At 38.8% G+C, this 288,358-nt stretch overlaps 2 protein-coding genes across 2 annotated transcripts; one reads left to right on the top strand and one right to left on the bottom strand.

The window, feature by feature from the left end:
- The first annotated feature begins 41,437 nt into the window (after window positions 1-41,437).
- Window positions 41,438-90,710, top strand: zgc:195001 (uncharacterized protein LOC567531 homolog). The gene is made up of 4 exons (XM_039775857.1): window positions 41,438-41,597; window positions 84,470-84,505; window positions 87,019-87,048; window positions 89,694-90,710. The coding sequence occupies exons 1-4, from the start codon at window positions 41,576-41,578 to the stop codon at window positions 90,227-90,229; spliced, it is 624 nt and encodes a 207-aa protein (XP_039631791.1). The 5' UTR covers window positions 41,438-41,575; the 3' UTR covers window positions 90,230-90,710.
- A 24,888-nt stretch (window positions 90,711-115,598) lies between these two features.
- mybpc2a (myosin binding protein Ca) lies at window positions 115,599-246,817 on the bottom strand. The gene is made up of 30 exons (XM_039773892.1): window positions 246,725-246,817; window positions 224,568-224,627; window positions 215,897-215,914; window positions 212,453-212,533; window positions 212,168-212,316; window positions 211,914-212,031; window positions 209,871-209,919; window positions 195,751-195,807; window positions 192,160-192,329; window positions 189,332-189,464; window positions 183,948-184,072; window positions 182,463-182,568; window positions 181,717-181,883; window positions 176,919-177,084; window positions 163,031-163,137; window positions 161,899-161,928; window positions 156,071-156,213; window positions 155,816-155,975; window positions 154,066-154,170; window positions 153,793-153,981; window positions 146,605-146,739; window positions 143,584-143,751; window positions 143,246-143,334; window positions 139,657-139,852; window positions 135,599-135,738; window positions 134,786-134,945; window positions 134,473-134,609; window positions 131,303-131,489; window positions 130,476-130,520; window positions 115,599-115,741 (listed from the first exon to the last, which is right to left on the bottom strand). The coding sequence occupies exons 1-29, from the start codon at window positions 246,744-246,746 to the stop codon at window positions 130,510-130,512; spliced, it is 3,378 nt and encodes a 1,125-aa protein (XP_039629826.1). The 5' UTR covers window positions 246,747-246,817; the 3' UTR covers window positions 115,599-115,741; window positions 130,476-130,509.
- Between the last annotated feature and the right edge of the window lie 41,541 nt (window positions 246,818-288,358).

The raw sequence follows: 288,358 nt of genomic DNA, 5'->3' as shown, positions 1-288,358 counted from the left end.
CAGTCGTGCGTCGTAACCGAAAAGTTGGTTTTTAAGGACTGCTTACTTTATTGTGCTTCATCCTCAGTTGTAAAGGATTGTTTTAAGGATCCCATGGTATACCCCTCGCAAACCGTTTCACACGCTGCATATGGCGATTCACCTCCGCGAGAAACCTGCCTCTATGAACAGTCAACGTAGCTCGGAGGTGCATGACATGAACATGACATTAACCTGACCTGCACTGCCTACGGCCTCTACGACAGACAAATATAAATGACGCCATTTTTTCTGTGTCGTCGCGTCCAAGTTGGTGGGCGTGGCCCTGCGAGTTGTCGTCGTATCCAATGGTCTTGGAGTTGGTTGTCGTGGCTGTTTCCTGTGTGCACCATAGGTGTCTCACTTGTCGGCGGCTTAGTGAATCCACGCCCCTTCCGGCGTGCTTTCCATGGTTGTCTTGCCTTAGTGAATTATATATATAGATTTAGACCCTTTGTTCTGGCACTCTAGATTGTGGTCAAGTGTTTCTTGTTTGCTTTAACTAGTGTCTAGCACTTGATTGGAGAGCACCTGTGGCAAATTGAATTGACTGGACATACTGTACTTTAAAAAGACATATCCCTGTGTGTATATACCATGAGCATGGGAAAGGCACTATATACATAAAATGTATTATTACTATTATATAAGGTACCACAATTTACTCTGCATGTCTTACCATAAACCAAACTAGGAAGTCCAAGGGACTCTCTCTAGACCTTCACAATGAAATTGTGGATAGGCATAGATCAAGGCAATTGAAAAAAACAACAACATTAATTAAGCTTTAAGTGTTCCCAGGAGTGGAGTGGTCCTAATAATTATGAAATGAAATATGTTTGGAACCAACACGACTCTTTATGCAAACTGAGTAACCGGGCAAGAAGGAACTTGGTCAGAGAGGTGACCATAATCCCAATGGTCAGTCTACTGTATAAGTGCTTCAGATGTCCTCTGCTATGATGGGAGAACCAGTGGGAAGTCAACCATCTCAGCAGCACTCCATCAATCAGGCGTTTATGGTATAGTGGCTAGACAGAAGCCACTCTTGAGTAAAAAGAATATAAAAGATTAACTGAAAAAGATTCTCTGGTCCGATGAGATAAAAATTTACTTTTTGGGCAAAACTGCAAGCACTATATGCTTGGTGAAGACCAAGCACTGCTTAGCATATGCTTACAATTCTTATGGTGATGCTTGATGGTGGCAGCAACTTGCTATGGGGTGCATCTGAGACAGTGAGTATAATTAGAATTGAAGGAGGGATGAATGCAGCCATATATAGGCAGGTTCTTGAAAAAACCCTGCTACGGAGTGTACACAACCTCATACTGGGACGACAGTTCACCTTTCAGCATAACAATAACCTGAAGTATACAGCCAAGACAAGACTGAAATGGCTTTGAGGCATGTCTCTGACTGTCCTTGAGTGGCCCAGCCAGATAAACTGTCCAAATCCAGAAGTTCAAAGCTCGTAGAGACGTATACAAAAAGACTCAGAGTCGTAACTGCAGCCAAAGGGACTTCTACAAAAAACTGAATGAAGAGTATGAATACTTACTGTATGTGAATGAGTAATTTCAGTTTTAGATTTTTTATAAATTTGCAAACCTTTGTGAAAGCATGTTTTCATATTGGCCTTATGGATTATTGAGTGCAGGTTGATGGACAAAAATAGTAAATGTATACATTTAAAATTAAATCTACAACACAACAACATGTGCAAAACGTAAAGGCATCTGAATACTTTTTGAAGCCACCATCTTTGCAAGTATAATCACACTGAAACCTCTATTGGAGAAATCTGGGCAAAAGAAATAGCTACCCCATATAAAAATGAGAATAGCTATGAAAGAAGCAGAAAAAGAAGAATATGTGTATATGTTAGAGCTGCTAATTAACTGCCATTAATGCGTGAGATTAAAGCACTAAAAATTTTGGAGATTAAATTTTTTAATTCAATTCCTAAATGCGTTAATTAAATCAGGTAAGCCTGACCATGCTTCACACTTAATAAAACAGTACCAAATATGTCAACTGTATATTAAATTATATATATATATATATATATATATATATATATATATATATATATATATATATATATATATATATATATATATATACATACGAGGGACGTTCAAAATGATTCTGCACTTTTGTTTAACTCTACTTGTTAATAATTTCAAAAACAAATGACATCACTTTTCTACATGGTCACCTTCGTTTGTGATGCAATGTTCCCAGCATCATACCAACTTTTTAATGCTCAATTACTACTCCTCCTGTCTTCACTGCTTCCAACAAAAATATAAAAAAAATCTAAGAGACAAGCTGTGAGTTGAGGGAGGAGAGGCGGGACAACAGGAGTAGGGAGCTGGGTGGGGCCACCCTCACTCACGCACCAGCCTCCATTCAAGTTGCTATACTTCTTGTCACGTGTTGGGGTGTACCTTGCCTTCGCTTAGTTAGTAATACCTGTTTGTTCATTGACATTACATGCAATGATGTCTGCTAATGCAAATTTAACCATGAAAGAGGCTGTCAAGGTAGAAGCATGAGTGTGAGAAAGAATGTCAGTGGGTCTTGTCCCTCGTGGAAAATACGTTTGCCATGGAGATTTTGTGGTTGTCCATGGAGGAATATCTGGTCTGAAACGGCACAGTGCAGGTGCTACCTATGCCTGTGCAGCTAAAGAGGAGATGCCACCAAATGGAATTGCTTAATTCCTTATACTTCACTCAGATTTCCCCCAATTCAGACATGATAGGTTGGTGTTATTTAATTAATTGCATATAGCCTGCTAGTTTATATTAAACTAGGAAATAATGAGTGCAAATCAATCAGTCTAATATTTCCATTGGGCTAAAGGTTAAGATAGAAGGGCGACACGGTGGCGCAGTGGGTAGCACTGCTGCCTCGCAGTTAGGAGACCCGGGTTCGGTTCCTGGGTCCTCCCTGCATGGAGTTTGCATGTTCTCCCTGTGTCTGCGTGGATTTCCTCCGTGTACTCCGGTTTCCTCCCAAAGGCACGCAGGTTAGGTGCATTGGCGATTCTAAATTGTCCCTAGTGTGTGTGTGTGCACTGCGGTGGGCTGGCACCCTGCCTGTGGTTTGTTTCCTGCCTTGTGCCCTGTTTTGGCTGGGACTGGCTCAGCAGACCCTCGTGATCCTGCAGTTAGGCTATAGCGGGTTGGATAATGGATGGATGGTTAAGATAGACTAATTTCAAAATTGATACATTCTATAATCTGCAATTTAAAACATTTAAAAAAAACCCTATAACATAAATATTCTGAAAAATTTTCAGTCTATTCTTTACACATTTATACACATTTTCTGTCAAATGAATGACTTCTGCTCTCCAGGTAACAGGATGCGGACTTGACTTGTATGCCGTAACAGTGCTTCTTGTGCACAAAAGATAAACCATAATTTTATGTTACTGCTTGTTGATATTTAACTGTTTGTGTAATTGTTAGTACTTTTGGTATGTTGCCTTGCAACATAGCAGTCCAAACCATATCTACCGATTTTCCCAAATATTAAAAGCAACCCCTGTTTGATTGTTGTTGGGCATTGTTTCTGTTACACAAATCAGTTCAATAAACTAAATGAAATATTTTGTATGCATAAGCAAGAGATTATTTATTTTTTATTAGAAATGAATTACTGAGTTTTTTCTGCTTCATTGAAAAATATTAAAATGCTTGAAGAAATATGATAAATTGCAAATAATAATTAATTTTCTGTGTAGCTGCATTTTCCCAAAATTACCAAAGTTCAGTAGTTCTATCATGATTCCGCAGTCAAAATATCTTCGTTTTTGAAAGCTTTAGTAAAAATTCGAAGTAAAACAATTCACACAAAATAGAGAAAAAATGATATAGCAAAGAAAAGAAAATTTCTTGTTAAGAAAAGTTCAGTTTAAAGCTTAAAATTCATATTTCATTTCTTTAAGTTTGCTTATTCAGTAAAATCATTTCCAAAAGTTTCTGAACCGTTTCAAAGCATTTCTGAACCATATCAAAATGGTCTGAAAACTTTATGTCTATCCCATTTCTATGCTGAAAATGGGTCCTTTAAGTCCCTGTGTACAGGGATCTATTCTAAACAACAATTGACTCAATTACCTCACTATTAGTTATAGCAAGAAAGTTCTATCTCTTAATAACTTACAGGGGGTAAAAGGCTATATACCATTGTCTATGGCTATGACTAAGCAAACACTAATATGAATTTCACTTAACTTAAAGCATTAACTTTCTATGATTGGCTCTTACATTATGTAATTAGTTAATTTCAATTAAAAATTGTAATTGTTTGATTAATCACAACTTAAATTTTTGATCAAACAGCATCTGTAGTATGCAAATAAATAAAGTTATAAATAAAAAAAATATATATATATATATATATATATATATATTAGGGCAGTTTAAGTATCTCTGGGTCTTACTCACGAGTGAAGGAAAAAGGGCTGAGACACTGAAAGGCAGAACAGAGAGGCATCAGCAGTTATGTAGATGTTGTACCAGTCAGTTTTGGTGAAGCAAGAGCTGACCCAAAATGCGAAGTTCTCGATTTACAGATCAATCTGTGTCCCTGTCCTCACCTATGGTTACAAGTTTTGGGTAGTGACTGAAAAAGTAGATAACAGATTAAAAGCATCAGTAATTTGTTTCCTTCGCAGGGTATCTGGGCTCAGCCTTAGGGATAGAGTGAGAAGCAAAGACGTACAGAAGGAGCTCAAAGTAGAGCTGCTTCTCCAGTGCATTAAAAGTAGCCAGCTGAGGTGATTCAGGCTTTTGATCAGAATGTCTCCTGGACACTTTATTGTGAAGATGTTTCAGGTATGTCCAAATGGGGCATACCTAGTACATGCTGGAGAGATTATATCACTCAGCTGCGGTGGGAGTACCTTGACTCACAAGCATATGGAGGAAGCAACAAAGAGAAGAGACTTCTTGGCATCTTTACCTAGACTGCCAACCTGAGACCCAGAACCGTATAAGTGGCAGATAATGAATGGATGGATTGCTATAAGGATGATTGATTTAAGCATGCTTTTTTATTATATTTATATTTATTTTCTGCCCAGAATAATGTGCTTGGATATGATATCTTGCAATGGGTTTTTTCCTTCTTTTTTGGTATTTAACGGCCTCACCTCCAATTGGCTTCAGATCAGAACAATTCCAGATGGCAGTCTAGAATTCTCACCTTCGAATGGCAATGCTGCCAATCAGTGCCTTCCCAGTCCAGGAATGAAGAAAGCTCCCACACTTTAAAAGGCATTGATAAACAGTACATGTAAGACAGATACTTGAACAAATATTTTTATGTGACTTACGAGCTCAGTCACGGAATGAATTAAACTCATATTTCAAGGTATCCCTGCATAAGCATCTCTCATATGGACTTACGTTAAAAATTTTATTATAGCTTAGTAAATATTGTCCTCCACTGTTCACCGCCATCTATAGGGTAGTTCAGATCTAATTATGCAATTTTCATTACGCTATAATTTATTAAGTTAATCACATAGAAAATCCCCCTGAAAAATCCCGGACCATCGAGAAATGTGCGAACTGACAACATTCAGAATTGTGTTTGTGCCAAACTGGAATCATCCCCGCATAAATTAAAGTCATCCAGATGATCTGGATCTGCATAATTAGATCTGGACCACCCTGTATGAAATGATTGATTGCACTCTTCAAATTTGTTCATGGCACATTAACTATTTGAGCATGAGGTACGAGTTAATTCATATCTTAGTGAACCTGTTAAGGCATGAAATAAAAGAAAACTCCTATCTCAGTATACAGTCATTACAGACACAGCCAGTATGCTGACAATCTTTTCTGAAGCGTCACAGTTACAGTACTGCCATCTAGTAGATAGCCATAGATTTTTTAGGCAGCAAAACCTTGCAGAAAATAGTATAAATAATCTGTAGTTATGTCATCTCAAAGAAGGTACTGTATGAAGCTGCTGGTTTTTTGAAACAACTAGGTTTGATGTAATATGAATGTTTTGATGATAATGACAGTGATCAAGATAGTGACAATCAATTAGATGATGTCGAACCTGTAGGCTCTGGTACTGATGTAATGCTCCTAAGGCATTTCTTCATCACAAGCCATCTGACTAGTCATGACTATCAGGTATGGCGGACGGCTGGCAGCTCATCATGGCCAGGACTCTCCTGTGATGGAAGGATGGGGGAAGGCAGCTTTTTCTGGTCACTGCCTCCTTAAAAATGCTAGATGGCAGCTTCCCTGGGATCTGGTGGTGCCCTGGATTCCATCAGGACATTCAGTTGTGCAGCCCTGTTGGGTGTTGTGGGTGCCGCCAGGGTATGCTGCAAAAAAGGACAGAATGACTCATACCAGATTTATAGCCTGGAAGTACTCCCGAGTCACAAGGACAGGAGTCCCGAAGTACTTCTGGGCAGAAGAAAAATATAATTCTTCATCTGACCTGGAAGTGCTTCTTTCCTTCCGTCTCTGTGACTCGTAAGCACTTCCGGGTCGAGGATTCAATAATGGACTGATGGAGACCCAGCAAGCGAGCTAGAGTTGGGAGGAGTTTGACGGACCCTGCTGGGAGGTGTAGTGGAGAAAAGAAGAATTGTGTTTACTAGAGATATAATTGTGTTTATTGTGGCTGTGGTGTTTTGAAGGCACAATACAAGAAGTGAAAAAAAATAAAAATACTTCTTGGTGTTTTAAAAAACACGTCTGTGTCTATGTGCTGGGTTAAGCGCTGGAATAGCGCCATCTAGTGTTACACAGGATAGCACTACTTGGACATTCTGCTGGTCACTGAGCTTAAATAGTCACCAACTACCAAATGTGTTTTGTGCAACAAGCATGGACAGCGCAAAGAAATGTGTTATATTTGATAGACATGTGCTTCTAAGGCTACACTCTGTGTGCTGCCGTGCTTTTAGGACTCTCATTCAAATGGAGACTTTTAGCTGTGGTGTTAGTGAAAATAAAGTAATTAACTGCTTCTTTATATTTTTGACAATTACTGTTGATAATACACTGTTGCTTTCTAATATATTTCTTTATTGTTTTTACAAGTTTTGATAGATTTCATTATTTATCATATATCATATATTATATATTGTTATGTGGTACACAGTTGTACCTCAAAGTTAGTCCTGACATTACTTCATCTGTAAAAAATACTGTTGAAATACTTTCTTATAATAAAACGAAAATAAAACAGAGGTCATTATTTTTGTCCTATCACATCTGCAGTTGAAATCAGCACTCAGTTAGGCTCCTTGGTAGCAGTGATTCATAATGCTGTCAGAAACCTAGGTATTATCTTCGAGTCGTCACTAAGTTTAGAAAAACAAATCTCCATGATAGTAAAGTCCAGTTTTTACCAACTGAGGGTAATTTCTAAACTAAAATCCTTTCTTTCACAGAAGGACTTGGAAACAGTTATTCATGCCTTTATTACATCACGGCTAAATTATTGTAATTCTTTATATGTGGGACTGCCAAAATATGCTTTGGCACGCAGCTAGATTTTTAATTGGGTCTAGAACAAGGATTATATCTCCACCATGTCTGCCTCTCTCCATTGGCTACAGGTGAGGTGTTGCATTGATTTTAAAATCTTGTTGTTTGTTTTTTAAAGCCTTGCACGGTCTCAGTCCAAAATACATCTGTGACCTCCTTCACCCCTATGTGGCACCAAGAGCATTGCGGTCATCTGGACAAGTACTACTTGTAGTTCCAAGATCTTGGCTGAAGTCTAAGGGAGACAGAGCTTTCTCACTCCTAGGCTTTGGAATGACTGTTTTAAATGTGCTTTTATAAATAAATAATCTAATCTAATATATTCTTAGACCTATATTGCAATGTACTCGTAATAAATATTCCAGTAGTCAATGTGTTAAAAGAATTCTCCATAGTTGGTCTCAAACAAAAAAAACTCTGCTGTTGTGCATTGATTAAATGGTGTGTGACAGATTAGGGCTTTCTTGCACCCTTGTACCCTCAGACCACTTGTCAGACACCAGATAAAAAGTCCAATTATTATTTATTATAATGTGCACAAAGCACCCTGCTCTCCACAATACTCAAACAAATACACAATAATCAATAAACCAATCCTCCACTCCCAGACGCTTAGCCACCCTGCCTCCCAACTCAGCTCGTCCATCTGGGATTTCCCACAGTCCTTTATACTCCTTGACCCGGAAGTGTTTCTGAGCCCTCAGTCCATGTGATTATCCAACACTTCCGGGTCGGGAAATTTTCTCTTTTTCTTCAGCCCGGAAGTATATCATTTCTTCCGTTTCCGCGATTGTGAATTATTTCCGGGCCATAAGGAAAGTATAAGTCCCTGGGCCTCCCTGCAGCGTCCTCCAGTGGCCCCTATGGTATCCAGCAAGGCTGTGGTGAAAAACTCCAAGTTCCACAATGCCCTGCTGGAATTCGGGGCCCTTCCATGTTGCAGGGATGGCTCCATCTGGCAGTTTGGGGTTGTTGGCCGGGATACATGGCCGGCAATCCCTCACAGGTGATACTGAATTCTTTGCATTTGTTGGTGAGTATACAGTAAACAAAAATCATGGGTAAATATTTAAAGAAAATCGTTATACTTCAGTTTCACTTAATTTTGTTATTATAGTCTAGTCAATTTGCTTCAGAAACCTTAATTTAATTTATGTGTTTATGGTAAGATTATTATTGTGCTGTCATCAACACTGTAAGCTATCTGTTTGGCTGGTGGGTTAAATAGCGAGCTGCTTGTTTAAAAACCAAATTTTTACTACACTCCAGTGGTGATTGTTTTCACTCATGTGATACAGATTCATTTTTTTTTTAGTGAAATCTTAAATGCAACAAAAAGGAAGCCCACCAACACAGTAATGTGTTTCTTGAAATGTTGCATCTTAGGCATGTATTTGTGCAAGAGGGTCTTGCAGACAGACATTGCCTTATGTAGCTTATTGTTCCCTTTGACAATGTGAAATTGTTAAACCACTGTTTTACATCAAACTCTGTCGTATCCACAGACATCTATGTACTGTATATATCTGACAGTGATGATTCTAATCAAGGATCTTCGAGCACTTGCTATCATGAGCTGACAGATTTGCAGAAATCATGCACTGTAGCATGTTAGTAATAAGCATTTAACTGAGATTCATTGTTGTCTGTTGGGTAGTCTGACCAGTGTTCACCGCGATGCTTGGTTAACTCCTCAATACTATCACTGTGACTTGCAATGTGTGGTGTTGTATAAACCACCACAAAGGAGCAATGCAACCACAATGAACTCCTTTATCTGTTTAAGTTTATTAACATACTCCTCTCACAGTTAACACAATGAACACTGGGATGTGATGCTAATTTATAACAATGTACATATTCATGCACTGCTTAGTATACAAATACAAAAAAATAACATACATTCTCTCACAGTATACTAAAATGAACAGTGGGATATGCTCACACTGATGACATAACATAACACATTAAACAGATTAGGTAAATACAACATGAACATGACCTGAAAACATACAAAATAACGAATATTATCAGGATCTGGTGAAACTCCAAATAACTAAAATCAATACTTTATATACCTGTTACTTCACCCCTCCTGAAATTCACCAACATCCTGATAACCAACCATCTTTCCTACTAGGCTAATAACAACATGATCTGCTTTTATCCGGCACAAGTATGAATAACAATTTAGCCATCAGTTCCAACTTGAAAGTTACCCACCCATAGACAGGTTAAGACGTATATGAAGTTGATCAGGCTTTATAACCACTTAGAATTACAGGATGTATTAGAAATACTTGTATACCGTATATACAATATATGTGCAAGTTTATCATGTATACAAACCTTTTGGAAAAATAAATAAAAAAAAGAATCTTAACTTTTAAACAGAACAAAAAGAGTTATAGAATGACTATTAACTGAACTGGAATAACTCTTAAAGAAAAGGTTTCTGAATCATAGTTTCAATGACCCTGTTGACAGATTTGGCTAACCAGCCAGTTTTTGTTCTAAAAAAACTAGCAGAATTAGAAGCAAGGCTGTGAAAGGGTTGAGTAGCATGCGAGTGTGGCATATACCTGAGGGTAAATGTTAAACTGCATGAAAAGCAGGTTGTATAACTAGAGTGATTGCTTCTTTACTCGGGTTGTCAGAGGATTGAATAGGTCTCTGCATAGGTTTGTATTGACAATGTATTCTTCTTCTGGCCAGTTAAGGGAGCTGAGTTGAAGAGCAGGAAGTCTGACAGTCGTCACTGTCTGTGACAGCAGATGAGTGAGGAACTAGAATCCAAGACATGGCATCTGAATAACTGCTCCAGTACCTACATAACTGATCTGATCCTGCTTATCATCAATACATACATTAATTTCTTCATCATTTGCCAAAGAACTGCATGTCCAGTCTCCAAAAGACTTGTATGAAGATATAGATATGTATCAGTCTCTTTGGGATCCACCCCAGTTCATTCTTAATCTTATAAACAAGCTAGCGGAATTCCATCCACAACAGTAAACAATGTGCTCTCCCATTTGTCAGCTAGTTTTCTTTTCCTTTGATCATTCTTATTAGCCCCAAACACATGATAGCCAGGTCTGAGGTAGGTGACCTTAATCTTTTTGTTGTATTGCTGTGTCTGATGAAATTTCTTACATAATGAATACTGCTGAGCAATATGAATTGCATTTTGAAAATCAGAGAGTACAGTTTTTGCATATGTACTATAATCAACTACAACAGGGTCCTGTAAAACTTGTTTGAACATAACCTCCAATGTAGTCTTGGAACATGACCGGAAAAATGGAGCATATCCTGTAGTTTCATGTTCATGTGCATTGTAGACAAAAGTTAATGTCTGAATTTGCTAAATCTTCTTAGAGGGAGGGTGCGAAGCATGTTTCCAAATGTGTGATTGTACTGTTCTGTCTCTCCATTCCTCATAGAATGGTATGCAGTCATGAGGAACTTAGATACTTCCGACAGATGAAGCAGTTCAGTTATTAAGTTACTGTGAAAATGTGCACCCTGATCAGTGAGTATCCTTTCAGGAAACCCATAAACACAAAATACATTATCTCAAAGTTTTTTAGCAATTTGTTTTGAAGTACAGTATGGTTGGTGCAGGGAAATGCATGAGCCAGTTTTATGAAAAGGTCTGTAACCACAAGGAAATCCACATATCTCTGTTTTTGATCTTCTACCCACTAGAAATCAAGGCAAACCAACTCCATAGGAGCCATAGATTTGATACACTCCAAAAGTGTTCATGCAGCAGGCTCAGGGGACTTTGCAAAAACGCATCTATGACAGTATTTAACATGGGCTTTGATGTCATTTTCAGTATTAGGCCAGAAAAAAAAACACTACCTGGCAAGGTACACTGTTTGAGCTTGGGATCCTGCCAGATCATGGATGCCAGATGATGCTTTGTTCATCAATGAATGAAGAAGAACATACTGGACTTTCTTCTTATCTTGCACAAGATCTTTAATCACTCTGTACAAGGTATCATTTTTACTTTCTAACTTATCCCATTGTTTCAACAACCTACAATAAGGTCCTTTGAATTTGTACCTTGTCTTGAAGGTTGTCTCTTCCAATTACAGAAGGTAACACCTTGGAAATGACAGGGTAATTTTGTTGTGCAAGTTGAAGTTATTGCTCTGTAAATGCAGGAAAAAAACTCCTGGCCAATGGAAAGCTAATGGACATGCTCAGACTCATAGTTCTAAACTCTGCACCTGTTTCCCAAGTGTGTGAGGACTGGCACAAAGCCTGAATCTCTCTGCATTTGTAAAAAAGCTTAACTTGAGTGTCCAGCTGGGGATCTGAACTGGTGTTTCCAATTAGCTGTGGTTGTCATGTCTATCTCAACACAACCCTTATGCTACTTTCTCAGCTTCAAGTAGTAATTGACAAAGTGGTTCCTGTAAATGTCGGTGGCTGATTGACTTTGTAAAGGGGTCTCCACTTAATGTATCTGCCGTGACATTTTGTCTTCCAACGTGACCGACAGGGGTCATTGCAGCATCAAAACCATCCAACACAACGGTATGGACACAAGTTTCAGTGTGTAATCCTTTTGGGCTTAGTTAGTGGATACATAATTGGATTATTATCAGTCCGTACTGTAAAGCTGTGACCTTTCCACCAATGACTAAATTTCTCACTGATGCTCCACTTTAAAGCTATGAATTTCAGCCTATATGATGGATACCTTCTTTCTGCTGTACTTACGGTCTTACTAACAAAAGCAATTAGTCTAGCCTTCTCTTCACCAGGAACAACCTGGGAAAGGAAAGCACCTTGCCCATTAAGAGATCCACAGAAATAATGAATGATTCATTGAAGTCTGGATGTGCAAGCACAATTGACTTAAGAAGCTGTGTCTTTAGTGAGTCAAAAGTGGTATTATATTTTGGATTTCAATCTTTGTTTGGCCGCTATTGGTGCAAATAAAGGCTTGGCTATGGTAGAGCAGTTAGGAATAAAATGCTGGTAATAAAACACCATTCCTAAAAATGATTTAATTTTCCATACAGAGGGAGTGCAGCCAATATATTTCATTAGATCTTCTGTTGTTAGATTAGCAATAGTTTCAACCTTAGAAGGATCACCTGAAGCACCAGTGCCAAAAATAATATGACCAAGGAATTTCACAATCTTCCGCATAAAATGACACTTCTTTGGAGCCAATTTAAGATTATTCTACCATAACCTTTGGAATATAGTCTGAAGGCCGCATAGGGTGTCTTCTTCAGTTGGAGAAACAATTAAGAAATTGTCCAAATAGCATAGCAGCTTAGTGAAATTCAGATTCCCAAAAATACTGAGCATTGTCCTCATAAAAGAAGCAGGACTATTACACAGCCCTTAAGGCATTCCATTGTATTCATGTAAGCCTAGAGGTATTATGAAGTCAGTGTATTTTTTATCCTCTTCATGCATGCTGGGAATATTGTAAAATCGAGAAGTAAGGTCCATTGTGCTAAAAAAAGAATTGCCTCCTAAAGCAGCCAGGCAGTCTGCTTGATGTGGCAAGGGTTATACATTCAGCCATTGAAAGTCACTGCGAATTCTCAGATTACCATCCTTCTTCCGCACCATCACCAAAGGTGAGGCAAACTCAGTAACTGATTTGCTGATTTTGACTTCTTCCATTTCAATTAACACTTACCTTAACATTTGATAGTATGCAGGGTGCATCCTATGGTATGAAAGGTGAAATAGACGCTCGGCAGCTAGACAGATGCGGTGCACTAAACCTTTAGCTTCTCCACAGTCCAAGGGATGTTTTGAAAAGATCACTCTGTACTCTAATCAGAAATTATGTAAGCTTTTATTCTCTGGGATAACTGATTTGGCAGTTGTGACAGATAGGGGGCACTGTTGTCCCCTTGAACCCTCGGACCAGACTCCATACACCAGATAAAAGTCCAAATGTTGACTTTATTATTTATAATAATGTGCACAAGCACCTCTAACTCCACTATACTCAAATAAATCCCAATAATCAAATCAATACACAATAATAATAATAATTCCTCCACACCTCCCAGCAGCTCAGTTAAACTTCCTCCCAACTCGGCTCACTGCTGGGATCTCCCACAGTCCTTTTAAACTCCTTGACCCGGAAGTGTTTCTCTCTCTCTGTCCATGTGACTTTGTAACACTTCCGGGTCGGGTAAAAACTCCTTTTTTCTCAAACCAGAAATATGTCATTTCTTCTGTCCTCGTGACTGGGACATACTTCCGGGCTGTATGGAAAATATATATGTCTGGGCCTCCCTGCAGCATCCCCTCGCGGCCCTGACGTTATTCAAAGTCCATGATGCCCTGCTGGAATTCGGGGCATCTCCATGTTGCAGGGAGGGCTCCATCTGGCGGCTTGGGGGTATTGTCTGGGATAAGCTGCTGGCCATAGTTCACACAGTCTTCAACATTAATGTCACAGAGACCAAAATCAACAAGGGTAGGTGTATTACCAGGATGGAAGCTATGACACCTAAGGGACTGATCTAGATTATTGTCAGCTGGCTTCATACAAATGCCTTGAAAAACATCCAGATCATCAACAGCTAAACATGGTGATACATTAGCTATTATACTATTTTGATTCAAAGTGATTGACTTTTCTGAAAGATTAATAAGCTTAATTGGAAGCTACTGCACCTGCCACTCAATATTGGAGTAATGACTTGTTCCACAAAGATTTTGCGTGGTCTAGCATTGGCTTTACTATTGCAGTACTGTCTGGGGAAATTGTGGGCTTAGTAGGACATTTCTCCCACACCAAGTACTCATGCCTAGGAAGAAGGGTTACAGCTTGTTTTAACACTAGACTCCCAACCTTATTCAGCATCTCCTCATCTCTCCATCGATCAATACAGGTCATCATATTAAGGAACTGTTCCACATAATGGTGCAACAGGGCATCATTTCTTGAAGCAAGGACCCAGTACTCACAGTGGCTCTTCATGTGATGAAGCAAGTGTTTGATGACATTTGTGCCCAAAATGATGTCAGCATGCTGGCCTGGTACTAGTAGAGTAGAAACAACACAGGTAACACTATACAGACACATCTCTAAATCATAAATACCTTCAAGATGTGTCTGTTGACCCCCACAGCCAATCAAAACAACATTCTCAGCTGGCTATATTGTTTCTGTATTGATTCTGCACCCTGAAGCTGCAGGACAGCAGTCATACTGGTTGTAAAGGCTGTGGAACCTGAATCTAGCATCCCTCTAAGCTTTACACTACCACAAATAGTAACAGGAGTTTAAAACAGCTCAATTAAAGCTTGTACGTTTTATGTACATTGAACAATTATTGTGCACTCCTCTTATGCACCAGCAAGGCAGTCCCCATACAGTCTGTAATTTCCTTATTACATTCTTGCTAGAGGCTATTTAGCTGTTCACTCACACGGTCCCTCCCTAAGTTTGAGCTGTTCAGTTTAAATGCTGGCCATTCTCCTGAGAAGCCTGAGTAAACAGTTGATAGGGTCAGTTTTTCTTCCATTGCTCTGGTGTGAAACATCTTAAGCACAAATTAGATCTCTTGTAGTATGAAAAAGTGGAATGCTCAGAATCCCTTACAAGCCCTCTTGGAAAAAGAGTCAGACTGCCAAGACAGGTCGGGATTGAACTGATATCTGGGTTTGCTGTGTCAACCTGCAGTCAAGGAAGTTAACCATGCTCCTCATGCAGTCATTTCCAGACTGCCAAGCATAATGTGATGTGTGAATCTTTGTAGAGGGCAGTGTGAAGCAAGATTTGGATTCTTCTGATGGGCAGGTCAATATCTTCTGTGTGCAGACAGCAACTTAGTTATGTGGGAAGGCTGTGTTGATGTTGTGGTATAAACTTTGATGTCTTTTTGGTATTCATCATGTGTCTCCTGAATCTCATGTGCAGTTCATTTGTCAGATGATTTGAATTTAAAGATGTTTGAAAGAGATTGATCAGGACAATGCTTAATAAACATCATAGCAACTTTCTGAATAGGGTTGTCAATTTGATGCCCACACAGGCGTAAGCACTCATCTGCCATGTCTACTGCCTTATTTAGGTGTATCCAGCAATCCATTGTTTTTTGTGTGATGAGGCAATGTTTTCTAAAAGTCAGCAAGATGCTTATTGGTTTACCAACTACACTAAAATTCTGCTTCAGAATATGAAAGATTAGTGAGGAGTCCTTCTGCCTGGGTCACCCAAGGCAAAGTGGTCCTGGATGAAGGATGAGGGATGAGACAAAGAGTGGTTCCACCAAACCTCCTATGAAGAACAAAAACCTTGGACGATGTTTTCCCTTGCCCAGACGCATGTCACCGGGGATCCCCTCTGGAGTCAGGCCTGGAGGTGGGGCTCGATGGCGAGCGCCTGGTGGCCGGACCTCCACCCATGGGGCTCGGCCAGGCAGAGCCCGAAGAGATAATGTGGGTCCCCCTTCCCATGGGCTCACCACCTGTAGGAGGGGCCAAGGAGGTCGGGTGCAGTGTGAGTTGGGTGGTGGCCGAAAGCGGGGACATTGGCGGTCAGATCCTCGGCTACAGAAGCTGGCTCTTGGGATGTAGAATGTCACCTCTCTGAAGGGGAAGGAGCCTGAGGTAGTGCGCGAGGTCAAGAGGTTCCGGATAGATATAGTCAGGCTCACCTTGACTCACAGCTTGGAGTCTGGAACCCCGAATTGGAGCCTGTTCATTCGGGTTTACCCCAGTGGACGAGAGGGGAGCCTCCCTCCGCCTTCAGGTGGGGGGACGGGTCCTGACTGTTGTTTGTGCGTATGCGCCAAACAGCAGTTTGAAGTACCCACCCCTTTTGGAGTCCCTGGACTGGGTGCTAGAGGGCATACCTTCTGGGGACTCTTGTTCTGCTGGGAGACTTCAATGCTCACGTGAGCAATGACAGTGAGACCTGGAAAGGCGTGATTGGGAGGAATGGCCCCCCCGATCTGAACCCAAGTGGTGTTTTGTTATTGGACTTCTGTGCTCATCACGGATTGTCCATAACGAACACCATGTTCAAGCATAGGGGTGTTCATATGAGCACTTGGCACCAGGACACCCTAGGCCTTAGTTTGATGATTGACTTTATGGTAGTGTTGTCAGACTTGCGGCCACATGTCTTGGACACTCGGATGAAGAGAGGGATGGAGCTGTCAACTGATCACCACCTGGTGGTGAGTAGGCTTCAATGGTGGGGGAGGATGCCGGTCAGGCCTGGTAGGCCCAAATGTGTTGTGAGGGTCTGCTGGGAATGTCTGGCAGAGTCCCCTGTCAGAAGTAGCTTCAACTCTCACCTCCAGCAGAACTTCGACCATGTCCCGAGGGAAGTTGGGGACATCGAGTCCAAATGGGCCATGTTGCGTGTCTCTATTGTTGAGCTGACCGGAGCTGTGGCCGTAAGGTGGTCGGTGCCTGTTGTGGTGGCAATCACCAAACCCGTTGGTGAACACCGGCGGTGAGGGATGCCGTCAAGCTGAAGAAGGAGTCCTACAGGACCCTTTTGTCCTGTGGGACTCTGGAGGCTGCTAATAGGTATTGGCAGGCCAAGCGGAATGCGGCTTCGATGGTTGCTGAGGCAAAAACTTGAGCGTGGGAGGAGTTTGGGGAGGCCATGGAGAACGACTTTCGGATGGCTTTGAGGAGATTCTGGGTCACCGTCCGGCGTCTCAGAAGGGGGAAGCAGTGCAGTGACAACACTGTATATGGTGGGGATGGTGCACTGCTAAACCTTGACTTGGGACATTGTGGGCTGGTGGGGGGAGTACTTCGAAGACCTCCTCAATCCCACTAATATGCCTTCCAATGAGGAAGCAGAGCCTGGGGACTCAGAGGTGGGCTCCCCCATCTCTGGGGCTGAGGTCACTGAGGTGGCTAAAAAACTCTTTGGTGGCAAGGCCCCAAGGTGGTGGATGAGATACGCCCGGAGTTCCTCAAGGCTCTGGATGTTGTAGGACTGTTTTGGTTGACACATCTCTGCAACATCGCATGGACATTGGGGACAGTGCCTCTGGATTGGCAAACCGAGGTGGTGATCCCCCTCTTTAAGAAGGGGGACCGGAAGGTGTGTTTCAACAACATAGGGATCACACTTCTCAGCTTCCCTGGAAAAGTCTATTCGGGGGTTCTAGAGAGGAGGGTCTGTCGGATAGTTGAACCTCGGATTCAGGAGGAACAGTGTGGTTTCGTCCTGGTCACGGAACAGTGGACCAGCTCTACACCCTTAGCAGGGTCCTGGACAGTGCATGGGAGTTTGCCCAACCAGGGATTGGGTCACTGATTTTTGCAGATGATGTTGTCCTGTTTGCTTCATTAGGCCGTGATCTTCAGCTCTCTCTGAATCGGTTCGCAGCTGAGTGTGAAGCAGCTGGGATGGGAATCCGCACCTCCAAATCCGAGACCATGGTCCTCAGCCGGAAAAGGGTGGAGTGCCCTCTCAGGGTTTGGAGCGAGATCCTGACCCAAGTGGAGGAGTTCAAGTATCTCGGGGACTTGTTCACGAGTGAGGGAAGAATGGAGCGTGAGATCGACAAGCAGATCGGTGGGGCATCCGCAGTGATGTGGGCTCTGCATCAGTCTGTTGTTGTGAAAATGGAGCTAAGCCATAAGGAAAAGCTCTCAATTTACCAGTCGATCTTCATCCTACCCTCACCTATGGTCATGAGCTTTGGGTAGTGACTGAAGGGACGAGATCGCGAATACAAGCGGCCGAAATGAGTTTTCTCCGCAGGGTGTCTGGGCTTTCCCTTAAAGATAGGGTGAGAAGCTCGGTCATCCGGGAGGGGCTCAGAGTAGAGCCGCTGCTCCTCCGCATCAAGAGGAGTCAGATGAGGCGGCTCGGGCATCTAATCAGGATGCCTCCCTGGTGAGGTGTTCCGGGCACGTCCAACTAGGAGGAGGCCCCAGGGAAGACCCAGGACATGCTGGAGGGACTATGTCTCCCGGCTGACCTGGGAACGCCTCGGGATTCCCCCAGAAGAGTCTGGCCATCTCTGCTCAAGCTGCTGCCCCCGCGACCCGACCTTGGATAAGCGAAAGAGAATGGATGGGTGGATAGTGAGAAGTCTTGAGAGTGGTCTAAGGAAGGATTATTGTGCAATATGATTTTAACTATATCTCCTGCTCTGCCCATCAGTCTAGCAAGTATTTCCTGTGAATGCTCTTGCAAAGGGACATTTTGCTTTCTCAAAAAATTATGCATAAGTCTTCCCTCTCATGGACTCTGTATTTGTCAGAATCATCCATTCTGAACAAAGGAGGTTCTTTTGCATCTGACTGCATGTCAAATTTAACATTTGACAAAGTTGCATCAGAAGATTGACTCCGGCCAGCTATTTCTACACTGTTACTGCTAAAGCTGTTCATATTTGCTTGCAGCTGGACTGACTAGGTTGCTCAGCTAATTTTGTGACAATTGTACCTAATTCTGAACAGTGAGAGTCCAAAGGTGATGCAGGGAACTCATTGTAATGTGTGGAATTAACTGTTGGTGTATTAATTAGTCCAACACTCTCTGTGGTATTTCATCTAATGTCTTAAATTAAACCCCCCTCTCCAAACTAAACTGACTTTCGTAAGAATCTTCTTTAGAAAGGGTAAATTACATTTTGCTATTTCCCCTTTCCACCTTCAGCCATTATATAAATAGCAAAAAAACAGTAGCAATACAAACATTACACTAATTAAACTAATGTAGAAAGTTACATTGCTGGGAAACAGAATAATATATATAAATTAAATTGTAACATATATACTGTAAAAACGCTTGTTTGTTTCCTCTCACTCTGTGGCAGTATACCTTACTTCTAATGATCCTCAGTTGCAGTGTCCCACTGCAAATGAATTAGAGTCAATCTGCTGAAAAGGTTCGTGACACCAATGTAACTAGTGTTTACCACATGCATCATGCTGCTGCACTCTGGCTTTGAATCCAGTTAACCTCCAAAGAGTCTGTGTTGTGACTCGTTATGTGCCGCATTGTACAAACCACCACGAAGAAGTAATGCAACCACATGGAACTCCTTTATTTGTAATTATTAACAGGCTCCTCTCACAGTTAACAAAATGCAAACTGGAATGTGATGCTAATTTACAACATGCATATTCAAGCACTGCTTAGTATACAAATACAAAAAAGTAACCTACCTTCTCTCACTGTTAACACAATGAAGAGTCTCACACTGATGACGTAACATAACACAGTAAACAATAACCTGCACTGCTGTGGACTGTTGGGTAGAAATTCCAAAATCTAGTTCCAGAGAGATCCTACATTATCCCTAGTGTGTGCTTGGTGTGTGTGTGTGTTCCCTGCGGTGGGCTGGCGCCCTACCCAGGATTTGTTCCTGCATTGCGCCCTGTGTTGGCTGGAATTGGCTCCAGCAGACCTCCGTGACCCTGTGTTAGGATATAGCAGGCTGGAAACTGACTGACTGACTGACTGACTAGTTCCAGAGGGTGTTAAATTCTAAATTGAGGAGCTTGGTGGTCAGCCTTGTTGATGTTAAATGCTGAGCTGTAGTCTAAAAACAGGACTCTAGCGACTCTAGCATAACTGTTTTTATAATCCAGATGTTCTTGTATGGTATGGAGTGCAAAGAATATGGTATCCTAAGTGGATTGATTATATGTAAACTGGAGATTATCGTGATTATCTAGAATATTTTATTATGTGTCAGCATTAGTCAAAGCACTTCATCAGAATGGGAGTGATTGCCAAAAAATTTGCATACATTCAGAGAGACCATGCTCAGGTATAATTGTTGTAATAGTCCTTTTAAAGAAGAAGATGTCACTGAAGAAGTCAGCTAGTTGGTTGCTACAGGTTTTTAAAACATACCATGAAAGTCCATCATTTAAAAGTCCTCCTTATGTTATGTACAGAAACAAAAAATAAGTTAATGTTGTGGTGATGCAATCAATTGAGTGGTGGGAAACTTGTTACTGTGATCAAAATGGATGTAGAAGACATTAAGTTCATAGTGGGTAGCAAACGTAGATAAGACTGGATTCAACTTTACTTAAAGTGAATAGATTTTAATACATATGGTTCAAGAACCGTATAACATATGCTTTCACCTATTCTAAATGTCAGTTTTTTGAGATAAAATTTCATATGCCCATCAAAATTTGGGATCTTTCACAACCAGAACTTGCCACACATTTCCAAAATTTAGGATAATATTTCCATCCCAATCAATATTTGTGCAATTTTTTTCAAATTTCTCTTAATAGCTTAAAAGGACGGTACAATGAATTTCATTACATTACCATAACCAAAAGAATGCAGTTGCTTATACACTGTAATTTTAAACTTATTAGTAAGTTTATTAGTTATTGTAAAGGCCTTACCAAAAAAAAAGCTGGAAAAGAGAAAAGGAAATAATTTTACAATCAGATCTTAGTTGAGAGTTATACAAGTACTATTTTGTGTGAGCATTTTAAAAATTGCAATGTGAAGCAATGCAGCTGTTTTCATATAAATTGCCAGAAAAGAGCAGATTGATGTCATCACTGGTCCAGTATTAAGATGGTAGGAGAACTCAAAATCTCAAGAATCAATATCATTAGGTAGTTCAATGCATTTTTCTCCCCGTGTGATTTCCGAACAGAGAGAAGCTAACAGTTTAGTGAAAGGTATTACATAAGAGTGACCCACCTGTCACATCTTTGAAGTGGTTTATGAAAAGATGAGGGTCTATAGCAGCACCAATAATGAAAAAACACAAATAATTTTATAGTACAGTATTGGACATAGCCAGAATATGTGGTTAAGTGAGGCAGTGGCTTGACAGCATTTCTTACAATGATAATCTAATAAGTCTTTGCTGGTTGAAGTTAAAGTACAGTACATGTATAGTGTGGGATGTGCAATGAGAGGCATGAGAGTGTTTATGGGTTCATCATTAAAATATTAGTATGGTTTTGAAAAAAGTTTATTGATAAGAGTGAGAGGAAGGGTAAGGGTAATTACTACGCTACATTGTTATTAATTAAGTTTCTGATTAATCTAAAGTGCCTTGATTAAACATGGTTAAAGATTAAACAGATTCTATAGTGGTTGAGGAACCCCTTAAACAGTCCTGCTTGACCAAGAAGGCTTACAGCTATTTTTGCTAATTAGCAAAACAGATTATCATAGCAGCTCTATATTCTGAGAAGTGAGAAATATCAAGCAGAACCAAGCTGCGCCTGTCTGTCTTTCTCTATTACAACTGCTTGGCAATGTTTAACATACCTGGCAATGACATATAGATGTGCCAACAGCTATTGGAAGCTTTCCTAAAGTGTAGTCTATAGAAGCTCTTCAGAAATGCGCAATCAGTTTCAAATGGCCATGTAACATATGCCTACTTTGCCAGTACAGAATCAGTGCTCTAATTACACTTCAGAGAGTTGCTATTCTGCTCACCGGTTGGTCACGCTTGTCAGGATGCAGATGTGAGCAGCTGCACTTTCCAGCTTTAAAGCTGAATGACCCAGGTGCTTCAAAAAGTCACTTCACATTTTCCCCTGCCTTTGCTTCTCCTGACACATTGATTTATGAGGTTGTCTTCAAGTCTTCTGAATTCTGTGCTGAATCACTTGTTATACAGTGGCTCAGAGAGGACCATTTCTGTTTCATTGGCCCACAGGTTGATTCATGACTCAAGTATTTATTGGGTGGGTTTTGCTAGTGTTTGATCACAGTGAAAGTCATTCAATTAGGTCAATTGTCATCAGAAATATTTTGTCTTGCATTGGATGAACAGCTCATCTCTTTTTTCAGGATTGGCCAGAAAGGTGCTGATATCTGGCAAGGTGTCATATGGTGTCGGTTTGATGCTCATTTCAAAAATAAGGAGGTAAATATTACTGTCATCATGGGGGCACAGCCGCATCAGTACCAATGAAGGGTCATGGGTGAGATCTGACCATAGACCATCCATGGCAGTCCCCTGCACCTCTGTCTCAGCGAATTGGTTTGCTGCGTGGCTACCTTGACCTGTATTTCATACTTTGTCCAGTGGATACTGCCATCTACATAAGCTATAAAGTATGGAAGGAACAAAGGTTCAACAGTAGGGGCAACTCTGCAGTGACCCCATTTTTAATGTACAAAGGAAAAGAAAACAAAGCTAAATTGATGGTGTTATGACTTTCACATTATCTCTTTTCACAATACTGTATCTCGGGAGCTCTGTCTCCACCTGACTCAGGTTAAATAACGAACACCATATCTCTTGTATGGTAGGTTTTTATAGTTGTATTCCCAAATGGGTGGGTCCCTGCAGCAGTGCAAAAATAATATCCTGATTCATCCTAGCTTTGCCTCTCAGAACTACATGAGAAAGAGAAAAGCAGTCAGTGGTGGCAATGGTGCCCTCTCTTGTCCAGAGATGGAATCATTTCTTTTTAGGGGCCGTGTTGGTAATTCCTAAGTATGCATGTGTGACAAGAGCTTAGCATGGGCTATGGATACTGTAGGTAAGTGATTAGATAATGAAATGCATAAAAACATTATGAACACCACATCACTTTCTTAAAATCTCATTTAATGATTGTATGTGGCAGTACATAACTGGTAAGTTTAATTGGCACAACACGAAAGCACAGGTATAGCTTAACTAGATCCATCCATCCATCATCCAGCCCACTATATCCTAACTACAGGGTCACGGGGGTCTGCTGGAGCCAATCCCAGCCAACACAGGGCGCAAGGCAGGGAACAAACCCCGGGCAGGGCGCCAGCCCACCACAGCTTAACTAAATGCCAGTGGTAAATAAAATTTAAAAAAACAACTGTTTTATTGTACCTTGTATTTTTCTATTTTAACATAACTAGATTTTTGTCATATGCAATTTATAGTTACTAATTATTTTGAATCATGTTTGGTGTGTTAATATTGCTACATGTAAATAATATTATTTGCTGGAACTTGAATCCTATGACTACCACATGCTGCTATTGTGCTCTGCTGTGGTGTGTGTGAGAAATATCTGTTTAGTGTGATTACTTTGCAGTTGTAGATGTCTATATTAATAGCATGGCAATATTGCATTTTTTAAAATAAACAAAAATATATGAACAAATTAGGCACAATGGAGGAAAAGCCCCGCACAGTTGAGCAGTCCATCACAGGGCCAATTCAATCAGACAGTCACAGACTTTTTCTGAGACAGGGTCAATCTGGAATTGCCAAACCAAGACAGTATGTCTTTGGGGCTCTGGGAGGAAAATTCAGGAGGACAAATTAAGAAAATGCAAAATTCACATGCATAATCATTGGGTGCAGGATGTGAACACAGAATGCTATGAAGCAGCAGTTGTAACCACTGTTCTTCTGTGCTACTCAAGTTTAAATGATACACTGTGCATATCTATTATAAAAAAAATCTTGGAAGGAGACGAGACGTGCTTTTCATGGAGAGACACTTACATGTCCTGCGAGATGAGTCTTTGTGCGAAGAAATGTAACCATGCCCGGGGCCGGAAATAAAAGTCAAAGATTAGATGACAAAGTAGAATGTCGTAAAGAATTAAAAAATGTTGGTTCGGTACACATGCAGAGCAGGTTAGAGACAATGGAAGTACGAAAATTCAAAAATTTCAAAAAATGTATAGTAAAAATTGCATTAGCGCAAACAAACAGAAATTATTACTTGATGAAATAATGGAACAGCGAAAAGAGATCGAATATATGTTCAGATTTAAAATTTAAGTCGGAGACTTGTAGATCGTCTAATTCGTGTTGCCATTAGGGAACAAAAAAATAGCGTTTCTTCCCAGTGAAGAGGCGTATCCGCAAGAATTAAAAATTTCCAAAAATGTTGGCGCAGTACACATTGCAGAACAAGTTAGAGATAATGAAAGTACAAAAATTCGAAAGTCTCAAAAAAAGGAAAGTAAAGATCGCATTAGTGCAAACAAATGGAAATTATTACTTGGTGAAATAACAGAACAGCGAAAAGAGATTAAATATATTGTTTGGGTTTGAAAGGACCAATGATGTCAATGGCAATTGTATAAAAATCTGATAACTGATTTGTCCTGTTAGGGATTGTTTCTTTCTTTAATAAGATGTCAAATTTCTACCACACAATCCGCTTGAACGGGATTATCAGCAAGGGAACAAGAGTTGTGTAGAATTGTAGGGGTATTTGTGTTCGACCTGAAAAGCGGAGCACCTCTTCATGTACACCAGACCAATTAACATGTGCAGTAATCTGCTACATGTATTTTGCAGCCCTTAGATGCAGGGCTGTGGGCGGTAGATAAATCCTTCGACTCCTTAGTTTCTGGTACTTCTGACTCCGACTCCTCTGAATTTAATATGCTAATGTATTTTCCATGTTGATTGAAGGAAGGCAACATATACATCATTTAACCACAGAACTACTGGCTAGGAAGCTGACTCTCTACCATATTGGCCAGTTTTTTAAACAAAAGACAAGAACCCCTGAACACACATCAGGCCATAGCACACATCTCCACCTACAACATTACACTTGTTTACACTCAGATTAACTTGTTAAACACATTATATCTGAAATAAAATGAAAACACTTTTTGTAATGTACCATAATCCACATTACAATATGTGAATGTCAGGTTGTATAATGGGCGGCACGGTGGCGCAGTGGTAGCGCTGCTGCCTCGCAGTTAGGAGACCCGGGTTCGCTTCCCGGGTCCTCCCTGAGTGGAGTTTGCATGTTCTCCCCGTGTCTGCGTGGGTTTCCTGCGTGGGTTTCCTCCCACAATCCAAAGACATGCAGGTTAGGTGGATTGGCGATTCTAAATTGGCCTTGGTGTGTGGGTGTGTTTGTATGTGTCCTGCGGTGGGTTGGCACCCTGCCCTGGATTGTTTCCTGCCTTGTGCCCTGTGTTGGCTGGGATTGGCTCCAGCAGACCCCCGTGACCCTGTATTCGGATTCAGCGGGTTAGAAAATGGATGGATGGATGGAGGTTGTATAATAGCTCAGCTGAACTTCACACTAGTAGTAACACAACTATGCACTGGGCTTTATTCTTACATCAGAGAAGTACTTACTTATGACTATTGTTTGTGAAATGGGACATTTGAACTTGCTGTATTTTTTTTTTCATTATAATTTAAATTTATTAGGAGTCGGAATTGGAGTCGGTACATTTTTGGCAACTCAGACCCCAACTCCAGGTACCCAAAATTTTCTCTGACTCCTCGACTCCACAGCCCTGCTTAGATGGGCATCTAATATGTGGGAGTATGCAGGGTCACATACTGTATCTCGATGCTGTACACCCGCAGAACAAGGAACTTGCTCCTCACCTTGCCTTGTGCCTCCATCACCCAGTATACCAGATTGTTATTTAAGGTGAAATAGGCATGCCCGTCTACCTCGACGAATGCATTCCTTGCAGACTACAGCGTATTGTCATTCCACTGCTCCTGCTTAAACGAAGCTATCAGGGAGCAAAAGTGAAGTTGCAGGGAGGCAAGTGAATCAGGTGCAGCACACGCAGATGTGGAGGGGTCAGAGGCTGTTGACGTATGTTCCCTCATAACCTGTCACATCATATTGGTTCGCCACGCTCTTACCTTCACATTGCATAGTAAAGTGTCAACTTCAGGCAGTTGTTGTCTGTCCAGGGCCAGGCTCACTGGTCTTAGTCATGTCCAAACCTGATCACTTTTGGTTTAGGCCAGTCTCTTCTTTGTTGCAACCACCCACCTTATGCCATGGAACTATCAACTGCAGTCGGCGTACCTCTCCTTGTACATACTGTATAGCCAGCAGACTGTAGTGGGGTAGACCTTTGCAATGCTGTGGATACAGGTAAAACTGGCCCTAATTTTTTTAACTTAGTGCAAGTAAGTAAAATGATCATAACCAGCAATGTTTACCCTTAATACAAATTTTTTTTAATAAATGGTTACTGAAAGTAGACAACTTCAGATAAATTGTATCTAAAGAGATTATTTAACATTCTTGCTTTTCTTTTCGATTACAACTTGTTTTGTATTTTAATATGCTATATTGGAATCTACAACTTCCCACAAACAGATAATTTATGAACATGTGCTCAAATATTCTAGACCCAGTTATAGTTAAAAATTGTTATCTTAGCAATAGATTTTTTATTTTATCTCCCGAAAGTATACTGAAAACATATACATTTAATAAATTGTTAGTGCTTGTGGCAGTAGGGGGCACTAGCGCTCCCTTGAACCCTTAGGTACCACGCCAGACAAAAGGTAAAAGTCAAAGACTCTTTAATAAAGTATCTATCTATCTATCTATCTATCTATCTATCTATCTATCTATCTATCTATCTATCTATCTATCTATCTATCTATCTATCTATCTATCTATCTATCTATCTATCTATTCTTCTTTTGCACAGTGCACCAAGCACCCTCCACACTACTCATAAATTCAACCCACTCAACAATACTATTCTCTCCTCCTCACCCAGACACTTCGCCCTCCTACCTCCCAGCTCAGCTCACCGTCTGGGTTTTCCCAGAGTCCTTTTATACACCCTGACCCAGAGGTGTTCCTGCCCAATCAGTCCACAGTTCCTTATTCCTTCTGGGTCAGGGTAAACAGTCCTTTTCTTCAACCCGGGAGCACCTTGTTTCTTCCTGTCACGTGACCGTGACGTACTCCCGGGTTATAGTGCACAGATGAGTCCACGAGACCCCTACAGCGACTCCCAGCGGCCCCCAAGGTATCCAGCAGGGCTGTGTATAAACACTCCAAGGTCCATGATGCCCTGCTGGAAGTCGGGGCACGATCCTGCCGTCGGGAGAGCTCCTCCTGGTGGCCTGGGGGGGAGGACCGGAGTATGAAGCCGGCAGCAGTCCTCCACACTCTGTTTCATTTTCAACATTTGTTCTTGAAATGTCAAAAATCATGATGCTTAGAGTACATGTTTTATACATTGCAGCCTACATATGCTGACACTTGCAGCATCTAACTATTTTAACCTCTAACAGTGGCTTTAGAGCATTCACAATAAATTGGATTAATTGGAAAGCCTGTGTTGAACTTTTTCCAGGTTAAAAGATAAGGTGCGAGTGATCTTTCAAAAAAGGTGGAATTGGGCACACAATATATTTTATACACAATGTGTTTGGATATATGGTTGCTACACTATCCATCCGTTCATTCATTTTCAAGCTCATTTATCTGGAGCAGGGTCTCCAGGCTGCTGGAGCCTTTCCCAGCAACCATCAGGTGGAAGATAGGACCAATCCCATGGCAGGTAAAAAGCCCTTGCAAGGTGAACATAAACACACAAACACACAAGCCAATTTGAAATCACCAATCCATCTAACCTGCATGTCTTTGGAGCGTGGGAGGAAATCGACATTTTGTTATACATAGTATATTAGGAGAAATGTATATTTCATTATACAGTATTTCAAATATAATCTTAAAAACATATATTTAGACTACATCTGTTTTTCATTATACTAAAACATATGTACATACTGTATGTAGGGATATATGAAATTTATTTCATTTTTATAAGGGTTTACTGTTTACATTTAGCAAGGTTTATTGGGTGTTCCTTTGTATCATTCTTTGATAAAATCACTGTACTTGGTGTAGCTTAGACTGGAAAGTGCTTCATGAGCATTCTTTAGCTCTTCATTAAATTCAAAATTTTTAACAAGTTAGGCAATATATGCATGGCATTAACATTTAGGTACATTCAGCAGTTAAGTGAACTGGTATTAAAGTTGGAGCATTTTGCATATTTTACTTACTTCTTCCAAGAATCACTTATCACATTTTGTTTATTAGATACTTTTATAATAATAAGTCATATTCAAATATAAAAGTGATATCAGAATGCAATTACATGTGTTAGTAGACTACATTAAATACATGCTTTTTCCTAGTCCTTTGCAGTGGAATTAAAAATTGAGCACATATAGGCTTGTTGTGGCTCAATAGCTTTTACAGACCGCAGATTCCAATTCAAGTGATGTAAAAAGGACATTAATTGATGTGTGTTAATAGTGTAGGGCTTGTGACTAACTGCTGTTTAATTTTCATAAATTAAATGCAAAATAACAACAATGTAAAAAATGCAAAATAAAGTTCTTTTCTTAAATTTGAAAGTGCACTCAGTAGAGTAATACCCAATAATTTGCAAGTAAAAAAATAACTAATAACAAAATATGACCAATACTACCATCAAATCATTATTAATGTTACTTTATGAAAAGATAAAAGCAACTGAAATAAGTTCCCCATCTAACTATTAATATTAGTTAAAACACAGTCATTTCTTAAAATTATATAAAAATGCAATAACTTGGCAAGGAACTTAATTATTGTATAACAGGAATACAAAAGGTGATAATTGTCTTAAAGATTTTAATTTAATTATGAAGCAAAATTGGCCCTTCAAGTACAGTGAACCATAACACCCTGTCAATCTGTTGTACATTATACAATGCTGAGTAATCATCACAGTGCAAACTGTGATCCTGCCCAGTTCTTGATATGAGTATCAGTGGCCAGTTTTCTGCCTCACTCCGCACTGTCTTTGTGCAATGCGGCCGAAGAGAGCTTAAACAACTCGGTACATCCACATAAAAAAACAGCAAGGACAGTGTACATTAAACAATAAAGCTTTAAAAGACACTTACAAGGCGAGTGATTTCCACAGTTGGATCAAGACGAAGAGAAGCACGTAGACAGAGGTTCAAATTGCTCCGTTCCACAACTAACCAGACACAGGGGTTTATATACCCTAAGGATACGTATTGGACGTGACTGAAACAAAAGATAAAGGGGTGCCTACGTGAGACACATGGGGTGTGTTGTATTCAAATGTTTATAATGGGACCTACGTGCTTTACGTGAGTTTCATAGACTTTTATAGTACCACTGTGAGTGTGGGACGTGACTGACAGGTGTGTTAATAAATGACAAGATGAAGGGGGAGCACAATTCAACAAATAACAGTCTCAACTAACAAGATGTGGGGCAGAACAGCCAGTATGGTCCTTGTTGCATGCCCAGTGGCTCTGATCTTCTGCCCATGGCTCAACTGCAGCTCCCTTTGTAAAGCCAAGCTATGTTTATATCACTTAGTTCAAACATCATTTACTGGTGAGTTGATAATGTTGATTCTGTACAACAGTAATGTGCAGATAATACTATTTAAATCACTACAGTCTTTTATATGCTTACATAATTGCTTTTCTTTCCTCATCCATTTATTTTGAAAGAAGTAATCTGTTTGTTTTTCTACTTCTACGATTAACTTACCCAAAGCAGCAGCAGCAGACGAGTGCTGCTGTGTGAGCTGCTTGCACATGTGTGCAGACCCTATCTAGCATCTGACTCACTTGCATTAGCCATCTAAGCAACTGCCAAATGAATGAAAGAAATAAATATACACAATATACAAGTTCAGGCAGCCACTCTCAAAGTAAAATTGAAATCACAATCAAATTTGTAGTTGAAGTCACACAAAATGTTTCTTCTTTTCCGATAGATGAATTTGCAAATTCAACAATGCTTTTTAATGTTTGAAATTTTAAAACTTTGTACATCATGATATATTCAAAATGTCTCAATGAAAACTGACTTGCCTCTACAAATTTCCTTGAAGATTAAGCTTGCAAAATTTCCAAAAAAATGGTTCACAGAGGGACGATTTTTTTCATGCAGACAGATGGACATGGGTATCTGAATAGGCTTTTTGTGCATTTGATGAAACACACATAAAAATTAAAGTACATATATAGCTTTTTGAAGTTATTTATCTAATACCATATTGAGTTTTGTTCAGGTATTGTTTATTGCAGGGCTATTCAATTGTAAATTCAGTTGGGTCAGTTTTTCAAACCAAGAAATTTAGCTGGGCCAGACATTTTCAGCAGCTGGTAAGCAGCAGGTAATGACACATTTTAAATCAACACAAATGAATGCATTTAAAAACAAGTAATGTTTATTCAGGGTGGCGCAGTTGGTAGCACTGCTGCCTCGCAGTTAGGAGACCCGGGTTCACGTGGAGTTTGCATGTTCTCCCCGTGTCTGCGTGGAATTCCTCCAGGTGCTCCGGTTTCCTCCCACAGTCCAAAGACATGCTGGTTAGGTGAATTGGCACTCCTAGTGTGTGGATATGTGTGTGTGTGCACTACGGTGGGCTGGCGCCCTGCCCAGGGTTTGTTTCCTGCCTTGTGCCCTGTGTTGGCTGGGATTGGCTCCGGCAGACCCCCATGATCCTGTAGTTAGGATATAACGGGTTGGATAATGGATGGATGGATGGATGTTTATTCGTTGTTTCCCTTTTAAATCTGGTAACATCTGACACAGGCACATCAAAAAATGTATAAAAAAACAACGAAAAAGCTATAACTGAACAAGATCTGAGGTAGTAGCAATACTTTTTGTTCTAATTTTCAAATAAAAAAATTGACATTTTGTTCACATTTGACCCAGGCACATCTCAAAATGCATGCAAATCAAAAAACGTACACTGTATTAACAATAACATTTATTTCCCTTTTGAAATATAAGATCCTCCCCCAATCAGAACCGTCTTAACACATGGGCATGCTGGGCAGTTGCCTGGGGGCCCCACAGACATAGGGGCCCTATGTTAAACTATGTATGTTGTGACTTGCTGAGTGGTTGTGTAGGTAGGGGCCCCAGTGCACTGTTTTGCCTATAATGCTGTTAAGATGGCCTTGCCCCTAATTTAAAAGGGTGGTCATGACAGGCAAAGGATTTTTTTTCGTAGAATTTGAAGTATTTCATTCACATGGTTTTAATCACTCATATTACAGAGCTTAAATCTGAGTTCCAGAACAACGCCTTTCCCATATATTTTTTCCCCAAGAAAAACCAACCTGAGTAAATATTTAAGAGCAAGGCATGAAAGTGGATTAGTACATTTATTTTAAAATGCTTTTGTACAGAGTTCTTGTGGGTCAAGTAAAGAATCATTAATCATAATTTTTACTATTATTATTTTAACTAAATCATTTTCCATGGTTCTTTGTTGATGAGCTCCCGTTGAAGAATTTATTGTTAACAGAACATATCATGTGCACACCAAAATGACTGAAGTAACTAATGAAGTGGCATTTTTCAATACCATTTTAACAAAATTTACTGTTTGCCGTCAATTACAGAGCAGCCCAGTAAAGCAACAGTAATACACCTGCAACCTTAAAATGCAGACTTCATCACATCGCTGTGTATGATGAAACAGCGGGAAGGAGACTGTTCGTAAATGTTTACAGCTGGGCAGGCCAGCATTTTGCTTGAGGTATGCATTAAATCAAAAGAGAAATGGCATGCAAAGTTGCACGAACACAAGGAGACCAGTGACAATCACACCATAGTGTGCCTGCGTGAGATCAGAAGGGACAACTGAATTCCATGGGGAACACATATCTTCATAACAGGGGACATATATGATGGGCACAGGAATTTCAAATGTTTTGCATGTCTACCGTTTGTTTTGGTGACTGCTTGTTCACTATAACAGCACAAGCATGACCAGCCTCTTTTTGAAATTCATGACTGTCCCCTCTTCTGTGCCTTGTACTTTGAAATATTTCCCTGTGCATGTCTCCACCTCTGATGTCATTTTTGCTTTGACTCCCTCACACCCAGTGCAGAATATAAACCAGCTTTTTAGTGGCTCAGGGATATACAACGGTAGCCCATACCACCACATATGTTAACATCACATATGCTCAACAATAAAAAATGGCCTTTGGCATCTGTTACAATATAATAGTTTAACATTCAAATGATTTCATTCGCCACTGGCGAAATAAGTAGAAATGATATTCACCAAACCTATTTTTGGTCACATTTGCGATCATTTCAGTTGCACTCTGACCAAGGGCTGGGCCACTCTGAGTTTGCTTCTGGGCTGAATGTGGCCCATGGGCCACCATTTGAATAGGCCTGGTTTATTGGTTGATTTAAAAAAACAGAGACTCTACATCTGGAGTAAGTGGGTTAAAAATGGAAGACGGATGAGTGATTGCCAAAATAACACAAGAGTATATTTGCGTGTAATGCTCTTCAACTAATGAATGTTGTGGAGTAGATCTTTTTATATATTTTACTATTTCATTTTAAAAAAGATATAGCTAGAAAACTTAGTCTATGTTTCATTTTAGAACTGCAGCAGGAGGAAATTTTGGCATAGTGTCAATAAACCCCTCAAAAGCCTTTATATATGTTTCCTGAAATGCACAGTTCTTCTAGAGAATTCAATATTGCTATAGAAAAGTTAAAGAATAACCACCCATTGGTTAGAAGTGAACTTCAAATGGATTTTTAAAGCTAAACGAAAGAAGAGGTCATACTTTCAGTTGAGGTGAACGCTCACTAGCTGTTGGAAGAGACCACGTTCAATAGAAAAAGGAGGTGAGAATGAAGAGTTTTTTGGTACACAGACAAGGTGGTTAGTTATCCCACCTGGTTGACAGGTGTTCAAGCATGTTGTGGCTATACAAAAACTGAGGTGAGAAATGGAGTTCTTTTCTACACAGATGACCCACCTAGTTAACAAGGGTTTTTTTAGTTTTTAAGGTAGGCTTTGTGGGACAATTCAATGTAACGTGCTTATTGAAATTAAAAATATAAAAACCTCCATCCCATCACTTTTACCCTCCTTTAACTTTATGAGGACTAAGAATCAAGAGATTAAATGAAACAGACAACAGTTTGTTCGTACTATTTAGAGAAATTCAAAGGATTCTCACCCAGCAACAAACTTGACACAGATCAGATTTTCATCAGATTCCTGCTATGACAATGTAAGGCAATTTAGAGAACTTTTTATCAACCACCAACGTCTCTCCAACATGGAATATTTAAGTTTGAGACTGCCGTCCTGAAGAAACTGAAAACAAAATGTTGAGACAATGATAAAATAAGAATAACAAACTGACAAGACAAAGGAAAAGAAAGGAAGATGAAAGACACAGACTAGCATCAACAATGCTTCCTTAAACTATCTCAGGGTTGCAGTAGCCAATTCCCAACTTACATGACACCATCCCTTACCAATAGGCTCACCAATTGCCATTTCCTTGATACTACAGGTTTCAGACCTTAATTATTTCCTATAATAGGGGACACAGTCTCCCACACATGCACATGTCCAACATGCAAGCAGATCCTCAGCTTAAGCAGCTTTGCTGGTGTATATTCAAGTAACTTTCCTAAATTTACCCCGGATCCTTTACTATAATGTATTACACCATTGCTCCATACTTATTACTGCCTTGCTGGCAACTAACAAGTTGCTTTTTCTCTCACAGCACCAAGAATACACTGGAACAATGGCACCTTCTCTCTCTCTTGGACATACATGCAACCTGACCAGCACCGTCAGAGTCAGTATACGACCCATGTATGCCTCCTCACAGAGGTTACCTCTCTGCAGTCTGTCATATATTTTCTACTGGCACCTTCACTGTACGGTCTTTTAGAAATTAGTTTTCAGAAAAATGTACACAAGAAAAAATAAAAGCTACAAATAATTTCTCTCCCTACGGCTATGTCTAAACCCAGTGACATGGTCTGTGACAATGGATCCCTTCCTCTTTAAGATGACAGCGCACTATCATTAGTGTTGAGGTTTCTGTATTGAAAACAAAACTTTTTGGTGTATTTTATTAGTACATATCTTTTAAGTGAGGCAGGATCATGTGGTTCCTTTTTACTGCTACTTTTGGTTAATGTTTTAGGCTTTGGTATTCTGGGATATTTTTGGTTTTCTCGATTAGACCCTTGCTTGTTTTGGCAATGATTTCCTGTTTTATCTCATAGTCCATTCATATGAATTCTGTCCTTGTGGCTTGACATGTTTTCACCACTAGCAGTACAGAGTGGCAGTATCACAAAAAAGAGAAAGCAAAATGAATGCAAAAGGCTACATTCACACCCTGAATGCCAAAGTATACATTTGGAACCCTTGTAAGTGTGAAGGTAAATTTTGTGGCTTAACTAGATAAAAGAATGCACAATGAACAGCTGTCATGGCATAAGTCCCACCAGAGTTTACAGGGCAGCTCTAGTAGACAGACATTAGTATTTCACAGATTATTATGTAAGTCAGGCAGTTCAACAGCAATAAAGCACTTCTTAAAGTTATGTCAGAATGCAGTTATATTATGAGTTCAACAGCTTTGAAAGGCATTCTGTGACATTAGAAGTGTTACTGGCCTTTATCTTTGAAGTTCAGATCTATGTTAGGATATAGATGATGACGGTGACTTCCTCTAGCATGCTTTGTATAAGTAAGTTCATGTGAAGGCACAGGTGTGATTAGAGACACAAAGAAAATGGGTGATAAGTAAAAGTATTTTGACAGATTACATTGTGGTGTGGTGTGAAATTTTGTATATAAGTTGATAAATATTTTGTATTTCTTTATTTGTAACTTAGACAAAGTAATAGAATGTTAGTGTTATATCATTGATAAGAACAGCAAGGGTTTGATGTTTAACTAACCACATTTTTAGGACTGACTCAGGATAGTGAATTTTATGACAGGGTTGGGGGAAGTGCCTGAAACCAGTTTGGTAAGTGATTCTCTGCAGGACTCCCTCAATCAAACCCCACAGGAAAGCCAATCTACATAGCTGGCAAGCATCAGCTCAACATATGGTTTTGAGGCAGGTGTGAAAAAGTATTGTGTGTCCCCATTGGTCTGAAGTATGGCTGTTTGGTATTGATTTGAATCAGATGCCATTCCGTAGCACAACACCCTATTGGTGTTTGAATTTGGACAAAGAATGCATAAATTTGGTTACTTTACCCCTTCCTCTCTCTCTCTCTCTCTCACACGATCTTGATGTAGGAGCAGCTCACACACCATGGACTGAAAAGAGAGACCACACTGAGAAGCACAATTTGGCAGCCATATTGAGACAGGCATGCAGCCTGTTCTGAAGAAAGCTGACTAAAAATAATGACTTAACTAGAGACATTTAAAGTAACTACAAGTCTGTGTGCCTCCTGAAACTACGTATTAGAATTTATCAGGTTGTATGGTTGCCAGTACAGTGGAACCTCGGGTCACGACCGTAATTTGTTCCAAAACTCTGGTCTCAACCCGATTTGGTCGTGGCCCAAAGTAATTTCCCCCATAGGATTGTATGTAAACACAATTAATCCGTTCTGGACCATACAAACTTTATGTAAATATATATTTTTTAAAGATTTTTAAGCACTAAAATAGTTAATTATACCATAGAATGTACAGTGTAATAGTAAACTAAATGTAAAAACTTTGAATAACATTGAGAAAACCTTGAACAGAGAAAACTAACATTACAAGAGTTCAGGCTACAGCCTTATGAACCGCTCGCTGTAAACACTTTTTTTAATGAGTTTTAAACACAGGGAAAAGATGAACATTTGAAAAATCCATAATTTATACAAAAACTAACCATAAACAACCAAGAAAACTAATCTTACATGAGTCGAGTTCTGGCATGAAGGAAGTGAGGAAGAACTGGGTGGAGAAGAGATTACAGTTTTGAGGTAAAGTCCCTCTGTGCGATGCACGTCTGACCAAGAACAATGTACTGTACAGGGAGAGACTGAACAAGTGTGTAAATCACCAGCGCGTACGAACCGGAAGGGAAACTGGTTTGTTCGTCACCAGATTGTGTGGTCATGAACAGATGCAAAAGTTTGGCGAACTTTTTGATTGTAACCTGATTTGTACGCGGTGCGAGACGTTCGTGACCCAAGGTTCCACTGTATTCACTTGCACCTTGCTTATTGTTATTAATTTATTAATATTATCAATAATACATTATTTATTGTTGTAACTTAACACCTGCTTGTCTTTTTCTCTATGTAATTGCCTGTTATAGATGTAGGTGGGGAGAAGTTATAAACTACAATACCTTATAAACCGTGGTAAGTAAGTGAGATTTGAGGTGTTGTGACAAAGGCTACACATTAAAGAATACAAAGGGAGAAAGCAGAGTAATATATAAGTCTTCCATGACAAAATACACTGTTAGCAGTAGTGGTTCTTTCATGTGTGTAGAATACAATGAAATTCTTACTTGCATATCCAGGCAACATGCAGCATGTTGTGTGCACAAACACTACCTTATCTCATGTCATGTTTCTATGTGATTCTGATTTTTTTTCTTTGTGACTTTGAAGTCCTTGGCTTCTCCCATCTTCAAATTAAAACCTCACCTGGCCATATTTTATTATTAAACAATTTCCAAGATCAGAAATGTACTATGAAAGTATTAGAGCTATTCTTTCAGAGCTCGAGTACTTAAGGCTTGTGCTGACCAATTTTGTAGTGTCCTTTGCCATTTTGCAGTCTACCACCAAGGCACCAGAAAGTATTACTGCTGTGGAAAACATCTGGGGCCTCATACATAGCGCCATGTGTACAATTCACACTAAAACATGGCATACAGACAAAGGTGGAAATGTGCGTATGCACAAAAAAATCCAGATGCATATATCTGTGCGTACGCCAAAAGTATCACTCGTGCTACTGTCATTCCACCCCAACTCCTCCCAACTCCTCCCAGAATTGTATGTCTTTGAATATGCAAATCAATATAAATTGCCCCTTATATTTTGCATTCTGTGAAAAGGCAATGACAAAAGCATGGGGAAAACAAAGAATTACAGCGAATACCGTCGAGGCAAGGAAAAAACATACTGCTTGTTGTTTTAAGCAGTGATATAAACAAAACATAACATAAACAAAAAGAAGTTGATGGAGTGACAGAGTGGTGGATAAACTCGAAAATTCAAGTTCAGAAAGTCGCACAGTGCCCGAAATAAATAAGAAGTGGTCAGATATCAAAGTTGCTGTGAAAAGGCAAGTTGTAGCCCTCCGTCTGAGCACCATATGAAAGCATATTAGGGTACATAGAAAAGAAAAAAACTGGGACACTGTGTGAAAAAAAGGTTGAAATTTCCTCGTTAATCATGTAGTTTATTTTGTCATTAAAACAGAATGTCATAAACTAAAATCATTTAATTTAATAATTTTTTAAATGCCTTCGTAACTAAAGTAGCACATTGAATGCTTAGTATTCTATGTACTCTTATGTGTGTGAATCAGTACGTGCTTCTTAAACTATCTTTCTCTTATGCTGACAGGACACAGAACACATTACATTCATGATGTTACAGCTCTCTGAACAATTTAAATACTAAGATGTATACCTGATATCATTTTTATGATGATAGAAATTAAAGCATGTTTAAAATATTGAGGTACGTTGGTGCCACTTCCAGAGATTGTTTCTGTCTCCAGCAAGATGCTTGCTGCCCCGTGCATGCACGAACCTCAATAAAATAATTTATTGTATCAGTACTATCTCTTTCAAACGTATTTTACTAAGCCCCGATTCCTGTCCATCCTTTTCTTTCACCAAATAACCAATCACCAAACAATCAGCTCTTTAATAAATGTCAATCCATCTGTAAGCTTAAGGAACATTGAAATATCTTTGTAGTACATATTTAATTATTCCATCCATCTATCCATCCAGGGTCATGCCAGCCTCAGCAAGAATACAGCATGAGGCAGGAACAACCCTGAATGGGGCTCCAGCTCATCGCATATTTAATCAATAACAATATACATTATTTAAATGAAGTTTAAAATGTATCTGTATATTGTAATATATATACTTCAGTGCATTTCATCTTTAAAATGATATCAAGAGCTCCACAAAGAAAGCGCCTGGAAATCTAAATCGACTTAGAAGCCAGTCGTCGTCTGTAAATACGCTCTCTCAACTGAATTGAATTCCTTTATTGTTATTGTATGGTACAATGAGATTTAATATGCAAATCCTCCATAAACTTATTTTCCTATAAAATGGTGAAATAACAACAATAATAATAATAATAATAATTATTAATAATAATAATTTCCGGACAGGAAAGGCTCTGAAGTTCAAATAGACTGTGCACATGGCTGAGGCAGCATGTGCTAGAAGCTGTGTCCCAATATTTATCTCACTCTTGACACAATCTGTGGTAGAGCTTTCTGATCAGTTGCTGCAAAGCTGTGATTCCACATTCAAATACACTGGACGAAATACTCTGAGTGGTGGACAGACAGTGACAACGCTAAAGCAGCTATAGTATTTGGAATAGTTTGGCCAATCTGTGGACCATTATATGGTTACAGGTTGATTATAATCAGATGCCTTAAACTAATAAAAGATATGCGGTTAATTTCAGTGTATTTAATAAAGCCACATCGGAGATGTGAATCTAAAAAATAAGGGGAAACCACACAGGAACAGTAGCACTGCTTTGACACTAGGTGCCGCCAGTTTGAAAAACCAAGTGGAGAACTTGCATATGTAAGCGATCGACCTGGCGTGAAAATGTTTATGCCAAGTTTAGTTTTTATACATCGTGATATGATTGTGGAAATGATTGTACGCTACATTTTTATGCATACACACCATTTATACATGAGGCCTCTGGTATTTTTTCATTTCCAAAGAGGAAAAGACCTTAATGACTATAGACCAGTAGACCTTACTTATCATATTATGAAGACCACAGAGATGGACTATATGAGCCCTCTTGTGAAACGCCACTTGAGCCCAGTTTGCCTGCTGAATAAAGACTGCTGTGGAAGATGCAATTATCATCTGCTCCTCATGGCTTATAACCATCCTGTATAAAGTTGGCAACACTGTGCAGATTATGCTTTTTGATTTCTCCAGGGCCTTCAATATCATCCAGTCATCTCTTTTAAGGGGTAAACTCAAGCATGTGCAGGTGGATTAGCCTATAGTGTCCTGGATAATGGACTATTTGTAGGCCAGACTGCAGTGTTTCAGTCTCAAGGACAGTGTCTCTGTTGTGGATATGAGCAACATTGGAGAACCACAAGGAATAGCTCCTGTCACCAATCAATTCACCGTATACTATATACTGCAGACTTTAAATATACTATAACATTAAGTCATGTTGTTTGTGGAAATTCCCAGATGATTCTGCACTAATGTGGTGTACTGACAAGAGGAAAGAGTATAGGAATCAGATGGAGAACTTTTCTTTTTGGATTCATTAAAACAGAGTAAACAAAACAAGTAAATGCCTATTGACTTTCTCCACACCACACCTCAGCACTTGGTCACTATTCTGGGAGTGGATGTGGAGATGGTAAATTGGTACAGATACTTGGGGTTTCACATAAATGACTAGGTGGTTTGATCTAGTAACATGAAAGAGCTACAAAAGAAAGGCCAGAGCAGACTGACCTTTTTTTAGTTGGCTTCATTCCTTTAATGTGGGTAGTGACATCCATTACACATTCAACAAATCTATGACAGCCTGTGCCATTTTATATGCAGTGTTATTCTGGGTTAGTAACATCACTTCAAGAGAGGCCCACTGAAACATGATACTTGAGATGGCATTCTCAGTTATGAGAACCACCTTCATCCTGCTGGCAGTAGTGGCATTAGAGTGGATTAAAAAAAGTGGTGCCCATTATGAACAATGCTATGCATTGTCCTTCTGACACGTTGTAATTAAGTACTTCTAGCCAACAAATTATTCAGCTAAAGCAGTGGTTCTCAACCTGTGGGGCAGGCCCCCCTGGAGGGGGCACAAAGATGTGAAAAAAAGAAAACAAGAATCAAAAATATGAAAAAAACATCTGTTGAAACCAAAACAAATTAACTTAAACTACATTCTGATACTAGAACAATAAATATAGAGTTAGATAAATGTTGATAAAAGTTAAGTAGGTATAATAAAATATGCATATACATTTCAAAACATGTTGGGGGGGGGCACGATTAAAACTGTTATGAAAACTCGCAGATTCATAAAGTTTGAGAAACGCTGAGCTAAAGTGTTTGAAGATGTGCTAATACCTTGGCTCTTTTATATTTATGGCAATATTCCTCTATAATCCCTCACTGTGACTGCTCCTCTAGCTTGTGGTTGAATGGTGATTTTGTTTTTCTTTTTTGGTTTCATGGTTTTGTGACTTTTATTCTGCCATTAAAATAAATGCTAAAGAATGTTAATTATAGAAAGACGTTTAACATTAGTCTTTTTTAGTCCTTTGCCCCTACCATATATATCTTTTAGGGACTCTTATGGTTCATGTAATGGCCATGCATTTCTCCTTGTTTGTAGGTTTTGTGTGGAGCAAAACTGCTGTGTGTTTATAATAGTGGTGAATACTGTATGTGATTTTGCCTTAATAATGTTATAATTTGCTAACCCTCATGACAAAATAATAACTCTGCCTATACTGCCTGACATTGATGTAACTTCTTAATCTTTCAAGGGCATGTGAGACAATATGCAGATTGATATCTGCAGTTCTCATAGTGTTGAGTCTTCCCATCAGGGGTCTGATGTTTTTAGAATGGGGGAGGGAGGGAGAGAGAGAGAGAGAGAGAGAGACATAGATGGTGATGAAGAGCAACAGACTGACTTAACAGCTGTTCTTAGTTTCAAAATGTTTGACACTCACAAAACTATGAAGATAAAGTGCATTCCTGAAGAACGTTGTAGCAAAAACAACAGAAAGAGAGAGATACATATGAAAATCATTCACATATTCACATTTTCACCTAAATTACACATAAACACCTCTAGAAAAATGAATTTATCTGAAATAAAGAATTTCTTACAATTGCTTAAGTAGAAAGAAATGTAGAACCTTCAGTAGCCAGGCAGACACCTGTCAAACAAAAAACAATATCTGAAACATTAACTAAGAAAAAGCATAATCATTAAAATGTTGTATCAGGTACAGCGCTATATTCGGTTACCATGAAAGAAAAAAGTAGTAAAGCAGCAGACCCTGACCTAGAGAAGGACAGGAAGCCCATCAGACAGACAGACAGACAGGCAAACACAGTTACACTGAGTGGCTAGAGGCTCAGGTGACACGGCAAGCCTCACTCTGGTAACAGTGAAACTCATAGGGGACATGCTGACATGCACTTAAGTTAAGTGAAAGCCTGTCTATTCAACACTAGAGAAAAGGAGAGATGCCTGAGGAAAGGAAATTAGGTAAGTGTGTCATTCACTGCAAGCCAGTTGACAGCTCAGAATGAGTCCTTTGGGATTACTTTTTAACCATCTTACCTTAATACAGTAACTGTACTGTTATTACTGAAATTGTCAGCATTACATGATGACCTGGGTCCTCCAGTACTGAGAGTATGGGCACCCAGACCACGAAATCCAAGAATTTGCATTTGCCTTCTAAGTATGAAAGTCCTGAGTTATTCTGACTACTTTTAAGTTTTGCTGAGTTTTGTGCAAGAGTCTAGTTTTTGTGGTTCTACAGACTGATCTGAAATGAGACTCTGTCCAGAGTTAAGCGCATGTCTTGATTTGTGAAGTTGGTGTGCCCAGATTATGGCAAATGTTATGGCCTAGCTGTTATTTTATAAAATGTGTGAAAAACATTCCATAGCCACAGAGCAAAGTGTGTTTAACAAACAGTAAGGCATGCAAAGGAAGAGGATGAGTGCAATATAGTTTATAGGTTTTCAGTAAAGTCCAAGTTCCTTATTATTTCAGATAAGACTCTTTGTATATAAAAATGAATAACTGATTTAATACAATTAATGCAACTTTTGAGAAGGTTACTTTATTCTGTTATATTCAAAGTTTGAAAAGATAATAATAATAATAATAATAATAAATAGAATAATAATAAAAATGTAGTACTTAAAATCTACTTTGAGTTAGTCTTTAATTAAACTAAACAACGTTATTATTATGAGTTTAAACTAATTTGTACCCATAAAAATTAAGTAATTAGCAATAATCACATTTTCCAGTATTTTTACTTTCGACATTAGACTTTAATTTTTTTAACATTTGTTGAGAATAAAAATAAAAATCTTGTGTAAATGTTGTAAAATTATTGCCGTTCTTATAGCATTTTAACTTAAAGAGAGATCAGTGTTTCTCACAAATGGATAATATAGGAGCTTGCCACTGCTTCAGATTTTCTTACCTGCCTCTGCCACAAAATTATATAAACAATGAAAACCCGTTAATGCTTTTCAAAAATCATGCTGTGAAAATCGATATATCCAGTTAAACATATACTAAATATATAGCATATACTAAATATATACTTTCAGTAGGGGTTAAATATTTTTTTTTAATTTACATTGAACAGTTGCAGGAATTTAAATGACATATTAGCTTCATGTTCAGATGACAACACAATTGGAACTGTAGTGTGATATGCTGTTTCGTGCAGGCTGTTCAGAAACTGCAACTGTACAATTTTAAGTTGTAGATGTTATATTATACATGCAAACTCAGAGTTACAGCATACTGCATGCTTTTTGGTTTTTTTTAAGCAGAATCCTGCTACAACTTAATTTCATTATTTCCTCCTAACATTGCATGCCATGATGCCCATTAAACCATTGGAGTCATATTTATTGTAAACAATTTTTGCTTATAATAAGAGATAAGAGAAAAGACACTGTGAATTATTATTACAGTATTTTACTAAACTGGCAAGTTACCTTATTTTGTTTCATCTTTCCAATGTGCAGTGTGATTAACACACATGCTCGTGGGTGTCTGCACTATGCATGTACCATGTATTCAGGTCAAGTCAAGTTGGGGAGCATGCACTCATACAGTGCATTGCCGCACCCACTACATGACGAAACAACTCGGGATCTCAGTTTGCAACCCCCCCAGGCAGATATTAGGTACAGTCCCACCCTCCGTAAATGACCCTCTATCTGCCGCAGTCAGGTGTTACATGGGCTACCCCTTGGCCTGGTCCAGCCACTCGGGTCCCCAACAATGAGAATCTTATGAGCTGGATCACCCTCTGGGAAACGCGCCACATGGTGGCCATAGTGCCGTAACTGACGCTCCCTCACAATACCGTTAATGTGCCTCATTCGGGAGTCCATGAGCAACTGCTCATTCGACACAAAGTCAAACCAACGGTACCCAAGGATTTTCCGGAAAGACACAGTACCAAAGGAGTCCAGTCTTCGTCTCATGTCACTGGATAGCGTCTATGTCTCGCAACCATATAGCAAGTCAGGAAGCACCAACGACCTCATGACCCCCCATGCTCTCCCAATCTGTCTACTGACTTCATAGGAAGAGTCACCAGAGACATGAATGTCACTGCCAAGGTAAGTAAACCTCTCAACATGGTCAACACTCTCTCCGCAAACAGAAACACTACTGATGGCTGTGCCCAAGAGGTCATTAAAGGTCTCGATCTTAGTTTTTATCCAGGACACTCGCAAGCCCAGACACTCAGACTCCTCACTCAGTCTCTTGAGCACCCCGATCAGAGCCTTCATTGACCCAGCGAAGATCACAGCATCGTCAGCAAAGTCTAGATTTGTGAATCTTTCTTCACCAACAGATGCCCCACAGCCGCTGGACCCCACGACCTTGCCCAACGCCCAGTCCATACAAGCATTGAACGGAGTAGGAGCAAGAACACTCCCCTGACGAACTCCAGAATCAACTGGAAAAAAAGCAGAGGTCCTGCCTCCACTCTGCACAGCACTCGCAGTACCAATGTACAGGCCGGCCATGATATCCAGCAACCTCGAGAGGATCCCGCAAACCCTCAAGATGTTCCACAGGGCAGCTCGTTCAACTGAGTTGAATGCTTTGCGAAAATCGACAATGGCTGCAAAGAAACTCTGCTGATATCCATATTTGCACTCCATGAGAACCCTCGGTGCCAGGATGCGGTCGATATTAGACTTCTTAGGCATAAAACCAGACTGCTCCGGTCACTGGTAGGTGAGCAAGTAATCACTGATCCTATTGAGGACAACCCTAGCATGGACCTTACCTGGTACCTAGAGCAGTGTTATCCCCCTGTAGTGGTTGCAATCCAGGTGATCACCCTTCCCTTTCCAGATAGGGACGACAAGTCAAGTCCCATTTTCCAGTCATTTGGGATGAAGTCAGAAGTTAATCTCGGATACCACAGATCCCTGCAGCCTTTCCCCCGCTCAGCTGGTTCACCACCTGTGCAATCTCAGAGAGATTGGGTGGTTCACAGCTAATCGGAGGATCAGCCTCAAGAACCATGGACCCAGAGATATCCAACGTCCTAGCAGGAGGACTGGTCAACTGTTTTTTGTTACCATGTATTGGTTTCTTTAAAACAAAAGTTTTAAAATTAAAATTTGTGCTTGTAAATATGCTTGGCTGCAAAGAATAAATAACGTTTGAATATGCAGCTGCATTTAGGTCTGTTACTAAGTTTTTCTTTGTCAATTTTAAATTGGTACATGCCAGATAAAATGAAGGTAATCATGCAATAAGCAATTCCAGATTTGATTTCTAAGTTGAGTTACTCACAGTGGTAAAAATTCTATTTGATAATTTAAAGTTAGAAAAGTGAAACAGAAAAGTGTTAGTGTGCTATAATATACATCAGAATGGCTGTTGGTGCACCGCAAAATAAGAATAAGTTCAGGTTCTCAATATTATGTTTATCAATTGGTAAAGGTTCTATTCAATCAAATTCTTTTTTGATTTTTATTCATTGAGGGAAACTTTTTTATTGAAATTGCTTTTTGTGTACCTATTGATATTTGTTAGTATATTTTTAAAATGTTATTTATTATCAATTTATTAAATAATAATTGACAACAGTTAGTTTTCTGTGTTGTTTAATTAACCAGTTAGCACTATGCAATATAGTAATAATCATCATAACCATTAGGCAGTTTAAATATACCTATGAATTAACACACAGGAAGATAAAAGAAATTCATCCACCGTTTAGGATATTGAAAAGTATATACGTATAATATGAAGATGTCACAAAAACTAACATTGTGTACTAGTATGTAGAGAAACGTCCATGATGAAAATGTTAGGTACCTGTAGCATTTCAAGCGGTTCTTTTTGTAAAATGAGCTTTTAAAATGTAAGTGAAAAAACAAGAAGACAATTATGAGTTCTGAATTTCTCGTGCAATCTTTCTCACCATTACAGAGTTGCATCGTTACTGTTTTTAAAAATTTAAGTCCATTTTGAATTTAAATAAAAAAATAAAGACAGTTTTTTTGGTTTTGAAGTCTACACATGGTACTTCTTTGTCATGAATTTATGTTGAGTTATCATATTGCCTGAAATCAATTTTTGAAGCAGGTTACATGTTGCTCAATATGAAAACTGGCCAAAGGTACAATGACAGTTATTGGGTCACAAATAAAAGCCTCATATCTTACTTACAAGTATTAAGCTGTTCAGGCACATTACACAAAAATAATGCCAACTGATTTTTTGACTTAGCTTAATATATATTTTTTTAATTTATAAAGCATAAGACAGTCGAGAATAATAATGAATGAAAAATGTTTATTTTCAATTTGGCATGTTTTGACCTGTGACTGCAAAATAAAATGATAGTAAGCTGGAGAACAGCAGGAGAATAGAGAAGGGAGGACTGAGGAAGATGTATTTAAAAATTTCACTCATGGGGTCTCATAAACAGGTGCTTGAAGTGAAACATAATACTTGCAGGAACTCTCTGTTTTAGTTGGCTACCAATGCAGAATTTCAGTTAATTGTTATATAAAGGTTATCTCATTCAGCCAGACATCTAGAAATCTTATGTCTAGGAATCAATAGCTGCAGTGTTTTTTGTGCTCTGTCATGGAGCAGCGCAGAAGAAATTGCTTTGACTTTTGTGCTGCACATTAGACCACTGGCTCTAACTATGAGAGAAACATGAGGCCTTTTTTCATTTCTGAACCCTGTCAGGTTACTACAGCCATTCAAATATTAACCCTACATTATGAGTTACTACTGTGCAGAAATAACTTTTTGCATCTAGCTTTTCTTTATTCTCTGGTCATAATATATCATGTTCCTCGCTTGCTCTTTGGTAGCATATTAGAGCTATATTCTAATGAAATCTGGAATGATCAGCTGAAGCAAGTTCTTTCTGTGAAAGTGTTTAGTTATTCCTTGTACCTGCCATATTATTAAAGATATAAAGTTTCCTCTTTGCCATTGTGAAGTTTAAAAATCTACCTCTAGAAAGTAAGACAGTAAGGTCCACAGAAAACCGAACTATTGCTAGTAATAAATGTAAACAATAAAACAAATACTATTACAAAAAGGGTTAACAATGATGTTTGAAATGGCAAAGTAATGTGGTAAGGAATCATTTATTTTTTTATCTTCTTTGTTCAACTGAATTACCATCTAAGGCAATACTACAGTTTCTCATATCCTCTGAATTCAAACAGGAAAATAAGCTGCACATTCCATTCTGGATTCTGTTATCAGTTAGTGCAAAAAATGCATATGCAAAAACTAGACCCGAAAAGAAACTTTTAATGGCAGTTATTTCACTTTCGCTTAGCAAAAAAAAAACAAATCTGCCAATGGGGTATTTGACAAGGTTTCTTAACGTAAAGTAAATAAGTCTTACAATAAGGAAAACAAGATTTAATGTCATGATATAAGTACTTTTCACTTGCTTAGATTTAATTTTTTGCAGTGTGGAACCTCAACTGAAATTATCAGAAGACAAATTTTATGCTTGCTTCATGCTCTGGGAATGTTCGGCTATATGTAGATAAAACATTAATTTCTGACAACTGTCATCACCCTTCCCACTACTTTCATGTATTTATTACTCCATTAAAACTGTCAGTGATACATAAAATTTTTTTAAGAGCAAAGAGAGTATGGGAATGTGCTTTTATGTACAGTAGGTGTCTCCCATGCACCTGTCTTTCTGGACGCTTACTGAAACTAAGTATAACTATAATCACATTTTTCCATCTTGCATCTTCCAAGTATAGGGCTTAATCTGAACAATTAATTTTACAATGGGAATGAGGCCTCAATGCCTTAATAAAGGTCTACAAGGCACTCATGTTCCCTCTGACTTCATAGGAGAGGAATCTAAATGATCTTAATAAAATATCCTTGATAATTCTTGGATTATGTACTTTTTAAACAATGCCCCCAGCTGTTCACAAGATGATTGTCTGGAAGTGGTGTTTTCAGCAATATTTTATCCATCATACATGTGTTTGGGATGTTGTGAGCGTATCTGGCATGTGGATTATGCAACAACACATAAATTGTGCCCTGTTGTCACAGCATCAGACTACCTGAGAATTATATTGTGCAATTAATTTTGTTGTCTTTGTTCTCCACGAAAACATTAACATTTTTTCTTGGCCATTACTACAAACAATAAGATGAAATATATCATTTTTGAATTAAACAGTCCTTGAAAGTGCTTTTAAAAAAGGCAATTAAAATGTATGCACTAATAACCAGAGCCTTGGAAAATTCCATTCCTATATAATATATGGTATGCAATTGTATCATTATTGTCTTAAATGTTTCTCAGGCTAAATTGTGGAAATTAAGCAACCGTAGAGAAATTGAGAACTCTAATCATAAATTCAAAGCTGGAAGTTTTCCTTTGGCACTCCAATGAAGATAAATTAAAATGGTTAAATTGTATAATACACATTTAAATTTCTACAATATACAGAATATGTGGATGTAATGATATCTTCATATTTATTGGACTGAACTTTGAAAGATATCCATTATATAAGGCTGTCCTATGTTAAAATCAATCTTTCTTTGTTAAACTAGCTGCATAGTAAAAGTTTCTAGGTATTGTGATATTTATTCAGATGGTACAATAGTGTCTAAATATTGTACAATATCTTTACGCATTTTGCCACATAATTAACTTGTTTGGAACCTTCAATAACTCTTAAGTGATATAACTTTTTAATTTATACAGCAACCTTTTATGCAAATAACAGATCCCAGTATACTTAAGAGCTACTAATAACATTGCAAAATATTTATACATAGCATATACAACTATCAGACACAACATTAAAACCACTGATAGATTAAGTGAGTAACATTGATTATCTTGTTACAATGGCGCTTGTCAAGAGGTGGGATATATTAGAGAGCAAGTGAAGAGTCAGTTCTGGAAGGTTATGTGTTGGTGGCAGAAAAAATGGGCAAGCATAAGAATGTAAGCGACTTTGACAAGGGTCAAATTGTGATGACTAGATACCTGGGTCAGAGTATCTTGAAAATGGCATGTCTTGTGGGCTGTTCCTGCTATGCAGTGTTAGTCCCTACAAAAAGTTTTCCAGAGAAGGACAAAAGATGCATACCTCATTGATAAACATAGAAAAACTACTATAGCACAAATTGCTGAAAAAGTTAATGCTAGCCAAAAAAGAAAGATGTTGGAATACACAGTGCATCGCATTGCAGAGACAGGTCATAGTGTCCTTGCTGACCCCTGTTCACCACTGTTATATCCGTTATAACTGGACAATGGAATAACGGAAGAAAGATGCCTGGTCTAATGAATCGTGTTTTCTTTTCAATCTTGTGGACAGCCTGGTGTATGAGGATTATTTAGCTGGTGAAAAGATGGCAGCAGGATGCACTATAGGAAGAAGGCAAGCTGGATGAGTGAGTGCGATGCTCTTGGCAATGTTCTGCTGGGACTCCTTGGGTCCTGGCATTTATATGGAAGTTACTTTGACATATACCTCCTACCTGAAGATTGCTGCAGACCAAGAACACCATTTCATGGCAACAGGATTCCCTGATGGTAGTGACCTCTTTCAGCAGGATAATGTGATCTGCCACACTGCAAACACTATACAGGAATGGTTTGAGGAACATGTCAAAAGAGCTCAAGGTGCTGAATTGGCCATTAAATTCCTCAAATCTAAATCCAAACAAGCATCTGTGGGATATTCTAGAAAAAAAAGCCTGATCCATGGAGGCCCACCTCACAACGTGCAAGACTCAAAGGATCTGCTGCTAATATCTTGGTGTCAAATACTGCATGACAACTTCAAAGGTCTTGTGTAGTTCATGCCTCGATGGGTTAGAGCTGTTTTGGCTGCACGAGTGGGACCTAAACAATATTAGGGCGTAGGCAGGTGGTTTTGATGTTATTGCTGATTGGTATATACAGTAAGGGCTGGTGCCACCATTAAGGCAAATTAAACATTCACCTAGGGTGTTGATCATAAGGAAGGAAAAACCCAGCTGCACGGGTTAGCTACCGAACAGTCAGTTGGCGAACTAATAAGCTTGACCTAGGGTGCAAAATAACCTAGCATCAGCACTGTATACAGTATATATAAAAAAAGTATAAATGTAGAAAAAAGAAAAATGGTAAATAAAGGAAAAGGGCAATGCTTAAACAAAAAGAAATTGTATCAGTAACTACATACAATAGACAAGAGGCTGGGCATAGGCTGGACTATCTATTGAAAGATCTGCATCTTTTTGGTGGCACCGTTTCTGAGCTCAGGTATAAGCTGAAATGTGCTTCATACAAAATGAATATGTTTGTGAGAGTTGTGTCTGTGATTTCAGTTAACTGATAAATGCCAAAAAGGTTGTCAGGCTGGTAGCAGAGTTGAAGTGTGAATGTATGTGAACTTGTATGTGTCTTGTTTTTCGTATGTATATACAATATGTGTGTTGCTCAGTTTGCATTAGCAGTTTAGACTTTGGAGTCCCTGCCAAGAAGAAATTATGTAGACAAAATATATAGATAGATAAGAATGGATGGAATGCTTGTGTGACAGAGTAAAGTACTGCATCCTTAATATACCTTTTTAAAACTAATTGTGGTCTCAGAAAATCTTCCTGCATTGCATTTTTGAATTGCTTCCTAGAGTGACTACATAGAACCCACCCCTTTTGACATCAAGGATTTGCTTAAGTACATTGAACAGATCACAAACCCACAGATGGCTCCTTGAGTTGGTTAATCTGGATGTTGAAGGAAACAGGTTTGTGAGTTAGAGTGAAGCTGAAACCAGAGAAATGAATGTCACTGGAGAACATGAATATTCAGCAATTCTGTACGATGACTCAAATAACCATGGTTCACTTGGAATAGAAACAAACAGCAAAAGATAGACAGATTGTGTGTTGGGTGAAGCGGGAGTTCAGAGAAAATGACTGGAGTACAAGAATTCTACTACTTTGAGTGCATATGCTTTACTAATGAGTGAAGGAAGCAGGTGGATATGAACTGAATTACACACTCCCTTAAACTATTACCTAATGGTTATAAGATCCCTGACAGATGAAGCCTGTGTATTCACCACCCTCTCCATCAGAGGAATCACAGGACACCTCAGTGTTCAACACCCAATCAATCATAAACATCAGAGGAGAGTCACTGTCATGCTGATTTAATCTGAGAGGATTACAAGTAGATAATGATACCAAAGAGAAAAGGACAAAGTGGTGAAGAATGAATTAGTTGTCTTCACTGACTATTCTTGCAGTAGCTGGCCCTTCTGAAGTCATACAGGTAGAAGCAAAAGCTGGTTTAGTTGTTCAAGTAATGTGAGCAATTACAGTTTATAAACTTAAAGACAGTTCACAACTCTTAGGCAGACTCCCATTCAAAGGCCTAATAACACTACTGGGTTAAAGTGTATATACTGTAAATAAAAAGAAACATTCTTTCTTCAGATTTTTTTATTTTGCATTTGTAAAATACTTAAGAAACCAAGCATGCTGTGGACCACCAGGGGGCACACTGCCACCCAAACCCGACACAGACAGATGTGGGACACAAGTTCAGGGCACACTTTTTTTTGCCTTTTTACCATGGGAAACACCTTCCTTTATCCCCCCTTGTACAGTTCCAACACAAGCACCAAACACTTTCTTTTCTTTCTCTTTATTTCTCTGTCCACCTTCATTCCTCCTAGCAAGCTTCGTCCTCTTCCACCTGACTCTGGCTCTTAGCGTAGTGGCTGCTGGCTCGGAAGTGCTCCAGGTGCTCTTTGACCTAAATCTCGCAGCACCTTCCAGCTGTGGCAGAAGTTCTGCAATTAAGGGCTCAGGAGCAGGTGCAGCACCCCCTGGTGGTGTACACAGAACCCAAAAGGGTTGCACCAAACTCTATCTCCCATGGAGCGCTGCAGGAGTCTGAGGCACCGCTGCTACCCAGGGCAGCTGCCACCTAGTGCTGTAGGAGAGGTAATGCTCTGGATACACTCCCTCCCCGGTCCTTCCAGCGTAGAGGCATCCTGGCCGGGAAAGGGCCCCGCGCGTACACCACAAAGCTTATTTTAGTCTTAAATGTATTTTGAAAGTCTAAGTGTTAGTTTGTGCCCGATTCTGTTTTTATTTGCAACTATATTATATTTCTCTCTTTCCTCTTATTAATTATGTGAATGGATTTAGAAACTTGGCACATTGTACAGGACTGGCTTGCTTCATTGTGCAGTATCACTTTCTGCAGTCTGTCTCTGTCCATTGCATGGATCTGCTTCTGATCCATATGTGGTCAGTACTTGCTGGTCTGTCTTTGCAGCCAGTCCCTTCCAAGTATGTCATATGGAAGCTGTGGCACTACTACTGCCCACAGATGTTGAATGTTTTCTTGGGTGGTGAGGTAGCTCTGGGCTTCTCTGTGTTTACAGGTAAAACAGGCCTGTTTCACATCATACTATCATGGCAAGACATAAAAGCAGGTGACAATAGTGGTGTTGTTGCCAAAATCATATAAGTCAAGGACAGGGCATCAATTGACTCAAGCTGTGCCTGCAAAAGGTTCCAAGATAGTGGTAGCACTTTCATACCTGTCTCTGTGAGCTCGTCCATAATCCATCAGATCATCATCCCTGGGGCATTTTGCTTTCACATGACCTGGTTCTCCGCAGCAGTAATAACAGATCAGAGCTGGGGTGTAATCCCTTCTCCAGGGTGGAAGCTCCGAGTCATTAATGTCAGGCTTTGGATTTGGCACTCAGGTTGCTCAGGCATGCATCTTCTCCTCTGGCTTCTTGGTCAGTAGGGTTGGCACAGTGTCTTTCCATAGTTTTGACCAGCTCCTTCATGGCTTCCCAGGATTGTCTCAAGACGATTCTGATGGTTCGGGAGGGCATGGAGTAGCAGCCACCGTTTCCACCACCCACTCAACTGTATTCTCCCAAGGGTGCAGCCAATGGGCCAGATTGCTCCAAAGATCAATTCCTGGGCTCTTGGAGGGTGCCCAAAGTCATACCACTAGCCCTGACAGCACTGTGTTGGAAAGATTGATGATAGATTGATGTGAGCCCATAGCAGTCCAGAAACTTCTTCGTCAATGTTGGGTAATCTGCAGCAATATTGGTGGGGCAAAAAACATAAACAATAATATTTTAGTTTCCTTGCTTTGAATGGTCTATCACATACCTTTTGCTTCAGTATAGAGATTTTTCATTGGTATGAAAAGATTCTACAGCTGAAGGCTTTAGAGATACTTTTATTTAAGCAAAACATGAAAAACTGTACATGTTTGAGTAGGCTGCTGTGCGATTTGTAAAAAAATGGAGGTTTTGAATACTCTGTGAAAGTTTTTTTCTCATATTTGGTTTATAAAAGCTATTCATACTATTGTATAAAGCAGCAATATCACTGTAAACTCTTTTCTTGAAATCCTGTATTACAGTGCTTAGCCAAAAACAGCTACAACAAAAATAATGCCAATTGCTATACTAATACCAATACTACTACTACTGCTATTACTACTACTACTAATAATAATAATAATTCTCCTTTTGGAGTAACATAGGTGACCTAAAATCAGCAAAATAAAGCTAAGCATCATTACAACATACATTGAATGCAATTGCTAAGACTGATTTAATTTCAAGTCAAAATGAAAAGTTTATTAAATTGACTTACATTAAAGGTGGGATTAAAATTTGGTACACCTCATCCTCTGTTGCTCACTATCATCTGTAATCTGATCGATTACACTTCTCATCCTTGCTCATGGCTCTCTAAAAAGTTCTCTAACATTTGTCATTTGACAAACTCTCTTTTATCATGCGTTAAGTGGATGGTGATACTGTGTTCTCTGCATAAGTGAATGTGTATATGATAAATTGGAATCCTGACTCAGTGTTTAAAGATGGTTATGATATTTTTTTCTGCAAATCTGATGATTATATTTAGCAAGTTATTTTATTTTGGAGACCTAAATTAAATATTTTAGCAGTCCATAGGCTGCCTTCAAGATGGGTGGGGTTGGATGCTTGATTTAACAGCAATAGTGACGTGTAGTGCTACATTCCACAAGTTTCAGAAAGAGTTACACACATTCTACAGACCCAAGAAGATTCAGGCTGAGATTTTGATTGAGAGAATAAATAAATGGGAATAGCATGAGAGTTGCCGTGTGTTGACTACTGCAGCAACACAGTGAGTTTAACACATCTGTTATGGACTATTCAAATCAATATTACCAGCATGAGTTTTCTTTAACATAACTCTAGGATTGAAGGGAATTACCCCCTAATTTAAGGATTGGAGCCACTGTACCAAAACCCCCTCAAATGTGTCACCAATATCAATCACACTTGGTTCCTCCACATTGTTTCTTTTGACTACTTGAGCATCCGCAAGACATGGCTTCAGAAGTAGATCCCAATATGTCTGTTTCAGGAAAGGATATTGTTACAACCATTTTGGGGGAATGTGGGTGTCAAATTTTAGTTTGTGCTTTGTCAGCTACCTCCCTTTACACAATTGTGTCAAGGCTATCTTTTCCATGAGTACAGGCACCAGAAAACAAATGTCTAGTAATCCATGGTGTACACAAACCAGTTTGCCATGCCAAGGACATAAAGTACTAACAGATGCTGCCGACTGATGACTGGAATCAAAAATGGTAAAACACATACCTAAACAAAGATGGCATTGTGACATACATGAAAATAATAATAAAAGTTATTTATTCAGGGACAAAAGTAATCAATCTAAATAAATCACAATCAGAATGTAAAGATACAGGGAGTACAGAAAAATATTGACCTCCAATAAAAATTTCTAATGTTAAGAAGAACATTTCCTAATGAATGAAGCCTAATTACACTCCTCAACCATGACAGCTTCAAGAGTGTGACCTGCTGATGTCATTGCAGTGGTTGAAAAGCTCAATACATGCAAGTGGTGGATGAGATGCTGATTAGAAATACTGAAAGCACTGGATATTGTGGTGATATCATGATGAATATATCTTTTCAGTATTGCTTAGAAGATGTGGAAAGTGCCTAGAGGTTGGCACACTAGGGTGATACTCCCAATTTAAAAAAGAAGGTTATGAAAGTATGTTCCAGATGTGGAAGTATTACACTCCTCATTCCCTGTACAGCCCTACCTTGGATTACTTGAACAGAGACTCAGAATGATCCTCAGATCAAGTAGGACCAATACAAATCTCACCTAAGCCATAAAAGAGAGAAATAACTCTTTGTTCTTGTATGAATATATGAGAGATTATGGAAGTTTGACAGTCTTATTAAAATGTGTTTTGCAGAGATCTAAATTTTGCCTTTCAGAAGAACAGGCTTATTATTATAACAATACACAACTCATGAGCTTTTTCTCCAGGGGTAGATTGTGTAGTCAGGGCATTATCTCTCCCAGGGTGCTAGAAGGCAGCCCCTCTGGGTTGCTGTGGCACCATGGATTCGCACAGGGCATGCTGGGAGTTGGAGTTCACTGCATCCCTGTTGGGTTCCGTAGATACTGCCAAGGGGAACTGCAGAAGCTGCAGAGCCCTACTTTGGGCTTTCACCACAACTGCTTTTTCCAGTGTCAAGTGATCTGGGTGTAAACAGGGTAATATCTCTTCATGCCCCATAGAAAATGTGGTACCAAACGAGTTGTGAGTTTGTGGACCATCCTATGGAGTATGTTGTTGGCCTTCTTTAGACCTGAAAGTTTCAGTAGCAGGCAACACTGTAGTAATGTCAGATTCCATTTTCTCATATGGTTCAGGTGGCATTTGCGAATGCATCTGGTTCTGCTGAGGCAGAATTGATCTACATGTTGGTTCCATTCCTCTGTAACCCTAAGATTCACAGTGAAATAAAGACATTTGCTTTGTGAAGTTATTACTCTCTGTGTCCATACAGTATATCTCCTCTCTTACTCTACAATCACACCCAGATGTAAAATTTAACTAATGATCCAAAAAAGCCATTGTTCAAAATTGTTTAAATGTAGTGTGTTGTGGTAGGTTAGCAGAAACATCCAGGCTTTGCTGAAAACTGGTTGAGCTCTTGCAGGGTTCCAGCTACTTTCTTAAGTACCATCAGCTGCAGGAAGACATGGAGCTGAGCAAATGTCTCTAAAATAGTTTACTTTCAGACATGTGACAAATTCTTGCACTAAATATAGTTTATTATGCAAAACAAGGATTTCAGATATCCCCTAATGGCTAAACAGGCTTCTCAATATTCTTGTCTGTGTTGTAGAGCCCATCATCTGTAGTTTAATAATATATATAGGCATGGGAATGTATCAGAAGCATTGACATAAAGGTGTCCCTGCCTCTTGGGGAACCACCCACAAAACACTACAGACATAAGTGAATATTACAACAATTAAAGAAAAGATACACAAATTCAACCATAATCATTTACAGACAATAAATATAAAGTAATGTAACAAAAAAACACAGTAAAACACAAAATAAATATAAGCCAGCAAATAAACCCTGCCAAAACAGAACAAACCTGACCTGCATTTTTACTATGAGTCTTGTCTCTTGCAATTTTTCCTGGTTGAATCTCTCACTCGTAATAATTCCTGAGATGTTACTCTGTCAATCATAACTTTTAGGTAGGCACAGATTCTGTCAGAACACCTAAACTGTCAGAGTACTTAAACCTGTTATATTTGACTTTGAAAGAGGAGACATAGCAGGACACATCTGGTGAGACTTCCGTGGCCTGCATCAGGTTTAAAAGGTTTACAATGGCAAGAATGCAAAGGTATCATTAGGCTGTCTTGGTATAAAAGCAAAATTGCATGAAGGGTGGGGGCAGTGCAGTCTGGCAAAAAGAGGTAGTGTTGTAAATTTGGTAAAATAATGAAAAACAAAATAAGGTATCACACTACTCAGGCCTCTCTGGAAAAGTCTATGACAAGACCAGAGACAGTAGATCTTTTTCCTTTTATGGATATTTGAGTCATTGTTGGACTTTACCAATTTATTTTACACCTGTTTTGTAGACAGGCAAAGGGCTTATGACTATGTATCTCATGGTATCTTATAGGAAGTGCTAGGGCAGCTGCCTTATGCAATCCCATTCCTCATATCTGTGCAACAACAGTTATGTCCACATACTTGTCATACTGAGAGAGATTGGATCTTTCAGATGGCTTCTGAGAACCAAGGAAGACTGCTCTTGGACTGATGAACTCAATTAATTTCTATTGCAATTGATATTTGCTGACTTGACTCTAATGGTCATTTTAAGCCCCTCTGTAACTGGTCACAACTCTTTTCCTTTTGCTTCAGCTCACCTGTCAACTTCAAATTAAATCTCCAAGTTACATGCTTGAAGATATTCAGTCTTGCGCTTTGTTCACACCTGTTCCATGCTGTAAACATTTGCCAAAGGCCATTATATGATCCCTGCCTTTGGTTTTGCTTTTCTGTTTCAGTTGCCTGACAAACTTATTTATTGCAATGCTTTAGACATTTGCATTTAAGCAAGTTTATGACTACAGTGCTTAGTAACTGCCTCCTGTGAGTTCTCTGAATTCTCTGAGTGTCTATATAGCACAGGGTTAATGAGGTTATGTGTAGTTTTATAATTTTGGCTGTTTTTGACCTTCAGCTCCAATGTCACTGTGTCCCTGTCTCAAAATTCTGTTTTACTTTCTGGATCCTGTTATGGATCTCACACAGCTGCATGCATTTATGACCATGTATTTGAATACTCCTTTATACTGTCTGTTTTCTAACATGAATATTCATCTTTGCTTTTGTTTTTTCTTATAAATTGAAAAAGAAATTCTGCATAGATAAATAGGAAATGCCAAGTTAAAGCAAGCATACAGACATTGCCAGGAGTTTTAGCTGTCAAAGCTGGTTTTTCAAAGAACTGAATTGTGGAATGAATATTTAAAAAACACTGCGGTGGTTTGGCACCCTGCCTGGGATTGGTTCCTGCCTTGTGCCCTGTGTTGGCTGGGATTCCAGCAGATCCCCGTGACCCTGTGTTTGGGTTCAGCGGGTTAGAAAATGGATGGATATTTAAAAAAACATTTGTTTGCTTGTTTCATTTTGGAATGGAATGGAATCAGTGCCATTTTGTACCACCTTAGATGTGAAAAAGTTCAAGTGCATCTTATCCCTAAAGTGAGTTTTGTTAGTTGTAAGTCACTGCATTTTAATCTGTGACTATTTTGGTTTTATTTATTATTAGATAGAGCCTCCAGAATTATTGTGAGTGAACTAAAAGACCAGAAAATAATACACGCATGACAAAACCGCTGTCAAGACCAGGCAAAGTCAAAACCAGAAGATTACAAAGTTAACCAAGGGAATAAAGTACAGGGGCAATGCAACAATCAAAATCAAATATTACAGAACTGAACTGAAACCTAGTGCTAGGCTTATTTATAATAAAGCTGTGACTAAAGATTTTAATTTGTTGTTTATCCAACTGTAGGATAATTTAGACTGCAGTCGTAAATATTGTCACTTACAAATACAATGATCTCAGTTACATGGTCTGTCTCCATGTCCCATAAATTAAAGAATGAGAATAAAAATAAAGACATAATAAACATGTACTATAAAGTAAGCTCTTAATTTACAAATATGTTTTAGGATGGCGTAATAGAGTGACAGCACTATATGGTGAAAATGGGTGAGAAGGCCACAAAATGCTATCCAGCCAGAACAAAGCTTTAGTTCTAACACTAAATTAGGCATTGCTCAAGCAGCCAGATCCCAAACCTCAAAAGGCAGGCTTCAATGCCTGCACAGGTCCAAAATGTGGCTCATGCTTTTGAAATTCAAAAACACATTTAAATGATACGAATACACAAAAATTCCCTTCAAGTAAGGGGATCACCATAAAACCCCTGGTGTGATATGGCAAAACACAACAAAGTGTAGCTAATCTGTAAGTGCAATGTTATTTAAACAAGCAAAAAGATTTCAAAATTGACAAAAGGTAAAGCATAGCAAAAGAATTTGTCTAAAAAAGAAATCTAAGGCAAATAATTCCATATCCACAATCCAGTAAATAGGAACTACAAATTATAAAAAAAACAATGCAATAAGCATAAAAAATAATTCAAAATAATACCCTGTAGGAAATGCACTCCATCAAAATCAATGAGCATCTGAGAGACATACTTCACAGCCTGAATTATCAAGGCTGTAGAGGTGGGTTATCCCTTAGCAGTTATGTAATAGTGGCACTACCTCTTGGGGCAAAAAAAAAAAAAAACATAAATATTACAAAATAACAATAATATTAACAGTCAAGTGCAATTAAATTAAGTGACAAGTCATAGGTTTACTTTACTTCTGCATGTGCTAAGGGGTAAATTTAATCTGCATGGATTATGATTACAGGAAGGCAGTGATCATTGCAGCAGCACTGGGTGTAGGGCAAGAAGCCATCTGCTGCTGGTAACATTGTACAAGTGTGTAGAGGGAGAGGTGAAGAAAACACGTACAACATATAACAATTGAGTGACAATAACTGAACAAAAGTTATAGTCACACATTCATTTTTAATCAGATTAAAGTTTAGTATGGAGGCAAAGTCAGGGACAAAATAACAATTATTAAGTACAAAATGCAAGAGCAAGAATTATGTTTGAAAAGGTAACGAAAAGACTTGGAAGCTAACTTATTTTAATTACAACTAACTGGGTAATTTATTGTAAGTCAATGTCAGAAGCTATGTGATGCCATCTTAAGCAGTGAGAAAGATATGACATAATGTCATGTGACTTCCATATCACTTTACTAGCAGCAAGTGTAGTAAACATAAATAATATAGATTATGGTCAATACCATGCAATGATCAACATTGAAAATATCGGCGGCAACTATACAAAACAAAGACCTAAACATATTGGATGCATCATCTTTAAATTCAAAGTACAGAGCAATCTGGGTGTTATAAAATAGAGAATGCATTTAAATGTTTTTCTTTGTTAACATGCCTGTTGAGCTTCTCATGTTCAATTAAATTTCTGAAAGGATTTCTCGTTTAATCGAGGTATATGAGCTTTTATGGAAGATCTGGAAAGGTTTTTTTACTTTTTTTAATCCTTAATAATAACTGGGGAAACCTAAAATGATTGGACCTATTTAAGAGAAGAGGTTTCCACACCAGAATAGACTTAATCTGGGCCTTATCCATTTTGTAACCCAGCATGTGAAATTTTATAGCCAATTAATATACAATAATTGAAAACCTTTGGAATTCAAATTTCTCTAATTTTGAAAGCAAGTTGTCCTTTTGTAATTAGGAAAGGGCATCACATACATGCATAATGTGTGTGTTCATATTGGGAGACAAATATTAGTATATAATGAATATACATAAGTACAAATTAAATTATAATTTAAAAAAAACTGTGAACACTGTAAAATGATTTAATAGTGACAAGATAATGGGTTTGTATTAATTATTTTTGAACACTTACCGTATTCAATTCTCAACAGTCTTACTGAAGGAAAACCGAGTTGTGACAGAGCATAAATCTTGCTTTTGGAGATTGCTCATATGTATTAAATTTAGCCTCACAGTCTGTCTCTCTTGTGCGCGTCTACCCTCAGACTGACATGCTTCTATACCTTTTTCACTTCTTCGCCAGTATGTGTTTTCTTTTTAACTTTGTCCAGGGACCCTTAACACTCTTATTGCTCTTCATCCTAAAACCTTTGTTTATTCACAGCTAGATTTGGCTATTCTAGGGCAGTCAATCTTACCTGCCTCCAAGACACGCACCATTATGTTTTTACAGTACCCAGAGCTGCAAAATGGCACTCATAATGATGTTTAGTAGTTTTCTGATATTAATGGTAAGGCTTCCCCACAAAGATAATAATAATAATAATAGATGAAGAAGAAGAAAGAAAACATAATCAGGTAGTATATTGTGCTAAGATGCATTTAATTGTTGCCACTTTTCAACAACATCAAGAATAATACTTTAATGAGAAGGAATGACCAAGACACACACACCAAATGAGAGTAAATATGGATAAAGGGCTGTTTATTTTGAAGAATAACCTTCCTGCTGTTACAGCGATGGGAAACTCCTCATAAAGTAGAAGTTACTGAAATGGCTATTCCGATGCTGTTTCTGAAGTTGAATTCAATCTCAGCACGGTGTGCCTGTCTCAATGATTCCTCCCTTATGTTCTGTGAGGCTCTATTTATCCAGTTTGCTTGTAACAATTGAGAACCCTAAATCCAAAGAGGACTGTTTCATTTACAGTATGTTAAGTAGAATGCCCAGAGGTTGCTGAGTGGTCTCATGGTCTGGAACCCCTGCAGAATTATTTTTTTTTCTCTCCAGCTGTCTGGAGGTTTTTTTTTGTTTTTTCTGTCCTCCCTAGCCATTGGACCTTACACTTATTCTATGTTAATTAGTGTTCTCTTATTTTAATTCTTACTTTGTCTTTTATTTCTCTTTTCTTCATCATGTAAGGCACTGTAAGCTACATTATTTGTATGAAAATGTGTTATATAAGTAAACTAGCAAAATACCCGTGCTAAGTACTGCCTTAAATTTTTATTAAGAAGAAAATTAAACCTTTTTAAACTGAGGGAAAATATGCCAATAATTATTTGTTAAGGATTTCTTTGTATACCACTTTGTGAGTTTGGCCCTCCGGTTGTAATATGACCAAGCTGTGCGCTGAGCTTACTCTTGAGCATGCAACTTACAGTTGGCCATGTGAACAGTAATCTTGTTTCAAATCTCACAGCTTGGATTGCTGCTGTCATAATCGGTTTGAGTTTCATGGTTTGTTTCAATTACGACAGTATTTGTAGGACTTGTGTTGAAGAGACATTCGGCATCTGTCAAGCGTTGTAAGCATACAACCGGTTTCATCGATAACTTCACATCCAGCTTTGGAGAGTTTAAACATTCATAAACATCAAAGTGTCCACTACTGAAATCGTCACATGTCAATCTAAGATGTTTAAGAGGCATTGGCGGTTGTCGAAAGGTGTAAAATTTTTGGCCATTTCGGTACACTTGAAAGCAACAACCGAACAATTCACCGGCAGCCATCAACTCACATGCAGATGCATAGGTGAAGGGCTTAAGCATTTCACTCCTCTAGTGCTCCTGTGTAGTATAATTATCTCCTGTACCGTCATCAGTCCACACCATGAACCTGTCCCAGTCATTCAATACATAAGACACAATGTTCCTCCGGATATCAAGAGTGAGCCTGATATGGCCGTGTAATATGTAACAAAAAGAATGGAAAAGGTAGGTGCCATCTCCGGGCATGGAAACCACTCGGTAAGTGACAGTTCTTTGATCGATGGTGATCACCTCGATAGACGTGTTAATGGGGGTACGATTCGAATGATAAAGGAAATGGGTACCTGAACAATGTAAAGTAAGTCTAAAATACCTACACAATAACTATAATCGTAATAAATGAACAATAAAACAGCGGAGAAGCCGTAGATTAAATAAAAAGGCTGTAGTTATCAGCAGGGAGATGTGAATCCCGTGGCGAAGCAAGGAAGGGAATGTAGAGACTGGAGCGACGGACGGCCTTATATAGGCAGGCAGCCAACAACGTCCCCCATCCCAACGCCGCCTCACACGGTGACCGAGCTGCAGGCTAAGGACGTATATATGTACGTAAGTAGGATTCAGTTAGCGTTGGGAACCCGCGTACCAAATTTCTTGGAGATGGGCCCATAAGTAACAAAGACCATTGAAAAGTTCAATATGGCGGCTGACAGTGGCGTTATACCACCGAAATAAATATGTACATTGGTTTCGGTTAGTGCAGGGAAGCCGCCTTCCAAATTTCGTGAAGATGGGGCCATGAATAAGAAAGTTCAACATGGCGGACGTTGTCGACCGTTATGACTGTTAAGCATAGAATTTCTAAATGAAACCAGCTTAACTTTAGTAAGTAAGCTGTAAGGAATGAGCCTGCCAAATTTCAGCCTTCTACCTACACGGAAAGTTGGAGAATTAGTGATGTTGGAAAGTTCAATATGGCGGCCGACAGTGGTGTCATACCACCGAAATAAGTACGTACATTGGTTTTGGTTAGTGCAGGGAAGCCACCTACCAAATTTCGTGAAGATAGGGTCAGCCTTCTACCTACACGGGAAGTTGGAAAATTAGTGACGTTGGAAAGTTCAATATGGCAGCCGACAGTGGCGTCATACCATCGAAATAAGTATGTACGTACATCGGTTTCGGTTAGCGCAGGGAAGCCGCCTACCAAATATCGTGAAGATGGGGCTATAAATAAGAAAGTTCAACATGGCGGACGTTGTCGACCGTTATGACCGTTGCGTGTAGAATTTCGAAATGATACCTGCTTAACTTTTGTAAGTAAGCTGTAAGGAATAAGCCTGCCAAATTTCAGCCTTCTACCTACACGGGAAGTTGGAGAATTAGTGATGAGTGAGTGAGTGAGTCAGTGAGGGCTTTGCCTTCTATTAGTATAGATGTTGTTGTTGTTAATCTCTGCCTGCCTTCTTGAACCTTCTTGCAAAGTATAAAATACAAATATTCATGGAATGCAGAGTTCAGCATAATTGTGTGACATTTCACTGTCAATCACCCATCCAGCCTTGCTTATCTTCAGGGTAATATGCTGACTACTACAACATTTATTTTTAATCAGATTAAAATTTAGTTTGCATCCATAACCACCTGTGTGCTGCTACTGTGATATCCATACTTAGGGCAATAATCTTTATCTATGCACCATTTTTCATGAATGCAGCTTGCTTTAACATTGCCTGAAATGGAATGGTGCAAATTTTTAAAAAGAGTTACCCAAGATACCCAAATCATCTTTACTGCAAAGTTACACTATCCCTGTGGCTAAAGAACATAAAGTGACCATCTGACAATGCTTGTGCAAATAAAGCAATCACATAAAATACAAGATTTGTTGCTAATATTATTCCCAGGGTCTGCATGCTAACCTTTGTCGAAACACTATCTTCTAGAAATTCCTAGTGAGCTAGTGTCATAACTCGGGAATCCCAAAAGCACAGGTACCAAAAACACTTTCAATAATTGCCCACTAGAAAGGGGAAAAACAATTTTAAAACCCTGACTAGACAGTAAAAAGGGCCTTGCAAAATCTCTTTTTAGAACAGGTTTATTTTAACAAAAGACTGTGCAAGCACAAAAACTCTGGAGAGCACAGTGGAATTGCCTGAAAGGCAAGGTAATTCAGCAAATAAAGTCCCAAAACAGAATCCAAAAAATCGCTGTCAAAACGCAGAGCATAGGGTCAAAAAATCCAGAGAAAACAAAAGGCAATAGTAAGGCACAGACAACACTCGACTCCAAGAAACACTCCACTTCCTAGCACATTTGTAATAAACTGGCATGAACTATGGAAGGCCCTCCCATAAATAGGGTGCAGTGAGTGGCAGATGGTGTTTCCCAATAGAGAACCACCCACAAAACAGAAGGTCCATAACCTAGGCCTCTACCTGTTGCAAATAAGCACAAAAATGTACATAATAAGCAAAAGAAACATTAATACAAATAAATAATACAAAATTAGACAGACAACCCAGAAACATAACTTGGAAAGCCAAATAGGGGAGAAATGGCAGCTGAAACATGACAGTTAGGACAACTCACAAGCTCCCCTAAATCCTGGTGAAAATAGGAGTAGTTTCCTAAATCAGGAAACTGATAAAATGTTTCCACTCCTACTTCAATGAATAGGACCAAAATTGCAACACGCTGAAGATTTTTAAGCCAGTAAAGACTGTTTTCCTAGTCTAAGATGGTTGATAAATACAAGTACAGATCTGGGATGCATTTCCTGAAAAGGATGAAAGCAATTGCTATACATGTATGTAATGTATGAGAACCTTTTTATTCATTTCTTAAGGCCCCTCTTAATTAACCACTTTGTGAGTGAGATTAAATTACTACTTTGTTAACCCTGGTTGATTGAAAACCCTGGTGGACAGTACTTTTATTATAGGGTCATGTTTTTTGTTCTTTGGTAGGATGAAATAAAGTAAAAAGTAATATGAAGCAAGCATAACATCATAATTTAATGAACAATTAAGACAAGTGTATAAAAAAGCTGAAATGTTTTGTATTGTTTCTAAGACACACTGAAAAGAAATGACAAATATCTGCTACTATAAAATAAAACCCCACCTTTCTAAAGAAGAGCTTATTCTTTTAGATGACAAAGCAGTATCAGTGTTTAATAAGATATACGGTAGCTTTTCCTACTGTGAGAAAAAAATGAAAAAAGGATGAGACAATAAAGAGAATCAGTAGCAACGCATCACAAATTAACTTGGACAGCCTAATAATTAGTAAATTGTTTGTGTAGATTCTTGATTTATAAAATCAGCTATGATTCTGCAATCCTTGTATGAAATGGAGTAAATACCCTTCTTCTTCTTCTGTGAACAGGGGTCCACACAAATCAATTGCAGTGCAGCACAGCTGAAGGTTAAAACCTGATGCCATGCAATGATTTATGAAGGCAGCTGAAGCATATTTTTTGTATTTTGTAGCTCTGCCTTTACCTACTGCATTTGCTGATGTTCTAAAGTGTATTGCTCTTTTCTGCCATCTGTGAGTTACACATGTTAATAGCTATGTACATAGGGGATACTTGATATCACAGTTGTCATCCACTGTGAAATTCGCTGTTTCTTGACTTTTCAGATATTATTATTATTATTATTATTATTATTATTATTATTCATAAAAATAATAATAATAATAATAAATAAATAATAATAATACTTTATTGATAATTAAATCAATATGAATTGCAGAGGTACAAAAAAATCTTGCAAATTTACCTTGGATCTGGTCTATCAGTCCCTTGAAATTATATTACATTTTATACATTTGTTACAATCACTTTTAATTTTTGGAAAATAGAACATATCCACAGGACCACATTTTAAATAACAAAATGTTCCCAATATCAGTTAACACTCATTTTTTTTTCTTTACTTCTCTATTATCTTGTTTATATATGATGCACATTTAACAGCCAGCCCAGTAGTATATATGTTTCCTAATGACAAAAATTCCTCTTACTTGACTTTGCAAGAGCATTAAAGTTCGGTTCATATGAAATGAGAGCAATTTATAGTCATGAATGGAGGGAGGGTGCATGTAAGAGGGGATCGAGAGTTCATTTTTATTGCATTCAGACCTCTCTTGAATTGATGTTATCATCCTAGCACATAACAGCATAGAAGATCACACTGGCCATCACAGAACTGTAGAAGATGTGAAGGATATCACTATCCATATTAAAGGAACACAGTGACCATTCTAATGCATTTTTAATTTTTTTGTATATTACTAGTGGGCTTCGCCCCCTGCTCGCTTCTCTTGCCAAATCCCCAGCCTGCGCTACGCACTAGCCACTTCACGTCTCTGCTGCTCGCGTATGTGGATTTCACTTTCACCAAACAACAAATCTTTTAAATCATGCGGACACACCACTTCATTGGGAAGAAACACTACTTTTCCCTGATGGCAACACAAATTAGACAATCTACAAGTCTATGACTTAAAGTTTAAATCCAAACAATATATTCAATTTCTTTTCGTTGTTTCGTTATTTCACCGAGTAATAATTACCATTTGTTTGCACTAATGTGATCTTTACTATCGTTTTTTTGAGACTTTCAAATTTTAGTACTTTCATTATCTCTAACCTACTCTGCAAGTTTTTGAACTCTTTATGATATTCTACTTTGTTATCTACTCTTTGTCTTTTATTTCCAGCCCCGGGTGTGGTTAAATCTCTTGGCACAAAGTCTTGTCTCACGGGACATGAAAGTTTCTCTCTGAAAAACTCATGTCTCATTCCAGGCTAAAAACTCTCGTCTCGTCCCAGGATTTTTTTATTATAATAGTGAGACTAGTGTAAATTTTTTATCTAATAAACTACACAATTTCTCACATGTAAAAAAAATTCTATGATTTATAGGAGTACTTTCATAGCCTCTGTACCATATGCATCAACATATTTAACACTGTGGAGTGATTTACAAACTTTACTAAATTAAACAATGCAAAATCAGATTTTAACTAACAATATTGATAAACAGCTCTTTGAACCTAGGTTCAGTTTTAAAACTAGTCACTGCATGAAGTGTATGCATTCTTCCTGGGACAATGTAGATTTTCTTCAGATACTCAACTTTTTTTCCAAATCTTAAAGATATACATGATAGGTTAACTGGTGACTCTAAACATGTCTGGAATAAGTGACTGCAGGAGTGACCGCTCTATATAATAGATTGGTATGACATCCATATCTGCTTCCTGCATTATGCCAGATGCTGGCTAAATAGATTCCATTAGAACATTAGAACACTCTAGACGAGATCAGGCCATTCAGCCCAACAAAGCTTGCCAGTCCTATCCCCTTATTTCTTCCAAAAAACATCAAGTCGAGTTTTGAAAGTCCCTAAAGTCTTACTGTCTACCACACTACTTGGTATCTTATTCCAAGTGTCTATTGTTCTTTGTGTAAAGAAAAACTTGTGCGAAATTTACCCTTAACAAGTTTCCAACTGTGTCCCTGTGTTCTTGATGAACTCATTTTAAAATAACAGTCTCGATCCACTGTACTAATTCCCTTCATAATTTTAAACACTTCAATCAGGTCACCTCTTAATTTTCTTTTGCTTAATCTGTATAGGCTCAGCTCTTTTAATCTTTCCTCATAATCCAAACCCTGTAGCCCTCGAATCAGCCTAGTCGCTCTTCTCTGGACCTTTTCTAGTGCTGCTATGTCCTTTTTGTAGCCTGAAGACTAAAACTGCACACACTACTCAAGATGAGGCCTCACCAGTGCATTATAAAGGTTGAGCATAACCTCCTTGGATTTGTACTCCACAGATCGTGCTATATAACCTAACATTCTGTTAGCCTTCTTAATGGTTTCTGAACACTGTTGGGAAGTCGATAGCTTAGAGTCCACTATGACTCCTAAAATCTTCTCATAAGGTGTACTCTCAATTTTCCGACTGCCCATTGTGTATTCAAACCTAACATTTTAACTACCTATGTGTAATACTTTACATTTACTGACATTAAATTTCATCTGCCACAAGTCTGCCCAAGCCTATATGCTATCCAAGTCCTTCTGTAATGATATAGCGGATTCCAAATTATCTGCTAATCCACCTATCTTGGTATCATCTGCAAACTTAACCAGCTTGTTACTCATATTCCTATCTAAATCATTCATATTTATTAAAAATATCAGTGACCCTAGCACTAACCCCTGTGGAACACCACTCTCAACACTGGCCAATTCTGAAGAGGTTCCTCGCACCATCACCCTCTGCTTCCTGTGTCTGAGCCAGTTCTGCACCCATCTAAAAACATCACCCCGAACTCCCACTTCTTTAAATTTGATGCCAAACCTCTCATGTGGCACCTTATTAAATGCTTTCTGAAAGTCAAGATAAATAATATCATAAGCTCCACTTTGATCGTATCCCTTTGTTGCCTCGTCATAGAATTCCAGCATGTTAGTAAAACACGACCTCCCTCTTCTGAACCCATGCTGACTGTTCAGAATAACTCCTGTCCTTGCCAGGTGTTGCTCAATCTTATCCTTAATAATTCCTTCCATTAATTTTCCTGTGATGCATGTTAAGCTTACTGGCCTATAGTTGCTTGGATCTGCCCTGTCACCCTTTTTATATAATGGCATGATATTGCCATATTCCAGGCCTTCAGAATCTCTCCAGTACACAGTGACATCCTGAAAATATGTGTCAAGGGTTTATATATGTACTCACTAGCCTACTTAAAAACTCAAGGATAAATATTATCTGGTCCTGGGGCCTCATGCATAACGCTGTGCGTAGAATTCACGCAATAACATGACGTAAGCACAAAAGCCGAAATGTGCTTACGCACAGAAAAATCCAGATGCAAGAATCTGTGCGTACTCCAGCTTCCGCGTTCTTCCGCTTCATAAATCCCAGTCAGCATGAAAATTAACGCTCGTGCATGCGCCTTCTGTCCTGCCCCAACTCCTCCCACAATTACGCCTCTTTGAATATGCAAATCAATATAAATCGCCCTTAAGCTCAGCCTTCTGTGAAAAGACAATGGGAAAAGCACGGAGGAAAATATAAGAATTTCAGCAAATGCCAAGTGGAGGCAAAGGAAAACATACTATTTGTTTCTTTAAACTGTGGTATAATCAACAAAAGGAACTTGATCGAGTGACATAGCGTGTTGGTGAAACTTGAAACAAAGTTGCACAGTGCTGGAAATAAAAAAGAAGTTGTCAGATATCAAAGTCGCCGTGAAAAGGCGAGTTGTAGCCCACTGTCTGAGTGTCATATGAAAGCTTATTAGGGTACTGAGGAAAAAAAAGGCACACAGTGGGGAAAAAGCACGAAATGTCAACTTCAATCTCGAAATTTTCACTTTAATCATGTTGTTTATTTTGTCATTAAAGTAGAACATCATAAACTTCATCTTAAAATTAACCAGTTTCTCAAATCACATCGTAATTAAAGTAGCACGTTAAATGCTTTGTTTTGTATGTGATCTTCTATGTGCTCTATGTGTGTGAACAACTACTTGCTTCTTAAACCGGCTCTCTTCCTCTGACTGGACACAGAATCCATTACATTCATGATATTACAGCTCTCTGAATAACTAAAATACTGAGATGTATACGTGATATTTTCATGATGATAGGAGTTAAAACACGTTATTAAACATGGGTTTCACGGTGCAGTGATTGTGCGTGACCTTCGATGAAATTATTTATTGCAGCAGTACTCATCGGCAGCTCTAGGCTTGTGGCGGCCCTGGGCAGAGAAAGAATCGGTGGCCCCTTTGCCCGCCAATGTCAATATGGCATCTTATACACGGTGGATGGCCACGTCCGTTGCGGACACTGCATAGCCGCCTCGTGCTCATGACACAAGCGTTTAACTTTTGTTGAAATTTGCCACTGCGTTTTTAGCTGTGTTGTTATTTTCTCTTTCTGTTTTATATTCAATATATATTGGCGTGGCCACCCCTGCAGTCCTTGCTTTTCTTTCTCCAAGTAACCGATCGCCACACAATCAGCCCTGTAATAGACGTTAAGCCATCTGTAAGCTTAGATCGCCGATTCTTCAAAATCTTAAGGAATATTGAAATATCTTCGTAGTACATGTTTAATTATTATATCCTTCACGCCAGTCCCAGTGAAGAATATAGATTATTTAAACGAAGTTAAAGTTTTATCTGTATAATATAATAAACATATTTTGCTGCACTTCATCTGAAAAATGATATCATTATCATATGTAAATACGCGCTTTATAAAGTGGCTCAGGTTATGTAATATTATAAATGTAGTGCAAGTTTACAGTGGGGTGATTGCACTTATAAGTACAAACAGTTCTACAAGGAGCAATTGATTGAGTGTATTTAAAGTTCTTGGGATGAAACTGTTTCTGAACCGCGAGGTCTATACAGGAAAGGCTTTGAAACGTTTTGCTGTGGCTGAGACAGCGTGTGCTTGATACTGTATACCGATAATTCTCTTTCCGACCAGCTGCTGCTGTGATTCCCTACTCAGATACAGTGATATAAATACTCTGAGTGGTGCAGTGAGAGTAATATGGAAAAATATATGGAAAAGTGCGTGGGTTTACACCAAGTGTAGGTTTTATACATCAGCTTTTGAACAGCACTTCTCAATCTACAATTTCCAAATCCCTCAGTACCTCTTTAGTAGTTGTGTTTACCACTAGCAGGTTATCCACTTGCTCACTTGTAAACACCTCAGAAAAACGTAAGTTTAGGGCATCCACTATTTCATTGTCTGTATCTTTTAATTCCCCTTTACTATTTCTGATGCACTTGACCTCCTCCTTTACTTTTCTTTTACTACTGAAATACTGAAAGAATCTCTTAGGGTCTTTTTCGCCCTTATCTGCTATATTCCTCTTCAACTGTCTTTTAGCCTCTCTGATGTCCTTCTTAATGGTTGCATTTCATGTTCTCATATGCTCTACGATTCACTTTGCAGTCATTAGTCTTATATGCCTAATAAAGAAGTTTTTTTTTTCCTTTGCAACTTCTTTTTTAAATCTTTATTAGTCCACCGTGGAGTTTTTTTTAAATGTGCTAATAGTTCCAAATTTAGGTATGTATCTGTTGTCACAGGTGGCTGGGTATGGTCGACAATCAGCCGCCTATTTAAGGAGCCGCCGCCCTGCAATCAAGGCTGGAGTCGGGTGAGGAGGAAGACGAGGTCGGTGCAGAGGAGGGGAGGAGAGGCCCAAGTGATTTGTGTGTGGAGAAAGGGCCTATTGAGAGCCTGGACTTTGGGGGACTGTGGGGTTTGGTGGCAATGCACATAAGACGTTGTATATAATAGAACTGTAAATAAGCGTGGGGTGATGGCTGAAACGGTGTCCACCTGTGTGTGTCCGGGCCGCTCTATTTCACACTGTCCTGCATTACATGTAAAACATTTTTAAACCTGTTTCTCTGCTCCTTGACAGTCTCCACACTTAAAAGCTTATCCCAGTGTATCCTACTTAGACTTTGTCACATCTGCTCAAAATTAGCCTCTACCAAAGTTCAACTTAACAATTTCAGTCTTTGCATCTGCACTCTTACAAAATACTGAGAATTGTATTATATTATGGTCACTTGACTCTAGTTGTTCAATCACCTCTACACTCTCAATTCTATCTTGATTATTACAAAGTGCTAAATCCAGACAGACTTCACCCCGTGCTGGTGCTTTAGCAAAGCATCTGCAAGGTTTTCCCAGTTAATATTTGGATAATTAAAGTCCCCCATGACTATAATATCTCCCTTTAAACTTGCCTTTTTGATATTGCTAAAAAGAAGTGTGTTGAAATTACTGTCTGAATTGGGTGGTCTATAACACACTCCTAAAATAAGACCCGTTTCCCTAATATTTTAATATTTTTCATCATCCAACTGAAGAGGACTTACATTTAAATTCTGTTTATCATAAACAGCAACCCCACCTCCTTTTCTGTTCAGTCTATCCTTCCTGAAAAATGTGTATCCCTCTATGTTACACTCATCCCCATCTTTGTTATTTAGCCAGGTTTCCGTTATTGCTATAATATCATAATTATGCTCTGCTACATACAACTCCAACTCACCTTATTTTTGATACCTCTAGCATTAAAGCAGGCTATTTTTAATGCGTTACTCCTTCTATCTAAATGTTTGATTAGAATTTACATTCCTACACATTTTTATTTCTACACCATTGTTTGTTCTTCCATGTATAGATCTAAACTTGGCCTGTCCTAAACTCCCTGCCCTCCCATTCCCTATTTTAAACAATCCTCGACTAGCCTACACATACGCCTCCACAGTATATTGGTGCCCCTCCTGTTCAGATGTAACTCGTCATGGCGGAACAGGTCTCATCTGTTCCAAAAGGAGTCCCAATGCCCCATAAACCTATACCCTTCTACCCTGCACCAAGATTTGAGCTACGCTTTAAGCCTTCTAATCTCCTCAGTTTTACCTGGACTGGCGCATGGCACAGGCAGAACTTCGGAGAAGACTACCTTGTCAGTTCTGCTCCTCAGCTTGGCACCTAACTCTTTGAATTTGGATCAGAGAACTGACAGACTACCCTTATGTATGTCATTTATTCCAACATGGACAATGAAACTGGATCCATCCCCACTCTGGCCAAGAGCCTATCCACCCTTCTGGGGAGGTCTCCCACCTGTGCACTCGGAAGTCAACACACCTCAACCTTCAATAAAAAAGTATTATTAAAAGTATAATGGTTGGATTGTCATGAATTTGTGCTGATTTAAGAATGCCTATAGATATGAAGTTATTTTAGTAAAAAATAAATGGTTAGATGATAAAAATGAGATTTTATCTAAGACATAACATAATTTCATTTACCACTTCTGCATGTGTACAGTAAAAAAGTAAAGTACATAACATAATTATCATAAGAAAATAGAGTTGTTCTGCACTTTCATATAGTAGCTTCATATAGTAGTTCCTCTGTGCTGTGAGACCAGTCCAACCTGCCATTGATGTGAACCCCCATGTATTTGTGGAAGTGCACCACCTCTTCATCCAGTACTTGAACAGTGTGCAGACATAGAGGCTGTTTGGTGCAGTGAAAGTCAATCAGCAGTTTCTTGGTTTTGATGATGTTTAGTTGCAGACAATTCTTTCTGCACCAAGAAACAAAGTTCTTCACCTGACTCCTGTATTCTGTCTCATTTCCATTGCAATACTATACGATTTTAATACAGTTCAAATTGCCAAACAATACCATATTCTAAACTTTAGAATGCTTCGCAGGGTCACAGGGTGTATCCCAGCAAGCAAAGGGCACAAGGCAGGAACAACCCCCTGGACAGGGTGTCAGTCCATCGCAGGTTGAACACACTCTACACACATGCGCACATCACATGCACTAGGGTCAATTTATCATTGCCAATCCACCTAACCTGGTTGTCTCTGGGTTGTGAAAAGAAACCAGAGCACCTGGATGAAACCCTTGCAGAGACCTGGAGGACATGCAAACTCCACACAAGGAGGACCCAGAATGTGAACCCTGATCTCCTTACTGCGAGGCAACAGTGCTACCACTAAGCGCCATGCTGCACACATCTGAAATTATTTAAGTCAGCTTAATAATTTATATAATACTCTACATTTCACCATGAAAATGATATGTATCATACAGTATAATGAAATAAAAATATCTAATTCTTATTATCTCACAATTGTCATGACATGAATTTAGTGAGCTCTGTCTCTCTCAATGGCTGGTACAGGATTCTAAGAAGCACTTTAATTAATATGAGGGTTGGGGAGCACCTAGATTACAAAAGGTTTAATGTGCTACTTTAGTTGTGATGGTGTCACACACGTGCGATTAGGAGGCAGCTAGAGGGCCTAAATAATAGTAGTACCACACCAGACCAGGGAGTGGTGAGCTGCACTAACTTTCTCTCTCCGTCCTCTGCAGACTATTGACAGGAAATCCCACTAGGTGCCGGTGCTATTGATGACGTCACTTCCACTACCGGCGGTATTGTTGATATCACTTCCAGTACCTCTGCCATGGGTGACGTCGCTTCTGAATCCAAAGACGTCACTTCTGGTTCCGGTGCTGTGGATGATGTCACTTCGTCTTGACAACATCACTTCCGGTTCGGCACAGATGACATCACTTCCTGTCACGGCCTTTAAAGCCGCCACGTTATCAAACTAAAATCAGTTCTGTTTTAGGATTTCAACCTGAATACAACTCACAAAAAACACCTATTTGCAGCCAGGGCATATTATACGGGTGGCTGTCACATATCTTTGATGTCTCTTGGCTATCTTTTTTACAGATGGATATGAGAAACACTTGTAAATGAACAATAAGTTTTAATATGTAATTTACAAAGTTCATAACATTACAGTGCTCTCAAGAAACCCACCCCTGGTTTATTTATAGACATTTAATAAGTTCACATACTTTTTTCTTTGTATTTTCTCTTCTTAGTGCATGTCTTATCAAGGTAGAAAAGGATATAAATTTCACTCTAGCATATTGTGCATACATACATATGGTCAGGCCACAGATGTCTAAGTTGCTTATCGACTTTTGTGAGAATATTAGATAAATTGTATTTTAATAACATTGGATTAATTTACCTCTTTAATGGCCAGTGATGGATTTAAGCCCCATCCAAGATTATTTGTTGCTTTTAATAACGGATGGATAGGTGTTCTTAAAAATGTAAAATACTAGTTGGCTATTGATATCTTTACATACATAAAATTAACTAAAAGGTATCAAACTCACAAAGTTTTCATTAATTCTGAGATACAGGTTTAAATCGTCTACAGTATTTACGTGCAAGGAGGTAAAAAGGCAGAAAAAAATGTTGGATTGTATGCCAGGAGCCTGAATGTTTTAAATAGTTGAAAGAACGCAAAAAAATACATGTTGGTTTGTTGACAAAAATAATCCTGATGGATGTAGCACAGGAAAAGACAGAAGTAGGAGGAGCGCAGAGAAAGAAAAATAAAGAAAGTCAACAAGAAACAGGTGGGTTACTGTGTATCAGGTTTAAACATACTGTACTTAGAGGGATACCCAAAGATTAACAAGTGCTCTTCCGTAACCTTTGCTCTCTCTTTTGTGGTCAGCCAAAAAACTTCAACTGGTCTAAACTCACTGCTAGCGACTTGCAGACTCATTAAAAAAAGGACGATAACACACACAACAAAATACTGTTAAATCAGAATGGGCCATCTACACTTGGCACATTATTTTTAGAGTGTAGCAAAAGCAAAAGCTGTCATATGAAAATTGAAGCATTAGCTTGGGGGGCTTCCTGAACCTTGCTCATAAATTATTGGAAACTATTTGAATTGTACCACTCATTGTATTAAATAAATGTATATTTATTTAACTGACTTTATTTAAACATCATTGGACAGCATTTTATACTATGTTATTAAAGTACATGAATAAAAAACAATTTATTTTTATATGAATTTAAGCTCATAATTCTGGTTAACATAAATTCCATAAGGTTGATACTCATCTTGTCACATTTTATTGTAGATTAGGGTGAAGAAAAAAAAGATTTTTGGTAGAATATAGCAAAAGTATGACATCTGGTCTGTTATAGATGGTGACATATCCTTTCTAATGTCTTGTTCCAGGGATAGCAGTAACCTAATTAAGGAAACATTGAAACAAAGTGAAATAATTTTAAAAATAGCATTGTACAATCATGCTGCCTAGTTCTTGTTATGATCCTTTCTAAATCAATGAAAGTAGTTTACTGTAGTTTCAATACTGAAGTAAAAAATTATTTGAACAATCTGACAACAAAGTGGGTGACACTGTGGCGCAGTGGGTAGCGCTGCTGCCTCGCAGTTAGGAGACCCAGGTTCACTTCCTGGGTCCTCTCTGCATGTTCTCCCCATGTTTGCGTGGGTTTCCTCCTACAGTCCAAAGGCATGCAGATTAGGTGCATTGGCGATTCTAAATTGTCCCTAGTGTGTGCGCCCTATGATGAGCTAGCGCCCTGCCTGGGGTTTGTCTCCTGCCTTGTTGTCCCCTAGGATTGACTCCAGCAGACCCCTGTGACCCTGTAGTTAGCATATAGTGGGTTGGATAATGGATGGATGGACAACACAGTACTGCCATTTTTAATTCTGCATGATGCATATGAATACATTTTTATCCATTTTCTGCATATAAGCAAACTTTTATTATGCAATATTTCTATTCAGAACAAAATAAGTCTTTGAAACTACAGAAAGTGAGAATTATTTCAGTGTCAAAAATAACACCTACATGTGCATTCAAGTAATTTGTGTTTTGTTTGTATTGTCTAAGACATTCTTTGAGAGTTAAATATCAGGTAGTTCATTTTATAATTGAGAGAATTAAGAGAAAGTATTCTTAGTTTGAATCCTGCACCTGATTATTGTCTGTGTGCCTTTCACATGGACACTCCAAAATTTCAAGGATATGTGTTATGTTAATTAGTGAGTCTAAACTGTTGAATGTGGATATACAGTACTTGAATGGGCCCTGCAATGGACTTCTGCCATATCCAGAGGGCCAACTCCTGTCTTCTGTTTGATGCTGCCAGGATAGACTCCAGTTTCTGTTAACTTGAAAAGAATTAGATGTAATTTTAGCAAAAGCCATAATAATAGTGTTATGTGCAAACCAGGATGTGTTCCCTGGTTTCTGTTTATGTTCCTTTCCTATCTATGTCTTCTTGGTTTATTTTAAGTGTTTTTCATATGTTTACTATAATCATTTATTTTATGTTAACAGTGTTCTGTTTTTGTATCATTATGTTTCTAAGTGTAATATTGTGTTCTTCTTTGTCCCTTGTGTTTTGTGGGGTCCACCCTGATGTCATTACTCCTGAGCCCTCCATCTGGCAGTTTAGGTCAGAGTAGAGGAAGCTCAGGAGTGGCACATTGAAGCTGGGTGGTAGATTAGTGAGTATTGTGTTTTCCACTCTTTTTCTTGATTATTTGTTTGGATTACATATTTGGACTTCTTTGCTGTGAACTTCCTTTGCAGGCAACTCCTTTATGCTGTTTTAAATATTTTTTTCATTTTTGTTGATGAATATTTTGATTTATAAAGATTATTTTGTGAATGTTATATTCAGGACCAAGGCACTTATAGATTTTGGAATATTTTAGGCATGTTGTGAAGCTGGAACTCGTTTTATGATGAAGTAGCCCATTAGAGTGTATGGCTCAGGTATTTGGATTGAAGCTGATTCAAGACAGGAGGAGAATGTTTGTGACTGTAAAACATAACAAATAGGATGCCAGATCAGTAAAACCTTCTACTTCGAAACAATTATTTTTACTACAGGTAGTCCCCAGCTTACGGACGTCCGACCTACGACTTATGAACGAAGCTGCGGCTGTGACACATGCGCTTCAGTAACTGCCGCTGCATCATCTTTGGCCTGGGTATGCTGCAAGCGGTGGCTAGGCGGGGACTGGAGGGGGGTGATTTTGGTGCTTTGTCCCTTGTGTGGCTCCCGGCGGCAAGCAAGTTCACTGCCCACCCACCACACATGGCTGCCTCTTCGTCCTAGGTGGGTGGCTGGTGATGCTACAAGCAGTGACCCGGTTGTGGCTGAACAGAGGCCACTGAGGGTGAAAGTGGTGGCGGGTGTAGCATTATAGTGTGAATCGGATGGCTGTCTATTGAATGGGGACGGTTCACTACCCGCCTTTTGCCGCACCGTGTTCGTTCTCGGTGGGCGGACGCTGCAGGCAGCATACTGTAGTGAAGGTGACTGTGAGGTGGGCTGGTGATGAACCGCTCGTCACTTTCCCCATTCATTCTCAATAACAAGCCTGCTTGTACTGTTATGTACATAGCAGGAAGTTGTCTCGTGTCAGTACATCAGACGTGCTGACGAGGGGTGCCCTCGTGTTGTACAGTGCTGTGGAGAAGAGCTCATCTGTACCTTTTGTCTTCACCCTTCAACAATGTCTCTGAAACTCAAATCTGATGCAAGTGCTGGTGATACAGTAAAGAAGAGGAAAACCATCACCATGGAAAATAAAGTAGAAATAATAAAAAAGGTCAGCGAGAGGGTAAACTCCATCATTCATTGGCAGAGTACTTGGTTGCAGTTGATCAGCAATAGCATTTATTAAAATAATGTACCTGGTCAACTTACATACAAATTCAACTTAAGAACAAACCTACAGTCCCTATCTTGTACATAACCTGGGGACTGTATCTGAAGATGTTTAAGAGATGTTAAATTTTACTAGATGATAGTGTTTACCTTATACTTGAAGCACAAGTAGATCTTTGGGGTGGGGGAGTGATACTTTAATTTGTAGGTATGCACATTATGGGAGTATATAGATTTTTACAATAAAATGGACATAACATTACAAGGCTAGGGGCAGCACTGTGGCGCAGTGGGTAGTGCTGCTGCCACACAGTTAAGAGACCTGGGTTTGCTTCCCGGGTCCTCCCTGCATGGAGTTTGCATGTTCTCCCTGTGTTTGCGTGGGTTTACTCTGGGTACTCCAGTTTTCTCCTACAGTCCAAAGACATGCAGGTTAGGTGCATTGGCAATTCTAAATTGTCCCTAGTGTGTGCTTGGTGTGTGGGTGTGTGTGCGCCCTGCAGTGGGCTAACTTTTAAACTAACCAAAGCTTCCCATTAGAAGAAAAAAGCAAAGGGAATAAAGAAATTGGATCTTACTGATTGGTACATCCAGAATCCCGAGTATGAACAGACTATCTTTATTACACAATTTAGAAATCCAAGTTTATGCGGCGTCAGATGATTTTGTTTGTTGTTGTGGTAGATGTGGTTTATGATTTACTCAGCATTAATATTCATTATAATTCAGTGCTTGGTAGAAGTTAAATTGATCACACAGCCAGGGTCCTTGAGGGTTGCCACTATTGCTGTTTAGATTTAGATTAAGATTTAGATTAAGACAAAATGAGCAGAAGAGATCATGCCCATGGCCAATTAAGATAATGGATTGCCTCACAGAAACATGGATCTAGGGACTCTTACTTAACCTGAATGAATTTTGCATACAGATAATTCACCAGCTTCAAAGGCGTGAAATTATTTTTTCTATTCTTATACACACATTTAAATGTTTAAATTACATCTTCAAAGGTGGTATGATTGTAGGGAGCTCTTTTTTCATGGCTCACAGTGCTAAATATTAACATGTCAATCAAGTTTCTTACAGCTTTTTTAGTTCAACATGCATTTGCAGTGCATTGAGTTCCTTTTCTTTATTTAGAGAAAGGTCAAAGTTGTAAATCATCTGCACTAGTTCAAACACTGCATCTGTCGTTGACACATAGTTAACACAGTTTATTAAAACCAGTTTAAAAAAGTTTAAAAAATGTTAATTTCTTACAAAATGTCAAGAGCTCCGATAAAAGCAATTACTTCCCAACAGAGTGATGTAACCAAGAAAAATGGTGTAAAGTATGTAGTACATTTTTTTTTTAAATCGACAAACCTCAGAAGTAAAAATACTAAAGGGAGCAACCATTAGTAATTTGGAAATGCATGCAAATGTGTTCAGCATTGTTATTTCTTCGTGGTAATTGTTAATGTTTGATTTGGGTTATTGGTTGTCTACTGTACAGGATTGTTTAATGTTTTTGAGACTTTGAGGTCATCCAGCCTTTTCTTCAGTGCATATATGTCTGGCAACAATAGAGTTAACAAGATCATTGCAAAAATAAAGATCAACACATTATGAATAAAGAAAATGTATTTATCTTTAAAAGAATTATAAAAATCAGCAGCTGAGAGGAATGTATTTGGAATAGCGGGAAACCTCCAAAATACAGGAAGAAAGCAATTGATTTAGCTTGTAATTTTTATTTATCTGATATTTGACACTGTCTACATGGCCTAAACCATAAATTATTCGATGAATAATTTTCAAATGAGTTATAGGAGCACCTTCTAGGGTTGATATATTTTAAGTATGGATAAGACAAGTAGAATTTTATTGGATTTATGTTATATATTCATTATTTATTTTAGCAATTGTAGCAGGGTATTGCATTGTGTTACTTTCCTTTTTTGCAATATATTTTTCAATTAATTCATAGATTACATTTTTATTTATCTACATATTGCTAACATCATATAAAGTTACGAGGACTAACTAGGAAAGGAGACGGTGGTTAATGGATTCAGGGTGTAATTTTATGTGGCTCACATTCATGGTTGAAGTGAATGGTAGGAGAGAAACAACATATACAAAAGAATTGACATCACCCCAAAAGGACTGTTACTATTCAACATAATGACATTTAGGCTTAAAAATGCCAGGATAACTTTTTAACAGCTGATGTAGAAAATTCCCAAACAGGTAGAAATGTTGTTTTGTGTACAGTATATAGATGATTCAATTATTTTTCATCTCTGACTTTCAGAAAATGTGAGGAACTGTATTTAGTGTAAAGAAGGATCACTTAAAGAAATGATAGTGAATGTCATAATTTTGCTTTTAACTAAAATATCTGCAGTACCTAATCTTCAGTATATTTTAGTGCTGTCTTATGTTCTTTATTTGCCTGGCAAACATCTTATGCAGTTAAACACATTAATGTATACAGTGTGGAGAACATAATCATAAACAACAACAACATTTATTTATATAGCACATTTTCATACAAAAAAATGTAGCTCAAAGTCATTTACAAAATGAAGAATAGAAAAATAGAAGACACAATAAAAAATAAAAATAAGTCAACATTAATTAACATAGAATAAGAGTAAGGTCCAATGGCCAGGGTGGACAGAAAAACAAAAAAACTCCAGAGGCTGGAGAAAAAAAAATCTGTAGGGATTCCAGACCAACAGACCGCCCAGTCCCCTCTGGGCAATCTAACTAACATAAATCAAAGTATAGTTGCCGTGTTTAGTTAGACTAAATAATAGTTTCACATATGTATATCAGAGAAAGTATGATCTGACATTCCTGATATGTCATTTTTAATTTTTGAAAAATTGTCTTCAGCATGCCACTGTAAGTTTGTAATGTTAAAGGAATATTCCAAACAAAAAAGGAAATTTCTCCTATTCCTTGCCCCTTCATGTTTACAGAATGGAGATCACAAAATTCTTGATACATTGGGCTTCAATGGAGAAAACGGCCATCAAAATCAGAATGTTCATAAAAAAATCTAAGTTTGTGTTTTTTAATCCAAATGCCATTGTTCTGAAATGGTATGAGGATCATAGCAAGAAAAGGATGTGAGGCCTCCAAAAGGCTTCACTAGCTAGGTCAGACCTCTTTTTTCTACTTGGAATAGGTCTTGCCACAATATGCTTAATCCGAGCTCCACTAGCCCACCTCAGTCCTCACAAGCCCAAAAGGGTTTCAAGCCTTAAAAAAAAACATAATTGTCCCAAAATATCAAAGTATCTCTTAAAAAAAGGAAACCATGCAAAACTTTGGATTAAAGAGAGTCCATCAAGAACATTTTTATGAATAAAATCTCACAAAAGACTCAAAAGAAACAAATAAGGAGATGCCAGAAAAGCAATCCTAAATACATAAGTCCCAAAGCATAATTTACATAAATAATCCCACAACAGAGCAGTAATTTAGAGAAGCCAGAAAATTGATAAGAAAAACCACAATTTTTGCTATCATTCCCAAGGATTTCAATGTGCTCCCAACCTGAGCTTCCTTCACTCTGACCAAAATAGCCAAAGAGAGGGCTGAGGTGTAATGATGTCAGTGTGGACAATTGGGATACTACCTGCAAAACACAACAGACATACGGCAACAACAATTTGTTTCTTGTATAGCCCAAAAATCACTCAAGGAATGCCTCAGTTTGCTTTAAATGGCCCATTTACTGCATTGACAGCACTCCCAGCCTTGACTCCTTAAGAAGGCAATAAAAAACTCCCATAAAAAAGCCCTCGTAGAGGGAAAAAAAAGGAAGAAATCTTGGGAAAGGCAATTCAGAGAGAGACCCTGACAGGTAGATTGGGCATGGGTGTCAAAAAATAGAGTAAAAACAATAGACAAAACAGCAAAAGTAATCCTGATCACAAGCTAGAGAGTCAATCTATCATTGCCACACTGAAAATAGAACACAATAATAAAAACTACAAGGCAAAGTGCAAGAATAGATTATATCACTCACTAAATACAAACTATCACATATGAGCATATAGATTTGTTTAAGTACTTCAAAAACAAAGCAGAAGCTAATTAACATAAATGAAAAACAACAATATCTGTCAATCAGTTAATTGAAGAACCAGATTGCAAAAAAGGAGTCAGACAAGCCGGAGACAGTCAGAGTCCTGGAGATGACTTTTCCATAGGCAGGCAAAAATTTCACAGTAGAGCAGAGGTACCAAGTTCCACATGAAGAGAAACAGAATAGGGGAAGGTTAATGACATTTTATAAATATTGTATTATTTATATTTTAGTACTAATGTCTAACAACAGAGATGCATGATGACAAGCTAATCAGCAGCACTACTCAGGGTATGCTAAACTGAATTAGTAACTTTTCAGCTTGGATTTAAAACCTGAGACTGAAGGGGTGCCTCTTATAGTAGCAGGCAGACCATTCCACAGCTTTGGTGCCCTGTAACTAAAAGCTTGACATCCCACTGTTATTTTATTAATCCTTGAAATCATAAGCAGGCTGGAATCTTGAGATTTTCATGTGCACTTAAGTTTGTAAGTAATGATAAGTTCAGATAATTTAGGAGGGCATTGGCCATTTAAGACTTTATGTGTTCAAAGGAAAATTTAAAAATATGCCCTAAACTTAACCAAGAGTGAGTGTAAAGACTCAAGGACTGGTTTTATGTGTTCGTATTTTGTTGTTCTTGTAATAATTCTTGCAGAAGTATTTTAATTAACTGAAAGCTGTATAAAGAATGACTTGAGCAGGTTATAAAAGCTGCATTGCAGCGCTCAATTTTAATAGAAATAAATGCATGACTTAATTTCTTGGTATCCTGCATACTTAGAAAAATGCCTTAACCTTTCAACATTTTTACGATGAAATGTTTTAGATAGTTTTGTAATGCGTGTTTTAAATGACATGCTAGTTCACTCCTTTAATTCACTAACTCCAGGGATACATCATTTGGTCTAAAAGAAAAGTATAACTGGGTGTAATTTTCATACAAGTACAAGTTAAAATTAACCGAATGCTTTGTAATGATATTTCCAAGTGGAAGCTTGTAAAGTGAAAACAGTAAAGCTCCCAGTATTGAGCCCTGTAGGACTCCATATCTCACTTTATAATGATGGAGTTCTGTCAGCACATTTCAGTACATACCTGAATTGATTTGATGAATAAGAACCAAACCAGGCTAGGAGATTACCCGTAAGCCCAGTGTCAGTTTCTAGCCTTTGTAGAGAAAAGTCATGTAGTAGTCTTTGTAGTAAAATAGAATGTTCAATGGTATTAAGCACTGCACCAAAATCAAGCTACATAGGCATACTTAGTTTCATACTAAGAAACATAAATGCTAATACTAAGATGCATAAATTAAACAAAAAAAAACACAAACAGAATTCAGGGAACACATCTAGACATAGTGGCGTTTTAATATTTAGCATAATCCTACTCAGCAGTGGATGATGTAATGTCTGTAAATGATGCATTCTTGATATTTTAATCTCCTTTTTTTAATTATTGTTGCTACCTTCAAGGGAGGAAATTTTACTGAAGTACATATACTTAAAACATCCCAAACTCATTTTGGCTAAAATATTGTTAAACAAACTACTTCCAGAAATTGCGTCTATGGGGAAGAGAGAATTGCATTCAATTTTATTTGAACTTTGGAGTTAGTGAGCTGCTTTTCTCCTAATGTACTGGTAATTAAGCTACAGTGTCAGTACTTACGGCTTTTTCTTTTTTAGTTGTGAAACTACCCTGGTTCATTGACCTTCTGCTTGTTGAAACATCTCAGATATGTACCAATGTGATAATGTGAGGCATAATTTCTAACCAATAATGTTTTCGCTCTCTTTCTTTGTCATGTAATTTCTAATTATATACCTCTTTCAGACCTGCAATGTTGATATGATGTGACATGTCAATTGTAGCGATTGGACAAGCTACTGCTGGACAGGGCTCCTAATCAAAGGATGGTAGTGGAGAGGGCAGGTCTTTAATTCAGAATTCAACTTCATTTGAGTGCACACTACTTTCATTTAGAAAAGGATTTTCAGAAGGGGTTTATTTAACAGTATTTTAGCCAAAGTGCATGAATTTGCTAAGTTGTGAACATACAACTGGATACACGACATTTGGACTATATAACAAGAAATTTAAATTTTTTTCATAATTGTTTTGGTATTGTTCACTGTTGTTCAGTGTGGGTTTCCATTGAAGCCTATTCTATCAGGAATGGTGTGTTCTCCATTCTCCATACAAAATGGCCATCACCACATGAAAAAGACAACTCACTTTTAAGTTCATTTAGTTCTAGAGAAAATAGGAGAGGAGAGCTGGAGGAAATTAAGTTCCATTAAGGATCACCCTAACCAGCAGACTTAAAAAATTTGCAGAGGCTCATATATACGCCATGTGCATGATCTCCACATATTCGTGATCCCTCCCACATTTTGAAAATCTGCAGGTTGTTCATTATGTATGTTTAATAAAAAGTCCATAATATATGATTTAAGCATGCTTATTAATTTCGTGGTTCATGAATATCAAATATTTACAATGTTATCTGAACCACACTAAGAGTAGGTATTTGGAAACTGACATGTAAGTGAGTGTTTTTCTTTCTTTTTTCTTATAGAAGAAAAAAATGAGGCGGCTGCAAAAAATTCGACTGGTGAGAAAAACTCTGTCCTACTGTCTATTTGTGCAATTAAATATTTAAAATAGTTTGATCTTTCTTTCTTTCTTTCTTTCTTTCTTTCTTTCTTTCTTTCTTTCTTTCTTTCTTTCTTATATTACTACTGTTAGAATTTTTAAAAAATAGTAATTAATACTTGTATTGTATTATTGCGCAGTGGGTAGCGCTGCTGCCTCGCAGTTAGAAGACCTGGGTTCACTTCCCAGGTACTCCCTGCATGGAGTTTGCATGTTCTCCTCGTGTCTTCAGGGGTTTCCTCTGGGTACTCCGTTTCCTCCTACAGTCCAAAGACATGCAGGTTAGGTGCATTGGCAATTCTGAATTGTCCTTAGTGTGTGATTAGCGTGTGGGTATGTGTGTGTGCGTGCGTGTGTGCCCTGCGGTGGGCTGGCACCCTGCCCGGGGTTTGTTTCCTGCTGAATTTATTTATCATGTCATTAAGATTAACATACGTATACCTCCTCCAAGAGTTTGTTTTTTACTCTTAAAGTTTTACTCTGGCTGTTGGCCTTGCTCTGTTTCTCATGGGTAGGGTCTAATTTGAACTTAGTTTTGTCAAGTTTGACTTGTTTGTATGGAACATTATTTGCTTTTAATTAATTCAATAAAATGTTAAAAAAAGAAGTTTACATAACTGTTTAATGCTAATTTCTCAATATGTTGAGCACATTGGGCCGCCATTTTTATCTGTGTTAAACTACAGTGTTTAAGAGGCACTGTAGTTTTAAAGACATGGGGAGAATTACAGTGAATGCAGAAAAACAAATTTTAATGTTCTTATTGTTATCCACCAGATCACTGATATACAGTACCAACCCACTTTATGAGTTTTGAAAATGTGTAAAATATTTGTCTCCTCACTTTCAGTTCACTACAAATAGAGCACTAATGTGTAGGAGTTAATTAAGCACATGAGCATAAAAATAGATACTGTGCCTTTAAAAAGCATTCAACCCCTGGAAGTTTTACATTTTACTATTACACAACATTGAAACAGTGGATTTATTTTCACGTTCTTTACTTTGATTAACAAAATAAAATGTGTAATATCAAAGTTAAAGGAGATCTCTGCAGAATGATCTAACTTATTTTCAAATAGTAAAACACAAAATAATTGGTTGAATAAGTATTGAATTAAGTACTTAGGAGATGCACCTTTAGCAGCCAATACAGCCTTCAGTCTGCACAAGTCTCTTCCAGTTTATGTGTAACACTTTTTGTCTTGTGACATGGTACTCATGCTGGAAAATACACAGATCATTACCAAATTGTGCCTGGATTGTTGGGAGAAGTTGTTCTTGGAGGACATTTTGATACAATTCTTGGATGAGAAGCAACCCCATACATGGAATGTCTCAGGATGCTTCACTGTTGGCATGACACAGGGCTCATAGTAGCGTTCACTTGTTCCTTCTCCAGGAAATCTATTTTCCAGTTGTCCTGAACTGTCGGAAGGAGGCTTCATCTGAAAAAATAACCTTGCACCAGTCTTCTCCTGTCCAATCCTTGCACTTGCTGCAGAATTTCAGACTGCCCTTGATGTTTTAATTGGAAAGAAGTGGCTAGTTTGCTGCCCTTCTTGACACAAGGCCGTTATCCAAAACTCTTCACCTCACTGTGCATGCAGATGCGCTCACACCCACCTGCTGTCAATACTGAGCAAGCTCTGCACTGGTGGCAACACAATTCTGTAGCTGACTTCTCAGGAGGAGATGGTCCTGGCGCTTGCTGAACATTTTTAGCTGGTCATCTTGTGCCAGGGCCAAAATACATGAAAATGTTTTTTTATGAAAAGTTAACTTTTTATGCTGATAAATTAATTAATCAATAAATTAATTAATCTAATCACTCTGCACAAAAATATAAAAACAATATGTACTGCCACCACAAAAACTGAAACCACAGATTTTGCAAAACATAACATTTGTGTTACTGCCAAATCTTTTAGCCACTACTGTATATGTACACAATGTGAGCACATTTGCTGCTTAAAAGAGGCTATTTCATTATATTCTGTACTGCTCTCAAGATTGTCCACCTTAATTTTAGGAAGTTATTTGTATATTCCCTTGCTCCAAATATATTTATTCTTGAAAAGCTGTATGTTAAAAAATTATAATATAAATATCTTGTTAGGTCAGGCCAAGCTGGCAATATAAAAAAGTAGGAGGAAATATATTAAATGTCTGGATTGTGATATGTAATCCCTTTCCATACTCTGGTAGATCTTGTTATCTTTCAGATTTTTTTACTCATTTAAAGCTCTTTTTTAATTTACAGAGACTTTGGATAAATTTGATTTTTTTTTACCTATTTAAGGAATTGATGGAGAGTATAATGGGTTGAGTATGTTTTTTCAGTTGTTCTCTTTACATTGTTTTAAAGAACTGGTGTCATGTTTTGTAGATTGTTTTTGTATTCTTTTTTAGTATTATTGAAATAAAATAATTTGGAAAAATAAAATTCATTTATTTAATTCTTTCTTTTAGACCCAAGATCAAGGCAAGAACTATTGCAGTGTAAGAACAATATTATGCACATACTATAGCTGTGTTAAATTTGTAATGCATGAAACTGTTTTGAGAACTTTTTTTTTTTTTTACTTTTTACAATTGTCTTGTTTTGCCAGTTTGTTGTGCATCCTCCTGATAAATGAGCAGCTGACTTGTTGTATCTTTTATATACCGCTCAAAAATTTGAAGGGAACACTTAATCATAACAGTCCAAGACCAAGTCAAGGATTGCACTCAGTCCAGATCGAAAGCATAAGCATGGTGAATCGACTTTACCTGCTTTGGTGCAAATGAAAGGGACAACAGGTGCACTGGAGAAGCAACAGCATGGTGGTAGCCATAGACAATTGATCAATCCTTATGTTTCCTGAATTATTCTTTCTAGTTTTGCATTTTGCTAGTGTCCTTGTCACTACTAATAACATTAGGCAACTGGAACCTGCAGCCAACACAGGTTGCACAGGCAGTCCAGCTCCTCCTGGATGGCACATCCATACTGTATGTGCCATTGCAAGAAGGTTTGCTGTGTCTCTCAGCACAGTCTCATGATCATTGAGGAGATCTCAGAAGATGAACCATTACACAAAGAGAGCTGGACAGGGCCATAGAAGGGTATCAACCCAGCAGCAGGACTGGTATCTGCCCTACAAAATGACCACCAGCTGGGTACTGATGGGCATGTTTCTGAAACAGACTCCTTGAGGGTGGCATTATGGCCCGACATTCTCTAGTGTGACCTGTGGTCACAACCCATCACTATGCAGCTTGAATGAAATTCACTACAGAATACCACAATTGGCAGCTCCACCATTTGTGCCCTGTTCTCTTTACAGTTGAGAGTAGTTTCACACTGAGCATATGTGTCTGATGTGAAAGAGTCTGGATACACCATGTTATGTAGCCAGCAAAATCATCCAGTAGGACCTGTTTGTATGTGGGTTGGTGATGGTCTGTGGATGTATATGTTGAAGGGTCACACAGACCTCCACATGCTGGGCAATGATACCCTGACTGCTGTTAGGTACCGGGATAAAATTCTCAGAGCCAATGTCAGACCTTACACTGGTGCATTGAGCCCTGTGTTCCTCCTGGTACAGGACAAAGTCTGGCCTCTTCTGGTCACAGTGTGTAGGCAGTTCCTGAATGATGAGGGCTTTGATACCATTGACTGGCCTGCATGCTCCCCACACCCGAATCTAACTGAGAACATCTGTAATGTTATTTATCAGTACATCTGACTCCCCCAAGTATTGTCACAGAGTGTCCAGGATCTCAGTGATGCCCTGATCCAGGTCAGGAAGGAGATTCCTCAGGACACCATGTGCCGTCTCATCAGGAGCATGCCCAGATGTTGTCAGGAGTGCATACAGGCACATGGGGACCATACACGCTACTGAGTCACATTATGTTGCTGTGATGAAATTCATGCAAGTTGTAATTTTTAAATTTTAACTTTGAGTGTAATGTTGAATCCAGCCCTTAATGGTTGATGATTTTGGTTTCCATTGACAGTTGTTTGTTATATCATTTTGTTCTCAATGAATTACACAGTATTACTCAGAATAGATTTTCCATTTAAATATTTCATTCATCGAGATCCAATATTATTTTTTTTTTAGTGTTTCCTTAATGTTTTCCATCGTACATGGAAATGAAATATTGCCCAGCTTGGGAATCTTCCATCATATTGTACCTCATGGTTTGTTTTCACTTGTTGTAGCTGTGTAAACTCTATTGGCTCTATTCATCTTAGTTAATTGGTTTAGCTACATTATTTTATTCTCCCACTTCTCCCTGTCAGTGGGTAGTCCTTAAATTAGCTGACCTTTCATTTTTCTTAAATGTACAGCTTGTACTAAGCTACCCTCTGCTGACTATAGAGATCAACTACAGTCTCCCTTAATTAGAAATGCATGATTTAAATTCAGATTTAAATTACAATCTAACACTCTGTTCTGTGGACCATCCCTATCACCCTTCAACATGTTCTGTGTTCTTTGCATGCTGTATATTTTTGCTTAGCAACAGTGATGTTTCTAACACGCAACAGTTTCTAACTAGTAAAAGAATTTCCCGGCACTATGCGAAAGTTTAGGCACTCAAAAGTCCAAAGTTGCCAGCTTCCGGTAAGTGGCCAATAGCTCCAAGGCAGTCTTACTGCTGGTTGCTTCTGTGCAGCCTTCTGAAGAAGCAAACTGGAAGACAACCCAAAACAATACAGAAATATCCAAATAAAAAATTAGTACTATCAATCTGCATTGTTGCACTTGTCCAACAGACCAGTGTAAGTTTATTCCAGATACAAGCGCCAGGATTTTGTTAGTTCCAGGGGTCCAGTAAATGCATATTATAAAGTGATGCCTAACTCTCATAACATAGACTTTCTTCCTTTTCCTTTGTTCAGCATTGAATCCATACTTTGTTAAAGAAAGGTGCTGCTAGTTTGAAATTTATGACTACAAATTAAAATTTCTTATAACTGGAATTTGTGAAAAAGTTAAGAATTACACCAGGAAAGACTGTACTTCCCAGTGATGTACTGGAATACTTGGGCTCAGAACATGAATGAATAGATATTGAATGAAAATAAATGAAAAATACTTCACAAGGAACATGATCTATTAGTAACATATCCAATTCTCTTTGACTAGATTATCTTGAGCTGACATTTAACCCCAACACTGCTCAGAAGAATCTTTGGTTGTCAGAAGGCAACAGGAAAATAATCCGAAGGGAAGAAACTTGCCCTTACCCCCAGCGTCCGGAGCGCTTTGAATACATCCCTCAAGTGCTGTGCAAGGAGAGTCTATATGGTGGCTGCTTTTACTGGGAAGTTGAGTTAAAAGGAGGAGCTGACATTGGAGTTACATATGAGAATATTGGTCGTAAAGGGAGTGATGGTTGTTGTGGGCTGGGTGAGTCGGAGATATCCTGGAGTTTTGGATGGGATGGTTCCAGCTACAGGGTCTGGCATAACAGCAAGTCAGAGGAAATCAATGCACCACCAAGTCCTCGCATTGGAATTTTCCTGGACTATAATAATGGCAGCTTACATTTCTATGGTGTTTCCCCTGGCAGTGAGAGTGAGATAGTCCTCCTGTACCAGTTCAAAGCTGGATTCACTGAACCACTCTACCCATGTTTCTGGGTGGGGGCTAACACCAGCATTATTCTGTGCAAACCATAGCAAAGTCTGGCAAAAGGATGCAGAAAGATGCCACTGCATCTGCCCTCCTTCCTCAGTTCATGACATGTTAAAACAGTCAAATTCATGCTATGTATCAAAATGACTATTGTGCAAAATATGTATCTTTACTTTCACATTTATTATTTTATATTATTCTTAATGGAACTAAAGGTGCCCTGTGACTCTAAGTAAATGAGGTGCCATTTAAAACAAATGATTTTGTTAGTACTTTTCACTGGGACTGTCATATCATAAGATCTGTATAGTGCAAATATGTCTCTCTTTATTTAATTTTCCCCTAAAAATAAGGGTTAAATTTTGCTTTTTAAATCTACATTACACGGTTCTTTATTAATAACTACATATTTTGTGCCTCATAGCTTGCTGTTGCTGTTTTCTTTTAAGGCCAAAGTGTCACACAGTGTTGCTCTAGATTCCTCATTTGCAAATTAAATAAAACATTTTGCACCTCTTCATGCAATATTGTGTTATGTTCTTTTGTTTTCCCTAACTTACTTGTTAACACTACAAGTTTTGTACCCACATAAAGTTGCCTTACCAGTTGTGACTTTCTAGAAAAGCTAAACTGAACGGATTTTTCCCTTTCAGAAATGATCTCCAGTACTTCTTTTCTTCATTTATCACAATTAGCAAGGTTAGGCAAATATTCTTACACTACAGGCGCAGAATATATGAGAAGGTTATTTCATTGCACTATTTCTGCTTCAAAATAAATTGCAACATATTTTAGCAATCTGGAGGTTTAATTGTTACATGGGCATGCTGTGTGCTAATGTAATGTAATGTACCTAGCAGAATACCTTAATTCATGTAATAGCTTACTTTATTTGGTTACTACCTTGCATCATGGACAACAGGAGTGGGCTCTGGATTTCTGTAATCCTGACAAGAAAAAGTGGTTAAAGAATAAGGATGAATGAAATCTGAATTCTTCCTTTAGTGCACATTTTAAATAAATTCTTAATAAACCAGTGATTATGGAGGGCAAAAAAGACTAGAGACCCAATAATGAAATTTCTTTGAAACCCACATTATTGTATATTTTCATGCATATTTTTATTTGACTATTGGAGGTGCATTGGGGATTGTTTCCACTAAATTAGCTGTATGCAGATGTTAATTTTGCTTAAGTGGAAACAGAGGCCGATTTTTTAAAATTTCTTATGCAAAAGTTTAAAATATAATTATTTGCATTCTATTTTAATTTGTATCAATTAATTAAAAATGCAACTAATTGATATTTATTACTTACCTCTTGTACAATGTTTTGAAAAGATAATGTTGGCAGCATTATATGGTGTTAAGAGGTTTCTTGTGTTTGTGATCATCAGCTTCTATAAAGATAATTTCTAGTTTTTAAGAAATTTTAGAGAAATTTTCTTATATTGTTAAAGCTCTTTTATAGAACTTTGTGCCCTAGCAACATGGCTGAGCTTCAATAGATCTTCACAATAAAAGAAGGGTGACTACAAAAACCTTTTAAAAAGTTGATCACAAAAAACAGAAAAATCTCAATGTTATGTTAAGACAACTAAACAGAAAAAGACCTGAATAAAGCAGAACAAACTGAAGATTGAGTACAATCAATAACCTACTGGATTTTTACAGAAAGAAGTGGGCGGAAAATGCACACCTAAGCATTACTACATCATCATTAGACAAATATTTGTAAAAGGCATTTAAATAACATGTTAAAAAGAGCAAATAGAATACACTGCTACTGTCTATTAGAATTGTTTAACATCTGAATGGCAAGCCTTTACACACCGTTTACACAAAAGTATTCATCAATGTTCAAGAAACTTGGCTATGTTTCTGTTTTCACTATTGGATCAGTGGCTTTGGATCTGTGTGTATGTATGTTGTTAGCTGTGAGTACAAAACAGGGATTTTTTTTCAGAGAAAGTGTGCTTTTTCTAAAATATACCTGGTGAACGTATCACATATAGAAAATTTATCAGTAATTTTACACACATTAACAAAACAAAAAAAAGGCATTAAAAATATGAAAGTCCATATGCCACTTTTCTACTTATTACAAAAAACTCAAAATTGAGTCAACTAAGTTAAGTGAAGATTGTAGAAAAGATTGAAGTAATTGATCAATGCCTTCAGTCTATTTTGTATTTTTCGATTTCTTACTTACAGAGAGCCTGTTTATTCTCTTGCACTCTCTTGTGTCATTCAGCTTTTTTTTTTTTTTTTGAGTGACTGCTAGATAGTGCATTGATTCTGTATATTAATATATTATATCCATTTTATTAATTTATAACACAAGTATTGACTATAGTGTATATCAAACCATCCAATTAAAGTCACCAAATTCAGTTTCGGGTTATAGGATAGATAGATAGATAGATAGGTAAAATTTAACTGTGCCAAGATAAAGTAGAACTATAAATAACAAGTACTTCAGTTACCTTGATATAAATTGTGGCAGATGATCAGGACCCTTGCCCGGCCAGTATGCCTCCACACTGGATGGACCAGGGGAGCCAACCCATCCAGAGCGTTATATCCCACAGGGGGTGCTGCAGCCACTGTTGAGCCCTACACAGCAGCACTTCTGCCACACCTGGAAGTGCTACTGGAAAGAGTTTATCAAACACCTGAAGCACTTCCTGGTGCATTATAAAACTAGCCAGCAACCACCACTCAAGGAACTAGAGTCAGGAGGAGGGAGATAATGCTTGCCAGGAGGTGTGGAGGAGAAGAAAAGGAATTAAAGGAAGAGAATTGTAGTGCTGTGTGCTTTTGAGACTGTGTTGAGGCTTGTGGGGAACAGGGAAGACATTTCCCACAAGGGAAAAGGAGAAATAAAAATCACATGTGCTTTGAACTTGTGTCCTATGCCTGTCTGTGTCGGGTATTGTGGCTGGTATGCCCACTGTTGGTTCCACAAAGTCTAAAGACTGGAGACCTGCCTCCTACAACAGGGAAAGTTAAGGTAAATAAAGTAGGAGCCTTGCCTACTTACTTTGTTTATTACCATAATTGTCGAAGGCAAAACTGATAATTAATCAAGTTAAAATTTCTTTTTAAAAACACACATTATTATTATGGCATCCCCCTGGGTGGGCATCTTATTGATTATTAATCATCGAAAATCCTGCAGTTCATATGTGCTCCCTTTGGATGTTCTGGTCTCCACACAAAATCCAAAAACATGTGGTTTTAACAGGTCAGTAACTATAAACTGGCCTGGCGTTAACGACCGTGGTTGTCTGCATGTGTCTACTATGTAAAGAGCTGGCAACTCTTTGTGGGTTTGTTTTTTATGATGATGCTGGATAGGTTCTGGCACTTCTGAATTCATAAGACATTATAATAGAGTTAAGAAAATAGATGAATAGATCTTTCCATCTCTTTCATAATTCAGGCTTTAGCCTGCACAGACAACTTTGAGTAAACCCAAAATAACAAACATTGGATATAATTAAATATTTCAAAGATATATTTGCCTGATAAAGCAGTTATTGATAAAAATAGATATTGCATAGGTGATATAATTGCATATTCATGGAGGTAACTTAGAACCAAAGCCAATGCCTCTTCACAAAAAAACTCAGATTACTTTAAAGCTTCCTATTTGCCTTTGCTAATAATTTCAGTCAGTTCCTAAAGCTAGCTAAATCTTTTGAAACACTTGCCCTCTAACTGCTTACTGATGTGTTTATTTATAATATTGACTTTAAAATAGTTTTACTAATTACATCCAATAACATCACTTGAAAAATGGTCCACTCAATCAACAAGCTAATTAAAAGTACAGGTTTAGTTATGGGAAGTGCTCTCAACCTGCTAGAAGTAGTATTAAAGGAGAGAATAAAGACAAACCTGATGATCATTATGAACAATACTGCACATCCTCTCTGTGACACAGTAACAAGTACTTTCAGCCAATGAATTATTAAGTAGAAGTGTGTGAAGAAATGATACCTACAGCAATACACTTTTATACTGCCTCACTGTGTCTGTAACTGCTCTTTTCATCTCTGGACATGTCCAACATTTTTCTTTCTTTTTAGTACTTATGGTGTGTGTCTGAGGAGTGGTCTTATTGTTTGCTAAAATACTTATTTTTTGACCTTCTGTAAAAGCTTTTTGAAGTGCTCTCTATCAGTGGCATAGCTAGAGTTTGTGCTGCTTGGGGCAGGGCGGTGCTTCAATTTACCACCCTCCAAGATATCTGAAAATGTTAACCTTTTAAAAAAGAAAATTAAAATGCTATATAGACAAAAATTAAGATAAATTTTGCATAGATTTATTCATATATAGAAAAACAGCAATAACTTTTCACATACAATTATTTATAAGCATCAACTAGACAAGAATATAGTATAGATGCGCTGATAAGCCGTGTTCTAATTATTAGTTTAATATAATTACCCTGCGAAAACCAGAATCAGTGTAGTGTACAAGTGATAGGTGGGCATGTTTTCTGCACAGAGTAAGAGTGCATTCGGATTGATAAAATAAAATTATAAATTGTAAATTAGCTGTTTATCTTTCTAGAAATTATTATCGGTGTACTGTTTATGTTTATTTTTGTTATTGCATTTGTCACACACGTGCACATGGGAATCAGCTGAAGTGCCTAAACACTAGTAATTCTACGCCAGGCCAGGGGGTGGCAGAGTGTACTGACTATTTCTCTCAGTCCCTTGCAGACCTTTTCCGGGAAATCCCGCCTGTTGCCGGCCCCAAGGATGACGTCACTTCTGGGCACAAGGACACCACTCCTAGTTCTGGCATAGATGACGTCATTTCTCTTCCAGCCCTTTAAAACTGCCATCTTGCCTCAGTACAGGCAGTTCTGTTCTGAACTCTAAACTAAGCACATCGTGTTATTTAAAACTACTTTTTGCAGCCGATTCAATTATACGGGTGGCTGCCCCAAATCTTTATGATGTATCCGACTCATTCTTATTACACCTCATAAATTTCAACTGTTATGTCTGATGCTGTCACAGAAGGACAGTCTTAAAATTATTTTTGAAGCATTTGTGGATAAAAATTAGAAAATTTTACTTTTTTCATTAATGAGTGATATTTTTCTGAACCCTGATGCTTACACACAAATTGTACCGGGCCTTTTGGCCAATAATGCTGCCCCCCAAAATGTACCGCCTGGGGCAGACAACCCCCTCCGCTCACCCCTAGCTACGCCACTGCTCTATGTATCTATCTATTGTAAGAGAAAAACAACACTATGATAAAGGTTTGGGGTGTAACCCCTGGTAACCCTGTATAACTGAATGACTGTAAACAAAAGAAAACACTCAACAAACGTGGAAATGTCTTCATAGATGCATGTTTATAACAGAACTGAATGAAGCTGGTGAATCTTCCTGGTTTTAAGTCCTTCTGGCAGGACTATACTGTATACAGTAGGTGAATGAACACCGGAAATGACGTCACTACCCATCAACGCTTTGGCTCAGCATGGAACCAAGACCTATGTCTGAAGTGTTGGTCTGTTTGATAAAAGGTAAAAAAAAAAAGTTAGGTGCTAAAAACACATTGCTTACTTTAGGGCCTGTTTTACATCACAGAATATGGTTTCTGTATTAGGAGAAGGCTTGAACCTGCCACTTGGTCATTGGATGGGGATAGTTCTGGATGGTATCAACTTTGGCACAATATGGTAGTAACCTACCAATTCCTACTAAGTAGCTTAAATATTTGAGTTAAGCAACCAAAATTAATATTTTTTTGGATTGATCCAAAGAATAGCTTCACTTAGCCCCAGGAGCACAGCTTTTGCCTGCTGAATGTGTTACTTCCAGGTGCTGGAATAGATCACTAAGTATTTCAAATACATGCCAACCTAAATAGGCATTACTTTAGGTATTGTGGGTCCAAAAGCACTTTATTCACCAGATGCTGGAAGGTTACTGGTTCCCCATGCAATCCAAATGGGTAGACACAATACTGCCAATGGTCAATAGTGATGCTAAGTGCGATCATCTTCTCTGAAGATTAAGTTAAAGGAATTCGCCAGTTCCTTTTCATCATTTCAAATTATTTACTTACGAGTCATGTCAAGATATTTACTTACAGCATTGAACTGGCAATAAACTGGGAAAATTGTCACAAAAGTGCCAGCTTCCATCTGTCGGGACTAGGTTGATAGGGCTAGACTAAAGACCAAAACTTTCCTTCATTATACTAACATCTAGCATTCTCCTTATCCCAAATTCCACTTTCTTCCAGAAGACAATATGGGCATTCACAGATGATAAATTTAGCCGCAGTAATGATGTCATTTGAAATCATAGAGGTTCTTAAAAGGTTATTCCTTCACCACTTCCGGTACAGACAAGATAGTTGCTATGAGGTCTTGTTGTTATATAAGTGTCAAATCTGTACCAAAATTAAGGGTTGTTTTATGAGTCAAGCAGAATCAAGGTGGTCCAGGGTAGGAATCAGGATCCCTGTCTTTCCATGGTTTCAACAAATTAACATGGTAAACTCTTAATGCTGGTTGTCAGTTCAGTTCTTTTACTCAGTAGTCAACAAGCCCCTTCCTCTCCTTAATTTCACCAGAGCTTTGCCAACAGGCCAGTAATTTAGAGTTGGAAGTGGGAATGAAGACCATGACTTGGTCTCTGAGGTGGAACTCACGGAGGGCCAAATCACAATCATAATAGCAATTGTACATGCTCTATGTTCTCCTTTAGAATAGGTCAAATTGTTTTGAATATATCGTGAAACTATGCAATATATTCCAGGGTAATGATGGAGAGGAGTGCTTCTTCCTCCCAGACGTCTTTATGTAAATCCAATACTTTCCATGGTTTTTGTTCATTGAGACCACTCGGGGGCGTTACTGCACCCCATACCCCAGACACAACTTCACAGACACAAGTCCCTGGTACAATTGGAAGGTCTGTTTTGATAAATACCTTACAAAAAGGGCTTTTTTAATAAACGCAATCACATGCAATTCTCCTTTTAACTCCTTCAGGCTTTGACCTTGTTCCACCTATCTCTAACTTGACTGGATGTGGCTGAGTGGCTTCTTTTATGTTAGACCTGGGAGTAGTTGCTGTGCTAGGACACAGCCCAATGGAAGTACTTCAAGGTCAATTGGAAGTCCATAAAAGTAGATGATGAATTCCTGCAGCACCCCTGGAAACATCCCTGGAACCCAACAAGGTTGGCCTATGGAGCTACAGTCTCCAGCTTGCCTTGTGGATGCCTGTACAGGTAGCTTTTCCCAGGGAGGCTGCCGCCTAATGTGTCAAGGGAGCATGTAATCCTCCCAAGTTCTCTCACCCGACCTTCCACCACACTGTCATCTTCTGTCTGTCTTCTGGCTGAGGCAGGATTGTCTTCACCCTGTTTCTTGTGCCACTGAAGGGATGACCTTCTGTCCAGGTAAGGAATCTTGCCCCATCCTGGCCAGGAAACCTGCCCATACACACCATCCACCAACAACAACATTTATTTATACACTGTGTGCACAATTATTAGGCAAGTGAGTATTTTGACCATATCATTTTTAATACGTATATTCCAACTCCAAGCTGTATTAACTTGAATGCTTATTGGATTTAAGCACGTCAGGTGATGTGTATTTGTGTAATGAGGGAGGGTGTGGCCTAAGGAGATCAACACCCTATATCAAGGTGTGCAGAATTATTAGGCAGCTAGTTTTCCTCAGGCAAAATGGGCCAAAAAAGAGATTTAACTGACTCTGAAATGTCAAAAATTGTAAAAAGTCTTTCAGAGGGATGCAGCACTTTTGGAACTGCTAAGATATTGGTGTGTGATCACAGAACCATCAAACATTTTGTTCCAAATAGTCAACAGGGTCGCAAGAAACGTGTTGAGAACAAAAGATGCAAATTAGCTGCCAAAGATTTGAGAAGAATCAAACGTGAAGCTACCAGGAACGCATTATCCTCCAGTACTTTCATATTCCAGAGCTGCAACCTACCTGGAGTGCCCAGAAGTACAAGGTGTTCAGTGCTCAAAGACATGGCCAAGGTAAGGAGGGCTGAAACCCAACCACCACTGAACAAGAAACATAAGTTGAAACGTCAAAACTGGGCCAAGAAATATCTGAAGACAGATTTTTTTCAAAGGTTTTATGGACCGATGAGATGAGAGTGACTCTTGATGGACCAGATGGATGGACCTGTGGATCAGTAATGGGCACAGAGCTCCACTCCAACGTGGAGGTGGGGTACTGGTATGAGCTGGTATTTTTAAAGATGAGCTAGGTGGACCTTTTTGCATTGAAGATGAACTCAAAATCAACTCCCAAACCTACTGCCAGTTTTTCAAGACACTTTCTTCAAACAGTGATACAGGAAAAAGACCATGATTTTTATGCAGGCCAATGCTCCATCACTTGCATCGAAGTTCTCCACTGCGTGGCCAGCCAGTAAAGGCCTTAAAGATGAAGGAATAATGACATGGCCCCCTTCCTCATCTGACCTAAACCCTATCGAGAACTTGTGGGCACTTCTTAAACGCTAGATTTACGGGGGAGAAAAACAATACACATCTCTGAAGAGTGTCTGGGAGGCTGTAGTCACTGCTCCACAAAAAGCTGATCGTCAACAGATCAAGAAACTGACAGACTCCATGAATGGAAAGGCTTATGACTGTTATTGGAAAGAAGGGTGGCTATATTGGTCATTCATTGATTGATTTATTTTTTGAAATGTCAGAGATGTTTATTTGTAAATTTTGAGGTGTTTGTTTATTATTCTCACTATAACAGATGAAAATAAACAAGTGAGATGGGAAAATTTTCATTTTTCCTTTAGTTGCATAATAAATCTGCACACTAATAGTTGCCTAATAATTGTGCGCACATATGTATTCCCCTGATGATGTTCACACTCACATTTCCGTTGTGAAACATTTAGGTTTCAGGTTTATTAACATTTTGGATTGACTGATAGCACTGTGTTTGTTCCATATTAAAATTAATCCTCAAAAATACAACTTGCCTAATAATTCTGCACACAGTGTATAGCACATTTTCATACAAATAATGTAGCTCAAAATGCTTTACATGATGAAGAAAGAGAAAAAAGACAAAATAAATAAGAATTAAAATTAGGGAACACTAATTTACATAGAATAAAAGTAAGGTCCGATGGTCAGGGAGGACAGAAAAAACAAAAAAAAAAACCTCCAGATGGCTGAGGAAAAAATAAAATCTGCAGAGGTTCCAGGCCACGAGACTGTCCATCCCCCTCTAGGCATTCTACCTAACATAAATGACCTCAATCAGTCCTCATTGTATTCAGGGTTCACATGGAAGAATATGATGATGACGGTCATAGGGACTTCTGGCCTTTAATCCATCAATGTAGGGACATCACAGTACTTGAGCTATGAGCTAATGAACCTATGAAAAAGCCATGTTAAAGTAATGTGTTTTCAGCAGTGTTTTAAAGTGCTCTACTGTATCAGCCTGGCGAATTCCTATTGGCAGGCTATTCCAGATTTTAGGTGCATAACAGCAGAAGGCCGCCTCACCACTTCTTTTAAGTTTAGGTTTTGGAATTCTAAGTAGACACTCATTTGAAGATCTATGGTTACGATTTGGAGTGTAAGGTGTAAGACATTCCGAAATATAAGATGAAGCAAGATTATTTAAGGCTTTGTAAACCATAAGCAGTTTTTTAAAGTCAATTCTAAATGACACAGTGACATCAAAACTGTAGAGATACAGTATGCTGATTTTCTTTTTCTAGTTAAGATTCTAGCAGCTGCATTCTGCACTAGTTGCAATCGATTGATGTCTTTTTTGGGTAGTCCTGAGAGGAGTGTATTACAGTAATCTAGCTGACCTAAACAAAAGCGTCAACTAATTTCTCAGCATCTTGCAATGTTATAAGAGGTCTAACTTTTGCTATATTTCTTAAGTGAAAAAATTCTGTCCTAGTAATCTGATTAATTTGCAATTTAAAATTCAGGTCAGAATCAATAATTACCCCTAAATTCTTTACCTCAGTCTTGACTTTTAATCCTAATGCATGAAGTTTATTTCTAATAACTGCATTATATCCATTGTTGCCAATTACTAAAATTTCTGTTTTCTCCTTATTTAGTTTGAGAAAATTACTACTCAGCCATTCAGAAACACAAGTAAGACATTGTGTCAGTGAATCAAGAGAGTCGGGGTCATCAAGTGCTATTGATAAATACAGTTGTGTGTCATCAGCATAGCTGTGGTAGCTCATGTTTTGCCCTGAGATAATCTGTAAATCAAAAATAGCAGAGGACCCAGGATAGAGCCTTGTGGAACACCATATAGAATATCATGTGTCTTTGAAGTATAATTACCACAGCTAGCAAAGACTTTTCTACCTACCAGGTAGGATTAAAACCAATTTAATGACAAAACCAGAGAGGCCCACCCATTGACTAAGGCGATAAATAATATTGTGATCAATGGTATCAAATGTGGCACTCAGATCTAAGAGGATGAGAACAAATAAATGGCCTCTGTCTGCATTTACCTGCAAGACGTTTATTAGTTTAACGAGTGCAGTTTCTGTACTGTGATTTGTTCTGAAACCCAACTGAAACTTATCAAGAATAGAAAGTTTATTGAGGTAATCATTTAGCTGCATAATGACAGCTTTCTCTAGTATTTTACTTAAGAAAGGCAGGTTAGAAATAGGTCTAAAATTTTCAAAACCAGAGGAGTCAAGATTATTTTTCTTGAGTAGGGGTTTAACTACAGCAGTCTTAAGACAGTCTGGGAAAACCCTCATATCAAATGACAAGTTTACTATGTCAAGAATACTATCAATTACCATTGGATCATTGGAATTCGGTCAAGGATGCAGGTGGAGGGTGTCAGTTGAGAAATTATTTTATATAAATCAGGTAAATCTATCCTGGTGAAAGAATTTAATTTGTTTATAATGGAGTACCGGGGTTTAAGAGGATCAGTATTTGGGAGATGTACTATATTTTTTCTAATATCATTCATTTTTTGATTAAAAAATACAGAAAAACCTTCACAAGTTTCATTGGAAGTTTTTTGCAGCCATTCCATTCAGTGACATGGGTTTAGCAGATGATCAATTGTAGAGAATGAGACTCTGGGATTACAAGCATTGTTATTTATACTTCTAGAGAAATAACACCGCCTCTCAAGACAGACTATGTTGTTGTATTCTGTTATTTTAACCTTCAATATCTCATAGTGGATAATCTGTTTAGTTTTCCTCCATTTACGCTCAGCTCTCCAGCATGTTCTCTTTAGATCAGATACTCTTTGGGTCTTCCATGGTATAATAGTGTTAGAAGATCATTTCAGGAGTGACTATGTCAGCAGCAGCTCTCACCTTAGTATTAAAAGTTTCCACCTTACTATTTACATTATTCTCACTATTGTAGTAAGCATTACTATGGACTGGTTACCATACAATAACCATACAATAACTCAAATTGTGCATATTCTATTCCAGCATTTTTTTGGTTCCCAAATGGGTGCATAGGACGTGGGCATGTGTTAATTCATAAACCTGCCACTGGTAAATTCATGGTACCAACAGCAATGACCTCACCTCACCTTGCCCTCATGCTGAGCAATACAATACAATAAATCATTATTAAGCACAAAGAGAGAACCTGATGTTAATGGATATGACATATCGATCAGAACAACCGCATTCTTAGCAAACTGTAAGGAATTGTCATTCCATTGTTCTCTTTTAAAAGAAATTGGAAATGTACGTCCAAGAGTGGGTCTGGGGCAACCTCAGTAGGAGGAGTGATGGCTCATGGTGGCTTGTTGTCTTTCTCCGTGGAGAAACATTACATCACCCAGCCATTTGACCACACTCTACGGCCAGCTCACTTTGCTGTATGGACTATCAAGGGATCACAAGACAGCCACCATGATCTTTCGAGTGACCTCTTGGTACATTATTATGCAAGAGGAGGACCTGTACTATCAAGTTTCCCTGTGAATACAGGTTGGACTGGTCGATCCAGATACCCATTGTCACAGAAGCACATGATGGTGTTCAACAATAGAAATGCTGCTGCCAGAGTCTATGAGCGCTGTGACCTTATGCCCATTTATAACCACCACCCTAGTGCAGCTCACCGAAGCAAGCACAAGTTGGGGTGATATGGCTCACTTCCCCACACTTGTAACAGTAGGGAAGAAAATATGTTTTTCCTTTAGTTTAATGGATGCTTGTGTCTCATGGCAGGTAGGCTTTGGAATGGTGACATATCCTGTCCAGGACTTACAGACCATTCCAAGTGCTTGACTTGCGAAGCCGTCTGGTGTCACTCGAAGTCTGCAATGAGGACATTGAAGGAATTGTATTCTTGTCACTGAACTGGCAGGGTAAATATATTGGGGAGGGCGTCCTAGGTATGACATTAAACTGCAGTTCTACAACTTGCAGGGAAATCATGGGATTGGATTGAATTCCAATCATGGGAATGGAACTCCAGCCACCACAAAAATGCTATACAAAGCTCTGAGATGACAGGCCGATCTGTTCTCTGTGGGAGTCTGCTGTAGCCACTCATAGGAAGGCTGCTCACATTATGAAGGTGATGGGGGAAAGCCCTCGGCAGCCTTGTCTCCAGAAGGGTCAAAACCATCAGAGAGCCAGTGGGGTCAGACCTGTTGGGGATTGGAACCAGGGTGGTGTTGAGGAATCACCCGCTTCATGGCAGCACTCGGGTCCAAATTTGAGGCGGCCTATCCGGGTAGGTGTGTGGAATGTCTTGTCTCTCTGGCATGATGATCATCTTCCTCTGCTGTCAGAGGAGATTTGTAAACTCCGCATCTCAGTGGCAGCACTCTCTGAGGTGCACAGACCTGGGACTGGCCAAATCTCTGTAGGTGGATGCAGATTTTATTTGTCTGGTTGCTGTGATGGCTGTCATACTCAGAGAGTAGCTGTTGCTATGGCAATTCGACTCTCTGGGTGCCTTATCTGTTGTCTCAGTGTATGCTCCAACTCAGTGAGTGATGCCTCAGTGAGGGAGACATTTTACTCGCAGCTTTGATCTTTGTTTGATGGGTGCCCACATGCTGACACTCTTCAGGGCATGGGTGACTTCATGGGTGACTAGGAAAATGAGACTGGACCTGGTCAGACTCCAAGATCAAGGTGCAACTGCTGATCCTATGATGTGGGAGACCTTCCATGACAAGACCCTGAAGGTTGCTGAGGGTTGTGTTGGTGTTACCAATGTTACTAGAAGGAGGTGTTTCATTTCACAGGGCACCCTGGATATCATTGATAGGAATAGCAGCACACGGCTTGATGGCAACTCTGGTCTGTACTGGGAATTGAGAAGGGATGGCTGCAAGGACACTGAGGGCAGATAAGGAGGTACTGTATTTGGTAGAATAATCTGTGACCAAGTGTCACTCCATTTATGGTCTAGTGACCCATGTCCTGCTTACAGAGGAATCGAAGCATTACACACATCTGTTCCTCTGAGAATCATAGTCAGGGTGGCTGACGGAATGGTCCTAACAGATGACACTGTAGTTGTGATCCGCTGGGCTGGCTATTTTGTGTAGGTGTTTAATGCTGATCCTCCTTCTAGGACGTTGGATATCTCTGAATCCATGGTTGTTGAGGCTGATCCTCCAATTAGCTGTGAACCACATAATCTCACTGAGATTGCACAGGTGGTGATCCAGATCAGGGTAGAGTAGGCTGCAGCTGGATAGGGTAGGCTGCAGGGATCTGTGGTATTCAGGATGAACTTATCCAGCCTGGTGGTAATACTGCCCTCCTGGCATTGCAAGTAATCTTTGCTTCCATTTGGGAAACAGGCATCATCCTAGATGACTGGAAAACAGGACATCTCATCCTTATCTGGAAAGGGAAGGGTGATTGCCTGGATTGTGGTAGCTACAAGGGGATAACAGTGCACTCGGTGCTGGTTAAGGTCCTTGCTAGGCCATCCTCAATAGGATCCATTATTGCTTGCTCATCTACCAGCGAGCGGAGCAGTCTGGTTTTACACCTAAGAAGTCTACGATTGACCACATCCTGGCACCGAGGGTTCTCATGCAGCGCAAACATGAATATTGGCAGAGTTTCTTTGCAGCCTTTGTCGAATTTTCAAAAGTGCTTGACTCAGTTGATTGAGCTACCCTGTAAGACATCCTGAGACTTTGAGAGATATCCTCAAAGTAGCTGGATATCATGGCTCGCCTGTACACTGATACTGTGAATGTTGTGCAGAGTGGTGACAGAACATCTGCGTTTATCCCAGTTGATTCTGGGGTTCGTCAAGGGTGTGTTCTTGCTCCTACTTTGTTCAGTGTTTGTATGCACTGGGTATTGGGCAGGGTCATGAGGTCCAGTGGCTGTGGGGTATCTGTTGGTGAAGAGAGATTCACTCATCTTGACTTTGATGATGATGGTGTGATCTTCACAGAGTCAATGGAGGCTCTGATTGGGGCTTTCTATAGACTCAGCGAGGAGTCTGAGTGTCTGGGCTTGTGAGTGTCCTAGATAAAAGCTAAGATCCAACCCCTTAATGATCTCTTAGACACAGCCATCACCAGTGTGTCTGTCTACAGAGAGAGTGTCAGACCTTGTTAAGAGGTATACTTACCTCGGCAGTGACATTGTTGCCTCTGGTGACTCTTTCTTTGAAGTCAGTAGACAGATTGGGAGAGCATTGAAGGTCATGAGTTCACTGGAAAGGGATGTGAGGCACTCCAGATATCTTTGCAAAAGGAAACAGGTCTAAGTCTTTAGAGTCCTAGTGCTTCCTGTTTTGCAATATGGTTGTGAGACATAGACGCTATCCAATGACCTGAGACGAAGACTGTGTCTCTTCAGAGAATCCTTGGATACTGTTGGTTTGACTTTGTGTCAAATAAGCGTTGGCTCATGGAGTCCCGAATCAGGCACATTACCTGCATTGTGTGGGAGCATCAGTTATGGCACTACTGCCATGTGGTATGATTCCCAGAGGGTGATCAGTCACAGGATCCTAATTGTTCAGGACCTGAGTGGTTGAACCAGGTCAATGGGACACCAAGGTCACACCTGGTTGCAGCTGATAGATAGTCATTTCTGGAGGGTGGAACTGGACTGCGTTTCTGCCTGGGATGTTGCCAGCCAGAATCCTGAGCTGTTTTGTCATGTGGTGAATATCAGTGCATGCTCCGAACCTGACCTGACCTGTTATCAAGGAAGTCACAGGCAACCGGATAAACCACCTTTTTTGAGTTATGGGCTTGAGGTTTAAGCCAACTTATGACTCTGCTTCAAAGTCCAAAAATATGTGAGTGTGCCGGCTACTTTGGGTCAAACTGCCACTCTCGACAAGCCCTCCTCTGTTTATCTAGACTGACACCATACCTCAGCAGCACCTCAGCTTCAAATTGGTTGTAACCTGTGCTCACCCACTAGTCAGGTTCGTGATAAGCTCACTAAGCCAGTCCCCTTAAGAACAGTGCCAGTATGTACACCCACTCTGTACTCTCCCAGTGGTGACAGGTAACAGTACACTCAAACAACAAAATGTAAGTCTCAAAATCGTCATCTGCATGTCATGGCAACAATACCTGGGACAGTCCCATCAGTCATTCCTGTTGGAGAGCAACAAACACATGGTTAAGTACCTCAGTGAGCTGACCCCATTATTCCCCAACCTGAACCTTTAGTGCCATGCGTCCAGAATTAAAGTCACTACATCCTGTTTCTTTGACATTCTAGCAAGAAATCCTGCCAACTATGCAAGTTTAAGTGAAAGACAAGACTGCAATAAGGATTTGGGCTGCCACCCTGGTAACCCGGTATGACTGAACGACTTCCAACAAAAGAAAACACAAAACAATTCCAGAAACATCTTCACAAACACAAGTTCATAAAAGAACTGACTCAAGATGGTGGATCTTTCAGTAGTAAGTTCCTTAAGTCCATCTGGCAGGAAGAAGTGGGTCCAGGTGGATAGACACCGAAAGTGACATCAGTGGTAGTATAATCATCAATCTTCTATCTATCTATCTATCTATCTATCTATCTATCTATCTATCTATCTATCTATCTATCTATCTATCTATCTATCTATCTATCTATCTATCACAATAACAGTCAAGAGACACTGAAAAAAAGTTTGGGGCAGCCACCCATATATTGTGCCCTGACTGCAAATTGGGTAATTATGTAAAAGATGTTCACAGGTTTAGATGAATATGATGGCTTTAAAGGCCAGAAAGGGAAGTGAATATATCAAGGGCAGAAGCAGAAGAATCCTCTTCCATAGGCTCGGACCCGTATGTGATGCCATAAAAAGGGCCAGAAGGCTCTTAATCCATAGGTTCTACACTGGAAATAACGTCATCCATAGCACCGGTACCGGAAATGACGTCATTAATAGCACCAGTACCGGAAGTGACATCCTCAATAGCGCCAGCACCTAGTGGGATTTCCCATGGACAGTCTGCAGAGGTAGGAAAGAGAAAGTTAGTGCTGCTCGCCACCCTCTGGTCCGGCATGGTACTACTATTATTTAGGCCCTCTAGCTGCATCCCAATCGCATGTGTGTGACACTATCTATCTATCTATCTATCTATGCTCTGACTTTTTGCAGTAGTTGAAAAGATTGCTGCCAATCATACCAATGTACATTATCTACTGTACACATTGTTTTAGTAAGCAGATTGTAACGGTCATCTGAAATATGTGTGAGTCACTGTGAGTTTGTACCTTTTCCCATTCCTGTTATTAGTGGAATGGCTTAATTTGTAAGGCTGGCCAATTGTACAGGGGGAGGGGAGCACCTGGCTTGTAGGGCCAACAGATTGTACAGGGAGGAGCCAACAGTATGTAAATGGGTGCCGGGAAAAATGAGAAGAGAAGCCAAGATAGAAGTGGACACCATCACAAGAAAAGGCAAGAGGGAAAGGATTGACACCGCATGGAAACATCAGGTGAACCTGGGTTCATTTCAAGACAAATTATTTTTACTTTCTGGTGAAAGGTATTTGGGAGAGGACCTGACGAGCCAGCACAAGGAACTGTTAATCTATACATTTCCCGGAATAGGAGATATGGTTGGCGCCTCATTCCCCACTGCAGACTGAGCTTGACATTCCGTACAGATAATATTTAAAGGACTACAAATAAATTTGTAAATCCCTATAAAAAATTATTTTTTTCTTGCTCAAATTTCTGTATTAGTAGCTAATGTGTTTAAGTGTTTTGTGCCGTGATTTGTGTTGGGTGGGAAGCGCTGCAGTGCAATATTATGTATATAGGGGTTTTTTGTTACAGTAAATGTGTGTATTGTCTTCCAACAATCATTTTTTACTTAACCTTGCTTTCACTGATGTGTCTCTATACTTGGGGTGGTGTAGTAGGAAAGTAATGTCGGTCACTCGTGCACCAGATTATTTATTTTCTTTTTCCTTTGCTGCCACTCTAGGAGGACAGCGCATATTATAATCATGCCGGTTCTAAGATTATGATTAAAAAGTGCAGTTAAGGTGTTATAGTTAAGCAGTAATTAGTACTGATGCCTAGCAACTCCAGTGTCCATGGATCAGATTTGTGCCTGGTCTTTTCCTGTTTAGGGAACTGCATTCACTGGTTTGAAAATGGATGAATAGTGTTGTCATACACCTGCGCATGGGATGCAACTCAAGGGCTTGAAAAGGGATAATTCCATGGCAGTCCAGTGGGTGGCAAAGTACACCGATCCTTCTTCTAATCCATCGGCAGACTAACCAAGAGAAAGTTCACCTGGACTCGAAGATGTCACTTCCGGTTCTTGCCCCAAGAACATCACTTCCGGTTTAATTTCTTGATGACATCATTTGTCTGTCCGACTTTAAAACCACCATATTTGCTTATTTGTGTTGCTCTGTTTTGGATTGAAGTCTGTCAAGACCATGTCAATTTTTAACCAAAACCTTTACATTCAGCAGCCTATTACAAGTATACAGGCAGCTGCCCCCAAACCTTTTCCTGTGTTATCTGAATCCTTTCACAGTGTGTAATCAGGGAAGGTTGAGAATGTTGTTTCTGATTTGAGATAATTTTATAAAAATCTAATTATCTATACTAATAAAAGGCAAAGCCCTGACTGACTGACTGACTGACTCTCTCATCACTAATTCTCCAACTTCCCGTGTCAGCAGAAGGCTGAAATTTGGCAGGCTCATTCCTTACAGCTTACTTACAAAAGTTAAGCAGGTTTCATTTAGAAATTCTACGTGTAACGGTCATAATGGTCGACAACGTCCACCATGTTAAACTTTCTTATTTATGGCCCAATCTTCATGAAATTTGGTAGGCGGCTTCTCTGCGTTAACTGAAACTGATGTACGTACTTATTTTGGTGGTATGACGCCACTGTCAGCTGCCATATTGAACTTTCCAACGGTCTTTTTTACTTATGGGCCCATCTTCAAGAAATTTGGTAAGCAGATTTCCAACGCTAACTGAATCCTACTTACGTACATATATACGTCCATAGCCTGCAGCTCGGTTGCCATGTAAGGCGGTGCTGCGTCCCCCATCTTAACGCCTCCCACGTTGTTGGCTGCCTGCTTATATAAGGCCGTCCATCACTACAGGCTCTTCATTCCCTTCCTTACTTCTCCACGGTATTCATGTCTCCCTGCTGATAACTGCAGCCTTTTTATCTAATCCACTGCTTCTCCGCTGTTTTATTGTTCGTTTATTACAATTATAGTTGTTATATATGTATTTTAGACTTAGTTTACATTGTTCAGGTACCCATTTCCTTTATCGTTTCAACCATAGCCCCATTAACATGTCTATTGAGGTGATCACCATCGATCAAAGAACTGTCACTTACCAAGAGGTTTCCATGCCGGAGATGGCGCCTGCCTTTTCCATTCTCTGTGTTACATATTGCACGGCCATATCAGGCTCACACTTGATATCCGGAGGAACATTGTGTCTTATGTATTGAATGACTGGGACAGGTTCAAGGTGTGGATTGATGATGGTACAGGAGATAATTATACTACACAGGAACACTATAAGAGTGAAATGCTTAAGCCCTTCACCTATGGTTCTGCATGTGAGTTGATGGCTGCCGCTGAATTATTTTTCCTGTTTCTAACCTTGTTTGTTTCATCACACCGTTTCAAGCATTGCAATTGCTGTCTGTTAGTCATCAGGGAAGTTAAAAAGGGAAAACTAGATCCTGAGGGCATAATGGTTGAGTAACACTGCTCTAAAAGGTGCATGAATTTTTCATTTAGTCAATTGATTAGTCTTATGTACTTTATCAATCACATGTTCATAGTTAGAGACAAAACATCTAAAGTGAAAATATAAAATTTTTTGTAATAGAACATCTCACTTAATATGTATTTAATATGTTGATCATGTTTCATAAATTTAGCCCTATGACATTTATTGAGAAAATTAATTTTTTTTGGAGATATGAAGTTTTGAATACTATGAACTGTGACATCTTCAGATCTCCATCCTTTGCAGGCACTTAGAAAAGTTGTAAAGAAGTGTATTAAATAATTTTTGAAGTTCAAATATAAAACCATTTTTGAGGACCTGAATGTTAAATATTCAGTTCGCTGATAAATAAATAAATTAGGAACTGTCAATTCAATTAATTTTGATTCATACCACTGACATATTTGTAAAGAAGCAGTCACTTTACTGCTGCCTAATAAACTATTTTTTTAGTTGCATTCACAAGAAAGACACCTACTGTCATGAGAACAAGTCAAATTAATAGCAGAAAAGGGTATGAGGCCTCCAAAAGACTTTATAAGCCAGGCCAGGCTTCCTTGACTCCTAACTCAACAGACAGGCTTTGTTCTACACAAAAATATTGGGGTAGAAGCTTCAAAAATAAACTTGAAATTTTCAAATATCAAAAAAGAAAGGAAACTATCCTATCAAAGAAAGAAAACCTTAAAAGACTTTGGTAGAAGAGACCAACCAAACAATCTTTAACAATAAATATTTATTAGCAAAACAAAAAAATGGCACAGTTCCAAAAAGAACCAAAAACAGTTGCCTAAAAAGGTAAAGCCACAACAAACAAGTCCCATTACACAATCCATTAAAATAAACCAGTAACAGAGTCAAAAAATAAAGAAAAAAAATCAAGAAAATCCAACAACTCCAATAAAATGTGCTCTGCCTGAGCTCTCCTTTATTTTTGACCTAAACAGCCTGAGGGGGAATTCAAGAGTGGTGACATCTGGGTGGCTCTGCCTCTTGGGGCTCCACTCAGAAACAACATGGAACATTGCCACATTTAAAGTGAGTACTATATTATAAGCATAACAGAAAATACATAAAAATATAACGCATAACAACGCAAAAACAATAAAATCATAAACACATGTAATACTATTAGATCTACTGTGGTTGCCTTATCTGTCTGTCTGCCTGCCTGTCTGTCCACATGAAACAACTCGACTCAGAGACTTTATTGAAATGTGACACACTTATTTTTCAACAAAGTGTGGTGCGACAGTTGAGATTTCTCAAATACAGAATGCCATGTCTGTGAAATTTCAAAACCTCCCATTGAAAAGCATTGGCAAATTTGAAAACTACAATATGTGGTATATGGTTCCAGGATCCTTGCAGATGTGCAAAAACTGCAGATGCTCAGGACTTACATAAAAGCATAAAGACAACTGCATTCACAAAGTGAACACAAGAGCTGATACAGCAGGACTTAGGGCTGCATGGGCTTGAGAATGCAATGCCTCAGCAGCTCTGGCCTGTGGATGTTGCTTCTTTTGCGTATTTACAGGCGGTGCTGAACTGGGTTATTTCAAATGTCTTTTTGAGAATATTCTGGATTTTTAAAAATACTTTTAAACCATGGTGGGTTAAAAAACACAGATGGCAAAGTCGTGGATAAGGTGGGCTGACTTTAATATTTTTCAAAACAGAGAATTTTTAGCTTTAATTACAAATTACTGTAAATTTACTGATTCAAATTTATCTTGAAAGAGGTCACCCCAGCTTGTATGTTTTGTATATTTTCCACTTTTTCATGGCAGCTGCTCCTTATTCCCAATACAATTTTTTTTTAACTCTGAAGGAGTTACGCAAATGCAAAAATTGAAATTTGAAATTTCTACTAACATCTCCTTAAATGTAAAAGTAAAAATTTGGAAGTGAGCTTCAGTAGGCTTTGCGCCCCGGGAACTATTCTATAACATTTCAGTTATTATGAATGTAGCTCAAAGTGCTTTTACAAGATGTCAGAGGGAAAGTCACAAGCAAAAAAAAAAGCAAATAAGATAAGGTAATAATAATAATTAATAAGAAACAAAGAAAAATAAACAAAAATGAATAAATCCATGTGATCTTATAAATGATAGATACACAATTAGAAGAAATTTATTTATATATAATATTGCATTGTAAGTCTGTAAAGATGAGTCCAGTGATAAGGGCAGATGACTGGAAGGACAGAAAAAATAAAAATAAAATAAAACTCCAGTTTAGCTAGTACAAAAAATCTAAATCAGAAGTTCCAACACCAAGAGACCACCCAGCCCCCACTGGGAATTCTACCTAAGATAAAAATAACTTATGAACACTTAAAAGTCACCAGTACCAGAAAACCCCCATATAAGATATGCTGTTTGACTTGTCATGATGCCTAGTTAAGCAGACTGTCAAGCTGCTTGGAGTTCCCCCTATTTTTAGCTCCATAGACCTGAAAAACACTCATGTTTAGGCCATTTTTTGACCATATTTTATGCAGAAAATGACACTGTAATGTCATTAAAAACCAAAATGCAAAAATGGTCAAAAGGACTTAAAGTTGAGCAGGCCACAACGTTAAGGAATCAAAATTGCTCCTGTTCTTAAAACTCAAAAGATGGGTATCAGTAATACAGGCAAGTGGAGTGTGCGTATTATGCTCTTTGGACGTTGCTGATCGCAAATATGATAATATTCTTAACATCTGATTCTTTACCAGTGGTCCACTCCTAGAAAATTAAAAATGACAAATTTCAAACATAAGCATGTGGAGTATAGTTTTAGATTATTTCAAGGTCAGTGATTATGAATATGATTTTATTTTTATTTTTGATCCTTTACAACAGGGTTAGCCCTCTATGTACCTCTTTCAGGGGACGAAAAATGATAAATTTCTACTGAATTGAAATTGAAAATATTTAGACCTTAAAATGTAAATTAAACCATACATTTTTCACACAAATTTTTCAAATATCTGACAAAACTGCTTTATTATGTACTTCTCTCTAATAAATAAATCATTACATTTCTTATGAACACCCCAAATTAGGATGGCTTATGCAAAATCAGACATTTTGAATTTGTTTGCATTTGCTTATCTGTCCCAAAGAAAATACTTTACATTTTGCCTGAATTATCTATTTTGTAAAACCGAGTTTATCATTTGGGTAACACTGCGTAACCTTGCTAGACAATTGATGATTTTTATGATTTTACATGTATAGCGTTTTCTGCTAATTATCCTTGCAACATTATCAGTAATCATGAAACTACGTAGTTGCAGGAAAGGAAAATCTTTAATGGTAGCAGACAAAACCGTTGATGTATCATATACTGTACTGTATATTAAATAAAATGGTTAGGCAGATTTCTTATACAGTAGCAGGGACTAATAACTCTCAAAACTGGATATTGGAGTAAGTTACCATTACACTGCTAACTTTTTTGACTTTGCTCAAATTGTGTGTTTGTAGACTTTAAGTATTCATTTTTAGATTAAATGATATAATTTTCTTGGATGTTATATTAACTAGAATAAAACTTTTATTGGCAAATGATTGCCAATCACTTATACACACACCAGAGTGTTACACAGCAGTGTTGTTGAATGAACAGGCTCTCCTCCAGATGTATTTTTTCTATTTTTGAACATTTTATGATGGGATAAAAGATCTGCCTTTGATAATATGGCAAACTGTTGTGCACTCTACATTAAATGAGAACCATTCTCTTCTCTTAGTGGAGACATGTGGTTATTTCACTTTGCCAGTAATAAACCAGTTGACATTATGAATAAAAATTGCTGTTATAATAATTGTTGGCTTCAGAATAAATTAAGTTGTACAGACAACTAAAACCATAAGCTTTAACTATATATATCATCTCATGTTCGATTTAAGAAATTCAGATTAATTCGATCCAAAAGTGAAATTTTTTTTTGTAATAAATTTAATTATTTAGTTAAGAAGATTTACATTCTTTAGGTCAATATGACTGTCTTAAGTTATTATAACTCTATTCACCTGTGTGGAAATAATTTTCCATGTATCCATCCATCCATCCATCCATTTTCTAACCCGCTAAATCCGAATACAGGGTCACAGGGGTCTGCTGGAACCAATCCCAGCCAACACAGGGCACAAGGCAGGAACCAATCCTGGGCAGGGTGCCAACCCACCGCAGGACACACACAAACACACCCACACACCAAGCACACACTAGGGCCAATTTAGAATCACCAATCCACCTAACCAGCATGTCTTTGGACTGTGGGAGGAAACCGGAGCGCCCGGAGGAAACCCACGCAGACACGGGGAGAACATGCAAACTCCACGCAGGGAGTCCATGTATCTAGTTAAACCAATAATGTATTTTCTGAGCATAGTAAAAGCAGAACACTGACCACTCATTTCTTTTGTATTTCAGCAATATTTCAAGGGTCTAATTACGGATAATTTATATATAAGAAACACTAGGAACCAAATGCTGATACTGTGCACAGAAAAACTTGTGTACAGTAGTTCACTTAAAATGCTATCATCATTTGTTTGCTTCTTCTCTAAATAAATAACTTTTTGAAATTCCTTTTCTGTAAGGATTAATTTTCCAACTTCTGTGTACAGATTTCAAATGTTTACTGAACCCAAGACTTATTTTAGGATCAGTAAAATAAGTATTACATTGGAACCTAGAAGTTAGACATTATCTGATGCACACCACAAAGAAACACATCAGTAATATTAGATATATGGTGTAATCGTTATGTTGACATTTCATTTTGAACACTTGACCTATCAGTTTGAGTTTGTGAGTAACAAGTGCATCATTCATGTCAGTGACCCGACATTTGCGCGATAGACATATGAGCGCCGACAAAATAGCGGCCATTAAAATGTGGCGTCAAAATTGCGCCGACAAAATTGCGAAAGTTTCATTAAATATGAATTACTAGTTTAAAGCATATATAATAATGTTTATTTTAGAAGTCAATATTATGAGACACGGCACACAGATACTCCTTAAGATCACGGCCTGCATATGTAGGAAGAATTGCAGCAAGACGTCTTGATGGTTGAGCATATTTAGACTTGCTGGCTGCCTGACTGCTGGTAATTCCGCTTTGTACACGACGTGTTATGCCAACCCTCGACTGAGTTATTTGTTCGCGGCATGCCATCAGCAGTTATAACAGTTATAACCTAGCACATAATGTGTACATAATGCGCACGTACATGTCCTACCTACTCTCTTGCCCTCTCTCGCGATTTTGTCATAGCGATTTTGTCGGCGTGCATTTGTCGAAAACCAGTTAGCGAGTTTGTCGGCGTTCATTTGTCCATCGCGGTTTTGTAGGTGCTCATATGTCTATCGTGCTTTTGACAAAAAAGAAAAAAAGGAATGACAACTATATAAAATATTAGAGGTGTAATATTGAATTACTGTGCTTTAGTGAAGAACATGGTCAGATAAAGGTTAGTCTGATTGGGCAGCAAAGTTATTTTCCCATTCTGAATGCATGAAGAATAATACGAGGGACATTCAAAAAGCTTATGCAATTTTTTTTAACTCCATTTGTTATGAATTTCAAAAACAAATTAAATCACTTTTTTACACAGTCACCTTCGTCTGTGATGCAATTTTCCCAATGTCATAACAACTTTTTAATGCCCAATTAGTACTCCTCCCGCCATCACCATTTCCAGCAAAAATATAAAAGTGAGGAAAAGTTTTTTGAACGTCCCCTGTATATCAGTGTCCTTACTTGGATAAAGTTTAACTCTTTTTAATTGTGTGATGACTCGTTCAGGCACATACTTCATATATATTCACACAGTCTCTTTTACTGAGAATATTGCTTGGAGCTACAAAAATATTGCGTGTTTTCAAAGAAATATGAAATATATACAACAACTACTCAAACAACCAGAATTTAGAAAGGGATTATTGGCGGTTAGAATAAAAGGAGGAAGAATATGATTGTGAGTACATTAGAATTACTTTGAAATCCAATTGATACTTCAAAAGAGAAGTATGGTTAGTTCTGCTTTATATCCTTCCTCATGTTATTAAATATCAATATTAAGTAAATAAAATAAGAGCACTGACTATTTTATATGACAAAGAATAAAGATGGTCAACTTTGCATTTTATTGCAGGAAATAATTTATTGAAGTAATGGTTTCAGATATTCTCCTATCTACCCCAAAGTTTGTTCAGTTGCTTTCCCACATCTTGGTGCTTAAGGAAGCATCTTCATTTTTGGAGACAATAACTGAAAAAAGAAAAAGAAATGCAACATAAAAAAGTTAACTTAGCATAAATTTATGAATTGAGTTTCACTTTCATCAGAGGTTTGAATGAATGTGATAATTAATTAACACATTGTAAAATATGTTTAAACACCATCTCCAAAATGACAAGTCTAAAAGCAAATAAAACATACAAACGAATTCAAGTCAAATTTAAGTAGAAGATTTGATTCTCTGGAATTAATAGATACATTGGTGTTGAGCTCCTTATACCTGCTTGTCATTTCTATATATCCTTCATTAATTGCCAATAAAATCTGATTTGGGTGGATTCATTTTTTATTTTTAACCATTTAAAGAGCGACTGAAGTCTAAGTCCTGCAACACTAACCAGGTCTTATATTAGAACAGAGGTATGTCTTCAACAATTATCATGCAAAATCAGGGTAACATTGCACTTAGTTTACTAAACTGAGAAAGACTAAATGCTTCAGGTCATTAGATGAAGATGTCACATAAAAACAATGCAAAACCAGAGCTGGTATCACTAAAATGTAAAATACTGACTCATAAAAAACACTCACAGGAACATTTAATTCATTGACGTACTAGAAAGTGCTACAGATCTCAAAACATTCTTATCCACTTTGGTCATTTGAAAGCTTTTTCTTGGAATCTCACATTAGTTATAACATTCTATAAACTCCAGATTCTTATTGTGTTACTGTCTTTTCTGTGATTTAATTGCACTACTACTGCCAATTGTTTGAAACCTTGTTTCCCTGCAAGCTGAACCATTCAAGCTGCCTTAAGGACATAAGCATGTTTCAGAATCTTCAGTGGGTTTCGACTCAAAGCGGAATCATTTTAAATCCTCTTAAAATAACTTGGACACCATTATTGGCAATACATGTGCTCATAAAAGAATTTTTTTTTGAATGCTCTGGTTTTTGAAAAGATTTTTTCCTGTTCCAATTTGTATTATGCATACCTATTTGACTACTTTTCTAATCTCTCAAATACCTAATCAACAAATGAAAAGAACATACTGTGGGTTTCATCTAACTCAGGGGACAACAACCTTTTTAAAGCAAAGTGCCATTTTATTCTTAATATTTAACCCAAGATTTACAAAGAGCCACAATGTGTAGAGAAGGGGTTTTGAGATACAATTTTTTATGCAATATGGATATATATGCTGTTATGCACGCGCGAATAGGAGACCGCGGACGGACCTTAATACGCTTCAGAAGACGTTCACCGGCAGGGAGTGGCGGGGTACTAACCTTTCTCCTTTGCTTTCTTCCAGGAAAAAAGACGCTCCGCCACCATAAACCTCATTCCCGCAGTACGCTACTTCCGCCCTTCCTCAGCCATCTTTCTTGACATCATCAGTCCCATCCTCCCTCACGGTTCCTTCCCAGCATTCCTCCACTTCCGGCTCCTCCCTTATAAAATGGCCGCCGACGCCCTGTATGGCGTCGCGCATATGAACTGTTTTGTTTATATACTTTTTGACCAGATTTTTGATTGTGGATTTGTCTGCAATATATGGGGCCGGAAACCCCAAACCTTTATGTTGTCTTTTGTTAAATCTTTTACAGTGGCGTAGTCGGCAGGATAGAAGTCCGGAAAAGATGACTGAAGGACAGGACCTCAACACAGTGCTGCAGGGGATGAATGCCCAGATCCTGTCCCTGCAGCAAGCGCAAGCCGCTACCACCCGGGAGTTGGAGGAAATGAAGGCCAGGTTGGCAGAAGCCCGGAGGGTAAGGCCCAACCCGCCTCGTCCAACGCCTCCGCCTCTGGTGCTTATGACAGAGGCAGACGACATAGAGTCTTACCTGGGCATATTCGAAAGGACAGCCACCCGGAACGAGTGGCAGTGGTCCGAGTGGGTGTCCATTCTGGTGCCCTACCTGAAGGGACCCACTCAGCGGGCTTACTACGATCTCCCCGAGGAGGAGGCTGCGAGTTACAAACTCCTAAAACAGGAGATCCTGGCACGCTACGGCATCACGCCAGGCCAGCAGGCAAGTGAATGGCGGAGCTGGCAGTTCAACCCTGAGAAGCCGGCCCAAGCACAGGCCTTCGACTTCTAGGGGAAGATGGGACATTGGCTACGGCCCGAGGGTCCCCAAGCCCGGAAGGTCGTGGAGCAGGTGGCCTGTGAGGGCCTGGTTAATGCCATGCCTAGCTCCCTCGCCCAGCAGGTCCGGTGCCACCCTTATAAGGACATGCCAGGACTCCTGGAAGTCCTGGAGCGTCAGCTAGCGGTCTACCAAGCCGGGGGGTCGGAAAGGCAAGCTCGTGGGAACCGACAGGGACGGGCGGCCACCCCGAGCCCTCTCGACACGCTGCAGAAGCGCCACAGAGGTCTAAAGAAAAGCCGCAACCCCTACCGCGCTGTTACAAGTGCGGTGAGACCGGCCACTTACTGCCGACCTGTCCCCTCAACACAACCTCGGAGCCGATGGACTGCACCTGGGACACCACAGAAAGGTACTGTACTCCATCGCACCCGCTGGCAAGTCCGAACACAGGAGTGGTGTTGTTGAATGGGCATTCGGTGGTGGCTCTGTTTGACTCCGGCAGCAACATTACCATTGTCGCTCGCCGTTATGTATTACCACGACAGTGGCTTAAGCAACATTTGCAAGTCACTTGCGTGCATGGGCAGACCAAGTCATATCGTTCCGCTCGCTGCTACATCACCTGGAAGGGGCAGTTATCCAACTTGACGGTCGCTGTGTTGCCCGAACCCCCCTATCCAGTGATTTTGGGACAAGACTGGTCACACAGAAAATGCGGTAAGACAAACACCGCTCCCGGGGCCTCACTTGGTCTGGTTATGAGGGGGCGAGGCACCCTTCCCGCGGTCTCCACGCCGTGCTCTGGGGCAGGCCCTAATAGTGCAGGCACATCGGGGGACGCCTCCCCGGCAACGGACCCTGACCCGGAGGTATTCGCCGGGGAAGGGACGAGCCAGGGAACGCTTCCGCTGATCAGCTCACAAGACCCCCTGAGCAGTTTGGACCATCAGTTTCACTCCACGCCTGCCTCATTTAAAAGGGAGCAGTGGAATGATGATTCCCTGTGGTTTGCCCATAATACAATTATTTTTCAGGCAGCTCACAAGCTGACGGATCCATGCCACGCGAGCCCTTCTTTGTTCTGGAGAATGATCTGTTGTATCGGGTGGCGACACACGAGGGCGAGGTGCGGAAGTTGTTGCTAGTCCCCCCGTGTACCTTCCGGCGGGAGGTATGTGAACTAGCTCACGCTCACCTCCTAGGCGCCCACCTCGAGGGCCGAAAAAACATTAGAAAGGATAAAACTCCGATTTTACTGGCCCGGGATCAACGAGGAGGTCCGGCGCTTCTGCCAATCCTGTCCGGAATGTCAGATTCGCCAGATTCCTAGGAGGGACCGCACTCCTCTCGTCCCAATACCCCTGATAGATATTCCCTTTGACAGAATAGGGGTGGACTTAGTAGGACCCCTGGAACCCTCAAACTGTCGCCATAAATATATATTGGTCATGGTAGATTACGCTACCCGATACCCAGAGGCGGTTCCCCTGCGCTCCGCTAACACAAAAAACATCGTACGGGAATTGGTCAACTTATTTTCTAGAGTGGGTATACCCAAAGAAGTCCTCATGGACCAGGGTACACCCTTCACCTCAGATACGTTCAAGGAGGTTGCCAGATTACTGCGAATAAAGCACCTGAAGACGTCTGTCTATCACCCTCAAACAGATGGGTTGGTAGAGCGTTTTAATCAGACGCTTAAACAGATGCTTCGCAAGGTAGTCAACGCCGATGGCAGGAACTGGGACCAGCTCCTACCGCTCGTGCTTTTTGCTTACCGGGAAGTGCCCCAGGCCTCTACGGGCTTCTCCCCTTTTGAGTTATTGTACGGGCGACAACCCCGAGGACTTTTGGACATACTAAAAGAGGGCTGGGAGGCTGAGGCCCTTCCCTCCTCCAATATATTGGAGTATGTGGCGCAATTGCGCAACAGGCTCGCTAAAATCAGGCCACTCCTAAAGGACCACGTGACTCGTACGCAGGCAGTGCAGGCCCGGAGTGTTATAACCGCAACTCTGTCCTCCGGGAGTTCCGCCAGGGGGATCAAGTGATGGTGCTCGTTCCTACCTCCCATTCCAAGTTGCTAGATCACTGGCAGGGGCCATACGAGGTTAAGGAATGAAAGGGGCTCGTCAACTATTTAGTTAAACAACCTAATCATCGGCTGAGCAAGAGGATCTACCATGTCAATTTGTTAAAACCTTGAAAGGACAGGGAGGAGTCTCCCGACACTCGTAGATCTCTCTCCCTGTTCACTAGCACGTCTGCCCTTAACCTCGGTGACAAGCTGACACCCCTACAGTGGCAGGAAATAACCCAGGCAATCCGGGCCGTCCCTGAAGTAGTGAGCGAGTCACTGGGCCGGACCTCGCTGATTGTGCACGATATAGTCACGGACCCCAGAGTAATCGTCCGGTAGAGGCCCTATAGACTTCCGGAGGCAAAACGTGCCGAAGTGGAACTGGAGGTGCAACGGATGTTGGATATGGACATTATTGAGGAAAGCCATAGTCCTTGGTCCATCTATCATCCTCATTTCCAAGCTGGACGGCTCCTGGAGGTTCTGTAATGACTTTAGACGTCTGAATCAGGTCTCCAAGTTCGACACCTACCCGAAGCCCCGCATTGATGACCTACTTGAGCGGCTGGGTGCGGCTCGATACTTGACTACTCTTGACATGACGAAAGGGTTTAGGCAAATTCCCTAACGGCATCTGCAAAAGAAAAAACGGCCTTTAGCACCTCTAGTGGACAATGGCAATACAAGGTCCTCCCATTTGGGCTGCACAGGGCCCCAGCGACATTTCAACGTCTAGTGGATAGAGTGCTGAAGCCCCACCAGTCCTATAGTGCCGCCTACCTGGATGATGTCGTCATCTATTCCGGCACCTGGGAGGAGCATCTATTGCAGGTCTCTGCTGTCCTCGCGACACTAGCTAAAGCCGGCCTCCGCATTAACCCCCGTAAGTGTTTTTTTGGCTTGAAGGAGGCCAAGTATTTAGGCTACCTTGTGGGATGAGGACAGGTGAGACCCCAATGTTGCAAAATCAAAGACATCGTGGAATGGCCCCGTCCGAATACCAAGAGACAGGTGCAGGCTTTCTTGGGGTTGGTGGGGTACTACCGCCGGTTCGTACCCCGCTTCTCCGAAAGGGCAGCACCCTTGACCGATTTAACAAAGAAGGGCGCTCCCCTGCACATGATATGGAACGACAAGGCGGAACACGCATTTAGTGACCTAAAAAAGGCCCTAACGTCGGCACCTGTATTAAGGACCCCTAATTTTGGGCTCCCTTTTATCCTCCGGACCGACTCTTCGGATACAGGCCTGGGCGCCGTGTTGAGCCAAAGTGTCGACGGTGTCGAACACCCCATGACGTACTTAAGCCGGAAACTGCTGGACCGAGAGACCAGGTATGCGGCAGTGGAGAGGGAAGCCTTGGCCATTAAGTGGGCGGTAACCCATCTCCGGTACTACCTGTTGGGTCGCGAATTCACTCTAGTGACTGATCACGCTGTGCTTTAGTGGATGTCCCTGCACAAAGAGTCGAATCCGTGGGTCACCATGTGGTTTCTGGACTTGCAACGCTATAAGTTCACGGTCACTTATCGTCGCGGCAACCTTCAGGCCAATGCCGATGCCCTCTCTTGCATCCACGACCTCTCGGTTAGGTCCGCCCGACCTGACGGTCTTGGGTTGGGGGGAGGATGGGGTCGTGTCACGCACGCGCGAATAGGAGACCGCGGATGGACCTTAATACGCTTCAGAAGACATTCGCCGGCAGGGAGTGGCGGGGTACTAACCATTCTCCTTTGCTTTCTTCCAGGAAAAAAGACGCTCTGCCACCATAAGCCTCATTCCCGCAGTACGCTACTTCCGCCCATCCTCCGCCATCTTTTATGACGTCATCAGTCCCATCCTCCCTCACGGTTCCTTCACAGCATTCCTCCACTTCTGGCTCCTACCTTATAAAATGTCTGCCGACGCCCTGTATGGCGTCGCGCATATGAACTGTTTTGTTGATATACTTTTTGACGGGATTTTTGATTGTGGATTTGTCTGCAATATACGGGGCCGGAAACCCCAAACCTTTATGTTGTCTCTTGTTAAATCTTTTACAATGCATTTAACACAAAAACAAAACTTCAAGTACTTATAGGAAATAAAGAAAAACAATTTAATGAGACTTCTGACACTGCATTTCAGCAGATTTATTTCATGTTTGGTGAGTTGTTGGAAGGTTTTAATTTGAAACATGATTCCAAGCTTACATCATTAAGCTGACTTCTTAGCTTGCATTTGATATCATTCATGTTAACATCTGCTTACAATAATAAGTGAACCCAAAAATCATCAAAATTCCAAACACTACTGTTTCGAGTTCACAATAATAGTCTAGATAGCCGTTCCTTGTTTTGAAAATCAGTTGGTACTCCTTTTGACAGTTGGAAAGTTCCGTCCATATGTAATTCATGACTAAAGTTTCCCTTTCTCTTTCCAGGTTTTCTAGTGCTACTTGTAAACATGTAAATTTTGAAAACCACAAATCTTTACTTTTCAAGTCTGTTAGTTGTAGTTCAAACTGAGCTCTGTCAACTGTTGAAAACAGTGAAAAATGTATCTAAATAACAAGAATGAAACAATTAACTTTTCAACTATGAAAACTTTGAAGCAGGCAGTAAATGAATCATGTATTTTTGTAATAGTTGCCAGAAAGAACTTGCTATCAATGACACTTCTGATAGTTTCTAGATGTTTTTAAAAGTTTTGAAATGAAACAGATTTCCACTTTTCAAGTCTTGTGCAAAAAAGCAGCTTTGTTTAAAGAGGGTAACAATATTTTTACCCATCATTACTGGATGCTCCATCTGTAGTGATAGATACCAATTTATTGATGTCAATTTCCCTAACAGTCAAGAATTCCAAAATTGCTGCAGAGATATCTTTACCCCTTAGTTTGTCCTTTAAGAGATAACAAAGCCAGTAATTTCTATGCTTTGCAGTCCAATGAGAAACAGCAAAACTTGTTGATTGTTGCATATTTTGCTTTAAGCCTGTCACTGCTTTTCTCTTTCTTCTCTGGAGTAATTATTATTACTGTATTATTATTATTTTGCAAATGAGGTGCATTTTGTTAAAAAGTGATGTTCGAGTTTTGATTTTTGTCATTGGATAACTTTTCACTGAAAATTTTACATGTTAGAAGACCCATGGAGTTTTGCGTCCAGTTTTAAATTACTTGGATGTGTAACAGCGCAAAGGTGTATAATATTACAGCATTGATCATTTTTGTAGTCTTCACCTTCACTCCCCTCCCCTTTTCTTGAGTAAAGTTTATTCAGCTCTGCAGTTTTCTGCCCTTCACTCTCCACTTTACTACTTTAACTGTGGTGAGCGAGCAGTGCAAAATGTACTTTTAAAAGCAATAAGTGCATTTGTTTATGTGGGGATTATAAAGTGAGTATTAATTAAGCCACAAATGTTGAAACATACCGCTTATCACATACTGAGGAAAAATGCGCTAATCTACATAAGCAATGTATTTTTTTTAAATTAGAGTTGGCCTTAGTTTACTAACAAATGCTGTTAGGGGATGACACTTAGGAAGATACATCCATTAACACAAGTAAAATCCTGTTGTAAGAGCTGAATTTGCACCATGGTTTGAATTGCACTTAGCAGTTTACCAGGTAATTGTTAAAAGAAGCCTAGCTTTATTATCTGCTGAGTTTGTGCTCGAGTTTGATTTTTTTATCTTTTGAGTTTAGGCATAAGGTTGAAGCTGCTATTTTATTATTCACTATGATAAAGGCATTTTTGGTGACTTTATAACTAAAAACATATAAATGTTTAAGAGAAGGTCATATTTAAGGCATAATCATTATTGTATTGTAATGCTTAGGCTAAGTTTACTATTGATAAACCCAGCTAGATTAAAAGTGATCTCACAGACTTTGGGAAATGGAATGAACGTGTAAAGCTTTTGCATGTAGCACACTTTTGGACACATTTCAAAGTCACATACGCTCAAGCTGACAGGTTTATCAATCAACCTAGGGGACCGGGTTAATTGTGGTTATTTAAGGTATCAACATGTGTCATGTCTCGTTAGTAACTGGATGTAACCAATCATGTTGAAAGTTTTCTGATTATGTAATGAATTCCTTGGAGTTGTGATCTAATCAATGAAGTGTATAAATATAGCACAGAGGACACTTTTTTCTTTTGTATGCTTTGTATGTTATATGCTGTGAGTGTTGCCTCTTGCAAGACTTAGATAATAAAGAATAATTATTGACGCTTTCTCCTACCTGTGTTTACTGCCTATTCAGGACACCTAGTGGGGGTGTACCCAGTAAATTTCTTCCACACTGCTTATAATAGGCTACTAAATGAAGTCAGTGTAGCATCTTCTATTTATCAGAGAATTTATGAAAATTTAATTAAAGATTTAGATGTTGTTGTCTACTTAGACAACCTGTTAATATGGGACATAATTGAAAAATCACATATGCACACATTAGAAAATGTCCTAGAACATTTACTTGACAGTGGTGTTAAAAGATTCAAATGTGAGTTTGGAAATATGCAGATACAGTACCTGGGATATGTGATTGATGAAAATAGAGTTCGTTTTTTTCAAAGATAAGGTAAAAAAAACATTCACAAAGCCCCAGCTCTTAAATGTGTAATGGAACTCAGAGCTTTTCTGGGTTATTATGGATGTTGTATACCAAGTCAGAGCACAATACTTGCGCCACTTTATAGTTTATAAAAAGACAAATGTACTTGGTATTGGAGTCGAGCTGAAAAGCATGTTTTTGAAAGATGCAAGAAACGTTTGACAAGTGACAAGGTATTAATTCCTTAATAATCCCAAGTTACCTGTTTCTTTGCTGTGTGATACAAGTGCATATGGTATCAAGGAAAGGAAGCTTTAAAACTAATGCATGGTCTAAAAAAATGTAGGTATTTATGGGGTAGGTTCTTTAGCCTAGTCACTAACCATAGACACTGACCTTATTTGGTGAGCATACATGTTATCCAACAATGGCTGCTACGCATATCCGGTGCTGGGCTATTATGTTATCAGCCCATGACTCGCCAATAGCTTATCACAAGTTACAGCAGCATGAAAGGGCAGATGGATTATCACAGGTCCCATTACTAAACAACTTATGTGGTAACTGATTTTTTTTGCACTTTCTCTAAATGAAAGGCCTACACTTCTACAGGTAATAATGCTCTGCCTCAGTTCATTTGTTATTGGCCGTTTTCTTGCTATTTTAACTAGAATTTTAAACTTTCTAGGGTGTATAATGTGCAATAATGCTGTCTGTTCCAACTATGCTTTAAGACTTTAAGACAGACTGAGGGTTTTTAAGTAGTCAACAGATGTTGGGACACTTGCGCAATTTTTTCCTTCAACCTGCAAAGCTTAATTTACTTTAAATGCTGCAGAACATCTATAGGTTTTAACCTATTAGTCATTTCCTAAAGAAGGCCAATTTATAATATTCTGAAATTTTCTTTTTTCAGTTTTTGCTAACCTAAGCTTTAAATTTAAACCTTTAAACTTTATAATTGTAAAATCTGGGTTTATTTGCAGCATAAATAATAATAGAAAGCAGCCTTTTAAATTTCATATTAATATCACTTTAGGAAGTGTCTATCAGCAACATCTACTTGCTTTACTAGGACAAAAGTCACACATTGTAAACAATGGTATATTGATTGACATCAGCCATTCACTAAGAAAGACAGCAAGTAAATCATTTAGTAACAGTAGGTGCATGTAAATAAAACATCTGTTACTTATCAAATATAGTAACTGTCAATGTACTTAATTATTAATTAACCACTGTATTTCATACCAGGTCCATCCATCCAACCATTATCCAACCCACTATATCCTAACTACAGGGTTACGGGGCTCAACTGCCAACACAGGGTGCAAGGCAGGAAACAAACCCTGGGCAGGGCGCTAGCCCACCACAGGGTGCGCACACACACACACACCCAAACCCACACACCAAGCAAACACTGGGGACAATTTACAATCACCAATGCACCTAACCTGCATGTCTTTGTACCCGGAGGAAACCCATGCAGACACAGGGAGAACATGCAAACTCCACGCGGGGAGGACCCGAGAAGCGAACCTGGGTCTCCTAACTGCGAGGCAGCAGCGCTACCTACTGTGTCACACCAGGTCACATGAGAATATTATGTTTGCTTGAATTCCCAGTTCAAAATTAGCTTTCTATTAATTCTAGTATGTGTTAAATTGGTTTTATGAGAGGATAATGGCTAACTGAAACATAGTGTTAGTCCCTTAATAAAATAACTTTAAAATTGCGATTGTAAAAAATATGGTGTTGAAAACACAAAGTCTTAAAAAATGTAAACATATATCATGTTAAATAGAATTGACATTTTTGTCTCTTTTTATTAGTCTTATTTCTCTTTTATAAGTGATCTTTGGGTGCACATATTTAATTGAAGTTTCATACTTAGTTTATTGTCATAAATAACATATGTCTAGAGTATATTGCTTTTTATTTTTTAAACAAGATTGGGAAGAGTAAGGTAATTTAGGGTCATCTGTCAGGCTTTCTTTATTTGCTTCTAGACATTAATAAAGTTAATTATTCTTTTGAAAATTGTGGAAGTCTCCTCCTCGAGCCTCCTCCTTATCATGATGGAGGGATTTGTGTGTCCCAATGATCCTAGGAGCTCTGTTGTTGGGGGCTTTATACCCCTGGTAGGGTCACCCAAGACAAACTGGCCCTAGGTGAGGGACGAGACAAACAGCAGTTCAGAAAACCTACTATGAAGAATAAAAACTTTGGATTGTGTTTTCCCTTGCCCGGACGTGGGTCACCAGGGCCTCCCTCTGGAGCCAGGCCTGGAGGTGGGGCTTGATAGCGAGCGATTCGTGGCCGGGCCTACATCCATGGGGCTCGGCCAGGCACAGCCCAAAAAGGCAACGTAGGCCCCCCTTCCCATGGGCTCACCACCTGTAGGAAGGGCCAAGGAGTTTGGGTGCAGTGTGAGTCAGGTGATGGCCAAAGGCAGGGATCTTGGCAGTCCAATCCTTTTGGTGGGTGCTAGAGGGTATGCTTTTTGGGGACTCCCTCGTTCTGCTGAGAGACTTCAATACTCACGTGGGCAATGATAGTGAGACCTGGAAGGGGCGTGATTGGGAGGAATGCCCCCCCCCAATCTAAACCCGATTTTGTTATTAGACTTCTGTGCTCATCACGGATTGTCCATAACGAACACCACGTTCAAGCTTTTGGGTATCCATTTGTGCACCTGGCTCCAGGACACCCCAGGCCTCAGTTCGATGATTGATTTCGTGGTAGTGCCGTCAGACTTATGGCCACATGTCTTGGAAACTCAGAGCTGTCAAGTGATCACCACCTGGTGGTGAGTTGGCTTCGATGGTGGGGGAGGATGCCGATCAGGCCTGGTAGGCCCAAACGTATTGTGAGGGTCTGCTGGAAATGTCTGGCAGAGTCCCCCTATCAGAAGTAGTTTCAACTCCCACCTCCGGCAGAACTTGGTCCACGTCCCAAGGGAGGTGGGGAACATTGAGTCAGAATGGGCTATGTTCCATGCCTCTATTGTTGAAGTGGCTGACTGGAGCTGTGACTGTAAGGTGGTCGGTGCCTGTCATGGCGGCAGTCCCCAAACACGTTGGTGGGCACCGGCGGTGAGGGATGCCATCAAGCTGAAGAAGGAGTCCTACAGGACCATTTTGTCCTATGGGACTCCGGAGGCAGCTAATAGGTACCAGCAGGCCAAGTGGAATGCTGCTTCAGTGGTTGCTGAGGCAAAAACTCGAGTGTGGGAGTTTGGGGAGGCCACGGAGAATGACGTCCAGATGGCTTCGAGAAGATTCTGGTCCACCATCCAGTGTCTCAGGAGGGGAAAAAGGTGCAGTGTCAACACTGTGTATGGTGGGGATCGTGTGCTGCTGACCTTGACTCGGGACGTTGTGGGTCGGTGGGGGGAGTACTTCAAAGACTTCCTCAATCCCACTAACCTGCACCCCACAATGAGGAAGCAGAGCCTGGGAAATCGGAGGTGGGCCCTCCCATTTCTGGGACCGAAGTCACCAAGGTGGTCAAAAAACTCCTTGGTGGCAGGGCCCCGGGGTGGATGAGATACGCCTGGAGTTCCTCAAGGCTCTGGATGTTGTAGAACTGTCTTAGTTGATGCGCCTCTGCAACATCGCATGGACAGCGGGGACAGTGCCTCTGGATTGGCAGTCCGGGGTGGTGGTACCCCTCTTTAAGAAGAGGGAACCGGAGGGTGTTTTCCAACTACAGAGGGATCACACTCTTCAGCTTCCCTGGAAAAGTTGATTTGGGGGTCCTGGAGAGAAGGGTCCGTCAAATAGTTGAACTTGGATTCAGGAGGAACAGTGTGGTTTTCATCCTAGTCGCAGAACAGTGGACCAGCTCTATACCCTTGGCATGGTCCTGAAGGGTGCATGGGAGTTTGTCCAACCAGTCTACATGTGTGTTGTGAACTTGGAAAAGGCATTCAACCGTGTCCCTCAGGGAATCCTGTGGGGGGTGCTCCGAGAGTATGGGGCACTGGACCCCCTGATAAGGGCTGTTCGGTCCCTGTACAACTGGTGTCAGAGCTTGGTCTGCATTGCAGTAAGTCAAACCCACTTCCGGTGAGAGTTGGATTTCGACATGGCTGCCCTTTGTCACCGATTCTGTTCATAACTTTTATGGACAGAATTTGTAGGTGCAGCCAGGGCATTGAGGGGGTCCGGTTTGGTGGGCTCAGGATTGGGTCACTGCTTTTTGCAGATGATGTTGCCCTGTTTGCTTCATCGGGCCATGATCTTCAGCTCTTTCTGGATCGGTTCCCAGCCGAGTGTGAAGCAGATGGGATGGGAATCAGCACCTCCAAATCCGAGACCATGGTCCTCAGCCAGAAAAGGGTGGAGTGCCCTCTCAGGGTTGGGAGCGAAATCCTGCCCCAAGTGGAGGAGTTCAAGTATCTCGGGGTCTTGTTCATGAGTGAGGGATGAATGGAGCGGGAGATTAACAGGCAGATTGGTGCGGTGTCCATAGTGATGTGGACTCTGCTTTGGTCTGTCGTGGCAAAAAAGGAGCTGAGCCGTAAGGCAAATCTCTCAATTTACCGGTTGATCTACGTTCCTACCCTTACCTATGGTCATGAGCTGTGGGTAGTGACCGAAAGAACAAGATCGCAAATACAAGCGGCTGAAATGAATTTCCTCCGCAGGGTGTCTGGGCTTTCCCTTAAAGATAGGATGAGAAGCTCGGTTATCCAGGAGGAGCTCAGAGTAGAGCCACTGCTCCTCCATATCAAGAGTAGTCAGATGAGGTGGCTCGGGCATCTGATCAGGATGCCTCCTGGACGCCTCCCTGGTGAGGTGTTCTGGACACGTCTAACTGGGAGGAGGCCCTGAAGACCCAGGACACTCTGGATGGACTATGTCTTTCGGCTGACCTGGGAATGCCTCGGGATTCCCTCGGAAGATCTAGTAGAAGTGGCCAGGGAAAAGGAAGTCTGGGCATCTCTGCTCAAGCTTATGCCCCCTCAACCCGCTCTCAGATAAGCAGAAGAGGATAGATGGATAGATAGAAAATTGTAGAAGTGTAGTATTTACAGTATATAGTGTATAAAGTGTGAAGGCATTTGCATCTTTCAAGAGTTCTGCTCAATAGTGGTCTAACAATTCATCCATAATTAATATCTCATCTCTTTGAAGTATTATAATACCAGCTTTGTCCTTAATCAGTTTTATTATTCTTACAATACAATTTCACATTTACAAGTAATAAAGTTTACCTTCACTTGACCTTGATGTTTAAGAATGTGTTATATAAATCCTTCAGTTTGTCCTTTTAGTATGTTGCAATCTTTAGCACTTCTTAAACATAGGATTATGTTTTATCCACATGTGCTCTACATAGATTTTTTTTGGAGTATATGCACCTTCACAAATGTCAGATGTCTTCTCTATAAAAAATTTTTTGTTGTTTTTTACTTATGAAATGACCTATTTCAGAACACTGATGACACGGTACTGGTGTAATATAGAATTAAAACAACTCTGCCTATAATTTATAGTATACATTATGTATATTTTTATATGCAATGAATGATGTTACTTTTTATATCCTTAACCATTTTTTGTTTATGCTGCGCTTTCATGAATAACAAAAACAGCAAAATTGATTTATATAGCACATTTTCATACAACAATGTAGCTTCACAAGATAAAGAGAAAGTTACAAGAAAAGAAAAACAATACTACATTTATAGTTATTGTATAGTATGCTGAGCCTTAATTGGATATTCACTAATAAGAATTGAATTATTTGCTGATTTCTCCTCTTCTCTTTCTTGCCCAATTAATTTTTATTATTCTTAGCAATTCTGCTAGAAGTGCTGAAATGTAAAAAAGCTAAAACAAAAAAAATGATTGTCTTACATCAACTTTTATACAAAGCTCAAAGTTTGTGAATGGGCTGTTTTTTTAAATTTCAGGCTCTAAAGCAGGCAGAAATAAGGGTCCTTAAAGTACATACAGACTTCAGTGCAGTAGATTATTTCTTGCTTAATTGTCTCAAAACTACCCCCAATGTGAGCTGTTAAGTTTCTTACCTCTAAGTCTTGTCTGGAGTGTAAACTGGACACATTACTGTGGTACTGCAGAAGAAAATGCAATATTGTTTAACAACAATTGTTACAAACATATATAATTGAAAATTCTATCTACTTTAGGTAATATAGCTATAGCAGCGTGTTAGGCATGACACCTGTAAGCACTTATGTGTTACATTCTCAAATTATTTCAGCGGTAGAGAAATGGTGAATTCAGTCTGCAGCAGAAGAGCATACGTTGGCATATCAAACCTAACCACAAGAGCAGCTCTGCCTCACATTTAAAGGACAGAAAACACAGTCCTGAGAGGAACATCTCTAGAACATAGGGTGAGTCTGCAAAGTCCACACACAGGTAGCACAAACAGAAATGGTTTTTCTGTCAGGTGATAGTACTCTGTTATGGCACCATGTCACTACAGAATACACTAGATAGTTTCATATATCTTGGAACAAGAATGCAAAACTGATTCTCATGATATCACACAACAAGCAATGTAAAAGTTTGCTGGCAGGTCAAGAAGACAAAGCCATATAAAGTGACTCCCAGAAAGCCTCAAACATATTCTAATGATATGACGACTTAGGAATTTAGGCTGTATTGTTGTCCTGCTGTTTTGAATAAAGATGAGGAAATGCTGATTTTGACTACAACAAGAATGAAGGAAATTGTTGGATTATTCCTGACATTGACAGTCCTTTTTCTGATGAGTCAATTAGCCATTAAGTAAAGATTTCATGGTATTAGTAAAACCATAGCAGGAGACTCACTATCTTAAACTGGTGTTTGTTACAACAACATAGAGTGTAAAGGTAGAAGTTAATACCTCGCACTTCTAGCTTGCATTCAACTTCATCTTCTCCCAGATCATTCACTGCCTTGCAAGTGTATCTGCCTCCATCGTAAGGACTTGGTTTACGTATGTTAAGAGTCAGTACACCCTGATTGTTTTGCATCAAGAACTTAGGATCTTCTCTGATTTCCATACTATTCTTCATCCAAATGATCTTGGGCTAAAGTTAAGAAGATACAAAAGTAAAAATAAATATGTATATGCCTGCTTTACAAATAGCACAACACACTCAACCTCTTAAATGGTCTAAGTATTGTGGGGGTTGACGCTGTAGCACAGTGTGTAAGGGGTTAATAGTGTATAACAGCACAGACGCAGGGCTTTGTTTTAAATAGTGTGGCTCTTTCCTGCAACTTTAGGTATATTCAGGAAAAATGTACAGCCATGGGGCACTATTGGGGGAATGGATTAATTAGTAATGACGTACAGGTGAGTGATTTGTACAGCCATACTTCAGGAGCAGTTCCATGGATCAGTAAGCACTAGACCTACACTCACTGGGTTATAACAAGGGTCTAAGTAGATTGAAAGGGGAGAAGAAGAAAAAGATGAGTAAGAGAAACCTAGGAAATAAGAGAGAGAAAGAGAGAATAGGATTGGGTGGTCAGGTTGGTCCAGAGGACTGGAGGTGAAGCAGTTGGCAAAGCCCTGGGACAAAGCAAGAGGAATGGTGCTCCAGGGGAGGATCATCCTTTGTTGAGCAGTTGAAGCAAGGGAAATTGGATGCTCCAGGTGTCCAGTGGCTACTCGATGGAGGCGGCAGAATGAAGGAGCTGGACCTGGGTTGTCCCAGTCATATGGTGGACTGCATCTGCCATTATCTCAGCCCTGCATGGCTAAGCAGGAGAGATAAGAGAAAGAGAAAGCACTGGGGCTGAGACAAAAGGGAAGAACCAGTCCTGACTATAAATTTATTCCTGGTTTTAACCATTTAATAGATTTAATTATTTATTGTTTTTATATTCATGGTACTGTTTTTATGGACTATTTATTAAATATTTGAAGTGCATTTCACCAAGGACACAGTATTTTCTTTTAATAAAATACACATTGCACCTTACTTATTATTTTTGTTCTCATTTCACCCTAGTTCATGGCTGTGTGTGTCTGAGGCATTATAGATGCTATCTCAGTAACACAAGGTGCAAGGCTGAAACTTTCCTTGACAGTTTGATACTCCATTGTAAAACCCATTGAAAGGCCTACTCCCAGACACACTCACATAGGGCTTGGAACTGTCAATTCATCTAGTTAGTACATTTCTTAGGAGAAAAATGGGATTAACTAGACAAAAATTCATGCAGACATGGAATAAGTACGCAAATTCTAAACAGACAATGATCAGGAATAGTATCTAAACCCAGCCCACTAGAAGAGCGACTGTACCTACTTGTGCCATTGTCTTGCCTTTGCCAGCTTTAAGGATATACAGTATATTACGAGCAGTCCTGACAAACACATTTGTGCCCTTAAAATCTGAAGCTTAAAGAAAGGAAAGTAGTTCTTTTGTTTTACATATTTGTATTAATATATGTGTTAATATTTTTTTCTTTGCATTTGTGTTTCCCCTTCTTGTAAGTGCCTGAGTAAATAAGTGCTTCACAAACACATTAAAGTCAAACAGTGGCATTTGCTGTGCTAGTCCTGATTTTGCTTGCTTATGTGCTCACAGAAATCTTTTAATTCTTCAACTTAATAAACAGTGTCAGGGACGGCCCGGGAACACCATCAGAGTGGAAGGACTGGAGGAGATAGCATGTATTCTCTCCCCGGGATCGCTATACGCAGCCCCCTTGGGTTGAAGCAGCGCCACAGATTCCCATGGGGCATCATGGGAGCTGGAATTCTTTGGCTGAGCCCTGTAGGATTCTGTGGGCACCACTTTGTTGGGCTTCAGCCTAACCAGAAAGTGCTCCTGGGCCCCGATTATGCGACACTCACGGGCTTCACATAAAAGAAGCCGACTGTCACATCACTGGGAGCCAGTCAGGAGGACGCCCAAGCTTGTGTGGGGAGTAGAGGAAGCAGACAGAGAGAGAAGAAGAAGAAGAAGAAAAAGATTAAGTATTGTTGTGTGCTGCATTGAAACTAAACTATGCTTGTGGTGTAGGAAACACTTGCCAGTAACAGTTTCCCACAAAATAAAATAAATACTCTTGTTTGTGGTGTGTTCAGCGTCTGTGTGTCGTGTGTTTAGTGAGCAATAGCCCCCTCCCGGCCGCACAGTTCAGTACAGTACAGTATAAACATACTTTTTATAGGAATACTCTTGAGATAGTTAGTACCTTCATGGGATCTCTTTATGTCAGTGGGATTTAAACATAAACATTGGTATACTGATTTTTCTAACAAAGCACATATGGGAGGGAAAAAGCGAAAACACAATTTAACAAGGAAATACAAATTGACAAAGAAACTAAAAAACAAAACCTTGCTGCACTGCTTGGCTTTCCTTAACAGGTTTTGCCCCTTTCAATTAAGTGGGCTGCTTTATCTAATTCCCAATTTCATGTATACCACAAAAAGAACTCTTAACTCTACTCTCATATCTTATTTGTCAATAACCTACTAGGACTGAAAATCATATTATATTTTTTTTTTCTTTTAGTTTTCTAGATTGGTAATCAATGTTTAAGTGGCACATGTTTGGGCAATCTGTTAAATAAATGAAACCTTAACTTCAATTTGATTTCACTTAAGAGTATGAGGATTACAATGGAATATGCGTGATAGTCCAAGTCACCATATTTTTAGAAATTTCTTTCACCTCCTCCTCCTGTGGAATTTCTAGATGCTCCCAGATTAGTCAAGAGATTTAATCCCTTCAGATTGTCTTGGGTTTACTCCTGTGCCAAGCCATACTAAAAAAGTAACTTTCAGGTGCCCTCATATCATCACAAATGTATGTCAGTTAGAAAAAAACGCATGACTGGAAGTTATGAGTCAGTACATTTCACAGCAACAAACAAATAAACAGAATTGCACAGTAGGAAAAACTGAAGTCATTTTAACCTCAGATGAAAATGTCATATTTATATAGAAATTAGACACACATGGGTACTGAGAATTCTCTTTAATCCTAGTCCAAAAGGTCTATAGAAAGCTTCTCAAATCTTCTATATCTTCATCCTAGCCTCTCATACCTTAGGGTATCCCTTCACAGAGCAACTCAGAGCTGCTGAGTATCCAGCGATGACAGACCGATCCACAAGAGGCTGGGTAAATTTGGGGGAGATTTTAATATCTTTTTCTTTGTATTCCTGGGGCTTATATTGCAGACCTGATAAATGAGAACCAAGAAACAAACTCAGTCATCCAGTAACTGTCTTATTAGGATCAGTATGCATACATTAGAGAGAAAACAACACATAGATATGGCATAATTTGAATTGTAATGATGGATAGAATGATGGAAGAAGAAAGACAAAAATATCGTATATATCAAAAACTACACACCTGTTTTTTGAATGACTGCTGTTTTTTTGGTGCAGGTAGCTTCTTCACTTAGTCCACAAACATTCTCACTGAAGACCCGGAAATAATACTCATTTCCCATAATAAGATCAGAAACAGTGCAATTTGTGCGTCTGTTGTGATCATAAACAGTGAACCACTCCTAAAATAGAAAGCAATATAAAGGTACGCTAGAAAAGATTTACATACATAGAAATGCATTAATAAAAAGACTTGACAAGTAGCAAAAATAATGTAACTATTCTATGAATGATCATATATAATTTATATGAAGGAGTTACCAACCCTAGATAAGCTGCCAATCCATCACAAGGCACAGTCACATTCAAGCCAATATTTAAGCAAACTGGGCCAGTGTAGGGTCTTTAAATAACCTCTCACATATAGGGGGAAAGTATTGCAGCATCACAACGGCAGTTCTCAGGCATCTACTCAAACTCAGGACTCTAGAACCATGAGAAAAAAATGGCTGCCGAAGTGAGACCATGCAGACTCTACACATACAAGGACCTTACTATTTGACTTTTTGAACCTGGGACTCTGTTAACTGTGAATGGACAGTGTTTTACATTGCAATGCTCTCTTGTAATTCTAGAAAACCAAAATACTCATATTGGGTACTGTGGTAAAATTTAAAGTGTTATCCTTTTTTATGCAAGTAAACAGCCTATGCGATTTTTAGTAAATTAATGTGTGCTGGTTAAAATGCAATAATTTTTAACTCATTATGATCCATTATTCACATTCTGAAATTAAGTTAGGAAAGCATCATAAGAAAAAGAAAAAAAGTTTTACCATGGTTTTTTTGTCTGCTTTTTGGATGGCGTAGCCAGTGATTTCAGAATTGCCATCATTTTTGGGGGGTTTCCACTCAATCGCTGCATTAAAGCCCCATACATCTGTGATCTTGACACCTATAGGTGGGCCTGGCTTCTCTAAAATAATGAAGACAAGCACACATTATTCAGAATGTATGATTATCATGTACTGTACACTGAGTATGGGGCATTTGTTGCTGTTAGTAGATACATAAACAGGACAGAAAAATTTCAGTCAGCATACATGTGAAGAGTGAGAGAGAGAGAGAGAGAGAGAAAGAAAAGCACAAACAGACACCCAAAGATCTACTGTATTCTGTAGACTAATGCAGGGAGACAGGGATTTCAGGGACTGTTCCAAGAGTACCAAAAGGGAATTAAGACAAGGTAGATTGGGAGGAAGTCTTCACTCCTGCCATTGCTAGATGAAAGTAGGTAAGCTTATGAAGAACCAAAACTTGTGGAGCTCTGCAAATCATAAAAGATCCAGAAGGTGATATGGGATTCTAGCCTTTAGGATAAACTAGGCTCATGGGTCCAGGTCCTGCAGTCTCTACTCTACCTCTACTCTCTCTTCTGTTTCCTTTTCCGGTAAACCTTTTGGTGGTGGCACACTCAAAGCACCGTGATGTTCCAACAATGATGGATGGATTAATAGCCAGAAGTCTGTATGACCATCAACAACATCAAGTGACTCCATGTGAACCCTAACTACAAAGACTATTTCATTTATGTTAGGTAGAGTTTTTTTTTTTTTTTCTGTTTTTTCTGTCCACCCTGGCCATTGGACCTTACTCTTTTTCTATGTTAACTAATGTCTTATTTTCATTTCTTTTCTTTGTTTTTATTTTTATTAATTGTATTACATTTTAATTTCTTATTTTGCCTTTTATTTTTCTTCTCTTCATTATGTAAAGCACTTTGAGCTGCTTTTTGTATGAAAATGTGCTATATAAATAAATGGTGTTGTAAATGTTGCAGGAGTTTCTAAGATTTCCTATGGAACAGCAGCTTTAGCATTTTATAGGTCAACCTCAACTCACATTCATAGAGGTGGAAACTAAGTAAATCACCCTACCTAAGATATTGTATATTGCAAATCCAAGAGAGCATTTTATGACTGCAGGATTTTGTTTTGTTTGTGTTTGATACTTTGTGCTGACTCTATAATCATTCCTTCATTCTGTGGTATTTGGTTTAAAATTATAATTTATTTTTATATTATCTTGTGGATATTTGGTGTTTGGCTCTAGAGTTGCTCCTCCTAACACAATAATTTCAGTATTTTTCAACTGGGAATTTGTTTAAAAAGCTTACTTAACCTCAGACAGAACACAAAAATGCACAAACTTACAATCACACATGCACAGGTAGCCAACGCTGCTTCTCTTTAGGATACAGCAGGAAAAAACAGACTAGCTAGAAGAAAAGCCTAGTAGCCATGGGGAGAAAAGTACAAATTTGACAAAGAAAGTAATAAGAGCATGGGATTCAAACCCAGTCTGCTGGAGCTACATGGTGCCTAAAATATGATGTACCTTTTTGCTGCAAAAAAATAATTAATTATAAAATTAATAATGATAAAATACAATAAAATAGTTTATTTACTCAAGAACAAACTCAACATGTGAGTAAATTTGTGGTGGGATTCTGAGCAAGAGTTGTGATGCTGAATGTGAAACTGCAGCAGTTCTCATGGCACTGCCTGCCTGTGTCCTCCATTTTAACAGTATTTCACTGCTGTAAGACTATGGTGGCTACTGGAAAACAGCATCTGTGAAGTAGAGCACACTTGGTAGCATGAGCTGGTAATTTACAGATATTGACTGTCTGATTTTCTCTGAATACTTTAATGTGTCATGGTAATTCATGGGTATGTTCCAGGGACTGCCTAAATATGTCCAGAAACTGGGGTTCTATGCACCCAGAAGATACAGACTATTTACAATTTCAAGATAACATTTCCATCGTTTACTGAATTTCAATTTTCAGTTTTAATGCGCCCATTATTAAATATTATGCACTCACCTATTATTGGTAATTTCATTCACCAATTTTTTTTTACAATTTGCATTTAGAGGGGTCATCACAACTTTTTTGGAATTTTACTTGTCTGACAGTCACTTGTGATGGCAAAATATATCCCCAGTACAAATTAATCAAATGCTGGACGAGATATATGCTCACGCACACACAAGCTGTTGGTACACTAGCTCACTTCTCATGCTGTTTTAGATAAGTTAACCATAAACCATAAAAGAAAAAATGAAAACATTAATATTAAAAAATAAAACAAATTTCAATTAGAAATAAAAGTAAGACAAAAAGGATTATGTAAGAAAATGTGTTCAGTAGTTACAGTATGTAACTGAAAAAAGTAAATTCACAGATGGATTATCTGCACATTATAATGATTGAGTATTTCTCTGGCACTATAGTTTGTTGGAGTAACTCTAGACTTGTGATTCATCATGGTCCAAAGTAGACAACAATTTTAGTTTGACGCTTAAACAGTTCATATCTCCTTGGATATGTCTTTCAAAAGTTATGTTTAACAAATTCGAACTACGGTCAGTCATTGACCCTGCACAACCAAAAACTAACAACAGGATATCAGTTGATGCCATTTTTACCATACTTTAAATTGGGATCTGCTGTCTATGAATACTACTGAGCCACTATAAGCCCAATTGGACTACATTTTTAACTGCATGATGCACGAGGTGTGGCAGAAAAGTAATGAGACTGATTTTTTATTTACCAGTTTTTATTTTTTTCAAACATCAATGTTATCCCCTTCCACGTAGTTCCCTTGGGCAGCTACACACCGATGGAGACGTTGTTCCCACTGTTGGTAGCAGCGCTGGAAGTCTTCAACCGGTATGGCCTTCAGCATGTCCGTTACACTCTTTTGGATGTTTTCTAAAGTCCTGAAATGACGTCCTTTGAGGGCATTTTTCAGTTTAGGAAAAAGGAAAAAGTCACACGGACTGAGGTCAGGTGAATAAGGGGGCTGGGGAACCACAGGAATGCCTTTTGAGGTCAAAAATTCTGTTATGGAGAGGGCAGTTTTTCGGCACCATTTTGGCACAGACCTTTCGCATGTGCAAATGTTCAGTCAAAATTTGATTAACGGTAAATCTGTTCAAATTTAATTGTTCACTCAACATTCTTAATGTTAAACGACGGTCTGATCTCACAAGAGTGTTCACACGTTCGATGTTTTCATTGGTTTTCGAAATTGAAGTCCTCCCTGAACGGTGTTCATCTTCAACGTGTTTTCTGCCTTCCAAAAATGATTTGTGCCAGCGAAAAACTTGAGCTTGGGATAAAGAATGTTCCCCATAGGCCTGTTTTAACTTTTCAAACGTCACACTTGCTGTTTAATGGCACAACGTTGCTCCAAATTCCGCTGCTCCATTTTGCGTGACGCACAACCAAAAACACGACTTCGCTAATAGCAGTCACAAAAATCACGTAGTTAACGGAAGGAGTTGAAACTCGCACTGAGCTATGGGAGGGTACTGATACACGTGCTCTATCAAGGACAGCAGCGCAGCGTTGCCAGATCGTTTGCAGTGTTGCCAGTCTCATTACTTTTCTGCCACACCTCGTAAGTGCTGTTACAATGCATGCATTTAATGTACTCTACTAATAGAGGTAATTATATTCTACTATCACTGTTATTGTTGAATATAACTCAAAACAAAAATATTTAACAAACAAAAATGTGATAACTGACTCTTTGTAGTAAGTAAAGCTAATTAAAATACTCTAACTTTCAAAACCAGTTAACTAAGTCCCTGAATATTTTCTAAGTTTACCTTTTGGCTATTTCATTCATTGCTCTAGTTAAGTTTTCATGATGTGCTGTAGTTGACTAAGGTCAAATACACAAGTGTTAACATCGGTTGTACAAGCAAGAGACTTTCCCATTTTTATCATATGAAACACAAAAGTAGATTGGAGTGGCATACAGAATTAGTAAGATATGTTGAGCATTAAACATTGAGCTATATCACTATAATATCTTACCAACAATGCGGATGTCAAGGAGTGCTTTATCCACCATGTTCTCAATTTGCACAGAAAGCTCATATTTTCCCGAATGATCTCTCTCTGCAGATCGAATAAACAGAATTGTGTCCACTTCAGTTGTCCTTATCCCCACCTTTTTGACATCCAGTGGCTGTCCATCCTTCAACCAGGTCACTTTAGGTCTTGGTTTTCCCTGTGCATTGAAACATAAGAACATGAGCATTTTATTTTGCTAAAAAGAAGTCATTCAGCTTAAACTAGTTTATTCATCCCTATTCATCTAACTTCATAAAATATAATCCAGTAGTAACTTTATGGTTTCTGAGGATGGTTTCTATTATTTAGCTCACTGTCTAGTAATTTATTTTATTCATGTATAGTTCTGTAAGTGAACAAATTCTCACATTAGTAGGAAACATGTACTGTTAACCATCAAGAATTTGTGCCAATGTGGTCTTCCTGAAAAACTTTTATTGAATCATAAGGTTTGTATTTTTTTAAGTCAATGTTATTTTTCAATTTTAATGGCATACTATTGCTTTTTCAATACACTTTTGTTGTTGAGTAAAGGTTAATTTTATAATATTATGAAACACCATGTCTCACTGTCAGTAGTGGGCTGCTAACCCAGACATAATAGAAAAGTCTGTGGTAGGAGGGGTCTGATGTGGAAGACCTAAAAACTCCAGAATAACTCCAGAATCCAAAAGTAATGGCATCTTTACTCGACAAAATAAAGTTCATTATTTCCTCATAGCTCAACCCAAGTAGTTATATAAAGTCTAGCAGCTCTAGCTGTCTAACAAAACATCCTTAGTCTTCCTAATTATTTTGGTGCACTTTCTGTCACAATAACAAATACACTGCAACGTCCATGTACTTCCCACAAGAGGCACTGTCAAGTTTCAGACTACTTTATTGTGTAATTATATCTAATAATATCTAATAGTATATCTAATAGTTTTACTTCATACTTATAAGACTTTAAATTTGTGTAAAATAGGCTTATGTTTAAGCCAGTTTTGTATCCATCTAAACAATGCACTTTAAAGTTACAATACTGCTGTTTGTTTACTAATATCTCTTACAAAAATATTTTGAAAATACAAAAAAAAGTTTGAAAATCTGTATTAGGTACCCATGCAGTCTCCTCTGCTTGAGACTAAACACATTTAATTTTTTATCAGAGTACAACATGTCTTTCATTTTGTTCAAAACAATTGGTAAAATCTAATCTGGTCCAGGGTTTTTTAGGTCTTCATTGTAACAAAGGCAAGAATTTCATCTGATTATTCCACAGTATTTTATAATCTATTAACTTGAAGCTTGTTTTTACTTTTGAATGGGACTTTCCTTTTGTTTCTTTGTTTACAAATACTTGAGTGGAATATTTGATTAGATAATTTGAAATTTCAATGCTATTTCAATGATTACTCCTTTTGTGCCCCTAAAATATCTTAAATTCTCTTTTATCGTCTTTTTACTCAAAAAATTGCTGACTTTTTATATTACCCTCATTTTTATTTTGGGTTTCTTTTTTGACCTTTTTCTCAGAATTATTTAGCTGTTTCTTAATTTTCTTGAACAGTGATCTTTTCAGTTTTACCTTTTTAATAATACCCTTATTTATCAATTTTGGGCAGCGTTTTAGTCAATTGACATCAATTAATTTCAATCCATTTGATCATGCCAATATTGAACTTATATATTTTGCACTTTTAGATAAATAAAATTCTTATGGTCGATGAAAATAAAAAAAAAGCATATGCAGCCCCCTAGAATGAGTGATACCACTCATGAAGTACTAATTTTAGCTCCCAATTACCTATATCACAGGTTTTCTCTTTGGCAGTTTGTTTCTTTAAAACTATTCTTCTCCGAATGAAGGCAGCTTGTTTCAAGGGAAATTGCAAGGGTCATGCTTTTGAGGTTGTAGCTGATCTATCATACCTGGGTGAATAAAATTCTCTGGAGAATTACGGTCCACTAGTGCCCAAAAAATCAAACAAGTTATTAATATTCACTGGTAATGTGAGGCAATACTTTTTCAATGACACAGAACCCTGTTCAGATTCTCACTGTGAGATGTCTGACTTGCTAAAATGTCCTGAACCACTGCTGAAAAAAAAGCAAAACCTTATTAGGAATGTTTTTGTTTTTCTGTACTTTGTTCTTTTATATTTCTAGAAAAAACAGGCTCTCTATCAGGTCTGACAAATATCATAATACTGATATTTTAATCTTCTGTATGTGATTTTGGAGAGCTAAGGTTGAATTCTTTAGCAAGAACCTAAATTTATATTATTAAACAATTTCTTGTTCATGATCATTTACCAAACTTCACAATAATAGCAACTCGCTGTTCTAGTTCAATATTCTCTTAATTCATCTTGAGACCCGAGTTAATCACTCCATTGTTATACTGCTTCTACAGCTATGAAGTACAAACAAAACATATGAGATCTGAGAGTTAACTGAAATGTCAAGGTCAAAAAAGGAAAAGAAATTGAAACTAAAATGCCAAACACCAATACGTTAACCAGAGATGAAGGTAAAATAATTAGCAAAGTGTGCACCTTAATCTTGACAAAATGATTAACAGCACACACATTTTTAAATCCAGAAACTTGGACATCAGCAATAGCATGCCATTATCTTTAATAAGCAGGGTATGACGACTCAAAATGTCTTGTAATCAGTATAACAGACACAGCAACTTGTAAACAACATGGCTGCTGCCATGGTGTCAGACACAAAACAGTGGCAAATCCCTAAAAATAGTGTGAAAAAGTCATACATATAATAATGTACATTGTTTCTTGATTATTTCAATATTTTAAATTGTAAAACAATGCATGGGAATTCATCAGCAAGGCCAAAAAACATAAAAATCATGACATTGGAGCACTCATTTACAGATGTTAAATGGTGTTTATGGTAATATGTTTGATTTATACAATTTCGACTCCTTGGTTCCTCTCTTTAATCTATATACCTTTTTATTATATAAGTAATATTTCCTGTAGCTATTAGAAGGATTTGGTTTCTGACATCTTCAAAAATGAAAACCTACCATACTGTAAATGTGAATCACAAGCATTTTCTGTATATTTAATTTATGCCTTAATGTTTTTGCTGCACGTGGCTCAGTGGTTAGCTCTACTGCCTCATGGATTACGTGTAATGTTTCTGTATCCGCATGGCTTTTGTTCTTGAACTTCACCTCCTCATTTGAATTTTATGTAATATTTTTCATTGCCAATATTTTTAATTGCCTTTTTGCATTTCTTATTTCTTTTCTAATCATTCATCATAATTTCTGTGGTTATCATTGGAGTGATTTATTTATATGATTTTACATCATCTTTTTTCGTCTGTTGTTTCTGTCTTAATTCTATAGTCATCCACTCTGGAAATATTTTTACATTTCATACTGCTTCAGGTATTTTAGGTAGAACGCTTTAAGAGATCACATTAAAATGAATGTTAAAAAACAGTAATTGTTGTCTGTTACCTAGGCTTTGAAGTTTAAACTAAATTATTAAAAAGGGAATAAGAAAATACTATGCAGCACTACATTTCTCACCTGGAATGGAATAACAAGATTAATTTTTTCTCCTACTTTCCTCACGTATGTTGTTCTGAGCTGACGTGGTAAACGGATTTTGGGGTATTCTGAAAAAAAGCAATAAATGAACATGAATGTATGGTAAGTAAATGCTCATTATCCACAATGATTACCAAAATGAATTTCACATTTATTAAGATCTGATTAAGGCAGTCTACTTTAAAAGGAAACATTTAGGTGACAGATGTATGGACATCTGGATTATGTGAGAATAAATGTCTGGTTGGCACATTCATTCATTTATTCATTTTTTAAATCAGCTTTCACTAATAAAATATGGAATAAGAAATACTTACGGACAATCTCTCGGATAGTAACAGGCTGTCCCAATAGAGCTGGCACACTCATTCCAGCAATATTGACAGCTCGAACACGGAAATTTATTTGTTCTCCTGTCGGCAACCCCTTCACTGTAAAGCCTGTTCTTTCCACCAATTCTTTATTTGCAGCTGTCCACTCAGTATCTGAAAGCAACAAAAAGCTATGCTTCTTAAACAAGTTTAAACTTCCCAAAGAAACACTTTAACATGGGAAATTTCTTTTTTGACATTTTACAAATCAGAGGTATGTCTTCATCTGGCTTCTTATTTTAATTACTTAACAAATTCAAATGTTTTTCCATCAATGATTATCATAACTTTAGTTTCAATAATGTAATGGGGAACTGTCACATCCCAACACCATATCTTACATTTTGAAGAAAATAGACCATCCTATCCTGAGATATCAGAGTCATTCTGGTTCTTCTTTTTAGTTTAAAACAAACAATAACTGTGCCATCTGTTTCTAAATTGTGAGAGATACAATATTACATTTCATGGTAGAACCTTGTGTTGATTTTGAAGCACCACAAGTAACAGTCCTGTCTTCTTTTCTCTTCACTCTGTACACCTGATTATAAATATAGCACCAGGGGCCTCATGCATAACTCAGTACGTAGAATTCATAATGTAGAATTCACACTAAAACATGGCGTAAGGACAAAAGCGGAAATGTGTGTACGCAAAAAAAAATCCAGATGCATAAGTCTGTGCGTGCGCCAACTTCCGCATTCTTCCGCTCCATAAATCCTGGTCATCGTGAAAAGTAACACACATGCAAGCGCCTGTTGCCACTCTCCAAACTCTTCCCAGAATTACGCCTCTTTGAATATGCAAATCAATATACAGTAAATAGCCCTTAAGCTCAGCGTTCTGTGAAAAGGCAATGGCAAAAGCACAGGGGGAAATAAAAGAATTTCAGCGAATACCAAGTGGAGGCAAGGAAAAACATACTATCTGTTGATTTAAAAAGTGGTATAAACAACAATAGGAAGTTGATCGAGTGACATAGAGTGTTGGAGAAACTCGAAAGCTCAAGTTGACAAAGTTACACAGTGCCTGAAATAAAAAAGAAGTTGTCAGATATCAAAGTCGCCGTTAAAAGGCGAGTCATAGCCCACTGTCTGAGTGTCACATGAAAGCTTATTAGGGTACAGAGAAAAAAAAAATAGACACACTGTTGTTTATACCACTGTTTAAACAACAAATAGTACTTTTCCCTTGCCTCCACTTAGTATTCGCTGAAATTCTTCTATATCCCCCCGTGCTTTTGCCATTGCCTTTTCACAGAATGCTGAGTTTAAGGGCTATTTATGTTGATTTGCATATTCAAAGAGGCATAATTCTGGGAGGAGTTGGGGTGGGGCAGCAGGCACATGCATTACTTTTCACACTGACTGGGATTAATGTAGCAGAAGAACATGGAAGTTGGCATTCTCACAGATTTATGCATCTGGATATTTTTGTGCAGAAGCACATTTCCGCTTTTGCCCGTACACCATGTTATAGTGTGAATTCTACACACGGCGTTATGCATGAGGCCCCTGGTTACTGACTTCTGCTGCATCAAACAACCTCTATGTCTGGTCCCTGTTTAGGAAGTGGATGTACAAGTGGTGCACTCCTACAAGTACTTGGTGGTCCACATCAATGACAGGTTGGATCAGTCATCATAACAAAGTGGGACTATATAAGAAAAGGCAGAGTTGGCTCTTCTTCCTTAGGAGACTGTATTCTTTTAATGTGGGAAGTGACATCATTTACATCCTCCCTTCTTATCTTTGTCCAATAGGCAAACTGCAGTGGCTCCAGGTTGTCTACCACAAGAGGAATCATATGGTTCAGGACCAGTCTCTCAAAGTAAAATGTGAGAGATATGTGTCACTAGTCTGTAGTCATTAGATGAAGAAGCATCTGCATTCTTTGAAACATAAACAATGCAGGATGATTTCCACAGCAGAAGTACTTTCTGGAGACTTATGGACAGGCTGAACAGGTGACAGAGGACACCATAAAGTTGGTTACCACAGGCCTTAAGAACTCAAGAACTGACTCCATCTGGTCCTGCAACATTTCCCGTGTGTGGCTTCCTCAGTTTTCTCCTTACTTGATCTTCAGTGAAGGACAGCCCATACAGATACTCAGAGATGCACAAATCATGGGCCAATCCAATTGATATGGCAGGAGTTGTTAATGAGTGGTGATGGTGTGGGGAGACTAGTCATTGGAAGAAGGTGGCACTAGCAGGGTATGCTGGGCCAGCAGCATCACTTCAACAAACTAATTAAAAGGGCAGGCTCAGTTATGGGATGCACTTTGGACCCCCTGAAGGTAGTATCAAAGGGGAGAATTAAAACAAAATCAAGTGTTATTATAAACAACGCAGCCCATTCTCTCTCTGACACACTAACATTGAGTACTTTCAGACACCCATTTCGTTGCTTCTTCCTTAAGTAAATTTATTAGGAAAGTTTCATTTTTAATTCTTATACGTTGAACAGAGTGCACACAAATTTTTCAAATTTCAGAAACTCCCCTTTTAAAAAGTATTGAGTTTGTGAATTTGCCTATCTTAAAACAAAGAAACATTCGTTGCAAGTACAATTACTGGGTGATTTTCAGTTTCCAATTAATCTTGAGAGAAGTTATTTCTACTTGTATGTTTTCCTCCTTAACATGTCTGATAGTTGTTCCTGACTACAAAACAAATTTCCAATACATGTTATTGAAATCCCTGCAGTATCAGTAGCTTGAACACCAGAGGCAGGCTTAAACATAGATTTTAACCCTCAGTGTATCAGAATCCAGCATACCTTTGTTTTCTATCTTTGTTTTTAGAAATAAATACTTCTATTTTGTAAAACCATAATTTGAATGTTTAAATAATCATACATGTTTTAGAATCCATTATAGTGTTCAAGAATTTGTATACTAAAACATTCTAAGAAAATGAAAACAGCACTGAATGTATAGTATTGGCATGCTAATCTTACTCACCTCCCTCTTTACAGTATTCAATAAGATAACCATCAATTCCTCCAGCTCCAATTCGATCAGGTGGACGCCACTTCAGGGTGGTGGAAGAGTCAGTGACATCTTCCACAGTCAAATGGGTAGGTTCACTTGTGGGTGCTAAAACAAAAAAATAAATAAATAAGCAAAGAAAGAAAGACGCCTTTCTAAAGGGATTACTGAATTTGAAGCACACATGTCTCTTAAAGAGGAAAATTATAGGAGTTTATATGATAAACAGACTAAACCCAGCCACAGGAGATGCACAAACCAGTGTGTTTCTTCGTGCTGGTCCCAAGCCCGGATAAATGGGGAGAGTTATGTTAAGGAGGGTATCCGATGTAATATTTTGCCAAATCAATATGCGGACGATAATACTAATTTCCATATTGGATCGGTTGTTTTGTTAACAACGACCGCCAAAAGTACTGTTAGCCAACACCTCCTTCCCACCTGTCCTCTGAACATCCCAGAGCTGACGGACTGCACTTGGGCCAAAGGAGAGAGGTACTCTGGCGTGTCTAATCCCTTGGTGGCCCCTAATATGTGAGTGGTCTTGCTAAATGGACACTCTGTGGTGGCACTGTTTGATTCCGGGAGTATCATTATCATTGCTCAACGTTATATTCTACCGCGACAATGGGTGACGCAAAGAACAGATGTAACTTGTGTACACGGAGAGACCAGGAGCCTCATGCATAACACTGTGTGTAGAATTCGCACTAAAACATGACGTAAGTACAAAAGCCGAAATGTGCTAACGCACAGAAAAATCCAGATGCATAAATCCGTTCGTTTGCCCACTTCCACGTTCTTCCGCTACATAAATCCCGGTCAGTGTGAAAAGTAACGCTCGTGCACGCTCCTGCTGCCTCACCCCAACTCCTCCCAGAATTACGCCTCTTTGAATATGCAAATCAATATAAATAGCCCTTAAGCTCAGCGCTCTGTGAAAAGACAATGGGAAAAGCACGGGGGAAAATAGAATTTCAGTGAATACCAAGTGGAGGCAAAGAAAAATGTACTATTTGTTGGTCTAAACAGCGGTATAAACAAAAAGAGGAAGTTGATCGAGTGACATAGCGTGTCAGAGAAACTCGAAAGCTCAAGTTCACAAAGTCGTACAGTGCCCGAAATAAAAAAGAAGTTGTCACATATTAAAGTCGCCATGAAAAGGCGAGTCACAGCCCACCGGCTGAGTGTCGTATGAAAGCATATTAGAGTACAGAGAAAAAAAAATAGGCACACGGTGGGAAAAATGCACGAAATGTCAACTGTAATCTTGAAATTTTCACTTTAATCACGTAGTTTATTTTGTCATTAAAGTAGAACATCATAAACTTCATCTTAAAATTGTTTCATTTATTAGTTTCTGAAATCCCATCATAACTAAAGTAGCAAGTTAAATGCTTTATTTTGTATTTGATCTTCTATGAGCTCTATGTGTGTGAATCACTATGTGTTTCTTAAGCCGGCTTTCTCTTCCTCCAACAGGACACAGAATCCATTACATTCATGATATTACAGCTCTCTGAATAATTAAAATACTGAGATGTATACGTGATATCATTTTCATGATGATAGGAGTTAAATCATGTTATTAAACATGGGAGCACGGTGGCGCAGTGATTGTTCATGTCTTAGATGCTTGCTGCGCAATGCGCGACCTTCAATGAAATGCTTTAGTACAGAAGTACTGTCTCTTTCAAATGTACTAACCTCCAATTCCTGTCCTTACTTTTCTTTCTCCAAATACCCAATCGCCACACAATCAGCTCTGTCTCAGACGTTAAGCCATCTGTAAGCTTAGAACGCCGATTTTTCAAAACTTTTAAGGAACATTGAAATATCTTCGTAGTACATGTTGAATTATTCTATCCTTCATGCCAGTCTCAGTGAAACATACAGTGCGAGGCAGGAATAATCCGTGAACGGAGTGCCAGATCCTGGCTAGCGTAGCGACACCGTGTCTGTTAATTATTACCAATATAGATTATTTAAATGAAGTTAAAGTTTTATCTGTATAATATAATAAACATATTTTGCTGCATTTCATCTTAAAAATGATAATGTCATCATATGTACTTTACTCATGTCACTCATACGCGCTTTACAAAGTGGCTCAGGTTGTGCAATATTATAACTGTATCGCAAATTTACAGTGAGGTAATTGTACTTATAAGTACAAACAGTTCTACAAGGAGCAGTTGATGGACTGATTGGGTGCGTTTAGAGCTCATGGGATGAAACTCTTTCTGAACCGCGAGGTCCATACAGGAAAGGTTTTGAAGCATTTGCTGTGTGAGCAGCAGTTCAAATAGGAAGCATGGCTGAGGCAGCGTGTGATTGATGCTGTATACCGATAATTCTCTTTCCGATCAGCTGCTCCGAGTGGTGCAGTAAGAGTAATATGGAAAAATATGATTCGCTGTGGCAACACCTAACGGGAGCAGCTGAAAGAAGGTGCAGTGAGAGTAACAACGCTAAAGCAGCTATTGTATTTAAAACAGTTTGACCATTCTGTTCACCGTTATATTGTTACAGGTTAATTACAATCAAATGCCTTAAACTAATAAACAATACGCGGTTAATTTCAGTGTATTTATAAAGCAGCGTCAGGGATGTGCATCTGAAAAAGAAAGATAAACCACACAGGAACAGTAGCATTGCTTTGATGCTGGATGCCGCCAGTCTGCAAAACCGAGCAGAGAACTTGCGTACGACAGGGTATGAGGTACTGTGGGAATGTGCGTAGCTTTACGCCAAGTTTAGGTTTTATACATCATGATTTGAACACGGAAACATTCATACGCATTATTTCTGTGCGTACACACTGTTTATACATGAGGCCCCAGGTCGGAAACTGTTGTTAGTACCACAGACCAACCGACAGGAGGTTTGTGAACCAGCGCACACCCACCTCTTAGGCACCCATCTCGGGGCCGAAAAAACACTGGATCGAGTAAAACTCCGGTTCTATTGGCCCAGAATCAATGAGGTGGTCCGACGTTTCTGTCAGTCTTGCCCAACTTGCCAGCTATGTAAGATACCCATTAGGGATCGTGTTCCTCATGTTCCGATTCCCCTTATAGACATTCGATTTGAGAGGATTGGTGTTGATCTAGTAGGACCCCTGGAACCTTCGATGTGAGGCCATAAGTATAAATTAGTTCTGGTCGATTACGCAATCCGGTACCCAGAAGCGGTTCCCCTGCAAACTGGCAATACAAAAAATATCGCACGAGAACTGGTAGGGCTTTTCTCCCGAGTGGGCATACCCAAAGAAGTTCTTACGGACCAGGGCATGCCCTTTACTTCGGATACGTGCAGGGAGGTTGCCGAGTTACTTCGCATTAAGCATCTTAAAATGTCCGTGTATCACCCTCAGATGGACGGGCTGGTAGAAAGGTTTAACCAAACCTTAAACAGATGCTCCGCAAGGTAGTCAGTGCAGATGGTAGGAACTGGGACCAGCTATTACCCTTAGTAGTTTTCGCCTATCGGGAGGTGCCACAAGCCTCTACGGGGTTTTCCCATTTTGAATTATTATATGGACGCCAGCCTTGGGACATTCTGGACGTCCTAAAAGAAGGTTGGGAAGGAGAGGCACTACCCTCCACTAACATATTAGAGTATATTGCGTAGTTACGCGATAGATTGGAGAAAATTAGACCTTTGTTAAAGGATCACATGTCGAAGGCTCAATTAGCACAGATGTGGAACTACAACAGAAACACCTCCCTGTGGGAGTTTCAACCAGGGGAGAGAGTAATGGTGCTTGTGCCTACTTCCCACTCCAAATTCTTGGCCCATTGGCTTGGCCCTTACGAGGTGAAGGAGAGAAAAGGGCATGTGGACTATTTGGTACACTAACCAAACCGTAGGCCAAGCGAGAGGGTATACCACGCCGACCTCCTGAAGCTGTGGAAAGATAGGGATGATTTTCCAGTTTCTGACCCTAACCTCACCCTTTTCTCCAAAACAACTGACCTTAACCTAGATCGCAATTTGACTTTTCCCCAGTGACAGGAGCTCGAACGAGCGATCCTGTCTATCCTGGAAGTGGTCAGTGAAGCACCAGGATGCACCTCGCTGATTCAGCACAACATAGTGACGGACCCGGGGGTGGTAGTCAGGGAACGCCCCTACCATCTCCCGGAGGTGAAACGTACTGAGGTGGAACTAGTGGTCCAGCGCATGCTGGACATGGACATTATTGAAGAAAGCCACAGTCCTTGGTCCAGTCCCATCGTCCTCATTTCTAAACCGGACGGGTTGAGGAGACTCTGCAACGACTTCCGACGGCAACCAAGTATCCAAATATGATGCCTACCCCATGCCCCACGTGGATGAGATCCTCGAACAGCTGGGGATGGCCCGTTGTTTGACAACTCTTGACATGACAAAGGGATACTGGCAAATTCTCCTAACGGCATCCACAAGAGAAAAAATGGCATTTAGCACCCATAGTGGACACATGCAATACAAGGTCCTCCCATTTGGGCTGCATTGGGTGCCAGTGACCAGCGTCTGGTAGATAGAGTGCCCCACCAGTCCTATTGTTCTGCCTACCTGGATGACGTTGTCATTTTTTCCAGCACCTGGGAGGAACATGTGTTGCAGGTTTGCACCGTCCTCCTGACGCTACCGAAGGCTAGGCTTCGGATCAACACTCGAAAATGTTATTTTGGGTTGAACGAGGCCAAGTATTTAGGCTACTTGGTGGGAGGAGGACTGGTGAAACTACAGAGTTCCAAAATAAAGGACATCCTCTAATGGCCCCGTCCGATAGTCAGAAAACAGGTGCAAACCTTCTTGGTATTGGCGAGTTACTACTGCCGGTTGGTACCTCATTTCTCAGAGAGACTGGCCCCTTTGATGGATTTGACAAAGAAACGGGCCCCTTTACATGTGGTGTGGAACAATGTTACGGAATGGGCATTCGGTGACCTAAAAACGGCCCTAACGCGACACCTGTATTGAGAACTCCTGACTTTTCTCTTCCTTTTCTCCTCCAGACCAATGCTTTGGACACAGGTCTAGGTGCCATACTGAGCCAAAGCATCGATGGTGTCGAACACCCTGTGCTGTACCTAAGCCGGAAACTGTTGGACAGGGAGACCAGGCATGCAGCAGTGGAATGGGAAGCCTTGGCTATCAAGTGGGTGGTAAATCATCTGTGGTACTACCTGCTGGGTCGGGAATTCACCCTGGTGACGGACCATGCCACCCTCCAGTGGATGGCCCTCCACTGGGACCCGAATCCGCGGGTCACCAAGTGGTTTTTGGACTTGCAGCCATATAAGTTCACTGTCGCTTATCGCTGAGGCAACCTTCAGGCCAATGCTGATGCTCTCTCTCGGGTTCACGACCTCTTGGTTCAGGCCGTCCAACCCAGTGGGTCTGGGCTGAAGAGGGGGTCATGTCACACACGAGAGTATGGAGAGCGGCTTAAGGACCCGACGGGCACTGCAACAAGTTGTGCCAGGGGACAATAGCGGGGTACTAACCTCTCTTATTCTGTCTCTCCAGAAAGAACGAAGCACTGCCGCCATGACCATACCCACCCCATTCTGGGTTTCTTTCTTACCTCTGGTCCCTTCCTGATTACGTCAATTACCCATCCATCACCACGACTTTCTCATTATTTACATCACTTCCTGTCCTTCCCTTTAAATTGCCCGCCAGCCATACAGTATACGGGGCCTAAAAACCCTAAACTTTTATGCTTTGTTTGTATTTCTTTACACCAGATTGTTTAATGGAACCTTGGAAAGTGAGAGGATGCCTGAAGAGTTTAGAAGAAGTGTACTGGTGCCGATATTTCAGAATAAGGGGGATGTGCAGGACTGCTGTAACTACAGGGGAATAAAATTGATGAGCCACAGCATTAAGTTATGGGAAGGAGTAGTGGAAACTAGGTTAAGAATTGAGGTGATGATTAGGGAGCAGCAGTATGGTTTCATGCCAAGAAAGAGCACCACAGATGCAATGTTTGCTCTGAGGATGTTGATAGAGAAGTTTAGAGAAGGCCAGAAGGAGTTACATTGCGTCTTTGTGGACCTGGAGAAAGCATATGACAGGGTGCCTCGAGAGGAGCTGTGGTATTGTATGAGGAAGTTGGGAGTGGCAGAGAAGTACATAAGAGTTGTACAGGATATGTACGAGGGAAGTGTGACAGTGGTGAGGTCTGCAGTAGGAGCGCCGGATGCATTCAATGTGGAGGTGGGATTATATCAAGGATCAGCTCTGAGACCTTTCTTATTTGCAATGGTGATGGGCAGGTTGACAGACGAGATTAGACAGGAGTCCCTGTGGACTATGATGTTTGCTGATGACATTATGATCTATAGCGATAGTAGGGAGCAGGTTGAGGAGACCCAGGAGAGGTGGAGATATGGAGAGAGGAGGGAAATGAAGGTCAGTAGGAACAAGACAGAATACATGTGTGTAAATGAGAGGGAGGTCAGTGAAATGGTGAGGATGCAGGGAGTAGATTTGGCGAAGGTGGATGAGTTTAAATACTTGGGATCAACAGTACAGAGTAATGGGGATTGTGAAAGAGAGGTGAAAAACAGAGGGCAGGGTGGAATGGATTGAGAAGAATGTCAGGAGTAATTTGTGACAGACGGATATCAGCAAGAGTGAAAGGGAAAGTCTATAGAATGGTAGTGAGACCAGCTATGTTATATGGGTTGGAGACAGTGGCATTGACCAGAAAGCAGGAGACAGAGCTGGAGGTAGCAGAGTTAAAGATGCAAGATTTGCACTGGGTGTGAAAAGGATGGATAGGATTAGAAATAAGTACATTAGAGGGTCGGCTCAAGTTGGACGGTTGGGAGACAAAGTCGGAGAGGTGAGATTGCGTTGGTTTGGACATGTGCAGAGGAGAGATGCTGAGTATATTGGGAGAAGGATGCTATTGATAGAGCTGTCAGGCAAGAGAAAAAGAGGGTCTAAGAGAAAGTTTATGGATGTGGTGAGAGAGGACATGCAGGTGATGGGTGTAACAGAACAAGATGCAGAGAACAGAAAGATATGGAAGAAGATGATCCACTGTGGCGAACCCTAACGGGAGCAACCGAAAGAAGAAGATATGATACACAGACTAAAGTATGTCAAGGTTTATGCTTAGATGTAGTGCAAAAAAAGCAGAAATTCTCTCAGACTCACCAATTGGCATAAATGGTTTGGAGACTTGACTGGGCTGCGAAACACCAATAGCATTGACAGCAAACACCCTCATTTCATACAGTACCCCTTCTATCATACGGGTAGCCTCAAAAGTGGTTTCCTTGTGCATTTCAAAATTTAATTTCATCCATCGCAAGCTTCCCTTCTTTCTGCGCTCCATCAGGTATCCTGGGTAATAAAGCATTCAAAGTATGAACCAAGGAAAAGCTACAATAGCTAAAGTCAAAAAAATGGAGTGGTGCAAATGCGTACCTGTGACTGGCTGACCACCATCATATTTTGGATGCTCCCAAATAACTGTGGCCCAGTCCTCTCCTACAGCTGTAATCTTTACAGACTCTGGTGGATCAGGAACATCTACAATTGAGGGAAAGAACAGAAGTCAAAGGAATGAGCGAGTGAAGAACTGACAGCATGTTAAGATACTCGTACCTTCTCTTTGAATCAGAATATGTTGAGCAGTAAAGTCTGGAGAATAAAGCAATATAATTAAAAACATGTTCCTCCAGAGGTGTGAGAAGGTGATTCTGGTTAAGGGTGCTGTGGTGTGCTTACTGTTAGATCAAAAGTGGACATGTCATTACATGCAGAAATTAGCTGAGCTGTTCCTTAGAATTTGCACTTCATGACAATGTTCTACAATGAAAGGCATAAAGCTTACTATTATCCCTCTTCATATTCAGATTTCTGAGGTTTTAACCTGTGAGTAAACAGCAAACCTATGTGCAATTACAGGGTAACTTAATGAAATGTCAAATGATTTAGAGATTATAGGGGGAGAGGTTGAAAACTATTTAATTGCCAGGATGACAATTTGAAATTTATCAAGTGAAATTCTATAGTAACTACTGCATATGCAACCTTTTAACATGTACTTTTCAGAATTGATTGCATATTGGAGAGGTTCCTAAAGAGTGTAAACTGGTAAACTAGGAAGTAATGTCTTATTATACAGCCAATGTTTTTGGACCAAGACCCTAATAACTACATGTTGGCCTTAATGTGTACTGCAGAAAGATTAGAAGTAGCAATTATATAAAGAAGGAACCAATGAAAGCAACAAATTACAAGGCATAGTGGTACACATGGTATCATGCATCTGGATTTTGAAATAACTTTGAATAATGTACCATGTGGGTGGACAGTGATCAGTCTAAAAGAAGTGGGAATTCAAGAATTAGCGCCTGGACAGGTGCAAAATTGGCTTGCACACAGAAAGCAACAAATCATAATGAATTAGGTTATGGGTCTACGGATTAATGTTGGGTCTGTCGATCTTTGTTATTTTATATAAATGACCTTAGGGAAAATGGAAAAAAACAACAGTTTGTAGAAAGGATTCAACTAAGTGAAATAATAGATACCTTTGATTAAGCAAAATTATTACAGATGGACCTCTACAGAATTCAAAGGTATGGAAGAATAATTTTAGGACAACATAAAGTCTCATTTAACACATCATGTAGTGTTTTGATCTTTGATCTTCTTCTTCAAAAAAGATAAGAGCATTACAGCAAATGCAGGAAAAGTCTACTAGACTAGTCTACAGCAGGGTATGAGCTATGAGGAAGAATGAAAGTACAAAATATTTTTTTATATATTTTGATAAATTTAAGAGATAAAATACAATACAGTGGACACCAGCTCTTACTTTAAAATAAGTAAGAAAAAGGTGTATATATGAAAGTTAATTAGGAGTATTTTCAAAAGATGATGAATTACAATATTAAATGTAATGGGTTTCATTTTTTGGGGGTTGAAATAGGTAATAGAGATATGAACAAAAACTAAATATGTTTTAGAGAAACAAATTACATAACTAAATTACAGGCACCAGCTGTAATAGCTTGCATTTAGTAACATATTTTGTGTTAGAGTCAAGCAAATTTGAATGATTTTGTAAGAAAGTGTAGCTGGCTAAGGTTTTCCAATGTAAACATTAAGTCACTTATCTGCAGAAAATGATAAATAAAATGTATATATTGAAAAAACTGTTACTTACCAACAATCTTGACAAACAATACAGCCTTATCTTCACCAGCAGGATTTGTTACCACAATGGAATATTTGGCCTCATCTTCTCGTTCTGCTCCCTCAATCACAAAACTGCTGAGGTCCTTGCGATTTTCAATCCTAACTCTGCCCTCTGTATCAGTGATAACCTACACAGTCAAGCATTGATGAGAGAAAGGTTAAATATTGAGGAAGACAAAGAAAATACCCTTTCAAACCAGAGAAAACTGTTGAAGAAAAATACCTTGTCCGCCTTACTCCATGTGACTGTAGGTGCTGGTTCACCTGTGATTTCCACATCAAGTCGCATTTTATTTCCAGCCACAACAATAATGGTATTCTGAGAAACCACATTTCCTGTTGTGTCCAAGCGAATCTTGGGTGGATCTAAAAAATTACACTTTAAACAATGATTATTCTTTATCCAGGTAATTTACAACATTTGACATACAATTGGTAATATTTATTTTGCCAATTGGAGCACAGGCAAGTGAAGTAACCTGCTCATGATCACACACTGTTAGTAGTGGGATTTGAACCCTCAGCCTCATGATTTGACTACAACTAAACCACAAAATTAATGTGTGCAAAAAAATTGAATGTTTCATGATATAAATGTATTTTTGCTTGTGTCTTTATATATTTCTTTAAAACTTAATTTAGTTAAATGACACTGTAAGATACTGTGACATATGAAAGGCACCTTGAAATTAAAATAGTCTTTTTCATCTATCAACATACAAGAGCTTTGTGATTGGTAATTTTAAGAGACTGGTTTTTAGTGGCTGCAGTTTAGAGCAATCATGCTATGAGCCACAGATTCCCAGGGCAAGTAAAGTGCAAGCTGAATGTTGTGACAGTGACTGTGCATGTCTGTTGTGAATATGAGAAAAGCTGTCTAGAGTTACTGGGCAAACCAGCTTCTTTAATTCAAAAAGCTCTGAATTTATGATTATTCTGCTTCTGAAGTGTCAGCACTTGATGGCTGAACAGTTACAACCACTCTCTCAACACATCCCCAAACAAACACAGTACTTGCTAGAGTCCACCCACTCAACAAGTGCCCTCCATAATATTCGAGACAAAGACACATTATCCTTGATTTACCCTTTTACTCCTCAGTTTAAAATAATAAATAAAAAAACTCAGATGTGATTAAAGTGTACATTGCAGACTTTAATTTAAGGGTATTTACCACCCTTGTAGAACAATGTTTCTACATGCCTCCCCATTTCAAGGAACCATAATATTTGTTGCATATCCCTAGCATGCAATGACACTGCCACCATGTAAACAATATGGCTGACATACGAAAACATCACAAAATGGTGACTCAAATGGTTGAAGAGTCTCAAAATGGAAGTAGGATGCCTTCACTGTCATAACCGAAGAAAATCAGTTACTCATACATAATCTAAATAATAGAAAAATGTAAATTAAACAACAAAAAATAATAAGATTCACAATAGAACCCCTTCCTAAAACTGAGAATTTTGAAACAAGCATGGTAGCTGATGTAGGACAGACGGGCAGTGCCCATTTTGCTATGCTGTGGCACACACCACACTTAATTTCAGCACAAATGTTATTTTTTTCTCTTTGAGGCCATTCTGGAATGTAGCCACCAAGCCTTATCTGAAAAAATGATCCATCACAAAGTGTCAGCAAGTGATGTCTCCTTGATGCATCATCAAAATATTATAGGCAACACTGATGGACAAAACCATTGGCTGGTCTTACGTGCACCAAAGAAACCTATAGCAAAAGTCTACTCCATCCTTTAAAAACAATTGCCAACACTAGATCTGTGCTCTTTCAACATGTTCTCTGACTTCAACCTGGCTGTAAATCTTGGTTTCTGATGGCCATTGCTCTTTTCTGATTGGGCTGCTAGGATGTGAATACAGGTTGCCTGGGGTACACACTGGAAGTTTCACCATCATGACAGCATCACTTGCAATGGTGCAATGGTGTTTGTGATTGTCCCACTTTTGAAAACAAGATTATGACAAAGACCTCTAGCTTTTTAAATCTGTTTGGTTTTCATTTTTGTGTGTCCTCAGATTTTGTTTTTGGTTTGCATATTGGCCTTAGATACTTCTCTCTAATTATGTTTCCCTGCTTTGTTGATCTTTGATGCATTCTCTCATTCTGTACCCTATATTCTCTCCTCATTTCCCTCTGTTTCTGCACTTCAAGCAGTACCTAAATTCAGACCCAAAATGCAGGATACTGAATGTGATTATATTCTCATTCTCTAGCACAAAAATTGCTAGAGAAACACATATAATTACTCACATGCTATAAATATTATTGAAGTAGCCACAGGATTTCAAGACGAAAAGAGTGTAAAGTCTTTTCAGTCTTCCTTTCCTTTAAACATAAGTTTGTAAGTGCAGTTAAATGCTACAAATGTATTCCTGAGAGGTGTTGCTTTTACTGAGGTGAATCTGGGCACTTTTGTAGTTGCTGCACAAAGTTATTGAAAAGGGGTCAAAATCAGCCCCCTTCCTCCTTAAATTTTGTGTTGGCAACTTTTAACGCATCAGCACTTGTTTACCCTGCTCTGTGACGTTACGTGGCCTTCTGTTTCATGACTGGGTTGCTGTTGCTTGTAAACACTTCCACTTTCCAATAATACCATTTACAGTTTACTTGGAATATCCATCAGGAATGAAAGTTCATTAACTGTCTTATTGCAAAGGTGGCATCCAATCAAAGTACCATTGCTTGCAGTCACATCTCTTCAGAATGACCCATTTTGTTTCACTGCAATGAGGACTGCATGGCCAGGTGCTTGTACACTGTGGCAATGGTTCTGATTGAAACACCTGAATGTAATAATTAAGAGGTGTCTCCCAATACTTTCTTCCATATTAGTGTATTTTTGGTGAAAGGGTATGAACGACAATGTGAAAGGTTCTTTTAAGGCTTATAATAGTTGTTGCAAAAATAAACTTGTTTAATATTATCGTTTGAGTTTATTGCAGCCTGTTTCATCTCCCACATGACTTTGGAAGATGGTTTCTATAGATTTCATTATTGATCTTCCTTGTTCAAATCATTGCTCAGTTATTTTAGTAATGGTGGACAGGTTTTCCAAATATGCCCACATTATTGCACTTAGAAAACTACCTACACCTAAGGAGCTACATGAGTTCCCTTGGTCCATAATTTCAGATAAGGGGATTACAATTTTTGTTCAGGAGTTGACAAGTTCCAGAGTTTAGTGCTGGACAGAGGGTTTTGCTTGCTTCATCATACATTCACTTGTGAGTTGCTTAAATTGGTGCCTGATTCAACTGTCCTTATATGATTATCAACTGTTTGAGTCCTGTGACATATAAATTGTCACTCCCTGTTCATTTCAAGGTCCATTCATTATTTAATTTCTCTCTATTTAGACTGTGCATTCTAGTCTGCTAATGAAGTCTAGACTTCCTCCTCATCCAGTGATGGTGGAGAGTGAAGCTGAATATGAAGTCAACAGAATCTTAGATTCAAGCTGACAAACCTCTCAATAACATTACTTGGCAGATTGAGTGGGCTATGGTCCTGATGAGAGATACTGGGTTCACGGTGATCTTTTTCATGCTGCCCAATTGGTAAGACAGTTCCACACTCACTATCCCATGAAGCCATATTGATGTTTCCAGAGTACACGACTTAGGAGGGGAGCTGGGGTTGTCACGGGTAAACATACATTTGTTAATTTATTTCACAGTTAATTTTTTTCTTATGGCTGGGTTATTTTTTCCTGCATCTAGTATTGTTGTTGTATTTTATTTTACCTTCATTTGTGGCTACATTAAGTATTCTAATAGTGAATTTGTTTGTTATTTATCATTTTTACTACAACACCATCTTGGTTTCTGATGGCCATTAAGGTTTTGTAAACTGGTTGCTAGGACACGAATATAGGTTGCTTAGGACAACCATTGAGGTCGCACCACCATAACATCAACATTCACTATGGTATTTAAACCCTCTCTTCAATAAGTGCAACTGAAACAAAGATCATGACATAGTTCTCTAGCTGTAAAAGTATCTTTGGTTTTTGTTATGTAAAATTAAAATGACTCAAGAAAAGTGAACCGTGAGTCTTGTGAGCATTTACTCTTTCTACAAACTTCAGATAATCCAAGTTTTTGTGGTTTGTATTAATCACAAAAGAAATGTCAGTCTCTTCCAGACATAGATGCCATCTCTGAAATGTTAATTTTAATTCTGTTTTCTCCTACATCATAGTTCTTTTGAACTTTAGACAATATGGTCATTGTCATAGAGAAACATTGCATACAGGGGATTCAAAAGGTAGGAGTCTCATAATTTAACTTAGGTCTCACAATTCTCTGTATAATTATATTTTCAGCACTATATAGTACATCTAGGTCTGAAAAATTCTGAGGAAAGTAATTTATATTATGTTTTGTTTAAATTTTTGAATATTATATACAGTCAGTCTTAACATTACTTTATATTGTATGATATCCAACATTGTAAAGCTGTATCTTTTTGTTATAAAAAATAAATTTGAATTTCTAAGCTCTTCCCATGTCCTTAAACTGCATTAAATAAGCTAACAAAGTAAATGGATAGATGTGTGCTGTTTCTCTTCAGCATTATTTTTCTTATTACTTCGACAGAGCTTATTAGAGGAGGTAGTCAGGACTTGTTGAGCTACTAAACAGTATTTATTTATTCAACCACCTGTTTCATAAGCCTACTTAATCCAAATCTATGGCCACAGAAAGGTAAAAACTACTAGACATAAAGTAGGAACCACACAGGTGGCAACAGTCCGTCACATGGCACACTGAAGTACACTCGTACTGGACCAATACAGGCTCTCTAATGAACATATTCTACATGACTTTGAGATTTAGTAGTGCACAAAGGGAAAAACTCCCATAGATACAGGGGGACTGCAAACTGAACTCACTAGTGACTGGGCAGAGATCCTTTGTGCACCCAATGAACATTATTTCTTATTATTCTTAGGGTGTAGTCAGCTTATTGATTTTACTTTGCTTGTGTTGCCATTACTTAAACTAAACTAGACCTGGCTTTGCTTTTTTAAGCACTTTGAGCTACTGTTTGTATGAAAATGTGCTATATAAATAAATGTTGTTGTTGTTTTTATGAAAGTGAATATGTGACATGTTACTGATACTACATAGTGCACACAGGGACATAGTAGAAAGAAGTGGAATCGTATTGTATGCTGTATTACAATATGAAACAATTATTCGAATTTGCTGTAGTATTTCATTTTAACATATTTTATCACTTCTGTTTTACTAAATTTTGTTAAGGTCACCAAAAAACCCCAGAAAATAAACATAAAGTGCATCATTGTAAGACAAAGTGCCCAACAATTCTGAAGATTATGATTTTACTTTGCAAGAATCATATTGGTACAGCACAAAAAAGCAGAACATAGAAATCCCACATAATGATTAATTAGCAACAACCATAAAAATCACAATCCATGCAATCCAAATACAAGGGATGTTCAAAACGTTTCTGCACTTTTTTTTAACTCTATTTATTACGAATTTCAAAAACAAATGACATCACTTTTCTACATAGTCACCTTTGTTTGCAATGCAATTTTCCCAGCATTGTACTGACTTTTTAATGTCCAATTACTACTCCTCCTGAACATAAATATAAAAGTGCGGAAACTTTTTGAACGTTACTCGTATATAAAAGTAATGCATACTGCATTATTCATCTGTTCTCTGAATAAGTCTAATTAGAATATGTTTGTTACTGATTATAATTAAAGACATTCACTTTTGGTTTTATTTCATTCAAAATAATTACAGTATACTTCCTTGAATTAAGCCCTTAATTAACAGAAATGACAATCTTAATTTTAATTACAATTATTTAAAGTTAAGATCAAAGGTTTATGCAAGTTGTTTCGGTCCCAAACAAAGTATGCTTTTACAAATGTTTTAGGATAAATTTTGGTCTGAATATAGGAGAAGCAAACCAAAATGATTCCGTCCTAATCATTCTTATACACTCTTCAAAGCACACCATACTTCATTAATATTTTCTTACCTTGACGAGGCACATAATCAATCTTGATCTCTATAAAAAAGAAAACAGGAATAAAAAAGCTAAAATAATTTTTATTTTTTGTTGCTAATGGCCCTATCAACATTTAAGGACAAGGATGTCCAGTTGGGGAGGCTAGGGATAGCATCATTGTTTTATGAAGATGATGTTGTCCTCTTTGCATCATCTGAATATGACCTTTGACATGCACTCGAATGACTTGCTTCAAAGTGTGAAGTGGCTGGAATGAGGATCAGCACATCCATAACTAAAGTCATAATTCTCTCTTGAAAGAGGGTGGACTGCTCTACAGGTGGTGGGGAAACAACTGGCCTTAGTGGAGGGCTTCAGGTATCTTGGGATCTTGTTCACGTGTGACAGGAAAAGGGAGCTAGAAACAGACAAGCACATTGTGGCAGGCAGCAACTGTTCTGGTCTGTGGTGGTAAAGTAGGAGCAAAGTCTAAACTCTTTATTTACTGGTCGATCTACATCCCTTTCCTCATCTGTCATCATGACCTGTGGGTAATGACTGAAATAATGAGGTTGTGATTACAATCAGCAGGGTGGCTGGACTATTACTCCATGATAGAATGAGAAGCTCAGTAATTCAGATGAGCCTCAGAATTAACTCACTGCTCCACCAGATAAAAGAGGAACCAGCTGAGGTGTTTTCGGCATTTTGTAAGAATGCTCCTCATGGACGGTTCCCCTACAGCTGATCTGGGCTTGCCACACGGTGGAGAACCTGCATCAGTCCTAGGGCATGCTGGAGGCATTATACTTCACGGCTGACTACACCTGGGAATTTCCCAAGAAATGCTGGAATCTAAGGCTGTGGACTGGGAAGTCTGGGCAGACCTACTTGGCCTGATGCCGCCACAACACTCACCAGTGAAAGTGGTTGAGAAGATGAGTTGAGTTGTTGAATGAATGATAACTTTTAAAAGAGCACACACTTTAAGAAAACTTCCAACTGGCACTGATTTTAGTCCTTGAAGTTTTAAAATAATGTAAATAAGCAGATACTGTACATACATAGATTATATACATTTTTTTTGTGTGTAGAGAATGTGTAATTTGTGGGTGTTAAAGGTTTTCTTCAGAGGAAATCAAAAGATAGTTTGCTTTTTTACCCAGAAAGTTCAGATGTGCAGATAGGCTCAGAGCATAGCCATCAGGAACAAAGGTGTAATCTCCCTCATCCTCAGGTTTCACATCATCAATTATCAACTTGTGAATCCTGTGAAAACAACATTTCCAAGAGAGAGATGAGTTTGTGCCAAAGGCAATGTGATCTCCCCATCTTATAACTTTTTCCTGTGACAAGGGGAAGCCAAAGAAGATTTTTGGTTAATGGATGGCCAGTGTCTTTGCAACCAAAGGGAATTGGTGACAAAAGTTAGATTTTGGTTGATTGTAAAGAATGCTGCTGATAGAATTTCAGAGTACTTTAGATCAAAAATATCCACCCATCACCCAACCTGCTATATCCTAACTACCGGGTCACGGGGGTCTGCTGGAGCCAATCCCAGCCAACACAGGGTGAAAGGCAGGAAACAAACCCCAGGCAAGGCACCAGCCCACTGCAGGCTGCACACACACACCCAGCACACACTAGGGACAATTTAGGATCGCCAATGCACCTAACCTGCACGTCTTTGGACTGTGGGAGGAAACCAGTGTACCTGGAGGAAACCCACGCAGCCACGGGTATTAACATGCAAACTCCACGAAGGGAAGACCCGGGAAGCGAACCCGAGTCTCCTAACTGCGAGGCAGCAGCGCTACCACTGCGCCACCAGGCCGCCCCTATCTACAATATATTACATCTATTGATTTCCTGTATTCATTACTTTAGTATAAAGATTTTTTCCAGCTGACAATTCAGTGCTGGGGATAAAAGAGGCTGCTAGATTAAATGGGACAAGACAACAACGAAGAAAGGATGTTGAAAATAGAGACTGAAAAGCTACTCTGAAAACCATTGTGGGTGCACTGGGGTTTCTGTAGGTTGGTGAGTGAAGACAATGACTCTGGAAGGAATTCTGCAGAAGCACTAGGCAAATAGAAATATTGAGGGGGATAATAAGAACTTGAACCCTATTACCAAAATCATATATTAGTAATGAGGTAGATAGTAAAAAGCTCTAGAAGCGAAATATTGTATAAAAAAAAAAAAAATCAACCAAAAAAAAAAACCAACATAACAGCTTTTTTCTGATAGGACAAGTGTGTTCCTTCAATCTAATCAGCTAAATCAGACTAAATAAACATGAATAGTAAAGAATGTCCACAGATATATTCATTCACCTCAAAATATCCAAATTAAAAAGTTTCACTTTCATTTTTTACATGAATGTTATGTTTTTTCATTGTGTTACTGAGTAATCTCATTTTAGAATCCTGACATAGAAAAAAAACAAGTTTTATTTCAACCACATGAATTTCACTGCAGTTGAGAACATTTGAAAGGACCAGGTACCAATTTGTACATAAACAGGCTTCAGACGCAAATAATGTATATTACTCATCACACTATGCTGGTTTTACCTGGTAAAAAACAATTAACTTCTGTTCCATTCAGAAAGTGCTTGTTAACATACTTTAGAGTAAAAATTACATATTCAGCTCAAAGGCATTATTGCGCTGAGCAAGAGGAATGATGAGCAAATAGATCTCTTCTTCACCTGTTAAGGCTGATATATACTTGTGCTTCGAACCTATGGTGTAGCCTGACGTGCACCTCTCTGAAAATGTAATGTAAAATGTAGAATTGATGTTTGAAAAATAAATGAGAGTCCCCAAGAGTAAAAGAGCTTCAAACAAAACTACTTTATGATAGGACTGGTACAGAGTAAAGCCATTCAAAATGTTGTCTTGTTTTAGATGTAAAGCGTTATATGCATGTAGTCAGTCACTCATTACACATTTAAGGTTGGACCATGACTTTTATCCCACTGAAAGTTTAAATTGATATGTGGACAAGAAACGTGTAGAAAGCAATTTAACACTTATTCTGGATATAGAAAGCATTTAGACAGTAGTCAACCATCCAAGAACTGTCCTAAAGCCCCCTTTGAATACAGCATAGGTTTACATCTTCATGACAGACCTTTAAAGGGTCTTTCAGCAACAAATTCTTTATTTGAAGAATCTGTTTTAACTATTGCAAATTATAAGAACATATGATTTGTTTTTTCATCAAGACACAGATGCAGATATTGTTGCAAAACTACAAGGGAGTGGTGCTTTCAGTAGCGTGGTCTCATCAATTCTATGTAATCTAGAGGATTTTTGTAACTGAGATGCACTCCCAGATTAAGCACAACATGCATTGTGTTTCCTGCAAGTGAGTCTTTAATGTCATCAATATAAAACAATTTGAAAGATTTTGAAAAATTATTTGAAAAATCATTTGCCAGTTTTAATACAGATGCTAAAAGAAATAAATACTTTAGTGAAAATGGTTGAGACTGTTGAAATAAATTTGGGCATTGGGTATGATAGTGGAACAAAAGAACTGCCACTTATATCTAAGACTCAACAAATGACGCTTTTACATATATTTCCTAGAGTCATAATGTGTGATAAGCAAAATTTACAGACACATTGTGAAACTCTTCACTCAGACCCATAGCTAAGAAATGTGTATGAAGTTAGGAGACATTCAACACTGAATAATGTGCGCAACAATGCATGATGCTCTTGAAGAGTAATTATTCTTCAGTGTTTATATGGGCCAGATGTGAACACATATCTGGTGCTTCTTCAATGACAGGCTAAGAGTCTTATTAGTCAAAAGTAAAATACATGCAACTTTTGATTTATGCTGCATTGTTTGCAGAAGACCTAGTGTATTTCTCAGGCCTGCAGTGTGTTCAATTGAATGAATTGTTTAGTTAAAAGCCAAATATTTCTATTGCTAACATTTATTGGAATGCTTCATAGTTGTATAATGCTGTATATATGTGCATATATGGGATTATTATGGTGAACTTGCCAATGTATTGATATTTTGATAAAAAGTGAGACTTGTTAAAAAAAATCCAAGATTTTTTTCAATTTATTTGCTTAATAAAAACATTAAACACTACACATGTTTCATATTCTATTTTTGCCCAGAGTGATGATGGAATAACATATGGCTAATAAAAATTGAGTACATATGGATGGTTTTGATTTTTTTACATTTTTAATTTGTCTTTTTAACATGATTCATGCTTTGTGTTATCACTATATTATTTACTCTTCATAGATACTCTCCAGACATATTCAACCTCCACCCTATGTAAGGATTAAAAAAAAGAAACAATATTCAGAGTTTTATCTAAAACTACTAATCAGATAAACTGAACAACACTGAAGTAGAGTTAAATCTCTTTACACTTGAATGAGAGTTAAATTAACACTGGTCAGTCAGAAGAAAATAAACACTGTAAAAGTGTTAAAGTTAATACTTACACAGTTGATTTAACAATGGTGATTTTTCTACATACATATATACAAATGACAGAACATCTGGTGATTTGTCTGTCATGATATTAAATTTGCAGATGACATACCACTAATAGGCCTAATTTCAACATTGAAGAACCCATTAGTTTGGTGCAGCCATAACAATTTGGACATTAACTTAAAAAAAATCTTAGGAGATGGTCCTAATTATCAGGAATCAACCACCTGCTCACATATCACTTTTTCTAAATGACTTTGCTTCTGGGACAACACAATTATTTAAGTTTCTGGGCACTGTAATGTCACGAAACATAAAGTGGAATGAAAACATCACACATATTCTCAAGCCAAACAGAATGTTCTTTTTGCTCCATTTAAGAAAATCCAATTTTCCTAAAACAATATTGGTCCAGCTTTACACATCCATAACTGACTCCATTCTGACCTCATCTGTAACTGTCCAATATGGTGTAGCACATCATAAAAGCCTGCGAAAACAGTTGTAACTTATGCCTCCACTTAAGTCCTATATGGGTCCATAGAAAGAAAGAAGTCATTGATGATTTAACTCATCCAGGGTACCATCTATTCCAAAGACTACCCTCTGGCAAATGACTTTGAATGGGGAAAGTGAAAAGAACACATTACCTAAAAAGATTTTTTGTTCAATGTGCAGTTATGGCAACTAACCGGGTTTGAGTTTTTCTCAGTATCTATGTATGTATATATCTATGTATGACTTTTTTTTATCTCCATAGTTTATTCTATCTTTCATATTTTGTGTTGTCCTTGTCAATGCTACCAAGTCAAATTCCTAGTACACATTAGTGTACCTTGCCAATAAAGTCAAATCTGATTCTGATTCTAACAGCCAGCCAAAATCTTGTTTTCTCATTTTTAATTGTTATTAACAACCTCACAAATAACTGTGTTAAATAAATAAATAAATGGCTTGCTTTTATACGCTTGTGACAATATTATAAAGTAGAACGGTTTGAGTCACAATACAATCTAAGCCCTCTGATCCACAGCTATGTATACAAGCATGAGCTGACCATGGCCTGAAGCTAAATTTCTAAAATACAAATCATACATGAAAAAGCTTATGAAATCAAGGTGGTCCAGAATTTAACAAACAGCCTTTGTCTGTTCTGCATCTCTTCTTTTACATTTATATATACAGTAAGCAGTCATTATTAAACTGGTTGCTTTTTATCCTAGGAACCCTGAACCTGTGACCAAATGGTAACAATGCAAATTGAAAATATAGTGGCTGAGCCCAGTCTGAGAGAATACATTCTGTTTCCTGTAATACTTGTTTGTTAAACGGGTCTATCAGATTTGACTGTTAAGAACTTGCTATTTTACTGCTCCATTTCACATTTTGATTTATTCATTTTTTGTTGCTGACATTAAGATTACTAAACCAGGCCAAAAAGACCATAAGTAAAGACAGGTGCAATACAAGATGTATACAAGATTGACAAAATGGATGGACTCACACTAAAAAGACACAGCCTTTTTAAACAGAACTGGCACTGCTCTTGCTTTTTGCAGATACTTTCTGTATTATCATTAACAATTAATTTTGAGTCTATGATTATCCACAGAATAAGAGATGGCCAGCATTCTTGCCCTGCCGGGACGCCTCCCAAATGAAAGGACAGAGAGAGGTTGCCTATGAAGGCCACTGCCCCCGAACCATTAGCTGGCAGCACCCCTGGGTTGCCACAGCTCCACGGATTCCCACAGGGCACCCTGTGAGTTGGAGTACACTAAAGTCCTGTTGGGTTCCGTTTGTACTGCTAGGGATTGCTGCAGAGATTTTTGAGCCCTTGTGTATAGGTCTCCTGCCTTACCTGGTCATGAGGATGCAACAGTACTTCCAAGATGCTGAATGTAAGGAGCAGCCTCACCTCATTTGGTAGTCACAGTCGGGAAGAAGAAGGATGAAGCTAGCTTATGATACATGGAGAAGGAGGCTGCAAGAGTTTGGGAAGAAGAGAATGTTTTATGTACTGCTTGTGATTGTGGGTATCAGTCCTTGGATACTGCTCAGAGGCTGGGTTCCTTCCCTGAATAAAGGACTTGATTGGTCATCTGTGCCTGTCTGTGTCAGGTTGGGACAGCAGGTGCATCCTGGGTCTTCGCAAGTGGCATTCAAAATGGGAACTCCTGGCCTTCAGTAGGCAGGAGACCCATTTAAAAAAAATTCTTGTGGGCAAACCCGAGACAACACTGCAGTTACATACACGGACCTGGGGCCTCATGTATAACGCCGTGCGTAGAATTCGCACTATAACATGGCGTAAGCACAAAAGCCGAAATGTGTTTACGCACAGAAAAATCCAGATGCAGGAATCTGTGCGTACTCCAACTTCCACGTTTTTCCGTTACATAAATCCCGATCAGCGTGAAAACTAACGCTCGTGCATACATTATGTAACGCCCAAATCCTCCCAGAATTACGCCTATTTGAATATGCAAATCAATATAAATCGCCCTTAAGCGCAGCCTTCTGTGAAAAGACAATGGGAAAAGCACGGGGAAAATATAAGAATTTCAGCGAATACCAAGTTGAGGCAAAGGAAAAACATACTATTTGTTCAAATAAACCGTGGTATAATCAACAAAATGAAGTTGATCGAGTGACATAGCGTGTTGGAGAAACTTGAAAGCTCACATTCACAAAATCGCACAGTGCCGGAAATAAAAAGAAGTCACATATCAAAGTTGCCGTGAAAAGAAGAGTTGTAGCCCACTGTCTGAGTGTCATATGAAAGTTTATTAGGGTACAGAGAAAAAAGGCACGGTGGGGAAAAAGCACGAAATGTCAACTTCAATCTCGACATTTCCACTTTAATCACGTAGTTTATTTTGTCATTTAGTAGAACATTATAAACTTCATCTTAAAATCGTTTAATTAACCAGTTTCTCAAATCACATCGTAATTAAAGTAGCATGTTAAATGCTTTGTTTTGTATTTGATCTTCTACTCGTATGTGATCTATGTGTGTGAATCACTACTTGCTTCTTAAACTGGCTCTCTTCCTCCAACTGGACACAGAGTCCATTACATTTGTGATATTACAGCTCTCTGAATAACTAAAATACTGAGATGTATACGTGATGTCATTTTCATGATGATAGGAGCTAAAGCACATTATTAAACATGTGTTTCATGAGCCTCGTGCTCATGACAAGCATTTATCTTTTGTCAAAATTTGTTGCTGCGTTTTTAGCTGTGTTGTTATTTTCTCTTTCTGTTTTATATTCAATATATTTTGGCGTGGCCGCCCCAAGAGTCCTTGATTTTCTTTCCCCAAGTAACCGATCACCACACAATCAGCTCTGTAATAGACGTTAAGCCATCTGTAAGCTTAGCGCCGATTCTTCAAAACGTTTAAAGAACATTGAAATATCTTCGTAGTACATGTTTAATTATTCTATCCTTCACGACACTCCCAGTGAAGAATATAGATTATTTAAATGAAGTTAAAGTTTTATGTGTATAATTTAACAAACATATTTTGCTGCATTTCACCTTAAAAATGATATCATCGTCATATGTAAATACGCGCTTTATAAAGTGGCCCAGGTTGTGAGATATTATAACTGTAGTGCAAGTTTACAGTGTGGTGATTGTACTTATAAGTACAAACCGTTCTACAAGGAGCAATTGATTGAGTGCATTTAAAGTTCTTGGGATTAAACTGTTTCTGAACCACGAGGTCTGTAGAGGAAAGGCTTTAAAACGTTTTGCAGTGGCTGAGACAGCGTGTCCTTAAAGCTGTATACCGATAATTCTCTTTCCGATCAGCTGCTGCTGTGATTCACACTCACATACAGTGATATAAATATTCCGAGTCGTGCAGTGAGAGTAATATGGAAAAAGATGATCCGCTGTGGCAACTCCTAACGGGAGGAGCTGAAAGAAGAAGAAGAAGAAGAAGAAGAAGAAGTGAGAGCAGTTATGGTATTTGGAATACTATGGCTGTTCCCTGGACCATTATATTGTTACGAGTTAATTACAATCAGATGCATTACACTAATAAACAATATGCGGTTAGTTTCTGTGTATTTATAAAGCCGCATCATGAAAATAATGAGTAATCACACAAGAACAGTACCATTGCTTTGACGCTGGGTGCCGCCAGTTTGCAAAACCGAGCGGAGAACTTGCGTACGACAAGGCATGAGGTACCGTGGAAAAGTGCGTGGCTTTACGCCAAGTGTAGGTTTTATACATCGCGATTTGAACGTGGAAAAGTTCTTACGCAACATTTCTGTGCGTACGCACCGTTTATACATGAGGCCCCTGATAACTGGACTCGCAGACACATTGCTCCAGTCTGAGATGGGGAAGAGAAGGTCTGGATATATGGCAAAGGTAGTGAGGGCCCCAATGTTGATGAAATAATGGCCAAGGATGAAACGGCCCCACAGCGGAAGGAGGTGCCGGATATGGGGCTGGGGACAGAGGTAAGTGCTGGATATGAGAATCATGCTACCTTTAATTACTTCTCCTGCACCTACCTCCTAAAGGAAAAAAATCCCGAGTACCCATTTGGTGACGAGGTATGGCCTCAGCAAGGGCGATGATAGTGTGTGCGTGACATCCTTCAATATGGGAGACCTAACCCATGGATCACCCAGGATGGTCCTGGGAAGTGCCTGAAGGACTTTAAAGATGACCGGGACAACAGGTGACCCTCCGAGTGCCTGGACCCTGACAGACCAGTTTCCACAAAAGGGGGAGGGAGTGGTAGCAGTCCATACCTACCTCCAAGAAAGTAACGAGTCAGGTGGGGTGTACTGTGTTGTCGCCAATGAATTAGTGCAGGCAGCACCAGCAGGCCATGTGAAGGGCTGCCCCACTGACTCTCTATCTCTTCTTTGTGCTTCTAAAGGACCCAGAAGAGCATGCACAAGAGAGTTGCAAAGCAGTTGGATAAAGAAAGGCAGTATCAGTATCACCCACCACCGGCTAAGCCAATTAATTGTGTCAGGGATGTGTAGGAACTGGAGAGGGTGATCAAGCTTGTGCAATCTTTATTATAGATTATAGAAGGTCTGAGAAAGGTTGGCAAGGGCACCCTTGAAAGCAGAACGCAGAACCTCCTGAAAAGACTTGGGCTGGGACTCTCTACGTCATTAGATAAGGCGGTACAGGCGAATGGCACCAGTACTGGATATAATAAAGGAACCCATTACGAATTGACTCGGGATGGATCTGAACAACGTTGAGCAACAGGGGTTCTGACAATTGATTGCAACCTAATAACTGATCGTGCAGTAGGGGTAGAGACAGCAGCTCTATATGAAAGGAACCGGCTTGCATGTGCCAGCACCCTGAAGATGCAGTCCCGCAAACCTGGAAAAGTTCTTCCCAAGTTAAAAGGGATGCAGACAACATGGGGCCTCCCTTTGTTCCATAGACAGCCCCAGACTGTCATTACATCCCAGAACAAGGAGATCCGCAAAAGAAACTCCAGGTCTCTTAACAGTGTTACACATGGGCCTGTAAGTTCAAGGATACCTAAAGAGTCTCAATCAACCAGCACAGAGAGAGAAGTGAACCTCGGCTGAATACAAAAAGCGGTGGGATTTCCCATCCTGTTTCTGCTTTTGCAAAGGGGTCAACAGTGTTATGATAGCTGTCAGCTAGGCCATGGCTGGATGCACTGTCTCTTGACAGCAGACATAGGTACCCATAGGAAACGTTGGGGCAGTGTCTCCCTGTCACCTTGTCTTCTTGTTTCAGGAGGAAGTCATGGACCAGTCAAGACCAAGAGTCCTCCTGGGAGACAAATTAACCAAGTGGGATGGGACACCTCACCTTACAACACTCAGCTGAAGAAGTGGCAATGTAAGAGGCAGCCTGCATTCTTCTCCAGCTGGGATGCCTCCCGAATGGAAGGACAAGAGGAAGTATCTTATGAAGGGCGCTGCCTCACCCAAACTATTAGCTGGCAGCCCCTCTGAATTACCACAGCTCCACAGATTCCCACAGGGCACATTGGGAGTTGGAGTACACTACAGCCCTGTTGGGTTCCGTGGGGAACACCAGGGGGAGCTGTAGGGATTGTTGAGCTCTTGTGTATAGGGCTCTTGCCTTATCCGGAAATATCCCTGGGTCAAGAGGATGGGACTCTGGAAGTACTTCTGAGATGCTGAATATAAGGAGCAGCCTCAACTCATTTGATAGCCAGAGTCAGGAGAAAGAGGGATTAAGCTTGCTTAAGAGGCATGTAGAAGTACGCTACAAGAGTCTGGGAAGAAGTGAGAGTGTTTTGTGTACTGCTTGAGATTTTGGGTATCTGCCCTTGGAGACTGCTCAGGGGCTGGGTTCCTTCCCTGAATAAAGGGCTTGATTGGAAGGAACTGGTGTCTGTGCCTGTCTGTGTTGGGTTGGGGCAGCAGATGAACTCCAGGATTGTTTCTTGTGGGCAAATGGAGCTTCTTTTAAAACTGATTATTAGTTCCTAGTTTTTGTGACGTTTAGGAGTAGAAAAGATTAATTAAACCAGTTAACAAAATCATCTACCACTGGTCCATGACTCATTCAGTAGGCTTACAATAAGTATGTCATCAGAAAATTTTAAGACAAACCAGTTTTCTTATAGAGATGAAAGAACACACACTTGAGCGGACCCGGTCGATTGGAACAGCATGTCAGAAAACAACTATTTACTTTCACTCTTTGAGTCCTGTATATTTAAAAGACAATCTGCCACCCTACCAAACTGAAGTCCTAATTAAAATCTTTTAAATAAGTCTCTCTGCAAACAGATGAGGCTAGATGGTTTTAAAAGCTGGAAAGTCTTGATGTCCTCCAAGTTGTTATATGACAGATGAAACAAAGTGACAATAGCAGTCTCTATCCCCATATTACACTGGTAGGCAAACAGAAATGGATCTAATAAACCCTATGATTTTTCGACTGTCTTCCTCTTTATAAGTTTTTCAAATGATTTCAAAACCAGTGATGTCAGAGCCACTGGTCTGAAGTCGTTTAAGGTTTTAGGGTTTTTGTTTTTAGGTATGGAATTACTGTAGGCTGTCTCCACAGGTTTGGAAGTTTCTGTTGATCTAATGAAAATCTACATATAAAGTAAAAAAAATGGAGCTAAGCTGCTCTGCACAAGATTTAAACAGACATCCACTAAAATAGTCTGGTCCAGGACTTCTATTTGGTTTTCATTTTCTAAAACTGCTCTCTACTTCCATTTGAACAAAAACCGCTCTCCTGTATCTGAAACTATCTGCTTCAAGCATTGCAGCTGGTCAGAAAATGAAATTGTACAAATCTCAAGGAGTATTTATTACATCCATTACTTAAAGTGGAGTTGGAGTTAAAATCAGAAACCGATGCATGATTATTATATTTTGACTGATGATTGCCAGCATTGGTTTTATAGCATGGCCACACAAAGCTCGATTTCTGTGTGGACAATTTCTGTTCAATCAAAACATTAGAACATGTTCTATGTCCACACAGAATTTGAGCTTTATGTGGCCAAGCAATTGTATCCTTATGATCAAGTTTAGCTTTTTTTAATACCAAGTTTTAATTCCCTTTAGGCAGCATATCCTATATTAGTACTGCCTTGTTTAAAATCACTTTTCTATTTATATAATAATAATATAGATTTGTTGTTACAGGGTTAGTTGTTAGAATACACCTTTATGGTTTTAGCTGGGATAACAATATCTTCACAAATAACTAATGCTGATAACATCAGTAGGATCTAAATCAATGCCTATATCCTTAAACAGATCCCTATCTGTGCACTGAAAGCATACTTAATGACTTTGAATAGATTCTTCACTCCTGAGATAGTCTTTTTGTGCACTTTTTCTTTTTCAAGGCTATTTTATACAGTGGGATGCAAAAGTTTGGGCATCCTTGTTAATAGTCATTATTTTCCTGTATAAATCGTTGGTTGTTACGATAAAAAATGTCAGTTAAATATATCATATAGGAGACACACACAGTGATATTTGAGAAGTGAAATGAAGTTTATTGGATTTACAGAAAGTGTGCAATAATTGTTCAAACAAAATCAGGCAGGTGCATAAATTTGGGCATCGTTGTCATTTTATTGATTCCAAAACTTTTAGAACTAATTATTGGAACTCAAATTGGCTTTGTAAGCTCAGTGACCCCTGACCTACATACACAGGTGAATCCTATAATGAGAAAGAGTATTTAAGGGGTCAATTGTAAGTTTCCCTCCTCCTTTAATTTTCTCTGAAGAGTAGCAACATGGGGGTCACAAAACAACTCTCAAATGACCTGAAGACAAAGATTGTTCACCATCATGGTTTACGGGAAGGATACAGAAAGCTGTCCCAGAGATTTAAGCTGTCTGTTTCCACAGTTAGGAACATATTGAGGAAATGGAAGACCACAGGCTCAGTTCAAGTTAAGGCTCGAAGTGGCAGACCAAAAAGATTTCGGATAGACAGAAGCGATGAATGGTGAGAACAGTCAGAGTCAACCCACAGACCAGCACCAAAGACCTACAACATCATCTTGCAGCAGATGGAGTCACTGTGCATCGTTCAACCATTCGGCGCACTTTACACAAGGAGACGCTGTATGCGAGAGTGATGCAGAGGAAGCCTTTTCTCCGCCCATAGCACAAGGTATGCTCAAGCACATTTGATCAAGCCAGCTTCATTTTGGAATAAGGTGCTGTGGACTGATGAAACTAAAATTGAGTTATTTAGGTATAACAAGGGGCGTTATGCATGGAGGAAAAAGAACACAGCATTCCAAGAAAAACACCTGCTACCTACAGTAAAATATGGTGGTGGTTCCATCATGCTGTGAGGCTGTGTGGCCAGTGCAGGGACTGGGAATCTTGTCAAAGTTGAGGGACGCATGGATTCCACTCAGTATCAGCAGATTCTGGAGACCAAGGTCCAGGAATCAGTGACAAAGCTAAGGCTGCACTGGGGCTGGATCTTTCAACAAGACAACGACCCGAAACACTGTTCAAAATCCACTAAGGCATTCATGCAGAGGAACAAGTACAACATTCTGGAATGGCCATCTCAGTCCCCAGACCTGAATATAATTGAAAATCTGTGGTGTGAGTTAAAGAGAGCTGTCCATGCTCGGAAGCCATCAAACCTGAATGAACTAGAGATGTTTTGTAAAGAGGAATGGTCCAAAATACCTTCAACCACAATCCAGACTCTCATTGGAACCTACAGGAAGCGTTTAGAGGCTGTAATTTCTGCAAAAGGTGGATCTACTAAATATTGATTTCATTTCTTTTTTGTGGTGCCCAAATTTATGCACCTGCCTGATTTTGTTTGAACAATTATTGCACACTTTCTGTAAACCCAATAAACTTCATTTCACTTCTCAAATATCACGGTGTGTGTCTCCTATATGATATATTTAACTGACATTTTTTATCGTAACAACCAACGATTTATACAGGAAAATAATGACTATTAACAAGGTTGCTCAAATTTTTGCATCCCACTGTAAATGGGGAGATGGTAAAGACAATGGTGATCACAGGAGCCAAGGTTTAGCTGTAAATTTGAATATTTCCTTAATTGCCTTGTAACAAAGATCAAGACTGTAATTGTTCCCTGTTGGGCAGATTACAGTACATACTGATAGAAGTTTTTATAAAGATGTCTTCAGGTTACAGTGATTAAAGTCCCCAAGAACAAAATGTGATGCATTCTGGAAAAGTGATTACAAACTTTTTACTATATTAATTAATCATATCTGTTGCAAAAGATTGGTTAGACTTAGGATAAATATATAAAATGCTAACAAATATTTATGGAGATTCACGGAGCAAATGAAATGGTTTTACAGAAGCAGAGGGCAGGTCAATGTCCGCAGAGTCCACTACTTTTCTAACTGTTATCGATTTACACGAACATTCATTTACATACAGCCAGACTCCACCGTCTATCCCTTGATCTGTTGAAAGTTGTTTCAGTCCATCCCCAGCGGTGACCCAAAGCCGTCAGTAAAGAGCTTCACAACATTTTAAAAGCCATAATGGAGGCTTCTCAGTATACTCATTGAAAATGAGCATTAGCTTGTGATTCATCCAGTTTATTATGTAAATTCTGCACAATAACCAGTATTACCGTGGGAAGAGGAGGTTAATGCCTCCATAGCATTAAACAAGCACTTCCGAATTGGCCTCGTTTTTGAGTACTGCGCTTTTTGCTTTCATGACCACCAAAAGCTCGGAAAGACTGCGCCTGTACTGCACTGGTTCCATAGCAATAGGAAATCCCGGCTGTACTGAATTCGCCCAGGTTGAACAAGTGAAGTGAAAAAGTATGACCAAAACAATAAAAACAAATACAAGCAGCGACTCCATAAAACATCTGGTAAATATCATTCTTTATCCCCATTTATAACATGAACTTATGATTAAATATGAATCGCAACAAATAAAAACTTGGACAGAGACTGAAACGAACAGAGTCACTGCTGGTTGGAACTATAGCAGCTCCCTTCTTCTTAAAGAGTACAAGGTACTAGCTATGCATAACTACATTTCACAAGTAACTTACCTGCCAATATGAGTCATCTTGAACCGTTTATCAGCTTTCACCTCTACACCGTCTTTGAACCACTTGCCCGTCACCTTTTCTTCAGACACCTCACATTTAAACATTGCCTGTTCAGCTGCCTTAACCGTCAGATCTGCAATGCTCTGAAGCACCTTTAGTTCCTTATCTGAAAAATGATAAGAGCAACAAACAGCTAAGATATGCAGTATAAAACCATTAAAGAGTTAATGAGAACGAACTACAACAAATGAATTTGCTCGTTCTTTTAAAAAGAAAGTGGTTTATCTAAACATGCAAAATGCAGAATGCAATACAGTATGTAGGTACTTTTTCCATATAAATTGCAATTAATGCTCAAGCAAATAACACCCACGTTAAATTTTACTGATGATTGAGTACTGAAAAAATTATTAAGAAAGAAAGAAAGAAACTGTTGTTTAAACTATTCCAATTTAATGTGTCTGATTTACCTCTTTTTCTAGATGGTATATGGGTCTGATGTGCATAATAGTGGTTTTATAAATCTCTCTTCTCCCAAAAAACACTAGTAGACTCAACAGGGTTTTTTAAAAAGTAAAGTCTTTGCTAAGCTTTGCCACAAAGAATCTATTAGGTACAATATACTTTATATAGTGTGTTACCCTCTTATCAAAGTTTAACTTAATAGAGAAAAGCTGACATTTAAGAAGATTTTTTAAGGAATGCAATGCCAACATGTCAAAAAAAAAAAAAAAGTTTTCAGTATGTTTGCATTGATTGAAAATTACCATTTGGAGATCACCACAAGTTATCTTTCATAGAGTGTTGATGTAATAGGTTTTAGTCCTTGCAAACCTAAGTTAAGAGGGTTTGAAAATATATTGATAGCGTAAAAATCCAAGAAACAGATGATTTAAAGGGTTTTAGGGATTGGCTCTGGTGTGGTTTGTATTGAAATGAGCCCATAAGGCAAATGATTTATTTTCTAAACCTATTTAGCTTAAGACACTTTTGTGAGGGGTCAGATCCCATCATGGTGATTTTAGTCATATTGCTAAAACCAGATCTGAATGACGTGCCAGATTATTGCTGGGCAGGCTCATTCTGTCAACTACAATAACTTAAATACAGTAAAAGTATCATCTTTAATCAACTTGACATGCAGCTCTTTGGAATGTGGAAGGAAACTGGATTATCTTAGAAGAACCAATGCAGATAAGAGGAGTACATAGAAACTCCACACAGACATGAATCAGGCCAGTATGCAAATTTAACACTGTCCTATGCAATCACTGTTGATTCAGCATGTCTGATGATAATGCAAATTACTTTCTCCACATTCTTTATAGTTATCAGAATACGTCTGTTGCTAAATGGTTTAAAAAGAATATTAATTGTAAATACAGCACAGACCTACATGCTAAAATCTCCAAAAATACTGGTTTGTCTTGACACAATATTCATATTATCTGGACCAGTGGCGACTGCTCTAAGACTACAAGGGAAGCTCCGCTTCCTTTACTATGTCAGAAAATAAATGCTCATATATGCACTGTCGTATTTATATTGGTTTTAATAAAAGTGTGATAGAACGCGTTCAACTTCATGACTAGCTCGTTCAGAATCAGGTATTTATTGTAGATTGTTTGAAGCGATTTTGTTGTCATACATTTCCGTGCAGCACAGCGTGTTAAACCCTCCTGAAGCCCAGCTTCACTGGAGCTCTATGGGCAATCACAGAGGATCTTTTTCACTGCAGAAAAGCTGGACGGTAATTGGATAAATGTACCAAAATCGTCACTTCCAGGGAAGCTCTGCTTCTCTGGGAGTGAATGGAGCAGTGGGCGGGCCAGAATGCTGGGCTGCTGCATGATGATTGGAGAAGCTGTTTAAAGGGCGTAGCCCCTTTTTTGATTGACAGCATGTCTTAAGTATACATCAGCAGCACTACAGAGATTCGAGTTGACGAGTTCAGTCCCATGCGAATTTGCAGGTGAAGTCGTACGACAAATTGATGCACTCTGTATTGTTTGCTGGTGCTATAAACCATTTTTGACTGGCGGCACCCAGCGTCAAAGCAGTGCTACTGTTCCTGTGTGGTTACACCTTATTTTCCTGACGCGGCTTTATAAATACACTGAAACTAACCGCATATTGTTTATTGGTGTAACGCATCTGATTGTAATTAACTTGTAACAATATAATGGTCCAGGGAATAGCCATAGTATTCCAAATATCATAACTGCTTTAGCGTTGTTACTCTCACTGCACCTTCTTCTTCTTTCAGCTCCTCCCGTTAGGCGTTGCCACAGCGGATCATCTTTTTCCATATTACTCTGACTGCATCACTTGGAGTATTTATATCATTGTATCTGAGTGTGAATCACAGCAGCAGCTGATCGGAAAGACAATTATCGGTATACAGCTTCAAGGACACGCTGTCTCAGCCACTGCAAAACGTTTCAAAGCCTTTCCTGTACGGACCTCGCAGTTCAGAAACAGTTACATCCCAAGAACTTTAAATGCACTTAATCAATTGCTCCTTGTAGAACTGTTTGTACTTATAATTTACAATCACCCCACTGTAAACTTGAACTACAGTTATAATATCGCACAACCTGAGCCACTTTATAAAGAGCGTATTTACATATGATGACAATATCATTTTTAAGGTGAAATGCAGCAAAATATGTTTATTATATTATACAGATAAAACTTTAATTTCATTTAAATAATCTATATTCTTCACTGGGAGTGGCGTGAAGGATAGAATAATTAAACATGTACTACGAAGATATTTCAATGTCCCTTAAACGTTTTGAAGAATCGGCGCTCTAAGCCTTCAGATGGCTTAACTTCTATTACAGAGCTGATTGTGTGGTGATTGGGTATTTGGGGAAAGAAAAGCAAGGACTGCAGTGGCGGCTACACCAATATATATTGAATATAAAACAGAAAGAGAAAATAACAACACAGCTAAAATCGCAGCGACAAATTTCGGCAAAAGTTAAATGCTTGTGTCATGAGCAGGAGGCTGCTATGCAGTGTCTGCAACGGACGTGACCATCCACCGTGCATAAGCTACCTTCCTGACATTGGCGGGCGAAGGAACCACCGATTCTTCCTCTGCCCAGTACCACCACAAGCCTAGAGCCGCCCCTGAGTACTGCTGCAATAAATTATTTCATCGAAGGTCGCACACAATCACTGCGCTGTGAAACTCATGTTTAATAACGTGCTTTAACTCCTATCATCATAAAGATGGTATCACGTATACATCTCAGTATTTTAGTTATTCAGAGAGCTGTAATATCATGAATGTAATGGATTCTGTGTCCAGTTGGAGGAAGAGAGCCGGTTTAAGAAGCAAGTAGTGATTCACACACATAGTTCTAAAATGAGGAGGAATAGAAACCCATGTCCTTGTGTGTTCCTGAGTTGGTATATGCAAGCATGAAAGCACCTACAGTGTTTTGAAGAAGCAGCTCCAGGCCTAACAAAATGTATTCCCTTTTATAAATACAACCCAAAATCATTAAGGGCAGGATTATATTCATATGGCCAAGCAAACTATGTGAAGTGATAACTTTAAAAAAAAAAAAACAAATAATGTGAAAAATTTATAGGAAATACCTGGTTTGATTGGTTTAAACTAAAAATATCTACGATCTCTTAGGAGTAACATCTGTATATAACAGATAAGAATGTTAGGATGGACTGCTCTTATGCATAAGCAGAAGTAGTGGTGGCTTTCAGAGAAGCAAAGTTCTTTGGAGTTCAGTGTGCTTAGTATACTGTATATAGCCATTGGCTTGATATATTTTACTGTCAATATTTATTTAATTTACATTGTATGTTTAATAACATGAGTGTCTCAAACCTCAATTTTCAATGAGAAGTGGGGCAAGACCTTAATTTCCACTGGTTAGGGGTGTCTTCTAATTAATTCAAAATATTTAAAATGTGTTCAAAGTCTCTGATAAAAATCTCATTTGTTTTAACTATCATTTTAGTATCTACAGAAAATCATAACAACTCTTTTCATGCTTCTTTTTTTCATTCAAGTTACATAATAATAATTATCCTTAATCTTTTAAATGTATAAAGTATTGTAGCAACAGACGGCACTGACGTCCTTTGAGGTTCTGCAGCGCTGCACCTAAAATTAGACTGTTAATTTTAATTGATTCCATGTTGGGTTTCAAACAGTTGTGTTTAATGATGGTTTAATGCTTTTGGCAATGGCAGTGGTTTATTGAAGTTTAAAGAGGGGGTCTGAGTTTGTCAACCACCACTGAATGATGCTGCCTGGTATCGGGACTAAAGAAGTGTGTGTAATTTGAATATTGACTGTTGTAGTGCTTGTGTTGCATTACCAGTATTAAGAAATAAGTGTTTTCTTGATCATCGATTATGTCTGTTTGTCACAGTATGCAAATTTCTGGTTACAAAAATGTGTGTGCCTTATACATATATGCCCATTTATACTCCAGATGGAATATGTGGTATTCTGGTAGAGACAAGCTTAAGTCAGTGAAATCATACCTAAATAAAATAAAATCTGAAACACTTCAATGTGATGTTTCTCATACATTTGTTAAAAATATGTGATTTGATAAATACGGATGCTCAGTATAAATGTGTATTTTCCTTTGTGATATGGCTTCTGATAATATCCTAGCTCTCTGCAGCAACTTGAACTATTGGAAGTTTGAAGGTAATTTGGGGAGGTCATGGTGCTTCTCATTAGGCTTGTGGTACAAAAGCCTATTATAATGATTTATCTTTATGCATATCCAAAAAAATAAGTTGACTATACCTTCTACCATAAGTTCAGCTTTTGATTCACCGCCATTGGTGAAGACTTGGTACATTCCAATATCTTCTTTTGTAGCTTCATTAATAATGAGCCAATGCTTCTTTCCATCTTTTTTGAAACGGTATTTAAATGTTTCTTCTCTAGTCAGTTCAACTCCATTCTTCATCCTGAAAAGAAAAATGCAATACTTCAGAGATTCAGAAGACCAGAAGAAAGTTAATCTTACTATTAATAGTAACACATATTGTAATTGTGTATTATCATCAAAAGAGAATAGGTCTACATATGTTTGATCTTCGGTTTTATGCAAAATAGAACCATAGACAGGCAAAAATCGCAAAAAGAGTTGTAGAACATTATGTAACTGAAACAGCACACATATGTTAAGCCACATGGTGGCTATGCTGGAGAGAGCCTGGTGGCATTTTCTAATCTACTAGAGGATTGATGGGAAATAGAAAATGATACTTTGTATAACTTACACATGTTATTCAAGGAAACTTGAAAATTTAAAGTAACATTCGACTTTAATGAAAGAAGAAAGAAAGAAAGAAAGATGTGAGTTTAAAGTAAGTACAGTGACTTTTATAAATATGTGTCTTGTCTAGTACTGGCTTGCTATTGTAGTAGGTCCAATTCATAAAACCAGACTGTAAGAATTTTGTTAGCACTCCTTAAGTGTGTGAAATGAGTGCTGGCCCTATTACTAAAATTAGAAATACTATCAATCAAACATTGTAACATACCATTTCACATTGGCTCCTTCCTCAGAAACCTCAACTTCGAATTCCACTCGGTCTCCCACAACAACATGTTGATCATCTAGAAGCTGTGTGATAAGCACAGGTGGTTCTGTGGAAATACAGTAGAAATGCTTCACTCATTTTTCCTTAGTATTTTATGTAATTAAAAAACAATTTGGTGCATTTTTCCAACTCACATATTGTCAGTTCAGGACTGCAGGACTCTATAGCCTGTCAGACTAGGGCAGGAATTTACCATAGACAGGTATCAGTCCTTTTTAGGGCAAAGTTCAATCACACACATTAGACCAGGATAGATAGATAGATAGATAGATAGATAGATAGATAGATAGATAGATAGATAGATAGATAGATAGATAGATAGATAGATAGATACTTTATTAATCCCAAGGGGAAATTCACATAATCCAGCAGCAGTATACTGATACAAAGAAACAATATTAAATTAAATAGTAATAAAAATGAAAAGAATTAAAATAAAATTAATGTTCGCATTTACTCCCCCGGGTGGAATTGAAGAGTCGCATAGTGTGGGGGAGGAACAATCTCCTCAGTCTGTCAGTGGAACAGGACAGTGACAAAAGTCTGTCACTGAAGCTACTCCTCTGCCTGGAGATGACACTGTTAAGTGGATGCAGTGGATAAAAATGGAATCCCCTGTTCTAGTAAAAATATATTCTGAGATTATTCAGGTTAGGAGCACAGATGTTACCTGATAGCAGCTATACTCACTAATCATGGTTATCTGTGGCGTATTGATTAGAACATGCAAGTATGAATTTCTAATAATAATAATGACCCTATAAACCTATTAAGGAAACTTTAAGCAGATACTCCTACAGGTTAAAATGAACATTGGCTTTATTTTCCCATGCTCTAATGTGAAAATTAGAATTGCACAAATTCAAGGAGTTATATTTAGTCTGCAAAACATACTTCTGAGACCATGTGTATGTTGAGCAATGAAGGCAGTAGAGCTCCCTGTGTTACCAGAACGAAAGCTGTCAGACTTACTTTAGGACACCAGAGAATTAGATGCAGAGGAAGATTAAAGGTGCTGAATATTTTTAACCTCTAACCAACTTACCAGTAAGAAAAATCATTGAAATTTTCAAAATTATGCAATAAAAAGAAAATTAATTTGCTGACATTTGTTTTTATTGTAGAGACTTAACTGGAAACTAAATAAGTCTAAGTTTCATTAAAATATCAGCATTTCTTCACATTGAGAACTGTAAATATACAAAACACAAACTACTTTGGAAAATTTTGACTTGATTAAATTTTTAAATGATTGCTCTTGATGAAGATGGGTATCAAGGTTATGTAAGGACAAATGGTTTAGTCTCAACCTTATTTTTGCATGTTCTTACTAGAATATTTTTTAAAAATGTGCTGTTTAATAATATCAACCACATATTTCAACTTTACAATAGGTTTTGAGTGTAATCCTTTTTTATTACTTACCTTTAACAAATACTTCAGTGTAGCATTTGTCTTCCCCAATCACACACTCATACGCTGCATCGTCAGCCAGTGTGCACTTGTTTATGGTCAGCATTTTCTTTAAACCAACTTGCTCAAAAACATATCTGAAATGTCAAACAAAAAACATAGTTTTTTTGAAATTGGTACTGGAGACTCAAAACAAGACACTGTTATGATAGAAACATGGCATTCAAAGTGATCACAATACAGTATGATTATTAAAAATTTTAATGTCAAAGTCAATTAATACCCTTCAGAAATAACTAGTAAATCTATCAATAATAGTATTGTAATTAATTTCAATGCTAATCCTATCTGAGCTAACTTTTAACAATGATATTTTGTACTTACAGTAAGTGTTATAAGAATCCTTTTAGATAAATCTCTTGCTTGTCCATTGAGCCCAACGTTCACTTCTGTCTTAAACAGAGAGTTTTCTGACAAATTATGAATAAACGAATGCCTGTAATTATTGTATGTTTTTTATCTCAGATACCTGCTGTGTACATGTTTACCAGTTCTTCTCATTTTTACTAGTATTGTCTAAACTATCAAATTTACCTCCGTCTCTTATGTCAATCTCCCCAGTCTTTCAGTATGGAGGGACTGAAAAATGCATATGTAACAAGGCCACTGAGCAGTACCTCCACTACACATGGTGCTCTCTGTGTCTTTAATTAGCAGATCATTCACAAAGGCCATTGAGGACTGGCCAACCTGTGTTCAAGTGCTTTAAGATTTCTGTTGTTCTTTTATACTACTTTTTTTTCTTCATCTACTCTGCTTTATTATCTGAGACTTGGAAACCTGCTTAATTCAACATTTTGAAGATATTCAAAAAAGGAACAAATGAATCCAAATTATTTCTTTATATCTAGAATTCCATCCAAATTCCTATACAGTGTGCTTCATTTAGAGAGAGGAGGCTCTGTCTCTGTAAAACACTAAGTCACCAAATTAATGAAAAAATACATATTTTATTTCCCTGAATTTCTGCTTACAAGACAATGCTGTAAAATTTGCTCTAGTATGTTGTTTTATTTATTGACTGAGGGAATACACAATAACATTGATAACCTCATGCGGTGGGTTGGCGACCTGCCCGGGTTTGTTTCCTGTCTTGTGCCCTGTGTTGGCTGGGATTGGCTCAAGCAGACCCCTGTGACCCTGTAGTTAGGATATAGTGGGTTGGATAATGGATGAATGGATGGATGGATGCCCTCTCCTTTTTTATTGTACATGTATATAAGTACTGTTGAATCAGTCAAACAATTAATCAGTAGGTACTTTAAACTATTTAATAGTATGTATTATACCAAAGAGATGTCAAAAGCAACCAATGGTATGACAAATGCTTTGAATGTTATAAACTGCTCAAAAAAATTAAAGGAACACTTTGAAAACACATCAAATCTCAATGGGAAAAAGAAATCCTCCTGGATATCTATACTGATATAGACTGGGTAATGTGTTAGGAACGAAAGGATGCCACATCGTTTGATGGAAATGAAAATGATCAACCTACAGAGCCCTGAATTCAAAGACGCCCCAAAAATCAGAGTGAAAAAATTATGTGGCAGGCTAGTCCATTTTGCCAAAATTTAATTGCAGCAACTCAAAATTGTACGCAGCACTTTGTATGGCCCCTGTGTTCTTGTATACATGCCTGACAACATCGGTGCATGCTTCTAATGAGATGACAGATGGTGTTGTGGGGGATCTCCTCCCAGATCTGGACCAGGGCATCACTGAGCTCCTGGACAGTCTGAGGTGCAACCTGGTGGCATTGGATGGACCAAAACATAATGTCCCAGAGGTGTTCTATTGGATTTAGGTCAGGAAAGTGTGGTGGCCAGTCAATGGTATCAATTCCTTCATCCTCCAGGAACTGCCTGCATACTCTCACCACATGAGGCCAGGAATTGTCGTGCACCAGGAGCCACTGTACCAGCATAGGGTCTGACAATGGGTCCAAGGATTTCATCCTGATACCTAATGGCAGCCAAGGTGCCTTTGTCAAGCCTGTAGCGGTCTGTGTGACCCTCCATGGATATGTCTCCCCAGACAATCATTAACCCACCACCAAACTGCTCATGCTGAATGATGTTACAGGCAGCATAATGTTCTCCATGGCTTCTCCAGACCCTTTCACTTCTGTCACGTGCTCAGGGTGAACCTGCTCTCATCTGTAAAAAGCACAGGGCACCAGTGGTGCATCTGCCAATTCTGGTATTCTATGGCGAATGCCAATCGAGCTGCATGCTGCTGGGCAGTGAGCTCTGGGCTCATTAGAGGACATGGGGCCCTTGGGTCACCCTCATGAAGTCTTTCTGGTTGTTTGGTCAGAGACATTCACACCAGTGGCCTGCTGGAGGTCATTTTGTAGGGCTCTGGCAGTGCTCATCCTGTTCCTCCTTGCCCAAAGGAGCAGATACTGGTCCTGCTGAAGGGTTATGGACCTTCTATGGCCCTCTCCAGCTCTCCTAGAGTAACTGCTTGTCTCCTAGAATCTCCTCCATGACCTTGAGACTGTGCAGGGAGACACAGCAAACCTTCTGGCAATGACACGTATTGATGTGCCATCCTGGAGAAGTTGGACTACCTGTGCAACCACTGTAGGGTCCAGGTATCGTCTCATGATACCAGTAGTGACACTGACTGTAGCCAAATGCAAAACTAGTGAAGAAACAGTCAGAAAAGATGAGGAGGGAAAAATGTTAGTGGCCTCCACCTGTTAAACCATTCTTGTTTTGGGGGTCATCTCATTGTTGCCCCTCTAGTGCATCTGTTGTTAATTTCATTAACACCACAGCAGCTGAAACAACCCCCTCTGCTACTTAACTGACCAGATTAATATCCCATAAGTTTCATTGACTTTATGCTATACTCTGATTAAAAAGTGTTCCTTTAATTCCGTTGATCAGTATATATATATATACATATTTATCTATATATAGTCACATGTGCATCAGAGGATCTCTTCATGGACTCAATCAAGGTATGTAATAACCTGCTATGGAGAGAGGGGACCCTGTTGCTAACATTCTCTTCTGCTTCTTCCCCTGCAGATCTCAGAAACTGCCCAGGGAGGGCACTTAGATCTGCCCCTTCTTTTATTTGCTATAAGAGACCCAGCTAGCCGGAAGGAGGCTTCTTTAATAGCCAGAACAACCCACCAGACAGAGCTCCCGTGAATGACCCTTATTTCTGTAGCTGAGAGCCGAATCTATTTGTATATTTGCCCTAAGGGCTGGCAATATAATGCCAAGAGGCGTTTGTTTTTGGTTGATTAACGGATTGACCCGGTTGGTGTCCCAACTTTTATCCTTCCGCGACCTATCATTCCTGGAAAGGATGGATGTGCATAAATGAGACTGATGAACAAATGATGTGAAGACAGGGATCAGAGATGCAGACCAATGATGCGATGAAAAAGTCAGATGCTCAACGATGCTCAAAAAAAAAGAGCCCACTTCTAATAGAAAGGGGAGCCAATAAGACTGACAGTGACTACTACGGTATAATGCAGGAGGAAACGCCAGAGATAAATTCAATTTGAAAAGTGTGGTTAAGGATACAGAGTTATGGTATGTTCAAAGGCCAGCATGATGTGGACAAGTAAGACTCATCTAATGAAGCTGATTTATTTGAAGCCTAATGTTTAGTTATTTTTTTTAAAACACTAGAGGACTCCGCCTCTTGCTCACCCGTGGGTGGGCGCTGGGTGCCTGCTGAGCTGCTTGAGGGGTGCCGGGGTGCTCTTCCATTAGAGAAAGCGATTACATTTAAAGAGATGGTACATAAAAGAGTATGCAGGGCGCAGGAGGAAGACAGTTTGGTCCTTAGTTATTATAGATAAAAAATCAGTTGCTTGAGTATTTAACTACAACTGTCTATTTTAAACATTAATGAATAATAAAATGTAGAAAAAAGTAAAATGTAATTAAACTTAATAAAAAGTAAATAAAAATGAAATTACAATAACACCTCTTCAAAAACATTATGAATTACTTTATCCTCTAACTTACATCCTATAAACGTTGCTCGCTGCATTTCTGCTCACATATTATTCAGGATATTTTTCTCTTTTTATTTTATTAGATTCTCTTTGTCTTGATACTTATTATATGTAGCTCTTTTTGTTAATTTTTTTTTTTGACATTCATTATCAGGTCTTGCCATTCTTTTTCTATCACGATTTAAAATTTGATGTTCTTGAATAGATAACTTGCTTTCTGCATTGCCATTTTTAACCGACTACTTTGAAGGGTGGGTTAGCATTGAGAGTGTCACGGGGTGGTACAGAGAGTGGATCTGTGCAGCACAGTAGGAGTGATGATTGGGCAAGTGGTGCGGAGGGGATTGGTCAAGGCTGAATAACACGGACATGACAGAAAACATTTTTAATATAATAGAGAGACTTATTCTCAAGGCTACTTCAGTTATACTGATGTATCTAGATTTGCTGAGGGATTACACATTCCTTTAACAAATATGAAGTAATATGTTTGGGCTCCATGCAAAGGGGGTTTTGTACGTGACAACCAACAGCAGGTTCCCTTGCATTTAATTCTAAATGCACGTAGGATGGGGCTGAGTTCCTCTAGTTATTATGTGTTTTTTGTGAATTACTGGATTTTTTGAACCTATGCTCTGTGCTTGATTTTGCCTCTTAGATTTCAAATTGGGACTTTTTTTTGCTTTTGGAATTGCCTTTTGAATTCATTGTCTTCTATGCCTTTTGGGCTTTTTAGTTGAATTTTACTACAGATTCTGAAAATAATTCTTTTTGTTTATAAAAATTCGACATGGTCTTTTTTATTAATAGATGGGGTTTAAAGGTTATATTGGGCATATTGAACATCTTCAGGACTTTGTGTTCTTGGGAAATCTCAAGCTCATAACAGATATTAGGTTTGAAAGAGCAGTTTATGTGTGCTTACTTTTGAAATACTTTTTCACACTACACCAAATCTAATTTAATGAAGCGTGGCAATGGTGAGCCAGTGGTTAATGCTGTTGTTTCACAGTTTCTATGTTCAAATATCAGAACTGGAAATGTCTATCTGGACTATATACCAAGAAGATTCAAATTAGGTTGACTGATGACTCTAAATTAGCCTGGTTCTCCATATACTCTGGTATGAACTAGAGGGTTGTTCAGAGTTGGTCCTGCCTTGCAACTGATGCTACCAAGACAGATTCTTGATCTTTCTAAATTGTATTGGAATAAGTAGGTTTGCAAATTTTTGAGCTTATAATATAATATAATATAATATAATATAATATAATATAATATAATATAATATAATATAATATAATATAATATAATATAATATAAACAAAGATAAAAAGACCCTCACTTGGCAGATGGTTTAATCTCCTGCCCATTCTTGAGCCACTTTATCACTGCATCTGGATTTGAAACCTCTACACAGAGCTTGATTTTGTGACCCTTGTCAACTGTGTAGGCGCTATCCAGTTTCTTTGTGAAGGCTGTTCAAAAGAGAAAGAAATCAATTACAGCTTGCTGCTATCTTATCTTATCTTTAAAGGGTTTTCCATAAGGTCATGTGCTGGAACCATTTTTATCATACAATATAGAAAAGTCCACCTTTCTGACCGGAGTAATCACTTTGTCTTTATAGAAAATCTATGCCTAAAATGTTTAACTAAAGCTCATTGTCATTATTTTTTCCCCTTTCTATTATAGTATTTCCACAGAAATGTATTACCTGTAAAACCCATCCTGTTAAAACAGAAAGTTTTGCTTGCATAAATGTCTCTTTCCAATTTAGCAAATATTTTTCAAGAAATGTGTGGTGATTATTAGCACAATCAGACACATAATTCATTTGGTTAATTTTCAGTGTATGAAATCCATTAGAAAACCAAACATATTGAACAAGTGCAAGAACAAAAGGACAGGGTACAGATTTTGTGTACAGATCATACATTCAATGTCTTGAAGTAAAATGGAAGACAGCCAAACAATATGCAATTCAAATTTATAAAATTCTCCATTTCTATTGACTTTTTAGGCTGTATGATAAAAAAAAAGAAAAACTTATAGTCTAATACTTGAGTAAATAATAAAAGACAAAAAAATAAGAACAATCTGTATAATATTGTAAATGCGTTACATCAGCTGAAGATAGCTTTAAATACAATACTGTCTAATAACAGAAAATTATTATAAATTTGTAAAGAATATTGTATTATTATTAATTGTATAGTGCAAACAATTAAATCTACGCCAAGTGAAAAGTATTTAAATCATGATATTAAACCTAATTTTCCTTATTGTAAGAATAATTGACTTATCTAAAAAATTGTTTTTACATTTATTTAGCTTACTTGAAGAAATCTTTTCAAGTAAATTTTGCTCATTACTTTGGCAGATTGTTTTACTAAATACAAGCAAAACAACTCCCATTTAAAGTTTTATTGTCTAGTTTTTTGCATATGCTTTTTTGCAGTTTATATGTGATATAAATACAATATATTAATGTAAGATACTTCAAACTATTTTCAAGAAATTCTGATTAAGATATCTGAAGTACCTGATTTTGAAAAAATAAAATGAAATGAAACATTCAAATGATGCTTACTTTTCAGGAATGATTAAGTTGAATTCCTGCATGAAGAAAGCCTGAAGTAGTATCAGTGCAGTTTACCTTGTTGCTGAGTGATGCTATAGACATAAAACCTCCACCAGCTAGGCAGAGTTAACTGTGCCTTGGGAAGAAGGCCTTCAGATCTCTTTCAGAAACTAGAGGAAAGTTGATTAAAAGAGCCATGCAACAATAGTATCTTCCTGAAAAAGAAGGGTAATAACCCCATTTGGTCATGCCCCAAATGTCTGACATTTTGTTAGATCTACTGTATATCCACACAAAACAATGCACCTTTAGACATTAATTGACATAATGGAGAAGACAAACTTATGGTTGTAGATTTAGATAATGAATTGAATTCAGTTTTACAAAAAATACATAATTTCTCAGCATGTACAAAATGTCACCTTAAGATTGTGTACATCAGATGTACAGTGTATCAAACTGTTATCCCTCATGAATCGGTGGTGGGGTCTCTTCACTTTCTAATTTATATAAAATATTCCTTGGGGCTTACAGTTTTAAATATCCATAATAGATGAAAAGTAAACATTTATCTGAAGCAACAAAAATATCTAATGATGTTTCCCAAATCTCAATGATCACAAGAGTCCATGCAACTATCTTGTAACCAAAGTTCAGCAGTAGAGTTTGGTTTCCAAAATACAAAGTGCTGTGGTTGCCAAATAAATACACATGCCAGTAAAAGTGATTGTTGGTATTTATGCAATATAATCAACTCAAATGACTCAAACCAAAATATAAAGTATTATGAACTTTTACTAATAAAAATAACAAGATAAGGTTTGTAGCACAAAATAAGAAATAGCTGTCTGTCACCTGCAGACCTTCTGAAATAGATGCCAGAATATCTCTATCTACTGGATAGTTTTTACACTTCCTCACTTCCAAATTGTTTCCCAACTGACCTATGGCTTTAATGAAGCTATAGTTAATTTCCACAGTAGACAGCAGAGAAATGTTGGAAAGATTATCCAGATTTCAGTTTATGAAAACCCTAAAGTACATTTAGTAGAAAAAATGCTTGTTTCATATCTGATAGAAAGTTGTTTGAAAGATGAAATTTTTCCTGTCTACAACTATGTTACTATTTAAGAGAATCAATTCAAAAATATTTGATGTTTACCCTTCATGTACCTTCAGCATTCTTCCTATGCCTTTTCTCTGTATTCTAGAGTGTCTCAACATATTTTGACTGGTGCTCCATCTCTAGATTGTATTCCAATAAAGCCTACATGTGCATTTGTTTGTATTTAATGCCCCAACATCACTTAATATGTTATTTGTTTTGTTGAAATTGTTGACATTCAGCATTTAACTCATTTTTTTTAAACAAAAATGGCCATAATCAAGAATTGGACTCCACACCCCTAATGTATTGTTACATTGTCTCTACCACTGAGTCACAAAAGTCCAACTGACTAATCAGATTGCTCTTAGGGACCAGACACACAAACATAGACAGAAGCTTGTTAAAATATTGTAGATATAGTTTTGATTAATTCTAACTGCATTTGAAATAAAAAAAAATGTTTCTTTCTAAGAAAGGTCACCTTCGCTTTTTTTAGGTTCCACCTTCATCTTCTTCAGTCGCTTCAGCATACCACGAAGGTCAGTGATTCCATACTGGAATGCAATTTTTTCATATTCACTTGGCTTGGCACTCTTCAGAATCTCCCAGACATCCACATCCTCTTTCACAGATTCCTCATGCTTAACCTCTCTGAAGAAAGAAAGTAAAAAAAAAAAAAACAGAAAATAACATAAAGACATACATAAAGAAACTGAATGGAAATAAAATTAAGATAATCTAAATGTGTCAGCAGATGGCTGAAGGACATTTATTTCTACTGCACATTTTTATATAGATGATGTAGCCCAAAGTGCTTGGTAAGATGTCAAAGAAGTAATTATATGCAAAGAGTGCAGAGAAGTTTAAGAAAACATATCAGATAAAGGTATAGCCATAATCTGCAGGTTAGCCTGAGAGAAAATGCATACATAGTACAGCATATTGTCTTTGGGTAAGCAGTTTTTATTATTATGTCTTCCATGAAAACTAAATGTAAACGGAGATAACTATATATAAACCACATAACTATCTAAATATAATTACACTATGCAAATACTATTGAACAAAATTTACTTAAAAATTTTTTTTTACTTATATATCAGCTGAAATAGGTGCATAGAGTATAAAACAAGATAGAACAAGTTCATCAGCACAATCTTAATTAAAAAGAGGAAAATCAATTCAACATCATACCAACACATTAATTTTGAATGATTATAAACTCAACTCATTACATTTATAAAAACAATGTACAGAATAGTTTAAAAACACGTTTTCCATTTTTTACATAGTATTAGCACTGATGTATCACAATAAATTTCATCAGAACTAATATCATGGCCCTATATCTGCATGATATGCAGAGTTTTTTCATATTGTCCCATAGGTTACCTTCAAGATGTCCAATATTGTCCTACATTCTAAATGCATGTATGTTAGGTTGGACTAAACAAAATCAAAAATGATAGATGGATTATACTTTACGCACAACTTTAACTTCACCCAAACATTGTCTTTGTTTGTAACAGTTTCACATTTTCTAAAACTGTAGCCACTGCTTGACCTCTATTTTAGTTCTATTTTCAGAAACTTTAAGACATTCATTCAATTAGAATCTCTTTTTGTGACCTTTTGTAACAAACCTAGAACTTATTTTTCATTTAAGAAAAACATACATTTTTATTTCTAAATAATTTACTTGTTAAACTTTATACCCTCTAGACACTACATTTATTTGTGGCATATCTTGTACTACTGTGAATTAAAAATATGAATTGGGGGTACAGCAGCTCTCACAAAACACAGGCTGCCATGACAGTTGCTCATTTCTCATTGAACCACAAACACTAAGTTTTTCTGTGCAGCCAATGATAATGGCCAGAAAAGACATTACAGAGAAAGTTAATTCTTATCCATCCTTTCTACCCCAACAATTGTAACTGCCAACATAATAATAAGCTTCTTAGCTGTAATACCTAGCAAAATATGAAATCAAGGTTACAGTTAATTTATTAAACAATATGCTACTTTTACTTATGATTACAAAATGTCCTCAAACATTTAGAAGCAGTGTCTCTCTGATCAAACAATGAACTTTGTAAGCTGGAATGTCAAAGGTGTCAATCGCGATCTAGCAAGAAAAAAGTATTCTCCCACCTAACAGACCTAAATGCTAAGATAGTATTTGTACAGGAGACTCGTTTAACAAGTAAGGAAGGACCAGTTTTGATTCCAGACTTTCCACTCCAGCTCTAAAAAGAAAACCAGAGGTGTGGGAATCTTAATACATTAAAACAATCTCATTTGAAGTATGAGATGAAATATCTGATTCTGAAGGGTGTTATTTCATGGTAGTGATGGGTAATATATTCAAATCTAAAGTTATTTTAGTACATATTTAGGCACCTAATGTGGATGATAGAGATTTTACCCAAAACATATTTGCATCTATTCCCAGTATGAGCATTCATAAAATTATAATGGCTTGAAACTTTAATTGTGTTTGAAATTCAGCCCTGGATTGATCATCAAACACCGTGAGAATAACATCTAATACCACAAAGACAATCACACAATTTGTAATGGATCACAACATATCAGACCAATGGAAATTCTTAAATCCAGATTTAACAGAATATTCCTTCTTCTCAATAGTACATCATAGTTACTCAAGAACAGATTATTTCTTTATCAATAATAATTTATTGCCCACTATCAAATCTTAAGCACCCCACTATTGTTATCTCTCGTTATGCACCTCTGATCTTGGAGTTTGAATTACTATGTTTTACACACTCATTTCTTAACCCCCAGTCATTAGCAGATGTGAACTTTACAGAGTTCACCTTCAAACAAATTAATTAATTTTTAGAGACCAATGCATCCTCAGAGGTTTCTGCAGGAGCTTTATGGGAAATTCTGAATATCTTCTTAAGGAGGACATATTATGTCATATTTTTCCCATAAAAATAAACTGGAGTCTAAGAAGGCATCAGAATTAATCAGTGAGATCTCTGGAATAGATTAAGAATATGCCAGGTCTCCAAATGAGACAGGCTGTACAATCAGAATTTAACTTCTTGACAATAAAAGAAACTGAACAACTCATCTTTAAATCACGACATTATTATTATGAACATGGACAGAAGGCTAATAATATCTTAGCTCAACAAATCTACAAGAATTCCAAACTGTGAATGTTGCGATCTAGCTGCAGCCTCACTGTGCCACATATTTTGAGAGTGTACCAAATTAAAATAATTATGGACAAAAATCTTTGAATACTAATCGACAGCCTTAGTTTCACAATTACTTGTAGTCCATGAACAACTGTGTTTGATGTACTCCAAGATGGGCTTAAAGTAGAAAAGAAAAAAATTGATTGTAATTGCCTATAACACACTACTAGCATGTAGACCTACCTTGTTTAACGGGAAGGATCTCCACCCACCTTTTATAAGATAGTGGGTAACTGATAGTCTATACTATTTGAAACTGGAAAAATTCTTGCTTAGAGGATTGGTTCAAAAGGTTTTTTAAAATATGGCAAGATTTAATGAATAAAATTTAATTTAATTAATCTCTCACTTGAGTGTGATTTGAATTCTGTTTTGTTAAATTTTGTCTCTTTTGGTTTCTGCTTTTTTTTTTTTTTTTAACTTTCTAATGTTTTTTCTTTTCTTTTTTTCTAGTTTGTCTATGAAGTCACTTGTTGTACAAGCTTGACTTGATTGTATGAAATGTTATTTTCTTCAAATAAAATAAATAAAAAGAAAAAAAGAAAAAAACTGTTAAAGTACTTGAATCAAATTTTAGCTATCCCAAAATATCATTTTCAAAACAAAAAACTGCAATGAAAACTTTGAAGAGACACACATTTCTAAGCAGAAACAGAAACATCATTACACAACTTATTGTAAGTTCTGTATTTTGTCACACCAGACACTACAACTATTTAATTTGTATTCTTATTTTGTGTTGGTCATTTATCAGATAGGTATGATGCAATTATTTTTAGTTTCTGTCAAAATATTTCTTTTAAACTAAAGGTTAATTATTAGAAAACACTCACCGCTTCTTTAACAGGGCACTAAAATCCAGATCACCAGCATCTTCTCCAGCTTCACCCCTAAACCATTCAGAAAGAAGGAGAATAACAGTAAGGAAACCAAGTAAAAAGCATAATGGGAACATGTTATTGTAGGGCCCATGTCCTACGGAATGTGTAGTAGGCTGAAGTGTAGATTCATTAACTAATATCAGGTATTGGATTTTTTTTAAATATCAGAACAAATGTTAGACATTCTTAAAATGGCAAAAAGATAAGTTAGCTTTTTATAAAATTATAGTATACTAAAGATTATCTAAATGTACCTCAAGGCTCAGGGGGGTTGTTTCTTTAGATGCCATCAGATGCCATTGGTTGACAGGTGACACTGGAGTTACACACAGCACCCCTGAATCCTCAAATCAATCAATCAATCAATCAATTAATCAATCAATCAATCAATCATTGGTCCTCTTAGCATTGTTTAATGTTTGAAAAGATTACTGAATGTGCTCTTTTGTTAGAATGCATTTTTCTTTCGGTCTTGTAGTTCTGTTGATGGAACTATGTAAAATAAAAAAAAAGAGTTATACTTTAAATATGGTTTGTTAGGCTAAAATAAAGTTGTTTTCATGTTAACAGTGACCACACTGTAGAACATGGGTGTTGTATGGTGGGGGTTTGTGCTGTTTACTGATGTCATCCTTGTATAGTGGATTTTACTGAGAACTGAGCGCTTCTCTGAAAAAGTTGATTAATATATACGTTTACTCCTAAGAACTTGTATTTTAATTGCCACTAAAGGGCTGGACAGTACTTGCTAGAACTTAATTTTTCCTTTAGAAGGTTTTTTTGTTGTTTTTTTCAGCTGCTCAGCAGCAAGGCATACTTTGAGTAAAGAATGTATGTGTTCAGCTCTGCAGCACACATATGGATGAAGTGGAGGTGACAGCAGCAGAAGCAAGAATCTTGCCACACAACTGAAGCAGACAGACAATATGCTAACAATTAATTGTCTTTGAATCCACTAATTGTAAGAATCAATCTTAGAAAGTTAAAGCTTTGAGTTAAACTCATATTAGTGTTTGCTTAATTTGAATAGGATGTACATTTCTTTAATAGTCATAGACAATGGTATAGTTTTTTTCCCCTATAAGTTAGTAAGAGATAGAACTTTCTTGCTATAATTAAGATACAGTGTGATAATTGAGTCAGTTGATGTTTAGAATAGGCCCGAATACACAGGGACTTAAAAGACCCATTTTCAGCTTAGAAGTGGGATAAGCGTACAGTTTTCTGACCATTTTGAAATGGTTCAGAAACACTTGGAAATGATTTAACTGAATATGCAAACTTAAAGAAATGAAATAAGATTTAAGCTTTGAATTGAACTTTTCTTAACAAGAACTTTCTTTTTTTGCTATTTCAATTTTCCCTTTTGTGTGAACTGTTTTACTTTGAATTTTAACTAAAAACTTTAAAAATAAAGATATTTTGTCCGCGGAATCATTTCAGTGCTTCAGGCTTTTGTTTTTGTTATAGTTGCTGAACTTTGGTAATTTTGGGAAAACACAGCTACACTAACAGTAAATGTGTTTCTAGCAAGAAAGGAAGCAAAGGATTAAGAAACAGTACTAGTTAGGTTTAGTACATCATATGCAAAGAAACCAGAATCTGTGCTAGGAAGGAGGAAAGAATAATAAGAACTTTTAAAGAGGGGGCATTTAAACAGGCATTGTACTGATAGATTATGTGAATTTCCCCTTGGGATTAATAAAGTATCTATCTATCTATCTATCTATCTATCTATCTATCTATCTATCTATCTATCTATCTATCTATCTATCTATCTATCTATCTATCTATCTATCTATCTATCAATCTATCTAAGAAAGAACAATGTGTACCCCCAAAGTGGCACATGAGGACACTCCTGACCAGAGAAGTAGATGCAGGTGCCTCAATGTCAGATATAAGGTAATAGTATGCACATTGTCTAAGGGCATGAGATATAGAGCTGGAGTTATGCACCAATTTTTAGGACTTTGCAGAGGTGGACAATGATTATGATAACTCTGGCAGGGCTGGCGGGAATTAGTAGCCCCAGGGAGACAACTCAAAAATAAATGCCCAAAAACAGAGACGTAATGATAATTGGAGACTCAGTCAATAGGGAGACTGAAACTCAGGTTTGCTTCATATACCCCCCTGGAAGAAAAGATTGGTGCATGGTTAGAGCAGGGAAGGATCTAGTTGTTATTATTCACTTTGGAACAAATGACTTACATAAGTAAAAACAGCCAGCTTTGTTAACAAAAATAAAGTAAGTTACTTTACATGGCAAGCTAAGGAATATAACTTATGAGATGGTCATCTCAGTTTAGTGTAGGATAGAAGGGAATAGGTTTATGGGCCACTGGAGTTTCTTCTGGAACAATTAGGAACTGTTCCACCATGACAGGTTACATTAGAGCCAGAGGAGCACCAATGTATTATAGAGAAATATGAGTAAGTTGGTTGAGTATTGTTTAAACTACAATCTCAAATCAGGAAAGGTTGGGATGATATGAAAAATGCAAATAAAAAAAGAAAAGAAAACACAATTATTCATAAATTTACTTCAATTTCTTTTGATAAAAGATAAAATGTGTTTGCAGGAAGTATGGGACAAAATAACACCTGAAATGCTTCATCACTTGGTATCTGCAGTTCCAAAATGTCTTAAGTGGTGTGAGAAGGAATTGCGAAATTACAAAGTGTTGAATGCAAATTACAAAGTGTTGAAATCGATGTATATTGACAAATAAAAACAAGTTGACCGAACAAAACATGAAATATCTTGGGTTCATACTGTCTGCAATGAAATAAAAGTCAAAGTAAATTTAAGCATCACTGCAATTTTTTTTATATATTTTCCGTACCATCACAACATTTTCTGATTTGGGGTTGTATGTAGAGGAGAGATTTTAGGAAGTACCAGGTTTATAACTGCATATTGTCACACACGTGCGCATGGGAAGCAGCTAAAGGGCTCAAAAGAATTCCTGATCAGACCAGGGGGTGGCACAGTACATTAATCCTTTCTCTTGTCTCACCGCAGACCAAATGCGGGAAATTCTGCCTGTCTCCCATGAAGACTTCACTTCTGGTTCTGGCCCAGGTAATGGCACTTCCAGTTCTGCCCTAGAAGATGGCACTTCCGGCTCCATCTCCCAAGAAGTCGAAGCCCAATGACCTCATTTCCGGTTGAGGTCCCAAGATCCCTCCTTTTCCTGCCGTCCAATAATATATCTGCCATGTTTACTGACTTGTGTAGTTCTGTTTTGGACTCTTGTCTGTAAAGATCTTTTTTTGCATTTTGCCGCCAATTCTCAAATATACAGGAGGCTGCCCCAAACCTCTTTGTGTGTCAAGGCTTGATTATTTACCACAATATAAATTAATGTACAGAAGTAAAATATTAATATAAATGCACAAGGTCATTGTGAAATTACTAGTCTACAGTTAATAAGCTGAAAAGGAGTAATAAATTAATAATTGCTTCCCTTAATGCTACAAATGTGCTGCACGTAATTGCAATATCATAGAAATAGAAACCTGGCTAAACTGGAGTGATGGGGGCAGTACAACATAGATGGTTACGTGTTTTTTTACAAAAGATAAACAAAACTGAAAAGGTGAGGAAAGGCCCATTCATGTAAAATTGTATTTGAAAGCAAATCTGGCTCTGTGGCTAAGGATCTGAATGGTTGTTGGTTCAAAATCACATTACTGCCAGAAGGGATCCTACTCTGTTGGACCCTTGAGCCAAGGACCTTAACCTGAAAATTGCTCCAGGAGTGCTATATATTAGCTATCCCTGCACTCTGACCACCAAAGGTCACGCAGAAAGACAATTTCCTCTCAGGGATTAACAAAGTATATCAGGATGAGTGTGCCTGTTCCGGGCAACCTAGGTATCATAGTGGCACATCACATTAGCGGAAAATCAGCTTTCTTTTGATAGCATGGTTAAAAAATGTCCAATAAACATTTTTAAAAGTCCTATACCACTTTGTTGTGAAAAAGGTGATATGTAACTGAACATTTTTTCAGTTCATATATTTGCAGCTTATTTTAAAGTAGCAAAATACCCGCGCTTCGCAGTGGAGAAGTAGTGTGTTAAAGAAGTAAAAAGTGAAAATAACGCAACATGATTGTCAATGTAATTGTTTTGTCACTGTTATGAGTGTTGCTGTCATATATATATACTGTATATTCATATATCTATACTAATAAAAGGCAAAGCCCTCACTGACTCACTCACTCACTTACTCACTCACTCACTCAATGACTGACTCATCACTAATTCTCCAACTTCCCATGTAGGTAGAAGGCTGAAATTTGGCAGGCTCATTCCTTACAGCTTCCTTACAAAAGTTGGGCAGGTTTCATTTCGAAATTCTACGCGTAATGGTCATAACTAGAAGCTATTTTTCTCCATTTACTGTAATGGAGTTGAGCTCGAAAGTCGTGGGGGGCGGAGTTTCGTGTGACATCATCACGCCTCCCACGTAATCACGCAGTACGTAGAAAACCAGGAAGAGCTCCAAAAACCGCTGAAGAAAACATACATTATATAATTAAGAAGGCAGCGAAACAATTAGAAGCGAGCGAGTGACATATAAAACCATATTCAGCGGCTCACGTGAACTGACACAGTGGGCAGACAAAAAGCAACAGTTCCAAAGAGTGCTGAACAAAACTGAATTATACTGCTACGCTCAAATAGACAAACCACACACTGTGGCGCCGGCTTCCGAGGTTCGATTCCCGAGAGGGGATGCACTGAGTATGTATGCGCGCTTCCTGATACATTTTAGCCTCGCATTCCCTTGGTTTGAGACGTATAAAAAAATATGCGGTTAACGCAGAAAGACAGGTCACCAATTGAAGCTTTATGAATAATGGATACTTTATTCGCGATCAATGATTGTTTTGGTAAAGCCATACTCAGTGTATTCATTAGATGAACGGTAAAAAGTAAGAGCGAGGGAGGATGACTTATTGAGGCACAGGCAAAACCACAATAGCACGCTGGCTCGATGTACTGTAGTGCGTCAACTCGATCTGAATTGCGCGATCACATTTGAAAAAATATATCTTTTCAAGTTCTATTTAGTCCATATGTGTCAAACTCAAGGCCCGCAGGCCACATCCGGCCAGCGTGTAATTATATCCGGCCCATGAGATCATTTTATATATTATTGTTAATGGCCCGGGGATATGAAGCGCTGGTAATACAATAAACTACAGATCCTATAATGCAGCGCTTCAACTGCCTTGCCAAACACTTACGCGTTAATCAAGTCTAGCTTATGATGCTGCAAGTTATTGCGGCTAGCCCACACGATGCCGAAGAGAAAAGGTGATTCTGAACATAGAGCCTTTAAAAACCGATGGGAGGCTGAGTATATGTTTACTGACATTGCCGGTAAACCCGTGTGTCTCATTTGTGGAGCTAATGTGGCTGTAATTACAGAATTTAATCTAAGACGGCACTATGAGACAAAACATCAAGATAACCTGAAAGACCTGAATGCAATGCACAAGATACAGAAAGCAGAAGAGTTAAAGAAGAATCTGACACTTCAGCAGACGTTTTTACCCGTGCAAAATCACAAAGTGATTTCAAGTGAAGCTACTTTTATGGGAGACACAAATGCACCAGTGCAACTTGCCCCACTTTCCCTGTTGCCAAGTAATGTCGAACCAAGTCGGCACAACGGTGTTGCCAAATACGCACTTTGCTGATAAACTGAGCGCACTGAGCACTGAGTTCGCACGGCGCTTTGGTGACTTTGGAGAACAAAAAGAATTTTCAGTTGTTTCGCAACCCATTTGCCGTCGATGTGGAAACTGCACCTGTGCAGATTCAGATGGAGGTGATTGAGCTGCAGTGTAATGGCACACTGAAGGCAAAGTACGATACTGCAGGCCCGCACAGTTTATTCACTCCATTCCCACAAAAATGCTCCAGCTCCGTCTACATGCGGCTCGAACCTTGTGCATGTTTGGTAGCACATATCTGTGTGAGAAGCTCTTCTCAGTCATGAAGACTAACAAAACAGCACACAGGAGTCGCCTCACTGATGAGCACCTGCAGTCCATCCTGAGAATCTCCACAACACAGAACCTCACACCAAACATAAACGAACTTGTTGCCAAAAAAAGATGCCAGGCTTCCAGCTCTGATAAAATGACATATGAGCAAAGACAACTGAATGATTTGATTTGTTATTGCTGAAAAGAACAAATTTTATTTATATTTCCAGGTTTTGTTATGCACCATGTTCATATTTGAATTTGTATAATTTTGACAGGATATATTTTCATGGAGAGCAAAATATTATAGTTATATAGTTATTTAAGGTTTGAGTTGATTTATTCCGGAATAATATTCTGTCAACTAAATAAAAACTCCTTCTATTCAAAATTTAAATAAAACTTGAACATATACGATAGTTGTGTGTGTGTGTGTGTATATGTATATATGTACATATGTATGTATATATATGTTTATATATGTGTGTGTATATATGTGTGTGTATGTATATGTATGTGTGTATATGTAGATATATATATATATATGTATATATATGTGGATGTATGTGTATATACAGTATGTGTGTGTGTATATATATGTGTATATGTGTCTATGTATATATGTATGGATATGTATATATATATGTTTATATGTGTGTGTGTGTATATATATATATGTATATATACATATATATATGACAGCAACACTCATCACTCACAACAGTGACAAAACAATTACATTGACAATCATATTACGTTATTATCAAAATGTTTCCTTTTCTTTTTCATTGCTTCTTTAACACACTACTCTCAGCGTATGGTGGTATGTGTGTATATATATATATATATATATATATATATATATATATATATATATATATATATATATATATAAATATGTATATATATATATATAACTGTGTATATATGTGTATATATGTATATATATGTCTATATTTGTACATGTGTATATGTATATATGTATGTATATGTATATATATATATATGATGTGTATATATACAAACCGGATTCCAAAAAAGTTGGGACAATAAACAAATTGTAAATAAAAACTGAATGCAATGATGTAGACATGGCAAATGTCAATATTTTATTTGTAATAGAACGTAGATGACAGATCAAATGTTTAATCCGAGTAAATGTATCATTTTAAAGGAAAAATATGTTGATTCAAAATTTCACGGTGTCAACAAATCCCAAAAAAGTTGGGACAAGTAGCAATAAGAGGCTGGAAAAAGTAAATTTGAGCATAACAAAGAGCTGGAAGACCAATAAACACTAATTAGGTCAATTGGCAACATGATTGGGTATAAAAAGAGCTTCTCAGAGTGGCAGTGTCTCTCAGAAGCCAAGATGGGTAGAGGATCACCAATTCCCACAATGTTGCACAGAAAGATAGTGGAGCAATATCAGAAAGGTGTTACCCAGCGAAAAATTGCAAAGACTTTGCATCTATCATCATCAACTGTGCATAACATCATCCGAAGATTCAGAGAATCTGGAACAATCTCTGTGCATAAGGGTCAAGGCCGTAAAACCATACTGGATGCCCGTGATCTCCGGCCCTTAAACGACACTGCACCACAAACAGGAATGCTACTGTAAAGGAAATCACAGAATGGGCTCAGGAATACTTCCAGAAACCATTGTCAGTGAACACAATCCACCGTGCCATCCGCCGCTGCCAGCTGAAACTCTACAGTGCAAAGAAGAAGCCATTTCTAAGCAAGATCCACAAGCTCAGGCGTTGTCACTGGGCCAGGGATCATTTAAAATGGAGTGTGGCAAAATGGAAGACTGTTCTGTGGTCAACGAGTCACGATTCGAAGTTCTTTTGGAAATCTGGGACGCAATGTCATCCGGACCAAAGAGGACAAGGACAACCCAAGTTGTTATCAACGCTCAGTTCAGAAGCCTGCATCTCTGATGGTATGGGGTTGCATGAGTGCGTGTGGCATGGGCAGCTTGCATGTCTGGAAAGGCACCATCAATGCAGAAAAATATATTCAGGTTCTAGAACAACATATGCTCCCATCCAGACGTCATCTCTTTCAGGGAAGACCCTGCATTTTTCAACAAGATAATGCCAGACCACATTCTGCATCAATCACAACATCATGGCTGCGTAGGAGAAGGATCCGGGTACTGAAATGGCCAGTCTGCAGTCCAGATCTTTCACCTATAGAGAACATTTGGCGCATCATAAAGAGGAAGGTGCGACAAAGAAGGCCCAAGACGATTGAACAGTTAGAGGCCTGTATTAGACAAGAATGGGAGAGCATTCCTATTTCTAAACTTGAGAAACTGGTCTCCTCGGTCCCCAGACGTCTGTTGAGTGTTGTAAGAAGAAGGGGAGATGCCACACAGTGGTGAAAATGGCCTTGTCCCAAGTTTTTTGGGATTTGTTAACACCATGAAATTCTGAATCAACATATTTTTCAATTAAAGTGATACATTTTCTCAGTTTAAACTTTATTTCCGTGATTTATGTTCTATTCTGAATAAAATTTTAGAAGTTGGCACCTCCTCATCATTGCATTCAGTTTTTATTCACGATTTGTATAGTGTCCCAACTTTTTTGGAATCCGGTTTGTATGTTTATATATGTGTGTGTCTGTGTGTGTATATATATATATATATATATATATATATATATATATATATATATATATATATATATATATATATATATATATATATATATATATATATATATGCGAGCAACACTCATGACAATGACAAAACAATTACATTGTCAATCATGTTATGTTATTATTAAAATGTTTCCTTTTCTTTTACTTCTCCGCTGCCAAGCGTGGGTATTTTGATATATATATATATATATATATATATATATAGATATATATATATATAGATATGACAACAACACTCATATCAATGACAAAACAATTACATTAACAATCAAGTTACGTTATTTTTAAAATTTTTCCTTTTCTTTTCATAACTTCTTTAACACACTACTTCTCCTGCTGAAGCTGGTATTCTGCTAGTATATATATATACATACACACACATATATATACATAAACTGTACACATATACATATATATATATATATATATATATATATATATATATATATATATATAATAAAAGGCAAAGCCCTTACTGACCGACTGACTCACTGACTCACTGACTGATTCATTGACTCATCACTAATTTCCCGTATAGGTAGAAGGCTGAAATTTGGCAGGCTCATTCCTTACAGCTTACTTACAAAAGTTGGGCAGGTTTCATTTTGAAATTCTACACGTAACGGTCATAATGGTCGACAACGTCCGCCATATTGAACTTTCTTATTTATGGCCCCATCTTCACGAAATTTGGTAGGCGGCTTCCCTGCGCTAACTGAAACCGATGTACGTACTTATTTCGATGGTTTGACGCCACTGTCGGCCGCCATATTGAACTTATACTTATAATATAATATAATACTTATAGTTATTGTGTAGGTATTTTAGACTTACTTTACATTGTTCAGGTACCCATTTCCTTTATCATTCCAACCGTACCCGCATTAACATGTCTATCGAGGTGATCACCATCAATCAAAGAACTGTCATTTACCGAGTGGTTTCCATTCCCAGAGATGGCACCTACCTTTTCCATTCTCTTTGTTACATATTGCACGGCCATATCAGGCTCACTCTTGATATTCGGAGGAACATTGTGTCTTATGTATTGAATGACTGGGACAGGTTCAAGGTGTGGACTGATGACGGTACAGGAGATAATTATACTACACAGGAGCACTATAAGAGTGAAATGCTTAAGCCCTTCACCTATGCATCTGCATGTGAGTTGATGGCTGCCGCTGAATTGTTCGGTTGTTGCTTTCAAGTGTAGCGAAATGGCCAAATATTTTACACCTTTCAACAACCACCAATGCCTCTTAAACATCTTAGATTGACAGGTGACGATTTGAGTAGTGGACACTTTGATGTTTATGAATGTTTAAACTCTCAAAAGCTGGATGTGAAGTTATCGATGAAACCGGTTGTGTGCTTACAACGCTTGATAGATGCCGAATGTCACTTCAACACAAGTCCTGCAAATACTAACGTAATTGAAACAAACCATGAAACTCAAACCGATTATGACAGCAGCAATCCAAGCTGTGAGATTTGAAACAAGATTACTGTTCACATGGCCAACTGTACATTGCATGCTCAAGAGTAAGCTCAGCGCACAGCTTGGTCATATTACAACCGGAGGGCTGAACTGACAATGTGGTTTACAAGGAGATTCTTAACAGATAATTATTGGTATATTTTCCCTCAGTTTAAAAAGGTTTAATATTCTTCTTAATAAATATTTTAAGAAGCTGCGAAGTGCGGGTATTTTGCTAGTATATATATATAGTATATATATATATATATATATATATATATATATATATATATATATATATATATATATATATATATATATATATACACACACCCTTTAGGGTGCGAGCAGCTGTTGCTCATTGCATAAATTTTTCTTCACCATAGAAATGTAATGTAAAGACTAAATTCAACTTACATTCCTACCAAAGATATTTCTGTCGACTAAATAGAACCTGCTTATATCCAAATAGAACTTGAAAAGATATATTTTTTCGAATCTGAGCGTACATTTTAGATCGACTTAATGCGCACTACATCGAACCCCGTGCTATTGTGGTCTCGGCTGCCTGCCTCAATAAGTCACCGTCACTTCACTCTTACTTTTTTACTGTTCATTTATTCATGGGCCTCGCTACAGTTTTGTTTATTTTCGGGTTGTAATGTTCATTAAATTTACGTATGATCTGGTCCATTGGCGGACCGTGCATCTCACACCTAGGCCTTCAGTACTGCTCCATCTGAATCAACCCGCCCCTCAAAACTATTTTATGGTTAAATAAAACATCTTAATATGCAGAAATACAGTATAAAGAGCCGCTGCATCGCAGATAGAGCTCCTGTAGCCACAATAAATGCCTTTATTGTATAGACAAAACAGGGGTGAACAAGTTTCTTTCTACTGCAGCCACAGCCACGACACACATAAAAAATATCAATAATAACTCATAAACTTGCAATATTATTTAGGAAAATCGCAACATTTTATTCACCAAAAATTCAGATTATTTGTAAACAAAATCCATCCTCCTCTCTTTCTTTAAAAACCGTTCAATCACTCTGTCATATGGATTATCCGTGCGCCTCAGTTTCATCAAAAAGTCCCTTTCTATCGCCATCGAAGCTGGTGCTTAAACTCGAACCTGCAGCTTCTATCCAATCAATGGGTCTGAATACAGTGACGTCGCCGTACGCCTGCTAGAGGGCCGTACTGCCACTAACTCAAAATCTGATTGGTTGAAGCAACAGGTTAATCGACATTTATTCTGTGTTAGAGTGTCTGCACAAAGGATTGTAAAGTCCTCTCTGCCTGGCAACAAATGATGGCTGAAATGTGATTGATTAAATGCTTTAATACGAAAACACATGCCTGGAAGCAGCACAACCATCGGAAAAGCTATGAAAGGAAGCGGACAGACTATTTGGAATTATTTAATAAGTATTCATGGACAAAATATAATTAACAACAGTTTGTGATTCAGATATTTTTACTTATGAATATGCTAAGCACAGTCCTTCACCCGCGAATATTTACCTTATATGGGCAGGCAGTCAATTACGTGGGAGGCGTGATGACGCAAGACACAACTCCGCCTCCCACAGCCATCGAGCTGCAGTCTATTACAGTATATGGACGAAAAAATAGGTTCCAGTTATGACCATTACTCACATTTCCTACCCAAGTTTTGTAAGTAAGCTGTAAGGAATGAACCTGCCAAATTTCAGCCTTCTACCTACACGGGAAGTTGGAGAATTAGTGATGAATGAGTGAGTGAGTGAGTCAGTCAGTGAGGGCTTTGCCTTTTATTAGTATAGATTTAAATTATCAGACATTGTATTTCAAAGTCATATACAAAGAGAGATGAAATGGGGTTTACAAATTATCCATATTTATTTATTTATTTTATTTCTTATCCTTCATTTCTACATAGATAGAGAACATTATTTTTACAGCAGCTGCACATAATTGCTTTGGCACTGGGTGTTTACTGTAGACATCTCCTTCTGCGTGTCAAAAAAATCCACTGCTGTGCTGTTCATTAGGCTTTAGCAATTGCAAATTGACTTTCAGCAAACTAGTGACTGTGATTTTTTGTTATCACTTGTGGCAAAGTAAGACATCCCTTTTGGGCACATTATCACAGAGTTTTACTTTATTTGTATTTTATTATTGAATGTTAAGTATGCATAGGCTTCTCTGTTTTAGTTGTTCACATTTTATTCACAAAACAAATTATTTTTTTGTAAATTATGTAGTACAGTGTATTTAAAAACGTATTCAGACCTCTTCCATCTGCTCCAGCATTGTCTTAGAAGTACGCTTCATGGCCATGCTGAAATGTGAACTGTCACCACAGTCTGAGGTCACATCTACTCTGGAGTTGGTTTTCTTCAAAGACCTCTCTGCATTTGGCTGCATTCATCCTTCACTCAATTCTGACCAGTGTCCCTGTCCCTGCCACCAAGAAGCACCCCATGCACAGAGTGTGGAACCAGCTATAGCCTATAGTAATGAATCCACAAGGAATTTCACTTTGCAAAAAGATTTACTAAACTATGGTATTTTTCAACCAGTCAAATTAACACAATTGATCCATAAGATAGGTATTTAATATTTATAATCTCCCCAATATATTCATCTCATCTGATGGAAATGCTGCTTTTCAGAATGTAATACAAAAATAACAGTGGAGAGTGCTTTTGAGTAAATAAAAGTAATTAGTAACTTTTATTGTTTGTATGTCAGTAGACAGTTATTCAAACCCACTGTAAAATTAGGCTGTATTAATATTAGCTTTTGATGCCAATACAGAGTTGGAATCTTAAGCATTTTTGGCTTTGAATAAATAAACTTTAAATCACCTTCGTAACATAACCGAATACTGCTATTGGTCCTGTAATAAACAGTTCTGCTACCATCTGTTCTGTATCAAACAAAGCCCCTGCCCCACAAACATCACCTCCCACATCTTCAAGCCTCCTCCAATACTGTAGATGCGTTCTCCGGTCCTTGCCCCCATAAGCATCATGCTGCCAACACTGCGCTTCATTATAGAAATGATAGAAGGCAGGTAATGAGCAGTGCCTGGTCTTTTTCAGACATAATGCTTGGAGTTTTTCCCAAAAAGATTGCAATTTTTGTCTCATCTGACCAGAGGCTATTTTTCCTCATGTTCTCAACGTCCTTTAAATGTGATTTGGCAAACTCCAAGTGGGCTGTCCCCTATGCCTTTTAGTAAACAGTGGTTTCTGCCTAAATGATGGAGTGCTACCGAGATGATTGTCCTTCCAACAGGCCATCTAGTTAAACCTCCATAAACCTGACCATTTAGTTTATGGTTACCTCTCATACTCAGTTTGGTCTTGCTCTGATCTATGCCTCACTAAAATTTTATTGCAAAGATTCTGCAACTTCTTGGTTGGCTTGGTTTTTGTCTTGACATGCACTGTGAATTGTAGGACCTGTTATACAGAGGTGTGTGTCTTTTTAAATTACCCCAGTCAATTCAGTTTGCCACAGCTGTACTCCTATTAAGTTCTATTCACATCTCAAACATAATTTAAGCAAACAGGATGCACCAGACCACAATTTGTCAGAACCTGGACTTGGGATCTGTCCCTAGATCTGAGAATGTCAGTATTCATTTAACAATGTTCCCTTTCTTATGTCTCTACTTGAACATTATCATTGTTTTCATAATGTCACTGTGGCATAATTTTTCTGTTTGTTTTTCTAATGAGCACAGTCATTTTGAGGTTTTTAAAATTTTTTTTCATTGTAATATGTTGATAAATATGGATGTTTCTAGCCATAATTTGGATAAGGGAAAAAAACTAAATTATCAAAAACAAAAAATTGTTATTACTGGAATTCTACTGATTAAGAGATATTGTAGAGCAAATCTACTTACGATCTTTTAAATGTCTCCAGAATGTTTGCTTTACTGTCAGCTTGAGGAGCTTGAAAATAAAAAAGAAAAGAGTAATATGTTTTCCTCTTTACTGATGACAAATGATATCTACTGGTGTATTAATCTTCAAGTTAAATTAATACATATCGTCATACCTCTCTATATAACCTAGAGCATTCCATACTGCCCAGATAAATGTTATTTTTTCACTCTTGCAGTCCTGTTCTTGGAACAATATAGTATGACAAAAGCATTTAGGAAGAATTATGTGGCTTTTAAATAATCATATTTTTTTTTACAGATATCAGAAATAATTAGTAATCTGGCAGTTATTAGTAAGAATAACAAGAATATAAGTGGATTATATCAAAAGTAGAAAACTGGATTTAGCTAGCACAAGTTTTTCTCAATATTTACAACGAGTACAAAATATAATGTAAAATATATACATGATGCAGTATCACTATAATTTATTTTTCACATTTTATTCTACTTAAAAGAAGTGTTTCTTTCAAAATCCCAAATGTGTATGCCACATTTTGTGAACTCCTAAGCAGTGGTGTGGCTGTTGTTTATATCAGCTTTAAAAATGTGAACTTTAAAAGCTGTAAAATTTCACAAGAACTGTTCATTTTATTCTTGTGATATAGTGTCAACAAAATGTTTACTACATGCTTATACAAATATTTCCAAAAACTGCTCAAAGAATATTCTAGGGATATCAAATACATTTCCGTATTTCTGATGAAAGCCGAAGATGATTTATTCATCAAAACAATACTTCCTTTAACATATAAAATATGAAATATGGAGCAAATTTAAAAAAAAGTTGATCACAGAGGAGAAACAGTACAGGCAGTTCCCGGGTTACATACGAGATAGGGACTTTAGGTTTGTACTTAAATTGAATTTGTATGTAAGTTGGAACAGGTACATTATTTTAATAAATGCTATTGCTGACCAACTGTAACCAAGTGCTCTGCCAATGAATGATGATGGAGTTTCACTTCTCTCTGACCTTTTTATTCTACTTTATTTTCAATGGTGATGGTTTTTCCCTTCTTTACTGCATCACTAGCACTTGCATCAGATTTGTGTTTCAGAGACATTCTTGAAGGGTGAAGACAAAAGGTTAAGATGAGCTCTTCTGCACAGCACTATACATGCTATCACAGCAAGAAGGTACCTCTCATCAGCATGGCTGGTATACTGATGAGAGGCAACTTCCTGCTAAGTGCGTAACAGTACAAGCAGGCTTGCTATTAAGAATGAATGGGGGTGGCGAAGGGGGGAATTCATCACTTGCCCACCACACAGTCACCTTCACTACAGTATGCTGCCTGTAGCGTCCGCCCACCAAGAACGAACACGGTGCGGCCAAAGGAGGGCAGTCAATCACCCACCACCACCACCCCCATTCAATGGGCAGCCATCCGAGGCACACTGCAATGCTACCCACCACCGCCCCGTTCACCCTCAATGGCATCCGTTCAGCCACAACCGGGTCACCGCTTGCAGCATTACCAGCCACCCACCGAGAACGAATGGGGCAGCCGTGTGTGATGGGCGGGCAATGAAACGCCCCGCTCCATCCAGCCTGTGTCCAGTCAGGAGTAGTGGACGGGCAGCAATCCGCCCCATCAAGCCTCCGTCTTGCACACGAGCGATAGCTGTGGCCACGGTGACTATGGACCACAGGTCACGCTTGCCACCGGGAGCCGCACGAGGGACTCTACACTGCGCAAGCAGCGAAATCTCCCCCCTCCAGCCACTGCTTGCAGCATCCCCATGCTGAAGATGATGAAGCAGCAGTTACTGAGGCACATACGTTACAGCTGAGGCCCCATTTGTAAGTCGTAGGTCAGATGTCCGTAACCTGGGGACTACCTGTACTAATAATTCAGAATGGCATGCAAAGCAAGATGCCTTCAATGGTGTAGCTATCACTTTGCCTCCTTCCATCTTGCCTGCTTGCAAACCACAGTTAACATCTTACTCAGCTGTCCAAGTGTGTCTCCCTTTCCCCAATCTTGTCACACCTACCCTCAACATTAAGGTCAAAGGTGCAACTGTCACATTTGTCTTTTGAAGTTACTTCACATCTGTATCCGCCTGAATCCCCAGCATTAAGTTTAATGATCTTCATTTCATAGGTGTAAACCTAAAAGATATTAAAATTAAATGACAATTACCTACAAAATAAAATGGTAAGCACTTATGTAAATCACAGTAGATGTCAAGATCTGACAAATTATAAAACATGCTTAAAGAAACAGAAAATTCTTAATGTCCTTTACCTTGGTGTTACGATCATAGGTTTCCTTAAACTGGAAGTGTTTGCCTGCCTTGCTGCTCAGGTCCATCCATTTTCCTTTCAACCATTTCATGACAGGCTTCTTCACCAAAGCTGAAGAATCAACTTTAGCTACAAATGTCATATCGCTTCCTGGAATCGATTAAATGGGTAGATTTTGAGCACTTGAAAATCCTAGTCTGCCCACTATATAAAGTACAAATAGCTTGTAAGCCAAAAATAGCAATAATAATACAACATATCTTATAAAAACTGTCAGTTATCTTACCGACTTCTCCATGTGTGGACTCTGGTTTTTGTACAAAGAGACCAGTCAACTCTGTCATCACTAAATCACTAGCAGGTGTTTCTGCAAAGAAATTCATTCATATTCATTGTACAGTAATGACAAAGAAATGTCTGTATGCTAACAGGAATTCTACCCATTCAACATTTTCTGATTGTGCATTGTCAGGTCAACATTGGGTGCAAAGTAGGAGTCAATCATGGGTGAAAATTTCTTTAGTTCTTTAGCTTCAGTTTAGATAAATTAGCTTTTTGGTCCTATACTAACCAATTATTGTTTTTGGTTCATTAATAATAATAATAATTCATTAATTTATGTATCACACTGTACCTGACCTCCTTGGCCCCTCCTACAGGTGGTGAGCCCATGGGAAGGGGGACCCACGTTGCCTCTTCAGGCTGTGCCCGGCCGAGCCCCATAGGTGCAGGCCCGTGACCAGGTGCTCGCCATTGAGCCCCACCTCCAGGCCTGGCTCCAGAGGGGTGCCCCAGTGACCCACTTCCGGGTGAGGGAAAATGCCGGCCAAAGTTTTTTTCTTAATAGGAGGTTTACTGAACCGTTCTTTGTATCATTCCTCACCTAGGAGGTCGGGTGCAGTGTGAATTGGGTGGTGGCTGAAGGCGAAGACCTTGGAGGTCCGATCCTTGGCTACAGAAGCTGGCTCTTGGGACGTGGAATGTCACCTCTCTGAAGGGGAAGGAGTCTGAGCTAGTGTGCAAGGTCAAGAGGTTCCGGTGCACCTCGATGCTCAGCTTGGACTCTGAAACTAATCTCCTTGAGAGGGGCTGGAATCTCTACCACTCTGGAGTTGCCCCCGGTGCGAGGTGCCGAGCAGGTGTGGGAATACTTATTGCCCCCCAACTTGGAGCCTGCTCATTGGGGTTTACCCCAGTGGATGAGAGGGTAGCTTCCCTCCGCCTTCAGGTAGGGGGACGGGTCCTAAAAGTTGTTTGTGCATATGCGACGAACAGCAGTTTGGAGTACCCACCATTTTTGAAGTCCCTGGAGGGGGTGCTCTAGGGCATACCTTCTGGGGACTCACTTGTTCTGCTGGGAGACTTCAATGCTCATGTGGGCAATGACAGTGAGAACTGGAAGAGCATGATTGTGAGGAATAGCCCCACCCGATCTGAACCCGAGCAGTGTTTTTTTATTGGCCTTCTGTACTTGTCATGGATTGTCCATAAAGAACACCATGTTCAAGCATAGGGGTGTTCATATGTGCACTTGGCACCAGGACACCCTAGGTCTCAGTTCAAAGATCGACTTTGTGGTCGTGTCGTTGGATTTGTGGCCACATGTCTTGGACACTCGGGAGGAACAGAGGGGCGGAGCCGCTTCGATGGTAGGGGAGGATGCTGGTCAGGTCTGGTAGGCCCAAACGTGTTGTGAGAGTCTGCTGGGAACGTCTGGCAGAGTCCCGTGTCAGAAGTAGCTTCAACTCCCACCTCCGCCTCTATTGTTGAGGCGGCTGACCGGAGCTGCGGCCGTAATGTGGTCGGTGCCTGTCGTGGCGGTAATCCCCAAACCTGTTGGTGGACACTGGCAGTGAGGGATGCCGTCAAGCTGAAGAAGGAGTCTTACAGGACCCTTTTCTCCTGTGGGAATCTGGAGGCAGCTAATAGGTACCGGCAGGCCAAGCGGAATGCGGCTTCGGTGGTTGCTGAGGCAAAAACTCAAGCTTGGGAGGAATTTGGGGAAGCCATGGAGAACGACTTCTGGATGACTTTGAGGAGATTCTGGTCCACCATCTGGCGTCTCAGGAGGGGGAAGTAGTTGTGGGTCGGTGGGGGGAGTACTTCGAAGACCTCCTCAATCACACTAACATGACTTCCAATGAGGAAGCATAGCCTGGGGACTCGGAGGTGGACTCCCCCATCTCCAGGACTGAGGTCACCGAGGTGGTCAAAAAAACTCGTTGGTGGCAGGGCCCCCGGGGTGGATGAGATACACCTGGAGTTCCTCAAGGCTCTGGATGTTGTAGGACTGTCTTGGTTGACACACCCCTGCAACATTGCATAGACTTCAGGGACAGTGCCTCAGGATTGGCAGATCGGGGTGGTGGTCCCCCTCTTTAAGAAGGGGGACCGGAGGGTTAATTCCAAATACAGAAGGACCACACTCCTCAGCCTCCCTGGAAAAGTCTATTCGGGGGTCCTGGAGAGGAGGGTTCGTCAGATAGTTGAACCTCGGATTCAGGAGGAACAGTGTGGTTTTCGTCCTGGTCGCGGAACAGTGGACCACCTCTATACCCTTGGCAGGGTCCTGGAGGGTGCATGGGAGTTTGTGCAACCAGTCTACATGTGTTTTGTGGACTTGGAAAAGGCGTTCGACCGTGTCCCTCCAGGAATCCTGTGGGTGTTGCTCCGACAGTATGGGGTACCAGACCCACTGATAAGGGCTGTTCTGTTCCTGTACTACCCGGTTGTCAGAGCTTGGTCCGCATTGCCGGCAGTAAGTCAAAGCCGTTTCCAGTGGGAGTTGAGCACCGCCAGGGCTGCCCTTTGTCACCGATTCTGTTCATAACTTTTATGGACAGAATTTCTAGGCACAGCCAGGGTGTTGAGGGGGTCCGGTTTGGTGGGCTCAGGATTGGGTCACTGCTTTAGCAGATGATGTTGACCTGTTTGCTTCATTAGGCAGTGAGCTTCAGCTCTCTCTGGATCAGTTCACAGCCGAGTGTGAAGTGGCTGGGATGGGAATCAGCACCTCCAAATCCAAGACCATGGTCCTCAGCCGGAAAAGGGTGGAGTGCCATCTCAGGGTTGGGAGCGAGATCCTGCCCCAGGTGGAGGAGTTTAAGTATCTCTGGGTCTCGTTCACAAGTGAGGAAAGAATGGAGCATGAGATCGACAGGCAGATCGGTGCGGCGTCCGCAGTGATGTGGGCACCGCATCAGTCTGTCATGGTGAAAAAGGAGCTGAGCTGTAAGACAAAGCTCTCAATTTACCAGTCGTTTTTTTAAATATTTCAAGGTTTTATGGTTTCTAATGGTTGTAATGTAAATAAAGGAGATATCACAAGTAAATTCCAGACAAAAAAAGCTATTTAAATTAAAATTAAACTTGCTGTAGGGTAGAAACTGTGATGCAATTTTTAAGTTCAATAATCTGCATTTTAGTTTTCAGTAAACTGGACTAATTTGGATATTCTTATATCAACCTTCATCAGGATAACACTATTTGTTGTATTTTCTCACCGTTTATTTTATTTATTTACTGTTATCAAATTTTTCTGCCCTCCATATTCAATGACATTACTTGGAATTATTTGGACTGTCCTAATATTAGCCATTCCAGATCCAGAAAAGCACATTCTCAAAACTTGAACTTGAATTTATATTCTGGAGCACATATTTACTGTATGTTTATGAAACGCTGATGGTTCATATCAGATTTTATACAACACAAATTTAATTTTACTTACCATCTTCTGGTAGCTCATCTGTAAAAAAGACAATAAAAAGGCAAGGATTAGTTCACATAAACTTTTAATAGCACATGCATATTTAAAATCACATCTAAAACAATCAAAGTGACTCTGGTTTTTTTTGTTAATTCACAGTAAATAAGAGTTAGTTTGGTTTCTTTGATCACTTCAAAGAATTTTAGGGAGCAATAAAGTTTAAACTCATAACTACAGTATATTTCTAATTTCTATTTGGACAGCATATTTCAGGACCACAATCAACTAGGTAATGTCAGAGATCATTAGACAATGATAAAGTTCTAGAGAGACAAAGGGAGACATGCAATAAGTAAATAATGAATACTGGTGGAATACCTGAGTCTTTTTACTAATAAAGCTCTTAGAAGATTTACAGTTTTTTCTTCAAAAGCATGTTAAATTCCTGTGTTTTATCAATACCTAGTCATTTAGTTTAATTTCTATGAACACAGCAAATAATGTATTATTTCCCTGTGGAGCGTATATTTAGTGATTCCTTTACAAAGTATTTTTGATTTCCTACGGCTACACTTGTCCTGAAGAATATATTCTTTGTTAATGATATACATGGTTCATACATACAGTATATCATTTATAATGTTATTATGCACTTACTTAAACTAATATGCACTCTATAATAGGTTCTTATAGCTCTTAAAACTGTCTAATAGCTTCTTGTATTTAACAACTGAAGCAAGTTAATTTTGTATGCTTAATCAAGTCACGTTATGCTACTGCAAAAAGAAAATTTGTCAAATAAACTGACGCTGGTAGTGAATTAATTTGTATCCGACCATTTTGTATACCTGTTGTACATATGATATTAATGACCCTATGACCTATGTTTTTTTCTGTGCTTGAGGTCAAGATGTCAGACCCAATACTGATATCAACTAGTGCAAAACATACACTAGATCTGGGTACCATGCCAGTTCCTCATATTGGACAAGTTTAAAAAATTTGAAGAAATGAGGCAGATTGTTCAGGATTGCTGTTTATTCAGTGTGTGTGTGTGTCTGGTGTGAGTGTGTGTGTACGTATGGAAGTCATTTATGTGTATTCATAAGTTAAACTGCTGCATACAGTTTGAAATTTATTCACATATATATATATATATATATATATATATATATATATATATATATATATATATATATATATATATATATATTATTATTAAGTATACTGCTCATTTTTAAAAATTTACTTTCTTTATTTCCTTCTCATTGGTGTTTAGGCATGAAACTTCTGGTGGTGCCATATCAGAAATTTCCTTTATATGTGTAGTTTTCTGAAACGTAAACATTAACTCACCTAACTGAAAATCTCTTTTTCTGTTTAATTTCATTTTGTTGTCTCAAGAGGGAAATTTAGCTTGTCTGCAGGTTTTACAGACAGACCACAATATAACAGTGAAAAACATCATAAAAAATACAGACAACAGCCATAAACTTAGTAAAAATAAATATAATATAGCAGTGAACATGATACTTATGTGAAACATTAGATCCAACATATTACACATAATAATGAAAGTAACATTTAGACTTGACTTATAAGTGATGCAAATAATAACTGTGCGTCCCATGATTTAAGCCTTTGTGTACTTATTAAAATTATTTAAAAGAACAATAGCTGTTAGAAAGAAAGAGTATTTGAACCAGTTGCTTTTTATCCTTGGAACCTTGAACCTGTGATCTGATGGCAACAATTGAGAAAGTTGTGGTCAAGATCTGTCTGACAGAATACACCGTGCTTTCTAACACACTTGTTTATTAAACAGGTCCATCAGATTACTGTAGACCATCAAGACCTTGTTTTATTTGTTTTTTTTTTTTTTTTTTTGCTCCATTTCATAATTTGATTCGGTTTTTGTTGTTGATGTTAAGATTTCCAAACCAGGACAGAAGAACATCAGTAAAGACAGACTAAATACAAGATTTATTTAAGAGTAACATAGTAGTAGGACCCTAAAAGACTCAGCTTCTTTAAACAGCAGAGGCACTGCTGTCCCTTTTGCATATAGCTTCTATGTTTTCTTTAAAAGTCAGTTTTGAGTATATTATTGTCCCAAGAAATTTATAACTGTCAACAATCTCCAGTACTTAGTTTTTGATAGATGTTTCCTATGAATGAATGGTGTTTAATCTAAAATTGATTATTAGTTCCTTATGTCATGAATTGAAGTCGGAACCATAACGAGAAAATGGGCTGAGGCTTCCCAAAAGCATTCACTGACCAGTCAAGGTCTCCTATGCCTGCCTGGCAAAGACCTTGCCCAATTGGGCAAAAGCCCTGCAGTCCCAAAGGGGGGTTTAACCTACAAAACAACTTAAATGTCCCAAAATATATTAAAAGACCCACAAGAGAAGAATAACCAAAAATCTTGGCTTGTGCACAGAAAGGTAACAAAGAATCTTCAGAAATGAAAGTGTTTATTTTTAAAAATGTAAAAATACAAAGAAAGTTCACAAGAGGCAAACCAAAGGAAACATGTCCCGATATGTAAATCCAGTAAACAGAATCCAATAAACACAGCAAAACAATTAAATAACTGTAAAAAAGAAATGACAATACTCGTAAACACTCCAAATGAATTCAGTGCACCATGTCTGAGCTCTACTTCAGCTTTGCCCTAATAGTGAGAGAGAGGGTGCAGACATGGAGATGCCATGGTGACCATGCCTCTTGGGTCTACACCAAACAAAACACAAAGGACAAAAGAACATTTAAAGGGACAGAACACAAAAATGAAAATAACAGAAAATGTGTAAAAATAAGACACATAATCACTCGAAAGCAATAAAGTACATAAACAAATGCAAAATCATAATATGTTAGTTTTTGTAATGTTTAGGTGTACAAAAAGTTAGCAAAACCATTTACCAGTGAACCATGAGTTGTTTTGTTCTTATTAAGTAGGCAGTACTAAGTCACTGAGTCATCTTCAAATTTCAAGATGAATTTTCAACTTTACTGTGACAACCATTAGTGTAGTTCATGTACAAAAAGCTGAAAGAATACACCCTGAATAGTGAAAAAAAATGCACATTTACGCACCTTTCACATCACAAAAAATAAATTAAACAGTGACATCATTATCACTAGACAACATATGACTATGCACATTTAAAGCTAAGTTAAGTAACATCCTTGCAACCCCATGCTGTTTAGTATTATGAAGCCTCACCAAAAAAATTACACAGGCCAGACAAGGAACATAAAAGCTGCCACAGAAACATGAATCACTCCAGGCAGCCTGGCTCCAAAATGAAAAGTCAGGCTTTAAGGAGCTCAACAATACCTTAATTACTCAAAAATGTCCTACAATTGAGAAGGAAACCATAAACATCAGACTTTAGAACAACATAAAATAGGCTTTCTTTGTACTTTAGAGTTTATTAACACTAGAATCACTATAGCCAATGCTGTGTTTTTAAATTTTTAATTATTTCTTCAGCATATATGTCATGCCCCTGTCCTTCCTTGACTTTTCCTAAATTGATTACGTGCAAATGCCCATGTTTTTGTAACTCTAAAATTCTATTCAGAAACTGTAGATATTTTTCTTTTTTCCAATATAAAATCCTCTTTTCACTGCCACAGGCAATGTACCTGGACATTGATATCAGTATGAATCACGGTATCTCTCTTCCAGTACACACTTGGCTGTATTTGCATATTTTTTCAAACCAAAAAAACTAATTAGGCACTGTTATGAAGGTTATTATGTGTTACTAACCAAATGTGAAATCCCATCTCTCTCTCCTCCAGACAACTATACAATTATCACAAAAAATATCAGTTACAATCACCTAAAAGTCTTTCAGCACATGTAATAATAAAAATCATAGGCTAATCTGAAAACTCAGAACACCAGTTATTTCAGTTAGTGAAAATGTATTGTCATAGAAGGCAAGGTCAGGCTAGCCTCCTTGCCAGGATGAATGGTGGTTCCTTACACAACCAGGAGGCCTTCATAACGGAAGGACAGTGGAGGGAGATGTGTGCTACCGCAACAATGGCTTAAAGGAATGACCAGCCTAACCTGTATACATGGCGAAACTCAGTGGTACAGGTCCGCCACTTGCATCATTAGTTACAAGGGCAACATCCGAATGATGCACCTGGTGGTCTTTCGAAATCCATTGCTTCCCATAATATTGGGAAGTGACTGGCCTGATAAGAAAAGCGTTAACACACACCTCACTTCCAATAAATCTTTATGCCTTTTAATGGATGGAGACTCGCTGTCTCAAATTGTCTCCACGCCACGTAATCAGCCAACACTAAGGGATCATGTGGGGATTTAATGTGACGCAGTTGAGACCGAGATGTTCCAGCCGAGTATGTCATCTACCAGCGATGACCCACCTCAGCCAGAAGTCACACCCACTGAGGTCAACACTGATCTCTGAACCTAGTTAACTTTCTAATTTAGGCAAACGTCAGTCTCCTTTAAAAATTTGCTAGAAGTGCTGTAGTCTCTGTAGATGGCCAACTCACTAACCCTAGCATGCCTAATGGACTTCACTTTGTCATTAATAATGATTTACTCTACAGGGTAGCTGAACACGAGGGGAAGGTGAGGTTACTACTGTTAGTACCAAAGACCTTCCGGCGGCAGATCAGTGAGCTGCTGCACACCCACCTCCTGTATGCCCATCTGGAAGCTTACAAAGAGGATTGGAGAGGATTAAGCTCTGATTCTATTGGTCAAGGATTAACGAGGAGGTCCATTGTTTCTGTAGCTCCTGTCTGGAATGTTAGTTCCGACAGATTCCTTTTAGGGGCCGTGTTCCTTTAATTCCTATTCCCCTTATTGATATTCCTTTTAAGCATATCAGGGTTGACATTGTAGGGCCCCTTGAACCCTTGGACTGAGGATATAAATATATATTGGTCTTCATGGACTATACTACTCATTAACTTGAAACTGTCCCATTACAGACAGCTAATTCCAAAAATATCACATAGGAACTTGTAGGGGTCTTCTCTTGGGTAGTTATCACCTCTTGGGTCGTGAGTTCATCCTTGTTACTGACCATGCTGCTTTAAAGTGGATGGCAGTACATAAGGAGTCGAACCTGCGAGTAATATGCTGGTTTTTAGACCTTCAGTTTTACAGGTTTTCGGTTGTTTATCAGTGAGGCTCTCTCCAGGCCAATGCCAATGCTCTTTCTCGAGTTCACAAACTCTTGGTTTGGGTTGCCCGAATGAATGGGTATGGGCTGAGAGGGGGCTGTGTCACACACGTGCGTTTTGGAGACAGTTTGCGGGCTCAAATAAATGCATTTTTACTGCCCTCTAACTCTTTCACTTATCTTCCTGCAGAACAAACAATGAATTCACAACCTAACCAGCACCTCAGCTCCGGTTCCAGTGCTTAAGACCCCGCCTCCTCCTGATGTTACCTCCGGTTCCAAAATGCCATTCACCCATGATATCTGTAAAGTCTGTAAAGGCATTATTTCTTTTTTTTCTGCAACTGCTCTACAATATACGGGGTGGATCTCCAAACCTTTGACAGTATTTGTGTGCTTATTTTACACTTGATATGAGGATGATGGAACACTGTTACTGTGGTAAATAAATGTTTAATATGTTGGAATGCTTCATTAGCTTCATTAGTCCAGGTAAACAGTTAACTCATCTTTCTCATTAATGAGCTAATTTGTGAAATGACTGAACTATAATACTTTATAAACCTTACATAATAGTTTGCAAAGCCCATAAAGCTTGTTTTAAGCTTTCAGGAAAAGGACAGTTAAGGATGGCTTTTATTTTAGAATCATCCATGGCTAGACTTGTTCTTGAAATTTCATAACCAAGAAACCAGATTTATTACTGAAGTGTTTAAAATTATAAAAGGAATTACTACAGTGGATCAAGACTTACATTAAAATCATTTCTGCAACAAGAATATAGGGACACATATGGAAACTTGTTCAGGGCAGATTTCTCACAAATGTTAAACAGTTCTTCTTCACATAAGGAACCATAGACAAATGAAATAAATTAATTCAATTGTTCAATTGTTGGCCTTCAAATCTTGACTTGTTTTTATTTTGGACAATCTAGGTAAATTAGATGGATTAGCTTGTTGGGCTGATTGGCCTTTTCTAATCACATTTTTTCTAATGTTCTAATAATTATAATATATAATATTCTCAAATCCTTTTAGTCCAATTCAAGGTTGCAGGGACTATATCCAGGCAGTACTAAGCGCAAGACAAGAAATGGCTCTGGAAATGATGCTGGTTGATCACAGGGCATAATAATAATAATAATAATAATAATAATAATAATAATCCTCTTTAATAAAACCCTTGTGTGCGTCCAGTGTCCGTGTGTGTGTGTCTTCTGGTGAAGTGCGCATGCCCGGGGCCACACAGCACGTGTTCAGTCTCTTCCTGTGCATTCCCTGTGTGTGCAGAGAGAGACACACACAGGTGCGTGCGCATGACAGACAGACAGACAGACAGACACTCAGGCCTGCCCAAGAGACAGACAGACAGACAGACAGACAACACGTACACACACAAACACGCACAGGCAGGCCCACGCGAGAGACGGACAGGCACGCACGCACACACGCACGCGCAGGCAGGCCCACGTGAGAGACGGACAGACACGCAGGCAGGCAGGCCCATGTGAGAGACGGACAGACATGCACGCGCGCCCAACAGAAAGACGCACTCACACACACACAGGCAGGCCCTCATGGGGGACAGACACGCACACACACACACGCAGGCCCGCGACAGAATCAGACACGCACGCACGCACACACACACAGGCGCACGTGTGCATTGTTGCAATGTTACTTTTCTTGGTTGTTTATTAGATTACGGATTTTTCAAATGTTCATTTTTTTCCCTGTGCTTAAAACTCATTAAAAAAGGTGTTTTTAGCGAGCGGGTCGTAAGGCTATAGCGCGAACTGTTGCAGTGTTAGTGTTCTCTGTTGTTCAAGGTTTTCTTAGTGTTATTCAATGTTTTTACATTTAGTTTACTATTACGCTGTGCATTCAATGGTATTATTAACTATATTTGTGCATAAAATCTTAAAAAAATATATATATATTTACATACAGTTCATACGGTCTGGAACAGATTAATTGTATTTACATACAATCCTATGGGGGAAATTACTTCAGTTCCACTGTATTACTTTCCAACAAAATTACAGGCATTTTACGGAAATAGAAACCAGTATTACTGAGAGAAAATTAAAGGCACACAATACAATGATGCATATTACAGCCACATACAAGGTCCCTTGCCATTTAATACAGACTGTTCCTACTAATGTTTATGCACTACTGTTCTAGCGCCCGTTATTGTAACGGGCTTAATGTCTAGTAATAATAATAATGATAATAATAATAATAGTTTATTATTATTATGGTCTATCCATTTTCCAACCCACTTACTTAGTTCAGGATCAGGGTTGTGAATTATTAATATTATTATTATTGTTGTCATTATTATTATAGATATATATAAATGAAAGAACTGTGTATGTGTGTTTGTGTGTGTATTGAGCAGTCCGCTTTGCTCATGCTCAATCTCAGCCACTAGATGGCGTATGTATGAACTTTTACATTTTTTCGGCATTTGTATATACAGTGGAACCTCGGTTTGCGAGTAACTTGGTTTTCGAGTGTTTTGCAAGACGAGCTCAATTTTTTAATAAATTTTGACTTGATAAACGAGTGATGTCTTGCAATACGAATAGTATGGATACACTTTGTCTGCTGAGCGTCATGTGATCACAACTGAGCTGATGGTTCTTCTCTCTCGCATGCGCGTCTCTCTCTCTCTCTCTCTCCTTTTCTCTCTTGCTTGTGTGCGTCTCTCTCCTTATCTCGCTCGCTCGTGCGTGCGTCTTTCTCTCTTATTATATTGTCTCCTATTCTCCGTCTGAGTCTGAGTGCCTCACTCATATAGTCAAGATCCGTATGAGCGTATACTGTTTACTACAGCATTGTGACTGTGTGTGTGTGTGTGTGTGCTGTGAAGTGCGAGTCCCCGTCTTGCACCCCAAAACACGAAGCTGAGTCTCAGTACTTTAACAACACCAGCTTTATTCAGCTTGAAACAGCAACAGTGCGGTTATTTATTGTAGCGGGATCTTTATAATGTTCATTGTATCACTCATCGACGGCAGGCACTTATAGCATGTCTGTGATCTTTTTGGATATGCTTATACGGTGAACTGCTACAGCATTGGGAGACTGCAATTGCTTTGGGACACTCTTCCGCGTGTCGTCCCGTTGGGTGGAATCCTACAGGAGTTTAGAAACTCATTCACACCAGCCATGATTCTTTTTAAAGGTAAAGTGCAGGTTAATTTGTTTTATGTATTTTTACTTTATATTTTGTATTAATCCTTTTTATATGAATAGTTTTGGGTTGTGGAACAAATCATCTGAGTTTCCATGATTTCTTATGGGGAAATTCACTTTGATATACGAGTGCTTTGGACTACGAGCACGTTTCCGGAACAAATTATGCTTGCAAACCAAGGTTCCACTGTACCTCACTTTTCACTACAAAAGACTTGTATCCAGCAAGCACTGCTGCATGACATCATGCTAATGACAGATATGAAGAGGCTCAACAATATGCAAGTCAAACTCTCTTACCTCGAGGCTCACTGGCTGCATCAGGAGCAGGCTGAGGAGCAGGAGCTTCTTTTTTTTTCTCTGAAGAAAAAAAACAAAACAAATGTAAAATAGGTAATTACTAAATGCAAGGCAGCAATATAAATGAATGAAGCTACAATACGTTTTATGTTTTCTTACAAATGACTTTTACTATTTGTAAATGTGTAGAAGTAATTAATGTAAAGAAATTGCAACCCTAACAATTCAGTATATTTTTAGACATTCCTTTGGGATGAACATTTTTACAATATACTGTACTATGTTTTTAGGAATAAATATATATCTACCTTCTAAAAACTATTGCAGTATTGTTTGTGCAATTCATTGGTAAAACAACAGAGAGGAAGTGAACCATACAGACTGTGTGCTTCTGGGATGTTGTTAGTGGATAGAGGTTTAGTAGTTTCAGCTATGAAAAAAATGATATTGTAGCATAAAATAACTGATATTCTTATGTTATTTTAAAAATATTTCAAAACAACTTTCTTTCCATAGACTAAGATAAGTGTACTTTTGTCTTCTATTAAGGTTTTTGTCTTGCACAACTGACACTATCCTGTCTCTCTCTGTTAATCAGCAAAATGCCTATCTGGAATGACATTGATTCCGATGGCTCTGATTAATAATCTAGTAATTCATGTATATTAAAAATTTAAGAGAGGCTGATTATTGTTATATTTGCAAAAACAAAACATTAAACAATATCATATTGAAAAAAATGGCTGAAACGGCCTACCTTCATAGATTGTAAAATTCTGTTGATATCAATTTAATGTTTAATTTACAATTTATTAGCACATTTTCCAATATGTTGCTTGTAAGGTAATGCAAAGGATTGCTAGTGAGAAAGATTCAAATCCAAAATTAATCAAGGAAAGCCAAGTGAAAGGAAATTGGTGGATTTTATTTAAACAAAATATACATATAAATACATAGGCAAAAACAGAAGGAATAGCAAATAAATAAATAATTTACATGACAACTTATTTAAAAAGGTGGCAAGTACACTTCCTTTTGCAAAAACACCAGAAATATTTCCTTCATACCTTCTTCTCAGATGTCACTGGCATTTCTTCATCTTTGCTAGGTAAGCCTTTGCTACCACTCCAATACTGATCCTAAGCCTTTCTATTTGGAGAGCAGAAGGAGCTTTCAAACCTTGGGTTGGGACTACTTCTGAGTCCCAAACTTGAATCACTTTGGAGGTCATAAATGTTCAGTAGAACTACTGAGGTTGTCCATTAAGAACTTCCCTGGTGAACTGAGATGTCCCTGCAGCCCTAAACCCACATCTATATTATAAGAGGTGGACAAAACCAACAAAAGCCCTAATAACCTGCAGCAGGAGGTTGTGCATAAGACAGTATGTGTTCCTTTAACCAGTCATCACCTACAATTTTGGAATCTCTGCCAAGACACATTAGAAATGGATTCCAATCCAGAACAGTGCTCAGCTGTTATGTCAATGTGGATGTGCAAACCTTTACAATTTGTGGGGAAAAATTTAAAGGTAATATCAGGAAGGAATTTGGGAATTGTGACACAACTTAACAGTTTGTCTGATTTTTCTGCAGTCATAAGGATGATGACCTGGACAAGCCCCCCAAACCCATCTCCAGTTTCCTGCCAGCCCTTCCTCTTTGAGACTCCAAACTTCATAGTCCCTTCATATTCAACACGTGGTCAATGTCAATGTGACTGAAGATTTTAAAAAGAAAAGCATAATGCTAGAAAGTACTGATTTGTCTACTCTATTTGTATAAAAAGATAACTTGAGGAATGTTTTCATGTGATGTTTCAAGTGACATTTTCATGCAATACTCATTTGCCTTCAAAACCATACGTTGTATAGTTTTCATCTTCATTAGAAAAATACAATAATGTCTTATGTCAGTACAACCAATTTAATGAAATTATACAAAATACCTTTTATACTTTACATCTGCTCCTCTAAGAACAGTAGTAGTTCTATTGTATGTTAGCAGTCATCCAACTTTGGACCGATAGCAAACATAGAAAGCTATTGAGGGGATGCTGGGTCAGTGTAGTTGCATACCTCCGTAGTTACATTATAAAATGTATTAATTGTATAATAGGAAAAGAGTACAGGACAAATAATGAGTTACCATTCTGTAAGCCTTAGGGAACACAGGGTGATGCATGATTGTTTACAAGTTTCTAAATCTAAGGATTGTACCACACCTTTGTTCCAAAATATTTGCTTCTTTTATGTTTACAGTAATTGCACAAAACAATGTTAAATAGCAAAAAAGTCAGGTGATATATTGTTTTAGGGTAAAACTGCTGTGCTTTTAATTTGATAAATAAAAAAGAATAATCTAGATACCTTTATAACTTTTCTACTAAGCCTTCTAAACTAAAGCTTTGTTCTTTGACATGTAGTCCCCTTTCTAACACAATGTAGAGAGAAGTCAAAGGAAAATTTGGCATTGAAATTGAGAACTTTTTGGTGAAACCATCCTATGCCACTCTTGTTTTTTAATTTTTAAATTGTAAAAATGCTGTGTGCTGGATGTATGCAGTTTAGTCTCCATAGTAATGATATATTTTGGCCATATATAGTACTAAAATTTTCAGCCTGATTTAGCATTCTATGGCACAACAGCACATTTTTCGCCTTTAGTTTGTCCCCAGCTACAGTCATAGCCATCAAATTCAGCCTATACTTTAGAGAAAGAAGTAGCATTAGATCAGTCTGTTTTTAGTTTTACAAAGTCATGGTAATGTTTGAAACACTTTGAATTCAATAGATTTACAAATTAAGAATGTTTTCATTTCTGTAATTAAAAGTCCTACCATCATATTTTAGTAAAGCCTACTGTAAACCCTAACCCTAATCATAAGCTGGAAAGAGAATATATGAGATTTATTATGGTTCCAGGAGGTGGCTGATGTGGAAGAAAATTAACTGGCAGTGCTCCGCGTTGTTTTGGCTTTTTTATCCTCCTGAAACATATTGTCACACACGTGCGAATTGGAGGCAGTCAAAGAGCCTAAAGGTGAGTGCAATCTCGCGAGACAAGGGTTTATCACGTGGTACTTACCTGAATCTCTTTCTACCTACAGAAAACTGAAAGAAAAATAAATCCATCCATTTTCAGTTCCAAAATGGCCACGATGACGTCACTTCCGGTTCCACACTGAACTACTTCAGTCTACTCACGATGACATTGGTTCCGTGGTCCCGCCTCCAATCGTCACTTCCTGCCAACCATTTCCTCTCCCATCATACAATCTGTTATTTAAACGCCATTTTATTGCAGTAATTCATTCATTCTGTCACTTTGTATCAACCTTTACTTCATTTTGTCTGGACGACAATATATGGGGACGATCCCCAAATCTTTTTCTAAAGAAAGAATCTTTATTTATTATAATATATAATGATCTAGATGCAATGTTGATATTACAATGACTTTCATTCCTGCTTGGAGATCTGAAAGCATGCTGATAAACATCAACTTTTTCAGACAGCCTTTCCCTTTGGAGGTCTGACATGTCTGATATATATAAATTATTATGGTGGTCCCCCTTGGAAGTGTGGAAACTTGTTGAAAGGGCAATTTTTTTTCTAAATACAGGTTGGTAGTGACTGTTTATGTTTTCCATAAAACATAACTATATAGTAAGCAACAGGTCTGTGATATGTTTATGTTTTTTGGTTTGAGTCTGTTTATATTGTTGATAGTGTTTTATAGTGCTCCTCTACATATCAGCAGATGGGATGTTTTATGAAAGTAGAGTTACATTTACAATTTAACGTGGAAAAACTGCACAATTAGAAACTTCACAGTAAATTTGGTGAGAAATTGGTTAATAAAAAATGAAACAGCACCATAGAAAGTTATGAAACTGGAAGACACAAACATGATTCATACCTCAATCTGATGGAAACAGCAGTCTTTCAACAGAATAGAATGTAGTGTGTGCAATGTAGCTTGCAGGTAGGTTTTTGCTCTGCTTATTTTGAGTGTTTGTTTTGATTTTCCTGTTATAAATACCTGTATGCAAAAGGAAAGAATTTCAGTAGCAGAAACCATGTAGTTCTTTACGTTATGGTTAAAGCCCAGGGTTCTATCCCATTGAAACTGGCTGATAGTATTAAGTTAGGAATCTGTAATATCTGTGTCATTTAATTTTATAATTACACCTTTCATAATCTGCTTTTAAATTTATTTTTTTCTTGCTTTAGTTTTATTTCTTTTTGATATTTCTTTTTTTGTTTAGTGTTTTGTTATGTGTGAAAACTATTTCTTTTATTAGTTTTCTGGATGTATTTTACATCTTCTCATGACAACATTTTGTTTCTCATGGTTGCCACCATTTCATGCAGCATTGTAGCAGTTGCTATGGTTTTGCAAAGGGTGACGTTCATGGTCATGTTGGACATGTCATCAGGGGTTGCAGGTATAAAGGGCAACTCCATGTACTTCCTGATATAAAAGTTTGGATAACAAACATTTCTTTGTTGATGTGGCCTTTTGTGTTTGATTTTCTGGTTTAATAGAATGTTCACTTTGTTCTCTGATTTTGATTTTTGTTTACATCTGTCAGTTTTGATAAAAGAAAGGACTAACTTTTGGTTAAAGAATCAAAGCTTCATTTTCTGGTCACCAGTCTTTTCTTGTATGCTCTTGCATAAGTAATAACAAATTATTATTTTTTTTTATGGTTTCATTTATTTTGTAGTCTTCATGTTATGGAGTTTATGATTGCATTCTTGTTTTCTAATTATTATTTATTATCTATTATTCTAATTATTACTTCTGCTAGTTTTGATACTTTAAAGTTTACTGCTTTGCCTCAACGCCATTTTGATTTCAGTATGTGCCACTATTTTGGGTCCAAGGTGATAGGACTAAATAATGGGTTACTAGGGAGATGTTATATAAATTAGTGCGACACCACTGTTAGTACTATAGATTCTGGATTCTTTAAAAGTATCGCAAAAGAGATTAGTGAGAGTTCTTTGAATTCCTGATGACAAAGCTATGCAGAATATCTTTTGGTTGTAGTTTTTTAGGTTTGCATTTTACACATAACTTTTTGTTCTCCAGATTTTCACTTTAGGCTCTTTTATTAACTTAGTTTGTGTTTGCAGCCTTTCACAGGTCATGTATAAATTTTCCTTCTATTTGTTCTGCCCATTATTGTGAGTACAATAATAACCCTGAAAGTCATAGAAGACATAATTTAATTTTGTATAATTCTTCATCAGCCACCACCTGCTCTTCAGCATATCACCCAACTTATAAGTTTACTAGCGACTGGGAGCCCGATCGAATTGGGCTACAAATTCTACGTTTGTGAAATACATACTTTCTCTGCAAATAAATATTTGTTTTTTTAAGTCCTTGAAATAATTTTGTTATCGTGGCACTGATTTGTGCTTAAAATAGACCTTTTCGGCCGATGTAATGAAGAGCTTCCTTTCTAAACGGGGCTGCGGGACATGAACTCAGCTCTTCGGCGCACCTCATTTGATTTTTTCCGGAAAACAAATTTTCAAAACAAACCATATTTTACAACTCTAATCAGAGTAGGAGTAATAATTATGTTGGCATGGTCATTTTAGATCTGAGATTGACTAAAATTTAAACAATGACCATTGTTAATACCTAGCCGTCATTACTCAGTTTGCCAATAGATGTCAGAAGGACAGATGCCAAAACCGAACTGCCCAAAGATAGATTTCGACATACCAAGCAAATGGCGATACGCTCTAAATTACTTACGGTTCTGGAGCTGTCGAAGGGTTTAAGTCAGTCGACGATGTTAGTCCTGGAAAGTACGCCCCACCAAACCAAAGTTCCAAAAACCAACTGAACTTACTGTTATCTGCTTGAACCAACACCGACTTATTATACTTGGCTGTCCAGCGGTGTCACTGAAGCATTCGAACATTCTTAGCCAATCATGCAATACTGCGTCCGCGTTTGCCACGTTATGTTCTAACTAGGCACAGGCAGAGGCAGAGTCCCATTGCATGGCTCTAACTTGTATTGAATCGATGTATTGACGCGAACATCACACATACGTGTTATTGATGCGAACACCATATATACAGGATATTTACGCAAACACCATACATACGGGGTATTGACTAAAACACCATATATACAGTATACGGGGTATTGATGTGAACACCACACATACGGATAGTATCAAATTATATATAAGGATAGGTTTGGGGTTGTCATTATCACACATACAGAGTAAAATGCAATTCCTGTGTTTAACATGATATTCAACATGCAATACATTTCTTATAATCAAGAAAATTAGTGAAGGTCACTGTATATTTATGAGGGCATCATCATTTTTGGCATTACACATGGCTAACCTTGAAAATGATTTCCAGTGTAACATCATGGAAATTATATTGCCAAGCCTGACACATCCATAAGAGGATTCTAATAACTGGAGCAGTTATCAAAAGAAGGCTACAGGGTTAAAGGGATGAACAGGAGAGCAAATGTAAGATGAGTAGAAAAATCAACAAAGCCAAATCCTGAAGCATGAATCATAAAGAGAAAAACAAAGCAAAAGTAATGAAATTGCAATAGTAAAACTATTGTGTTTATGAAGGTTTTTTGTTTGTGACTATCCACAGACTTGGATAAGGAAGTGTCATCATAAATGACCTTTTAACTTGTCATGTCCATTTAACGAAAATCAAGAAGCTGTCAAAAAGAATATTTATAACTATTAGAAAACAATATTGCAGAAAGAAAACAATGTCAGTATTGAATTCTTCAACCCCCAAAAACATGAGCATTCAACAAAGCAGCAAAATAGGCTCAGAAGAGCTTTAAAAAATGAATAAAGATACCAATTATAACACAATGCTTTACAGTTTTCTCCTTGTTTCCCCAAAGTGAATCTCTGAGAGTCTACTAGGTCATAGAATTTACAAAATAACCTGATAAATCTACAGTATATCATATCCTTTAGTAAATGATGGGCATCAGGCTTGACTCTACTTTAAGACATGTACATGTACATTCAGTTACATGTACTTTGATATAAAGTCACAAAAATACAAACTAATCCAGAGTAAAAAATAAAAGTGATCAACATGCTATTCCTGTTGTTTCCTGTTAATTGTTCTCTTGATTGGAGTTAAATGTCAGAGGAAAAGTGACTAAACATTTTCTCTGACTTGTAACTGGACTTTGGACTTTTTCATTCACCACAGAGGCATAGAATACCATGTTGCTTCTTCCAGTATGTCTTAAAAAATATTTGCCATTACAGGGTACAACATCTTTGTCATTGCACTATGACTTCAACTTCTCAATAGGCCTTGTGATCTCAATAGTAAATATGGTTATATTTCTCAACATTGTTGCTGGATATGATGGCTGGCAATGTGACGATGTGGGTTCTGGCTCCACACTCCCTTTGATGTTTGGAATCACTTGAACCCAACACCGTCGATAATGTTGCCGAGTGAGCTAGTCAGTGTAGGCAATAAACAATCGAGCAAGGGGATGGTAAAGTGCAAAAGTGCATTGTGCTTTTATTTAAAACAGTCAACAACAGTTCATCAAAACAGTGTTCAATAAATAGTGCAGTGATTCCAAGTTCCTCCATAAATAAATAATCCAATAAAAGAAACGTGGAGGTTAAAACAATAGAAAAAAAAACACAATCCTTTAAAAACGAGGTTAAAATGTTCCTTTAGGAAGCAGTCTTAAAAACAACAAACAAGCTCGGTGCTTCTTTTAACATGTGACTCCCCTGCATCTCCCTGTCCAGGCTTCGCAACAGAGGAGCCACTTTCTCTATACAGCTGCCCTCTTACAACACACACTCGAGACTGGAGACCTCCCAATCCCTGGCTCCGGTATGGCACTCATCCCAGCCTCGGAGACTTGATTACCCCAATGGCCAGGACGCACACATTGGGGACTCCAACCACCAAGCCTCCCAACCTCCGCAGCCTTTCCGTGGCCTCTCTGCAGCCAGTCACCTTCCCTTGGTCACTCCCGCTACATAATAGCTCAGTGGGCACGACATCCAACTCAAACGCCTAGGTGTAGGCCCAACACCCCATGCTCTCGCAGCTGCCCGTGAGAGCTCGTTCACTCGTTCGCTCTCTCTCTCTCTCTCTCTTTCTCTCTCTCTCTCTCTCTCTCTCTCTCTCTTCACCGACCTGCTTCCTCTCCTGCACTCAATAACCTCCGTTCTCTCTCCTTTCGTTCCCTTTTCTCCCCTTTCTAAAACCGACTTGCGCTTCTTTTTAAAATGACGAGGGGCCATCACAGCTGTAGCATTAGCCACGGGAGCAATCACGGATGTGGGCAGTTCCTCACCTGTGCACTACGTGAGAAACGCCCACATCGCCGACTGCCCCACGGCTCGCTTCAACAACGCCCCCCTCACGAAGCCGTCCGGTGATTATTTATTTAAATATGGTCTTTACTCAATGAGCTGTGGACCCATAACACCACAGGCCTGTACACTTGTACTGTGAGAGCTGTGCAGAGTGGAGGCAGGACCTGTGCATTTTTCCCAGTTGATTCTGGGGTTCATCAGGGGTGTGTTCTTGCTCCTACTCTGTTCAATTCTTGTATGGATTGGGTGTTGGGCAAGGTCATGAGGTACAGCAGCTGTGGGGTATCTGTTGGTGAAGAAAGATTCATGGATCTTGACTTTGCTGATGTTGCTGTGGTCTTCGCGGAGTCAATGGAGGCTCTGTTCGGGGCACTCGAGAGACTAAGTGAGGAGTCAAAGTACCTGGGCTTGTGAGTTTCCTGGATAAAAACCAAGATCCAGGCCTTTAATGACCTCTTGGGCACAGCAATCAGCAGTGTGTCTGTTTGCGGAGAGAGTGTTGACCTTGCTGAGAGGTTTACTTACCTTGGCAGTGACATTCATGTCTCTGGTGACTCTTCCTATGAAGTCAGTAGACGGACTGGGAGAGCATGGGGGGTCATGAGGTTGCTGGAAATGGATGTGTGGCACTACCGATATCTATGCAAAAGGACGAAGGTCCAAGTCTTTAGAATCCTGGTGCTTCCTGTCTTGCTATATGGTTGCGAGACATAAACGCTATCTAGTGACCTGAGAGCTGGGGAAATTTATATTTAAGAATGTGTAGCACAATATACACTAAATAAATTAGCATGCATAAACAGTGCAGCATGGTGGCGCAGTGGTAATGCTGCTTCCTCGCAGTTAGGATACCCGGGTTAACTTCCCGGTTCCTCCCTGTATGGAGTTTGCATGTTCTCCCTGCGTCTGTGTGGGTTTCCTCTGGGTGCTCCGCTTTCCTCCCACAGTCCAAAGACATGCAGGTTCGGTGAATTGTTGATTCTAAATTGGCCCTAGTGTGTGTTTGTGTGTGTCCTGTGGTTGGTTGTTGGCTGGAATTGGCTCCAGCAGACCTCTGGGTTTGGATTCAGCAGGTTGGAAAATGGATGGATGGAAACAGTGTATACTTAAAAAGCAATCTGCAGAAAATTGTAATTATGTTATGTAATTAACTTCATGTGGGATGCTTAGTATTTTTTCTTAATAAAAAATTAAATTGGATACATTTTATGCTCTCATATTTAAATTCCGTAAAGATATTTTTATGCCTGGTTAACCTCTAAAACTTATCATCATTAATCCTTCAGTTTTCTATTCAGGGAAGTGTTACATGCCAGGATTTCATAAAAGGCTGGGCCTAAATTTGTCATGAGTGGGCCTAATGGTATTACTGTTACATATACATTTATTTAACAAATGTGTAGGTCCAGACATATAACAGCATAAATAGTATTTGTTTTTTTTTCACATCTTTTAAATGGTTTTTGTTTACACTAATTTTAATCCATTTGCAAATAGTTAAGATAAATTGACTGCCTACCTTTTATTGACAAGTAAGAGCAGCTCAAGGTACAAACAGCAAAACAATATCCGTTGTAATTTTCACAAACATAATATTATATAACAGGAAACATTTTGATTACCATTTTGTCATTCCTTGCAATTTCTGTATGCATACATGATACATACATTTCCAGTCTCCTAATGTACAAGTGAATCTGTCCTCAATTAGATTATTACAAAAATGCTAACATCACATCTTTCAATATCCTGTATTCCAACCATGCAATATTACCTGTTGAATCAATAAGCCACAAAGCTGCTTGCCTTACTAGTTATAACAGAAGCTGTAAACTTTAATACCAATTGAGTTGGTGGCTCATGGATAGCGGAAATCCTTCAGAATATTGTGGCTGGATGGTTGTAGATTTTCCAGCACACTCAACACACAGCATAGTAGTTGCATTGGTAGTACACCCATTGTTAAAGAGAACACAGCTTGGGTCAAGGTTTCCACTAACCATTAGGGCATTACCTAAATTTTTAGCACCACCTCTGGCACATTTTTCACTTCTGTTTGTTTCCTTTTGCTAAAAAATGTAACTAGTGATGGGCGATTTGATGTTTTTGAACAACCCTTTTCAGCGAATCATGCTAATTGATTTAGTGGAGCTCAATGAGAGTGCTAAGTAACTTTAACAAGTTACTATCTGATAGGTTCTTGTTAATATCATGTTTTTTCATGTGTATTACATGTATTAGGAAGCTCATTTACATGTATTATGAAGCTCATTTCTGCATTTCCTTTGTCTGGAACCACAGCAACATTTCACTGACAGTGCCTTACAGTCATAATCATATTTATTCATATCCTTAAAAAGGTTGCAAAAAATAGAAAACTATATATTCAAGCTTGAGGCATAATGACTAAGACATGAAATTTAAACCAAAACTCTGCAACTTTCAAGAATGAACACTGAGTTACCATGACCCATTGTGTATTTGTTGGTAATGTAAAGCAGCAAGGAACTAATTTAAGTAAAAGAAGATGGACTGTACAACAAAAAAGAAGACTGACTGAAAACGTGTCTCATTGGATTTCAAATAAATCAATGAATGCTTTCTGGTAAATTTTGTCGCTAGGAAATACAGACAGATCAAGCATTAAATAGCCATCCCTTTAAAATGTCCGGAGCCAGCAGTGTAACTTGATGCAGAAATTGCCCTTAGAGAATTGACATTTTAGGCTAGAGTTTGGCCACTATATTAACTGGAGCCTATTTAATAGTGTAAATGAAACCCATATGACCTTTGATCATGTCAGCTGCTGCGATGATTGATGGTTTAGTGACATAGCTCAAATTTAAATTGAGCTGCTATCCTTGATGCAGAACAAGTTTATTACAGTAGTATATTTTTATTTTTAGTTACTTTCATTTTAATAAAAAAAAACACATCATTGAAGGCAACCATATGCTATGTAAAATACAAATGTAAAGAAAATAAAGAAAATGTTTGTTTACATGTTGAAGTTGGCATCATTTCCATTGAGAGGCTCACTCAAAGGTATATGTTTTTAATATCTCTAAAAATATTTTTTACAAATAAAAAATTAATATCAAATAAAAATGGAAAATATATTGAAATTGTTTTTATGTGTAACAATTTCGATATTAGAAACTATTACATTATTAATACATCTATTTGTAAAAGCTTATATTTCTTTAACAAAGACAACTTTGAGAAATTAATTCTAGTATTTGGTATTGTAGAATCAGTGAAAATTAATACCTGTATTTTACTGCACAGATTACCTTAAAACTCTGAAAAAAAAATGTGACCTTATAAATTCTAGAATCATTTACATACCATATGTATAATTATTCAGATCTTTCACAATGCTCCTTTAAAAGCCAGTATATGATATATTCCACATATTAACCACGAAAAAGCAAATATTTGCTGCTTAGCACCTTTTCCTTCTCAGTGTAAATCTATTCTGAGAGCAATGTGGTCATTCAGACTATTAATTCTTAGTGTGGAATTGCTGATTCTTGACACTGTCCTGTGACATTACCTTCTCTCATTTCAGTGCTCATAAGAACTCACAACCATTCCAAACAGCTAATCTTAAGCAGTTCGAATTACATTACCCACTCAGTGTCCCAGGAGCAGCACAACCCTCCTACTCTGCCAATAAAGTTGTTCATTTTGGAGTTTTCTTCTCACTGTAGAAAATATTACTTAACAAAACCTATATGGATTATTTCCCTTTCCCAAACAGTTAAAATAAATAATTGCCACAGGATACTCAAGTCTCTTTAACTTCCTATTTCTGAAACAAAACATAATAACAAAACACAGTCCAGCCAAGTAAAAATATTATAGCAAGTAAAATAGTATGACACTCCAATGACACTCCATTAAAATCTGCACTCAGTCCCAGTCAATATGTCATCTAATTTTCTAACATGTTTAATGTGAACCAGGGTCAATGAAGGTTGCTGGAGCCTATTCCAGCTAGTACAGGGCACAAGATATGAACAACCCCTGGAAACCAGTCAATCACATGATGAAAGCATATAATACACCCACACACTGGGGCCAATTTAACATTGCCAGTTCACCTAACCTGTACCTGGCCAGTAGAAGGAAACCATAGCACCTGGAGGAAACCTACATAAAGATAGGGAGAATATGCAAACTCTACACAGCGATGACTCAGAAGTGAACACTGGTCTCCTTACTACTCCCCAACCAACAATTTAATCAATAAATGTATAACATTTCAGAGTAACAGAAGTTGTAGTTTGAATGAATATTCATTTAAGTTTGAAATGTTACCATTATAGCTATACACTCTGTAAATGATTATTCACAGTTTAAAGCCTAAGTACATAAATGAACCAATTTAGATAATATTAACAAATGACAAAAAATGCATTTAATTTCAACAAATATTGCTCAGTTTTCATAATTAGCATTAATTATTCTGTGTAAAAATATAAATATTATAATGTGAATAACTTCAGCATGGATTTCTATTGTATACTGTAGGTGTATAGAAGTCAAAACTGTTCTATGTCTAAATTTATAGTTCTGTTTATATAGTAAACCAGTGTTTCTCAACCTTTAAGTATTTGTGACCCGAGTTTTCATCGCACCGCCCCTAACGTTTTTTTGAAATGTAGATGCATATTTTATTATACCTACTTATCTTTTATCGACACTTATCTAACTCTATATTTATTGTTCTAGTATCAGACTGTAGTTTAAGTTAATTTGTTTTGGTTTCAACAGATGTTTTTTTTCATATTTTGATTCTTGTTTTCTTTTTTTCACATCTTCGTGCACTCGTAGGGTGGCCCACCCCACAGGTTGAGAACCACTGTAGTAAACGCAATAAATATAATAAATAAAGTAAAAAGAGGAAGAAAAAACCTTCTTATGGAACAGCTGTTATTGCAATCAAATAATAATAGTTCTTGATGTTTTTTCTTCGAACCACTGACTTATTTTGTGCTGTACTATAAACATTCAAACATGACCTATAGTTACAAAACTTTGCAGTGACATGTGGTAAGGCTTTCAATATGAATAATTAAAAGAATTACTTTAAATAGTCAGATAATAGTATCTTATTATTGCCAAAGCTCACAAAAGTTATTCTATTTATTGTTGAACTACGGCATGCCATTGCTTGGTTTTTGGTCCTTTTGATAGCAGTTCATTTGTAAAAAGTCTGTTCTACTAAGGAAAGAGCTTAACCCCTTCAGTGTGTAGGAAGCAACTCTATAACCTTGCCGTTACAGCTGCAGACATGATTGTGATTTCTGACTTTTTTTTTTTAATTTTTATCAACACCCACTGTTAAGGTGATATTTTTCCTGTTATTATATTAACAATACATACTTAATAACATGGTAACTTATATTTTAATGTTACATAGAGATTATATGATATTTGTGTTTTAGTGTCTTAGGTGATTGTAAGGTTCTTGTTTCATCATGTAACTTCTCATCTTTCACACACCTGTCATACTATTACCAAAGTTTTGCTGCATAGGCTTTTTCATCAAGCAATTAGACCTGTACTTAAGAAGTATTCATGTGTACAAGACAAAAACTCATAATTTTAATTTTTTAATTTTTTATTGTAAATGCATCTCTGGTTTTTAATCTGGTTGGTTTGTTGGTCTACAAAAGTGACTTATTAAAAATAAACGTTTTTTTTATTATATTCTTATTCTTCTCCTACCCTTTATATTTAGTCTTCACCCTTGAAATCTCTGTCCAATCTTGTAGTTTACAGTATATCTGCTGATTTTTTAGTCATCTTTTAGTACATTTTGTGTATTGCATCTTTGTCTTTGTTGTTCACTTGACCTTTATATGATTTCCTGATATGCTTGAACAGCTTTCTGACATTTACTAATCTGTCATGCTATTTCTTTAGGATGAACGCTATATCACCATAAAATTATTCTCTCACACATGACACAAGTATGCAACATAATCCATGCATCCATTAGTATTCTAACCAACTTATTCATTTCATGTTCGTAGGGAGCCAACATCTACATGTATATTGTTAAAAGGAAAATAACCCTCAAGGGAGCTCCAGTCTATCACAGAGCTGTAAAAAGTATGTTTAGGTAATTATTTTTGAATCTGAAATTGAAGAGAATGAGACTGCTTAGCCCTACTACCCAGCATATACAAGTACCTCCTATATATAATGTACAGTATATTAAATAGAACAGTTATTTAACTAGGTGTTGTAAAGAGCAAGGTAATGTTGTACAGTGAACAAATGTGAATGTAAGCTTACTTCATATTGTCAGAATTGGTGGTTAATTTAAACCAGTGGTTAAATTGAGTTTTCTTTCTTCTCATGTATCTACCTCAGTTGACAGACCCTTTTGAATATCCAGTTATTTTTTCGTATCTTTGTAATTTATTGCGCACCAAATAGAAGAAAGAAACATTACACCTTGCAGCCATTTTTCTCTTACACTTTCTGGATAATACTACTACAGACAATAAAAACATGACCATATTCAGTCTGAAAGATAGTAATTATGCAAAAAATTATATGGGGCAAATACTATGTACTACATACTGTATTCAGTGGTTGTGTAATAGGTTGTCTGATCAGCCCAGACTTGCTATGAAAAGAGTAGGTATAAAATAGATGGAAGAGAGGAGAGATGGAAAGAGATCAAATTGAGCATGTTTGAAGAAGTCCCAATAAACCAGCTATGGGTAGCTCTCTAGGAGAGATACAGTAATTAATTTGGCTAAAATGTGCATCCCTGAAGCAGATGTACTTAATACAATCAATTATGAAAAATAACTTGCTCCCTTCAGAGGAAAAAAAACTGGGACAAATCAGTATAGGTAATGCTGGTTCCATGCTGGCTTTGCTAAGGAAATCATTCTGGGATCTAATCCAGATTGTTTTTTTAATATGCTATTGAGAGAAAGAAAGAATTGCATTTTGGTGATCCCAGTGAAATCTTGTCCATGGTGCTCCTAACACTTTGGGAAACAACCTCTGAACCAGGATGTTAATCCACATTAAAATAATCCAGAGAACAAATGTTTGCACCATGTCAGATATGTTTTATTTCAAACTCTGTAATACTAGCATGTCGTACCGTGTTAGCCATTGTGATTATAGTCTGGCAGAATGACACCTTTTATTGGCTAACTAAAAAGATGACAATATGCAAGCTTTCGAGGCAACTCAGGCCCCTTCTTCAGGCAAGATGTAATACAGAAACTGGATTTCCCTGTGTTTATATACACAATAGAACAGACACAACATTAGTAAACCTTGACATGAGACATCTTAAGTGTAAAAAAATTAATGGACCTCTCCAGGCTAAGAATCATTTAGAAAGTGAGGAGAACAATGTATAGTCAAGATCTTTTGATAAGATAATTGTCCAAAAAAGTCTTTTGAAGTTTCTGATGAGCTTTTTTAATACAATGTGGGTCTGTACACAAGTTGTCTGTGTCAGACTGAGAGATGCATACAATCCTCATATCTGGCAATAAAACTCTTGTCTCTATTTAAACCATGTTGTAATGTGTTAAATTTTAGCATGAGTTTAACTTTCCATTCTTTTCTGTCTTGCTGTGTTCTGAAGTTGCCCATAAGCACTGTGACTTTAAAGTCCCTCTCACAGTGTCCATGGCTGTTGAAGTGGGCCGGTACAGGAATATCTGTGTTGCCATGCTTGATGTGGAACCTGTGCAAATTAATTCTTTGGCTGAGTGTTTGTCCAGTTTCTCCCAAATAGAGTGCAGTGTCAGGGCATTTCATGCGGAGAATTAGGTAGACCACATTAGATGATTATGTGATGTTTTAGTTGGCAGTGTGGTATGACTACACAATCTGTATTATAAATTAAGAACACGTTTTAAATCTTTTCTGTAGGCAGGAAGATGTGCCATTTTCTGTTGGTTCACTTAGGGAGCATCAGAGAATTAGTTGCTGCAGGTTTGGCAGTTGTCTGCAAGGAGGGGAGGTTATGGAAATACAATTTTCAGTGTTTCGTCATTGTTTAGCATTGGCTGAAGTTCTTTTATAATTTTTCAAAGTGCTTCAAGATGTGGGTTATAGGTGACAACAAGGGGAATGTGGTTCTTGTCTTTGTTTTTATATTCCAGTAGGTTGTCTCTGGTCATGGTAGTAGCTCTTCTTATTTGAGTGTCTGTTGTTTTGGGGGTATAACCTTGTCTGATGAATTCTTGTCTGAGCTCCTGCAGTTGTTTATTCCGGTCTGTCGGGTCTGAGCAAATACGGTTGCAACGTATTGTTTGGCTGAAAATAATGGAGTGCCTTGTATGCTTGGGGTGGAAGCTATCACTTCTCAGGTAGGTCCGTCTGTCTGTTGGTTTGTGAAAAACAGAGATTACAAGGATGTTATCTTTCAGTTGAATGGTGGTGTCAAGGAAGCTGACTTCTGTTTTTGAGTAATTTAGCTTCAGCTTTATGTTGGTGTGGAAAGAACTATATTGATTATGGAAATAGAGGAGTTCCTTCACACTGGCAGTTGAGACTATGAAAATGTCATCTATGTAACGGAGATATAACATTGTTTTAAGATGCACATTGACATGAAATCTTCCTCTAAGTTTTCCATAAATAGGTTTGCATAGTAAATTGCAACCCAGCAGCCCATTGCAGTCCCCATTCGTTGCAAGTAAAAGTCTTGTCCAAATGAGAATACATTACGTGCCAGAGTGAATTTTATCTTTTGTATAACTGACATTGTGGGTAAATCATATTGTTTGAGGTACGTTTTACATGCCAATATGCCACCATTATAGGAAATGTTTGTGTAAAGTGCCTCAAAATCCATTGTGGCCAGTAAGGTTCCCTCAGGAAATGCAACAGCAATGGAAGGATGGTAGTAAAGTCAAAGTGAAAAGGACAAAAAAGACACATTCATTTGTTGGTGTGATATAGCTAGGTAGATTAACCACTAAACCTGTTATTTACTTTAAGTAAGAAAGCTAGACTATTGTTAGTTGTTAATGTTTGTTTACCTGAATTTCATTAATCCCTGTGTTCAAAGAGATTTTATATTACTGCTCCAATACCATTTTATGCCTAGGAATGCTGCAGTCTCCTGTCCCTGTACATACATACTTTGAAAACTGACTAAAACCTGGACAGTGGTCTTCATTTCTGAAGGATACACACCAGAGAAACAAGAGAAAAAAGCTCACAGAGATTCTGCACAACAGAAAGTGTCAAGAGGCATTGATTCCAGTATTGTGTGTATTGTTAATCCTTGGTATATGGCCTATTGATAATGACTGCTAAACTACAAAAATTTGGTGTTGATTTTTTACAGGTCAATTCCTGCAAGCTTAAAGCTGGCAACAGGGAGATTCAGTATAGAAACACTAGATTTTAACTTTCACCGGAGAGTGCCTGATAATTTAATATTAATCCAGGAAAGAAAAGCTGCAGTATACCATTGGTTGGCTTCACAACTTTGTAAGAAAAGCAGAAGTGGCTTTGCTAACATCCCTAAAATGTAATAGTGTAGTTGGTGGCCAGAGAAAGAGTAAAAAAAAGGACAGAGACCAGGAAATGAATGAGCTAGTACAGAGTGTAGCCTATGTGTTCTCCCAATTAGAAATTAATCTGCATAATAAAGTATGCCTAGTGAAACTTAATGCTGTATTTTACTTTAGTATGCAAGATTTTCAACATGCTCACATATTTACATTGATATACTATTAATTAAATATATTCTTTAACTGAAAATCTCATGTCACAGAGGTAGGTAGCTAATCAAAATCCATTTGTTACATTTTTTATATTCTTTTTATATTGTTCCACATTGATGACCATATACAAATGTGGTATGTGGTATTTTGGCACCGTATTCCACCACTAATTTGTAGCATCCATCTGGATGAAGTAAAAGCAGCCATGGTGCCAGTATGCTCACCACACATTAGCTATTAGGTGGTGAAGTGGTGTGAGAGATACCCAGTTAGAGACAGGGAATGATTAGGGGGCCAGAATGACTAGGCCATGATGGGCAATTTAGCCTGGACATTAAAATATACCTTGCCCTTTACAAAGGATACCCAAGGATCTTTTATGACCACAGAGAGTCAGGACCTCGGTTTTATGTCACAACTGAAGGATGGTGCCATTTTTATAGCACAGTGTTCCCGTCACTGTATTGGGACATTGGGATCCAAATTCAGACCACACGGTAAGTGTCCCCTACTGGCTTCACCAACACCTCTTCCAGCAGCAACTCAAGCTTTTCTCATATAGTCTCCCATCCAAGATCCTAGAAATAATTAGGCATACAGTTCCCAATCCTATCTAGAGGTTGTCTGCAATGAACTCTGATAATGTTGTTGTCATTTTGCTCCAAAAATGTCCCATACAAACATTAAAACAATTTTTGTAATTTATTAAATAAATAAATTATGTTAAGAATCACTGTAAAAATTAAACTAAATTACTATTTTATTTATCTATATCCTATTCTTCAGTACAAAAAATTATGTAACAGATTTTCAGATTAGTAATTCACATTAATTATCAGAACCCAAGACTCCACCCCCAAGGCTGCCTTTCTTTCACAGAGAGCTTTCTGAGATCTGTCATAACACCATATGTTCTACTGCCAGTTCTAAATAGAAAAAGACATTTGATCCTAAAGCAAAGGTGACAGACTGTCATTTGAAGATTCATTTTGCTGTCCTACCCCTTGAATCACAACCTGCATTTACAAGTAATAATGGGCTGTTAGAACAACAGAGAGGACAGATCTGACCCTTCACTTTTGATCATCAAGTGCTTTGCAAATAATTGCATCTTGTTGAGCCAAATACCGGTGGATTGACAGATTAGCTACTGAGGCCAGTACCCAGAAAGCCCTGGCACTTTATGTCAGTACACAGTTCAAGATAAGTAAAAATGAAGCATTCAAAATAAAGGAAAAGAGCCTATAAACTCTTTGTTAATAATCTGCTAAGTATATTTAATGGAGTTGTGAAGTAGTAAATGGAATATGGATTCCGTTTACACAAAATGTGGATAGAGTGATAGAGAGCATACTGTTTCTGACAGGCAGGCTTTAGACAATTCCCTTGTCTCAAAGCTGCTAATCCTTTACACATTTAACAATTTCAAGACAACATACCTTTGGCCCTGGTGAGAGCATTTTTGAATGCTATTTCACATTCTCTTTTGCTAGACTAATTAAGCAGCCTAAGAGTAATATATCCTGTTAAATATAATTTTTCTTTCTTCATGGTTCAAGATTTAATGTGAACCAATAATCCTACATTAGTTTCAACGTGGATTAGAACAGCAGTTCGTGCCAGTCAAAAGTGAGACCAGCACAGTCAATGTCCACCCCCCTATCACCCTGAAGTTCATAGATCAGTTGGCTGAAAAACATTTTTTTTTCTTATTTTAGAATTTCTCTTCTGGAATCAGTCCTTAGATGTCCTCACATCCTGACCTTCCCAAATTAGTTTACTTTATTGGCAATAGCACATGGTGACCATTATGCTTAAGCAAATCATATCACTCACAGTATCATTATATATTCTGTGCGTGCTACCAAATGAGATAAATTCATTCAAAGCTGTGTAGAAACAGGCAGGTCACATATTCCTTGGGCAGAAAAAAACGCTTTCTTTTTTTTTAGTTTTATTTTCCCAAAATGGAAATTTGGTCACAGTTGCAATATAGCTCTTAAGACGCTGAAGGCATTTGGAATGCGAATTGATTTCATCTGGACACAGACATAGACATTTGATCTGGGATGGTGACACAGTGATATTGCCCATTTGGTGATGACTGAGAAGACTGTATATCACTGCACAGTAATCCAGAAAATCCCAATCTTCTTGGCACAGCTTAGGGGTCTACTTTTTCAAGGTTCCTCATCACTGTGTGTTTAACAAATCTTATTCAGACTGCCTTAATTTATCCAGCAAACTATTTAAATATATAAAGCCAAAATGCATGCATCTTCCTTTAGAAATATCCCAACATTCCCAAACAAATTCTGAAACCAAAATCAAAACACAATAAAGAGATCACGTTCCTTTTCCTAAATTGTATATATAATTCATGTTTGACAATAGTATCTTATTGAGTCTGCGGCCAAAGGCTGCAATAATTTCCTGTAGTGGCAAAAAACTTATCTGCCTTATCCAGTCAAGTTATTGACAAACTAGCAACTAGTCAGCCAGGGAGATAATTCCACTACCAATTGATCAGTGTGTGCATAAGATTTAGGAAAGTTTTGACAGTAAAAGCAGCACAGAGTGGGTTGCTGATATACTTAAATACTGTCCTCATAGAATCTTATATACTACCCTTACTACAGTTGATGGTTTCAGGATGTATGTATTATCATTTTCATTTATAGCATTCTATACAATTTTTTTATACTTTCTCAATTCAGAGCTGTGGGGATCTGGACCAATGCAGGAAGCAGTCCTAGATACAGTCAAACACAGGACCAACTAATGCAAATATCAAAAATCATGCTGGGAATAATTTACAGCTACTAATTAACCTAACATGAATGTCTTTAGAGACTTCCACTGGCATACCTGGAGAAAAATGTATATAGACACAAGGAGAACATACAAACTCTACACAGAAAACAACAGGGCACAGAATTTGAACCCAGGAGGCTCGATCACTTCACTGGCATGAAGTGTTATTATTATAAAGTGGGTTGAACAATTCAAAATTGAGAAAATAGTAATTAACTCAAGACCTAATGAAAGTCTTTAAAATTAAAATGAATAACTCAAGTTTTGCTTTCATGTAATTCCTTCAAATGAGGAAGCAAGGCTTGATTTGAAAGTTAAGAGTAAACCTCACACAGTTTAGAAAATGTTTCTTCACATTAAGGTGGCTACTCAGCAATGAATTTGTTCAAGACTCCAAATATTTTAACACAAGGATTTTTAAAATAATTAGGTAAATAGATGTTTAAAATCTCATTTTGGCTTTTTCTCATCTAGATTTTTCTTGTGTTACGATAATTTAAAGTTAAAGACTTATGAGGCTACTAATTAAAACAGTTGTTCTGTCCTTTTGTCCAGTTAAGTAATTTACCTTTCAATGAATGCTCAGCATAAATAAAAATTAAACATTTTCTTATAGGTAGAGCTAGAGGCTCTATTTCATTGTCTGGTATCAAAAGAGAGTGATCAGTGGTGAAAATAAATATGATCTTAGAAGGGTACTAAGCAAAGACCATGTATTAAGTATTTCTTTTGAAACATATCCTAGCTATGTAAACTTCTATGTGTTTGATGATTTTGTTGTTAGTTTGTTGTGCTTGCTTCCAAATATAAGTGTATGACAATTTGTTCCTGTATTTCTTGGTATAGTATCAGCATTAAAATACAATAAATACACAATAAAAGCCATGAAATGTTTCTGCAAGCAGCTTGACAAGCACTAAAAGAAAGACAGTAGACCAAGTAAATAATAAGAAAGTCACTCCTAAATCTTTGTCTATAATAAACTGAAGTAATTTATACTAGAAGATAGAAGCAAGACCCTTAAAATGGATCCATTTCAAAGGACTGAGGAATTATTATAGCATTTATAAAACTGCACATAAACAAAAATATACATTTTTGTATATCTGAACTAAAAGCACATATGAACACAAAAACTGCTTATCGTATTACTGAACTCTCAGTAGGAAAACTTTCTAGCACACTGGCCCACTCACTCCTTCCCTCTTCTCCCCATCCCATTTTGCCTACCTGTTTTCTTGGGCTCTGGCATGATGTGTCCTCTAGCTCTATGCTGCACACAAGCACTAAAATCAAACCACTGCCTGCCTCTCACTTAAAAGCATTACTGATCTCAGAGAGAGGCTGGGACTGTTACCTGAGACTACAGACACATATCAAGACACCAACATGAGCATATATGTGGGTGCGTCCACAACACTGAGCATATCAGGATCTCAATTTGGATAGACTTTCTGTAGGGTGTCCTCATTACTATATATTTGTTAATTTTATTATGAAAATAAAAATCGTAACTTTAAGCTTTTGCTCAGTGCTCAATTATAATATTTTGTTAGAAATTGACACTACTATAGTAATCTTATTTTGAACAAATTAAAATTTCATAGTATTTACACTAGTCTCATTTTTCATTCCAAGTAATGATGAGAATAAATATTAAGCTGCATGACTACGACTTGGTGCAATAGACATGGCATACTCATTTATGTCTATAAAAAGTATAAAATAAAAGAGTTTCGATGTTTTCTGCATGAATACTGTACAGCCTTTTCACTAAACCCACAGATAGGCTGTCCCTTCATAGGGTAAAAAATAGAGTCACCAACTGAGGTTACAGAAAAGCTGTTTTGTGAAGTACAAATTTTAAGGAAGAAGGTAAATGAAGACATTATTTTACCTACAAGCATGTGTGGTTCTCTTGCATCTATTGCAAGGTGGAAAGTAAATTATCCACAAGTGATACAGTACAGTCATTTCATTGGCTATGCAGGGGTTCCTGTTGGTTCTCTGTACTTATGTTTGAGCAATATTAATTTAAGGGAAAGATAAGAGTGTGCATTCTGATACCAGTATTATAGTTTAGAATCAAAACACACATTTAAAAAGTAATTACAGGTGTGAATCATTATAAGCCACCAAACCAAGCACCACACCCCAACATATTCTGTATTGATTTCAACAGAATCTTTTCACCTTAATTATAAAACAATTAAGACCTTCAAAATGTGCATATAAATGGAATATGGATAATCTACCATGTTTCAAACAAATTTAATAAACGTTTTAGGTCTGAAAAGGACCATATCCAATCTATTTATTGTCTAAACAGTAGACACCAGGGGCCTCATGTATAACGCCGTGCGTAGAACTCGCACTATAACATGGCGTAAGCACAAAAGACGAAATGTGCTACGCACAGAAAAATCCAGATGCAGGAATCTGTGCGTACTCCAACTTCCACGTTCTTCCGCTACATAAATACCGATCAGCGTGAAAAGTACGCTTCGTGCACGCTTTATGTAACGCCCAACTCCTCCCAGAATTACGCCTCTTTGAATATGCAAATGAATATAAATCGCCCTTAAGCTCAGCCTTCTGTGAAAAGACAATGGGAAAAGCACAGGGGAAAATAAAAGAATTTCAGCGAATACCAACTGGAGGCAAAGGAAAAACATACTATTTGTTCAAATAAACCATGGTATAATCAACAAAAGGAAGTTGATCGAGTGACATAGCATGTTGGAGAAACTTGAAAGCTCACGTTCACAAAATCGCACAGTGCCGGAAATAAAAAAGAAGTCACATATCAATTAAGTCACCGTGAAAAGGCGAGTTGTAGCCCACTGTCTGAGTGTCATATGAAAGCTTATTAGGGTACAGAGAAAAAAAGGCACACAGTGGGGAAAAAGCACAAAATGTCAACTTCAATCTCGACATTTCCACTTTAATCACGTAGTTTATTTTGTCATTAAAGTAGAACATCATAAACTTCATCTTAAAATCGTTTAATTAACCAGTTTCTCAAATCACATCGTAATTAAAGTAGCACGTTAAATGCTTTGTTTTGTATTTAATCTTCTATGTGCTCTATGTGTGTGAATTACTTCTTGCTTCTTAAACTGGCTCTCTTCCTCCAACTGGACACAGAATCCATTACATTCGTGATATTACAGCTCTCTGAATAACTAAAATACTGTATACGTGACATCATTTTTATGATGATAGGAGTTAAAGCACGTTATTAAACATGGCTTTCACGGCGCAGTGATTATGTACGACCTTCGATGAAATAATTTATTGCAGCAGTACTCAGGGGCGGCTGAGTACTGCTTTATATTCAATATATATTGGCGTAGCCGCCACTGCAGTCCTTGCTTTTCTTTCCCCAAATACCCGATCAGAATTGGGGAGCGCCGATTCTTCAAAACGTTTAAGGAACATTGAAATATCTTCGTAGTACATGCTTAATTATTCTATACTTCACGACACTCCCAGTGAAGAATATAGATTATTTAAATGAAATTAAAGTTTTATCTGTATAATATAATAAACATATTTTGCTGCATTTCACCTTAAAAATGATATCGTCATCATATGTAAATATGCGCTTTATAAAGTGGCTCAGGTTGTGCGATATTATAACTATAGTGCAAGTTTACAGTGGGGTGATTGTACTCATAAGTACAAACAGTTCTACAAGGAGCACTTGGAGTGACTGAGTGCGTTTATAGTTCTTGGGATGAAACTGTTTCTGAACCGCGAAGTCCGTACAGGAAAGGCTTTGAAACGTTTTGCCGTGGTTGAGACAGTGTGCTTGAAGCTGTATACCGATAATTCTCTTTCCGATCAGCTGCTGCTGTGATTCACACTCAGATACAGTGATATAAATACTCTGAGTGGTGCAGTGAGAGTGATATGGAAAAAGATGATCTGCTGTGGCAACTCCTAATTGGAGCAGCTGAAAGAAGAAGGTGCAGTTAGACTAACAACGCTAAAGCAGTTATGGTATTTGGAATACTATGGCTATTCCCTGGACCATTATATTGTTACAAGTTAATTACAATCAGATGCGTTACACTAATAAACAATATGCAGTTAGTTTTCGTGTATTTATAAAGCCGCGTCAGGAAAATAAGGTGTAACCACACAGGAACAGTAGCATTGCTTTGACGCTGGGTGCCGCCAGTGCGCAAAACCGAGCGGAGAACTTGCGTACGACAAGGTATGAGGTACCGTGGAAAAGTGCTTGGCCTTACGCCAAGTGTAGGTTTTATACATCGCGATTTGAACGTGGAAAAGTTCTTACGCAACATTTCTGTGTGTGCACACCGTTTATACATGAGGCCCCAGTCCTGACAATGATTCCAATACAGTGAGGTCATATTTATACACACATACACAATAGCTTCTTAATAATCTAATGTGGACATCTTTACAGCATGATAAATATAGGCACACACACATACAGACACAGTCAGAGTAGCACAGCTACTCTCTAAAGATATGTAGCAATGCTAAACACTGTGCCACTTAGTGAATATGAATAATAGATAAAAACATAGCATTACAATACATGATAAGGGGAAAATTAAAAGGTTTTACAGGTTAGCTGGTTGTTGCTCCATTCCTGATGCTTGTACCAATGGAAATGTGTTTAATGAGGCCTTGGTGACATTTACTGTGTTTACATGCACTTTCATAACTCGGTTATTCATAGAAACCTGGTTTCTAAAATGTAATTTAAACTCTTATTCCGGTTAGAGAAACTGGGTTGTTGGTTTCTGAGAAAGCAGGTTAACACACATAGATTTCTATTTGGTTAACCGGGTTACTTTGCCATGTAAATCCTTCGCTGAGTTACAAGTTAAGGATTTTGTAGTCTTCACATATCCAGTGAACTGCATTCTTCTATTTATGTGTTAGCTTCACGCATGCCTTTCAGCAATGATAGATAGAAGAGACCACACGATACATTTCCTGAGGCATTATTCCTTCTCCTGGATGAAATAATCTCAGTCATTCAGAAATTGCTAACTTTATGATGATTAGCTAAATGTACAGTACTAAGCTCTGCAGCACAGTCTTGGGATCAAAAAGTAATGTGTGCTACATGATCATGTTATTTTTAAAGTAATGAATAACCTAATATACTGTACTTATTTTATTAAATTTACAAATACCTGTGTTATTATTATACTAGCAGTACTTGGGCGTAAGGCAAGATACACACATACTGGTATGCTGCTCTTTTGCAGAGCTCAATCACGCAATCAAGCAGAAAAGACTGTGCTGCATGCATCCGGTAACAGAAATATATAAAGTGTCAGTTTAATTTTAATACAGATATTTGCTATAGATACATTGAAACAATGTGATTGGATTATGCAGCGATGCCGCAGGTTGAGGATGTTTTTTACTTCACCATAAAAATATATTTATAAAATAAAATAGATTTATTATAGGCGTCAAGCTTGTTTTCAGATTAAGGGCAGTCGATGAAAATGTTTACCCCTTTTCTTCACAGTTTAATAACGTTGGAGTGTTTTTCCAAAGGAGAACTCCAGAAGTGTACCTACTCTGGAGATATTTAAAGAAAGTAGGTTTCTACCTTAACCAGGCTAGTCATCTTACCCTGGATTTATGTGTGCATGTAAATGCACTGATTGTGGCAACTGAAGGTTTAAGCCAATGTTGTCAAGAAGGTGACAAGAGAAGGGAAAACGTTTCTGGTGTGGATGCCATCGCTTGGATTGGTTTTGTGTTTTGCTGCAAAATGGAGTTAAAAGTGATCTGGACCTCAGATGAAAAGAAAGTAGTTATTGCAGCACTATTGACTAATGTTAAACATAATATACATTTATATTTATGTATTTAACAGATTCACTTATTGAAGGAGACTTAAAAATCAGGTAATTATGACCAAATCAAAATCATTTAAGTCTTTTTGAAAACAAGTGTTACAAGACTAGGCTGCAAAAGTTAACCCAAACAAGTGAAAAATATCCAAAATCTTATAAGTAAGCAACAAGTAAATCATTTAAATCACAAAACTAGTTAACATCACCTCAAGAAAAACCTAGTGTGAAAACTGTTAACTAGCTGTACACAAACAAGAAAGTCTTCAAATGTTTCTTAAACATACTCGTACTAAGAAAGTTAATCAGTACAGGCTACAACAACAACAGCATTTATTTGTATATCACATTTTCATACCCAGGATTTAGCTCAAAATGCTTTAAAAGATGCCAAAAAATAAATAGTTACTAGAAAAGAAAAAAACTAATTAAAATGAGAAACATAATAATTAATAAATAACAAAGAATAAATCATATGCACTTACATAAAATAAATACATAATTTATACAAATGTACCTTCCGTATATACAGTATCACTTTTAAAGTCTCAAATGATGATTCCAATAATAATGTCAGATGGCCAGAGAGGACAGATAAAATTACAAAAAAAATTCCAGAAAAAAAAAAATCTAAATTAAGGGTTCAAAATTCAAAAGACCACCAGCCACAACATGGCATTCTGCCTAACATAAATGTACTTAAGTCATTGTTTATTGTTTTTAGACTTTATCCTAGAGGATTCAATCCAAACCCAGCCACAGCGGATGCACAAACCATTGTGTTTCTTTGTGCCGGCCCCAAGCCCGGATAAATGGGGAGGGTTACGTCAGTAAGGGCATCCAGTGTAAAATTTTGCCAGATAAATATGTGGACAACGATACAAATTTCCATACCGGATCGGTCAGGGCCCAGGTTAACAATGGCCGCCACCAGGCTGGCGGAAATTGGTCTACTGTTGGCCGAAGAAGGAAAAGAAGAGGGGGGAGATGTGTCTGGAGGCAGAAGGACAGGAAGAAGGTAAAGAGAGTGGAACTGAGGGTAAGAACTTTGAACATTGGCTGTATGACTTGTAAGGGAAGAGAGTTAGCCGATATGATGGAGAGAAGGAAGGTTGATATATTGTGTGTACAAGAGACTAAATGGAAGGGGTGTAAGGCCAGGTGGATCAGAGGTGGATTCAAATTGTTCTGTCATGGTGCGGATGGGAGGAGAAATGGGGTAGGTATTATTCTAAAGGTGAAGTATGTCAAGAGTATTTTGGAGGTGAAAAGACAGTCAGATAGAGTAATGATTATGAAGCTGGAAAATGAAGGTGTGATAATAAATGTTGTTAGTGCATATGCCCCGCAGGTTGGGTGTTTGATGGATGAAAAAGAAGATTTCTGGAGTGAGCTGGGTTAGGTGATGGACAGTGTACCCAAGGGACAGAAAGTGGTGATTGGAGAAGATTTCAATGGATAGATGTTGGTGAAGGTTGGTGAATGTCTGCTTCAAAATTTATAGATACCTTGAGTAAGTCGAGTGTAATTGTGGAAAACCATTTAGATCAGTTAACATCAAATGTAAACATGGAAAACAATTTAGATCAGCTAATATCACATTATAATGTGACCTTGAGAGATGCTCTGGACACAGTGGCTCCCCTAAAAACAAAAGTGATCAAAGCACATAGAAACTCTCCCTGGTTTAATGAAAACACTCGAGCTCTTAAATTAGAGTGTCGAAAACTGGAGTGCAGATGGAGAAAAACAAAGCTACATGTCTTTCAAATTGCATGGACAGAGAGTGTAAATAAATATAAAAAAGCCCTCTTTAAAGCTCGCTCAGAATACTATTCTACATTAATAGATAGCAATAATAAAAATCCTCGGGTACTGTTTAGAGCAGTGGCTAAATTAACAAATGGCAATTCAGATCAACAGTGCAAAATACCAACAGATATTAGCAGTACAGACTTTATGAACTTCTTCAATGAGAAAATTAAAAATATAAGATCCCAGATCTCAGCATCACAGTACAAACCAAATACTAGCTTAGCAGACCCTGCCGCACATTGCATTCAGCACTTTAGTAATTTTAATCCTGTAACTCACCAGGAAGTCTTAACTTTAATTACTAAAATGAAGCCCACTACTTGTTCCCTAGATCCAGTGCCAACAAAACTAGTAATAAGTGCAATGGATGTTCTTGCAGCCTATTCTAACCGTTATCAATAGTTCATTACTGCATGGCACGTACCTGATGCACTAAAAGTGTCAGTCATTAAACCTTTACTTAAAAAGTCAGACCTAGACCCACACATACTAAATAACTATAGGCCTATTTCAAATTTACCATTTCTCTCTAAAATACTAGAAAAGTAGTCGCCAGTCAGCTTCAGTCACACCTTACGCATTACAATTTATTTGAGAAATTCCAGTCTGGCTTTCGCACTGGTCATAGTACAGAAACGGCACTAACACGGGTTGTAAATGACATTCTGATATCCTCTGATGAAGGAAATTCCACTGTAATTATGTTGTTGGACTTAAGTGCAGCATTTGACACCATTGACCATTCTATTTTACTGCACAGGCTAGAAAACGATGTTGGGCTTACAGGCCCGTGCTCGCTTGGTTCAGTTCTTATTTATCAAATCGATTCCAGTATGTACAGAAATGTGCAGACAGTACTCCATCCTTATACACAGAAGTTCAATATGGTGTCCGCAGGGCTCAGTACTGGGACCTTTACTGTTTTCACTTTACATGCTTCCACTGGGATCTCTCATTAGGAAACATAATGTTAATTTTCACTCGTATGCAGATGACACCCAGTTATACCTTTCATTTAAATCAAATGAAGTTTCTCCGATGTTGTCTTTAATTAGTTGTGTTAGTGAATTAAAGGAATGGATGAATGAGAACTACTTGTCTTTAAATACAGATAAAACAGAGATGTTAATTGTTGGAGGGAATGACGCTGATCACAGCAATATTTTGTCGTCATTTAACTCAGTTGGAATCCCAATTAATTTTACTGAATCAGCCCGCAATCTAGGAGTTATCTTTGACTCTAGCATGTCATTTAAAGCACATATTACAAAGTCGTCCAAAACATGTTTTTCCATCTTAAAAATGTTAGGAAATTAAGGCGCTTTCTAAATAAACAGGATTGTGAGAAATTAATTCATGCATTTATCTCTAGTAGGATTGACTACTGCAATGCGGTGTTCACTGGCTGTTCAAACTGTTCTCTATACAGCCTCCAGTTAATCCAAAATGCGCTGCAAGAATTATTACAAGAACAAGAAAATATGAACACATAACCCAGTTCTTAAATCTTTACACTGGCTCCCAGTTAAGTTTAGGGCAGATTTCAAAATCCTCCTTTTAACATATAAAGCATTAAATGGCCAAGGTCCGCTTACTTGTCTGAACTTATCATGACTTACAAACCTGAGCACATTAAGATCTCAAGATGCCGGTCTGCTTAGGATTCCAAGGATTAATAAAATAACAGTGGGAGGTCGAGCTTTTAGTTACAGGGCCTCTAAACTGTGGAATGGTCTTCCTGCTTCCATAAGAGATGCCCCTTCAGTCTCAGCCTTTAAATCCCGGCTGAAGACTCACTACTTCAGTTTAGCATATCCTGACTAGAGCTGCTGATTAACTGTACATACTGCATCTCTGTTGTTAGTCATTAGCACTATAACATAAGTAACATGATAATTATATTTGAATACTAACCCTCACCTATTCTGTTTCTTTTCTCGGTACCCAAATGTGGCAATTGGTGCCACGGCCCACCTGCCAAGTTGTTTGCCTGCCTATGGTAAAGTCATCCCTGATGGAGGATCACAGGAATCATGGGAAAGAGGGTCCTTTCATCGGAGCAACGTTTCAGCCGTGGCATGGCCAAATGGGGAGGCAGCTAGATGGGTGAGGTCTCCAGGACTGTAAAAATATCCAAACCTAATTATGTCATATCATCTACTGTTAAACCGTACTTCTAAAATTTTTATTATTATGCTGTTTTAAGGAATTGTTCTGTTCTGTGTATTGTATTGTATTGACCCCCTACTTTTGACACCCACTGCACGCCCAACCTACCTGGAAAGGGGTCTCTCTTTGAACTGCCTTTCCCCAGGTTTCTTCCATTTTTCCCTACAAGGTTTTTATTGGGAGTTTTTCCTTGTCTTCTCAGAGAGTCAAGGCTGGGGGCTGTCAAAGGCAGGGCCTGTTAAAGCCCATTGCGGCACTTCCTGTGTGATTTTGGGCTATACAAAAATAAACTGTATTGTATTGTATTGTATTGAAGGGAACAAAGGAGATGAGGAGGTGATGGTAGGTATGGTGTCAAGAAGAGGAATGAAGAAGGATAGTGGATTTTGCAAAAAGGATGGACACGGCTGTGGTGAATATTTATTTTAAGAAGAGGGAGGAACATAGGGTGACGTACAAGAGTGGAGGAAGATGCACACAGGTAGATTATATCCTATGCAGAAAAGTCAATCTGAAGGAGATTGAAGACTGCAGTGGTGGCAGAGGAAAGTGTAGACAGATAGATAGATACTTTATTAATCCCAAGGGGAAATTCACATAATTCAGCAGCAGTATACTGATACAAAGAAACAATATTAAATTAAATAGTAATAAAAATGAAAAAAATAAAAAATAATAAAAATAAATAAAAGCAGACAATAACTTTGAGTAATGTTAGCATTTACTCCCCCGGGTGGAATTGAAGAGTCACATAGTGTGGGGGAGGAACGATCTCCTCAGTCTGTCAGTAGAGCAGGACAGTGACAAAAGTCTGTCACTGAAGCTACTCCTCTGCCTGGAGATGAAACTGTTCAGTGGATGCAGTGGATTATTCATGATTGACAGGAGTTTGCTTAGTGCCCGTCGCTCTGCCACAGATGTTAAACTGTCCAACTTTACTCCTACAATAGAGCCTGCCTTCTTAACAAGTTTGTCCAGGCATGAGACGTCTTTCATCTTTATGCTGCCACCCCAGCACACCACCGCGTAAAAGAGGGCACTCACCACAACCGTCTGGTAGAACATCTGCAGCATCTTACTGCAGATGTTGAAGGATGCCAACCTTCTCAGAAAGTATAGTCTGCTCTGACCTTTCTTACATAGACAATCAGTATTGGCAGTCCAGTCCAATTTGTAATCCAGCTGCACTCCCAGATATTTATAGGTCTGCACCCTCTGCACACAGTCACCTCTAATGATCACAGGGTCCATGAGGGGCCTGGGCCTCCTAAACTCCACCACCAGCTCCTTGGTTTTGCTGGTGTTAAGATGTAAGTGGTTTGAGTCGCACCATTTAACAAAGTCTTTGACTAGCTTCCTGTACTCCTCCTCCTGCCCACTACTGATGCAGCCCACAATAGCAGTGTCATCAGCAAACTTTTGTACGTGGCAGGACTCCAAGTCATATTGGAAGTCTGATGTATATAGATTGAACAGGACCAGAGAAAGTACAGTCCCCTGCGGCGCCCCTGTATTGCTGAACACAATGTCAGACCTGCAGTTCCCAAGACGCACATATTGAGGTCTGTCTGTAAGATAGTCCACAATCCATGCCACCAGGTGTGAGTCTACTCCCATCTCAGTCAGCTTGTCTCTAAGGAGCAGAGGTTGGATGGTGTTGAAGGCGCTAGAAGTCCAAAAACATAATTCTTACAGCACCACTGCCTCTGTCCAGGTGGGAGAGGGATCGGTGTAGCATATAGATGATGGCATCCTCCGCTCCCACCTTCTCCTGGTATGCGGCGTGCAGGGATTGAGGGCATGGCGGACCTGTGGCCTGAGGTGGTGAAGCAGCAGCCGCTCCATGGTCTTCATCAGATGTGACGTCAGAGCAACAGGCCGGAAGTCATTCAGCTCACTAGGACGTGATACCTTTGGGACAGGGGTGATACAAGATGGTTTCCAAAGCCTTGGGACTCTCCCCTGTTCTAGGCTCAGGTTGAAGATGCGCTGTAGAGGACTCCCCAGTTCCAACGCACAGGCCTTCAGCAGTCGTGGCGATACACCATCTGGACCTGCTGCTTTACTGGCACAAAGTCTTTTCAGCTCTCTGCTCACATGGGCTGCTGTAATTGTGGGTGGGGATGTCTCACCTATGCTGGTATCAGCAGAAGGATGGTTGAAGGAAGCAGTACTGACGGTACTGACCCCTACTCTCTTTTCTGTTTCTTTTTCCAGTTTCTTTGTGGTGGTGGCCTGCGCCACCTCCACCTACTCAAAGCTTCATGATGCTCCAACAATGATGGATGGATTAAAAGGAAGAAGTCTACGTGACCATCATCATCATCAAGCCCTTCCGTGAGAATCCTAAATCCAAAGAGGACTGTTTCATTTATGTTAGGTAGAATGCCCAGAGGGGACTGGGCGGTCTCATGGTCTGGAATCCCTACAGATTTTATTTTTTTCTCCAGCCGTCTGGAGTTTTTTTGTTTTTCTGTCCCCCCTGGCCATTGAACCTTACTCTTATTCGATGTTAATGTTGATTTATTTTGTTTTATAATTGTGTCTTTCATTTTTCTATTCTTTAATATGTAAAGCACTTTGAGCTACTGTTTGTATGAAAATGTGCTATATAAATAAATGTTGTTGTTGTTGTTGTAGTACTCCGAGGTGAGAGTGGGTTAGGGTGATCAAACCAATTAAAGAAGTTCATTTGGTTTGCTCTCTCCACGTCTGTCTCGATGGCGGCACTCCGCTTTGAGCTGCAGCCAATGATAATCTTCATCCCATCCCACACTTCCTTCATGCAGTTGTTCTGCAACTTCTGCTCCAGCTTTCTCCTGTGCTGCTCTTTCGCCTGAGCTGGACTCGGAGTTCCTTCTGCACGCACTTGAGCTCATGCTGATCACCACCTTTAAAAGCCCTTTTCTTCTGGTTCAAAAGGCCCTTGATGTCACTTGTAACCCATGGCTTGTTGTTAGCATAGCAGCGTACTGTTCTTACTGGAACTACAATGTCCATACAGAAGTTGATGTAATCAGTTGTGCATTCAACAGCCTTTTCAATGTTCTCACTATGTGACCCCAGCAATATATCTCAGTCTGTAGTTCCAAAGCAGTCTCTCAGAGCCTGCTCTGCCTCAGGGGACCACTTCCTGAATGAGCGTGTAGTTGTAGGTAGCGCCCTCACTCTTGGTTTGTATTGAGGCTGAAGCAGAACCAGGTTATGATCTGCTTTCCCAAGCGCAGGCAGCGGTGTGGCGCTGTGTATGCGTCTTTAACGTTTGCATACAGTAGGTCGATAGTCCTGTTTCCCCGAGTGTTACAATCCACATACTGGGAGAAGGCAGGTAATGTTTTGTCCAGCGTTACATGGTTAAAGTCCCAGCGATTAGCACAAGTGCCTCAGGGTGCTGCGTTTGTAACTTAGCAACTGCGGAATGGATGATGTCACTCGCCATCTCCGCGTTCGCTTGAGGGGGGATGTAAACAATAACAACAATCACGTGTCCAAACTCTCTGGGCAAGTAACAGGGGCGCAGACTTACAGCCAACAGTTCGATGTCCCTGCAGCAATTGCAGATTTTAACGTTTACATGTCCTGAGTTGCACCACTTTGTATTGACATAGAGAGCGAGTCCTCCTCCTTTCTTCTTTCCGCAGGTACTTGCGTCTCTGTCCGCTCTAACTGTGCTAAACCTGGGTAGCTCCACGTTAGCATCTGGGATGGTAGTTGTTAGCCACATTTCACTAAAACACAGCAAGCTGCATTCTCTGTAGGTTCTGACATTTTTCACCAGCATAGCCAGTTCGTCGATCTTATTTGATCACATTTCCCAGGATCACAGAAGGCACCGACGGTTTATAACGCCATTTTCTCTCAAGTTGTCTCGATTTAATCTTATCTTTTATCTTTTGCGCCGGCTCGGCTGCCCCAATATCGTCTTCTTACCTCGTCAGGTAATAAGGAACCACACCGGCATAAGCATTTCTTCTCAGTGCTTTAAGCTGACTACTTGAATAGGCGATTCTCGGAGTGTAAAAATCCATGTCAAGTAGTAAAAATAGTAAAAGGTGTCCAGGGAGCAATTCCACATAAAAGAAAGTGGTAGAAGTAATCAGTGAAATAGAGAAAAATAGAGATAAAAAGGTAAAAAGAGTGTAGTTAGGCAGCATAGGATGGTGGTCTGTAGGATGAAGTTGGAGATCAAGAAGAAGAGGAGGAGAGGGAGGGCATAGCAAAGGATCAAATGGTGGAAGTTGAAAAAGGAAGACTGCAAGGTTGAGTTTAGGGAGGAGGTAAGACAGGCACTGGGTGGCAGTGAAGAGCTGGCAGACAGCAGGGTAACTGCAGCAGAAGTAGTAAGAGTGACAGAAAGAAGGATGCTAGGCATGACATTTGGAAAGAGGGAAGAGGGAAAGGGAACCTGGTGGTGGAATGAGGAAATACAGGAGACTATGCAGAGGAAGAGGATGGCTAAGAAGAAGTGGGATAGTCAGAGAGATGAAGAAAGTAGACAAGAGTACAAAGAGATAGGGCGCAAGGTGAAGAGAGAGGTGGTGAAGGCTAAAGAAAAAGCATGTGATGAGTTGTATGAGAGGCTGGACACTAAGGAGGGAGAAAATGACCCTTACCGATTGGCTAGACAGAGGGACCAAGCTGGGAAAGATGTGCAGCAGGTTAGGTTGATAAAGTATAAAAATAGAAACATACTCACAAGTGAGGAGGGTGTGTTGAGCAGATGGAAAGAGTAGTTTGAGAGGCTGATGAATGAAGAGAATGAGAAAGACAGACGTGGATGATGTGGAGATAGTGAATCAGAAAATGCAACGGATTAGCAAGGAGGAAGTAAGGACAGCTATGAAAAGGATAAAGAATGGAAAAGCCATTGGTCAAGATGATATACATGTAGAAGCATGGAGGTGTTTAGGAGAGATGGCAGTGGAGTTTTAACCAGATTGTTTAAGATGCCTGAGTGGCGAGGAAGTGTACTAGTACCGATTTTTAAGAATAAGGGGATGTGTAGAGCTATAATAACTACAGGGGGATAAAATTGATGAGCCACAGCATGATGTTATGGGAAAGAGTTGTGGAAACTAGGTTATGAAGGAAGGTGATGATTAGTGACCAGCAGTATGGTTTCATGCCAAGAAAGAACACCACAGATGCAATGTTTGCTCTGAGGGTGTTGTTGGAGAAGTATAGAGAAGCCCAGAAGGAGTTGCATTGCACCTTTGTGGACCTGGAGAAAGCATATGACTGGGTGCCTCGAGAGGAGTTGTGGTATTGTATGAGGAAGTTGGGAGTGGCAGAGAAGTATGCAGAAGTGGTACAGGATATGTATAAGAGAAGTGTGACAGTGAGAACTGCAGTAGGAGTGATGGACGCATTCAACGTGGAGATGGGATTACATCAGGGATCGGCTCTGAGCCCTTTCTTATTTGTAATGGTGATGGACAGGTTGACAGATGAGATTAAACAGGAGAGCTGGTAAAGGTAAATGAGTTTAAATGCATGGGATAAATAATTCAGAGTAACGGTATTGTGGAAGAGAGGTGAAAAAGAGAGTGCAGGCAGGGTGGAATGGGTGGAGAAGAGTGTCAGGAGAAATTTCCCGGATAAGCGGAAGAGGATGGATGGATGGAGGTATGAGCCCCGGATAAGCGGAAGAGGAAGGATGGATGGATGGAGGTATCAGTCCCCTCCTTAAACCGTCACCTTATCGTGGTGGAGGGGTTTGCGTGTCCCAATGATCCTAGGAGCTATGTTGCCTGGGGCTTTATGCCTCTGGTAAGGCCACCCAAGGCAAACTGGTCCTAGGTGAGGGATGAGACAAAGAGCGGTTCAACAAACCTCCAATGACAAAAGAAACTTTGGACGACATTTTCCCTTGCCCGGACTCGGGTTACCGGGGCACCCCTCTGGAGCCAGGCCTGGAGGTGTGGCTCGATGGCAAGCGCCTGGTGGTAGGGCCTGCACCCGTGGGGCTCGGCCGGGCACAGCCCGAAGAGGTAACGTGGGTCCTCCTCCCCATGGGCTCACCACCGATGGGTGGGGCCAGGGAGATTGGGTGCAGTGTGAGTTGGGTGGTGGCTGAAGGTGGGGACCATGGCGGTCTGATCCTCGGCTACAGAAACTGGCTCTTGGGACGTGGAATGTCACCTCTCTGAAGGGGAAGGAGCCTGAGCTAGTGCACGAGGTTGAGAGGTTCCGCTAGATATAGTCGGTCTCACCTCGATGCACAGCTTGGACTCTGGAACCAATCTCCTTGTGAGGGGCTGGACTCTCTACCACTCTGGAGTTGCCCCCGGTGAGAGGCGCCGAGCAGGTGTGGGAATATTTATTGCCCCCTGACTTGGAGCCTGTGCGTTGGGGTTTACCCCGGTGGACGAGAGGGTGGCCTCCCTCCGCCTTTGAGTGGGGGGTAGGGTCCTGACTGTTGTTTGTGCATATGCGCTGAACAGCAGTTTGGAGTATCCACCCTTTTTGGAGTCCCTGGAGGGGGTGCTAGAGGGCATACCTTCTAGGGACTCCCTCGTTCTGCTGAGAGACTTCAATGCTCAGGTGGGCAATGACAGTGAGACCTGCAAGGGCGTGATTGGGAGAAATGGCCCCCCCGATCTGAACCCGAGCGGTGTTTTCTTATTGGACTTCTGTGCTCGTCACGGATTGTCCATAACGAACACCATGTTCAAGCATAGGGGTGTTCATATGTGCACTTGGCACCAGGACACCCTAGGCCTTAGTTAGATGATCGACTTTGTGGTCGTGTCATCGGACTTGCAGCCACATTTCTTGGACACTTGGGTGAAGAGAGGGGCAGAGCTATCAACTGATCACCACCTGGTGGTGACTTGGCTTTGATGGTGGGGGAAGATGCCGGTGAGGCCTGGTAGGGCCAAACGTGTTGTGAGGGTCTGCTGGGAACGGCTGACAGAGTCCCCTGTCAGAAGTAGCTTCAACTCCCACCTTCGGCAGAACTTCGACCACCTCCCAAGGGAGGTGGGGGAGATTGAGTTCGAATGGGCCATGTTCCGTGCCTCTGTTGTTGAGGCGGCTGACCGAAGGTGTGGCCGCAAGGTGGTCGGTGCCTGTCGTGGCGGCAATCCCCGAATCCATTGGTGAACACCGCCGGCGGTGAGGGATGCCATCAAGCTGAAGAAGGAGTCCTATAGGACCTTTTTGTCCTGTAGGTCTCTGGAGGCAGCTGATAGGTACCGGCAGGTGGTCAAAAAACTCCTTGGTGGCAGGGCCCCGGGGGTGGATGAGGTACGCCCGGAGTTCCTCAAGGCTCTGGATGTTGTAGGACTGTCTTGGTTGACACATCTCTGCAACATCGCATGGACATCGGGGACAGTGCCTCTGGATTGGCAGACCGGGGTGGTGATCCCCCTCTTTAAAAAGGGGGACCGGAGGGTGTGTTCCAACTACAGAGGGATCACACTCCTCAGCCTCCCTGGAAAAGTCTATTCGGGGGTTCTGGAGAGGAGGGTCCGTCGGATAGTCGAACCTCGGATTCAGGAGGAACAGTGTGGTTTTCGTCCTGGTGCTGAACAGTGGACCAGCTCTACACCCTTAGCAGAATCCTAGAGGTTGCATGGGAGTTTGCCCAACCAGTCTACATGTGTTTTGTGGACTTGGAAAAGGCATTCGACCGTGTCCCTCGGGGAATCCTGTGGGGGGTGCTCCAGGAGTATGGGGTACCGGACCCCCTGATAAGAGCTGTTCGGTCCCTGTACAACCGGTGTCAAAGCTTGGTCCGCATTGCCGGCAGTAAGTCGAGCCCGTTTCCAGTGAGAGTTGGACTCCGCCAGGGCTGCCCTTTGTCACCGATTCTGTTCATAACTTTTATGGACAGAATTTCTAGGCGCAGCCAGGGTGTTGAAGGGGTCCGGTTTGGTGAACTCAGGATTGGGTCACTGCTGTTTGCAGATAATGTTGTTCTGTTTGCTTCATCAGGCCGTGATCTTCAGCTCTCTCTGGATCAGTTCACAGCTGAGTGTGAAGCGGCTGGGATGAGAATCAGCACCTCCAAATCCGAGACCATGGTCCTCAGCCGGAAAAGGGTGGAGTGCCCTCTCAGGGTTGGGGGAGAGATCCTGCCCCAAGTGGAGGAGTTCAAGTATCTCGGGGTCTTGTTCACAAGTGGGGGAAGAATGGAGCATGAGATCGACAGGCGGATCGGTGCGGCATCCGCAGTGATGCGGGCTCTGAATCGGTCTGTCGTGGTGAAAAAAGAGCTGAGCCGTATGCCAAAGCTCTCAATTTACCAGTCGATCTACGTTCCTACCCTCACCTATGGTCATGAGCTATGGTAGTGACGAAAGAACGAGATCGCGAATACAAGCAGCTGAAATGAGTTTCCTCCGCAGGGTGTCTGGGCTTTCCCTTAAAGATAGGGTGAGAAGCTCAGTCATCCGGTAGGAGCTCAGAGTAGAGCCACTGCTCCTCCGCATCGAGAGGAGTCAGATGAGGTGGCTCAGGCATCTGATCAGGTTGCCTCCTGGACGCCTCCCAGGTGAGGCATTCCGGGCACGTCCAACCGGGAGGAGGCCCCGGGGAAGACCCAGGACATGCTGGAGGGACTATGTCTCCCGGCTGGCCTTGGAATGCCTGAGGGATTCTCCGGAAGAGCTGGAAGAAGTGGCCGGGGAGAGGGAAGTCTGGGCCTCTCTGCTTAAGCTGCTGCCCCCGGGACCCGACCAGGATAAGCGGAAGAGGATGGATGGATGAAGGTATCAGCAAGAGTGAAAGGGAAGGTCTACAGGACAGTAGTGAGACCAGCTATGTTATATGGGTTGGAGATAGTGGCACTGACCAGAAAGTAGGAGACGGAGCTGGTGGTGGCAGTTAAAGATGTTAAGATTTGCATTGGGTGTGACGAGTATGGACAGGATTAGAAATGAGTACATTAGAGGGTCAGCTCAAGTTGGACGGTTTTGAGACAAAGTCAGAGAAGCAAGATTGCATTGGTTTGGACATGTGCAGAGGAAAGATGCTGGGTATATTGGGAAAAGGATGTTAACGATAGAACTGCCAGGCAAGAGGAAAAGAGGAACTTAAGGGGAGGTTTATGGATGTGCTGATAGAGGACATGCAGGTGGTGGGTGTAACAGAGCAAGATGCAGAAGACAGGACAATATGGAAGAAGATGCTGTGGCAACCCCTAATGGGAGCCGCTGATAGAAGAAGAATCCTAAAGGATTTAATGCAGTCAGTCTCATGGACAGGTGGAGTATTTGCTTTCATGTATCACAGACAGCTATACAGTGCCTTGTACAGTTGGTGGTGGCACAAAACAATGAGGTAAAGACTACATAAGTAAAGAGTCTGGATTGAAATTTGGTGCCATGCAGAGGTGGCATTAGCAGATCTGAATGGGAAGGAAGTAGCATTTGAGCTAATGAGGGCCACCAAATAAGCAGCTGCTGCGGGGAGCCATTAGAGTGACTTGAGAAGAGGAGTGACATGCACCCATCTTAGCTGGTTGAAATTGAATTGTAACACTGCATTTTGCAGTATTTACAGTGGCTTGACAGTACATGTCGGTACCCCTGGCAGCAAGAATTTGCATTATTGAGGGAGCACCATAGCAGTGTCTGCACCAGACGCCCTCAGTGTATGCCCTTAGGTACGATCTGATCTTGCAGATATTCTGCTCATCATGAATTGAAGGTCTGGCCAGGGTGGTTAGGAGTTCAGTCTTTGACAGGTTGAGCTGGAGGTGGTGTTCCTTCATCCAGGCTGAGATGTCATTGCCATATACTGAAATCCTCACTGAGACTGTCCTCAGGTGAAAAGGACAGGATTATCATCAGCATAGCAGTGATTGTAGAAGCCTCTGGACTTGGAATGAGGATCTAATGGGTATGTGTACAAGTAGGAGAGGGGAGTTCTTTGTACTGATCCTAGAGGCAGCCCCATGTTTGCCTGATACAACTTTCAATCAATCATTCAATCAATCAACATTTATTTATATAGCACATTTTCATACAAAAAATGTAGCTCAAAGTGCTTTACAAAATGAAGAATAGAAAAATAGAAGACACAATAAAAAATAAACATAAGTCAACATTAATTAACATAGAATAAGTAAGGTCCGATGGCCAGGGTGGACAGAAAAAAAAAAAAACTCCAAAGCTGGAGAAAAAATAAAATCTGTAGGGGTTCCAGACCAAGAGACCGCCCAGTCCCCTCTGGGCAATCTACCTAACATAAATCAAACAGTCCTCTTTGTATTTAGGGTTTTCATGGAAGGACTTGATGATGATGGTCACGTAGACTTCTGGCTTTCAGTCCATCAATGTTGGAGCATCATGATGCTTTGAGTAGGTGGTGGTGGCGCAGGCCGCCACCACAAAGAAACCGGAAAAAGAAACAGAAGAGAGTAGGGGTCAGTATGGATTTTAGAGCCACCATGAATAGTTATTATGATGAATTGAACATACAGAGTATCAGGATTAAGTTAAAGTGAAGTTATAAAAAGGCCATGTTAAAGTAATGTGTTTTCAGCAGTGTTTTAAAGTGCTCTACTGTATTTGCCTGGCGAATTCCTATTGGCAGGCTATTCCAGATTTTAGGTGCATAACAGCAGAAGGCCGCCTCACCACTTCTTTTAAGTTTAGCTTTTGGAATTATAAGGAGACACTCATTTGAAGATCTAAGGTTACGATTTGGAATATAAGGTGTCAGACATTCCGATATATAAGATGGAGCGAGATTATTTAAGGCTTTATAAACCATAAGCAGAATTTTAAAGTCAATCCTGAATGACACAGGCAACCAGTGTAGTGACATCAAAACTGGAGAAATGTGTTTGGATTTTCTTTTCCTAGTTAGGATTCTAGCAGCTGCATTCTGCACTCGTTGCAAATGATTTATGTCTTTTTTGGGTAGTCCTGAGAGGAGTGCGTTACAGTAATCTAGTCTACTGAAAACAAAAGCGTGAATTAATTTCTCAGCATCTTTCAATGATATAAGAGGTCTAACTTTTGCTATGTTTCTTAAGTGAAGAAATGCTGTCCTAGTGGTCTGATGAATATGCGATTTAAAATTCCGATTACAGTCAACAGTTACCTCTAAGTTTTTACTTCCGTCTTAACTTTTAATCCTAATGCATCAAGTTTATTTCTGATAACCTCATTGAATCCATTATTGCCAATTACTAAAATTTCAGTTTTCTCTTTATTTAGTTTGAGAAAATTACTATTCATCCATTCAGAAATACCAGTAAGACATTGTGTTAGTGAATCGAAAGAGTCGGGTCATCAGGTGCTATTGATAAGTACAGCTGTGTGTCATCAGCATAGCTGTGGTAGCTCACGTTGTAACCTGAGATAATCTGACCTAACGGAAGCATGTAGATTGAGAAAAGCAGCGGACCCAGGATAGAGCCTTGTGGAACACCATATCGATATCATGTGTCTTTGAGATTTGATTACCACAACTCACAAAGAATTTTCTCCTGCCAGGTAGGATTCAAACCAATTTAAGACACTGCCAGAGAGGCCCACCCATTGACTAAGGCGATTTCTAAGAATATTGTGATCAATGGTGTCAAATGCAGCACTCAGATCTAAGAGGATGAGAACAGATAAATGGCCTCTGTCTGCATTTACCCAAGTCATTTACTACTTTAACGAGTGCAGTTTCTGTGCTGTGATTTGTTCTGAAGCCTGACTGAAATTTATCAAGAATAGCATGTTTATTGAGGTGGTCATTTAACTGCATAATGACTGCCTTCTCTAGAATTTTACTTAAGAAGGGCAGGTTAGAGATGGGTCTAAAATTTTCAAAGGCAGAGGGGTCAAGATTATTTTTCTTGAGCAGGGGTTTAACTACAGCAGTCTTAAGACAGTCTGGAAGACCCCGTATCTAATGACAATTAACTATGTCAGAATATTGTCAATTAGCACCTGATATTTCTTTGAAAAACCTTGTTGGTATTGGGTCAAGGACGCAGGTGGAGGGTTTCAGTTGAGAGATTATACTATGTAATTCAGGTAAATCTATCCTGGTGAAAGCATTTAATTTGTTTATAATGGAGTACCGGGGCTTTGGAGGTTCTGCAGTGTTGGGGAGATATACTATGTTATCTCTAATATCATTAATTTTTTGATTGAAAAATACAGCAATGTTCTCACAGGTTTCACTGGAAGTATTCTGGGGCATTCCTTTGTGTTACCTGGGTTTAACAGACGATCAATTGTAGAAAATAAGACTCTGGGATTACTAGCATTGTTATTTATAATATTAGAGAAATAGCAGCCTCTCAAGACGGACTGTGTTATTGTATTCTGTTATTTTAACCTTCAATATCTCATAATGGATAGTTAGTTTAGTTTTCCTCCATTTACGCTCAGCTCTACGACATGTTCTTTTAAATCAGACACTCTTTGGGTCTTCCATGGAATAACAATACTAGAAGATTTTTAACTGTCTTTTCAGGTGCAACTATGTCAACAGCAGTTCTTACTTTAGAATTAAAGTTTTCCACTTTACTATTTACATTATCCTCGCTATTATAGTTGGCATTATAAACGGACTGATTGCTTAGAATGTTTGTAAGTTTTAAAGCTGCTGATGAGTCAAAGAAGCGTTTTTTAACAAAATGCTTCTCATGAGTGTTTTCTATCTTTATTTCTATATTAAATAGTAGAAGGAAATGGTCTGATAGACCAATATCAATGACCTGCTTTATATCAACTTTTAAGTCCTTTAGTAATCACTAAGTCTAACGTATGACCTGCTTTATGTGTAGGCTGATTAACGAGCTGTCTCAAATCAAAAGAGTCCAGGAGGTTCATGAATTCTTTTACTTTTTGGTCACACTGATTGTCGATATGAAAGTTAAAGTCGCCGACTATTAAGAGTGTGTCATAGTTTGTAATTAAAATTGACATTAAGTCAGAGAATTCCTCAAGAAAGAGCGTTATATTTAGGAGGTCTATACACGGATAATACTAGAACGTGAGAATCTCCATGAATAACAACGGCGAGATACTCAAAGGACTTAAATTTACCAAAACTAACATCTTTACATTTTAATCGCTCGAGTAAATGTTTGCCAATCCGCCCCTTTTTCCCTGGCGGTCTGCACGAGTAAAACTGTAATCCGGAGGCAGATTCGATTAAAACAGCCGCCCTTGAGTTAAGCCATGTTTCATTTAGTGCAATAAAATCAATGTTTCTATCACTAATAAGATTGTTTATAAAAAATGTCTTGTTAGTTAAAGCTCTAACATTTAATAGTGCCATATTTAATGTTTCTGAAGGGCAGAGCTGAATTTTATGCGTGTTATTGGTATTGGAACAAAAATTAAGTTATTTTTGTTAACGCTCTGTGTGTATTTTTATGTAATCTACAATCTGTTTTTATAGTTTGAATGCATTGTTGATCTGAAGTAGTAATTGCAATTAAATTATTGGTGTTTATGCCGCACTGCCTAGATTTTTCACGTGTATTAAGATTTGTTATTAGATTATTAATGTTGTGCACTTTAACGGAAGACTGTGTTAAGCCATTATGTCCTATCAAAGCAGTAGCATTACGGAAGGGGTTAAAAGTAGAAGTAGACAGTCAAGATAGACAAATTACCTTAGCGATGTTTTGGAGAGGACCTGAGCGCCAAATCTATTCGGATGCAGTCCATCCCGCTTGAAGAAGCGTGGCCTTTCCCAAAAAGATCCCAGTTGTCAATAAACCTGATGTCTTGAGTCTCGCAGAAGCCTCTCAGCCAGTTGTTTAAACCCAGCAGACGACTGTAGTATTCATTTGATCGTCTGACAAGAGGTAGTGGACCCGAGATGAAGATTTTTGCGGATTGGGGTCCTCTCCTTCGTGTCTTTAACTATGGCTGCGAAGTTTTGTCTAATTTGTCTAACCTTGGCTCATACTTTGTAAGTTTGAGAGCAACACATGCAGCACTCAGGTAATCTGTAAGTCTGTTTCTGGTGTCAGATCTATATTACTAAACGAAGGTTGTATATATGCAGGGATGCCAGAGGCCAGCAGCATCGAAAGCGCACATACACAGCGCCTCAGTGCCCCAGAGTCAAACCCAGCGGCTTTCCAGAGTCAGTAGGTGGCGCCCAAACAACACAACATGTAAACTAAACTTCAGGTCACAATACAACCACTGCCCGAATGCGAACGCGCACACCACTGCATATACAACCTTCGTTTAGTAATATTTGTATATATTCAAGGATGGCGTAGGCCAGAAACAAGCCGTGCATAATACAACTGCCTCCTGAATGTGAACACCACCGCATATACAACCTACTGACGTTGACCAGATAAATAACCAAGTGATTGGATTGCTTCCTGGAGAAATTCACGTCTTTCTAAGTATTGACAGTGTTGATTCTGAACACGAAACTGAGCATCTTAATTTCCCATTAGAGTATTTAAACACTATTAGCCTGGTCAGATTAACACAACACAATCTTAACCTTAAAGTTGGGACACAATTACCTTTTAAAACTTAAATGACACCAATATCCCATTAAGGCTGCATTTGCCATGACGATCAACAAATCCCAAGGACAAACCATGAACAAAGTACGGTAGGTATTTACCTATCTGATCCTGTATTAGGACATGGACAATTTTATGTTGCCTTTTCAAGAGTCCAGCGTTCGTGTGACGTTAAAGTGAATGTTTTAATTACTCCATATCAGGGAGACCTAATTCAAGGACAGGAAACCATCTTTACCAAAAATGTTGTTTATAAGGAAATTTTTGATTAACTATTTTGAATTTACCATTTTATGAATTTTTTGTTTCAGATTTACTTCATTTAAACCTTTGCACTTCGATATTTGTTTTACTTATAAGTGCAGCAACTCAAATACATTTTGGACTTAAATGATATAACAATTACATTTCACTTTTTGTTTTAATACATTGGTTAATTTTAGTACAAATATATTTATTTAATTAAATGAAAACTTTCCCAGGACGCTCCCCATCATTTTTCATCCCTCCAAAGACCGGAGGGAACAGAAAGTGATTACCACTCTTGGATTTGCAATTCTGTAGAGAATCGGTGGTTTACTGGTTTGATATAATTCAAAGCTGAAAACAGCAGCTCACAAGCATAAGATGATCCAAACAAGGAAAGCAATCCCGATTGCTTTCAATGACTTAAAATTATTTAGCGGAAAATTGCACACTTTAAAGATTTCATTTTCAGAACTAAGTTTCTTAAGTGTTTCGCGCAGGTCTCCCCCATTAACCACCGTTCCCGTTCTCTCTTTTTTTCCCCTTTCCATCCGCCTCGCGCTTCTATTAAACTATTACGGAGATTAATTGCTCCCAGCAACAATTACAGATGCGGATGACTCCTCACCTATACACTTAAGCGAGGACCTCCCACATCACGAAGCTTGCGGGAACCGCTCCGGCCACACTACCACGCCCCCCTCTAAGCTGCGAGTGCGGCAATTATCTATTAAAACTAGCCTTTTCAGTTTTGAGCTGTAGACCCGCTATACCACATCCCCTCCAACCTAGCTCCTCTCCAAACCCACCACGGGAATCACCTTCGCTACAGACTCAACAGGCTGCCGTCCGCGCAGCACCCTCATGCTCATATGAAGGATGTGAGAAATGTCCTCAGGTGAGCGTGGAGAGGGGGAGGGGAGCAGCCCGGCCATGCATCTCTCTGGCTTTTCAGTAACGAACTCTGTGCTTGGTTGCCGGCGCACGTGCCCACAGAGAGTGCTCTGAGTGCCCCCTCTGGCACGCGTGCCATAGGTTCGTCACCACTGATCTGCCACGATTACATCACCCAGGGTTGAAGGCTGACTGGGGACACAGAGAGGAACAAATCGGTTCTGGATTGGGATGCTCGCCTGTGCCGATAGAGGTGTTCCATCCTTGAACCCCCGCCTGCAAAGCTGAAACCCGTCGAGGTCTTCATCTGCGTTGTCGTTGCTCCTACGAGGCGAGGGGGTGAAGCTTACTTGCCCTTGGAATTGAGCGGCATGAGGTGGGGTTGATGTTACGCCGACTTCAGTTGTTGAGTGTGGTTTGTCCAGCAGCCGAGCCTTCAAGTCTCTGAGGTACCTTCGTCTGGACAGGAGTTTCTGAATCTGTTTGTCGAGTGCCTGGAGTTCTTCGACGACGACGGAAACGCGATTCATCTCACTGTCGGCCATTGTCTGCTTCTACTTCCGCTTCCGCTTCATTACCTAGGAAAGAAAGAGAGAAAAGTTTGACCTCTTTGATCTCCATTGCGCCTGAAAGGATCAGCTGGAGAGGTAGGACTACATCTAAAAACATCTAAAAGAAGTTCTAGTGATGTTTAGGTTGGAGAGGGGGTAAGGAGGATCTGATGGCTTATATTATCAAAGGCAGAAGATTATTCAGGAATGATGAAAACAGATGATACACTGGTATCTCTTGCCAGCCCATTATATTGTTATATGTTGGCAACAGTCAGCAAATCTGTCTTGGTGGAAAGTTTCCTCTTGGAGACAGACTGGGTAGCATTGAGCAGACTATTCTGCAGAAAAAAAATAAAGACAATATGTTAAACAGTTTTACATAAAAAGGAAAGAAATGATAATGTTGGGCGGCACGGTGGCGCAGTGGTAGCACTGCTGCCTCGCAGTTAGGAGACCGGGTTACTTCCCAGGTCCTCCCTGCGTGGAGTTTGCATGTTCTCCCCGTGTCTGTGTGGATTTCCTCCGGGTACTCCGGTTTCCTCCCACAGTCCAAAGACATGCAGGTTAGATGGATTGGCAATTCTAAATTGTCCCTAATGTGTGCTTGGTGTGTGTGTGTGTCCTGTGGTGGGTTTGCACCCTGCCCAGGATTGGTTCCTGCCTTGCACCCTGTGTTGGCTGGGATTGGCTCCATCAGACCCCCGTGACCCTGTGTTTGAATTCAACGGGTTGGAAAATGGATGGATGGATCGATGATAATGTTCTATAATTACCTACTAGAGATGAGCAAGGTTGAGCAGTGAAATTATCAGTGTTTGTTTAAACATTGTGGAAAATGTACCTGTGTAGACTGAGGTGATAGTGAAAAAATGTGAGTGCAGAAATAAGTGTGAGAGAGAGATAGTTTGTAGGAAGTGTGAGGAAATAGGTTCAAGGGGACAGGTAATGGGGCAGCTGTTGAAAAGATTGAATATATTTATGTTAGAGAGTAGAGAGGGAGAGGAAAATGTAGCACTGTGGCTGAGAAGGAATAGACTAATTGTGTGAGGTAGTGACAATTGGCTAGTGATAGCAGGCACCTTTTCATTAAAGGTGGTAGAAAAATCAAAAAAAGTCAAGGAGGTTGAATGTGGAGGGTTGAGTAGGGAGGAGAAGGCAGCAAACAATATATGTGTCAGAGGTATTGCTAATTCTGTCCAGGAAATTGCTGAATTTGGTGCTAGTAGTGGATAAAAGAGATACTTTGTGAGATAATCAGGGGCCTTGATTTACAGAGTGCATAATGGTTCACAGAGACATGGGCAGGAAGATCTTTCACATGCAGGCCCGAAGGAGAGAGGATAGTATCACAACACTGGGATGGAATTTAGCTTAGGGTGTCAAAGGTAGTGACTTCAGTCTTTAGGGGCTTTTTTATATACATAAATATCAAAAAAGCTAGAGGAAATGGGCAAAACAGTGTGAAAAGGAACAGACTCGACACACATAAAAAGGTTTGGGGCAGCAACCCATATAATATTCCTAGCTACAAAGGTTTCTTTTATATTCAACAGAGTTATTGATCGTACAGAGTCCAAGACAGAACTGATGAAGATTGAAAAAGGTGGAGGTTTTAAGTGGTCAGATAGGAAGTGATGTAGGGTAACCGGAAGTGATATTTTTTTGGCATCAGCCTGGGCGCCGGAACCGGAAGTGACGTTCTCCTGGGTGTCAGAACCAGAAGTGACATTCTTCGGGGTTCCGGAACCAGAAGTGACATTCTTGACTCAGATAGGTTTTTCCGCGGCTGAGATAACAGGAGAAGGTTTAGTGCACCCCACCCTCCCCAGGCCTGGTGTGGAATTACCTTTACTTGGTCCACACAACATCCCCCTACTCGCATGTGTGTGACAACAGAAAAAGTTAAATGAGAATGTTAAAACAGCAAAAGGAACACTTATCACTCTAGTATGATCTTCCATGCAGATAAGTAATTGTTTAAGCCCGAAATGGTTGAAAGTCTGCAGCTTAATTTTCTCCGTACAAATATTTTAGCTTTTGAGATGACGCATATAGCAGCAATTGGACTAAGTTAGATATGTGTCCTGTCTCTTCACCTGAACATGCAATGAACATTACTAAAAAATGTAAAAAAAAAATTCCTTTATTAAACAAAACTAAAGAGAAAGAGAAACAAATATACAAAGCAAAGAATATACAAAACTAAGCAGGGTTCAACCTAGCAAGATGTTAGTCACTATTTGTGTGGTGTGATTTCTTGTCTATTTGTCCACCATTCCAGTTCCATCACCAATCAATTCACCTGCTGCCTCTCTCCAACTCAACCTCAAGGTTGTAAAGACTCAAAAATGCGGTGCTATATTTAGATTTTTTACTACTTCATGCTACAACCATATCACACATATTCACTTCAGTGTGTGTGCAGTGTCTTTTTCATGTGTTGACTCAGGAAAAAAAACATTTTATTACAGCTTGTGGGGATGCACTTCATTTCAACATTCCTGTCTAGCTGTAACCAGACAATATGTTTAAAACAAAGGTGAAAATATAAATGCATAGTGCATCTAGGATTCTTTGAAACAGATCAGTTGATGAACATAAATCAGTGTTCAGAATGGGCAGCTGACAGAAGAAGTAGAGTGAAGCTGCTGAAAGCAACAGCTAGAGGGGATCAAGTTGACAGGCAGGAGAGCATGAAAGAAAGAAGAGACTGGACTTAGGGGAGGAAACGACTGAAAAGTTGAAAATGGAAAGTAGCAGGGGCAGCACAAGAGATAGGGTTATATTAATAGAAACAGCAAAGACTTGCCCTGCATCTTCCAGAAAAGCTCTCCTTCAGCATTCCCAAATTATTCCCAGAATGCTGGCCACCTGTGGAGCTGAAAATGTGATGAGGTGCTTGGAAACTTTCTAATCCCTCAAGCTATGGGCGAATCATGCTACAGCAATGCAAGTGAACTGCCAAATTCAACAGTATAGACAAGTAAACAGAAACCTACAAAGCAATTCAATTTCCTGAACATTTTGCAACTTTACACATAGCTGTACAGTTCACCTAAAGTTAATATGATATTAAATTTCCTATGTAATCCTAAAGGGTGTTTATCTAGAAAAAATGAGTAACTATGATCCAATGTTTCAGTTTAGAATATCCAAACAGAGAAAAAAATCAGTAACATATTAAACAGTGAAGACTTGTAAGTTTTCAGAGGAGAGTTCTCAAAAACATGATAAAGTTTAGGTTATAACACAATCACAGTTGAAAGGTTTGCCATACATATCAAGTGAAAAACCTCCAATAACTTGTAATAGCAGCCAGATCTCCCATGGTCATCCAGGAAATGTGCTGGAAACCAAAATGTCTAAACAATGGAGAGTCACCTGTAGGGATTTCAGGTACAATGGATGATGGTATTGCAGTTGTGTTGCTATAGTGTATGTTACAACCACCCTCTTTTTATTACAATAAAGGATAGATATCTTTTGAGTAGTAGGTATGGATTTATCACTTATGTTACCCAGATTTGTATGAAAAAGCCAGAGGGGTGTTCCTGCCTGTGCCAAAACTCATGATTGAAGTGTTTAAAATTATGAAGTGAATTAGTACATCCATCCATCCCCATTACCTAACCCGCTATATCCTAACTACAGGGTTACAGTGATCTGCTGGAGCCAATCTCAGCCAACACAGGGCAACAGCCCACCACAGGGCTATTTTATTTATCTATTTTTTAAAATCTTTTTTATTGATTTTAATTAGAAACAGGTAGCATTCTATACAATCAAGTCAAATTTAACAAATCAAAGAAAAATTCGACCCCTACCTAAGAGAAAGAGAGGGGAGCCAGCAACCTAAGCTACTCTATGAAAGGAGCAAGAAAAGAGGGGTTTCCTTTTCTCCCAAAATGGAAGCTTTTTTTAAAATGTTATCAATTAGATCCTGCCATATATTTTTTTTTTATTTTTTAACAGATCCTCTAAGTGAGAATTTGATTTTTTCCATTTTTAATTAGTATAGAACATCAGTTACTCACTGACTTAAGAGTGGTGGGGTGGGATTCTTCCAGTTGAGCAAGATAAGTCTATGAGCTAGTAGTGGAGTAAAGGAAATTACAGTTTGTTTGTCCTTCTCCACTTTAAGGTCTGGGAGTATACCAAACACAGTTATTAATGGGTTAGGAGTGATTGTGACACCAAGGCTGTTTGATAGGCATGCAAAGATTTTTGTCCAAAATGTTGTAATTTGGTGCACACCCAGAACATGTGGCCCAGTGAAGCTGGAGCTAGATTACAACGTTCACAGGTTGAATCTTGCCCTGGAAACATTTTGGACAATGTTAAAGAAGATAAATGTACTTGATAAAAGATTATAAGCTGAATGATTGAATGCTTTGTACATATGGAGCTCGAGTGTATTCTGTGCATGGCTGCCTTCCACTACTTTCCTGAAATATTGAGTGAGAAATCCTTTCCCCAATGTACTCTGGGGTCTTTGAAAGGAAGAGACTTTAAAATATGCTTATAAATTGTAGAGATGCTATCTGAGTCTTCAAGGCCGAATAGTAATTCTACTGGAATAGAACAAGGTGGCAGGTGAGGAAAATTGAGCAGGTTCTGTTTAGCAAAGTTTGTAGCTCGAAAATAGTGGAGGAATTGTAATGATGAGAAGCTGTATTTGAAGCATAATTGTTTGTAGGATGCAAAGTCATTATCTATGTACAAGTCTCTAAGTGTTTTAATCCTGGACATTTTCCCGACATTGAATAGTGTATATGTTTGAGAGGGTGTAAAATGGTGATTCTTATATAGAGGTGCAACAGATAAAAGCTTTTCTGTCTTAAAGTGCTTCCTACATTGGTTTCCATATTCAGAGGGAATGAAGGTTAATTGGGTTTTTAGTGTAATGACGGTAGTTTGTATTAACTGGGACACAGAGCAGGGAATTTAAAGAAGTACTGCAAGATTTTATTTTTATTGCAGACCAGACTTGTGGATATTTATCAATTTGTGTTGATGTCCAGGGGCCTCATGCATAACGCCATGCATAGTATTCACACTATAACATGATGTAAGCACAAAAGAGGAAATGTACTTACACACAGAAAAATCCAGATGCAGGAATCTGTGCGTACTCCAACTTCCACGTTCTTCTGCTACATAAATCCCGATCAGCGTGAAAACTAACGCATGTGCAAGCGCGCATTATGCCCCGCCCCAAATCCTCCCAGAATTACGCCTATTTGAATATGCAAATCAATATAAATCGCCCTTAAGCGCAGCCTTCTGTGAAAAGACAATGGGAAAAGCACAAGAAAATATAAGAATTTCAGCGAATACCAAGTGGAGGCAAAGGAAAAACATACTATTTGTTCAAATAAGCCGTGGTATAATCAACAAAAGGAAGTTGATCGAGTGGCATAGCGTGTTGGAGAAACTTGAAAGCTCACATCCACAAAAAAAGTCGCACAGTGCGGAAATAAAAAGAAGTCACATATCAAAGTCACCATGGAAAGCGAGTTGTAAGCCCACTGTCTGAGTGTCATATGAAAGCTTATTAGGGTACAGAGAAAAAAGTCACGGTGGGGAAAAAGCACGAAATGTCAACTTCAATCTCGACATTTCCACTTTAATCACGTAGTTTATTTTGTCATTAAAGTAGAACATCATAAACTTCATCTTAAAATTGTTTAATTAACCAGTTTCTAAAATCACATCGTAATTAAAGTAGCACGTTAAATGCTTTGTTTTGTATTTGATTTTCTATGTGCTCTATGTGTGTGAATCACTACTTGCTTCTTAAACCGGCTCTCTTCCTCCAACAGGACACAGAGTCCATTACATTCGTGATATTACAGCTCTCTGAATAACTAAAATACTGAGATGTATACGTGATGTCATTTTCATGATGATAGGAGTTAAAGAATGTTTGTGCTCATGACACAAGCATTTAACTTTTGCGAAATTTGTTGGGCCATGTGTTTTTAGCTGTGTTGCTATTTTCTCTTTCTGTTTTATATTCAATATATATTGGCGTAGCCGTCCTGCAGTCAGTGCTTTTCTTTCCCCAAGTAACCGATCGCCATACAATCAGCTCTGTAATAGAAGTTAAGTAATCTGTAAGCTTAGCGCCGATTCTTCAAAACGTTTAAGAACATTGAAATATCTTCGTAGTACATGTTTAATTATTCTGTCCTTAAAGACACTCCCAGTGAAGAATATAGATTATTTAAATGAAGTTAAAGTTTTATCTGTATAATTTAACAAACATATTTTGCTGCATTTCACCTTAAAAATGATATCGTCATCATATGTAAATACACGCTTTATAAAGTGGCTCAGGTTGTGCGATATTATAACTATAGTGCAAGTTTACAGTGGGGTGATTGTACTTATAAGTACAAACAGTTCTACAAGGAGCACTTGATTGGCTGCATTTAAAGTTCTTGGGATTAAACTGTTTTGAACCGCGAGGTCCGTACAGGAAAGGCTTTGAAACGTTTTGTGCAGTGAAAGCTGAGACAGCGTGTCCTTAATGCAGTATACCGATAATTCTCTTTCCGATCAGCTGCTGCTGTGATTCACACTCAGATACAGTGATATAAATACTCAGAGTGGTGCAGTGAGAGAAATATGGAAAAAGATGATCCGCTGTGGCAACTCCTAATGGGAGGAGCTGAAAGAAGAAGAAGAAGAAGAAGAAGACAGTAACAACGCTAAAGCAGTTATGGTATTTGGAATACTATGGCTGTTCCCTGGACCATTATATTGTTACGAGTTAATTACAATCAGATGCATTACACTAATAAACAATATGCGGTTAGTTTCTGTGTATTTATAAAGCCGCCTCATGAAAATAATGAGTAATCACACAGGAACAGTAGCACTGCTTTGACGCTGGGTGCCGCCAGTTTGCAAAACCGAGCAGAGAACTTGCGTACGACAAGGCATGAGGTACCGTGGAAAAGTGCGTGGCTTTACGCCAAGTGTAGGTTTTATACATCGCGATTTGAACGTGGAAAAGTTCTTATGCAACATTTCTGTGCGTACGCACCGTTTATGCATGAGGCCCCAGGTCTTTATAGCTTGTATATTTGCTGCCTAGTAATAAAATTGAAAGTTGGGTAGTGCCATGCTCCCTTCTGCTTTAGATCATTGTAGAGTCACCCTTTGGATGTTTCAAATTCCAAACAAATGAAGTTATGATTGAGTTATAAATATGAATTTCTTAAAAAAATGATTTGTTAATGTATATGGGGATGCTCTGAAATAGCAAAAGAAGTTTGGGAAGGATCATCAGCTTAACAATGTTGATTTTCCCTGTTAATGTAAGGTGGAGGGTAGACCATCTAGTCACGTCTTTTTAAATTTTTTCCATGCAGATAGCAAACTTTGTTGAAAAAGAGCTTTATATTTACTTGTGATGTTTCCTCTTAGGTGTTTAAACCTTATCTACTAAGATAAATGGGAAGGTGTCCAGTCTAATATTACATGCTAGAGAATTCACTCGAAAAAGCACACTTTTATCTAAATTGATTTTAAATCCAGATATCATTTGAAAATCTGCTTATGCTTTTAGGACTGCTGGCACAAAATTGTGTGGGTCCAACATATACAGTACCATATCATCTGCATATAGTGACATTTTGTTTTCAAGTCCAGCTCTGAAAATCCTTTTTATCTCCAGTATGTTTTCAAAAGTATACAGCCAATGGTTCAATCTCAATTGCAAAGAACAAAAGTGATAAGGGGCATCCTTGTCAAGTATCATGTTCTAGTTTGAAGTTATCTGAAATAATGTTGTTATTACAAACTGAGGATTCTGGACTAGTATAAAGTAGTTTAATCCATAAACATATGTTTGGGCCAAACCCAAATTTGTGCAATGCGGTGAATAGATAGTCCCATTCAACCATTTCAACAGTATGCATCTAAAGATAATATAATCTCTTGGGTGTTTAGATATAATGGGTAAATATATTAAACTAACATCAAAGGTTAGAAATTAATTGTCTGCCTTTAATAAATCCTGTTTGGTCTTGTGATATTACAGAAGGAAGCACTTCCTCGATCCTTATGGCTAGAACTTTGGGCGCGAAAAGTTTGAGGCAAAATTTTTTTGTCTTTAGCTTCTTTAAATGTTGCTAATAATAGTGGAGCTAATTTATTTGACATTTTTTATATAAAAATCCACTGGACAGCCATCAGATCCGGCTGTTTGTTAGCATCTAGTAATTCTGAAAGTGTCAGGGATTTATCCAGTTTTGCAGCACTAAGAGTATCTAGCTGTGGTATCTCTAATGAATCAAAAAACTAATTAGATTGTGTCTTATCTTCTTAAAACTGAGAATATAAGGACTTATAGTACTCTCTAAATGTGTGAATTATATTTTTATGGTCAATAATTTTATTTTAGTCTGTGATGTTAATTGTTTTTATTGCATTACAGACTTCCTGCTTGCAAATTTCTTGTAAGATCTTATTGGCCTTTTCTCTGTGTTAATAAAAATGATCTCACAATTTAAAGATAAGCTAGTCCATTTCTTTAGTAGTCAAGAGGTTAAATTGTGATTGCAAAACCTGTCTTTTCCTATAGAGTGCCTCATTTGGAGAATTCTAGGGTATTCTAGATCTATTCTGATAATTTTTCTGAATAACTTTCTTTCCAGTTTACTTTTGTGAGAATTATATAAAATAATCTGTCTTCTTAAAATGCCTTCAGAGTTTCCCAGAATATACCTGCTGAAACCTCAGAGGATGCATTTGACTCAAGTAAATAATCAATTTGCTTGGATATGAATTCTGTACAGTTCTCGTCAGCTATTGAAAGGGGGTTAAGATTCCAGCTGCGAGATGAGTGTGTGGGGCATAGTGATTTTAGCTCCATGATCAAAGGGGCGAGGTCCGAGATAACAATAGCGTCGTACTTATAAGATTTAATGATAGGCAAGAAATTGTTATCTGTATATTCAATTCTTGAGTAACAGTGATGCACTGGTGAGTAGAAGGAATAGGCTGAGTTTGGGTTTAGAAATCTCCAGGGGTCTGATAAGTTGTGATTGGTTACAAACTGTCTAATTTCTAATTTTATTTTTGCAGTGTATTGATGTCATTGTCCCTATGGCAGGAGACCTATCTAGGTCTGGGTTTAAAACACAATTAATGTCACCAGCCATTATAATTTTATATAATTTACATTGGGAATCGATGCAAATACATTGTGGATGGAGTCCCTATAACCCACATTGGGTGCATAGATATTTATTAAAATCACATTACAGTTAAATAAATTACCCATGACAATCACATATCACCCTTCAGGATCAGATACTACATCTGATACTATGAATGAGATTGTTCTATGTATAAGAATACCTACACCTCTAGTTTTCTTTGTAAAGCTGGAATGGAATATTTGGCCAGTCCAGTCTCTGTGCAGCTGAAACCGATCCCTGCTTAATAAGTGGGTCTACTGTAAAAATAGAATTTTAGCATTTAGACCTGTTAGATGAGAGAATACTTTATTTCTTTTTCATTCATAATTGAGACCTTTAACATTCCAGCTCACAAAGTAAACTGTTTGGTTATTGAGACATTGCTTCTGAACTTTTGTTGACATTCTGTAGTTTTAATCTATACTAATAAAAGGCAAAGCCCTCACTCACTCACTCACTCACTCACTCACTCACTCACTGACTCACTCACTGACTCATCACTAATTCTCCAACTTCCCGTGTGGGTGGAAGGCTGAAATTTGGCAGGTTCATTCCTTACAGCTTCCTTACAAAAGTTGGGCAGGTTTTATATCGAAATTCTACGCGTAATGGTCATAACTGGAAGCAGTTTTTCTCCATTTACTGTAATGGAGATGAGCTTCAACGCCGTGGGGGCGGAGTTTCGTGTGACATCATCACGTCTCCCACGTAATCACGCAGTACATAGAAAACCAGGAAGAGCTCAAAAAAGCGCTTAAGAAAACATGCATTATATAATTGAGAAGGCAGCGAAACAATAAGAAGCGAGCGAGTGACATATACAACTATATTCATGAGTTCTGCTACTTGAAACAAAGCACGATGTAAACCTACACTTTAAATTAAGTTCATAGACAGGCTGCCGCTGGCGTTTGTAATTTAGTGCCTGCCCATATAAGGCCGTCCGTCAGCGGCAATCCAATAGCAAACTGCCACGGGTAAATATTCACGGGTGAAGGACTGTGCTTATGGAGAGGAAGATGAGATGGTCAGGGTGGTGTTTGACACAAACTCAGCGAAACTGCGAGAGAAAGTTTTAAGTGCCAGGACTAAGGTAACATTAAATACAGCCACGGACATAGCACGAGATGGCACCAGCACAGCTGGGAACCTTCGATGCATGTACACCGAGCGGCTCACGTGAACTGGCGCGTGCACAGATAAAAGGCAGCAGTTCCAAAGGCTGAACAAAACCGAATTACACAATTGAAAAGGCAGCAAAAATATGAAGCGTCTGATAAGCATATTCATAAATCCAGCTACTGCGGAAACAAAGCACACGGTGGAAAAAGTCAATGTCCCGCTAAAGGAAGACAGTGTAAAAACCCGTGCATGCGGTGTGTCAGGTCTCAGATAAAGAACAAGACGAGCTGTTTATTGATGCAGTAAGAAGCGAATCGATGAATGAAACCTGTCATCTTTACAGCGATTGACAAACACGGAATGTAACTTGAACACAACACATCCTACAAATACGAACCTGATTGAAAGAAATAATGATAATCAAATCCTTGATGACAGCAACACTCAGTAACACTCACAAAACAAATACTGTATATTGACAGTCATGTTACGTTATTTTTAAAATGTTCCCTTTTCTTTTCTACCTTTTTTAACACACTACTTCTCCGCTGTGATACGCGGGTATATATATATATGTATATATATATATCCCGCTCTACATACTCGAATAATGGATACTTTATTTGCCATCAATGATTGTTTTGGTAAAGCCATACTCAGTGTATTCATTAGATGAGCGGTAAAAAGTAAGAGCGAGGGAGGATGACTCATTGAGGCATGCAGGCTGTAGTGCTGGCGTCAACTCTATCTGAATTGCGATCACATTTGAAAAAACATATCTTTTCAAGTTCTATTTAGTCCATATGTGTCAAACTCAAGGGCAGGGCCACATCCGCCCGGCGTAATTATATCCGCCCTTGAGATCATTTTATATACTGTATTATTGTTATTAAAGCCCGGGTATATGAAGCGCTGGTAACACAATAAACTACAGATCCCATAATGCAGCGCTTCAGCTGCCTTGCATCAGGGTAACCTGAATGCAATTCAGAAGATACAGAAAACAGCATAATTAAATAAGAATCTGACACTTCAGCGGACGTTTTAACCCGTGCACAATCACAAAGTGATTTCAAGTGAAGCTGCTTTTATGGGAGACACAAATGCACCAGTTCACCTTGCCCCACTTTCCCTGTTGCCAAGTACTGTTAAACCAAGTCGTCACTACGGTGTTCCCAAATACGCACTTTGCTGATAAACTGCGCACTGAGTTTGCACGGCGCTTTGGTGACTTTGATGAACAAAAAGTCCGTCTACATGCGGCTCGAATCTTGTGCATGTTTGGTAGCACATATCTGTGTGAGAAGCTCTTCTCAGTGATAAAGACTAACAAAACAGCACACAGGAGTCGCCTCACTGATGAGCACCTGCAATCCATCCTGAGAATCTCCACAACACAGAACTTCACACCAAACAGAAACGAACTTGTGGCCAAAAAAAGATGCCAGCCGTCCAGCTCTAAAATGACATATGAGCAAAGACAACTGAATGATTTGATTTGTTATTGCACGTAAGAGCGGGAGTCAACCATTTTAACAAACAGCGTATTGCACTGATCTGAAATAGCTGTGTGTGTATATATGTATATATATATATATATATATATATATATATATATGTATTTGTGTGTATATATGTGTGTGTATGTATGTATATGTGTGTATATATGTAGATATATATGTATGTATATATGTGTATATGTATAGATATGTATATATATATATATATATATATGTTTATGTGTGTGTGTGTAAATATATATATATATGACAACAACACTCATCACTCACAACAGTGACAAAACAATTACATTGACAATCAGGTTACGTTATTTTCAAAATGTTTCCTTTTCTTTTCATTGCTTCTTTAACACACTACTTCTCCGCTGCGAAGCGCGGGTATTTTGCTAGTTTAAGATATAAGGATTAAAATAGAGATATCTATTGACAGTACAAAACCAAATACTATAAACATAAAATATAAACTTAAACAGAGATTAAACCCAGGGAATGATGTTAAAAATAGCCCTGGATAAGCTGATAGCATTTGATAGTAAGTCCTTATACAATACACCATGGGTATGATGTTAAACAGTCCACTTTGGGGGAAGAAAAAAAATTACACATACATACACACATATAATTGTAATTAAAACGTAAATAAAAAGTGGCTGAGAAGGAAACAGGATGTATAACTACGGTACCGGTATCACTGCCAGCAGATCAAACAGCAGATAAGATCTTCTTTGCCATGCCAGGACCTGATGCGACTCATGATCGTATTTCAAAAAGTTTCGGGATCAGTTTTCTTGGCTCTTTTTCTGCATCTTCCATAGAACTAAAAATGTTTAATTTGCTTTGAATGTTAAATTTCAGTTTGACAGGATACAAGAGACTGTATTTGATCTTGTCTTTCTGTAAGCGCTGTTTAATGTTGTAAAATGTGGCACGTTTAACAGCTGTTGAGAGTGAGAAATTGGGGAAAATACGAATGTGGTTATTTTCAAATATAATCACTTGTTATTGCCTGAGAAGTAGCATTATATGTAATTTAAATTGTAACTTTTCAAAACACACAATGAGAGTTCTAGGTTTTGAGGTATTCGATCCACGTATGCGGTAAGCTGCTGCTGTCTTGGTGTCTGATTTGAAGTCCTCTTCAATTAGTTTAAAGGATAGTTCAGCTACGAATCTCACAGGGTTTGAACTTTCATGGTTTTCAGGGAGACCTTCGATTCTGATATTATTCCTTCTGTATCCATCTTCCTGTGCAGTTAGTCTGTCTCCAGTCTTCAGAATTTGCAGCCATTGCTTTTCCGTCAGCAGTAGATTGTTCAGCTATTTCAATGCGAGTCGTGAACATTTGCTTAACGTCCTCAAACTGAACACCGAGTGCAGATGCAATTTACTATATCTTTTCCTTTTTTTCCAGCATACCTTTAAAGGTTGCCTCACAGTGACTACTTAAATGTTTTTCCTGGTCTTCAATATCCTGAAGCAGCTTCTCAATTAATTTGTGTTTGTCCTTGATTTCTTTCATTTGTCTAAGATGAGACAAGAGCCACAAAAAAGAGTTAAAGATACCCATATAATTTTCCCTGGCTGTAAATGGATGAATTTTTAGTACAGATGTGTACAGGTTAAAGTCCAAAACAGAATGGGTGAGGTTAGTTTAAAGTATGGCAGGGGAATTGAGGTAATTATGACCGGAATTGGAAGTGACATCATCAGGCATGTGACCGGAAGGGGTGTCTTCTAGACCAGAAGTGATGTCATGGAGGCCAGGCGGAATTTCCCATTTTGGGTCTGCAGTGGGGAAAAAAAGAAAGGATCAGTGCACCTCGCCACTTCCTGGTCTGATGTGGAATTACCTTCCTTTGAACTCTTTAACTGCCTCCCATGCGCACGTGTGTGACACCTTATATTATTTACTTGCAAAATACCCGCGCTTCGCAGCGGAGAATTAGTGTGTTAAAGAAGTAATGAAAAAGAAAAGGAAACATTTTGAAAATAACGTAACATGATTGTCAATGTAATTGTTTTGTCACTGTTATGAGTGTTTCTGTCATATATACGAGGGATATCCAGAAAAAAAGGTTACAACAGTTGTTAAAAATCGAAAAATGAATATATTTCAACCAAATTTACAGGGTATGTTCCAAAATATGTGTTTATTTCTCACATAATCACTGTCAACTTTGATGCACTTCTTCAGCCTGGGCACAAGCTTTTTTATACCTTTGTCTAATACGATCCGCTCCACCTCCAAAAGCCACTTCTCCACTGTCTCCTTCACATCCTCATCGTTGGAAAAACGTTTCCCACCCAAAAATTCTTTCAGTTTGGTGAAAAGGTGAAAATCTGAGGGCGCAAGGTCCGGGGAATAGGGTGGGTGGGTAACAATATCCCATCCAAAGGACACAAGCAGGTCCTGAGTCGCACGAGCGGTATGGGGTCTGGTGTTGTCGTGAAGGAGGGACACACCACGAGTCAGCATTCCCCTCCTTTTGTCTTTAATCTTTTTTTCAATTTTTTTAGGGTCTCACAATATGTTTCAGCATTGATGGTGGTCCCTTTGGGCATGAGATCCACCAACAAAACCCCTTTTCAGTCCGAATCTCGGATCGGCGGTAGGTGGAGCAAACGGCTTCAGCAGAGGTTGACAAACTCGCTTGCTGTGATGACATTTCACAACTGACTGATGCGGTCCCGGGCTTATTTTGACCGTTAGGACCCCTACGCAGGTATGCCAACCTTCGAAAAAAAATTCCCTGCACCCTCCAGGGCACTTGTAACCTTTTTTTCTGGATATCCCTCGTGTATATATATAAATATATATATATATATATATAAGTGCGTGCTCAAGTGCGTGCGGAAGGAACTCCGAGTCCAGCTGAGGGCGGCGAAAGAGCAGTACAGGAGAAAGCTGGAGCAGAAGTTGCAGAACAACAGCATGAAGGAAGTGTGGGATGGGATGAAGATTATCACTGGCTACAGCTCGAAGCGGGTGCCGCCATCGAGACAGACGTGGAGAGAGCAAATCAAATGAACAACTTCTTTAATAGGTTTGATCACAGTAAACAACTCTCACCTCGGAGTACTGCATCCTCCAACCATCCTTCTGCTGATACCAGCATAAGTGAGACATCCCCACCCACAATTACAGCAGCCCAGGTGAGCAGAGAGCTGAAAAGACTTTGTGCCAGCAAAGCAGCGGGTCCAGATGGTGTATCGCCACGATTGCTGAAGGCCTGTGTGTTGGAACTGGGGAGTCCTCTACAGCGCATCTTCAACCTGAGCCTGGAACAGGGGAGAGTCCCAAGGCTTTGGAAAACATCTTGTATCACTCCTGTCCCAAAGGTATCACGTCCTAGTGAGCTGAATGACTTCCGGCCTGTTGCTCTGACGTCACATCTGATGAAGACCATGGAGCGGCTGCTGCTTCACCACCTGAGGCCACAGGTCTGCCACGCCCTCGACCCTCTGCAGTTCGCATACCAGGAGAAGGTGGGAGCGGAGGATGCCATCATCTATATGCTTCACCGATCTCTCTCCCACCTGGACAGAGGCAGTGGTGCTGTAAGAATTATGTTTTTGGACTTCTCTAGCGCCTTCAACACCATCCAACCTCTGCTCCTTAGAGACAAGCTGACTGAGATGGGAGTAGACTCACACCTGGTGGCATGGATTGTTGACTGTCTTACAGACAGACCTCAATATGTGCGTCTTGGGAACTGCAGGTCTGACATTGTGTTCAGCAATACAGGGGCGCTGCAGGGGACTGTACTTTCTCCGGTTCTGTTCAATCTATATACATCAGACTTCCAATATGACTCGGAGTCCTGTCACGTGCAAAAGTTCGCTGATGACACTGCTATTGTGGGCTGCATCAGGAGTGGACAGGAGGAGGAGTACAGAAAGTTAATCAAAGACTTTGTTAAATGGTGCGACTCAAACCACTTACACCTTAACACCAGCAAGACCAAGGAGCTGGTGGTGGATTTTAGGAGGCCCAGGCCCCTCATGGACTCTGTGATCATCAGAGGTGACTGTGTGCAGAGGGTGCAGACCTTTAAATATCTGGGAGTGCAGCTGGATGACAAATTGGACTGGACTGCCAATACTGATGCTCTATGTAAGAAAGGTCAGAGCAGACTATACTTTCTGAGAAGGTTGGCATCCTTCAACATCTGCAGTAAGATGCTGCAGATGTTCTACCAGACGGTTGTGGCGAGTGCCCTCTTCTACGCGGTGGTGTGCTGGGGTGGCAGCATAAAGATGAAAGACGCCTCACGCCTGGACAAACTTGTTAAGAAGGCAGGCTCTATTGTAGGATTAAAGTTGGACAGTTTAACATCTGTGGCAGAGCGGCGGGCATTAAGCAAATTCCTGTCAATCATGAATAATCCACTGCATCCACTTAACAGTGTCATCTCCAGGCAGAGGAGTAGCTTCAGTGACAGACTTTTGTCACTGTCCTGCTCCACTGACAGACTGAGGAGGTCGTTCCTCCCCCACACTATGCGACTCTTCAATTGCACCCGGGGGAGTAAATGCTAACATTAATTTTATTTTAATTTTTTTCATTTTTATTACTATTTAATTTTAATATTGTTTCTTTGTATCAGTATACTGCTGCTGGATTATGTGAATTTCCTCTTGGGATTAATAAAGTATCTATCTATCTGTCTATCTATCTATATATACACACACACACACGCATACATATCTACATATATACACATACATCCACATATATATACATATATATATATATATATATATATACATATCTACATATACACACATACATATACATACACACCCATATATACACACAAATACATATATATATATATACATACACACATATATATATAAACATATATACTCAGCAAAAAAAGAAACGTCCCTTTTTCAGGACTGTGTATTTCAACAATAATGTTTTAAAAATCCAAATAACTTTACATATCTTCATTGTAAAGGGTTTAAACAATGTTTTCCATGCATGTTCAATTAACCATAATCAATTAATTAACA

Source organism: Polypterus senegalus, chromosome 13 (assembly GCF_016835505.1).
Source record: "Polypterus senegalus isolate Bchr_013 chromosome 13, ASM1683550v1, whole genome shotgun sequence".
In the NCBI taxonomy this organism is placed as follows: domain Eukaryota; kingdom Metazoa; phylum Chordata; class Cladistia; order Polypteriformes; family Polypteridae; genus Polypterus; species Polypterus senegalus.
The sequence above is the reverse complement of the archived record's forward strand: the minus strand, read 5'-3'. Positions and strand labels throughout refer to the sequence as shown.

Coding starts and splice junctions, on each gene's coding strand:
- zgc:195001 (XM_039775857.1), top strand. CDS start 41,576: ATGCCTGAGGAAAGGAAATTAG. Junction 41,598..84,469: donor GCCTGAGGAAAGGAAATTAG/GTAAGTGTGTCA, acceptor TTTTTCTTATAG/AAGAAAAAAATGAGGCGGCT. Junction 87,049..89,693: donor AAGGCAAGAACTATTGCAGT/GTAAGAACAATA, acceptor CTCTTTGACTAG/ATTATCTTGAGCTGACATTT.
- mybpc2a (XM_039773892.1), bottom strand. CDS start 246,746: ATGCCAGAGCCCAAGAAAACAG. Junction 195,808..209,870: donor CTGGAGACATTTAAAAGATC/GTAAGTAGATTT, acceptor TGAATGGTTTAG/GGGTGAAGCTGGAGAAGATG. Junction 192,330..195,750: donor AGTGCCCTGTTAAAGAAGCG/GTGAGTGTTTTC, acceptor TTCTTTCTTCAG/AGAGGTTAAGCATGAGGAAT.